The sequence below is a fragment of the Hemicordylus capensis genome, chromosome 13 (assembly GCF_027244095.1).
Source record: "Hemicordylus capensis ecotype Gifberg chromosome 13, rHemCap1.1.pri, whole genome shotgun sequence".
In the NCBI taxonomy this organism is placed as follows: Eukaryota; Metazoa; Chordata; class Lepidosauria; order Squamata; family Cordylidae; genus Hemicordylus; species Hemicordylus capensis.
In genome coordinates, this window is record NC_069669.1 from 5,049,421 (window position 1) to 5,323,321 (window position 273,901).

The 273,901-nt window shown below is 54.9% G+C and overlaps 12 protein-coding genes across 26 annotated transcripts in view; 7 read left to right on the forward strand and 5 right to left on the reverse strand.

Annotated features, from left to right (window-relative positions):
* Nucleotides 1–2,509: 2,509 nt before the first annotated feature.
* On the forward strand, nucleotides 2,510–7,182 carry UBALD1 (UBA like domain containing 1). The gene is made up of 3 exons (XM_053275751.1): nucleotides 2,510–2,689; nucleotides 5,611–5,673; nucleotides 6,354–7,182. Exons 1-3 carry the CDS (start codon nucleotides 2,561–2,563, stop codon nucleotides 6,669–6,671), a joined length of 510 nt encoding a protein of 169 aa, XP_053131726.1. The 5' UTR covers nucleotides 2,510–2,560; the 3' UTR covers nucleotides 6,672–7,182.
* Nucleotides 7,183–8,780: 1,598 nt separating this feature from the next.
* On the reverse strand, nucleotides 8,781–28,231 carry C13H16orf96 (chromosome 13 C16orf96 homolog). The gene is made up of 16 exons (XM_053275789.1): nucleotides 27,099–28,231; nucleotides 25,111–25,215; nucleotides 23,131–23,211; nucleotides 21,905–21,991; nucleotides 20,073–20,304; nucleotides 19,623–19,708; nucleotides 17,927–18,037; nucleotides 16,890–16,964; nucleotides 15,013–15,177; nucleotides 14,757–14,875; nucleotides 13,888–13,950; nucleotides 12,823–12,909; nucleotides 12,389–12,548; nucleotides 11,906–12,011; nucleotides 10,527–10,619; nucleotides 8,781–9,773 (listed from the first exon to the last, which is right to left on the reverse strand). Exons 1-16 carry the CDS (start codon nucleotides 28,059–28,061, stop codon nucleotides 9,604–9,606), a joined length of 2,703 nt encoding a protein of 900 aa, XP_053131764.1. The 5' UTR covers nucleotides 28,062–28,231; the 3' UTR covers nucleotides 8,781–9,603.
* A 6,259-nt stretch (nucleotides 28,232–34,490) lies between these two features.
* On the forward strand, nucleotides 34,491–41,456 carry CDIP1 (cell death inducing p53 target 1). Its single transcript, XM_053276864.1, has 5 exons — nucleotides 34,491–34,674; nucleotides 39,127–39,225; nucleotides 39,492–39,635; nucleotides 40,565–40,832; nucleotides 41,193–41,456. The coding sequence occupies exons 1-5, from the start codon at nucleotides 34,515–34,517 to the stop codon at nucleotides 41,302–41,304; spliced, it is 783 nt and encodes a 260-aa protein (XP_053132839.1). The 5' UTR covers nucleotides 34,491–34,514; the 3' UTR covers nucleotides 41,305–41,456.
* A 2,300-nt stretch (nucleotides 41,457–43,756) lies between these two features.
* On the reverse strand, nucleotides 43,757–48,947 carry HMOX2 (heme oxygenase 2). Its single transcript, XM_053277160.1, has 6 exons — nucleotides 48,711–48,947; nucleotides 46,644–46,762; nucleotides 46,347–46,464; nucleotides 45,352–45,843; nucleotides 44,529–44,649; nucleotides 43,757–44,443 (listed from the first exon to the last, which is right to left on the reverse strand). The coding sequence occupies exons 2-6, from the start codon at nucleotides 46,721–46,723 to the stop codon at nucleotides 44,316–44,318; spliced, it is 939 nt and encodes a 312-aa protein (XP_053133135.1). The 5' UTR covers nucleotides 46,724–46,762; nucleotides 48,711–48,947; the 3' UTR covers nucleotides 43,757–44,315.
* A 1,170-nt stretch (nucleotides 48,948–50,117) lies between these two features.
* DNAJA3 (DnaJ heat shock protein family (Hsp40) member A3) lies at nucleotides 50,118–60,567 on the reverse strand. Of its 3 annotated transcripts, none has more exons than XM_053276032.1 (12): nucleotides 60,267–60,567; nucleotides 58,906–59,042; nucleotides 58,713–58,796; nucleotides 58,382–58,582; nucleotides 57,090–57,242; nucleotides 56,041–56,188; nucleotides 55,309–55,373; nucleotides 55,098–55,226; nucleotides 54,273–54,388; nucleotides 53,719–53,816; nucleotides 52,042–52,160; nucleotides 50,118–51,269 (listed from the first exon to the last, which is right to left on the reverse strand). In XM_053276032.1, exons 1-11 carry the CDS (start codon nucleotides 60,454–60,456, stop codon nucleotides 52,057–52,059), a joined length of 1,425 nt encoding a protein of 474 aa, XP_053132007.1. In that variant the 5' UTR covers nucleotides 60,457–60,567; the 3' UTR covers nucleotides 50,118–51,269; nucleotides 52,042–52,056. The 3 variants fall into 3 exon arrangements, 2 of the variants coding, with proteins under 2 accessions (XP_053132007.1, XP_053132008.1); XR_008311967.1 differs by lacking the exon at nucleotides 50,118–51,269 and adding an exon at nucleotides 53,307–53,387 and having other exon boundaries at nucleotides 52,105–52,160; nucleotides 60,267–60,566; XM_053276033.1 differs by lacking the exon at nucleotides 52,042–52,160 and having other exon boundaries at nucleotides 60,267–60,562.
* A 1,131-nt stretch (nucleotides 60,568–61,698) lies between these two features.
* CORO7 (coronin 7) lies at nucleotides 61,699–149,001 on the forward strand. Of its 3 annotated transcripts, none has more exons than XM_053276026.1 (28): nucleotides 61,699–61,720; nucleotides 65,434–65,530; nucleotides 66,713–66,787; nucleotides 70,032–70,102; nucleotides 71,576–71,759; nucleotides 74,383–74,459; nucleotides 77,235–77,285; nucleotides 84,838–84,924; nucleotides 86,379–86,461; nucleotides 134,500–134,554; nucleotides 135,508–135,565; nucleotides 136,377–136,522; nucleotides 137,049–137,144; nucleotides 137,260–137,409; nucleotides 138,582–138,705; nucleotides 138,908–139,083; nucleotides 139,414–139,522; nucleotides 140,436–140,522; nucleotides 140,815–140,957; nucleotides 141,286–141,390; nucleotides 143,097–143,182; nucleotides 143,271–143,412; nucleotides 144,150–144,239; nucleotides 144,956–145,072; nucleotides 145,688–145,823; nucleotides 146,109–146,200; nucleotides 146,490–146,576; nucleotides 146,943–149,001. In XM_053276026.1, exons 5-28 carry the CDS (start codon nucleotides 71,717–71,719, stop codon nucleotides 146,946–146,948), a joined length of 2,346 nt encoding a protein of 781 aa, XP_053132001.1. In that variant the 5' UTR covers nucleotides 61,699–61,720; nucleotides 65,434–65,530; nucleotides 66,713–66,787; nucleotides 70,032–70,102; nucleotides 71,576–71,716; the 3' UTR covers nucleotides 146,949–149,001. The 3 variants fall into 3 exon arrangements, with proteins under 3 accessions (XP_053132001.1, XP_053132000.1, XP_053131999.1); XM_053276025.1 differs by lacking the exon at nucleotides 61,699–61,720 and adding an exon at nucleotides 62,037–62,275; XM_053276024.1 differs by lacking the exon at nucleotides 61,699–61,720 and adding an exon at nucleotides 63,576–63,814.
* On the reverse strand, nucleotides 105,674–129,460 carry VASN (vasorin). The gene is made up of 2 exons (XM_053276027.1): nucleotides 129,313–129,460; nucleotides 105,674–108,217 (listed from the first exon to the last, which is right to left on the reverse strand). The coding sequence occupies exon 2, from the start codon at nucleotides 108,205–108,207 to the stop codon at nucleotides 106,180–106,182; it is 2,028 nt and encodes a 675-aa protein (XP_053132002.1). The 5' UTR covers nucleotides 108,208–108,217; nucleotides 129,313–129,460; the 3' UTR covers nucleotides 105,674–106,179.
* A 1,599-nt stretch (nucleotides 149,002–150,600) lies between the features above and the next one.
* Nucleotides 150,601–154,010, forward strand: PAM16 (presequence translocase associated motor 16). 3 transcript variants are annotated; one of them, XM_053276036.1, is made up of 5 exons: nucleotides 150,601–150,882; nucleotides 151,450–151,534; nucleotides 151,891–152,027; nucleotides 152,643–152,708; nucleotides 153,799–154,010. In XM_053276036.1, exons 1-5 carry the CDS (start codon nucleotides 150,616–150,618, stop codon nucleotides 153,820–153,822), a joined length of 579 nt encoding a protein of 192 aa, XP_053132011.1. In that variant the 5' UTR covers nucleotides 150,601–150,615; the 3' UTR covers nucleotides 153,823–154,010. The 3 variants fall into 3 exon arrangements, with proteins under 3 accessions (XP_053132011.1, XP_053132009.1, XP_053132010.1); XM_053276034.1 differs by having other exon boundaries at nucleotides 153,846–154,010; XM_053276035.1 differs by lacking the exon at nucleotides 152,643–152,708 and having other exon boundaries at nucleotides 153,846–154,010.
* Nucleotides 154,011–154,834: 824 nt separating this feature from the next.
* GLIS2 (GLIS family zinc finger 2) lies at nucleotides 154,835–179,766 on the reverse strand. Of its 3 annotated transcripts, none has more exons than XM_053276031.1 (7): nucleotides 179,632–179,766; nucleotides 162,146–162,387; nucleotides 161,845–161,996; nucleotides 161,021–161,197; nucleotides 159,994–160,127; nucleotides 158,789–158,907; nucleotides 154,835–157,785 (listed from the first exon to the last, which is right to left on the reverse strand). In XM_053276031.1, the coding sequence occupies exons 2-7, from the start codon at nucleotides 162,318–162,320 to the stop codon at nucleotides 156,965–156,967; spliced, it is 1,578 nt and encodes a 525-aa protein (XP_053132006.1). In that variant the 5' UTR covers nucleotides 162,321–162,387; nucleotides 179,632–179,766; the 3' UTR covers nucleotides 154,835–156,964. The 3 variants fall into 3 exon arrangements, with proteins under 3 accessions (XP_053132006.1, XP_053132004.1, XP_053132005.1); XM_053276029.1 differs by having other exon boundaries at nucleotides 161,824–161,996; XM_053276030.1 differs by lacking the exon at nucleotides 179,632–179,766 and adding an exon at nucleotides 166,714–166,832 and having other exon boundaries at nucleotides 161,824–161,996.
* A 15,816-nt stretch (nucleotides 179,767–195,582) lies between these two features.
* Nucleotides 195,583–213,775, forward strand: TFAP4 (transcription factor AP-4). Of its 3 annotated transcripts, none has more exons than XM_053277072.1 (7): nucleotides 195,584–195,999; nucleotides 200,606–200,771; nucleotides 202,800–202,898; nucleotides 204,204–204,374; nucleotides 206,360–206,479; nucleotides 210,219–210,380; nucleotides 212,418–213,775. In XM_053277072.1, exons 1-7 carry the CDS (start codon nucleotides 195,626–195,628, stop codon nucleotides 212,598–212,600), a joined length of 1,275 nt encoding a protein of 424 aa, XP_053133047.1. In that variant the 5' UTR covers nucleotides 195,584–195,625; the 3' UTR covers nucleotides 212,601–213,775. The 3 variants fall into 3 exon arrangements, with proteins under 3 accessions (XP_053133049.1, XP_053133047.1, XP_053133048.1); XM_053277073.1 differs by having other exon boundaries at nucleotides 195,592–195,999; nucleotides 206,360–206,443; XM_053277074.1 differs by lacking the exon at nucleotides 206,360–206,479 and having other exon boundaries at nucleotides 195,583–195,999.
* A 3,559-nt stretch (nucleotides 213,776–217,334) lies between these two features.
* Nucleotides 217,335–251,729, forward strand: SRL (sarcalumenin). Of its 4 annotated transcripts, none has more exons than XM_053275907.1 (8): nucleotides 217,335–217,556; nucleotides 229,645–230,898; nucleotides 235,752–235,856; nucleotides 238,269–238,364; nucleotides 240,012–240,047; nucleotides 242,078–242,194; nucleotides 245,236–245,469; nucleotides 246,352–251,729. In XM_053275907.1, exons 1-8 carry the CDS (start codon nucleotides 217,490–217,492, stop codon nucleotides 247,161–247,163), a joined length of 2,721 nt encoding a protein of 906 aa, XP_053131882.1. In that variant the 5' UTR covers nucleotides 217,335–217,489; the 3' UTR covers nucleotides 247,164–251,729. The 4 variants fall into 4 exon arrangements, with proteins under 4 accessions (XP_053131882.1, XP_053131883.1, XP_053131884.1 ...); XM_053275908.1 differs by having other exon boundaries at nucleotides 217,336–217,556; nucleotides 235,752–235,853; XM_053275909.1 differs by lacking the exon at nucleotides 240,012–240,047 and having other exon boundaries at nucleotides 217,336–217,556.
* Nucleotides 251,730–259,681: 7,952 nt separating this feature from the next.
* Nucleotides 259,682–273,901, forward strand: part of ADCY9 (adenylate cyclase 9) — a 20,905-nt gene continuing 6,685 nt past the window's right edge. The window contains exons 1-8 of one of the 2 annotated variants that reach the window (XM_053275905.1): nucleotides 259,682–261,889; nucleotides 265,297–265,469; nucleotides 265,899–266,003; nucleotides 267,766–267,986; nucleotides 270,029–270,131; nucleotides 271,915–272,123; nucleotides 272,537–272,696; nucleotides 273,312–273,460. In XM_053275905.1, the coding sequence (XP_053131880.1) occupies nucleotides 260,032–261,889; nucleotides 265,297–265,469; nucleotides 265,899–266,003; nucleotides 267,766–267,986; nucleotides 270,029–270,131; nucleotides 271,915–272,123; nucleotides 272,537–272,696; nucleotides 273,312–273,460 (2,978 nt within the window). In that variant the 5' untranslated portion in view covers nucleotides 259,682–260,031. The remainder of the gene's footprint in view (nucleotides 261,890–265,296; nucleotides 265,470–265,898; nucleotides 266,004–267,765; nucleotides 267,987–270,028; nucleotides 270,132–271,914; nucleotides 272,124–272,536; nucleotides 272,697–273,311; nucleotides 273,461–273,901) is intronic. The other variant, XM_053275906.1, reaches the window with a different exon arrangement.

The window sequence follows — 273,901 nt, forward strand, 5'->3', positions numbered from 1 at the left end:
ACAAGCAAACAGACTAAGGCTGATGATTTGCCAGATTACTTTTTGTTTTTATAGGCGTCCTGCAAATGTTTGCATTAGAAAACTCAGCCCTGGGGCAGAAACAATTGTTCTGGTTGCTGGAAAATCTTTATATTTGGTATATAACCAAAGGCAATTTGCTGGAGAACTTTGCCAGTATCACAGTTTTAAAGTCAGAATAAAATATTCAGTTAATGAATCACCTTTACAGTTTACAGCAATATCCTCCAAAAATACAGCACTCTCTCCTGGACTTAACCCCCCTGATTACCTGATGTGCCTTGTAATCCCCCACCCCTGAGTTACAGTACTACCTGCATATACTTTATAACCTTGTGGGTTTCCAAATCCTTGTGTGTAAATCTTTGTAGATATATCATGTACAACCAACCACTTTATATATAATTGTGCTTTGGCAACGTACTGTATGCTTTGGTAGTTTGCTGATTCAATAAAAAATATCTTGCCCTATCTTGGAAATGTCAGGGAATCTTCTGCTTTTCCAAGAGCAGCCCCATCCCCTAAGGGGAATATCTTACAGTGCTCACACATGTAGTCTCCCATTCAAATGCAAACCAGGACAGAGCCTGCATAACAAGGGAGAATTCATGCTAGCTACCACAAGACCAGCTCTGTAAGGGGGTAAAAAATCCTTTGTGGTGGTAGCAGCTCTGCTTGCACCTTCTGTTTACACCGGGACTCAACCTCGCTCTAGGAGTCAGCCCAGGAATCTCACTACTCATTGAGAGGGACCGACCCAAGGCGCCGTCCCTCCCCGCCCTGTGGACTTTGGCGTGAGTCCCTGCTACTTGCATCCAAACCGGAAGCTGCGGGCAGCTGTTCGCCCAGAGCATGCCTGGGCTCCCCCCACCCCTTGCTCGGTGCCATGCTGGCAGGAGTCCCTGGCTGCACAAGCACACCCCACAGTGACTCTACGCCTCTCACTGTCCTGCCCCCTTGCCCGCTGGTTGGGCCTGCCAGATCTCTTTACCTTCTATGGCCAGTACCAAGACAGAGGCTTTGCCCATTGGCTGTCCGGACATGTCACTCCAGCTATATCTGCCCACCTCTGAAACAAGTTTGCAAACAAAGCACAGCCTTGTGGGAAATGTAGTCCTGGGGGTGAACTGCGCGTGGGTGGACAGTTCAGCGGGCCTGGAGCAACAACCCCTGTGCAGGCTGGTGGGGCAGCTGGGCAGCGTTCTGCTGCTGGGCTTGGGCACCCTCCCTTGCCCAGCTGTTGCTGAAGCAGGAACAAGCCCCTGCAGAGTCTGGGGGTCTCTGGGCCAGCAAATCTGCACTGGCTCCTTGGCCAGGCATCCTTTGCATTCCAACCCGGAGATGAGGCTTCTTTCGTCTATGCCCCCGACCCAAAGCCCGTCCTCCGCGCCAGAGCTCTTGAGACGAGCCCTCTGGAAACAGGCCCCATCGCTAGACTGCTGGCCTCTGGCATGACTTTTTTGAACTGAATTCCGCACCAAAACGTGCCTGTGAAAGGAACTAAACAGACCCCTTTGCTCTCAGCTGGCGGCCTGAGCTTTCTCCAGGAGCTTTTGGGGCAGGGGTTGTGCTGGGAGGGTACCCAAGGCTCCAGGGCTGAAAAGGCTTCAGGGCCTTTTGGTCCCTGTCTCTCTTTGGGTAGGTTTTGTGCGCCCAGCAGATACACTCTGCACACCGTAAGAGGAACACTGATTTTATGCTGCTTTGTATATTCCAAACAGACAAAGGGGATGCTCAAAAGGTCAGGGGGCTGAGCTCTGGCCCCCAATTAGCCCCTTAAGCAAAGAGCTGGCCACTTGGTCCAGCTGCCCAGCCATCAGTGGGCCTTAGACCCCATAAACGTGTTGTAGAGGGAAATGCACTCTGCACGTCCTCAGAGGGACACCGCTCCACCAGGACTTTTACTAAGCACTCACACCAAATAGGACTAGAGCCCTTGGGTGGGGGGTGGGGAGAGACACACAGGGGATAGGAAGTTGCCCAGGAAGTCAGCCCTAAGGGACTCCCTTCCTTGGGGGGGAGCCAGTCAGAGGGGCTGCTGGGTTGCCCTCTTCAGCTGCGTGCTGTCTACTTCTGAGTAGGCAGGCCTTGCCAGACGAAGCCGAGCCGGCTGCTCCGTGCCTGGCTGGAAGGGCAGCCTTTTGCTTCCTCCACGCAGTTCACTGGGGTTGCAGCCCCAGCCAGCGCGCGTCGGGAGTCGCATCCTTCTGCGGCAGCACCGAGGCGGGTCTCGCGGCGGCGGCGGCGGCGACCCGGCCCGGCCCTTGGCTGGGTCCCTCGCAGGGCAGCCCCCTCCCCAGCACCAGGAGGCGGCGGCGGCGGCGGAGGAGGAGGACTACAGCTCCCAGCGTCCCCGGGCCGCCGTCGGGTGCCCGCCTGCCTGCCTAGCCGGGCGGAGTAGTGCGAGTCAGGCAGCAGCGCCGTCCGTCCATCGGCGGGGCCGTCTGGGGCAGGCAGCAGCGGGGCTCCGCCGGCCGCGGGGGGGGGGGGGGGGCCCGGGGGCGATGGGGGTTCGCTGAGGGCTCGTAGGGCTGCCGGCGCCATGTCGTCGTCGGGGAACGTGGCGGACGAGCTGAAGCAGCAGGTGATGATCAACCAGTTCGTGGTGGCGGCCGGCTGCGCGGCGGACCAAGCGCAGCAGCTCCTGCAGGCGGCCCACTGGCAGTACGAGGTGGGCGCCCCGAGGCCACGGGGATGGGCGGGCGGCCGGGCGGGGCTGCCCTCCCCCAGCCCCCTGGGGGTCCTCCGGGGTCGGGTTGCGCGGGAATAGGCTCGCTGGTGTCTGTCTGCCGTGGCGACGTCTGGACGGGTTCGCGTGACTGCGCGAGTCGCGACCGGGAGGGGGCTGGGGGGGGTCGTTGCCCGGGAGTGCTGCTGCTGCTGCTGCTGCCGCCTGGAAGTTGGCTCTGCCCCCTCTTTTTAGGGGGTACGTCATAAGAGGGAGGGGCTAAGCTAGTCTAGAGGTGATTCTGATGGGCTCCCCCATTCCCCTTCCTGCCAGCGAGGCCCTGGGGCTGAATTCGAGCTTTGCGGGTTCTGGGCTCCTCGCAGTGCACCAGGGTCAGCCCCGCGGCACAAGTTTGAAGGCTAGAGGGGAGAGTTCCTCTGAGCATATGCAGAGCGCATTGCACTCCCCACCTAAGGATCACAGCTCAGCCCTCACACATTTGATTGGGCTTAAAGTTAAAGTGGGGAGGGTCGGTTGCTGACTCCCACCCATGCATCCAGGTATGACCCATGAGGTGTTGGAGATCATCACTATGCTGTCAGGTTACATGGTGTATAGTAGAGTAACCTGCCCCAAGGTGCTTGCCATTTAAATTAGGACTGAGTGAGGAGACAGAACAAGGGCCAGGCGATTAATCCGGTTTTATGCTGCCTGTCAGTGCTGGAGGGGAGCAACCCCTAGGCATGCTGACTCAGAAGTCAGCCTCATTATGTTCAGTGAGACTTACTCCCAAGCAAGTGTGCATAGACTTGTAGCTTCAGACTGCAACCCTATGCATGCTTACCTGGGAGTAAGCCTCAGTGAACTCAGTGGGATTTACTTCCAGGTCAGCATTTATAGGCTTGTACTGTTAGAGATTAAAATGGAGCCAGTCCTGGCAGGGTTTTACAGAGCTCCTTCTTCCTCAGGGTGGCCAGCAGAAGGAGAATTTATGTCTGCAGATTAACTGAACGGTTTAGTAAAATGGAAGGCATGTTTGCTTTGGTTGTGTATCTTTAGAAACACATTAAAGCATAAGTTAACCCCAGCTAACTTGGCAAAGAAGCACCTTTTAACGTGGTGATTCTCTTTATTGAGCAGGGGGAGAGCAACTGGCCCTATCCACCCCCAGCACAGTATCCCTCCAGTGACTGTTGCTGGTGTGTATCTCATGTTTCTTTTTAGATGGTGAGCCCTTTGGGGACAGGGATCCATCTTATTTATTTATTATTTCTCTGTGTAAACCGCCCTGAGCCATTTTTGGAAGGGCGGTATAGAAATTGAATAAATAATAATAATAATAATAAACAAACAACCATAGGGGCCACAGAAATCACCATCAGCTAATTACAAAAAGCAGCTTTACTGGGAACAGCCTATATTCAGCGACGATATCTATAACAACATTGACAATATAATTCAGCCATCCCAGGCCCTTGGGAAGGACTTGATGTCTGGATAAAACAAACCAGTCAATAACACCTGTCTGACTGTGTAAACAAGAAATAACAACAACAACCACCAAAGGTGACTCTGTGTCCCCAAAGGGCTCACAATCTAAGAAGAAGCATCAGGTAGACACCAGCAACAGCCACGGGAGGGATGCTGTGCTGGGGGCTGGATTGCTCTCCCTCTGCTAAATAGAAGAGGATCACCACTTTAAAAGGTGTCTCTTTGCTCTGTTATAGCAGGGTTAGTTAACATGGAAAGACGAGAGAGAGAGAGAGAGAGAGAGAGAGAGAGAGAGAGAGAGGGAGGGAGGGAAAATTCTATAGAATGGCCTCCGGGCCGGGCACATCACTAGGTGGCAGGCATATCGGGGAGGAGGACTCATGGCGTTGGGGGGTGGGTTTGCGGCCTTTGGAGGTTCCTCGGGCCTTGGAGGTCACAGGCCTGGGCCCCAAAGTCCGGTTGTTAGAGCACCTCTGGGGATCGGCGGCTGCAGCTTGGCCAATAGGTGCCAGCAACACTGCCGTCGTGACCAAGAGGGGTGAGGGGGATGGAAGCAATGGGATGGAGGAGGAGGAGGAGGAGGAGCAGGGGTGCAGCTCAGGTGAGGCTGGGGAGAGAGTGGTGAGCGGGCTGTGGCAGCGGGTGAGGAGAGCAATCAAGTGCTAGTGCACAGATGCTCTGCATGGGTTACGCTCGTTTTCCTGAATACATTTCATCTACTTAGAAGTACCTTCAGACTGGCTTTCGAAGGCTCCTTGCACACTCTTCCCTGCGTGCTTTGCATGGCCCTGGCACCACTGAATGCAATGGATTTAGCGTTAGCCTTGACCATGTACGCGACTCTGTGGTCGCCAGGAGTAAACACCGATTCCACGGCACAATCTTTCCTTTCCTTTTTGACAATATGCCATTTTCTAGAGCTGGGCGTCGTGGACGCTGGCAGTGTGTGTCAAACTGGGCAGTTCTAGGATTTGCAGGAGGCCAGTCTGAGTCTGGTTAGTGGCTCTAGATCGGCCTTCAGCTGGCGGCAGCCTACTTTGCAGGAGCAGTGGGCTGCTAAAATAGGGCCACCACAGTCTCTCAGAGCCAGAAAACCTAGATTTGCTGGCAGTCTCAGGGCCAATGAGACATTTGAACGCCCTGTGGAACTCTCCCCCCACCCGCTGGCCCAAAGAGCTATAGCCTGCTGCAATTGGGGTGAAATTCTCCCCCTTCTGTCCCTGCCACCAGCTTACAAGTTTTGGCCCAGAGAGTGAGTCGCCTCCTCGGTTCCATCGTGCTCCTCTCTGGGGGGGGCTTTTCACTCCTGGGCCGGGGGAGCTCTTGCCTCCTGATCCTGAGTGGTGGTAGGATGCCCTGGTGGGTCTAATGCACCAGCTGTGCCTGCCTACAGGTGAGACAAAGCATCTTCCCTTTCACTTTCTCTTCTGCAGACAGCCCTCAGTGCATTTTTCCAAGAATCCAGCATCCCGTACAGCCACCCCCATCATCAGATGGTAAGTGCCCCACCCCCTGCTCCTTTTCCTCTGAGATGCAATCAGGGTGGGGTGGAGCACCCAACCATTGCAAAGCCTCCGGGGACAAGAGGGGAGAATGTGCTTGCCTGATCCTTTTGTGGGGGGCGGGGGGCGGGGCGGAAGCAGGGGAGAAGCTTTAGCTCAGGGGTGGCCAGCCTGAGGCTCTCCTGCTACCAAAACTCCCATCACCCCCTGCTGCCATTTGAGGCAGGACATGATCCGAGTTTCCTTCAGCCATTGTCCCCAAGTTAGGAATCCCTGCCCTCAGGAATCCCTTTATTAGGACCTACTAACATATTGCGGAATAGTATGCATATTTGTGCTGTTTTAGCTGACCACGATAAGGCACCATCTTTCTTTGGCTGTTGGTCTCCATCCCCAATGAAAAAACATGGCTACCTCCAGTTTTAGCACATACTGGGCACCTTTTGATGAAATCAAAGGAAAGCCCGGCAGAGTCTTCAGGAAGGGAGGGGACAGTGTTCCCTGTAAGGAGGATTCCCAGATGTTGCGGACTACAACTCCCAGCATCCCCAGCTGCAGTGGCCTTTTGCTGGGGATTATGGGAGTTGCAGTCAACGGCATCTGGGAATCCCTCTTACAAGGAACTCTGGTGGGGGGGGCTTCTCTAATCCTCACTTTTGACTGTCTCCCTACAGATGTGCACACCTGCCAACACCCCAGCCACGCCACCCAACTTCCCCGACGCCCTGACCATGTTCTCCCGCCTCAAGGCCTCGGAGAGTTTTGGCAGCAGCCCTGCAGCATCCATGGCCACCTCCCCTCCTCCTCCACCTCCACCGCTCCCTCAGCCCGGAGGCTTCTTCGGCTCAGCCTGGCCGGCCGGCTCCCCTCCTGGCCTACCAAGCGCTTGGACTCCCACTCCTCCATCGCAGCCCACGGGCTGGCCCGGCAGCGTCTCCCAGCAAGCCAGCTCCAAGCCAAAGGCCAGTGCGACCCTGGAGGCCGAGAGATGAGGCCCCAGAAGACGGCCGTGGGTGCCCCTTTGGGTGGGGATGGTGGACCCCCTTCACTGCCTGAGACTCCAAACTGCAGCAGGACAGGCAAGGCAGTTGCCTGGTGTGGCTTTGCCTGGTCTTAGGAGCGGAAGATGCTCTTTCTGGGCACAGGAGAGAGGCTGGTGTAGGGCTGCCGTTGTATCTTTGCCCCCACACTCTGGGCAAAGACCTTCACGCACCTTTCTTTTGCAGGGGGGGTCTTTTACTTTCCAGCTCCAGGGGCCTTGTGCGGGAGGAGACCCTGGGGAGTAGAAGACGGGAGGGAGAGGCCCCCGCCTGACTCTGAAGGACAGCAAAGGCCTGGCGCCTTCCTTGGTAACAGCCATCCATGGACCAAGTTGCATGCTGATTTAAATGTCCCCCCCAGAAACAGTGTGGGGGTTTTAAAAGAAAACAGAACATCCTCTCCTTTTTTTTTTGGTTAATAATCTGTGCATTTCTTTCTGTGGATTAAATTTTTTTCCTGACACATGGTCTGTGCAACAGGTTGGGAGGGACGCAGCAGGCCCCGCTACTCAGAGCTAGTCGCTGAGCAAGGTGAGAGCGCAGCTCAGTGGCAAAGTCCCTGCTTTGCACACAGAAGGCCCCAGGTTCACTCCTGGCAGCATCTCCAGGTGGGATGCAGCGGGTGGAGGTGGGGGGGAGCCCAGACACACCTGAGACTTTGGAGATCATCTGCGCGGTCAGCCAGTGCTGCTCCCTGGACTCAGGGACTGAACTCCACACAAGGCGGCTCCGTAGATGTTCACAGATCTCCCAGGCCATCCTGTGGCGTGTGAAGCCGAGGGGCCCGGTGCTCACGGAGCCCATGGGATTCCACAGAGGGCCGCAGCCTGGCAGCAGAGCGCCTGTCTGGCCAAGGAAGAGGTCCCTGCTTCTCCATCTGGGATGGGGGGGAGCCTCCAAGAGCAAGCCTCTGGCCTCCTTGACCCTCTCCTGGCCTCCTGAACTTGTGGGCCGCTCTGTGCCCATGCATGCAGCATCCACTGGGGTCCGTGTGGCAGCAGGAGCAGCAAAGGGCAGAAGCCCCGCTGAGACGGTCCACACAGATTGGCCGCGGTTTCTTGAGGAACGGCATATGGAGCTGGCACATGCCGGGGGCAAAGCGGAGCTTCTTCCCTTGCCTGGCGGGGGGATGCCCCATTCCCTCACTTTCCCGCAGGTGCGAGGGGCCACTGGATCACTCCTGGCTTGGCTGCCCCAGAAATGACAAAGCAGCCAAGGCGGCGGCGGCAGTGGTCTCTGTCTAGGGGTTTGCCCTTGAAGTGAGTGATCTCCAGCTTCTTCGGAAGGGAAATTGGGCCCTCAGAAGGACCTGGAGATGCCTCTTCTGCAAAGCTTCAGGGAACAACAGGAAGCAGCCCTTCTGGAACCAGGGGTCCTTCCAAGCAAGGAGGGATTTCCCACCCTCCCTCCCTCCCTCCTCCTCCTCCTCCTCCTCCTCCCTGCTCCTAGGAAACAGGCCCTTTCAGGAGGCAAAGCCTGAGGCCAGAGACAGCACAGGTGGGCTGGGAGGGAGATGCCCTGCAGACCCCTCACTGACATAAGAACAGCCCTGCTGGATCAGGCCCAAGGAGGCCCATCTACTCCAGCATCCTGTTTCCCACAGTGGCCCACCAGTTGCCGCTGGAAGCCACAGGCAGGAGTTGAGGGCCTGCCCCCTCTCCTGCTGTTACTCCCCTGCAACTGGGATGCAGAGGCTGGGATGTCGCCAGAGGTGGCCAGAATGGGTAAGTTGCAGTTGCAGGGTTTGGCCTGGCAGGTGGCCCCAGGACGGGTGGGGCTGCCTAGTGTAGTGCAGGTAGCTGTTGGGTGGGTTGGCAGGAATGCACTGGGTCATGACTTTGCTCCCCAACCCTGGACCCCTAAGGAGGGGATTCGGGTCACACTTTCCTTGAGACTTCAGCCGGCCTTTCCCAGTTTGTGCTGGTCCGCAGCCACCTCCAGCAAACACCAAAGGGCTTGGTGTGGAATTGAGGGGAAGGGGAGGGCAGGCAGCCCCATCGCCTCCCCCACTCACTCGTTGCAAGGCGACCCATACACACAGCAAGACCCACTTGCAGCAGCTTAGAAAAAAGAGAAACAGAACCTTTATGAAACCTCTTTCTCATCTAACAGAATCGTCTCAAATTCACAGCCACTGCGGGAGGCAGGAGTAGCTTCAGGGGTCCCACACGGGGGGGGGGGGGGCTCTCTGTCCTAGAGGGATGGCTAAGTCAGACATAACGGGGCCATCCTTCCAGGCACACTTCTCTCCAAAAGCCGGGAGCAGGGGAGAGTCAGACTTCAAGAGGAGGAGTGCATGGGAGAAGGCTGCCGAGCCTGCAGGACCTGTTCTTCCTGCCTGGCCAGGTGTGAGCTGGAAAGGGGGGGATGTGGCTGCCCTGAGGGACTCATGTCATGGAGAGGGGAGGGCTCCTTGCCCCTCCCCTGGGCACGCCTTTGACTGTTCCAATAAGACCCTTCCCCAGCCCTCCCTCTCTACTCATCAATGGGGTGGACATCACGTGGGAAGGATGACATGCCCGCCGCCACTAGAGTTTGGGCCCAGGTGCCCCAAGGCAAGGGGTGCTCTGGGCTCTCCAGGGGATCCTGCAACGTGTGGAAGGCAGGCGCACCCCACAAGCCTCGGCGCCGGCACCTTCCTTTTGCCAAGGGGTGCTGATGGGGCCAAGTGCCCGCAGGGCCGCCCTTTGTGGGGACTCTGCTGGAAGCCAGAAGGGATCCCAGGAGGAGGCTGAGGGAGGTGCTGGGTTGCAGGCTGCTCGGAGGGAGGGAAAGGGGCCCTGTGGGATGACCGCCCTGGAGCTACTCCCTGGTACCGGCCTGCCTTTGGGGGCGCAAGAGGGGGAGGGAGCACATGAGGGACCTGGCGGGGGCCAGAGGCCGCTCACAGGCCCGCCACGCCGCCGCCGCCGCCGCCGAGCTCAGAATGGCTGGTGCTGGGGCTGAGGTTGGAGTTGACCACCCTGTCGATGGTCTCGACTGTGACGTTCTGCTGCCGGCCGACGATGCTGTTGCTGGCAGTCACGACGGGCCCAAGCCTGCGGGCAGAGGATGCTGCAGGAGGGAGAAGAGGAAAGCGCTCGGGGTTTGCTGCTGCAGTTTTGATCTCTCTGAAGGGAGGCTGCCTTTTGTCCCCCACTTGGCCGCTGGAGAGCAGAGGCTGCGTGAAGGTGACTTGCCAGGCGCCCCTGGCAGAGGAGCGCCCGGCAGGCAGGCCCCCAAGACCCGGTTTTAGCAGCCTCCCCACCACCATGGCACCATGCTGGCTTGGGGGGGCTGAGCTGGGCAGGCCCAGGAGCCCGTTGCCTTCCTCATGGAGTAATGTGCAGGCAGCAGGCTGAGGAGAGACCAGTAGCCAGCTGCAGCTAGCCAGGGCTTCACAGCACCTGGGAACGGGACTGCATCCTGGGGCAAGCCCCTCTCCCTCATGCTGAGACCAGCCACTTCTCGGAGGCTGCCGGGACCACCACTATCCTCCGCTCGAAAGCAGCTTTTCCTGCTGCAGCCGGTGGGCTGGTTCCTGCTCTGCCCTCCCCTCAGCACCACCAGCTCCCAGGCCTCAGCCCGAGACCCAAGCCTGCCCTCTGGATGGACAACGCAGAGGAAAAGCTCCCGGGCCAGACTGCCCCACCGAGAGCGCCTCCCTCTGGAGACCTCCAGGAGAGGCCGAGAAGCAGCAGCAGCTCAACTTAATGCCCTGGAGCGCTGCGAAACAGAACCTGAGAACGTGGCAGCAACAGTTCCGGCAAGCGCTGCACCCACATGCCAGCCCCAGTCGGCCAGGGACCCTGCGGGGAGCCCACTCACGTGCGTAAGGCGACACATAGTGGGTGACATCGGAAAAGGCGGAGCGGGCCCTCTCCATCCGGAGCGCAGAAGGTGGCCGAGGAGGCTTCACAGCTGCAAGCGAGAGAGAGAGAGAGACAGGCCCGAAGGCGCATGGGGCAAGGGGCGCAAACTCTGGGGGCAAGGTTAGGGCTCAGGTGGGGAGCAGGCTGGCTACTTCACCAGCTGGCCATTTGGGCTAAACTGTCATTAATGCCCACCAAGGACCCACCAGAGGAGAGGACTTGGAGGGCCTTCAGATACCCCCCCGAAGGAGAGCACAGCCATCCCATCTGCTCCAAAGGACCTAGTACTGCGTTGTTGCTGGGCACCTGGAGTCCATATTTTACTGCACTGAAGGTACACCTTTCTAGAAGCCCTCAAATAGGGACATCAGAAGTTGCCGTATACTGAGTCAGACTATCGGTCCATCTGGCTCAGTATTGTCTGCAAAGTCTGGCAGTGGCTTCTCCAAGGCTGCAGGCAGGAGTCTCTCTCAGCCCTATCTTGCACATGCTGCCAGGGAGGGAACTTGGAACCTCGATGCTCTTCCCAGAGTGGCTCCATCCCCTGAGGGGAATCTCTTACGGTGCTCACCCATGTGCTCTCCCATTCATATGCAACCAGGGTGGGCCCTGTTTAGCAAAGGGGACAATTCATGCTTGCTAGCACAAGACCAGCTCTCCTGGTCAGCACACAACTGTGGGTACATTTGTGCATGTTCAGTGTGTGTGAGTGCACGCATGTACGTTAGAGAGAGTGAGAGTGAAAGAGAGTAAGGATTGTGCTACATACGACACTGATTGGGAGGAGGGCTGGTCTTGCAGTAGTCAGCATGAATTGCACCCTTTGCTAAGCAGGGTCTACTCTGGTTTGCATTTGGATGGGTGACTACACGTGAGCTCTGGAGGATACTCCCCTTAGAGGATGGGGCCAGAGCTCAGTGGCAGAACATCTGCTTTGCATGCAGACGGTCCCAGGATCACTCCCTGGTAGCATCTCCAGGTAGGGCTGGGAAAGACCCTGGAGCCTGAAACCATGAAGAAGCCGCTGCCAGTCAGTGTAGACAATACTGAGCGAGATGGATCTGACTCAGTATAAGGCAGCTTCCTAGGTTCCTATGGTGCCTCCAACCCGTTTTGCTGTATGATGTGCCGTGAGGAACCACCCTTTAATTAATTAATTATTAATTCGAAACATTTGATATACCGCCGACTCTTAATTCTGCCTCCAGCTTATGTGATGAAAGGAATGCCTCAGCAGCGCTCAGGGGTCTTTGAGGCAGGGACCCTGAACTGCAAGAGCTCCTTCCCAGACGTAGAGGCAGGCCCTAGCGGCAACCCCTTGGCCGTAGCCCTGACCTGCAAGTGTAAATGCCTTCTGCAAAGCAAGAGCCCTCTCGGCGGTCTGCGAGTCCACCCGGCCTTTGTAGAGAATGCCATTCACGCCTAGAAGGTCCACCTCCGTCTGAAAGGACAACAGAAATCTTGACTCTCGCCAACCCAGACCCGACCCAACGGCTAGCTTAGCTCTCTTGAAGGAAGGACTGGATGTGCTCATGGAGGAAGACAGGGCTGGCAGCAATGATGAGCCGAGGGAGCCAGATGGAACCTCCAAATCCAGACGCAATCTACCTCGGAATACCAGTCGTCGGGTGCAAATGACAGTGGAAGGTCATGGCCTTTGTGGCCTTCACGACCTACTTGTCAGCTTCTCGGGAGGATCTGCTTGGCCCCTGGGCTGGGCAATTCCGGCAAGGCAATTCTCATGTCCCACGTATCTCTGCCCCCTCCCTACTGCTTCCCAGCGCCCCGCCCCTCCCGAGGAGCCAACCGGCAGCTCACGTTGTCGTAGGTGAGGACTGTAGGGTCTCCGTAAGGGTAAATTGTGCTCAGCTCCTGGGATCTGGACAGCCGCTTAATGCTGCAGGTCTGCTGTTGCGCTTGGCACTGCCAGCAGGTCTGGGGGGGCTCTTTGCCAATCATCTCGGGTGTCTCCTGATCCCTGGGGAAGGAAGCCGCCCGCAGGCTTGTCAGCACCCAAGCAGCGGCTGCCTTGCTGGCCACCCAAACCCCTGCGTGCTGCCCTGGGTCCCTTGGAGGACAGGCGGGAGACACAGGGGATAAAGAACCAGGAAGGAGCCTCAAGAGCCGAGGAACCATGGGAGAGAGTGCAGGGGGCGAAGGGGACAGCCGAGACCACGGCTGTCAAGGGGGACCCCACAGATCAGAGGGGGAGGTCCGGCAGGTTCCCCCCCCTCCCCACCCTGGCTCCTCACTTCATCTGCTGCCGTGCCAGGTACTCGTAGCCAGCAGCACTGGCAGGACGAGGCCTCAGCGTGGCCTTCCGGATGGTGATCATGTGCCTGCAAAGGAGGAAAGGGGCTGAAACGCAGAAGACCAAGGCCGCCTCCGGAGACCCTGCTGCAGGTGCCCCTGCCTGTGCCAGGCGGGGTGTGTGTGTGTGTGCCTCTGGGGAGAGGCAGTTCCCGCAGTTGGGTCCCGACAGCGGGACTCTCTCCCCAGAGAGAGCCACCTTGTGCCAGGCAAAGAGGTGGGGATGGAGACTTGGGTCTGCCCCCTCTAATTTTTTCCATCTGTGCACAGAATGCATTTTGTTCTGCGTGGCTGGCGGTATCAAAACTGTGTGTGTGCACCTGCGTTCGGAATGGGGCTTTTCTGCTTCAATACGAGCGGGATCTAAAATGAAATGACATCATAAAACTTGTGTGTGTGCGCGCATGTGCACGCCTTAGAGGGGACGCTGATGGAGACCCGCTTGGCACCAGGCGGAGGCTGCCCTGTGTCCTAGCTTGGTGGCAGGGAGTCCCGCCGCTTCTGAACCTTCTCCCTGTGGAGGTTCGTCAGACCTCCGCCCACTTTTAAATGGGCAACCAAGACCTTTTTATTCCTCAAAACCTTTAATTCGTGGCCTCGAGGGTGAGCTTTGGGTTGCTCCTTCATTGCGTTCTAACTATCGCTGTTAGCTGCTTTGGGATGTTTTTCGCTTGGAAGGCAGGTTTTGGTCTTTGAAACAAATAAATACAATCCATACTTTGAACAAAGGTGGCCAGAACTGCCCCCTAGCAGCAGAGGTGCACCTAAGTAATTCTGGAGCCTGGGCCTAAAGGCTTTTGGACACCCCCACCTGAAAATGAAGGCACATCATGCTCGGCTGGGCAGCCACACCACCTGGGGCAGACTAAAGAGGATTTTGGGGGCCCCCAGGGGCTGCTGAGGCCCTGGACTTTGGCCTGGAAGTCCAGGGGTAAGCATGCCTCTGCCTAGAGGAGCCCCCTCCCTCCCCCAGCCACCCCCAAGGCGTCTCTCCCTCTTGTACTCACGGCCCGGTCATCATGGTCACTGGCCGGTCACAGGAGATGCACTTCACCCTCTCAAAGAGCTGCCTGCAATGTACAAACCGGCCCATGTTGCCTCACGCCAGTTGAGCCCAGCCTACCCTCCAGGAGCTTGCTGTGCCCCATGCCTGCCCCACACACGCTCTTCCCTCAAGAGCGCAAGGGTGCGTGGGCAGAGGGGAGAGCTCAGATTCTCTTCCTCCATGGCTTTCTTTCTCAGTCTCGACACAGCCACTTAAGCTGCCGGCCAGTCAGTCATATGCACCAAGCCCCAAGGGCAGCTGAACGTATATAGCTGCCTTTTGAGTCAAAGATCGGTCCACCTAGTTCAGGATGGTCTGCTCTGACTGGCAGCAACTCCCCAGACTCAGGCAGAGAGAGGCCCTTCCCGTCACTGCCACCTGAGATCCTTTAGCCGGAAATGCTTCAGACTAAACCTGGGACTGTCTGAATGCAAAGCGAGTGCTCCGTCACTGAGCTGCGGCCGCTCCTGAAACGATTCTGCCGAAGGAATCAGACCACTCCTCTATCTAGCCTAGAGCTGCCTGCTTCAACTGGAGTCTCAGGGAGAGGTCTTTCTACCACCAGCACCGACTCAATAGAAAGGGGCGCTTGGCCATCATAGCAAGTGTCCTGGAAGTGCAAGCCGCTCCTCTGGCTTCTCTAGGAGCGCTCAGTAACAGATGTGGGACCTTCTGCTACTGAGCAATGGGAGACCCTGTCCCTGGTTCCACCCCAACCTGCTGGTGGCTGCCGCCCTCCCCTGGCCAGGCCAGGCAAAACAGCCTCCCGCTGGGCAGAGGTGATTTTCTGCTGCCATCACCACCACCACCACCATCACCACCACCACTCACTTCTTAAAGCCAGCAGCGCTGTCTGCGTCAAAGCGGGGCCCCTCCGTCAGGTACTTCTTGACTAACTTCCAGACCTCCTCCAGCTGCTTGCTTACGGGGTCCAGGGCCATCCGGTCCAGCTGTGTGGAGGAACAGGAGGGCCGGGTGGTTCTACTCCTGGGAGAGCCAAGAGAGTCTCCACCCAAGGGTGTGGGTGCCCGGCAGGGAGCTCTGCTGGGAGGTGGGGGGGGAGGGAATGGGGGTGGGAAGTGGTCACCTTGCAGTCCATGTCAGTGAAGAGCTTCTCCAGGGCTTTCTGCCAGTCCTTGTCCTGGAGGGACATCTTCTGCAGCAGTTCCTGCATCATCTCGCTCAGCTGGTTGGTGGCCGTCACCAGCTCCCCGTGGTTCACCTTGGCCTCCAGGGCACTCTTGTCAGCTTTCTGGGGGAGAGGCAGTGAATCTCTACCACCTGCCAGGAGGAGGGGGCCTGGGGCTGCTGACTGGTCCTCAGGAAAAAAAACTCTTCTCCCCAGGATGGGCGGGGGCTGGAGGCCTTGCCTCCCTGGGGCTTTTAACAACTGAGTGACCGGAAGGAATTCAGCATATTGACCTCGGCATGGCGGGTGCGGATGGGGAAAAGCTTCCTCTTCACATTGCTTTAAATTGTAAGCCGCTCTGAGATTTTATATAGGGTGGAATATTTATTATTATTATTATTATTATTATTATTATTATTAATTTCTATACCGCCCTTCCAAAAATGGCTCAGGGTGGTTTGCACAGAGAAATAACAAATAAATAAATAAGATGGCTCCCTGTCCCCAAAGGGCTCACAATCTAAAAGAAACATAAGATACACACCAGCAACAGTCACTGGAGGTACTGTGCTGGGGGTGGAGAGGGCCAGTTACTCTCCCTCTGCTAAATAAAGAGAATCACCACATTAAAAAGGTGCCTCTTTGCCAAGTTAGCAGGGGTCAAAAATATAAATGCGCCCTATACATAGGAACATAAATGTTCCTATATAAATGTGCCCTATACACAGGAACATAGGAAGCTGCCATATACTAAGTCAGACCATCGGTCCATCTCGCTCAGTATTGTCTACACAGACTGGCAGCGGCTTCTCCAAGATTGCAGGCAGAAATCTCTCTCAGCACTATCTTGGAGATGCTGTCAGGGAAGGAACTTGGAACCTAGATGCTCTTCCCAGAGCAGCTCCATTCTCTAAGGGGAATATCTTACAGCACTCACACTTCTAGTCTCCCTTTCGTATGCAACCAGGGTGGATCCTGCTTAGCTTAAGGGGACAAGTCATGCTTGCTACCACAAGACCAGCTCTCTTCCCTACATAAATACAGGGCAGTAGATAAAGTTGTCAAATAAATCAATCTGTTGTATTTATTTAGATATGTTAGATATGAAAGCCATAAAACTTGCACCCCTGCCCTTCGGAAACAGGTAGCAACCCTTAGGAACATAGGAAGCTGCCTTCTATCAAGTCAGACCATTGGTCCATCTAGCTCAGTATTGTCTACACAGATGGGCAGCGGCTTCTCCAAGGCTGCAGGCAGGAATCTCTCTCAGCCCTGTCTTGGAGATGCTGCCAGGGAGGGAACTTGGAACCTTCTGCAGGCAAATATGCAGGTGCTCTTCGCAGAGTGGCCCCATCCCCCAAGGGGAATATCTCTACAAGAGCTCACATGTACTCTCCCATTCAAATGCAAACCAGGGTTTGCCTTGCTTAGCACAGGGGACAATTCATGCATGCTACCACAAGACCAGCTCTCTTCCCAACTCTAACGAACTTCAAATCAGAAAGTGGTGATGTATAGATGTATGAAGCTATGGAGGGAGACCGGTGGTCCAACTAGCCCATTATTGGTGACTGGCAGTGGCTTTCCAGTGTGTTAAGCAGACAAAGGTCTTTTCTAGCCCAGTTATATATAAGCCTTTTCAAGCTGGAGATTTCAGGGATTTGGGAGCCTTCTTCATGCAAAGCAAAGCTGTTATAACTCAGTAGGACAGTCCTATGGCCCCTTCCAACCAGACACCTTATTGGTTACCAATTACCCTCTGTTTGCTTCCTTCAGACCTCTCACTGACATCAGAAAGCACTTGTGCTGACCCCCACTGTTGCTCACTAACTCACCACGTTCATTTCCTCCCGTATTCGCGCCTTGTCTGCTTTGGTGACGTCCAGCATTTCTAACATGTTGCGCATGTTCTGTGGAGAGACACAAAACCCATGATTGAAGCAAGCATTTACACACACACACACACACACGCATGCATGTGCACACACATCCAGGCAGGAACCAAGGGGAGCATCCAAGCCCCACTGAAAGGAGCTTGGCCAGTGGAGTTTTGAGGGCCTGGATTCAGGCCCACAACTGCAGTTGGGTTGAGATACTCCCAGTTCCAATGAACGCCCTGGAACTTGAGGACATTCAACTACTAGATAGACACACCCACCCTGTGGATATGGGTGTGTCTGCTTATACCACCTGTGATGGGCAGGCTCTCATCTCAGCAGCAGTCACTGGGCCTAATGAGCCAGGGGGTGCCGCTCTTTTCTGCCCCGCCCGAGAGCCACACTGCCTATAGGCTGGCCATCGGTCAGGCAGAGATGTGCGGTTAACCTCTACCTGGTGAGTGGCCAGCTTGCACACAGCGTGGCTCTTGGGCGGGGTGGGAGAGAAAGGAGCCACCTGAACTGCTGCCTCCGATTGCAAAGAAATATATATTCCATGGGAACATAGGAACCTGCCAGATACTGAGTCAGACCATTGGTCTATCTAGCTCAGTATTGTCTTCACAGACTGGCAGCGGCTTCTCCAAGGTTGCAGGCAGGAGTCTCTCTCAGCCCTCTCTTGGAGATGCTGCCGGGGAGGAAACTTGGAACCTTCTGCATGCAAGCAGGTAGGTGCTCTTCCACTGAGCTATGGCCCCATCCCCTGAGGGGAATATCTTACAGTGCTCATGCATGTAGTCTCCCATTCACCAGGGCAGACCCTGCTTAGCTAAGGGGACAAGCCATGCTGGCTACCACAAGACCAGCTCTCCTGCCACCAGAACTGCCACTCCAGAGGGGTCTTCTCGGCTCCAGTCCAGGCTGCTCCTTCACATCCATCTCTCTTCCTCACATGTTGGAACTGCCCTGGAATGACCATGGCAGGAGATGCTCACCTGGATATCTGATGTATGGGCTATCAATCTATCCAGTGACTGCTGCAGCTTCTCGCACTGCTCCTTCACGTTGTCCATCTGGTCTGAGATGGTTCGCAGAGATTCCTTTCCCTGAGGAAAGCAAGCACAGCAGCCCAGATCCACTGATTTAGACTACAGCTGCTCTCCGGCCTCCTATCCTCCATACGCCATACTCCAACCGGGCTCGCTGGCCTGTTGCCTTCCCAGTCCCACACCAGGCTTTCCCAAGCTTGGTACACAACCTCTGCCAGAGCACAGGAGGGCTGCCTTCCTTGAATTAGGTCTGGATTCGATTTGGCTCATAACAGAACAAAACTGCTTTGTGGGTCCATATTGCGGTGCCTAAGTGCTGTGCATGGCCCTGTGCAATGCAGTATTTGGCCGTCTTCCTTTCTCCATCAGCTGCCTGAGTCCAAGAACCCTTTTGAACTATGCAGACTGGGTAAAACCTGCACCTTGTGCCCACAAGATACAACTCAGGATGGTTTTTTTATGCTCTCTCTCTCTCTCTGTCACACACACACACACACACACACACACACACTTTCTCTCTCTCTCAATCTCTCTCTCTCAATCTCTCTATCTCTCTCCCTGTTTCTTCTAAACTGATTGTTGAGAGAGAGAGAGTTAGTTGAGAGAGAGAGAGAGAGAGAGAGAGAGAGAGAGTTAGTTAGTTCCCTCTAAGGCATGTACATTTGTGTGTGCTCACAAGTTTATTGATGTCTGCTCAGTTAATTTTAAATCCCACTCAGGTTGAATCAGAAAGGCCCCACTCTGAATGCATGTGAGCACAAACACTACCTTGATACTGCTGCCCAGAACAAAACTCTTTCTGCACACAGGTGAAAAAACTTAGAGAGAACACTGACATTCTCTCTCTCTCTCTCTCTCATAGGAACATAGGAAGCTGCCATATACTGAGTCAGACCATTGGTCTATCTAGCTCAGTATTGGCTCAGACTGGCAGAGGCTTTTCCAAGGTTGCAGGCAGGACTCTTTCTCAGCCCTATCTTGGAGATGCTGCCAGGGAGGGAACTTGGAACCTAGATGCTCTTCTCAGAGTGGCAGGTCCATCCCCTGAGGGGAATATCTTACAGTGCTCACAGTCTCCCCTAAGCTGAACAGATGTCACCTTCTTCTTTGAGCACTCAATATAAGCAAGATCACCAGTGATCAGGAAGCCCTCTCCTAACCCAATGGTGAACCATCACCCAATCATTCTGGGCTATTCACCAGTAATCTGCCTAACATTACCCTGTATTAGTAAGAAAGATCCTTCTGACTTCTGATACATTCACGAAGGCGAGATGGATCTTTAAAACAGAATATACAAGATGCTTGATCTTTTCAGTATAAGTTTGACTGTCCTGTAGATGGTAAGAAGATGTATTTTCCCCAACAGAAAAGGAACCTGTTGACATTTAATGGATGGAGAGATTGCAACAGGAGCCTGCTATTAGTTAACCAAACGATCCCTGAAACAACAGAGAAACAGTCTGCTCCACATGGAACAGTTCTAGATGGAGCAAAAGGGGGTTTCTTGACTCCTGCTGGTATCAAGACCAGCCTTGCCTTCTTGAAAGGAGCCACTTGGCGGGTCAAGGGAAAGGCTGCTGTGTGGAAGGAGGCACAGGTGACCTCCTGGGCCCTGCTTCCCCTGTGCTCCAAAGGTCACCTGCTCATTCTGGCTCTGCAGGTTGTCCATGCGCTCCAGCAGAGATTTCACTTCGGCTGCCATCTCGGGAGAGAATTCAGCAAAGCCTGGAAGCACAGAAGAGACTCAGAGAGGGCTGCCTGGGCCCCAAACAGGGAAATCCAAGGTGAGATTAAGGAAGAGTGCCTCTGAGCATACACAGAGAGCATCTCTTACTTGGCGCTGAAGCCTCAGGCTCTTCTGCAGGCTGGCCCAGCTGCCAACAACTACTGTCCCGAGAGCTTCAAGACAGGGAGAGGTCCCACCTTCTCCACCTCTCCCCATTGGCTTTCCTGGGCAAGAAGGTAGCAACCCCAGCTGGGCGTCCTATCGGTACCCCCAGTTTGCCCAGTGAGTGGCCCAGCAGGGCTCCTCCTTGCCTTTCCTCTCCCCGGGGTCTCCTGAGAGCAGAGCTCAGCCGAGCAGGCTCACCTCCTGCTTGCTTCTGCTTCTGTTGCTGCATCTGCTGCTGTTGCTGCTGCTGCTGCTCTTGCTGCTGCATCTGCTGCTGCTGCATCTGTTGCTGCTGCTGTTGCTGCTGCTGCTGCTGCAACTCCGAGAGCTGGTTTGCGAGGGACTCGTATTTCTTAGGCAGCACGCCCAGGGCCCCCAGCAGTGCCTTGGAGGCTTCGTCCCTGGAGTCCCGCTCGGTGTCGGAGAAGCTCTGCAACACACACACACACACACACACACACACACACACACACACCCCTGCTGGATGTACCTGGGAGGTTGGCTCTCCCCACAGAGCACTGATGCAAAGGCTGAGTGATGGGAAGGGCGCCCTGGCTCCACCTTCACAGAGAAGCTTCAGCTGCCCTCTCCACTCCTGCCAGGGAAGCAGCAGGCTCCGAGTTGTGGTCACTCAGCCTCAGCAAGGAGAAACCCTCCCGACAAATTCACCCCCCTTCATTGCTCTTCCCACCCACTCCCAGACTGTCCACATAGTTCTCGGCCTTCTCAGCACGATGACCCAGGAGCTAAGGAGTTGTCCTTGGGCAGGGACTGGCATGACATCCTGGTATCACCGGCTCGGTTTCAGTAAAGTGGGGAGATGTGGCCACCCTGCGCGCAATTCTGCAAAGGCACTGGGGAGTAGAGATGTGCACGAAACAAATGCTTTGATTCGTTTCAAATCCCAAAAATCCATTTCGAATTCGAATAAAATCCAAATCCGGTCCGAAAATCTGATTAGAATTCAAATCGTATTGACCCTGTTTGGGCGCCTTTTTTTAACCAATTAGGGGGGCTGAATGGTTTTTTAAAGGTGCCAAATGGCTCTCAAATTGAATTCAAATTGCCCTTTTAAGGGGTGATTTGATTCAAATTCAAATCACCCGGATTTGAGTTGAACCGATTCGCAGGTGAATCGATTTGCACATCCCTACACAGAAGCTGGTGCTGGAGGCACAATCCTGTGGCTGCAGCTCTCGTGGCTGTGAATATAATCTTAGGAATATGTGGGGAAAGCTCCAAAGCAAGAGGTGGATGGGCTGGATGGCCAGAGATCGGGTTCAGGCGAAGCTCGCTCACGGACCTGGCCTGCCACCTGCTCTGTATGCCTGCTGCCACCAGCATCCCTATCCTGACTTATATGGTTCCCTGTGATATTGTGATCTTTTGCATAACTGCAATAGGATAAGGAAAGATGCTAACCACCAGGAGCAGCGGGGCAGGATATGGAGGTGATGGAAGGCAAGAGAGAGTGGTGTGTCAGGCCTTCCACAGCCTGTTTGGTGAAAGGGATGCCAGGAAATATTGTCACCCACCCACTTGATCATGCTAAATGATCCATCTCAGGTCCAAGGCCATTTTTCTCATGGGTTTCAGCCTTCCACCAACCAACCTCAATCTCAGGAGGGAGCCACCTTTCCATGGGGTGGGCATTTATTTATTTTTATTAATAGCATTCCTATCCCACCTTTTGTCAGATGGCCTCAAGGTGGATTACAATGTCAGACATGTAAAACAGAATAAAATATACAACCAGAAGAAATAGAAAATGAGACCGGCAGCCGGTCTTGAAAGAGGCAGCAAAAGGATGCCCAACCCAGACAGCACAAGAAGGCAAGGAAAAGATCTCCAATTCCACGAGAGGCACCACAAGAGGACAGGAAAGACTCTGCCGGGAGCCTCAAAGGTGGCAAAAATGATGCCAGATAAGCAGGTCTGGAGTTCCCCTAATCCGGGCACCATCCCAGAGAAGGGCCCCTGTCCACCCCCACCCACCCCGAATCGCTTTCCCTGCCCCAAGCGCAACCTACCTTGCCTGTGAGCATCTCACAGAGGGCATTCCACTGCACCAAGTCCGAGAAGTCGGTGCGTGAGCCGGTCCTTGACAGCCCTTGGGCCTGCACCCAGAGAAGGGGAGAGAAGGGGAGCATGCATGAAGGAGCACTGCCTTCACTGCCCAGCTGCAGAAAGGCCACCGGGCTCCACAGGAGCAAGAATCAGGACACACATCCATGGCCTTGGCCAGCCTGACTTCCTGCTCCTTAGGACTTCAGGCTGCCTGGTCCCTGTTACAGCCACAGCCCTCCACCCCTCAGTTCTCTTTTGGCAAGCGTTTCTCCTATCCGCCTCCTTCTCCCTTGCAAGGAACAGCCTCCAGATCTCCCCCAACCCAACTGATGCGAGTGTTAAGACCTGGAGCTACCAGAACAGCAGGTCTTCCTCTAGGACCATTAAATGATTTGCATCGTCCACAATTTACAAAACCTTTTAAAAAATAATTTAGGATGATGTTCTATTGTGGCACATAGGCTATCTCTCTATCTCTCTATCTCTCTATCTATCTATCTATCTACACACACATATACATATATATATACATACATTTTACTATGCTTTTTGTTACCACTATTCAGCGTCATTTAAGATTTCTTTACTTCATGAGCTGAGCTTCAGGCGGGGGGGGGGCTTTTAAAATCTTGTCTCTGGGCCCACTCCAACCTTGCTGCGCCCCTGCATTAACTCCTCACTGGCCAGTGATGAGGGGCCAGTCTATGAGGAGGGCTCAGCACAGAAGGTGCCCCGGGGACTCTGGCTGAGCTTTGGGGGTAGCAACACTAGGGTGAATGGAACAAGCCTGCCTGTAAATCTCAAAAGTTCCTCCGGCGGAAAACTCTGAGGCCAGCACAACCTCCTTTGGCAGCAGAAGGCAGATGGCTATACTGAAAGCCTGACCTGGAGTGTTCCAAATCAATCTCAGCTCTCCTCCCCAGTGTATGAGGGGCTACGTTAGAGGGATCCCATGTGGGGTTCCCACACCACAGACACATCCGCGTTTCTTCAGGGGCTCTGGGAAAGAGAGGGGCTTCTGCAGAGGCAGCTCTGAGATGAGCAACCCAGTCACAGGACAGCCAGAGCTAGAGTGAGGGGGGGAAGCGTCTCTGGGATCAGCCCTTGACTGGCCCACATGCAAAAGCAGTAGCCCTGGCACTTGTCTTCTGGCCTTGTGGAGACACTTGCTTACATGAGGGTTACTCACCGTCTGCTCCTTGATCTCCTCCACCACTTTGCCGTTCTCTTCCAGCTTCTGGAGCTGTGCCTTCACCTCGTCGACATTGAACTATTAAGGAATGAATATGAGATAAGGCTGGTACAACAAAATCTGGAATCTGTTTAAACTGTGGACAAATTCTCTACCTGGCTAAAAGCCACTTGTAACCCCAAATACAAAGCAGGCTTCCCAGAAAAGTGGTTTCCTTTCCTAACGAAAGCAAGGCCAAAATATAAGCTGATTCTCTGCAATTGCCACCCACTGACTGCACTACATGATTTAAGAAGTTTAACTTCCCCTGCTAAGTGAGCAAGAAGGCACCTTTTTAAAGTGGTGGGGTTTTGTTTTTTTTAATTATGCAGTGGGAGAGCAACTGGCCCTATCCAACCCCAGCACAGCATCCCTCCAGTGGCTGTTGCTGGTATCTGGTTCATTTTTATTATTTTTTTAAGACTGTGAGCCCTTTAGGTGTCAGGGATCCAGCTTTATCTATTTTTATTTCTCTATGTAAACTTTGGGAACTTTTGTTGAAAAGCGATATATAAATATTTATAGTAGTAGTAGTGGATATCCAAACTGTGTATCTTATTAACCCCTATATTTTGCTTCTGCATTTCTTGAGTTCATTTTTGTCTCTATATGTTCCAATAAGGCTATGTTCACACAATCATGGTGATCCTGGTTAAAGACTTAACTAGGATTGCTAAGCCCTGTGGAACATTAGGACAGATAACCAGAATCAGATCAGATATGGTTATGTATTCTGGTTAAATTAAGTTTAACCACAGTAATGATCAACCACCCCTCCCTCTAAAGAGTTAACCGGAAGTGAACCCTGTCTTGACTGACAGACTGGTGAACTCCAGGGCTCAGCCAATCAGCACACCAGGTAGGTGGGACCTAGAGAGCTGTTGCCAGAAAGAACGGGATTCTTTGTTAGGAGAGGCTAGGCTAGAGGTGCTCAGAAAGACATATGGCCATGGAGGATGGCTGCAGGAGAATGACTCTGCAGATCCTTGAAAGATAGGAGGGTAGGAATCTTGAACTCTCACCTGGAGTTTGGTGAGTTCAAGGAAAGGAAGCCTGGGCTTTGGCTTTGGGAAGATTAATTTAGGGGAAAGTCTGTTTAGTCAGACTTTGCATTAGAAGTTATATTTCTTTGGTGTGTGAGTTTTGCATATTCCTGATACTGTTCTATTATTGTTTACCTGTAACGTAATTAAAATAAGAAACACTAGCCTACGCCCATCCCACTAGGGCATTGCAAAAGACTCTATATAGACATTTAAACATGCCCAAGACAACCTATTTTTGTAATCTACTAAGTATTCTGAACTGTATCTAAGAAAGCTAGAAAGCCTCAGACTGAAGCAGTCTGCAGTAATGGAATAAAACTGTTTTTAAAAGTCTTTTCTTTTTATAAGCCTCTCCGAGTTGGTTTTTAACTCAGGAAAAGAGGGGGCTGGTGGGATTTTCTCTGATGCAAACACATCCTCAGACATTCAGCAGCTATCTGTTTTCTCATCCTGTGTAAGCTTACACGTGGAAGGTTTTTGAACTTATCCAATAGCAAAATAAAGAGACTTTCCCCTAGGATTCCACCCCAAGCCCAGGGAGGTTCAAGCTCTGTCGATCAGGGTGGTGGCGGCGGCAGCTTTTTGAACCTACCATAATACAGAATAGTTTTAGGAGAAGCCTGGACAGGAAGCTCAGCAGGGATGATTCAGCATTTCTTCCCTTCACATGAGCTTTCTCTGAGACAGAGACTTTAATCAGCTACACTTGGTCTAACACTCCAGCCATTCTGCCACCCTGGGTCTCAGATGTGTAACTGGCAGAGAGGGTATATAATGGGCATCAGTCCCAGCAGTCCCTTCCTAGAAAGTAATCCTGGGCCATACGTTCTCTCTGCCAATCTCTGCCATTGTGCATGAGAAGCGGGCCTTTGTCCAGCCCAGGGCTACTCACTTTAGCGAAGTCCTCTTTCAGATATCCCAGCTCCTGCTGGAAGCCTTCAGCGGCCATTTTCAGGGAGCTGATGTTGTCCAGCAGATCCTGCAGCATCATCATGGCCTAAATGGGGCATGGCAAGCATTAATCATGTCATCAACCAAGAGGGGAAAACTGGAGATCTAAGCAAGGGGCTCCAGCAGGGGTCATAAGAACATAAGAACAGTCCTGCTGGATCAGGCCCAAGGTTCATCCAGTCAAGCACCCTGTTTCCCACAGTGGCCCACCAGACCAGGCAAGAGCTGAGGGCATGCCCTCTCTTATGCTGTTGCTCCCCTGCAACTGGTATTCAGAGGCATTTTGCCTCAAAGGCTGGAAGTGGCCTCTAGCCATCAAGACTGATCGACCTGTCTCCCATGGGTTTGTCTAAGCCCCTTTAGAGCCATCCAAACTGGTGGCCAGCATCATCACATCCCGTATCAGAGAACTCCATAGATTAATGATGTGCTGTGTGAAAAAGTATTTCCCTGTGCGTGCTGTACCTAAATTTCCTGGCTATTGGTTTCATGGGATGATCCCTGTTGCGAGAGAGAGAGAGAGAGAGAGAGAGAGAGAGAGAGAGAGAGAGAGAGAGAGAGAGAGAAATTTCTCTCTGTCAAAGTGGAAAGAGGCTGCTGAAGACATCTGGGGGTCTAGGGCAAAAAAAACCTGTGGAACTGGGGCTGCAGGATCCGGTGGTTGGGGACACACTCGCTTTTTTTCCTGCATAGGCAGCATGTCCCTACATCCTCGGGAACAGGAGGAAAGAGCAGGAGGAAAGTGGCATAGGGTACTTAAGAGTTTTTATCCTTGGTCATCCACACACAGGCCAAGTGAATTTGGAAACAAATCATGTAGAGAACTGGTCCAGGAGGAGCTCCATTCTCATTCCTTGGCTCTGTTTAGCGCTTGCTTGCTCCCCCTTCCCACCAGAATAGTGGATGAACTTGTTGGGAGGGAGGGTTTGGAATGTCACGCTGCAATCCAGATGTTTTGCAAACAGAAAATCCAGATTGAACACCCACAACTAATTGGGCAAACTTGCAGAAGCCTGTTCATGATTTGTGTCATCTGCTCTGCGGGACAAAAGAGAGGTTGGCGGGGAATAAGACTGCAAGCTGGAGATAGCTGTGACCAGCACTGGGGATTGAGGAGGTGGAAAGCCAGAGGGGAAGGACAAAATCTGTGTCATACTGGTTGCTGCTGTGGAGGACAAGAGCAGAGAGTGGGCGTCTTGAGCAGGGAGAGTGCCAGGTAGTGCAGCACACCTCCCCTGATCGCAGAAAGCCCATCTCTCCTTCATACCAACTGCCTAGCAAGTAATACCCACAGGTGTTAAAGATTCTGTCATCTTGAGGACTGGACACTTCTTTCTTTCTTTTTAGAATTTGAGGCTGGACTCCAATTACTGGTTGCAACTGGTAGCCAAGGAATGTGCTTTAGCTGTAACCTGTGGACTCCCAGGTCCGATACTTTTCATTCAAGCCGACCCCCTAAGGAATTGTCCACACCGCTAAGAGGGACAGAGGGAGCATTTAGGGGCTGTTTGCTCACTGATGCAGAGGTCTTGCAATTACCATCATTATGAGAATGCGGCATACATGTTGTGCCACGATGCACAAGCACTGTATCGAATGGGATACTTAGGGGATGGGGATGTAGCTCAGTAGAAGAGCATCTGCTTTGCAGGCAGGTCCTAGGTTCAGTCCCTGGCAACATCTCCAACTAAAGCTGGGAAAGACCCTGAAACCTTGGAGAGCTGCTGCCAATCAGAGAAGACAGTGTTGAGCGAGATGGACCACGGGTCTGTCGGACTCAGTGTAAGGCAAGTTCCTATGAAGGTAGAGAGGGTCAGGCAGCCGTGGAAGTACCAGCAAGGTGCAGCCATTGTAACTGACACAAGCTGTCCAGGAAAGGCGGTGGGGTGGGGGGAAGGGGCTCCTTCCTGCAGAATGAGGACAGCTTACCTTGGCCATCCCTTCCTCATTCACTTCCATTTTCTTCTTCAGCTGCATCATCTGCCACATGTCCTGGGTGGCCTGGCCGGATCCTGGGCTGCGGAGCTGGCCGGATCCTGGGCTGCGGGGCTGGCTGGATCCTTGGCCGCGGGACTGGTCAGATCCTTGGCCGCGGGGCTGGCCAGATCCTTGGCCACGGGGCTGGCCGGATCCTTGGCCGCGGGCCTGGTCGGATCCTTGGCCGCGGGCCTGGTCGGCTCCTTGGCCGCGGACCTGGTCGAATCCTTGGCCGCGGGCCTGGTCGAATCCTTGGCCGCGGGCCTGGTCAAATCCTTGGCCGCGGGCCTGGTCGAATCCTTGGCCGCGGGCCTGGTCAGCTCCTTGGCCGCGGGCCTGGTCGAATCCTTGGCCGCGGGCCTGGTCAGCTCCTTGGCCGCGGGCCTGGTCCAATCCTTGGCCGCGGGCCTGGTCCAATCCTTGGCCGCGGGCCTGGTCGGCACCTTGGCCGCGGAGCTGGCCGGATCCTTGGCCACGGAGCTGGCCGGATCCTTGGCTGCGGGCTTGGTCGGCTCCTTGGCTGCGGGCTTGGTCGGCTCCTTGGCTGCGGGCCTGGCTGGATCCTTGGCTGCGGGCCAGCAGCTCCTCAGTGGAAGGGGTGTCATTGAGGAATTCGAGCTGCCTCTCTAGGGCTGTAATTCTGTCGTGCATCTGATGGAAGATGGAGCTGGATTTCTTCACCTCCTGGGCTGAGCCAGAAGGTGTTACAGGAAGTGTTACAGGAGACGTGGCGCTGCTACGGGGCTTCAGAAAACCCCACTCGTCCTCGGGAATCTCTTTTGTCACATCCCCCAGGTGAAGATAATCCAGAAGGCTGTGTAGGAAGAAATGAAGGGCATTGAAGTTAACATGGCCCAGTTCCGGCGTCCCGATGGCCAGGTTGACCAACTCCCCTAAGGTGATGATCTGGCTCATGCTTCCTCTAGCTGCTTGCCCTGAGGAGCCTGTCTATGGGCCCTCCGAGGGCTGGCCTTGGGTTAGGTGTCTTAGGGATACAGTAGTAACACACTCCAATAGGCTCAAAGTTAATAAGTCACCGCCCTGGGCATGTGATTGCTCAGAGGCCAACCCTGGACTGCTTGGAGTTCTGCTTGGCGTGGAAAGTTTCTGCTGGTTGCTAGGAGACCCTGGAACATAGGGAGATCTGGAAGATGGACAACAGGAGGAATACGCCAGGCTTGCCATGAATGGCATGACTCACTGTGTTGCTTGGGCATGAGCCAAATCAGCCGTACACTCCAGGGCCATCCGGGGCCAAGGGAGTTCCTACCGTGGGAAGGCACGGGGTGGTGGTCCTGAAGAGCCACCTGCTAGGCACAGGAGGGCCCATGGCTGGCTCCCTGGAGAGCAGCATGGCAGCTTGCCAGTCACAGCCACTCCACAATTGCAGATCCATCTGGAACTGCAGATAACTACAAATGCTGCTGTGATTGATGGAGACTGAAAACGTCTTCTAGTGTAGATAAGCTGGCAAAGACACTAGCAGGCATCACCCATCTGAGTTATGCTGCATTTGAAAACCTGCTGCCAGAAGCCCAGGAAGCACTTAGGGAACCTAGGAAGCTGCCTTATACTGAGTCAGACTCTTGGTCCACAGAGCTCAGTATTGCTTAACTAGATGCAGCCACTCTCCAGGGCTTTAGGCAGGAGTCTCTCCCAGCCCTACCCTGAGATGCTGCTGGGGAGTGAACCTGGGACCTTCTGCAAGCAAAGCAGCTGTTCTACCACTGAGCTCTGACCTTACAGCACTCACATATAGTCACCTCCTCCAAACGCAAACCAAGGCAGACCCTGCTTAGCAAAGGAGACAGTTCATGTTTGTTGCCACAAGACCAGCTCTCCTCCCCTTCTTTGGTGCAGGTCTACAGGGTGAGCAGCACTGTTCCCTCTAACAGGGATTCCCAGATGTGGTTGCCTACAACTCCCAGCATCCCCAGCTGCAGTGGCCTTTGGCTGGGAGTGATGGGAGTTGTAGCCAACAACATCTGGGAAAGGAATCCCTGTTAGAGGGAACCGTGGTGAGCAGGTAGAAATGCAAAGGGGCAGCGCATGCTCACAGGCAGCAGGGGTGTGACTTCCACAGCAGATTTAGTTCAGCAGCCCCCAACTCCAAACTTGGGTGCATCTTGGCTGTCTGCGTCTTTCAGGTTTCTAACTACATGGCTAAACTGGGATCTGGTCCCACCCAAGATACCTGCTAAGAAGCCAAGTGAGGCTGGGGTGACCCCCCTCCACCTCCTGGGCTGCCAATGCTCCCGAGCGAGACATCTGTGCCTGTGACTGCAGGCAGCAAAGGGGAGATCCTAGCTTGATTCAGAGGGCCTCAGCTGTGCAGCCTGTCACGAGAAACCTTGGGCCAGTGCTCTCCACAAGCCTATGAGGCAATACAGAGAGGGATTCTCAATGGCTGCCTTCCCACCCCATTTCTAGAGCCCCTTCCCTCTGGTGGTCTGTCAAAATCACAGCCTGTGTATTCTCCGCGTTTTGAGGTCCTGCTTTCTGTCTCGTCTTTATTGGATACCAGAGACAAGACCTTTCTCAGTGAGTGATGGCACCAGTGTTCCCTCGAATAGGGATTCCCAGATGTTGTTGACTACAACTCCAATAACCCCCAGCCAAAGGCTATTGCAACTGTGGATGCTGGGAGTTGCAGTGAACAACATCAGGAATCCCTGTTAGAGGGAGCAGTTGGAACCCCCATTTGGCTGGGGGTTCCAACAGGGATGCTGGAACTTCCTCCCTGGGCAGATTGGATGGACAGGCTTCTCCTTCCATTTCCAGACAGACTCTGAACATGTTTTTAGTCTGCCAGAATGATTTCTGCTGTCTCTCACTTCCTAGTGCCTGTTGTCATTTCATAACTGTATTGCTAACTGGTTTTATCCTTGAGTTTGGGACTGATATTGTTTTATAATAGATCAAATGTAATTTGATATTGTTTGCAGTTTTACAGATGCATGCAAAAAGCATATGAAATACAGTGAAATAAATAGACTGTTCAAAAAGCATATGAAAGCACAGAAATACAGTGAAATAAATAGTCTGTTTAAACCGAGATGGCATTTCTGTGGCTGGAGGCAGAATAGAGGCTTTGTACCTTAGACATTTTAAAAGTGTTTTTGGCTGTCAGTCTAAAGTTTAAGGAAGTGATTAATCCCACCATTTGTTTAAAAAAAGCCCAGCCTGCTGTCTCAGGGCCAGCCTCCAAAGAGGATCTGAACACTAGCCTGGAGTGTCGGGACCAAGAGGCCCCAGTGCTTGTATGCCAGGGGAGGCTTGGTTCAACATCCCTCTGGCAAGATGAAGGAGTCTGATGCCATTCTGGCAAGACACACTGAAAATCAGGATGGAGGTTGTGGGTTGTACTGGTGGAGTTGCCAGCAGTATTCCTCATTCAATCTATTGTTTTCCTGCCCTACTTTCCTCTTGATCTCAATGGGTCTATCAGCCATAGGTCAGAATTCTGGGTTGGTTCTTTGAGAACTTGGAGCAGCAATGACAGCAAGTGGGGAGGAATAAACATAGGAAGCTGCCTGAAACCGAATCAGACCATTGATCCATCTAGCTCAGTACTGTCTACTCTGCCTGGCAACGGCTTCTCCAAGGCTTCAGAGGGGAATCTTTGCCAGCCCTACCTGCAGATGCTGCCAGGGATTGAACCTGGGACCTTCTGCATCCAAACAGGGCTCTAGCATTGAGCTACAATACTTCCCTAAAAGTTACAAAGGAAACTGCCTTATACTGAGTCACACCACTGGTCCATCTAGCTCAGAACTGCAGTGGCTCTCCAAGCTTTCAGGCAGGGATCTTTCCCAGCCTTACCTAGAGATGCTGCCAGGGATTGAATCTGGGACTTTCTGCATGCCAAATAGGGACTTCACCTCTGAGCTATGGCCCCATGGAGTCACTTGGGAATGATCCTAGGCTTCTCAATGCATAATGACTTCGGATTAAAAAAATATTCAAGTTGAAACAAGATTGGAGAGAAATGATTCAGGTTTAGCATCACAATTCACCAGGAAATCCAGATCTGAGCTGCCACCTTTTTGTGCCATGTGGACAGGGTGGTGTTGGGACTTGACCTGGGAACCAGCATAAAGCCAGAATGCTGGACTGGCTCTGGACTCTGATGCAGGAGAGCTTACTTAATTTATTTACATTTCTATCCCACTCTTCCTCCAACAAGCCCACAACAGTATAATTGGTTATGTTTATCCTTACAACAATCCTATGAAGTAGGTTAAGATGAGAGAGAAGTGATTGGCCCAGGGTCACCTAGTGAGGTTGCAGGGGGGATTTGCACTCAGTCAGGTCTCCCCAGTCCTAGTCCAGCACTCTTAACCAGTTTGGTCGCTATTAACACCTCTGGCTCAACATCTTTCCTTTCTTTGTTAACACAGGCTTGTTTTCGTTTTGGTTTCATGCCAACACAGATTAAAACTGCCGCTGGCTCATCAGTATTATAGATTGTTCGTATTTTGGGGATGTCCATACTTTGCAGAAAACTTGTAATGTACTAAGTAAATTATCTCAGTTTTGTTGAAGGCAGAGTTGTGTGCGTGAACAAAAGGCCCGCCATCCATTTAACAAAATAACTTTTGATCAATCAACTTAATCAATTAAATGTGAATACGAATAAAAACAATCATTCTGAAGCAAAATACATTGTGACTGAGCTCAGCTTTTACGGTAGATGTGCTGTTAACAGGTGTTATCCTGGAAAAGGCATTTCCTCATGCTTTGGTGAAAAAAGGGAAGATCTCTTCCCAGGTGGTCTTCACTAACTAACCCCAGTTTTTATAACTGTATTTTAATTAGGGGCACCATTTTAGGCTATTAAAGGCTTTGCAATTCAACGTTGCTGCTTTGCTTATATGGTTATTTTTAGATTGTTTATTTTAAAATGGTTTTTAAACAGTTGCTGCCAGCATGCCTTTGATAAGGGTGTATTGATTGATTGATTAAGTGCTGTCAAGTCGGTGTTGACTCTTAGCAACCACATAGATAGATTCTCTCCAGTGCATCCACCTTGCTGCTGGTCGTCCTCTTCTTCTCTTTCCTTCAACTTTCCCCAGCATTATAGACTTCTCAAGGGAGCTGGATCTTCGCATAATGTGTCCGAAGTATGATAGTTTGAGCCTGGTCATTTGTGCCTCGAGTGAAAATCCTGGATTGATTTGTTCTATGATCCATTTGTTTGTTTTCCTGGCTGTCCATGGTATCCCCAAAAGTCTTCTCCAGCACCAAAGTTCAAAAGCGTCAATGCTTTTTCTATCTTGCTTCTTCAAAGTCCAGCTTTTGCATCCATAGAGTGTCACAGGGTAAACCATTGACCAAACAATTCTAAACTTTGTAGGTATAGACACGTCATGGCATTTAAATATCCTTTCCAAGGCTGTATACCAAGTGCAAAATCTGCACAATTGGGTCATGCCTGGCTTTATGGCCTTTCGGCTATGGGCAAAAGGCCACACACAGAATGTTGTAGTGTTTTGTGCAGATTGCATAAACAGCAGTACTGAGGCTCTCAATCCTAGGACTAGCTCAAAGTCTCCAGGAATCAGCATTCCTGGTAAGTCCAGGTAACTTTTGAAAGTGTTCCTGGATATTTCACTGACTTGACATTGTCGAAAACATTGAGGGGGGAAATCTTGATGGATACTTCAAGCAGCTGGCAATGACAATGATGAATGTGTATATACCGATAAGCAAGGCAGTATTTATATACCGCTTTTCAACAAAAAAGTTCCCAAAGCGGTTTACAGAGATATAAATAAATAAAATGGCTACAAAAACCTACACTTGTACTGTAGGCTGGGCAAGTGTGTACACAGAAATATAATAATCAACTAATCCTTAAATGTAATAATCACTAAATAAAATATCTTGTCTCTAGCTCAGGGTTACCAGCCCTCCAGGACTGGCTTGGAGTCTCTGGGAATCAGCATTCCACTCTGGAAAGCAATGGACAGGCTTCCTTTTCAGTGGCACCCAATTTTGCAAATCACTAAAAGTGGGAGCCCTCGCTAGCAGCTGCCACAGAAGGCTGGGGCGGGTGGAGGGAGGAAATATTGGTGATAGCACCCTGGAGATTCTATCACCTTGATCTTGAATCTCTGATCTTGTTAAAAAATATTGGAGTGGGGTGGGTGTGCAGTGGATATCCAGAAATTGCTTCGGTCAGAGTTGCTCCAAGATTTTCACATGCAGAAAACGCACCTGGAATCCCCCAGGGCCAATCAACAGCGACCTCCGACCTGAGGCAGCCTCTCTTGCTGTTGTTGGGACTACAAATCGGCTTTATAGCTGCTTCTCTCACAAATACCAAGTAACCTTATATGATTATTTATTTGATTTCTAGGCTGCCCTTCCAAAAATGGCTCAGGGCGGTTTACACAGAGAAATAATAAATAAATAAGATGGATCCCTGTCCCCAAAGGGCTCACAATCGAAAAAGAAACATAAGACAGACAGAGGGATGGAGCCACCATTGGGCGAATGGGTTCAAAGAACCTGGGCCGTGCCCAATAAGGGGCCGCGCCCTGCGACCTCGACCCCCCCAGACGTGGGGGTGCTGGTTCAGCTCCTGAGCGGGGACCGCGTGGCCCCCATTCGGGAGTTAAATGGCTGCTGAGTTCGTGGCGTGGCCAGGAGTGGCTCTTGCCTGCTTTTAAGGCAGGGAAGAGCTACTCCTGGCTGCGCTGCGAATGGGGAGCTGCTCCTGGCTGCGCCACGCGGCCCCTTCGGGAGTTAAATGACCGGGCTCCGTTCGGGAGCCAGACCCCACCCCCCCCACGTCATCAAGAGCGCCCCATTTGTTTCCCGATCCTGCTTCACAGTGGCTAGCGGCGCCACTCAAGTTCCGGGACCACTGTCAAGGAAGCGGTGACACGACAGATGGATCCGGATTAACTCGACGGCGCCGCTCCGGCTACTACTCCGCTTTTGGGCGCCAGGCAGCAGCAGCAGCAGCCGCATGATTGGCTGCCCGCCGGTTGGCCCCGCCCCTCTCAGGCCCCGCTGGTTTCTGAGGCGAGCCGAAGCCCAGAGTGACGGCGACTGCGGCAGCAGCGGCTCGAGGGTTGGCCGTCCGTCCGTCCCTCGTCTGCCTGCCGGTGCTGCCTCTGCGGCTGGCCCGGGATCGTGAGGTGAGGCGGCCGCCGCGGTGGGGAAGGGGAAGGTCTGCCTCGGGTCGTTGCCTGCCCCCCGCGGCACCCCGGCTTTTGCCTGGCGCCTACGGCGACCCCTCAAGAGCGCGGCCGGCCGGCCTGGCCTCCCCGCGAGAGGTATGCTGGGGGATGTGGTCCGAGGCGGACTCCCACTCCCAGGAGCCCCTGCGCCGCCCGCTTCGGGAGGCTGGCCGTAGTGATGTTGTTGGGAGTGGGGAGTCCGGCGCCTGAGAGCTGTGTTCGAATCCCCAGTGGGTTGCAAGCAGTTGAGCCGAAGACGAGCCGTGTTGGGCCAGAACAAGATGGGTCTAGTGTCCTGCCTCCAAGAGTGGCCAGCCAAAGGGGAGCCCGCAAGCAGGGTGCGTTTGTCCCAAGCATCTGCTACCCGGAGGTACACTGCCTCTGAATATTGAGGCTCCACTAGCTAGCCGAGCTGATAGCTCTGGAAAGAGCTCTCCTCCTTCCTGCAATGGTTAGATCTTTTAAGGGGACGAAGGAACTGCCCTGTTGATCTAGACCCCAAGGAAGGGCTCTTCAGCCGAGTCTTCGGATTCTCTCTGTCTTCAGAAAAACTACAAGCAGGCAAATGAAAGCAATTGCTCTTCCCACCATATGGTATTTGGAGGTATAATACCTTTGAACATGGAGGTTCCATGAGTCCCTGGTGTGATGATTAATAGCGCTTATCCAGAGGACCTCAGAACAACCAGGGCAACAGGAAGAGGCTTCCTGGATGCCTGGGTCACCGTCCTTGCGGGAGGAGCTGCAGGGTCAAGCAAAGAGAACCACAGACGCTTGGTCCCATTCTCTAGAAAAGGGGCTCCAGTGAGGAGCAAGAACTGGATGAGGCCAAAGGGGTCCAGCAAGTCCTGCCTCTTCCCACAGTAGCCAGCCAGGTGCCCCAGTGGGAAGCTGCCGGGGAGGCCAGGGTCCTCCTCTGCTGCTGTTTCATCTCCCACCCACCGCCCCCCAGCAAGTGGGATTCAGAGGCAGAGCCCTCGGCACCTGAAGGCTGCATTTCACTATTAGAGCTAAGAGTTATTTCTCTGCTTCTACATTATCTGCTTCTTTTTTTAAGCCATGGAAGGTAGTGGCCATAATCACACCTTGTGGAAGGGAATTCCATAAGTTGATTCTGCTAGTTATATTTAAAACACTTATATACTGCTTTTCAACTCCCCCCCCACCCCCCACCCCCCAAAAAAAGTTCTCAAAGCAGTTTATGTATCAAAGGCATGAGATAATTTTTGGGACAAAAAAAGAAAGAAGACACACACAATGAGGGAAGGGTGTGTGTACAAAATGCAAAACGTAAAATCAGGGCAACCCATACATCTTTATGGATCCTTCTTTTTCCGTGTGCTAAAAACCCATGCAGAGTTCCGGAATGCATAGAACTCTGGTCGGACTTGCACCAAGGTGCGTTTCTGCTTCTGGGGAGAAAGAGAGAGACATTGCCTGCTGCTGTTCTGGGACACTTCTGTTGCTCACCACCCTCTTTCTGTCCCATTTTGCAGATGAGGGTCAGAGGCTGAGGTGATGCCATGTTCAAGGCTGTGGAGTGAATCCACATTTCAGCACAGCTCTTCTGCTCACAGGCCCCATTGCTTTGCCTCCAAGCACAGTATGTGCAACAGACATTGTTCTGCATGCTGGTTTCTGTGTTCTGCATGATTCTGTGAACTTTTCACCAAGTTCACATAGTCTGGTCATATGATGGAGCTCTAAGTTGCTCTTTGGGGTGAACAGGCTTCTCTCTCTCTGTGTGTGTGTGTGTCTATGGTTTTGAGGCTAGCCTGTAAGACTTCTTTTCCGGACCTGGTCAGCAGAATGATGTGGAGGGTGCCGGGACCATGGGCATGGGCTTGGCTGCTTGGGGAGTTCCCCTGACGTGTGAGGAGGTGCCCGGGAGGCTTCCCTTCCAGTGGCACCAAATCCTACCCATGTCTAGAAGTGGGAGCCCCACCTGTTGCTGCCACGTAGAAGGCTAGGGTGAGTGGGTGAGCTAGCCTGTCCCACAGGGTAGAAGTGTCTCTGATCTTGGGTCTCTCCAGCATAGGCACCTGAGAATCTCTTTCGTGATCTTGTTTCTCTTCTTGGGTGTTCTGGAGGCTTCAGAAACCTGGTCGGGGGTGAGTGATGGGGCTTGGCAGGCAAAGAAGCTGCCTCTCCATCTCTTTGCACACCCAGCCCCAGAGAGTTGCCTGTTTGTTTACTCCAGCAGCTCAGTGCCTCTTCCTGGGACTTCCATGGCTGCTGTGAGATCTGGGCAAGGCCAGCCATGAGGAGGGGCGGGGGTGGATTTCTCACTCTACAGAGCTCCAAAGCACGGGCCAGGGAACCTGCTGCAGGGCAGAATGTGCCTCTCCAAAGAGGTGGGGATTAGATGGTGTGACCCAAGGCTGAAGGGGGATGGCTGCTTTTGCTCTCTGTATTGCAAGACCTCATGCCTTTGCGAGAAGGATTTTTTCTGAACGCACAATGTCTCTGGAGCAACTTGCTTTGAAGGAAGCGCGCATTCTGCAGAAGGGCTTTTCACGCTTCGCTTTCTCTGTCTGGGGGAGTCGGCTGTGGCTTAGCCGAGGGGAGATTTCCCTACTAAAGCCATCAAGACCTTCTTTTACTTGGTTTGATGAGCTGAAGACTGAATGCAGCCCTCTCAGAATTGCCCCACTCTGCACCAGCAATGTGGGAATGCTCCTTCTCGGTGACCCGCTGGTGCCAAGGGGGCTGCAGGCTGGCCCAGCTCCCTCTCCGTTCCTCCCTGGGTTGAGAAGGCGATGCCCAGAAGCCATGGGGAGGGCAAGTGGATTGTTTTGGCCAGCACCTGGAGTGGATCGCTGGTTTCCGCTCCTCCCTGCCCCGCCTCCTCCGGGTTTGGCAAGTGCTGTGCAATGCAGGAGAGTCAGACTTTGAAAGGCTGCTGCTGCTGGAGGAGCTCACAGCCTCCTGGCATTGTGTGGGGTTGGGCTTCCCAGAGTGCTTTTTGTGCACAGAGAAAAGGCATCTGTACAAGGAGTCTTTGTTCCAAGGGACTGAGCTGAGTGCTGCAGTCCAATTGGCTGCAGGCCGTGTGTTTGTGTGTGTGTGTGTGTGTGTGTGTGTAAGTTAAGAAGCTTCAAAATGCAGGGATGGTCAGACCAGTTCATTGGGAGTCTGAGAGCGCACTTGGAGGGCAGCGGCGGTGGGGTGGGGGGAGGCTCCCGTTCTCGCCTTGAGGATTCTTTTGCAGTAAGGAGAACTGATAGGCAGCATTTGCAACTAATGTGGCAGAGGCCGAAAACGGAGCAGCTGGCCTGCGGTGGTCCTTCTGTCTCTGCTTCTCCGTGACGCTGGCCTGGTTTTCTGGGTGCATCACGTGGCCTGGCCCTGATCACGTGGTGCAGAAGCAGCTTTGTGGCGAATGAACCTCAGATCGTCCTTCTGCGACAGGCAGGCAGTGTTACCGAACGGCGGGGTGGGGGGAGCAGGTGGGGGGGAGAGAGAGCGGGAGGAGGGTCCCTTCTGCCTCAGCAGGTCAGGCAGAGAGCGCGGCTGCTTTCTTTCTGCAGGCCACCATGTCTTGAGACACCCGTCCTGCCCCGCTCTGCCAGCGCAGCCCTTTAGCTGTGCGTAGCCGCACATTGGCTGTAGGTGCACGCTGGGCTTGGTTGCTTGGTGGGGGGGGGGTAGGTGGGCCCTGGAGCAGAGCAGGAGGGGCCTTGCTGCAGCCGGCGTGGTAGTAGTGGTGGGCAGCACAGAGCGGAACTCCCCACCACCACCACCCGGCTTCCCTCTAACTGCGTGGGGACTGTCAGCAGGAGCGTTCTCTCTGTGTCCGGTTCACCTTCCCAAGAGGAGGGTTTTCGTGGCAAGCTGCAGCTTAGGTGAGGAGCAGTGGGGAGGGCAGGGGATCTGGGTGCAGCAGAGGTGGGGGGAATAGGACTCTGTTTCCATGAAGCATCCCCTGACGGTGCCTGTGCTGGGGTTCATTGCCGATTGGCGCAGTCAGCAGGCGGCTGGCAGGTGGGTGTCAGCTGTGTGCATGGCGCTCCCGATAGCTGGCCCGGCTTTCTTCGTCGTGGGGAACAGCTGGCTTTGGAGAGCAAGGGGTGGCCATGATGCAGCTTCAGGCAGGACCGTTGGCTGGATCTGCTGGGGCTGTCCGAGTCCACTGCGCAAGGCCGTTGTCTGCAGCAGCCTGAAGGAATGGGTTTCTGTCCTGCATGTGTGGCCGGGGGCGGCGGAGAGATTGCAAGCACTCGCTCTCTAGTGTGCCATCCTCTGTCCTGGGCACTGGGACAGCAGAGGTGGCTGTAATGGGATCCCTGCTGGTATCTGCCAGCCTATCCAAGGAGGGCAGGCTCGCGCCCAAGGTCAGTGGGGGGCAGCTACAGTGACCAAGGAGAGCTTCTCCCAACAACTGCAGAAACACCCACACACACACACATTTGTTAAAAACTTCTCCAGCAAGGCACACCAACTAACTTAAAAACAAAAGAACCCTCTGCAGAAATGTACAAACTGGTATTCTGGTGCAAATTTCTAAGTGCAACTTTTAGAAAACTTTTGATTTGGGCGCAGAGGAGAGGGTGGGGTGGAGGCAGGCAGGTGTGGGGCTATGGGAAGGAGCAGATACCCTGGACAGGGGCAGGGTGCAGGAGTTGCCTCGGGCCCACCTTGGCAGCTGTCCAGCTTTGCTCCGCATCTCAGCTGCCTCAGTCCCCAGGGCGAGAAACGGCCTTTTAATTCCCAGAGAGAGAGAGGACAGGGCGTCTTTTGCCCCCAGCCCTCTCCCAGCAATGGTGCCCCTGTCTCGCTTTTTCTTGCAGGCCAGCCATCCACCATGTCCAGTGATCCTCCACCGCCATACCCGGGCGGGCCATCTGCGCCACTCATCGAAGAGAAGGACGGCCCCCCTTTCCAAGGAGGTGAGGCGCTGGATCGGGGCAGGCCCTGCAGGTCCGCTGGTGGTTCCTGGAGAGGAAAGGAAGCCACCTGCCGGTTGGCCTTGGGCCATCCACTGAGGCTTCTCACGTGCCTGAAGCGGGCCGAGCTCCTGCTGTCTTGGCAATGAGCCTGGCTCAACGGCCTGGTTGTTCCCCTCCCTGGGGCAGTGGCACATTCTCGAGTGGCCGTTCCTTGCTGTGTGCCTTGCAAATGGAGCCAACCTCTTTCCCTTGGTGTCTTCCTCCAGGCAGAGCATCGCCCGCGGTGGCCCAGCCTCAAGGGGCCCCACAGCCCCCTCTGGATTTTGGACCCCCTCCGTATGAGCCGCCGCAGCCCGGCTTCATTCCTCCCCCGATTCCCGCGGATGGCTCCATGCCCTACATGCCACCTGGTGAGTGGTGAGGGAGGGCGCGTCGAGGGTGAGACCCTGATGCCTTGTCCCTCTTTGGGGCTGGGCGGCTCTTTGGTACATGCCTCCGAAAGACAACGGGGTCTCACTGGCAGGCCATGAATCCGTCACCTGCAGGGAAGAGAAACTAGTGGTTGCTCATCTGTGCAAGTCGCTCTTGCAGGAAGAGGCCTCTTGCGGGAGGGCGGCCTTGTGGCAGATGGGACTGTCTTTCTTGGAAAGGGGTGTCCAGTCCTGCCTTTCCTCTGTCAAAGCCTCTGTGGTGGGGATCCAAATTAAAGCCAGCAACACGTTTCAAGCCAGGGGAGCAGTGCCAGGGGAGAGCAGCAGAGAGGGGAGGACGTGGGCCACCTCCCAGCTCTGGGAAGTTTGTCTGCCAAATCTTGTCTTGTGTTCAGCCAGGCAAGGGGCAGCCCCTGGCAACTTCGAACTGGTGGGTGCAGCGGGGCAGATGCCCTGCTTGCCGTAGGCATCGCCTTTCCGGGAGCACCGTGTGAAGTGCCTGGGAGGAGGAGACTGCAAGTCTCCAGGGTTCGTGGGTGTCTTTTTGTGGTGTTTGGCTGGTTTTGTGGTAGCAAGCATGACTGGTCCCCTTTGCTAAGCAGGGTCCACCCTGGTTAGCATATGAATGGGAGACTACATGTGTAAGCACTGGAAGATACTCCCCTTAGGGAATGGGGTCCTAGCTTAGTGGAAGAGCATCTGCCTGCTTGCATGCATAAGGTTCCAAGTTCCTTCCCTGGCAGCATCTGCAAGATAGGGCTGAGAGAGCTTCCTGCCTGCAACCTTGGAGAAGCCGCTGCCAGTCTGGGTAGACAATATTGAGCTAGCTGGACCGAGGGTCTGACTCAGCAGAAGGCAGCTTCCATGTTCCAGGCACTGATCAGGTCCCATCTGTGTTTTCTCTCCAGGGAGCTACTACATGCCTCCCGGACCACATGCTCCCCACATGGGCTACTATCCTCCAACGGGCCCGTATGCCCCCACAGCTGGTCAAACAGCCACCGTCCTCGTGCCATCGGGGGCTGCAACCACAGTGACAGTGCTGCAGGGTGAGATTTTCCAGGCAGCCCCCGTGCAGACCGTGTGCCCACACTGCCAGCAGGCCATCAGCACCAAGATCACCCACGAAATCGGCCTCATGAACTTCTTGCTGGGCTTCTTCTGCTGCTTTGTGGGGTATGTGATGCGCTCAGCTGGGAACCCCGACGTGTTTGGCAGGAGGAGGAGAGACTAGGCTGGACCAGGCAGCTTCTCTGGGGGTGCCCCCCGGGGACTTTGTCTACCGAAAAAGGCTCTCTGGGCTGGCTGAAATGGGGCCCTCTGGAAAGCGGCAGTAAGCCCTCTCTGCTTTTGCTCAGCCCAGCTGGCCATCTAGTGCAGCACCTAGTGGGAGAGCCAGGACTTTGGGGGGTGAAGATGCAGGCCACTGGCTCCTGCTCTGTTTTCCCCGTTGGGATTTTCCTGGCCTACCTTGCAGGGGGTTATCATTGCACGGGAGGGCAACGTGCTCCGTCACCAGCTCTTCTTCCCTCCTAGGTGTGACCTGGGCTGCTGCCTGATCCCCTGCCTTATCGACGAGTTCAAGGACGTGACGCACACCTGCCCCAACTGCAAGGCCTACATCTACACGTATAAGCGCATGTGCTAGCAGTGCCCACTGGCCCAGGAGATCACCAGCTCCCCTCTCCTCATGTGGCTGGTCTGACTTTCCCATGTCGAATGCTTCCTTGCTTGTGTCTTTCCTTCTCCCTCCATTCCAGAGTGCTTTGGAGACCTCAGGACTGGGGTGCGTCTCGGAGGTTGCCCAGTGACCAGCTGGGCAGTGCCATGAACAGGGAGGCCTCTGGAAGGCAGCTGTGAGGCAGGGAAGAGAGCTGGGCTTGTGGTCGCAAGCATGACTTGTCCCCTTAGCTAAGCAAGGTCCGCCCTGGTTGCATTTGAATGGGAGACTAGAAGTGTGAGCACTGTCAGAGATTCCCCTTAGGAGATGCAGCTGTTCTGGGAAGAGCATCTAGGTTCCCAGTTCCCTCCCTGGCAGCATCTCCAAGACAGGGTAGGGAAGGCTCCTGCCTGCAAGCTTGGAGAAACTGCTGCCAGTCTGGGTAGACAATACTGAGCTAGATGGACCAAGGGTCTGACTCAGTAGGAGGCAGCTTCCGATGTTCCTGAGCTGCTGCAGGTCTCTGGGAGGCCTCTGGGGCAGCTCTTCTGCCCCACAAGAAGCAGGTGGGGTGCTCTTTGTCCCAGCACCCTGGTCTTCAATCATCCCCCTTTGGCGGCCCAGGTAAAACTGGGCCAGATCTGAGCAAGGCCTCATCCTGGTGGGTGCAGGGGTGGTCCCAAGAGGCAGCTTGGCCCTTTGCCTCCCCTCCCTGCCTCACTCCGAGGGAGACGAGGCCCTGGCTGCTCCATTTCTTTCTGGCTGCTGGCTTTCCTGAGCGGCCTGCCCCTTGTGCCACATTAGAGGGAATGCTGGAAGGAGGCTTCTGTTTGTGTGTGTGCCGCTTTCCGTTAGGGCTTTGTACTGTACCGAGAGGCGGCCTTTTTGGTGAGGGGAGAAGTGGGCATCGTGGCTCTTGGGTGGGTGGAAGAGACCCTCTTTTGCCAGTTGCTTTCAGCCATGTGACCCCACAGGAGGAACACAGAGCCCTGGGCTAATGGAGAGGGTTTGAGTGTCTACCTTTCCGGTCTCATAGGTGGGGCTGCTGACGTTTTGCTGCCTTGCCTTGCCATGCCTGGTCCTTGCCTTCCCCAGCTCTCTCCTTTGGTGGTGGAGGGCGAGGTGACCCCCAGGCCTTGTTTCTGCCCAAGAGCTTCCTTGGTCTCTGCCACCTACCTTCTGTCCCTGCATGTATCTTGGCAACCCTGAGCAGGAGCATGCTTCTCTCAAGATTTGAGGTTTTTGTTGGCATTAAAACGGACCCTTAGCAGAAATGTGAACCCCATGGGCATTCGCCCCACTTGGTTTTGCACTAATCCCTCTAGAAGAGTCACCGTCCTGCACTGATGAGCACTAGGGCCACAGGCCAGCCAGTTGGGCTGGGCTTTCTGGTGGAAAGGGCTGTGTGCATTGCCAGGGAGACCCTCCACCACTGGGATGGCCCACGGGGCTGACCTTTAGTCCGGCATGCACCCTCCTTCCTGACTTGTGCCTCTAGAGCACGTGGCCTCCCCTCCCCTCCCTTCCGTCCAAAGGGCTGCTCTTCAGGCACACAAAGGCCCTCCTTTCTGAGCACTACTGATGTTTCTGTGAAGTGTTTTGAGCCAGCGGGATGTTTTCATGCCATGACTGCTCAGAGAAGTAACCTGTTGATGCTTTTCCATGTTTGTAAATAAATCAGACTCACAGGGCTGTGTGCAACTCTGATTCCATGCAGGGCCCCAGGAGAAAAGGTGGCTGGGCTGTCACTGGGGCGTGTATGTGTCACTCCCGGTCTCTTCAGACAGACAGGGAGTGCTCGTTGCCTTTGCACAAAAGTAGAGCAGGTGGGGGTGGACCAGATACTGGAATCCACTCTCCGAGAGGATGTTAAGGAGGGTGTGTCATGCAGTGGGGAGAAGCTCCGAAATGTGGGGAAACTGCCCACCTCTGAATGCAGCAGAGCCTGGGCAGTTCTTGAGGAAGCCGGTGCTAAGGATCTCAGCCCTGTGAAGGAAGAGGCCTGCCACCCACTGTTCACTTTTTATGACTGCTCAGCTAATTGGAGATCCTGCTCAGCTTGAATCAGGAAGGCCCCACTCTGAGTGCACACACACACTGCCACCTAGAACAAAACACATTCTGCACACAGATGAAAAAAATTAGACGGAACACAACTGCTGCCACCTCCTCAAGCCTTTTTACTTGTGGAGCTATCCAGAAAAGCCCCAAGACAGGAATCTACCCAACTGTTCAAGAAGAATGAGTGTGAGGGAATAACTTTCAGCATATTACTCTTGGTGGCTGTGGTTTGGCTAATCTTCAACCACCACCCCCATCTTCTCACCGTACAGTTTCAGCCTACAGGCCTGACTCTGTTAATTCCCAGCCCACTTGCCATTCAACCCCACCTTGGCAGCAAGCACCCTCCTCTGCCCTTGGCCAGAAAACAGATTTCGAAGACACCAAAGTATAAGTTTTATTATGTCAGCGGCATTACCACAATCCAAAAGTTACATGAGAACTAAACCGTTAGCTTCTTTGGGACGGACAAGGCAGCAAGCCTTCAGTTAGAGGGGAGGGGGTGTTAGTGTACCTGGAATACCTCAGCAGGGCAGGAGAGCATTGTGGATAGAAGCAGAGGCAGCAGTCGGGCGGGGGTGCTGCTGCTTCCACTGGCCTTCCACCCCCATGACCGCAGGACCGACCAGGCTTCCCCCAAAGTGCAGCTACAAGTGGCCCAGATCAAGTGCTCCACCCACAGCTTTGGTATCCAAACACAGGGGGCAAGGGGACTCCTGCTCCCTGCAACCAGCTAACAGGTTGGAATATTCCTCCTATGCAAAGTCACGCGTGTTTCCATTCAGTTGATGTGCATTTGGGTTTAATGGTTCCTTAGTTAAATCTGGCATTAGAACTCCACCTCCCTTGGTGGAACACAAAAACAAAGAGTCCTCGTCCTGATGAGCGGGGGCCGCCAGCCCCTTCTGCCGCCAGGCAGCAGCGGGCCACCCCGCCCCTCACATCACGTACCAGGCAGCAAGGACGGCAGCCATAGCGGCACAGGCCGCCAGGACCAGCTGGACGGTGGGCTCCTGCAGCATGGCCATGGCGAGGTGGCAGGGGCAGCCAGAGCCCTCCGCGTCAGCTGCAGGGAAGAAAGAAGCAGCGCTGTCAGAGACAGGAGGGAGAACGTGGCCAAGCCACGGGAAAGGGGCAAGAGGAGGGCCCACCTAGCTTAGAAGCGTAGTAGGGACACTTGCGCAGGTCTCCTTTCCCATCATGTGCTGGGAGGCCGCCGTCTTGGGCTTCTTCGGTTAACAAAGCCCCGATCTTGTCCAGTTCGTCAAAAACCTGCAGAGGAGGACAGAGGTCCCGCCTGCATGAGCCGGAATTCACGAAGTACCGGCTGCAGCCCTGGGTCTTGGGTTGCAGCCCAAACAAGTTCCTGTTGCCAGCAGCAGGCAGGTCTGGGAGCCCCACCACACAGGCCAGGCTGCTCCTCTGGATCTCTGCTGCAGACCACACACGCCCCGCCCCGCCCCGATCCCAAGGGCAAAACAGAACTGCCCTTGGGGAAGAAGCTGCACACCTGCCTGCCCGAGAGCCCAGATGCCGTTTCAGCCTCTCTCCACAGCTGTGGGGGCCAGAAGCTCATTTTGACAACGCGACAGAAAGAGGCTGGCAGAACACAAGTCACTGCCCTGGCAAGAGAAGGCCCCGGCCAAGTGGCAGCCTTTGCAACCAGGGGTGGGGCCTGTGAGGCAGGGCTCAGCGGCAGCCCATTCCGCCGGAGACTGGGGGAGGCTCCACTCGGAATACGGACGTGCCAAGCTGAGAGAAGCCTGCGGAGGACGGTTGGCCCAGGCCTGGCAGTGGCCCTGACCCTCCCCCAAACACCCCCCTTGGAGTCCACCTTGCCCTTCCCTCAGCCAGTCTCAACAGAGGCAGCCCCAGGATTAACCCTGTCAAGGAGACGGCCGTCCCTGGGGGATGAGGTCCCCCCCCCACCACACCCAGGGCCAAATGCTGCTGCCAGTGGGCACCTCTGCATACCTGCATATTGAATTCAAAGGCCTTGTTGGCCTCCTGGACCACCCGCTCCTTGGTCCCCTTGTCCAAGTCCAGGGCGTTGAGCCGGGCCCTGTAGAACTGCTTGAACTGCTGCGGGTTGGAGATGTGCTCGAACGTGTAGAACTGGACCCCCTCGCCGGTGCTGGGCAGCTTGAGTGCCCGCTGCGCCACCTTCTTCAGCACCTGCCCTCCGGAGAGGTCCCCCATGTAGCGGGTGTAGGCGTGGGCCACCAGCAGCTCGGGCTCCTGCTGCCCAACGTGGTGGATCCGGTCCACGTAGCACTGCGTGGCCTCCGAGCACTGGATCTTCTCCCGCCAGTCTGCCCCGTAGAAATACTCCAGGTCTTTGGCCAGGGCCTCCTTGCGGTGCAGCTCCAGGGGGAAATAGAGCGGGGCAAAAGTCGGCTGCTCCTGGTTGCGCTCCATCTCTTCCTCCAGGGCGGAGTACGTGAAGTAGAGGGCGGCTGTGCCCAGCTGCAAGGAGGCACAGGAGCCGTGAGGGTCCCCGATGGGCACTCGCCACCTCCCTCTCCCAAAGCAAAGGCCCCCTCCTGGTGAAGGACCGCCAGGGGGGACGTGCACGGCTCCCCGGTCTGGGTTCGGCTCAGGGAGAAGGCCAACCCTTCATTCCTGCACTTTGCTCCGCTGCTCCCCCATCTCCGCACTTGGGGGATCTTGTGGGTGAAAGTGAGAGGTTCTTCCCAGGAGGAGGAGGAGGAAGAGGAGGCCCCACCCCACCCCCACGAGATGACCCCGTTGCCATCTCACTGGTCTGCCCAAACAGTTTGATATGCCTCAACATGGCAGTCGGGGAAATCATGACAGGGGATCTGGTTTGAGGCAACAGCTGAGCCGAGTCTCCAGTCAGAGAGGAGACGGGGGGCCTGGGGTCACTCACAGAAGGCCCCCTGCACAAGTGGATCCCCGCCCCACCCCTCAACAAAGGACCAAAGGAAAGGAGACCCAGCGGCGCGCACCTTGAAGAGCTCCCTCTTGATGCGGCCTTTCAGGAAGTCTTTCACAAACTGAGTGTTCTCGGCCTGGTCGTGTGACTCCTTGGTCCCTTCCTTGAGCAGCTCAGACAAGTCCGTGGGGCTGGGGAGAGAGGCAGAGGCACGCCAGGGGGTGAGGCTTTGCATGCAGGAAACCTCCCGTGTGGGGCCACAGATCGGAGGCAGGCTGGAATATCGCACCTACCCACGGGAACAGCACTCCCCACTAAGCCAGCCTCAACCCAGAGGCCAGCAAACGCCCTTTCCTTCAGAGGAACTCACCTGACATCGTTGTCGTCCTCTGTCTCCTCATAAGAGAGGTTCTCAGGCTCATCCGGCCCCTCTGTCACTTCAGACGACATTGTGCCGCTCACCTGATCCACCCGACACCTTGCTCAGTCCTGTCCAGAAAGAGCCAGAGTCGCCATGTAGCTCAGGCAGAGTTCTACATCCGCAAGACTCAGTCTGCCCCTCAAGCGAGCAACGCATGCAAAAGGCTAGACCTGGGCAACTGGCATGCAGTCTCAGTATTTCCTCTTAGTAGCTCAGATAACTGACGAAGATCAGTGTCTAGGTGGCTCGGCAATGCAAAGCCTGGTCACCAGCGGCTCTGATGAACCAGAAGCCTTGAAATAGGAGCAACTACAAACTAGGGTCTGTGGTCACGATGGGGCTTGCCAGCACAGCCGAGCCAGGGGCACAGCTGCTGATTTCAGCTCCCTTAGCCTGCAAGTGCGGAAGAAGACAGTTTTCAAGCAGCCATTCTCAAGAAAGCTGGAAAGGAAGGGCTCAGGACCCGCAGGAGGGCAGTCACCAGGGAGCAGCAGCCTCGGTTTCAGCGGCTGGGAATCAAACTATGAGCAGCTGCCATCTTAAGAACAGCCCTGTTGGATCAGGCCGAAGGCCTACCTAGCCCAGCATCCTGCTTTACACAGTGGCTCACCGATGCCGTTGGGAAGCCCACAGGCAGGAGCTGAGGACATGCCCTCTCTCCTGCTGTTGCTCCCCTGCAATTGGTATTTAGAGGCCTCTTAGACTGGAGGTGGCCTATAGCCTCCAGACTAGTAGCCACTGATTGACCTGTCCTGAATTAATTTATCTAAATCCTTGGAGATTTAGATGGATTTGATAGGAGGGGCTCCCTTTCACAGAGGCGAAATGGGGAAGCAAGAGGAGAGGGAAGGCAATGCTGAACAGGGGCCAGACAACTGGCTTGCTGTCAGCTCCGCCAGGCCTTGTGGTGACAGACACTCTGGGTACAAGACACACAACCAAGAACAATGGGAGCTTCACAGACGCATCGTAGGGCTTCCCAAGAGATTTTGGATCACAGGAAGGAGGCCGAGACACGAGAATCAACTCTGCTCAAGTTAGCGGGAGAGACAATAAACGGGGGTTGAAAGCGAGCTTCTCACAGATGCCCCAAGGTGCCCACTGGCACCCAGCATGCAGACTCCGTTACAAGCCAGCAGCAGCCGGCATGCAAACCTTGTGCTGCCTCCCCCGATCCACTAGGGAAGCCTCGTGCCCACTCTGGGCACCTCTTCTAGGGACCAGGTTGGAATTCCACCAGCAAGTGGCCCAGCCAGAGGCTACAGAGTCACACACACCCCTTTCTGGCCATGCCCAGTTCCCGGCTCTTCTGTTAATCTCTAACTGTCCGGTCAGCTCTTGACCCCACCTCAAGGCCACCTGCACCTGGAGTCCTACCAGGACCATTCCCCATCTCCCAGCCTCTGCTTAGTACTCCTGAAGTCACTGCCTACACCCCGCTTTCCCAAGGCAGGGCATGGTCCCCCTCCAGTTCAGCATCCTGAGGGCCAACACAGGACCCCAGTTCCTTGCCAAGCTCAGAGTCTAAGCTCCAACCAGATGATACAGACCTAGGGATGCAAGGAGGGCAGGCTGCTGGACTGCCAGGTCTGGCCCCGAGCCATAGCCTCAAGGGCAACTAAGGCACATGAGTCGGGGAGTTCCTCTGCTCCGGGAGTTTCCCCCCCTAACTCCCATTAGAGATGGAACTACCGTTTGAACCCTTAGATGTCTCGCCCGGCCAACTGGCGCAGGCCTCTAGCGGAGAAACAGGCCGAGCCAAGGGCTCTCTACTACGTACGACTCAGCAAAGCTTGCCTCCCACAGCAGAGCAGAGGCTAAGCGTGGGGCGCTCAGCCTCCCGCCACCCCCCAGCACACGAAGAGGGGCAGCAGCGGGGCTAAGAAACCATGCGAGGCCCCGTCTAAGAGGAAGAGGCACCGCAGCCCCACGCGAAGCGGCCCACGAGGCCCGGCAGCCACGGCCCAGTGTGGGGCTCGGGGCCGCCACCCGCTCCCGTAACACCAGGCGCCTTACCCGGTCTGGCCAGCTCCGTCCCTCCGAGGGTCCCTGGGGCGCGCGCACAGAACCCTCCAGGCCCCGAGAGAGAGAGAAAACAGAAGGGCTGCTTGAGAAGGCGGCACTCTGCGCACGCTCGGGAGCACTCTCGGCAGCACTCTCGGCCACTCTCCTCCTCCTCTTTCCCGGTGCGCTTCGCCTCAATTCCGGCTGGCGGCTCCTCCCACGCCGGTCAAGCCCCACCCCCTACCGGTCACGCCGGCGCTTTCTTTGTGACGTCACACGCCCCCCCCCCCCAAGTTGGCTTGTGGCTCTGCCTCTTACGCACAGACTCAAGACAGAGAAAGTGCAACCCCGAAGTCCTGGCGTAGATTCGTCGGAGAGCCCTGAGTAGAAAGAGGAGGAACTCCTGCGAACAGAGCGCGCGGCTCTCCTCTCTCGCTAAAGGCAAAACTCCCGGTAGCAAGCATGGCTGGTCCCCTTTGCTGAGCAGAGTCTGCCCTGGTTGCATTTGGACTACATGTGAGCTCTGGAAGATTGTCCCAACACTGAGCTAGATAGACCTATGGTCTGACTCAGTATAAGGCAACTTCCTATGGTCCTCCTGGAGATTCCAGGTCCTGCTTAGAACATGCAAGTAGCAGACCTGGAGAAGTGGCTAGCTTGGGCATTCTCTGTCGAATCACTGCCATGAGAGCCAGTGTGGTGTAGTGATTAGAGTGCTAGACTAGGACTGAGGACTGGGCCAGTCACTTCTCTCTCAGCCTAACCTACTTCACAGGGTTGTTGGAAAAGAGAAACTTGCATCAGAGAATTCCAAGGTAGAGGCAGACAGACCCAGGCATATGGTTCAGAATGCTGCCGCAAGGATGCTCATGGGTGCATGTTGCTTCATGAGTATTACACCCTTCATTGGCTACTGGTCTGCTTCAAGGTGCTGGTATTGACCTTTAAAGCCTTACACGGCTTGGGGCCAGGGTACCTGTCGGACTGCATTCGCCAATATGAATCTGCCAGGACCCTCCACTCATCATCTCAGGCCCTGCTCATGACCCTGCCACTAACATAGATCTGGTGGGTGGGGACTAGAGGCAGGGCCTTTTCAGTTGTGGCCCCTCAGCTTTGGAACACCATCCCTCAGTGTTTTTAAAGAGCATCTTAAATCACCTTTTTAAAGGAAGTGTTATATCTGGTAGGCTCTTTATAGCTTTTTGTAATTTTCAGTTTTAATTTGAACCTAATAATTGTGGTTTTAAATCTTTTTTTAAAATTTAGTGAATTTTACTATTTATTGTATCTGTGTCTGTCTTATTGTTGTGAGCCACCCCGAGCAGCAGTGCATTGCCTGGGTGGAGTACGTACGTATGTATAAATAAATAAATATGCTCCCACCCTTCCCTCCAAAGTACAATAAAGGCAAAAGCACAGATTCTAAACCTCTTTATAGAACACACTTCATTATTTACATTTGTATAGAATCACCTTATCAACCAAAGGTGAAGAGGTTACACAGGAGCTATACGTTAGCAAGTGAGAGGAGAATGCTGTATTCCTAGCAGATGAAATGGGGTGCTGGCTGTAAGTCTCAACTAAAGGCAGTTGGGTGCAGTGGCCACCTTTGCACTGCCACAGAGTTTGGCAGTTCTAAGTGCCTCTTCGCAGCCAGGTAACAATGCTTTCAGAGGCTGCTGTCTTGCAGTCCTCTCGGCAACTTTGGGTGCTTCACATCTCAAGTTATTCCCTGCAGCCTTGTCACTTCCATGAGAGCTGAGCGTGAGGAACACACGTGTGTTTTACTACATGTGCACACACGGCAAGTTGCCGATTGGCCATGGCTTCCTAACATGAGCGCACAGGGCAAGAGACACACGTGTCCTCATCATGCCCACCGCTCTCATGGAAGAGAGCTGTGACCATGCAAGTCTCTTTCCTTCATGGGAGCAGAATCCACGCAGGACAAGAGGCCGTGTGAAGCCCCACCTCCTCTGGTCAGCTTTAAAGAGGGCAGTTCACAGAAGGCTTCTAATGCTGCTATGTATTCAAGAGAAGACTACATTGCAGCTGCCTCTTGCGCACAAGTAAACTTGCCACTTTTCAAGATAAAGGCCTTCGCCAACTTCTCTAGAGCAACTAATTGCAAGGAGCCGGTGCATTCCCTAACTTCTTTAATCAGAACATGAGGCTGGCAATTGCAAGAGTTTTCTGAGGGGCTTTTCAAGATCTTGGGATAGCAAGACCCAGCACTGAGCTGGAAGCACACTTCATTTCACTGTTCAGGTCCCCACCAGTTGGTGGTTTATCTTTATCTAGAAGAGCAGGAGCAGCTAGGTTTTCTTCAAGCCCAGGGAACCTTGGGAGCCCTTCGCAGTTCTGGCCGCTGATGCTGCAGAGGGACCTGTACACATCTCGCGTCCTGAAGCAGGCGTCCTCCTCCAGCAATGCAGCCATGATGCCAAACAGGTTTACAGGTTGCGACAATGATTCTTGTGCCAGGCTCCTGGGGTCCCTTCTCCAAGATGGACACCACGGCCACTGGACTGTTGCCACCCATCGTCTAGTTACCAGCAGACCGCTTCCCTAGAGCCAAAGTTAAAGAGAAGTCGGTTAGCCTGCTCCACCTGCACCTGCCCTGCAGTTAACCCAGCTGGTCAGGACTGCCCCTCAGCAGCCCTGCACCGGTGAAAGAGACAGATCCAGTGCCCCAAGGTGTGTGGAACCCAGGAGGCCTCCTCTCCTCTCCCGGCAAACTATCACGGAGCTATTAGAACAGGAGAGCTCTGTTGCCTCCTGAGGACAGAAGGAACATTCTAGATACTCCGGTGAAGGGGCCTGTGTGGGCCTCCCTGCCGGAGCTCCAGCATCAAGCCCAAGCCAGTCCTGGGACCTCAGAGATGCTTCCTGGAGACTTGCACAGCAGCATCACTTTCATTCACTGTGTTCTGCTTCTTCAGGTTCAAGAGCCCTGCCATCGCCTGTCCTCTGCACATGAGGCTTGCAGTGGCCGCTAGCACCCACTGCCACATGGCTCCTCATGTTTCTGTGTGTGGCCCGCAGGACAGAGAGCTGGCAACCACTGTGAGAAGCTGGCAAGCCAAGGGATGGGGGGGGGAAAGCCAAGGGGTGGGGAGACACTCCGTAAGGAAGAGGTGGTGCTACATGCAGGGTCTGCATCTGCCCAGCTGCTGGTCACGGAATTCCTGCCAGGTCTGAGGGGCTCCTGTGCTTGGTGGGGCTTCTCTGCAACCTCACGCTCAGCTAGAGAGGATAGGGGCCTGCCTCATCCACCTGGCTGTGAATGAACAGAAGATGCAGGGAGCTGTGCATGGAAAGTCAACAAGAGGCTTCCTACCTCTGGTGGGGTTTATCAGGAGCTGAACATTCTCTTAAGTTTAGCTAGGAATCCCTCCTTGCTGTCCCCCGCCTCAGGCCTGTCCTCGCCTGCCCCCGCTCTAGTCGCACCCCAGCCACCTAGACACAAAGGGCAGAGAGCTGCGTCAGGATATGCATTATGGCAAGACACTGCTTGTCACCCTGCCCCACCGCAGAGCACTTCCCAGCCACTTCTCGGGGTGGGGGGGAGATGAGGCAATGGCCTGCACTGTGGACTGCCCATATCCACTTCTCTCTCCTCTTCAGACTGCCCTTCATTTGGTCATCAGGAGGCCAAAGTGTGACATTCTGTACTTTCAGCAAATCCCTTTTACTCAAGTCTTTTCATGGTTAAAATGTAACACAGCTAATCAGTAGTGTCTTTACAACCAACTTGGCCTCATGTACATTCCTGGCTTTTCCATTGTACCACTTATTAACATTGTCCCTCCTTAGATTTTTTTTTTTTTTTTGGTCTCCCGATTCTCACTCCCCCAGCTACTCTGCAATTTGTTCTTCATGTTTTCTGCATGATCCTTAGCTTATTGTGTAGTGCTCCTATTTTAACTTCACTGTAATTATTATTTTTACATTTATATCCCGCTCTTCCTCCAAAGAGCCCTTAAGTACTACATACTTAAGTTTCTCTTCACAACAACCCTGTGAAGTAGGTTAGGGTTAGAGAGAAGTGACTGGCCCAGAGTCACCCAGCAAGTCTCATGGCTGAAGGGGGATTTGAACTCTGGTCTCCCCGTCCTAGCCCAGCACTCTAACCACTACACCACACTGGCTCTCAATTGTATCTCTCTCACTTATGCTTTAGTCTCTCTCTGTCCCGTTGCTAGATAGTCAATACTGTTTTCTCAGTTCATCCTGGAGTCTTCTCAGTCAGCTCAACTTTACATGTTTAACAGCATCTCAAAGCACTGAAACTACATGAATTGCCAGTCAAGCCAAGCTTTCTGGAAATGTTGGTAAGCTGGGTGTGCATAAGAGACTCCCACCCAGATAAAGCAGAAAACAGAGTGCACCCTTCAAACACGCTGCATCTCAGTGAGCAGACCCCAGCCTTGGCATCATGGGAGAGCACAAGATGCCCCTGTCCAGGACAGAGCATCAGACAATACCGATTCACCCACAGGAGCATCAGACAAGTGGCCAGACCTCTAGACTGGAAGCCTACTGTGGGCCTCTGAGCTGCAGGGAAACTGTCACAAGGAGGCCAGGGCTCTGCTAACTACTTACATAGGAACAGTCCATGCTGTCTCTCATGCCTGCTACTACTTCCTATGTCCTTTGGTTTCCAAGGCACAAATCAGTCTTCTCCTGTTTTAAGGGAAGATTGGGACGCTGCCTCAGCTTATGAAGGGGGTGATGTTAAGAGATGTCTCCTTGATCCCTCTCTGCCAGGTCCCTAATTCTGGGTAGTATTTGCCACAGCAGGAGGACATCAATCCCAGGTGCAGGGCGGCCAGGCAGTGGGTGGCTGCTGGTCACTGCCAGTTAGGAAACTCCCTGCTGCCCACCTCAAGACCAGCAGTACCACCAACAGACTTTAGAGCAGGTTTGTTCACTAGAGGCTCCAAAGTAGCTTGCCCAACTACATCCAGGCATTCTGCCCCACACCCTACTCGGCAACCCTGTCCCACCCGCTTACCACTTGTGGTGTTTGCGACACCGTTCACTGTTCCTTCCACCTCAGTTTCATCCTCGGCATAGCTCTGCATCAAGGCTCGCTGGCGGTCTGTCAGCCTCCTGTGCAGCAGAGAAAAGAAGAAATACTAGGCAGTAGGCTGACAGGAAGGTCTGCAATCCTAGGGAAAACCTACAAGGCCCAATTAGTGATCCTGCAAGCTAAAGGAAAGCTTTCGTGCACAAAGAACATGTGGGTCTTTCCTCCAGCTTGTTTGCCTCCCTCCCGCGCAAAAGAAGTCCTATGCTCCGAGTTCCAGAGCAAAACCAAGGTGTCTCTTCCTGATGGGGATGCATGTGGAAGATCCTGGAAGCAAACCTAGTATAAGGATCCTGGTTCTCTGGGTCTCAGCCTGGCAACTTACAAGCCCACAGCAGAGCTGGGCTCCATTACTCACAACAGAAGAACAGTACCTTAAAAAGCACTCCTCCTACAAAGTCAACTTTGCATGCTGCACAATTCCACCTTCTAATACATTCTCACAAACCCCTCCAAGTCCTGACAAACACTCTACTCACTTTGGAACTTTGACCTTTATATGAATGTAGTGGTCTCCATAACCATAACTGTTAACCCTGGGAATGCCCTTCCCACTCATCCGAATATTCTGGTCAACTTGAATGCCTGGGGGTATCTGTGCAGCAGAAAGAAGAACAGGACTTATTCAAGCTCTGGGATGCAATCCTCAGGAAAGGCAGAGAGGTGATCCAGTCAGTTATACTCTGGCAAATGCAAGTAGGGGGTCTTATCACTTGCACTGCTTAGATTGGATGTTAAATGTGTATGCCACTTCCCCACAGAAGACTACTCAAAGCAGCTGACAATATGCACAAAAAAAGCAGCAGCAGCAGCTCATTCAAAGGGAACAAGATAGTGGATCAACATGTACTCCAATTCTACAAGCACAAGAGTATTCAATAAATCCCCGTATGCCACAACAATTTATTCAAATCAATACAGATCCCAATTATACATATTAATAAGCCAAGATAATTGGTATTCAATAATCCCTGGTTCGCCAGCTTCTTTATAAATAATGATTCTGCCGACTCTGGCATGTTGGCCCAAGAGTTCTAGGTGAGTGCACAAAGTAGCCCCATGGGCTTGCAGTGAGAAGCCAGGGCAGGAAGCACAGCTGTTCCGAGGGCGAGATGCCTCTCTGTCCCCAAAAGCACAGGCTCTGCATAAAGAAACAGCACACACAGGCCCTCATCCACCCCAGCGCTCGAGGTCTGAGCATGGCATTCCTCAGGCCACTCACAGCAGAGCACCTCTCTCCCTGCTTACTCCATTTCACAAACCATGCTGTCAGTTGTCATCCAAAGCAACCTGCCACGACGTACCGTGATGTTGATGGTCTCATACAGACCTGGAGCCCTGGCTGTACCTCCAAGGACTGCTTGAGCGATTGAGATGAAGAGGTCCGAGTGGATATCTGCTCCGTCTCTCCTGAACACGGGACTCTTATGAACCTGAAACCAGAGGACCAATATGGTTCAGACTCACCACTTCCAAACGGGATGCAGCATGACAGAAGTCCACATACATACATACCCGGAAGGTAATGAAAATTTCTCTCTTTCCTACAGGCATCCGGACAGTCTGCCCATCCTCCACACCTGCAGCCAGAACAAGGGCACAAATATGAACGCTCTGCCTGCCCTACAATCCCTCCTGCTTCACCCTCTCAAAACCCTAGCAGTCTGGAATCCGCCTAATAGAATTCCCTTCAACACCACACCTGACTGGTGCATGCCTCTCTAAGCTAGGGCAGGAATGGAGCACTGCTCAAAGAAGCAGGATGCTGGCCGCCTTCCACATGCCTATGAGTCTGAAAGTGGCACTCTTCACTCCCTTACACTAGTATACAGAAGAGATGACCCAGATGCTCTCTCTGCCTGGGCAACTCTCCCCCCCTAGCAAAATTGGCACTGGGGCGGGGGCAGTCTTGCTCATGTCTCCAAACTGATGGAGGCAGAGCACCACCTGCCTTTTGGGATAGCAGGGCTTGCAATGCAGATGCCTGTTTGGCTCAAAACTGCTTTGTGATGCAGAAAGCCTTCTCCTCAACAGCAAGCAGTCACAGGAGCTGCAGATAGTGTTCCGGCTCCTTTTTTGAAGCTACCAGCCTGCTAGCTCTAAACAATTGTAGCAGCAGGATTTCACAGTGAACACCCGAATGCATTTTTTAAGAAGCAGCTGTTCTTACTGTGCATTGACTCAACCAAGCTGCATGCAAGCACAGTCGCGGTTATGCTTCTGTGTGACAAGGCAACATGCACAGACCTGCTGGAACAGGGACCATCACTGTCTTCTTCTGCTTGGTCTGGCCAGAGCCTCGACATAACACACAGGGAGTTGTCATGACTGACCCACGCCCGCCACACCGCCGACACGTTGAGCGCATCACAAAGGGACCTGTATTGATCGTCTCCTAGCCAAGGAAGGAAGAGCGGAAGGTGAAGCCCTTGCAGGGCACTTTTGCAACTGTTCTCTGAACTTCGGAGTCTTAGCCAAGTGTCAGTTTTCAAAATGCCTTCACAAAGCAGCGGCAAGTGAAAAGGCCCTGCTCTCTATAAAAACAAAGAGCCAGGGTGCACAACTCAAATGCCCCAGTGGGCTGGAACGGACTCCAACTTGGAGTGCGTGGGCTGAGGTCATTTTCAGCACATTAATTACTACATTAAAATTATTTAAAACATGAATGAAAGCGAGGTGGCAGAAGGCTGGGGTCGGGGCAGGAGCAGCTGGTCCTAATGAGCCAAGGGTGGCTGCCAAAGGGGGCACAGCAGCCTCTCCTTCCCAGAGCTCTGTTTGCTCCTCTCGCCCCAACCCTGTCCCAGTGTTAATGAGAGCTGTGCTGCTGCAACTCCTCCTGACAAATGGCCAGCCTGCAGGCAACACGGGGCAGGAGAGGGAGGGGAGCAAACAGAGCTCGGGAAGGAGAGGCAACTGTGCCTCTTTCAACACCCCGCCACTATGAGCTGCTCCTGGTTGGGGGGAAAGGCAAGGGGAAGAATGGCGTAGTGGGCTTCAGCCCAGGGGTGGGGCCAGCAAGGCAGGCAGGGGCACCTGGTCTCAAGCAGCCAGGTGCACTGAGCTGCTGATGCTCATCGTTGGGACAGACGTGGCTCCGGATGTTGCTGCAGGATATTCCTGCCAAAGGGCCAGCAGAGCTGTCCCCATGGGTTGGATCTGGGCTCCAGGCCTTCTGTGGTGCAGGCCTGGCATAGAGGTACCCAGCTTACACTCAGGCAGGACACTGCCACACAACAGCACACCTCCTCTGAACCGGACCTGGCAGAGTTTGCTCACTGGAGCCTGTCAGCACTTACCATGCCGGTGCCATTGCAGTAGTGACAGTGCTGCACTTTGGTGCCCGGCTCATGCCCTTTGCCATCACAGCGCTGGCAGGAGTCGTTGATGTTCACCACAATCTCCTTGTTAACGCCCTTTGCAGCCTGAGTGAACGTCAGCTCCATGATGTACTAGAGGGAAGAAGGGAACACCCAGTGCTCAGACAAGGATCAGGGCCTTCTACTCCAACCTAGCCTTTTACACTGGAGGGAAAAAAGGAAGCTAACCTGTAGTTGTGCTCTCTAACAGAGGTACAAGAGATGCAAACCAGGGATCTCAGTCCACAAGCTGGGAGAGCAATACTCAGCAACAGTGCCCAAAGAAATATTACATCCATCCTTTAGGTGCTGCTTCTCTCTGGCACTCACATACTGCTGAACCTCTTGACAAGCAGCAAAAACATAGAGCACTTTTCTAATCTGAGCAGAATTTTATTTGGCTGCAACTATGTATTCTCACAATACACAATTCTCTGCATTTCACAAGATAACAGATTTAGAACACCTTCAGGGTAGAATTATTAGGCGAACAGGACTCAATCCTCCCCTTCAAAACTTCCTCCCAAGCCATTTCCCACTCAACCAGGTTTACTTCTGGTTTCAGAACAGCATTTGGGGCAGTGGGATGTGCATGAACCGGTCTGAAGGCCATGCAAGAGGCCTCTGAACCGGTTTGTGCTGGTGCCAGTTCGAAGTTCGACCCCAGTGGGGTGTGTGTGCGTGTGTCTCCCTTTAAGGGAGGCGGGTTGGTTGCACCTACCCCTCCTGCCGCTTTCCCCCCACCAGTGCTCTGGTTTTTAAAAAAGTTTCTGGGGCGGCAGCATTCCTCCCTGCCGCCCCTACCCGCATTGTTGCCTGGAAATACTGGAAGTACGGGCTGTGTGTGCACTGCACACCCGCACAGCCCATACTTCTGGTATTTCCAGGCAACAACTGGGGCAGGGGCGGCAGGGAGGAATGCTGCCACCCTGGAAACCTTTTTTAAAAAACGGAGTGCCAGTTGGGGGAAAAGCGGTGGGAGGGGTAAGTGCAATCCCCCTGCCTTTAAAGGGAGACCCCCACCGGCATCGAACCGCGCCTCTGTGGTTCCGTGCACATCACTACAGGGAGGGGGGATGAGGGAGGAGTATTTGTAGGGTAGGTTTTAAGTACTCCCTCCTATCCACCAATTTTCCCTTTAAAAGTCCCCTCTGACACAATTTTTCTCATGAGGGGCACACAGGCTTCCTTGAAACATGTAGTTGCAGACTAAATGGAAACTCCATGTTTACCTCTTGGGGCTGGTCAAAGACAGTGTGAAAGTCTCCAAAAGAGGAACCCGAGAACTCTCCGAAGATCTTCCTAAACAGCTCCTCTGGATCAACAGTTGGGCCTCCCCTCCAGTACTGCTGCCCAGAGCCTGCTGAGCCTGGGTCAAAACCAGCTGTACCATAAGTATCATATTGTTTCCGCTTTACTTCATCACCTAAGACCTACAGACACATAAAATAATGTCACCACGTTGCAGAACAATCTTTGTTTTGTGAGGAAGTCACCCAGAACAACAGAACTGCTCTGGAACAAGCCCACCCAACTACACAATGTAAAGGGCAGGCTGGTTACCTCATAGGCTTCAGCTAGCTGGGAAAACTTCTCCTTTGCCTTAGGATCATCTTTATTTGTGTCAGGGTGGTACTTCTTGGCAAGCTAAGCAAAAAAGAAAAACAACCAACCCTAATGTTAAGACAATGAACAACAGACTCAACTATTCACATTAGTTTATTGTACTGCAACACAATATTTCCAGGAAACATGCCTGATAATAGGCCTTTTTGATCTCCTTCTGGCTGGCATTTCGAGGCACCCCCAAAATCTGGTAAAAATCCTCTTTGGCGCAGGCTATGGAGCCAGTATGAAACGGGGCAGCACAGATCAGGAGACGCTGCTGTATTCCTACAGAAAGCAAAACAGTTTTATGACAGTCAAGGACCCTTTTGTCGTGATCCACCAGCACAACTGACCCCACTTGCAGTAGGGAGGCCTACAACATGCAGGGCAACAGCAGCTGCTAAACATCCACATTATCTTCCCTACCCCCACCACAATTTGAGCACTTTACTAACATGTCATAATTGATACACATCAATTGACACATGTAGAACACTCCCCTGTGAAGACATGACAACCAAAAAATAGCTGCATTGTCTATCCATAGGTTGACACTGGATCACAATAATGGAAGACCTGTAAATACCTATATGTAAGTTGATAGAAAGACTGTTTCCCAGTTTCTTAAAGCAACATTATCACCTGCCCACTTAATAGAAAGAGGTTCTGCACCCTTAGCAGAATTTAGCTTGCAGACATAACCTTAACAGATACCCAGACAATATTTTTAATACACACTGACACCCCATTTTTAATTCATGAAGAAAGCAGCTTAAGCAAGTATTAATACAAATTGTTTGCATTGCACATAAATAGAAGCATGCAGTTTTGTGCACTATGCAATTACGTTCAGAAGTTAAGGTCCCATTGCATTCAGTGGAGCATACTCCCAAGTATAGGTGGACAGAAGTACAGATTTAGCTTCTTGAGTACCACAAGTCTGCCAGGCAATCAAGCTGCTGGGCCCATTAAAAGGTGCATTACCTGAAGCTCTGCTGAGACCCTGGCTAACTTTGAGGGCAAGAGTCTCTCTCTTGCCCTCAAAAGTTAGCCAAGGTCCCAGCAGATCTTCAGGTACCAAAGGCCACACCAGCAACCCTTCTAGCAACATCATCCCAGTCCTGTCTAGGGGCACACCGCTTGACTCCACCCAGAGAAAGGGGGCAGGGCCTATCCTACAAACACGACTGCTCCTCACTTTGCCCTTCAGAGCCTAGAGCAGCCTTGAGAGGCAGGCATTCACTAGGTAAATGACCCCTATCACGGTCAGGAAACGCTTCACCTATTGGACCACCACCACGTGCCAAGCAGTTGTTGAGGGCAGAGAAAAGCAGAGACCAGCCTACCCCGAGAAGAAAAAAGGCTGCACTCTTCATGCGCACAGATACTCTCTCGCACGAGCACCCCACGGCGCCAAAGGCCTCCCCGCCTGCCAGCCCGGGCCAAGCGGAGGCGGCTGCCTGCCTAAGCCCAGACCCCCTGGCCAGCCTCCATCCCTTCCTCTCTCACCAGAGCTGCTCCGGGCCAGGCGGGGCAGGAGTGCGGCTGAGGCGGCCGGCCCCGCGCTCAGCCAGCGGGCCAGACGGAGCGACAGCAGCAGCCGCGGCGCTTCCCTGCCCCCGCAGGCGCGCCTCCCTCCGGCACCCACCGTCGCCACCGCTGCTGCCCTCAGCCAGCGTGAGGCGCACACCGCCGCCATCTTGGCCGCGTCGACACACTGCGCCTGCGCTTCCGCTTTCCTCCGGCGGCAAGCACCGGCCGGAGAGCACCGTCTGCGCAAGCGCACGGAGGAGGCGGAGTCAGGCCTCTGACGCTAGAAGCAGAGCATGGTCCTATTACGCGTGCGCCTGACTGGTGGGCGGACCCCGAGTTTTCCCCCGCGGTCGTCCGCTGCTTTGAGACGGACAACGGTGCTCCTGGGTCTTAGGGTCCTCCTTTTATCATTCCCATTCCAGGGCACAATCCGGACAAATTCCAAGTCCCATTGCATTGAGTGGGAGGCTTTCAGCACATTGAGCTTCCATTAAAACAATCGCTGCCTGTGAAGGGATGGCGAGAGAACCTACAAGTTGTATCTCTTGTTGCTGCAGCTGCTGAAAGCTTGACTGTGCCACAGACGTTCCATGGAACGCCTTTCATGGCCTTCCCCAATTCTCTTGACCACTGTGTGAGTGTAGAAACCTTCGTGCTCGTGCACAGCGAACAAGGTGGGCTCCAGTCCACGCACTGCTTCTCTATCCCCAAGTCTGCTTTGCAAGGAGAGAGAGGGAAGCTGGGGTCCACGCCCGCTGCGCCCCAAGCCTTTCCCTTCCGACAGGCGCTGTTTAGCAGCCCCCAGAGCTCAGCAGCCTTAAGTCCATAATACCCGGGAGTATCCCCGCTTCGCAGCTGACCGATTCAGATTGTGTGGACAGCACGTCTGAATCCAGCCCTGTCCTTGGATTTCCCTGCTGTCCCAAAGAGAAGACTTCCCGGCGGGACGTGGGGTGGAGCTGAAGGTGTGGGGCTCATGTCCCCCTCACAAAACAGGGGTCTCGCCGCTCTCGCGGGTTTTCTGCCGCTCCAGCGAGGGCGAGGGGTTGACCACTGAGCCCCTTCATTCAGATGGGACTCGCAGCAGTATTTTGGGATTCAACGGGTTGCAAAAAGGGCTTAATCTAGCTCTGGTCTGGGGAGGGGGCAGCTCCCAGGAACAGGGCTGTAGGGGTGGGGAAGGGAGGGGGCTGGTAGGTTGCTCCCTGCCAGCCACGTTGCCCCCACGACCCGTGGAACCAGCGCCCAACTCCTCCCCTTTGCAAATTACTGGGTGGCAGAAAGCGGGCGAGAGGACTGCCGCAGGACTCTGGCGGCCCCTAGTGATGGCCAACAAGATTGCAGTTCAGAGCATCCCCGACCCCCACCAGGGCAGGAAAGGGCTCGTCCGGGGTCTGCAATGGGCGAATGGCCAGTGGTGGGGCAATCCAGTGAGTGGAGCAGTCAGGCTTAGGCCTGGCAAAGAGGGGCTGTGGTTCCTTTATCTGCTGTTGCCTGTGGGAGGGAGCCGCCTTGGTATGGGGGTGGTGCCTGGTCTGTGGAGCTCCCTGCCTCAGGAGCCGACTGGCTTCCTCCATCGGGTTGTTAGGCCCCCGGGGAAAACCAAGGTGGCTCACATCCCATGCACATATCCGTCGGGTGACTCGGGAGAGTCCGCCGTCCTTTTAGGATGGAGGCTTGATTGCTCGTTAGGGATCTGCTCCATCCTTCTTTGGGCTTCAAAGAAGGGTGGTTTTGCTGGCTCCTCGGGGCGGAGGGCGTTTCTGGGGAAGGGAAGGAGAGGCGCTGAGGAGCCCTGCCTCTCCCCACAGCCGCCGGTCCCGGGGACGGGGGCGTGGCCAGGACGGGGGGGCGGCGCCTTGCCGGCAGCGGCAGCCGAGGCGGAGCGGAGCCCGGACGGCAGCAGGAGCAGCGCGAGATTGAGCATGAACCGGTTCAAGGCGTCTAAGTTCCGGCACACCGAGGCCAAAGCGGCCCGCAAGGAGGTGGGTCGGTCGGTCCGGGGAGGGTTCCGTAGCCGGCTGCTCCCGGGCGGCACCATCGCCACCCCCGCCCGGCTGCAGCGTCGCTCCCCCCTCCCCCGGCTCCCCTCGCCGGCAGTGTCCGCCTCCCGTGCTTGCATTCGGCGGTGCCGCACCTGCTCCGGGGGCTGCTCGGTCCCGCAGGCGCCTCCGCGCCCCGCGAGGGCAGCTGCTCCGCTCCGCCTCGCAGGCAGGAAGCAGAGCTCGGGTGTCTCCGCTGCAGCGGCCCCTCCTCGCGCGCGCGCTGCCGGCGATGGCTGGCTTCCTACCGCGCCCTGCTCGCTCGTCTTCGTCCACCCGTCGGGGGCTGCTGCTCTGGCGCGACGACGCCCCCTCCCCACCCCCGTGTGCCGCTCTCCACGCCTCGCATTCGCGCCACCCCCAGGGCTGCCAACTCGGGCTGGAGCTCTCTGGGGCTCCCGTTGCCTTCGCGAGTCCTTCGGAGCTCCACGCTTGCTTTTCAGCCTTCCCTGGAGAGGCTTGGCAGCAGCCCGGCCTGCTGCGCCCAGCTGTCTTGGGCGTGGCTATTGAGGCTGCCGCTGCCGCTGGGGCCCAGCAGCCCAAGGGGTGCCCTCTGAGCAGCTGCTGCCAGAGTTGGTTGTCTCCCCCACCCTCCTCACAATGCCTTCCTCGTGGTTGAGCTTGAGCCTCTGGAAGTGGGGGCTGGAGGGAGGGGGCCAGGTCTCTGGTAAGGTCTGGCTTTCTGGAAGCCTCCCGGGGCTGTGGTCTGTCACGAGAGGTGGCGGCGCTTCCGTTCTCTCTTCCTCCCCAGGAGGAGGGAAATCACACCCCCCTCCTGTCTCTTGCTTTGGCAGCCTGACTTGCTGGCGCTGAGGCCTTCTCCCTATTGCATTAAGAGAGGGCTGGACTTCTGGAGCCCTGTGGGGCTGTTGTAGCACATGCTTGGAGCACCCTGAACTGAGCAGAAGCCGCGGACCTTGCACAATGAAGCTTCCTTCGACTGAGCCCGGCTCTTAGTCCATCTAGCTCAAGATTGTCGACACTGACTGGCAGCAGCTCTCCAGCTTTCAGGCAGGGGCCTTCCCCAGCCCTACCTGCAGATACTGTCAGGGATTGAACCTGGGACCTTCTGTGTGCCTAGGAGGGGCTCTACCTCTGAGACGCCCTGTTCCTCCTCCTGTGCTTCCTGTTGGGTGTTTGGGCAGGGTGGGAACCCTCCCACCCTCCCACCCACTCCCACCCAACTCCCACTCCCACCCCCCACTCCGTCTGATCCCTCCTGCTGCGGAGCTGTATGTGAGTTGCCTGAGGTTGGGCGGCCGCTGCCAAGGCACCCGACAGGAGGGGAAGGGGAAGGACTATCAACGGCTCAGTGGAATTCCAGCGTGGGTGACTCTTCATGCCTCCATGCAGCTATCAAATCAATGCACTAAAACACAAAACAGTTGCCGGAATATCGTTATCACGGTGATTTGGGTTGAAAAGCGAAGGAAATGCCACATTTACCGTTGCCTGGGCAACCTGCTCCTGGGTCTTGAAAGTGTGAGGGCTGCGTTTTTATTTTTTCCACGTTGCCACTGAAAATGGTCTCTCACTGGTGTGTATAAAGATGAAGTAGTCGGAGAAAGCCATAATGTGCCAAGGCCGCCTCAGGCTTCGCTGGTGAGCACAGGCGGCAGGATGGGCCTTCTGTGTTGTGAAGTGCAGGCTCTGGAGCTCTTCTGGCCTTCCAGCAGCTGCCTCGGACCTGGTTTTCTCGGCCTCCTTTTGGGGTCGTCATGGGATGTGAGGAAATCTCTGCGACTGTGGTCTCAAACAGCCCTCTCTTAATGCACAAGGGAGAAGGCCTCAGCGCCAACAGGTCAGGCTGCCAAAGCAAGAGACAGGAGGGGGGTGCGATTTCCCTCCTCCTGGGGAGGAAGAGAGGACGGAAGCTCCACCTCTCCAGCCCCGGGAGGCTTCCAGAAAGCCAGACCTTACCAGAGACCTGGCCCCCTCCCTCCAGCCCCCACTTCCAGAGGCTCAACCATGAGGAAGGCATTGTGGTCTCAAAGTGGTTCTCCACTGATGTGCATGCATCTTATTCACTTGACGTTTATTGCATTTTCTTTTTGTTAGCCTGCTTTCCAGTAGGCTTATGAGACACCCGGCATTGTGTGTGTCCTTGAGTGTCCCCCCCCCCCCGCCCCGCATCAACCTCACAATGCCTGGACCAATATGAACCAAATTTGGTACCATTGTAGGGACACCTCAAGGGCATAGTTTGTGATGATGTCATCTACCCCAATTCAAGATGGCAGATGCATAAACATTTGAGGTGCAAGTGGGCTAATTTGTGAACCACCTAACCTATATGAACCAAATTTGGTACAGCTGTAGACATAGTGAAAGGAAAGTAGGCAAATTAGTTCCTACTAGAACGTGTTTATATTGTGAGCAACTTTTATCTCTGAAAAGGGCCATAAAACCCTAACCCATGCTAACTGACTAAAGAGACACCTTTCAAAGCGGTGGTTCTCTTATATTGAGCAAGGGGAGAGCAACTGGGCCTTATCCAGCCCCAGCACAGCATTCTTCCAGTGGCTGTTGTGGTATCTGCCTTGTGTTTCTTTTTAGATTGTGAGCCCTTTGGGGACAGGGGACCATTTTATTTATGTATTTTCTTTTGTAAACCGCTTTGTGAACTTTGGTTGAAGAGCAGTTGTTTATTATTATCTCTTGTTTACACAGTCAGGCAGGTGTTATTGACTGGTTTGTTTTATCCAGACTTCGAGTCCTTCCCAAGGACCTGGGATGGCTGAATTTTATTGTCAATATCGTAGTTATTATTACAGAGATCGTCGTAGAATATAGGCTGTTCCCAGTAAAGCTGCTTTTTGTAATTGGCTGATGGTGATTTCTGTGGCCCCGATGGTGCTGAGGTGCTCTTCAAGGTCTTTTGGAACTGCTCCCAGGGCGCCAATGACCACTGGGATTATTTGGGTCTTTTTCTGCCACAGCCTTTCAATTTCAATTGGTAGATCTTTGTATTTGGTGATTTAGATCTTTGTATTTTGGTTGAGGAGCAGTTGTTTATTAATATTAGTAGTAGTAGTAGTAGTGGTGGTAATAAAAACTAATCAACAGAAATCAACAAGGTCAACTTCCTTTCTGGGTTGCAGGCCTGGATTGGAGACATCCGCGGCAGCAGCTCAACAGCGCCAGGGGACCACATCAAGGCCAGCCGGCAGAGGATTGTGTTCAACACAGACTCGGCAGGTAAGGAGTTGTCTGGGCCTTGCCCTGCCCTGTGGTGGCAGCTCTGATCACCGCAGCGGGCCGTGCTTGCGTGCTGCATGCACTTTGACCTGCTGGCGAACCACGTTCTCCTGTGCAGACTTGACATGCAGAATGTCCTGAAGGTGCCCTGCTGCTCTGATCGGATTCCGGGGTGCAGCGCCTGGGCGTGTGGCCAAGCTCTGCCTCGGGGAAAGCGGCAGGGATTCTGATCATGCTGTCCTTGTTGCCAGCAGCAGCCTTCAGCTGTTTATCTGTGGGTGGTGGCAGAGCCCCTGGGAGGCAAAATTGCAAGTTAATAGTGCAGAAAGCATCCCTGCAAGGCTCCCTCGGTTCTGTGGGGAGGGATGCGTCCGTGTTGCTCAGGCTTCCTGAGGCTGCTGACAGAGTTCAGGTTTTGCAGGGTGCCCTTCCCTCTCCCAGAGGTTCCTTCCTAGATTGTTTTGCACAAAGTGTCTCTCGGGTAGTTCACACAACCCCGGAGCCAGAAACCTGGTGGAGGGTTGCAGGACTCCTAAGTCCAGTGGGGATGTCGAGGCTGATTCCTTTGTGCAGGATCAGGGAGAGAAGGGGACATACCGCGGGCTGCTTGGTCTCTAGCTCCAGTTCCCATTTCTGGAGAGCTGGTCTTGTGGTAGCAAGCATGACTTGTCTCCTTTGCAAAGCAGGCTCCACCCTGGTTTGCATTTGAATGGGAGACCACATGTGCAAGCACTGTGAGATATTTCCCTCAGGGGATGGGGCTGCTCTGGGAAGAGCACATGCAGGCTTGCATGCAGAAGGTTCCAAGTTCCCTCCCTGGCATCTCCAGGATAGGGACAAGAGAGACTCCTGCTTGCAACCTGGGAGAAGCCGCTGCCAGTCTGTGTAGACAATACTGAGCTTGATGGAACCATGGTCTGACTCGGTGAATGGCAGGTTCCTATGCAGGCCTCAGCTATAGCATCTAGGGCTGACTTGATCCGGGGAGTCAATGCTGACCTAGTCGCCCAGAGCCTAAGTTGGGCCCATCTGGTCTCCTGGAGTTGGTGGGGGGCGGGCAGTTCTGTGGCTTCCACTGGTGCACGCTGGTGCCTCCTACCTGGGTAGGTTTGAACAATCTGACTCCTTGGGGAGGCTGCCAAGGCTTGGGGCATGTGACCGTCTGCTTGTTCCTCCTTCCAGGTATACTGGGCATTGTGCCTCTGGAGAGAGAGAACGGCGGCAAGAGGACTGTGTCTCAGCTGTGTTGCCACTCGGGTAAGACTGGAGGCTAGCAGGCCTTTTGGAAGCCTCTTCTGCCAGATGGACAAGGAAAGGGAAACAAAAGATTGTATTAGTACCTTTTCACTCAATGCCTAATTAACCTATGGAATTCTCTGCCACAAGATGTGGTGACAGCCAACAGCCTGGATGGCTTTAAGAATGATGACCCCCAGCCTGATGACCTTTGCTCCTCCAGTTCCATCACCTTTGGCCATCCCAAGGTCTCCTGCTCCCTCGGCCCACTTCACCCCCTCCCTCCTTCCCTGCCCCTGCCGGACCACAATGGGACGCTTCCTTCCTTGCTTCTCCGTTCTTAAAGCCCGCCTTCTCTGCAAACCTTTGGGCCCAACTCCTTGATCTCCATTCTCTCCTGAAAGGAAACTGAGGCACATGCAACTCTCCTGGCTCGTTTCAGTGGCGTCTTCAAATCGCCCTCCACTTTACTCTCCCTCCCTCCATTCCACACCTTCCTCTTTCTCCCATGTGTTTAGATTGTAAGGCCCTTGGGGCAGGGGCCTGCCTGCTTGTTCTTGGCACAGTGCTTACTCCTTGGCTTCCCAGTCCTCACAGGAAGCCCGGGTAAGAGCCTGTCTTCTGCAGCCTGCAGCAGTTAGCGAAGGGCTTCCCGACGGCAGAGGGTGCAGAGGAGGACCTGGCTGAGCTCTGTCCGTCCTGCCCTGCCTCCGGGGGGCCAGCGATTCCTCCCCCTCCTCTTTCCACAGAGCTCTGTGGCGCTGCTCTGCATTCAAGGGAGCCGGACAAAGGGCCTTTCAGCTCAAGCCCGGCAAGGCCCACGAGCCCTTCAGAGATTGGGCTGCTTGTGGGGTCAGAGCAGAGGGGAGGGCCAGGGGCAACCCCATTTTCCTCATGGCCTCTGTGGCTGAAGGAGGGAGCGAAGGCAGCAAGAGAAGAGCCGTTGCTGGGAATGCCGCAGGGTGGCACTTTTCGCAGGAAACGCATCCTGTCTGAACGGAGGCCAAGCGTCCCCTGGAATGCATCCCCTGCGGCCTCGTGGGCTCTCTCTCTCTCTCTCTCTTGCCCCCTCTCTCTGTAGTCCTGTGGAAACGGACAATTGCATTGCGACCTACTTTCCCCGGGCAGGCCAGATGCCTCGAGGAGGCTGCTCATTGCGGTGCCAGACGCCCTCTCCGGGTTGCCCTCGTGACGGAGATCCAGGCAGCTCCGTGTTGGCTGGTGTGCCAAGCCGGGGCTCCGCCAAGGGGGCCGTCCTTGTGCCAGATCTGCTGGTTGCAGGATCCGGGAGGCCTGTGCAGCTGGCGGGGCTTTGAAAGGCGCTGCCAGCTTCTTGCAGATGTCGGCTCTGGTGCCAGACAAATATTCTTCCCTTCGCAGAAACGGATGTTGCGGGTGGGGCGCTGTCCTCCAGACTGGCAAAGAGGCTTGGTTTGCAGATATGGAAGTCTTGTTTTTCCCTGTTCTCTGTTGGGGTCTGCAAAGGGGTATCTAGAGACCCATCGCCTATTTGATCTGCTGGGCATGGAACCAGGGGTGTAGCAAGGTGGTAGTGGGCCCAGAGCCAAACCTATGTGCCCCAATAGAACATCATCCTAAATGATTTCTTAAAAGGTTTTGTAAATTGTGGACGATGCAAGTCATGTCATGGTCCTCGAGAAAGACCTGCTGTTCTGGTAGCTCCAGGGCTTAACACTCCCATCAGTTTCGGAGGATTTTATTTATTTATTTATTTATTTATTTTTGCATTTATATACCGCCTTTCGTTAAAAAGATAACCCCAAGGATGAATACAACTGAAGGAAGCCGGAGGGGGGGGACGCGGCTGGGGGAATCAGTCATGTGACTTGCCTTTGGGGGCCCTCCCAAGGCAGTGGGCCCCCAGACAACTGTCTCCCCTTGCCCTATTATACTTACGCCCCTGCATGGAGCCTCTATCATTGTGTGACTATATCTGAATACTGCATGGCAGTCTGGTTTCACGGAGCTAGAAGAGGCCAACCAGAATGATCAGGGGGCTAGCCCAGTGGTTCTTAACCTTGGGTCCCCAGGTGTGTTTGCACTACAACTCCAGTTGTCCCCTGCCACCACGGCCATCCCATTGTGGCAGGGGATGATGGGAGTTGTAGTAAACAACAACAACCTTCTGGGAATCCAAGGTTAACAACCCTGGGCTAGATCATGTTTCGTATGAGGAAAGGCTACAATCATTGGGTCTTTTTAATTTAGAAAAACAAGAATGGGGCGGGGAGAATGTCAGTTTACAAAACTGAGCTGGATAAAGAACAGTTTTTCTCCCCCTCCTCACAATACTAGAATTCAGAGTCACTCAATGGAACAGATTTAGCAGGAGGTTCAAGATGGCGAAAAAGTCTTCACCCAGTACCTGCTTCTAGAAACCCGTCCCAGTATTTGGTGGTGGCCTTTGGCTTAAGATGGGTTTTTAAAAGGGTCCGGGAATGGAAGTCTATGAGTGTCTTGTTTGTGGGACTGTTGGCAGCATCCCACTGAGCACTGTTAGAAACGGGTTTGTGGTTTAGATCAGGGCTGCACAACTCAAACGCCCTAGTGGGCTGGAACCAACCACGGCATGGTATTCAAGAGTCGAGGTCAATTTCCAGCACGCTAATACATTGAAATTAATTATTACATATGCTGTCATTACATTACATTATTACTGGTGGATCTTTTCCCTTTGCTAAGGGAGCTACAATTTTAGCTAGAGATTGTGGCCTGAAAATAGGCCCTCTTCCTATTCAGTCACTGTAACCTGACCCCAAGGGTGACCGTCGGCCTTTCTGGGGTGCTGTTGCTGCAGGATATTCCAGCCTGCGGGCCCGCAAAAAAAGTCCCCTGCAGGCCAGGTCTGGCCCTGGGCCTTATGTTGTGCAGGCCTAGTTTAGATGGACCTGGACTGACCCAGCAGAGCACTTCTTTGCTCTGATGATTATCTATCTATTTTCTCTATCTATTTTTACATTTATATCCCACTCTTCCTCCAAGGAGCCCAGAGCGGTGCACTACATACTTGAGTTTCTCTTTCACAACAACCCTGTGAAGTAGGTTAGGCTGAGAGAGAAGCGACTGGCCCAGAGTCACTCAGCTAGTTTCATGGCTGAATGGGGATTTGAACTCGGGTCTCCCTGGTCCTAGTCCAGCACTCTAACCACTACACCATGCTGGCTTTCATCTCTCTCATGCTGGTGATTGGAACCTGCAGCTTAGACTCAATGTGCATAGCGCTCTCTCTCTCTCTCTCGTCCAGATGCAGTGACAGACTTTGACTTCTCCCCCTTTGATGAGCAGCTTCTGGCCACAGGCTCCACTGATGAACTTGTGAGTACAAATTTAAGGGCCCCTTCTGAAGCCGAGGGTCCTGCAAGCTCTCTCACCCCATGATCGCTGCCTGGCTGCATTTGTGGCTGGGGAGCAGACAGCAACACCTCAGAGTGCCTCTCTGCTATCTATTCCCCACTCACCATGCACCAGAAAGATCTGGTGCTACTGGGAAGGATTGGGGGTGGGGGGTGGGAATAGGATTGCTGCTATCAAGCTGGTCCAAGCTACTCCTGGCTACTTTTTAACTTTGCAAGCTAATTTCAGCAAGTCCCTGCCAAGGACAGCAGTGGGGGAAGCGAGGTGGGAGGATGTTGATCATGGCACATTCCAAAACCGGAAAACGTAGTTGGTGACCCCATTGCAGCCGTGGTCCGTGTCGCAGTGCCTAGCTGGACTCCCTTATTAAAGGGAGTGGAATTGCATTTGGGCACAAAATAGCTCACTTCTGAGACCAGGAAAAATGCAGTGTCCACTGACTGCAAGTGCTGGGGGGCGGAGGGGCGGGGGAGATGCAGACCTGGGCAGTATCTTGCTAAGAAAGGTTTCCCGCTTGTGAAGGCCTGCTGCATAGAAGAGGGAGGAGAGCTGGCCTTGTGGTAGCCAGCATGACTTGTCCCCTTAGCTAAGCAGGGTCCGCCCTGATGGCATATGAAAGGGAGACTAGAAGTGTGAGCACTGGAAGATATTCCTCCCTCAGGGGATGGGGCTGCTCTGGCAAGAGCATCCAGGTCCCAGGTTCCCTCCCTGGCAGCATCTCCAAGATAGGACTGAGAGAGATTCCTGCCTGCAACCTTGGAGAAGCTGCTGCCAGTCTGTGTAGACAAGACAGATGGACCAGTGGTCTGATGCAGTATATGGTGATGTCCTATGTTCCAATGACTTATTCTCTGCTGCTCCTGAGGGCAGGACCAGAACTCATAGGCTGAAGGGAGCAGATTCAGGCTAGCCATTTGGAAGAATTTCTTAACTGTAAAGTCTGTTAGACATTGTAACCGTCTGCCTCATGCATTGATGGGCTTTTCTTCACTGGAGGTCTTCCTTCGGAAGCTGGCTGGCCACATGTCAGGGATGTTGTCGCAGTTTCCTGCACTGAGCAAGGGGCTGGACTAGAAGGCATCCAAGGTCCCTTCCAACCAGGGATTCTCAGATGTTGACTACAACTCCCAGTATCCCCAGCTGAAGGCCACTGCAGCTGGGGATACTGGGAGTTGTAGTCAACATTTAGGAGTCCCTGTTCCAGTGAACACTGCTTCCAACTCTAATGTTGTAGCAGTCTATCCCTAGATTGGAGAGAGCCGGACCCATAAAGAAAGTGGCACAGCTCTGCCCTGGAGTGCTGTGTTGTGCTGCATCCTTGTGGCTCCTGGTAGGTTCTGCTGAGCCTATCATTCAGTCTCTTGAGTGGGAAGGCCCTTCTCTGCTAGGCTGTCCTGGTGGTGTCTTGCTGAGTGCATGTGTGTTGCCCTGCAGGTGAAGGTGTGGCGTCTCCTCGATTCCAGCCAAGATGTGTCATCTTCCCCACACGTGACCCTGGGGCAAGAGGGGAGCCAGGTCACCGTCGTCCTTTTCCACCCCACGGCAGATGGCATCCTAGCCAGCGGGGCTCGGAGAATGGTCAAAATTTGGGATGTGGAGCAGCGACAGCCCCGGGCAGGTATGTCCAGTGGTGAGGCAGGCCCTCATTTCTCAAGGGGCTGGAAGAGCCGCCTATAGTGAGGCTGGGTGTTCCAGGATCTTGCAGCCCTACGAAAGAGATGGCTTTTCTGCGACTAAAATATTCTTACCCTTTTGAAGGCAGAAGGGATGTGCACAAAATTCGCTCGAATTGATTCCCAGTCACCCAAAGTCGAATCGAATTTGACCAAATTTGATTTGACTTCGTGCGAATTTGAATAGATTTTAATGAATTTCCACTCTTTTCAGTGGTTTTGAATTTGAATCTATTCAAGCAAATTTTGTGTATACACCTAGGAGGCAGGATACATTCTGTGCAGGTGTCAACTGAAGCATGTTTGCTTAGTGTACCAGTGAAGAGTCTTGTAGCATCTGAAAGACAGATTTTTTTGAGGGAGAAGCTTTCTTTGGGCAGAGGCAAGGCATGCTAAAAGGTAGGGCTGCACAACTTCAGTTTACCTGCAGATGTTGGACTACAACTGCCATAGTCCCTGACTATAGGCTACTATGGCTGGGGTGGGTGGGAATTGTAGTCCAGCAGCAGCTGGAGGGCCAAAGTTGTGCAGTCCTGCTCTAAGGAATGGCCATTCAGAAATTCAGTGCATCCTTATGGCCCTTTGGAAGGAACCCGCACATTTCAAGAGCCATTCTCTGGCATTCCTTAGAGCAGCACAACGTTCTGGCCACTTGGAAGGAACCCATGTCCTTCCATGGCTGCTCCTTGTCCTTTTGTGTTAGTTTGCCTTGTTTTCAGTACACAGGAGTTCTTGCCTGAATGCCTTCAGCTTTTTAAGTTGCCACAAAACTCACTGTACTTGCAGCAACACACTAAGTCGCCTGCCTGTTGCTCCCCTCCTAGAACCTGCTTTTAATCAAATGCCAAGCTTGGCTCCAGCGGGGCTTTGCACTGACCCTCTTTGCCTTCCTTCCTTGGCCACTACAAGAAGAATTTAAGTGTGGGAAAGCAAAGATCCACCCTATACGGTGTGTTTGTAAAGTGCTCTGGTGTTCTGCTGCAGCTGAGGATAGAAGTCATAAGAACAGCCCTGCTGGATCAGGCTCATGGCCCTTCTAGACCAGCATCCTGTTTCCCACAGTAGCCCACCAGATGCCTCCGGGAAGCCCAAAGGCAGGGGTGAGGGTTTGCCCCCTCTCCTGCTGTTGCTGCTCCCCTGCAACTGGTATTCAGAGGCATCTTCCCTCTGAGGCTGGGCTATATTAGTCACAAACTAGTAGCCACTGATAGATCTCTCTACCATGACTTTGTCTAAGTCCCTTTTAAAGCCATCCGAGCTAGTGGCCATCACCACATCCTGTGGCAGAGAATTCCATACGTTAATTATGGGCTGTGTGGAAAAGTCCTTCCGCTTGTCGGTCCTAAATTTCCTGGCCTTCCGTTTCATGGGATGGCCCCTGGTCCTAGTGTTGTGAGAGAGGGAGAAACATTTCTCTCTTTCCACTCTCTCCACTCCATACGGAAGTCCCCCGTGCTTCCTACTGGTTCAGTGTTCTTCATTGTAAGGCCCGGGGGCCCCCATCAACCCTACGTGTGGCTCACTAATTGATTGGGATGAATACTCTGCACAGCCCCTCTGGCATAATGCAGAAGAGGTAACTCTTCTCACCACTTTGGCCAGTGCCAAAAGACACTTTCTCCTTTAAGGGAAAGGGAGCCCTTTTGAGCCCCTGCACCATTTTGGATGGCGTGCACGACATGCTGGGACATGTTGCCTGTCCTGGTGCTCTCTCTTCCTCGACCTCTCTTAAAGGGCCCTCCTAGCACGGAGAGAAGCCCAGTACTGTGCTTCAACACAGTGGGGGACAGCCTCCACATTGAAGGTTTCTTGCCTGGTTGAAAAACTTGGAAGGTGACTGCACTGGTTCCCAAGAACCCCTGAATACTGAAATGTCCTTTGAGGCGAGGCTGGGAAGAGGGGAAAGGTAGACAGATTGCCAGTTGATCCCAAGGTCAGGTGGGAATGGAAAGACTGTTGTTAATAATGGCAAAAGGGGAAGTGGGGGAGGCAGACTCCAGGCTGGGCGTCTTGCGCAAGCAGGAAATGAAGGGACCGCAAGAAGACCCAGTCGCATGGCAACCGTCACGTGGCTTGTGAGCTCTCGGCAATGGCTCCTCAGCCCCGGCTTGAGAAACCTGGCAGCATAATTAATTAATTAATTAATTAATTAAATCTTTAAAATGGCCTACCTCACTTTAGCACATGCAGTGCCCAGGCAGTTTACAGATCTGGAGAAATGAAAATACACTTATGGATGCAGCAAGACTACAAAAACAATATATGTGAGAAAGTGATGGGGAAAACTGGTGCTTAGGCAATATCCTTGTAACCAATGAAGAGTCTGTTGACTTAGCTGGCCTGTTCCACCTTTTGGTTACCTGAAGAAGTTTGGACCAAGCTTAAAGGTTTGGGTGGCACCCTAAGTTGCCCAATAAGAATGTCCACAGGTAAAGGTTTTGTCCAATCAGACTTAAGCAGAAGGAGCTCCACAGGTGGAGGCTTCAGCCAATCAGTTTCAAAGGTGATGGCTAGGCTCACCTGGTGATCCCTGTTGGGGAAACTGATCTGCCCTCTTGTTTCCTCCAGAGCTAGAGTGTCATGATGACCAGATCCAAAGTGTGGCTTGGAAACCAGATGGTTCCCTTCTGGGCACTTCCTGCAAGGTGGGTGGTGAAGCTGATTTGTACTGTGAGTGTTGTGGGAAGGGGGCGGCAACTGTGGGGAAGCAGCTTCTTCCGGGCTTGCTTCTCAGGTGAGCAGGTGAGGCCCAGGTGTTCCTTGAATGTCGTCCCCACAGAGCTCTGGCTGCTGTGCCAGGGGAACTGCTTGTTCCTTTTAGAATGTTGTGGGGAGGGAGATTTGATCTTTTAAAAAAATAAATAAATATTTTTTAACCTTTGTTTTTAAAAAAGAATTTTAAATGAATTTTGCACACACTTTGAGTATCAGAACTGATAGAAACACGAGACCTGAAGTTTCAATAAATAAAATATAAGGTCTCTGCTGCAGAAATGAACGGTTGGGCCAAGATGTGTTGAGCTAGCCCAGGTGCCAAGGGGCTGCTGTCCTAGGTCCAGCCTGGAAAGGCCTCTGAGGTCAGCTTTAAGGCCAGGTGCCAGGGGAGGCCTCCTGCTTGCCCTCCCTGGGTTCCCTGGAGCAAGTGAGTGTCTGTTCCCTCCCTGCTTATTCCTGACAGTCTGATCACAGAGAGAGTATACTGCAAGTGAACACTGGGTGGCGCCACACCCATACACATACAATCTGCTGCCTTGTAGAAAACCTCTCACAAGTACAAAATGAATGAAGTAGCAATAAAACTGGGAAGTTTCCTGATCTATCAATGCTTCATTCTCTTATCCCCAACTTAGGACTTGCGATAGGTAGCAATGGTGGAACTTTCTACGACAGCCAGAGAACTCATTTTCCTATGGACCATTTCGCCCCTACTCAAATGGTGCACAGAGGGAGTCCATCTCTGCACTGCAGGCCACCTCTGGCGCAGCAGGGAGCGTGGCCGCGTTTGGCCACCTGCCGCTGTAGTTGCTGGGTTTTCGTGCCAGCTTGTCTAAGGATGCTCGGCTGCAATCTGCCTTCTGATTTCTCCTGGGAACAAAACGGAGAACCCTCAGCCTTAACAAAAGCTGTGCTTTCCAAGTGTCTCAATCATGCTGCTTGAAAAGCTCCCCTCCCCTGCCCTACTCTACCCCATGGAAGCCGTCAGGACTCTCCCTGGAATTGGGACAGCCCTACCCAGAACCTTTCTATGGCACCAACCACAGGCAGTGGAGGAAGGTCGCAGCATAAACCAGTCACCTCGTTACAGCGCCAAGACAGTAACATTTGATGGGGGAGAGTTCCCGGGGTCACGTTTAAAAGGTAGCCCCAACCAGGGATTCTCGGACATCCAATTTCTATTATTTTCAGAAGGAGAAAGTCCAGTTAGGAACATAGTAAGCTTCTTTATACCAAGTTAGACCATTGGTCCATCTAGCTCAGGTTTGTCTACACAGACTGGCAGCGTAGCAGCTTCTCCAAGGCTGCAGGTAGGATTCTCTCTCAGCCCTATCTTGGAGATGCTGCCAGGGAGGGAACATGGAACCTTCTGCATGCAGGCTCACATACAATGCTCACATATAGTCTCTGGAGAGACCATATTATGCCTGTTTTGAAACAGCTGCACTGGCTGCCGATATGTTTCCGAGCAAAATACAAAGTGCTGGTTATTACCTTTAAAGCCCTGAACGGCTTAGCTCCAGGTTACCTTAGAGAGCGCCTTCTTCGGTCTGATCCCCACCGCACGCTAAGATCATTTGAGGAGGTCCGGCTCCAGTTGCCACCAGCTTGTCTGCTGGCAACCCAGAGGCTGGCCTTCTCTGTAGCTGCTCCTGGACTGTGGAATGCGCTCCCTGCAGACATCCGTAATTTGAATTCTTTATTGGAATTTAGGAGAGCCCTAAAGACCTACCTGTTCAGCCTGGCCTTCCAGTGCTCTTAAATTGTTTTAAAGGGTCTTTGATGTTTGTGAACCACCCTGAGCTATTTTGTAAGGGCGGTCTAAAAATCGAACACATAAGTAAAATAAAATAATCAGTCTCCCACTCAAATTCAAACCATGGCAGACCCTGCTTAGCAAAGGGGATAATTCATGCTTGCTACCACAAGACCAGATCTCTAGCTATTATGTGTTTAATGTACAGCGAGTTAAATTGGCCTGGTGAGCATTGTCCGGAGCCCCTCCCTGCCCTCTGCTTCCTGTTTTATTATAGCAGTGGTTCCCAACCTGGATTCCTCCAGATGTTGATGAACTAGCAATAGCAATAGCACTTACATTTATATACCGCTCTATAGCCGGAGCTCTCTAAGCGGTTTACAATGATTTTAGCATATTGCCCCCAACATTCTGGGTACTCATTTTACCGACCTCGGAAGGATGGAAGGCTGAGTCAACCTTGAGCCCCTGGTCAGGATTGAACTTGCAACCTTCTGGTTACAGGGCGGCAGTTTTACCACTGCGCCACCAGGGGCCAGCTTGTGGTTGGGGATGCTGGGAGTTGTAGTTCAGCAACATCTGGAGGAGCCCTGGTTGGAAACCATTGACTTATAGCAGGCATCCCCAAACTGCGGCCCTCCAGATGTTGTTGAACTACAACTTCCAGCATACCCAGCCACAAAAAATTGTGTCTCGACATGCTGGGAGTTGTAGTTCAGCAACATCTGGAGGGCCGCAGTTTGAGGATGCCTGACTTATAGCTATGTAAACCGCTTTGGGAAGTTTGGTTGAAAAGCGGTATATAAATATTTGTTGTATTCCTATTCGGAAGGGTGTGGCTAGGGGTGCACGCCCAGGCCAGTGGGGCATGGCTCATCTTGTGGGGACGGCTTGTTCAGTTTGGTTTTTGGGGGTGCTTCTAACTCCTGGAATTTCCCTCTCTCCTCAGGATAAGAAGCTTAGGATCTTTGATCCTCGTGCCAAGGCCTCTGCCTGCCAGGTATTTGCTTGGGATGGCAGAAGTTTGGGGTGGAGAGGGCATCTCTGGTGGGCAGTGCCAAAGGCATCTGCTCTGCTTCCAGTGAAGCAATCCTTGCAACTCCAGTGGCAAATGAAGTGGTCTCCTCTTGTGCATTGTCAGTGTTGGCCCCAGAAAATACGAAGTGCCTGCCCAAGCAGGTGATGCCTTGCCTTGCCTTAATGAGGGCTAGTGTAATGGTTAGTGTTGGACTTGGAGCAGAAAACAAAACCCTGTTCGAATTCGCCAATAGCAAGACATCAAAAAAGAATCAAAATGCTATACACTAGTATTTTAATATCATAGTAATAAAACTGGATGGCTAAAAATCGTACTCACCAGACTAGATTATATGTAATAAATCCAAATCAATACATCTATATATTCTGATGAAACAGATGAAAAATGATCCATAAAATTTCATAAAGATAGTCTCTATGTATCCTTCTGAAAAGGTAGAATCCAGTAGTTCATGTCCAAAATATGATGTCCTCAATGAATGGGAGAAATGTTGACAGAAGTTCCAAAGTAGTCACAATGTTGTGTTGTGATTGAGAGGCCTGTTTACCATCGCCTTCTCCCGCGCAGTATGAGAGGATGCCTTTCAGCACCTTCCTATATTGCTGCTGCCCGATATAGGGGTTTCCCATAATCTGGGCAACATCCCAGCGGGTGAAACCCGGAATTCTGGGGGGGCCTGGCAACTCTACTGGCCGGTCCATCCGCCCAGCAGTGCTGTCCGGTTCTTTCCATCTCCAGCCTCAGCCTGCATCTTAACTTCCTGAGCGTGTGTGTCCCGCCTCCCTCGCTGGGGCAACAAGTAGCCTGCGGTGACTACCGCCCCCCCACGCTCTGGCTGTTCTCCTTACAGAAGGGCCTTGTTGCTGCCCCTGGGAACCGGCTGCCTCCCTCCCCTAGATCGGGCTGTGGGATTGTTTAGGGGAGTGAGGCTCTTGGCTGTGTGTGTGTTGGGGGGGCTCGAATGCTCCCTCTGCCCCGCCACCTCTCTCACACTGAGGTCACCCGGGGGCTACCTGGCTCCCACCCTCCGCAGCCAGGCGGCCTCCACGCTCTCGCTCGGAGGGAAGTCCTTGCCGTCCGGAGTTGTTCCCAAGGAGGCCGTGGGAAGCGGGAAGGGAAGTTGGCCCAGCTTTGGGAAGCCTATTTATAGCCTGCCACGCTCTGCGCTCTCAGGCTTCTGCTCCCCAGTGGGGTGGGATGAGCGGCACTAGGCTTCCGCTCCCCCCACCCCAAGCCCCACAACGATCGGGGAATGCTGCACAGAGGAAGAAGCCGCAGAGAAGTGGCGGGAAAGGAAGTGGTGGTGAGGAGGGGAGGATCTGTGGTTGGTGAGGGGTAGGCAGAGCCTTCTGGATCCTCCATGTCTAAGGGCAGTATATCTGGACACTCTTTGCTCGGAGACAAATGGCTGGAGAGGGTAATTGGTTGGCCACTGTGGGAAGCAGGAGGCTGGATTTGATGGGCCGGCTTCGGTCGGATCCCACAGGGCTCGTTTTATGGACTTGGGAACCCAGGGTGGTAGCAAAAACCAGACGGAGAGAATTGCATCCGGAAGCGCTCTGTTCCTGAACCTGGCGCATGGACGGGCTCTGTCCATGCTGTCTCTAGTAAGAGGTTGATCTCACAAATGAGAATCTGGCTCCCTGAGGCAGCTGCACTGGAACCTAGGGATCTGCCTTCTACCGAGTCGGACCCTTGGTCCATCTGGCTCAGTATTGTCTACCCAGGCTGGCAGCGGTTGCAGGCAGGGATCTCTCTCAGCCCTATCTTGGAGATGCTGCCAGGGAGGGAACCTGGAACCTTCTGCATGCAAGTATGTAGGTGATCTTCTCAGAGCAGCCCCATCCCCTAAGGGGAAGAGCTGACAGTGCTCACCCACATGGTCTCCCATTCAAGTGCAAACCAGGACAGGCCTTGCTTAGCAAAGGGGACAATTCATGCTTGCTGCCCAAGTTCAAATCCCCATTTAGCCATGAAACTAGCTGGGTGACTCTGGGCCAGTCACTTCTCTCTCAGCCTAACCTACTTCACAGGGTTGTTGTGAGGATAAACTTAAGTATGTAGTACACCGCTCTGGGCTCCTTGGAGGAAGAGCGGGATATAAATGTAAAATAATAATAATAATAATAATATTCTGCGACGATATCTATAACCATTGACAATAAAATCCTGGCATCCCAGGTCCTTGGGAAGGACTCGATGTCTGGATAAAACAAACCAGTCAATAACACCTGTCTGACTGTGTAAACAAGAAATAATAATTAATAAAAATAATGCAACCACGTCTGGGGAACCCTGACCTGGTGGAAACACCCATTTCCTAGAAGAGTCTGCGCTTCTAGAACTCGGAACCTCAGCAGCGCAACTCTCTTCTGCCCCCAGTGCCTTTGGGAAGACCAGGCTGTTGGGGAGGTGGGAGGCAGAGGGAGGAGAACCGCAGGATTTTCCTTCGGGGGGGCTCAGAGCTTCTTCTGCTCTCCCACATCCGGAATCCAGGGCTGTGTCTGGGGTGGAGGAGTAAGTGACGCACATGTGGGTTGGTGCAGCCAGCTCTGGCAGGAGGTGCGAGGAGGAGGAGGTTGACTCTGGAAGCAGGAGGAGGAAATGAGCAAGAGGCTGGGAAGGAGGTCCTGGCAAAGGGTTTCTGGCTTGCAGCTTCTGGCCTTCCCCAAGCTATGGTGTGACCTGGATGGTTTGGAGGGGGGTGTCATTGTCCCCCTTTTCTGCGGGGTTGTGTGTGTGTGTGTGAGTGTGTGTGTGTGTGTGTGTGTGGCAGGTCCCCCTCCAGAAGCTGCCCTCTTATTTTCTTCTCTCTTCCTTCAATTTCCTGGCCCATTTGTGAAAAGGGAGTTTAAAAAAAGGTCTATTTCAGTAATTGAAATGACGCGTTGACGTGGTCCAGGATTGCTGGTGGCAGAGAAGGGGAGGCTTGGCATTGACGAGAGCTGTGCTGCCAGCAGGCCGTTTGGTAGAGCTGCGCGGTTGACCACCTGGCTCTACCTGACGACTGGCCAGCCAGCCTGCAGGCCCTGCAGCATCCATAGGAACCTCGGAAGCTGCCCTCTACTGAGTCAGACCCTTGGTCCATCCCGCTCCGGATTGCCTACACACAGACCGGCGGCAGCGGCTTCTCCAAGGTGGTTGCAGGCGGGAGTCTCTCTCAGCCCTATCTGGGAGATGCTGCCAGGGAGGGGACTGGGCACCTTCTGCATGCGAGCAGGAAGCAGGTGCTCTTTTCCCAGAGCGGCCCCCTCCCCTGAGGGGAAGAGCTTGCCTATGACTGTGTTGGCTCCCATTCAGATGCAGCCAGGGCAGACCCTGCTTAGCCCAAGGGACAAGTCATGCTTGCTGCCCCCAGACCAGCTCTGCTTTCCGGAGAAGCCTGCTAGGCTGGGGCAGGGGCGGGGGGGTGTCCTCCCCTCCTCAGGTGCTGCTGGCTCTGGCTGGCTCCCATCTCCCCCAGTGGGGGCTGCTCTGCCTTTGTTTTTTCCTCCAGGCAGGGGCGGGGGGGGCGCTGGGGGCACCTCGAACTGGGAGCCACTGGCAGCTGGGACCTCATTCCAGGCATTCCCTGGCAACAGCTGCAGCGCGTGTCCTCTCTTCCCCCCCCCCCCCGCTGCTCACCCTCAGGGGTTGGTCTGTGGGGCCACTGTGAGGTCAGGTAGCCCAGAGGTGCTCCTCCCCCTCCTGCTCCCCACAGCTGGGGGGCCTGCCACCCTTCTGGGGGGGGGAGCCTCATTTCTGTCCCTGCTATCGGTGGAGGAAGACGAGGCACTCCTCCTCCTCCTGCCGTCTGCCCTGGGGCCTGCTGGGATATAGGAGCGGGTTGGCTGTTGGGTGGGGGGGGGAGAGGGAGACCCCAACCCCAAGGAGAGCGCCAGTGTTGCAGCAGTAGCGGGTGCCCCCCCCCCCAGAGTTGAAGGAGGGGTCATGGCTTGTGTGGGGTCTGTGAGTAGCACTCCCAGCTCTGGTAGATGGGTTGTGCAAATGTTGCAGCAAGACAACACTCTGTGTTTGTGTTTGTGTTTGTTTGTTTGTTTTTACATGCACCCTGGGAAGCCGACACACACACCCAGGGCTCTGAGCTCTCTCCAACACTGGAGGTTCTCCCTGTGTCACCACCTCAGCGCCTGCCGGCATCTCCCTCCTCTGCAGGAGCACACCCCCCCGGGTTGGCTTGGAGCACAGCCAGACATCTGTTTTGAGGCCAGGGGAGGGGGGACGAGCGGGGGGGGATGCACCTTGCATCTTCTGTGGGGGCAGCAACCCTGCCGTGAGCTGCTGCTCCTTGATGCAACCCCTCCCCCCCTCAGAGGGAGGGTTTCCCACTTGTGGTTGGCTGCACCCTAGATGCGCCCCCCCCTGCTCCTGTCCCTTGCATCTTCTGCGCTCCTTCAGCCGGGGACAGCCAGAGCTTTCCTGGCACTCCTTTGGCTGAGATGCGGAGACGCATCTGCACCAGATGCGGAAGACCAGCCACTGCTGCGTCCTCCTCCTCCAGTGTGGAACTGCTGGCAGCCAGTGACCTTTCTGGGGGTGGGGGAACTCAGCCAGGGGTCCTGGCTTTGGGGTGGCAGCGAGGGGAGGCTGGGGGGTGAAGCAGGAGGGGGGGCAGGAGACGTTGGAAGGCTGCCTCTGTTTCCCCTACACACACTTTCTCTCTCTCTCTCTGTCGGAACTCTCTGCCCCAGGATGCAGTGACTGCCAGCAGCCTGGATGGCTTTAAGAGGGTTTTAGATCAGTCCGTGGAGGACAGGTCTATCCATGGCTGCTAGTCCCCTCCAGCCTCAGAGGCGGGATGCCTCTCAACCCCAGCTGCAGGGGAGCAACAGCAGGAGAGCGGGCAGGCCCTCATCTTCTCTTGCCTGTGGGCTTCCCAGAGGCATCTGGTGGTGGGCCACTGTGGGGAACAGGATGCTGGACTAGATAGGCTTCCTTGGGCCTGATCCAGCAGGATTTTTCTCATGTTCTTAAGTCTTTTTAAGAAGATGCCACTTGTGGGTTGTGTCCCGTTGCTGGCTGGAGGCTGGCAAAGGCCCTTCCGGAGTCTGAAAGGGGGGCCGCTGCTTGCTGCTGCTGTGGGTCTCCTCGCCCCACGGTTCCCTCTGGTCCAAAATGTGGGGCAGGTCTTTGAGTTTCAAAAAGCTGTCTGACCAGTGAGGTGAGAGTGGGGCAGAATTGATGCGTGCACAAGGCCTTGGGAAGTGACCCCCCCCACTCTCAAACACTCCCCCCCTTTTAAACAGTGGGGAGGGACCCTAGCGAGTGGGAGAGCCTCAGGCCCCTGACAAACACCTCCAGGCAGGGCTGAGAGCCTCTTCTCTCTGCCGGAGACAGAGATTTTGTAGAGCTGCTGCCGGTCAGTGTCCTTGATCATGCCTTAGGTGGACCGGTGGTCTGACTCAGTAAAAGGCAGCTTCCTGTGTTCATCATTAGTGGTAGATAGATGTGTGAAGCCTTGGGGGGAAATAGAAAAAAACAAAGATTCCCCACCCCAGGGAAGAAAAAAAGAGTTTTTCCAGCGCCCCTCGCCCCGCAGACCTTCACATCTCTGTTGGTAGATCAGTCCTTGGCAGGAACTCCAGTCTAAATGCTCTCAAGAGTAAGGCTGGGGGAAGTCTGGAGAGCTGCTGCCAGCTGGAGCTGAGCATTCTGGGCTAGCTTGGCCAAGGGCCTGACTCTGCAGGCGGCAGCTTCCTCACTGGGTCTGCCTCCAGCTGTCTGGCTGGGCCTCTTTCTCCCTCCCCTGCTAGATGGCTGACCAGCCCCTCCCACTGCATGCTTTGCACTTTGGAGGGCAGGGGCAGCTCCCCCCCCCCTTTGCCTTCGGAGGCTCAGGTGTGCAGGTGTCTGGGGCCGCCCCTGTTGCTATGCAGCCTGTCTCCCTTTTCTTCAAGCGGAGTGGGGGGTGGGCGGGCTGTGGAATCCGACTTGTTGACTTTGGCCATCATCGCTCTACTTGTGGGGGTGAGCGGGAGTGTGTGGAATTGGCCGGCTACCTTTCCTATCCCGGCAGCAGCTGCAATTTGCATTTGAGGCATTCTTTCCTCCTGGTAACGTGGACCCAAAGAGGCTCTGCTGGAACCTCGGTTGGTGCAGCACGCCTTAAAACTTGGCGGGGAGTGAGGAGGAACAGCGGCCGTCCTCAGAAGAACGGACCCAGATGGAGGCAGAGCTGGCCGTGTGAAGCCGGGGTGCCTGCCCTCTGTCTCCTTGCAAAAATCTAGGGAAGGGCCTTGTGTTGAGAGGCCTGGGCCCACTCTAGCCTCTTTGCCCCCCTGCCCCACTGGCAAAGCCCCACTGGCAGCCTGAACTAGAGCCAGAATGGTGTAGTGGTCAGGGCTGCCCCTGTTGTTGGACTACAGCGCCTATCATCCCCAGCTGCAGTGGCCAATAGGGATGATAGGAGTTGTAGTCCTGTTATCTGCAGGAGGCTCAGACTTGCACAGCCCTGGGTTTTAGAGTTGGACTAGGGTGGGGCAGATGCAGGTTCAAATTCCCACTGGGACATGAAGCCATGAAGTGGGTGATCCTGGGACCAGTCTGTATTTCAGTTGGACCATGGTCTGACTAAGAAAGGGATGCAGCTGGCGCACTAGCCGAAGCCGTGCAAAGGCACCCCTGGCCACTGTCTCCACCTGAGCTTCCAAAAGCAGAGCTGGGTCCAGTAGTACCCCCAAGCTGCGTAATTGCTCCTTCAAGGGGAGTGCAACCCCATCCAGAACCGGTAAAATCTCCTCATCCCGATTGGCTTTCCTGCTGACCAACAGTACCTCCGTCTTGTCCCGATTCAATTTCAGTTTATTAGCCCACATCCAACCCATCACAGCCTCCAGCCCCCGATTCAGGACATCCACCGCCTCCCTAGGATCAGGTGACAAGGAGAGATAGAGCTGAGTGTCATCCGCATATTGCTGACAACTCAGTCCAAGTCCCCAGATGGCCTCTCCCAGCGGTTTCATGTAGATGTTAAACAGCATGGGGGACAAGACCGAACCCTGCGGGACCCCACAAGCCAACGAGCAGCAGTCCCCCAGCACCACCTTCTGGACCCTCCCCTCAAGAAAGGACTGGAACCACTGCAACACAGTGCCTCCGATCCCCATACTCAAGAGGCGGCCCAGAAGGATACCATGGCCGATGGTATCGAACGCCGCCAAGAGGTCCAGCAGAACCAACAGGGACGCACTCCCCCTGTCTAGTTCCCGGCGTAGGTCATCCACTAGAGCGACCAAGGCAGTCTCAGTCCCATACTCGGGGCGGAAGCCAGATTGAAAAGGGTCCAGATAATCCATATCATCCAAGACCCTCTGCAGCTGGGATCCCCCAAATGTGGGGCAGGAGGTCCAGATCCATAGTTCCTGGAAAGAGACAGGCAGTGGGTGGGAGGCTGCTGCTTGCTTCCCAAGCACTAGCTATAGGAGCAGATCTCCTCCCCTGCCCCCAGCAAACCGTTTCTCTCCCCAACACCCCCCTCCGCAGCTCTTGATGCTATTCCCCATCTCTCTTTCAGAGCGTTGTAGCACATGAGAATGGCAAGGACTCCCGGATTCTCTGGGTGAATGCCGAAGGCTACCTTCTCTCCGTGGGATTCAACCAGGTACGACACCATGCCTCTGTTATGAAGGAGGCAAAGACTATTGGCCACTGGGCTGTGGGGCGGGTGGGGGGAGTGAAGGACCCTGCTGTGGGGGCTTGGAAAACCCAGAAGTCCTGTCCTGAGGATGTTGGGCAGTTTTGCTGCCATCTCAGGACCCAGAGCTGACTCCATTAAGGATGAGGACTAGCTCCTTAGTCATTGCCCTGAACTGAAAAGAAACTGAAGCACAGCGAAGAGCTTGTCTCTGAGTGCATTCATCTCTGGTTCCCTTTGACTGAGACTCTCCCCTGCCCCTCAAATCTGTGTTTAAATTATAAGCTCCTTGGTCAGGAACCTGCCTCCTCGAGTGATGCTCTTAGGAACATAGGAAGCTGCCTTCTACTGAGTCAGACTCTTGGTCCATCTAGCTCAGTATTGTCTTCACAGACCGGCAGCGGCTTCTCCCAGGTTGCAGGCAGGAATCTCGCTCAGCCCTATCTTGGAGATGCTGCCAGGGAGGGAACTTGGAACCTTCTGCATGCAGGCAGGCAGGTGCTTTTCCGAGAGCGGACCCATCTTACAGTGCTGACACATGCAGTCTCCCATTCAAATGCAACCAGGGCAGACCCTGCTTAGCAAAGGGGACAATTCATGCTGGCTACCACAAAACCATCTCTCCTCTTATTCAAGAGGGGTGAAAGCATGTCTTTGCCTAGCACATAATGGACTTGTGGAACTCCCACAAGGTGTGGTGACGATCCCTGACTCAGATGGCTTTCAATGGGGATGGAAGGGAAGAGGACTCCATGGCTACTAGGTGTCATAGCTATGTAGAACCTCCATGTTCAGGAGCAGTATGCCAAAGGAATGCTATCTGCTGAGGAGCAACAGGAGATGAAAGCAGCTGCCTTGCTTATGGACTTCCAGGAGGCCTCTGGCTGGCCACTGCTGGTCTGCGGGGTGGGGTGGGGGACACTCTTCTGGTCGAGAGCAGCATGGCCATTGTGCATGCCACGTACCTAACAATCCTCACCGTAAAACAAGGGTTCTGAAACTTGGGTCCCAGATGTTGGACTTCCATCCCCATAATCCCCATCCACAGTGGCTGAAGGATTTCAGAGAGGAGAGCTGGTCTTGTGGTAGCAAGCATGACTGGTCCCCTTAGCTAAGCAGGGTCTACCCTGGTTGCATATGAATGGGAGACTAGAAGTGTGAGCACTGTGAGATATTTCCCTCCGGGGATGGAGCCGCTGCTCTGGGAAGAGCAGAAGGTTCCCAGTTCCCTCCCTGGCAGCATCTCCAAAAAGATAGGGCTGAAAGAGATTCCCGCCTGCAACCTTGGAGAAGCCGCTGCCAGTCTGTGAAGACAATACTGAGCGAGATAGACCAATGGTCTTACTCAGTCTATGGCAGCTTCCTATGTTCCTATGGCAGAACCCCTGGCCTAAGCGATGGGTGCTCTGCCTCTCTTCCAGGTGAGAGAGCGCGAAGTCCGCCTTTGGGACACACGGTCTTTCGGCAGCTCGTTGGCCTCCATCACCCTGGATTCATCCCCCAGGTAAGATCCCTGAGGGCAGAAATTTCAGGGACTGGGGTGTGGTTGGGGGGAACCCGTTTCAATGCTGGAATTGCTCTGTGTGTGTGTGTGCACGTGCGTGTTGGAGGAGGAGGAAGGAAAGAGAGGATCTGCTCTCTTGGCTTTGCACGTGTGGGATCTGCTCAGCTGATCTCCGCTTTGGCCTGCTTCCTGCTCAGTTCGGTAGCAAAGATAAGTGAGGAAGCCGCAGCGGAAAGGCTGGGGCCAGCCCCACTGGACCTCTCTCCCTGGACCTCTCTCCCTGGCCCCGCTGTGCTCTCTGCTGTTCGTTTGTGTGGGCTACCGCTGCCCCAGAGAGCGGGTCTATTTTCTTAGAATCTGACGGGATCTGAGCTGTCGGTGACTGACCAGGAGTGGGATCTTGGGGTCGTGGTGGACAGCTCGTTGAAAGTATCGACTCAATGCGTGGCAGCTGTGAAAAAGGCCAATTCCATGCTAGGGATCATTAGGAAGGGGATTGAAAATAAAACGGCTAATATTATAATGCCCATATACAAAATGATGGTGCGACCACACCTGGAGTACTGCGTACAATTCTGGTCACCACATCTAAAAAAGGACATTGTAGAACTGGAAAAGGTGCAGAAGAGGGCAACCAAGATGATCAGGGGCCTAGAGCACCTTTCTTATGAGGCAAGGCTACAACACCTGGGGCTATTTGGTTTAGAAAAAAGACGGCTGTGGGGAGACATGATAGAGGTCTATAAAATCATGCATGGTGTGGAGAAAGTGGAGAGAGAGAAATTCTTTTCCCTCTCACACAACACTAGTACCAGGGGTCATCCCATGAAATTGATTGCCGGGAAATCTAGGACCAACAAATGGATGTACTTTTTCACACAACGCATAATCAACTTGTGGAATTCTCTGCCACTAGATGTGGTGACAGCCAACAACCTGGATGACTTTAAGAGGGGCTTGGATAACTTCATGGAGGAGAGGTCTATCAACAGCTACTAGTCGGAGGGCTATAGGCCACCTCCAGCCTCAAAGCCAGGATGCCTCTGCGTACCAGTTGCAGGGGAGTAAAAGCAGGAGAGAGGGCATGCCCTCATCTCCTGCCTGTGGCTTCCAGCGGCATCTGGTGGGCCACCGTGTGAAACAGGATGCTGGACTAGATGGGCCTTCTTGGGCCTGATCCAGCAGGGCTATTCTTCTGTTCTTATGATCCTGGGCCAGTAGGAGTCAAGCATGCACAGCGTCCTAAGGAAACGTGGTGGTGGTCAAGATTCCGGTCCTGGGGCAGAGGTTAGGAGGTGGGCCTGCCTGTCCCAGTTGGGATCATGAAGACCCTGGAGGCCTGGTGGGATCATCTGTGAACTTTTGAGACAGGCGTGTTGTCGATAGCTCTGGTGGTGGCTTGTGGCAAGTCAGAGTCGCTTCGGGGCGGCCAGGCTGAGAAGAGAGTTGGCTCTCTCTTTTCCTTCCAGTTTTTCCACAGGCCCTTTCCAGAGTCCCAAATGGGCAGGTGGGCTGTTGGCCATTTCTGCAGACTAGCACCTTCTTAGGGTAGTGGTGGGCAAACTTGGCCCTCCAGCAATAGTTTAACTATAACTTGCATCGTGCCCAGCCACAGTTGTGACTGGGGATGGTGGGAGTTGTAGTTCAACCATAGCTGAAGGGCCACGTTTGCCTGCTCCTGTTTTAGGGGATATATTTTCACCCAGGACACCTTTTGCAAGTGCAGCAGCAGGAGGGAGGCCAGGTCCCAGCGCCCCTTCCCAGTCACAGCCGGCTTACGTGAACCGGCAGGAGGAGAGGCAGCTGCTTTTCTTTGCTTTGCTTTCTGTTCCTTCCAGAATACGGCAAGGGAGAAAATTGATTCCAGACTGCCTGGCTTATTTTGGCTGGGGGCCTTTATCTCTGCTGGAGGAATGTGGCCTGTGTGTGCCTCCCTTATCTGCGTGGTGTCGCTGGGGCTTTGGAGGGTGCTGTTTTGTATCTGAGTCTGACCTGATAAAAAGCGAGGGCAGTGGGGTGGGGGGAGGCAGAGTTGGAGGGCAGCAGGCAGGCAAGGGGAGCTGTCTTGGGGAGGGGTAGGGAGCATCGTTCTGCCTACGCAGCCACGCCTCCCACCCCCGCAAGCAGGAGAGACTCTTTTAGCCAGCAACACGATCCGGCAGGAGGATTGTTCTGAATCCAGATTCCTTTACTTAAAGCTCTTGGAAACGGCAGACTGTGCTCAGAGTAGAGTTGCCGTGCCCCCCTGGAATTTCAGGTTTCACCCGGATTTTAAGCATCTCACCCAGATTGCTTTGCCCACCCAAACTTGCCCGGATTTCAACTTTAATTAAAAAAAATTAAAAAGCTAAGTGCAAGCCATTGGAGAAGCAGAGTTATGGAGCGAAACGTACAAACACTATTCTGCTCAAAAAGTATTTTCAAGCCAATTTACATAATTTGCAAATCAGGAACCTGGATTTGGAAAGCCAGGATATGGCCACCCTAGGACTTGGGATGCTTTCTTGGAGCTGAAAGTGTGAAATGTGGGTCTCTCTCCCCCCCGCCCCACCCGCCACCTTCTGCCAAATCCCAACTGCAGCCTAAGGGAGCCCCCAGAGGGGGAACCAAAATGCCCTGTTCCTTGGCAACCCCAGGCTCTGCCTTGGCCGGCCTCTACCTAGGCGTGCCAGCTCCCCAGGTGCATCATCCAAGGCCCCCCTTCCCCCCACCCATTGGTTTAAAACATTCTCCCTGCTTTTCAGACCAAATGCAATGGGAGAATTAGAACAATACCAAAGCACCAAGGCCGAAACTGTCAAAAGCAGCTGCTAGGGCAGAATCTGAGAGAGGGCTGAATACTTGAAAGCAGCAAGATGGACGGAATGGTCTTTGGCCAGGGTGGGAAGGCATTCAACGTGGCTCCTGGTGCTCATCCCTGGGAGGGTATATTCCACACATGGGGGGAGGACTGCAAGGGCCCTTTCCCTGCTAGTCACCCCCCTGCTCTCTGGTGCTGGGGCCCCCAGAGAAATGGGGCACAGGAGGTGATCCTAGGCATAGGGGAGGGTACCTGAAGCTTCGCTTTCCTCCTTGGCCGGCTGGCTGCCAGCCTGCCTCTTCTTGCTGCTGGGGAGGAAAGATGGGCAAAACCCTTGCCTTCTCTTGTTCCTTCCGTGGTGGAAGGTTTGCTCCTGGGGGCGGCTTTCTCAGGGGTAGGGGTGGTGGCAGCTTGCCATGAAACACAAGGTGATGTGGCCGGTGGCAAGCTGCTGTGGACGCCACGCTCGGTGGCCAGCGGGCGATGCAATGATTCTTTATATACCACTTTTCAACAAAAGTTCCCAAAGCGGTTTACATAGCTATAAATAAATAAATAAGATGGCTCTCTGTCCCCAAAGAGCTCACATTCTTTTAAAAGAAAAAAAACAACCCAACAAAGCACAGGAGAGACACCAGCAACAGCCACCGGAGGGATGCTGTGCTGGGGATGGATAGGGCCAGTGGCTCTCCCCCTGCTCCATAAAGCGAATCACCACTTTAAAAAGGCGCCGCTCTGCTCAATGAGCAGGGCTTGCTGACTGGTTCCCAAGGCAGCCCTGGGAACGGAGGAGCCTTTAATGAAGTGCATACTGGAGCTGGGGGCTGTGTGTCAGCTGGTGGGTGGCAGAGGGAAGGCCTTGTTGCTTGGGAGACTCTGGGGTGGGGGGGTGCTTGCTTGGAGACGCTGTCCAGTGCCAGGCTGGCCTCAGCAGATAAGTTGGATCTGTCGTACTCCCCAGCCTTGAGGCTGGGGAGGAGCAAGGCGAGCTCCCGACTCCCCCTGCAAAGCTCCCTCCTGCTGGTGCAAATTGAGGAGGAGGTCCCCAGAGGTTCTGCATGTCTGCTTTCCCCAACCCCCTTGTAACGGGGAGGGAGCAACCTCCGCCGATCAGCCACGCTCGTGGTGTGACCAGTTGCAGGGGAGCAACAGCAAGAGAGAGGGCATGCCCTCAACTCCTGCCTGTAGGCTTCCAGCGTCATCTGGTGGGCCCCTGTGCGAAACAGGATGCTGGACTAGATGGGCCTCCATGGGCCTGATCCAGCAGGGCTGTGAGTTCCCCGTCCTTAGCTGACGCTTTCTGAGTTTAGCAGTTGCATGTGGGGATCTGCCTTAATGCAGTCTGGCAATTGGTCCAGTCTTCTCTCCTTGGAGGGGCAGCAGCTCCCCAAGCAGGGGTGGGGAGGGAGAGGGGAAGGGAGAGAGACACGCTGATATTCCCTCTGTGGTGCTGGAGATCCTCGAACCTGGGAGCTTCTGCATGCAGAGTATGTGCCCTGCTACTGAGCTCTGGCCCAATGAGGACTAGAGCCATGGGGGGTTTCTTAATGGCAGCTCCAGTTCAGGTTTTGTGTTGCCTGCTGGTGCTCTTGCGTACAGCAAGCGTTTGGCGCGTGTGTGTGCGCGCCACTGTGTGCCTGGAGCAGGGCTGTTCAACTTCGACCCTCCTGCAGAACTTGGCCTACCGCTCCCATCATCCCCAACTATTGGCCACTGTGACTGGGGATGGTGGGAGTTGTAGTCCAGAAACAGCTGGAGGAGGGCTGGTGGAGCAGCCCTGGCCTGACCCTTCTGCAGGAGGTCTCTGCTGGCTTGGACCGTGCTGATGGCAGAGCTGTGCCGTTGCCTTGGAGATGGGAGAGGGCGGCGACCCCTTCCTCGGCTGGGGGCTGCAAGCGCTGGGGGCTTCTCTTTCTCTCTCTCTCTCTGCCCTGGGAGTTGCCAAGCCAGCCGCCGGCCTCCCCTGCGACCCTGGGGGTGGTGGTGGGGGCACCTCCACAGCCCTTTCCCCAGAACACAATGGGGCACATCCTCCAGGGCATTTGTGTGCCTCTCTGGAGGCTGCGGCAGAACAAACAGGGAAGACAGCGGCGCACATAGAGACGGGGTGTGTGTGTGTGTGGGGGGCCTTTCAGCGCACACCCGAGCCCTGCCAGGCCTGGGCAAAACTGCTGAAGCGGCTGGTCTTACCGCTGGGACGCTGCACTCGGGTCCCTTTGTGAGGCTCTGCTTGGCTCCCTCCTTCCCGGCAGCCTGCGCAGCCCAGCCGGGTCCAGAGCGACCTCCTTTGGGGCTCAGACACACAGGAGCCTCTCGCATGAGCAGAGATGCAGAGCAGGGGTGTGCGCGCGGGGGGGGGGTGCTGAGTCTGCTTGCATCCTGCTCTGGGCTTGTGGGGGGCAGGGGAAGCAGCAGCTAGCTTTGCATCCCTGCAGGGTTTTGTGTAAGTGTGTGTGTGTGTGTGTGTGTGTGCGCATGTGCACACACACACACCAGGATCGCCCCAGAAAACAGAAGCAAACTTGAACCATTTCCCCTTCTTTCTAGTTAATCAGTAGCAGGCGCTGGGGGTCTGAGATGGGCAAAGCCAAGTGGTTTGGGAAGGAAGCAGGGGCTGCTGATCAAGATGTGGCGAGTGTGTGTGTGTGTGCGCCTGCGCCTGCAACAGGCCATGGGTGGGAGCAGAGGTGCACTTAGGCAAATTTGGGGCTCGGACCTAAAGGCCGATGGAGGCCCCACTCCCCCTGCAAGTTAAGTATATTTAACATGTGGCGTATATTCATGCAAATATGCAGGAACAGAAACATTTCAACACACCGTTCAACCATTCCCGTCGTCCCACCGTTTCCTTTCTCCGCTCCGCCCTCTGTCTCTGGAGCGCCCTGCTCAGGTCACAGTCACACTCGGCTGCCCACCCAGTGCAGTGCAGGGGGGCCAGCAGTGACCACGCCACCCGGGACGGTCTACAGAGGAGATGGGGGCCCCCAGAGGGTGTGGCGGCCCTGGACGCCAGGGGCAAGAGCCCCACTGGGTGGGAGGGAGGCTCCGCTCATGGCAGAGGGCCTGCTGCTGTGTCTCCTCCTTGGGGTCCTTGGGCAGGAGCCTCTGCTGCAAGACCTGCTGGGCAGCCCGTGGGTGGCTCTGCGGAGAGGGGCCCCAAGACCCCAAGCCGGGCGGGGCCGCCTCCCTTGGGCACCTCTCTGCGGGCTCAGGAGGAGGGAGGGATGGAGGCTGCCCCAGGCCCACATTTTCCGCCTTCTCCCCCTTCAGGCTGCTCCGCTCCCCACTCTTGAGGCACAGCTGCTGCCAGGGAGGGATTTGGGACTGTGTGGAACCAGCTGCTCCCCTGAGGACTCCGGGGTGGAGGGGTGGACGGACACCTGTTTGCTGTCCCTCAGGGGGCTTTGGGTCCTGCTTCCTGGTGGCCCCAGAGAAGGGCCACCAGATGCAGAGCCATGCTGTGTCCCCCGCAAGATTGGCTCTTGCAATCTTCCCCTTCCTAGCCTAGCAGGGTGGCTGGGGCTGTAACCAGCCACTCGGCCTGCCGTGGGACTTGCTCCACTGACACTCTGTTGTGCAGAGGCGGTGATGGGGCCGCCTTGGGGCTTGGCATCCTCCTGCTGAAGCTGAACGCTGGGCCCAGAGTGAGCCGCCTCAGGGAACCAGAGGAGGAAGGTGGAGATCATGTATCGTGTGCTTTTCAACTAAAGGTTCCCCAGCTGTTTCCATAGCAAAAGGAATGAGAAGCTAATAGATCCCCGGCCCAAGAATGCAAGCCTGAATGGTCCCCTTTGCTAAGCAGGGTCCACCCTGGTTGCATATGAATGGGAGACTAGAAGGGTGAGCACTGCCTGATACTCCCCTCAGGGGATGGAGCCGCTCTGGGAAGAGCATCTGCAGGCTTGGATGCAAGAGGTCCCAAAGTTCCCTCCCTGGCAGCATCTCCAGGATAGGGCTGGGGGACTCCTGCAACCTTGGAGAAGCCGCTGCCAGTCTGTGTAGACAATACTGAGCAAGATGGACCAAGGGTCTGACTGGGTAGAAGGCAGCTGCCTATGTTCAAAGGGGCTTTACCATCCCAAAAGAGAAAGACCAGCAAGAGCCTCTGCAGGGATGCATACACACACACATGCATAGGCAGTATATAGTTCAGGCAGCTATCTAGTTTATAGTATAGTTTAGGCAGATTATATATAAATTATATAAGTTGCCTAAATATAAGAGCATCGGCACTCTCAAAGGTGCCCCCCCACCGGTTAGCAGGAGCTGCCTCTTCTCTTGCTTGCAGCCACCCAGAGAACTGTTGTTATGGGGTGGCCGATAAACAAAGTTGTTGTTTGTTCTGGATATGGCAGTGGGGTGAGAAGCAGTGGGGAAGGGTGCAGGGGACAGGCAAAGGGGTTCCGAAGGGGTAAAGGCGACCAGATGCAGTTGGGGGGATGTGGTTGGGAGTTGAGATTTGGGGAGGGGGGGCAGGCCTGACCCTTTCCAGGTGCCAGATCAAAGGGCCACACTGGAGGAGTCCCAGTCCTTTTGGCCAACGCCCTTTCCGAAAGGGGGACAAGAAAGAGCCATTGCCTGAAACTCCCCCCTGCAAGGGAGTGGGTGCAAATGGGGACGGTGAATCCGCCAGTCTGTGAATGCTGAAGAGAAGCCCCCTGCTAGTCTCTGTTTGCTTTGGGGAGTGTGTAATGAAGTGCCCCCCCCCAGCCACACCACTGCTTTTCCGGATCAGCTTGGGGCGGTGGGAATCCCAGCAGACAGAGCCCTGGGGCTGGAGGTAGGCTGGCAGGCTTCATTCACTACCCTGCTAGTTGAGGCTTGCCCTGCCGGGAGGGCGAGGGGAAAGAGGACCCAGCCCCCTTGCTGGCCCCTCTGCTGCTGCCACTCCAGGCTCCAAGCCCCCCTTGTTCCTCCTCCAGCCCCTCCCCTCCTCTCCTTTAATCCTGTTAAATGAGGTCCAGGTGATCTCTGGGCTGGAGGGGCGGGGGGAGGCTGCCCCAGAGGGTGAGGCCTTGGGTGCGGGGTTTGGTGGGTGGGGCTCTCTCTTGCAAGGTCGGCGCCTGCTTTGCGTCCCTACTCAGCTTGCAGAGTTTGCCCTTCATTGCCCCGCTTCCTTGTGAAACGCTACAGCTGACTTCATGGTGCAAGGAGGCAGATGTTTCGTTATGCTCTTGAATGCAACACGTTTTGGATGCAACATCCATCCAGAGTTGTTGCACTTTGGCCTCTGTGACTGGGGATGATGGGAGTTGAAGTCAAACATCTAGAGACCCAGGGTTGGGAACCGCTGCTCTCAAACTGGACCCTGGGGGAAGGGGTGGGGAATGGGCACAGGGCACATAGGAAGCTGCCATAGACTGAGTCAGACCATGGGTCCATCTAGCTCAGTATTGTCGGCACAGACTGGCAGCAGCTTCTCCAAGGTTGCGGGCAGGAGTCTCTCTCTACCCTATCTTGGCAACGTACTGTATGCTTTGGTAGTTTGTTGGTTCAATTAAAGAAATGTCCTATTAAAAAAAAAATCTTGTCCTATCTTGGAGATGTTCCAGGGAGGGAACTTGGAACCTTCTGCATGCAAGCAGGCCGGTGCTCTCCCATCCCCTAAGGGGAATATCTTACAGTGCTCACACATGTAGTCTCCAATTCAAATGCAACCAGGGCAGACCCTGCTTAGCAAAGAGGACAATTCATGCTTGCTACCACCAGTCACCTTAAGTGGCTCAGCGAGGAAATGCTTGACTAGCAAGCAGAAGGTTGCCGGTTCGAATCCCCACTGCTACGATATTGGGCAGCAGTGATATAGGAAGATGCTGAAAGGCATCCTCTCATACTGCGTGGGAGGAGGCGATGGTCAACTCCTCCTGTATTCTATCAAAGACAATCACGGGGCTCTGTGGGCGGCAGGAGTCGATATTGACTGGATGGCACACTTTACCTTTACTTTACCGCAAGACCAGCTCTCCTCCCCGCCTTCCAGGAGGGCTTGTGCCGAAACAGGGGCCGGAAGCAGCCCTAGCCGTGGCTGCTGTTGCTGTGGGGAGCCTTGAAAAGAGCCAGACGGGAGCAGCTGGTGCTGGACAGATTTATAAACTGTCAGTGAAGGGTCAGAGACATGAAAGGTGGCTCTGTGTGCACCTCTAGAGATCTACCATTTCGGGGAAGTGTGGTTCTCCCCCCCCCTCCGCCGCTCCCAAGAAGTGAGTGTTTTGGGGAAAATATTGGAAATTTGGTGGGGAAGTTGAAATAAATGCCGCATTTTGCTACGTGTCATGGTTTGTGTACTCCAGCGTTGTGGCCATGCCAGCATTATGGGGGTGCAACCCTTTTCCTGTCAATCTCCAATGCTGGAGAATGGCCTTGCTGCCTCAGGTGGCCCAGGGTAGGTCCATTGAGCTCAGCCTTCCTTCCCCCAGACAACTGATGGGCTGCCTCTGGGCACGATCTTCCCCTTTGGCCTGTCCCTAATGCCAAATCACAGAGACATAGAGAGGAAGCTGCCTTATACTGAGTTGGCCCATGATCTAGCTCAGCCTTGTCCGCCCTGACGGGCAGCAGCTCTTCAAGGTTTAAGGCAAGAGTCTTTCCCAGTCCCGCTGGAGAGGCTGCCAGGGATTGAACCTGGAACCTTCTTCTGCATGCACAGCCTGGAGCGCCAGTGTGGTATAGTGGTGAGAGTGCTGGACTAGGACCAGGGAGACCCGAGTTCAAATCCCCCTTCAGCCATGAGACTTGCTGGGTGACTCTGGGCCGGTCACTTCTCTCTCAGCCTAACCTACTTCACAGGGTTATTGTGAAAGAGAAACTCAAGTATGTAGTACACCGCTCTGGGCTCCTTGGAGGAAGAGGGGATATAAAATGTAAATAATAATAATAAAAAATAGATAGATGCTCCATCATTGAGCTATGGCCCCCATCCCCACCATCATTTCTGAGCAAGCTAAAAAACACTGATTCTGATACATATTCTTCGTGGGTGGGGGGCACTTCTTACTTTCCTCTGTTGTGAAAATTGCAATAAACAAACAAAAATAGAGAGAGAGAGAGGGAGGGCAGGCCAAGCCCAGCAGGGACAGCTTAGATGGGGAGGGGCCCTTCTTTGGGGCACCGGGAGCTGGAGAGCTGGGCAGAATCCTGGCCTCTCGCTCTCCAAACAAGTTTGTCCAGCTTGCTGCTGTGGTTGCTGTTAATCATCTGCAGCAATTAGAGCAACCTGCTGGGAGTCAGGCTTGAAAATCCAGTTCAGGCTTTCTCTGATGCTGCAAGGGTGGAGGACAATTTGGGCTGAGGAGGCTGCAGTGACAACCCCCCCCAACACACACACACACACACACACACACACACACACACACACACACACACACACACACACTTTTGCTCCAAAGCAAGGCAGGCTCCTGTGCCCCTCTGGAGGGAAAATGGCACCCTGCCCAAGGCTCTTGTATCTGCTGAGCTCCTGCTTTGATGCAGATCAAGAGACTCAAGGCAGAGGCAAGAGGCCAGCCTGCCACGAACCAGAGGCTGGGCGTACCCAAAGGAAACTGAACCAAGAAAAAAAGAAAAGAAAAGGGAGGACTGTTTGAAGAGCAGAAATTCCAGCAACCTTTACTTGGATTTGTTTCTAAACTAACAGCACCAGAGGGAGGGATGCTCTCCAGCACCAGGGCAACAGATGGGGGTGGGTGGGGGTGCAGGGCAGTGTGCCGATACCAAGGAAGCGGAGAACGACGCGGGTTTTTAAATTTAAAACTTATTCAAAAATAAAAGTTCACCAAATGGTGAAAGCTGGGGTGGGGTGGGGGGAGGATGTCGCCATCCCTGATGACTTCCTGAGGACCCAGGGAGATGCCCCTGCTTGCTTGCAGAACTACACTTCACGTGGCAACGGCAGCATCAGTGAGGAGCCGTGGAGGCTTGGCCGAAGAAGAGCATGTGCCCTGCTAGGAGCAGCCCTGCTAGATCTGCCCCCCACAAGGCCCATCTAGTCCAGCATCCTGTGCCCCACAGAGGCCTCTGGAGAGCCCACAGGGAGGAGATGAGGGCCTGCCCGCTCTCCTCTGTTGCTGCCCTGCGACTGGTATTGAGAGGCATCGTGCCCCTGAGGCTGGAGGTGGCCTGTAGCCACATTGGACTAGTAGCCATTGATAGACTGAAGGTCCCGTAGGGAGACTCACCTGGTGCCCACCTTGGGGCCTTTCGGGCTTGCTCAGGCCCTCTTGCACGCCGACTGGGCTTGGCTTTTGAGTCTACTGGCTGGATGCTCTTTGCCCTGTTGGATTCACCATACTGGTTTGCAGGGGGTCGCCCCGTGAAACGGAGGGCCAAGAAATTTAGGACTGACACAAGAACATCAGAACAGCCTTGCTGGATTGGGTTCAAGGCCTACTGAGGGCATGCCCTGCTGTTGCTCCCCTGATCTTGCCTTGGAGGCTGGAGATGGCTTATAGCCACCAGACGAGTAGCCATTGATAGACCTGCCCTCCATGAACGTATCTCTAAACCCTTAAAAGGAAGTAGCTTTTAAGGTAGCACGTCATTAATCTGTGGCAGCATTCCCCAGCGTCGGGCCCTTAGATGTAGTTGGTCTCCTGCTAACTGTGCAAAGAGGCCCCTTTTAATGGTGATCCTCTTTATTTAACAGGGGGAGAGCAACTGGTCCTATCCATCCCCAGCACAGTGGCTGTTGCTGGTGTCTATCTGATGTTTCTTTTTTAGATTGTGAGCTCTTTGGTGACATGGAGCCTATCTATCTATCTATCTATCTATCTATCTATCTATCTATCTATCTATCTATCTATCTATCACTCTGTAAACTGCTTTGGGAACTTTTGTTGAAAAGCGGTATATAAATAACCGTCAAGTTTGTATTTGTCGTATGTTCGACTATAACTCCCATCATCCCCAGCCACAATGGTCAAATGTAGGGGACAGTGGGGGTTGTAGTCCAACAACATCTGGGGACCCAAGGTTTTCACTTATCTATGGAATTCTCTGAAAAGGATGTGGTGATGGCCACCAGCTTGGATGGCTTTAAAAGGGGCTTGGACGAATTCATGGAGGACAGGCCTATCAATGGCTACTGGTCTGATGGCTAATATAGGCCACCTTCAGGATCAGAGGCAAGATTAAATACCTCTAAATACCAGTTGCAGGGGAGCAACGGCAGGAAAGAGGGCATGCCTTCGTCTCTTGCTTGCATGTAGAAGGTGCCAAGTTCCCTCTCTGGAAGCATCTCCAAGATAGTGTTGAGAGAGACTCCTGCCTGCAGCCTTGGAGATGCTGCTGCCAGTCTGTGCAGACAGTGTTGAGCTAGATGGACCAGTGGTCACCCTCGGGGACACACACACACACCCCTATGTTGGCAGGCCACAGAATGGACTTCTCCAGGCAAGCACCCACCTCCTGGCCTCTCTCTCTGCTCTGGGGTGCCTGCAGTGGCTTCTGCCTGGAGCCCTGCTGCTGCTTTTCCAGCCCTGCTGACTGGCTGGCTTTGAGAACAAGTGGGATTGTGGTTCCATTTCGGGGGTTTTTGAGATCCTTCCCCGGCGCTGAGTCAGCCTCAAAGATTTGGCAGCCTTTGCATGTGTGGTTGCCTGCATGCTCCTTCCTGTGGGTGCATCTGGCCTTCTCTCTCTCTCTCTCATGTATATGTGTGTGTTTGGCGGGGAGCTTTGTCCTCCCTGTGCCTGCTTTGGGGTCTTGGCCAGTCTGCGCTCTGAGACCGCGGCGGGGGGGTGTCTTTGGGGGTGCAATGGATCGAAGCTAACAAGCAGTGAACATTCAGAGATCTCTGGTACGTAACTTCCCCTGAAGGAAGCCTTGGGGCTGAAACACGGACCTACAATATCTACAGATATTAAAAGGGCCACATACATTCTGAAGCATCTTGAGATGTGGTCTCCTTTTTGCTGACATTTTAGTGGGTGCTTCCTGTTTTTTTGTGGTTGTTGGGGGGGGCTTTGCCGTCCTGTGTGATTCTCTGGAGGGCTCTGACCCTGGACTGGCTGCCGCCCCCATCAGGAGTCTCCTTGACTACATTGTACTAGGAATCCAGCTGGACATGCCCCCTGTTGGGGAGGAGAACTGGCCCTTTGGTAACAAAGCACGAATTTTCTCCTCTGCTCAGCAGGGTCTGCCTTGGTTTACATTTGAATGGGTTCATATGAGCGCTGTCTGCTTAAGATATTCCCCGTAAGGGATGGGTCCATAGCTCAGTGGAAGAGCATCTGCTCGCATGCAGAGGACCCCAGGTTCACTCCCCAGCAACATCTTCAGGTACAGCTGGTAGAGCAGGCCTGTTCAACCTAGGCCCCTCCCCCCCAGCTGTTTTTGAACTACACTTCCCATAATCCCCAGCCACAGTGGCCAATAGCCAGGGATTATGGGAATTGTAGGCCAACATCTGCAAGACGGCCGAAGTTGAGCAGCCCCGGTGTGGACAATATTGAGCAAGATGGACCAAGCATGCGACTTGGTATAAGATAGCTTCCTGTGTTCCTGTCATGGGAATTGCAGTCCAAACGTATCTGGCTGGACAGTACCTTTCACGGTTGGGAACCCCTGCGCTAAGCCAGAGTTTCTTAACCTTGGGCCCCCAGATGTTTTTGGACTACAACTCCCATCATCCTCAGCCACAAAGGCCATGTCTGGGGATGGTGGGAGTTGTAGTCCAACAACTTCCGGGGGCCCAAGGTTAAGAAACCCTGCTCTAAGCTACCCTTTGTTTGCGGAGATCAACAGGAGGCATCTGACCTATATGAGTGCTCCTTGCTGCTCCATGTGCCCAGGGAATCATGCGCTCCAGTGGCCTCTGTTGTGCAGCTGGCTCAGATGCTCGTGCAGAAGGTCCCAGGTTCAATCACGGGTAGCATCTCCACCAGGCAGGGCTGGGAGAGACTCCTGCCTGAAACCTTGGAGACCAGACCTGCTCAACTCCCCACCCCCCGGCTGTTTTTGGACTACAACTCCCATCATCCCTAGCCAGAGCGGCCAGTAGCCAGGGACTGTGGGAGTTGTAGGCCATCATCTGCAGGAGGGCCGAAGTTGAGCAGCCCCGGTGGAGACAGTTCTGGGCAAGATGGACCGAGGGTCTGGCTTGGTGTGCGGCAGCTTCCTATGCTGCTGTGTCCCCAGGTTGCTGGGATGCAGGTTCCTTTCGCAGAGGCCTGGCCCAAGAGAACGGCTGCCGGCTCTTCCTTTCCTCCTCCCTCCCTGCCCCCCACCCCCTGGTAATGGCAGCACTTTCATCTCCCGCCCTGGTGCGGTTGGAAAATCCACGTGGCTCATAAGGAAAATATTTGCTCGGCAGCAGTTTTCGCAGGAATTTGGGACGTTAATTCAAAAAGTCTGCTGGGAGGATGACAATGGGCCCTTTCAGTGGGTCAGGGCATCCCTGTGGGGAGTAGCGCCAGTCCATGGAGCCCAGCCCTGCTCTGGCTTTTCCTCTGGGCTGCCCACAGAGCCATCCACCTTGCTCCAGACCCACAGAGGATGGGCAGAACGTCAGCTGCCTGCCCGCAGCGGAGACTGGAACAGGGGAGTCCACCCGTTGGCCTTGGTTGTGCAAGCTGGGGATTAGAGGAGAGCTGGCCTCATGGTAGCAAGCACGACTGGTCCCCTTAGCTAAGCAGGGTCCGCCCTGGTTGCATATGAATGGGAGACCAGAAGTGTGAGCACTGGAAGATATTCCCCTGAGGGGAGGGGGCCGCTCTGGAAAGAGCATCTAGGTTCCCAGTCCCCTCCCTGGCAGCATCTCCAAGATAGGGCTGAGAGAGACTCCTGACTGCAACCTTGGGGAAGCTGCTGCCCGTCTGGGCAGACAATACTGAGCGAGATGGACCCATGGTCTGACTGGTCAGTCACTGGCCAGTCTCGTCTAGTCCTGCCTGCTCTCCGGCTCTTGGGCAGAGGGGCGTCCTCTGAGCTGAAGACTGAAGCTGGGACCTTGTGCATGCAAAGCAGAAGAGGGTCGGCCATGGGTGCGCCACTGAGCCAGGCTCCCCTGCCGCTCTTGTGAGGTCAGATTAGTTTGCCCGCCCCCACCCCACCCCCCAAAACAAGCCAGTTTGAGTCTTCGGGAGGGAGTCAGGGCCGCAAGATGAGCAACTGGCACGCTACTGGTTGGGGCTGCTGCCATGAGGAGGTGTTCATGTGCTGCTTTGGGCGGCATCCCAGAAAAGCCATAGCTGAGCCTTTCCTGACAAGGTGCTGAGCCGCAAGGGCAGGGAAGACGCCTGCCTGCCTGCCTCCCTGGGGCAGCCTCCCCCTGAATCCTGGCAGAGGCAAGGAGTCGTGTTTCTGCTAGGTGGGGTCACGGCTCTGTAATCCAAGCTCCAAAAGGCCCCCTTAATCAAAGCCATGTGGGGCTTGCCTGAGCCGTGTGCAGCCAGCGGGCTGGGAAGCGGGGAGAGGTAGATCTGGACCCTCGACCAGTGGGGTGGAGGTAGAAATGGGAGGCAGCTGTGTAAACAGTGCTTGGATTGGACTCCGGCAACGTGAATGCAAGAAGGCGGCAGACTCTGATGCGCCTTTCTGCCAAAAAGCCCTCTGTGGGTGCCCTGCGAGGGGCGCTTCTATTTCTCGGGTCACAGTTTCAAGGAAGCCGGGGGGGCGGGGGGGGGCCATCGCTCAGTAGCAGATCATCTGCTTTGCATGGAAAGTCCCAGGTTCGATCCCTGGCAGTACCTCCAGGTTGGGGCTGGGAGAGACGCCTGCCGGAAACTCTGGAAACTCTGCCAGCCAGCGCAGACAGTACTGAGCTAGATGGGCCGAGGGCCTGACTCAGTATACGGCAGCTTCCTATGTCAGAGGAGACTGGCTGGGTGACATCTTGCCCTACCCCCAGACATGGCCCAGCCTGAATAGAAGGTGCTGGCTTTCAGAGGTGGGCGATCAGTTTCAATTACACCAGTCTCAGCGCCCGTCTGGGTGGAGCTGGGTCTTGCTTCTGAAGATGTCCGTCAGCCTTTGGAATCAGGAACAGCAAACCCCTTTCCGCTAATGCCATTCTCTGTAACTCTTTGGACAGGCACAGCTTCCTCATCGTCTAGGCTTTCCAGTGTGGTGGTGGTGTTAATAATAATCTCCAAAAGTGTTGGGGGCAATATGCTAAAAATCATTGTAAACCGCTTAGAGAGCTCCGGCTATAGAGCGGTATATAAATGTAAGTGCTATTGCTATTGCTATTTCTAGACTGTCAGGCAGAAAAAGAATAGTGAAACTCCCTAAGACATCTCCACTGTCAGCAGTGGCTCAGCAGGGCTTCCACTAGTCACTGGACCTCAGCTTACAGAAGTGCAAAGTGGAGGCAAACTGGCTGGATTTTTAGCAAGGCATTGAGTTGTAGCATCTGGATTTTCTTCATGTAGAGTTTGTATGGAACTCAGACTTTTTCCAAGCGTCTGGACTTGCTCCAGGAGTGGGAATGCAAAGGCTCAGACCAGGCACGAATCCCGGTCCAGGCTCTGCACCAGGGATGTGCAAATCGATCGAATTCAAATTGATTCAGCTTCAATCTGGGTGATTCGAATGATTTAAATTTGAATCGAATTACCCCTGAAAGGGCAATTTGATTCAAATTAAAACCAAATTTTCAAAATTTGGTTTTAATTTGCTCCGAGAGCCGTTGGGTACCTTTTAAAAACAATTCAGGCCCCAATTAGTTTTAAAAGGCGGCAAAACAGGGTCAAATTGATTCAAATTCGATTTGAATCGAATTTTCACACCAGAGTTCAAAACAGATTTTGGAATGTGAATTGAAATAAATTGAAAAATTCATTTCATGCACAATTCTACTCTGCACCTTCTTCCTGGGACTTTGGGTTGCTGCTATTGTGCGTGGCTCTTTCAGATGCCAAGATCTTAACTGTCCTCCCATTGACTCTAGGGAGACCGAGCTGTGCTCTGTGGCTTTGCTGGTCTGGTTCAGTGTCGTCCTGTTGTCAAGTGACTGGTTGTGTTGCTGGGAGCCTGGTCTCCTTTCATCATTATAAATACTCTCAAGAAGTCTCTTCCAAAAAGTGTGGGCAGCAGTTTTGCATGCAGAAGGTCCCGGGTCCAATCCCTGGCAGCATCTCCAGGTAGGGCTGGGAAAGGCTCCTGACTGAAACCTTGGAGAAGCTGCTGCCAGTCTGTGTCGACAAGATAGATCAAGGGTCTGGCTTCATTTGGGGTTCTTGCAGTGTGTCTCAGTTAAGGCTGTCCCTAGCTGTTGCTGGACTACAACTTCCAACTTTGGCCATTGTGGCTGGGGATGATAGGAGTTGTAGTACAACAACAGCTGGGGACTTGAGCTTTAGGAACCCCTGCAGTAGATGCAGAGACGCTTTAACTCCTGGACCTTGGGGGCTCTGGTCTGTGGCCTCCAAGGTCTGGAGGGTGCTCCAAATGGCCGGGGGGGGGGGCTCCTCCAGCCACCCTGTGCCCGCCCTGCTGAACCTCTGGGTTAAAAAAAAAAATCCAGCCACCACAAAAAATTCAGCCCTGAACGAACAGGGCCCAGCACTTGCTCCGCCTACCACCGCCGGAGGGGGGAGGTCTGCTTGGCTCACACTCCCCCCCCCCCGCCGGCAGCTGAAATGTAAAAAAATAACCCTGAAGGTTTGGCATGGAAGGAGGCCCCCCCAAAGTAGGTTTTTGGGGGGCCATGGTGGGGGGCTTGTGGCGGGGGCAGCAGGGGCTCCATTATTACCTAGGTGTGCCGCTGAGTAGATGTGCAAGTATTTCTGAGTCCCCAGGAGAGCAACCCCAAAGGGGGTATTTTCCTAGATTAGGCTGCTGTACTGAAGGCAGCCTGTGGAGGGAAAGCAGGAGTGGAAGGCCAGAGAATGCCTTTCTGGCTAAGGCAAGTGCTTGGAGGCTGCCCTTTCTCCATTTCGAGGGTGTGTCCACCCCCTCTGCCTCCCACCCAGCCTTTGGCATTTGGCTCTGGCTAGTGGACCTGGGGGGCCTAGTGAGAAACGATGTGGATTCCACAAAGCTGAAGTCAGCCCATCCTGCTTAAACCAATAAGCTCCTTTCTGAAAGAAGAGAGTGCTTCTGTGCATGTGCAAAACGCCTTCCCTCCAAGCCACCACAGGCAGCCTCTGCCCAACTGGGAGCAGCTGGCAGTCTGGGCTTGGCACCGTAATCCCTCCACCCAGCCCAGCACGCTTCTCGTTTTAAATGTTTGCCACGGGGCAAAACCAGCCCTGCTCCCCAGCCCCAGTCTAGGCTATGCCTCCCCCCCCCGCAAGTCCAGGGGTTGAATCTCTGCAGAATTAAACCCAGTTGCTCTTCATCCCCCCTCTGCAGGGGAGGGGGCTGTGCTTTCTGGGCAGCCCTTCTTACAGAGGGGTCTGCCTCGTGCTGTGTGCCCTGGGCTCCACTGCAGCTGAAGAGTACAGCAGGAGAGCGTGGGTGTCTTCCCCCGACTGGCAGCAGACTAGGGTTTCTCCTTGTCCCAGCGGCGGCGGCAGCTCCCTTCTCCCACCTTCCGGCGCTGAGTGCAGCGGGGCTGAGCCCAGGGGAGTCTTGCAGGCGGTCTGCGGCTGTCCCTGGCAAGATTCCCTGCATAATTGGAGAAAGGAATGCCCCTTATCAGGAGCAGGCGGAAATTGCCTTTTTGCTGCCACTGACAGCTCCCCCAATTATCCTGCGTCCCCTGCAGGGGGTTTCATCCTGTCCTTTATCATCTAGGGTTTTCTTACCGATCTCCACACAAATCCAGCCTCCCCACTTCCGTTCTGCTGCCCGGGCCTGGAGCCAGGGCGCCTGACCATGGCCGTGTCTGGCTGTGGGGTTCTCCCCTCCTGAGTCCTGACCCAGCTTGCGCCTGAACGCAGATGTGAAGCGGCGAGAGAGCCATCTGGGTTTCCTCCTCAGAAATGGCTACCAAGAGGTTTAGACCAGGGCTCCCAACCTGCGGCCCTCCAGATGTTGCTGAGCTACAACTCCCAGCATCCCCAGCCACAACAGATTGTGGCTGTGGATGATGGGTGTTGCAGTTCAGCAACATCTGGAGGGACCCTGTTTGGGAGTCTCTGGTTTAGACAGAAGAGTCTGGTTTAGACAAGCCTCTGGCTTAGACAGAATGCCCCTGCTAACTTGGCAAAAAGACACCTTTTAAAAGTGGCGATTCTCTTTATTTAGCAGGGGGAGAGTAACTGGCCCCATCCACCCCCAGCACAGCATCCCTCCAGCGGCTGTGGCTGGTGTCTCTCTTGTGTTTCTTTTTCGATTGTGAGCCCTCTGGGGACAGGTGGCCATCTTTATTTATTTATATTTATCTATGTATCTGAATTCATTTATTTATGGTCAATGACCAAATAATATTTATCTATGTAAACCACTTTGGGAAGTTTTGTTGAAAAGTGGTACATAAATATTTGTAGTAGTAGTAGTAATGCGCACACGCGCACACACACACACACACACACTGTACAAATACTGTTTATTTTGTACAAAAGCATTGATAGTCTGTCTTACAAAAAGTACCTCAATCTGTGTTAGAAAAAGCTATTTCCCAGAAGAAATGGGAAACCATCTGGTATTATAAATATTCTCTAGCTGTCCATAAAGCTTCTTTTCCTAGAGCTCAGCCAGGGAGCTGCTCTGGTGCTCCTTTCTCTCCCCTCCCCTCCCGCCGCCCAGGGGAGAGGTTCCCGGTCCTTTCCTTCATAATGTCCCCCTGGCCTTCCTCACAGGGCTGTGGTTGGCCCAGGCCATTCTCGGCAAAAGGATTCTTTGTTGCCAGCACACGGTTTCCTCTTGCCTCTGTGGCAGGGGGCGTCTCTTCCAGCGGCGGTGGCAGCAAACGGAGCCCTCTGCGGCGCTGGGTTCCTGCCGCCAAGGGAGCACACCCACTGCTGACGGGCGCACCTCTCCTGGGAGGTGGTGCATGGCCCACAGGAGGCTTTTTCTAGGCCCTGCTTTCCTGGGCCTAGAAGTAGGAAGGCCTCTGGGCCCTGGGCGTGGCCGCCGCTCCGTACTGCGGCTGCATGAGGGGCACCTCGTAGTCCAAGCCGTTGGGTGCCGCCATCTTCTCTGGCAGCCCCTGACTGTGTCCGGCCAGGCCTCCGTGGTCCAGACAGGCCTTCACCCCCTCCAGCTCCAGCGGGCTAGAGCTGGCTCCGGGGGCAGCCTGGCCCTTCCCTTGCCGCCGCCGCCTCCGCCGCACGTAGCAGGAGACGGCCGCCACGGCCGCCACCAGGAGCAGCACCGAAGCCATGGCGGGCACCACCAAGAGGGCGAGGTTGGCGTCTTTCCCCTGGGTGACAGGGGCGTGCTGCTGGTGGGTGGCCTGCAGGGTGTAGGCCTCCACGCACAGGTCTTCCTCGTGGCCTCTGTCCCCCAGGGGCCCAATGCAGATGTGGTAGGAGGAGTTGGGGCTCAGCGCCCGCACGGTGTACTCGGGCAGGGAGGCTGGCAGGCTGAGGGTGACGGGCCGCCTGTCGGGCCCCAGGAGGTTCCGGTAGGTCAAGCGGATCCCTTTCAGCTGGGCCTTGGACTGGATGTAGTTCCGCAGGTCCACTTTCAGAGAAGTGCCCCCGATGTGCTTGATGGCGATCTTCGGGGGCCGGGTTGGGGCTGGGGTGGTTGGGGGCAGAGTCGTCGCCCAGACCCTCGTCTCGCAGAACAGACCGGCGAAGCCCACGGGGCAGAGGCATTCCAGGTGGTTGCCGGCATCCAGCTGGCACAGGCCCCCATTCAGGCAGGTCCGTGGGGGGCAGAGGCGCGTCTCGGGGCCCGGCTGGCTCTCCAGGGCAGTGAACGGCCCAAGGGTGGAGCCGCCCTCCCCGAGCGTGGGGCCGGCTGTGCTGGGCTCCAGTGGGAGCCCCCCGTGGCTGGGAGTGGGCGTGACCAGCTCTGGGCTGGTGGCTTTCAAGGTGGTGGTGGTGGTGGTGGTGGTGGTGGTGGTGGTGGGGCATCCGAAATCGGCGTATTCCAGGTGCTGGAGCAGCCTGCCGGCGTTCTTGGGGGGGAAATGGCAGCGGGTCTCCTCGGACCTCCGTAGCGAGGCCTTGCTGGCGCTTGCCCAGCTGACGAACCAGCTCATCTGGCAGACGCAGTTGAAGGGGTTCTCGGCCACCGTGACGGCCCTGAGCCGGGGGAAGGAGCCGAAGAAGGCCCTGGGCAGGCTGTTGAGGTGGAGCCTGCTGAGGTCCAGGTCCTGGAGGTTGTCCAGCTCTCGGAAGTCTTCTGGGTGCAGCTGGGAGATCTGGGCGTTCCCCGCCAGGCTGAGCTTGGTCAGGCCCCGCAGGTGCTTCAGGGCCCCGGGCACCCTGGCCAGCAGGTTGTCCGAGGCGTCCAGCTCATGCAGGCTGCGGAGGCTGTGCAAGAGCTCCTCGTCCAGAGCGCCCAGGCCCAGCCCGGCCACCTTCAGCGACTCGAGGTTGGGGGTGCGGAGGGCGCCGGGCTCCAGGGTGCCGATCCGGTTGTGGCTGAGGTCGAGGAGCAGGAGGGTGGGCAGGAGGAGCGGCGGCAAGGCCTGCAGCTGGTTGTCTTGGAGCTTCAGCTCCAGCAGGTTCTCCAGGGAGCCAAAGGCCGCCGCGTGGATGTGCCGGATCCTGTTGCGGTCCAGGTAGAGGCGCTCCAGCAGCCGCAGGCCATGGAAACTCTCGTTGGTGATCTCGTGCAGCTGGTTGGAGGAGAGGTCGAGGTTGTAGAGGCCCTGCAGGGGCTGGAAGACGTTCCTGGGCAGGCTGGAGATCTTGTTCTGGGAGAGGTCCAGCAGCTGCAGGCCGGGCAGCTCCGCAAAGCTGTCCTCGCTCAGGGAGCGGATGCCGTTCTCAAACAGGTAGAGGCTGGCGGTGTCCGGCGGCAGCCCCCGGGGGACGGCGTGGCTTCTCCTGGCAATGCAGAAGACCGTCTGCGGCTGGTTGCACTGGCAGTCGGCTGGGCACCCGTGAGCCAGGATTGCTGCCGGGAAGAGCAGCAGCAGCGCCCAAAGGGCAGCAGCGTGCCTCATGGCGCGGGTCCTGCGGGAGGAGAGAGCAGACAGTTGGGGCACAGCACTTCTAGCCTTGCGGCAGCTTCAGGAAAGAGGCCGGGAGCCCCCCACAGCGCTCCGCCCCTGGGTCTGGCCCTAGCAGCCAAAGGGTGGGAGGACAAGCTCATAAAACTGGCCGTGAATCCCACTGGAGGGAGCCTGGCAGTGGGGTCCTTGGCAGCGAGAGGGGCAGAGGATGTGGGCACCGCAGGGGTGTGGGGCTGGCACAGGAGTGAAGGCGGGAACCTGACTCCAGCATCCCAGGCAGGGAGGGAGGGTGGGCGGGCAACGTGACCTCCCAGCTGCCTGGGCTGTTTTTCCACAGCTCTACCCCAAAATATTCATGCAAGCGAAGGTTGGGCTTGGAGAGGGGCCAGCGTGGACCAAGGGCCCTAGGCTGAGCCCACTGACACTGGGAACTGGCTGAGTGGCCATCTTGCTCAGTACTGTCTACACAGACTGGCAGCGGCTTCTCCGAGGTCGCAGGCAGGAGTCTCTCTCAGCCTTATCTTGGAGATGCTGCCAGGGAGGGAACGCGGAACCTTCTGCATGCAAGCGTGCAGGCTCAAGTGGGAAGGGGTTAAGGAAGGGGTTAAGGAACCCCTTAAGGAAGGGGTTCCCAACCTCTGGTACTTCCAATGTTGCTGAACTACAACTCCAATCATCCCTGCTACAATTTATTTATATTAATTATTCACGTTACCCTCTGCCTTAAGGGGAATATCTTACAGTACTCACATGTCATCCCCCTTCAAATGCAAGCCAGGATGGACTCTGCTTAGCAGAGAAGACAATTCATACTTGCTACCACACGGCCAAGTCCACCTAATGGCGCAGCAGGGAAATGAGAGGAGAGCTAGTCTTGTGGTAGCAAGCATGACTTGTCCCTTTAGCTAAGCAGGGTCTGCCCTGGTTGCATCTGAATGGGAGACGATGTGTGAGCACTGCAAGATATTCCCCTGAGGGGATGAAGCCACTCTGGGAAGAGCATCAGCATGCTTGTGGGCAGAAGGACCCAAGTTCCCTCCCTGGCAGCATCTCCAAGATGGGGCTGAGAGAGACTCCTGCCTGCAACCTTGGAGAAGCTGCTGCCAGTCTGTGAAGACAATACTGAACTAGAGAGACCAAAGGGTGTGACTCAGTATATGGCAGTTTCCTATCTTCCTAGCAAGCCAGAGGTTGCCGGTTCTAATCCCCACTGGTACACCTCTATCGGGCAGCAGCGATCTAGGAAGATGCTGAAAGGCATCTTCTCAGACTGTGCGGGAGGAGGCAATGGCGAACCCCTCCTGTATTCTACCAAAGACAACCACAGGGCACTGACACTGACTCAACAGCACACTTTACTTACCACACAGCCAGCTCTCTTCCCCTAGGCTAGTATGGCTTCTCTCTGTTTGGGTGGGGGGAAGGCAGGATGCCCCCCCCCGGCCCTCTCCTTTCCCCCTATGGAACACCCTCCTTCTTCCCGATTTGAAGAGATATCCCGTGCACACATGCAGAGCTCTCCCAAGCTGTCGGATGCTAGAATAGCTGCCCAGGATTGCAGCAACTCCGTCAAACCTTGGCTGCCCCCACCTCCACCCCAAATAGCGATCGCTTGAGACAAACAAGCACAGCGGAGCCATCTGGCCCGAGCCAGGCCAGCCCCACCTAGCAACCTTCTGTTGTGTGCTGCCAGCCCAGGACTGCTGCTGGCCAGCTGCAGCACATGGGACAGCACCCCCCCCCCAAGCCCAAGGCCGCCACCCCACGCTCTGGTCAGCATTGGCTCCTGCTTCTTGCCTGTGCCCGAGTTCTGCCATGTGTGGTCAGGGATGACGCAGAAGAGCTTCCTTCTGTCTGCAGTGAATGCCAAGCGGAGGGGAGGCTCCACTGATGCCTCCCCGGTCTATTGCAGAAGGAAACGCCAGGTGCCCAGAAGCCTTGCCACCAAGGACTCAGTCTCTTGGAGAGCTGGCCTTGTGGCAGCAAGCATGACTTGTCCCCTTTGCTAAGCAGGGCCTGCCCTGATTGCATAAGAATGGGAGACTCCAGGGATGAGCCTCTTCCCCTTAGGGGATGGGAAGAGAAGGTTCCCATTCGCTTCACTCTGAGAAGAGCATCTGGGTTCCAAGTTCTCTCCTTGGCAGCATCTGCAAGACAGGGCTGTGAGAGACTCCTGCCTGCAGCCTTGGAGAAGCTGCTGCCAGTCTGTGTAGACAATCCTGAGCTAGATGGACCAAGGGTCTGACTCGGTATATGGCAGCTTTGCAAACACTCTGGGGGGCAGAAACAGGCCTCCCCTCTCCGGTGCCCAAAGGAAAGTGTCTCCCAAGTTGCATCTGGGTGAGTCTCCTCGCAGCTGCGTCACACAGCTGGCTCAGGCTCCTCTTGTGGGAAAACCCCCCCGCCCCCATTTCCAGCTGACCACTGAATTGGTCCCAAGGGAGTGGCCGCCTTTCGTTCCACGGCCGTGACTCCAGTCGATGAGTTCATCACCCGATTCCTTCCGCACAAGTTTCCTCTCCTCCCGAGCCTATCTGCAGGATCCCCCGGAGTGTGAAACGAACGACGACGCATCAACAGAGGTCTCTAGAGCGCATGGAGCAAGAGCTTGCTCTAGCCAGGTCAGGCAAGTCAGTTCCGCACCTCGCCTTTTTCGTCCTGCTACCCAGGGAGGCCCTGCGCAGCAACAGCAGCTTCTCCCGCCACAGGGAAGGGGCTGTAGCTCAGTGGTAGAGTCCTTGCTTTGCCTGCGGCAGGCCCTCGCTTCAGCGCCCAGCTCCCTTGTGGGAGGCCGTTTTTTGCCTGCCAGAGTAGACGGTCCTGAGCTAGATGGGCCCACGGCTCTGGCCCACTTGGCTGCACTGATTTAATCCTCGCCTGTCTTGCAGGCTCGGCGTGGATGCACACGCTACTCCCTGAGCCGGGCTCCTGGAGCCTTATTCTCTCGCCTCCTAAGAAGCCAGCTCTCCTGCCTCTCCCTGCTTGCCGTCCCCGCACCTTGGCTCGTGCTCAGACAAGAGAACTAGGAAGTCCGCTCTGCCCACCTATCCTGCCCTTGTGCCCAAATCCGGGGGAAGCAAAACTTGGCCCTCCCGCTGGGCCACAGTAAGTGGTGGCTGGGAATGATGGAGCCTGTAGTTCAGCAACAGCGGGAGGGCCAAGTTTGCCCAGCCCTGCCCTAATTCCCTGCACAGGGCTGATCCCTCCGGAAGGCTTTCTTCTAGGACAGGGGTTCCCAACCTGTGGCACTCCAGATGGTGCTGAACTACAACGCCCAACACCCTAAGCTACAATTTATTATGGCAGGGGATGATGGGAGTTGTGGCTCGGCAACATCGGGAGTACGCACAGGCTGGGAAGCCCCGTTCTAGGAAACCCGTGTAACTATTTTGCAGGAAAGCAACCAAGGAGTGCCCTCGGCCATTTGGAAACCAACAGCCGTTCCTGGTCATTCCTTTTAGTGTGCCCTGCTTCTGTTGTGCAAGCGTTTCTCTACCCGCATGGCAGTATTGCATGGGTGCCCTTCCCAGAGGGGAATGTCTCACAGGGCTCACACATGTAGCCTCCCATTCAAATGTGACCCAGGGCAGACCCTGCTTAGCAAAGGGGGCAATTCATGCTTGCGGCCACAAGACCAGCTCTCCTCTAGCTGGGGCCCAGACTGCTTTGGGGTGGTCTCAAAGTCGTGGTGAGTCCAGACCTACCCTTGTTGCCTGGAAGAAGAACTTACTAGATTTCTCAGCAAAAGGGAACCTCTTGGTTAGCAATGGGGTGGCCGCCGGGCGTCTGGAAGTGAGTCCTGGCCCTCTCGCACAGGTATGGCCCCTACATCCACCTCCTCCAAGCGTGATGGGAGGAGAGGGGTGGCTTGCTCCTCAGCTTGTCTGTCAGCCCTTTTAATAAGCCAGGTAATTAACAGCAGCCAGGGAGAGGGCGTGCAGAGGGGGCTCCGTAGAGATCTCCAAAGCTGGCATCCGACAGACAGGTAATAAAATCTGGAATGTACAGCTGGGCGAAGGATGGCGGGCTGGGGGGACCAGCAAAGAATAAGCCCCCTTCCTGGCAGGGGGGCGGATTGTCTCACGGGGAAGGAAGAAAGGCCGGCCGGAGGAGGAGAGCATTCCGAGGAAGCCTTTTTCTCCCTCGGAATGTAGCCTTGGGGCTGCTCGGTGGAGCTGATTGGCAGCAAGCTCCGGACAGGCCCAGCGCCCTCCTGGTCCACCCCATGTGTAATCAGCGTGCAGAATTCCTGCCACAGGACGTGGCCGGCACATCAGAAGTGCCGTGCTGCACCAGAGCAAAGGTCTCTTCGGTCTAGCCTCCTGCTCCCCACAGTCGCCAGCCAGTGCCTCCAGGAAGCCTGCAGGCGGGGCACGAAGACACGAGCCCTCCTCTCAGTCTTTGGAGAATGACTCTCCGGTGACTAGAAGCCAGTGTTAGATCTGTTCCTTCACCCATTTGAAGCCGTCTAAGTGCGGGGCCATCACCACACCTTGTGGCAGTGAGTTCCACAGATCTGTGTGACATGGAAAGGGCCTTTCCTCTGAATCCCCTGCCCCATGCATTTAATTGGTTGGCCCAGCGTTTTGGCATCATGAGAGTGAGACGAAGACTGCTCTTTATGCACTTTCTCGACTCTATGCATTACTTTACAGACCCCTACCTTGTTGTTCCCCCTTAGCTGCTGCTTTTCCTCAACTAAAGAAAGGCCCACATGTCCTCGTCGGGAAGGGGCTCTGGCCACTTGCTTAGATTGCCTGTGGGGGAAATTAGTCAAAAGTGACAGCATGCAGATAGTTATTGTAGCTGTTAGCTACAATAACTAAATGGAACATGCATGTTCAGACGCAGTCTATCTCCGAACACTAGGTGCTGGAGACAACAGTGGGGCAGGGACGCCTCTTTTAAGCCCAGTTTGTGAGCTTCTCAGAGGCCTCTTGCTGGCTATGGAAGGAAACGAAGAAGACTGGACTAGCTGCACCTTTGGGGTGCCCCCCCACCCGCTTTCGGTTCAAAAACAAGGCGTTGCTGGCCATGTTGGCCACTGAGAGAGCTAGATGATAGGAAGCAGGCAACCGAAAGCGGGCCCTCCGCCTGCGTGGGGAGCCAGATGCTGTCATGCTATGCTGCTCCAGCTACAGCCAAGCAGAATTTGCTTCCGCTCTCCCCTTGCCCCAGTTATCTAGGGCCGGAAGCCGCTGTGGGGCCCCTCTCCTTGCTGCATTCCCCTCTTGGGTCCTTGCTCTCATGGCATGCCTCGTGCCCCTCCCTCCCTCCCTCCCTCCCTCCTGCTGCCTCCTGCAGTCTCTTAACCTGTCAGGTGAAGGCGGTTCAGGGGGCCTCTCTGCCCCAGTGATGGATCACCAGGGGGCATTGTGGGTAATGGGAGCCAGCTGTGGCGAGGGGCGTGCTGACAGGCTGGCTCCACCGCTGACGGGCCTGTTGGGCTTTATTGGCAAGGAGATAAGTGGGGCTGACCTCCTGCCTGATTGCAAGGTCAAAGCTCGGCTTTCTGCCTGGCCTCCTGTGAGCAGCAGGGACAGGAAGAGGAGCTACCGTGGGGGCCCCTTTCCCAGGGGCTGCTTACACAGCCCCCTCATCTCTGCTCTGGGGCCCCTGCCCTGAACCCTGCATGTTGGGGCCAAGCTGGAGGCAACATGGGGGTTTGGGCATCAGATTAGGAATATAAGATGCTGCCTTCTACTGAGTCAGACCATTGGTCTAGCTAGCTCAGTATTATCTTCACAGACTGGCAGCGGCTTCTCCCAGGTTGCAGGCAGGAGTCTCTCTCCGCCCTATCTTGGAGATGCTGCCAGGGAGGGAACTTGGAACCTTCTGCATGCAAGCATATAGATGCTCTTACCACGGGGGAGGGGGGGATATATCTCTGGGAATATCTTACAGTGCGCACATGTTGTCTCTCACTCAAATGCAAACTAGGGCAGACCCTGCTTAGCAAAGGGGGCAGTTCGTTCGTTCATTCATTCATTTGATTTCTATACCGCCCTTCCAAAAAATGGCTCAGGGTGGTGTTTACAAAGAGAAATAATAAATAAATAAATAAATAAATAAATAAATAGACAAATAAATAAATAAATAAGATGGCTCACTGTCCCCAAAGGGCTCACAATCAGAAAAGAAACATAAGATACACACCAGCAACAGTCACTGGAGGTCCTGTGCTGGGGCTGGATCGGGCCAGTTACTCTCCCCCTGCTCAATAAAGAGAATCACCACGTTAAAAGGTGCCTCTTTGCCAAGTTAGCAGGGGTACTTAGCATGTTAGCATACTTGCTGCCCAAGACTAGCTCTCCTCCCCAACTATGCCTCCCAGCTCCCATAGATTATTTGCTGAAAAGCAGCTGCAGTGTTTCCAGTTTGGATTGGAGCTGCAGCACAGGGTGTGTGTGTGTGTGTTATAATAAGCCTTTCCTCCCACCATGCCAGTTCCCTGACGGAAATCATGCCATCGTTGCAAGCCCTGGGCCGTATAGGGCCAAGTCCTGAAGGACCTCCTGCTCCCCCTTGAATCTGTCCACCGTACAAGGTGTTTGGGGGAGGAGCCCTATTCAGACATTACGTTGTGTGAGTGTACAGATGTCTGTACACTCGTACGTGTTTGTACATCAATGACTGTACCTGTGTTCATGTTAAAAGTGGACCCGGGTAAAGACCCCTGAGCCACTTAATGGTGCATTGGGGAAATAACTTGATTAGCAAGTCAGAAGTTGCTGGTTCGAATTCCCGCTGGCCTGGTATGTTTCCCAGACTATAGGAAACTCCTATATTGGGCAGCAGCGATATAGGAAGGTGCTGAAAGGCATCACCTCATACTGCGCGGGAGGAGGCAATGGCCAACCCCTCCTGTATTCTACCAAAGACAACCACAGGGCGATGTGGTTGCCAGGAGTTGACACCAGCCCAATGGCACACTTTACTTTACAGACCCTTGAAATGCATGATATAGATAGGAAGTCTACGGCCATACCTATGTTGAGCATAATGTGTGAATAACTGTACCTGTGTACAGATTTGTACTTAGGTAAACTACACACTTCTTGTTTTTGTGCTGAACATAATGTCTGAAAAGGACTAGGGTCTCTTGCTTCTCCTGTCTTCTTCTGAAGCTTGACTGGTGGGGAAACGCAAGCAAGTCTTCTCAGAGTTAGCCCCCTCCCTCTGGAACTCCCTGCTACCTGATCCTCGGGCAGCCCTTTCCCTGGCCATTTTAAAATTGAATCTTGTCTTCTGGCAGGACTTCCCCAATCTCTGGTGAGCTACTCTGCCACTTGTTGACTTTATTGGTTCTCCCTCTTCTCTGTTTTTATGATAGTTTATTGCCGCCGGTGCTATGCCTTTTATTGTACTTTTATTATTATTGCATCTCTGTTTTTTGCTAGTGGCCTTGAGTCTGTTGAAAAATAGGTAGCATATACATCTGGCACATGTTTGAACCTTCGGAGTCCTAAATAGCTTGGGACCAGGATCTTGTTAATGTAGGGGGTCTCAGCCTGGGGTCCCCACAATGTTCCCTGTAAAAGGGATTCTCATTGACTACAACTCCCATCATCTCTAGCCAGATGCCATTGCATCTGCGGATGCTGGGAGTTGTAGTCAATAAGACATTGTAGTCCCCAGGTGGTGTTGGACGCCATCCTTCCCAGCCTGGGAATGGATGATGGGATTTGTAGCACACCACCCTCTGGGAACCCAAGTTTCAGCACCCTGGCCCTCAAGGACCACTCCCTCCTGCAGAAACCAGCCAGGCTACTCAGTTCAGCCCCCAGGGCTGTCTCCCCGTGCCCTACCTTTGGAGGCAGCAATCCACAGTGGGACAGCCCCAGCCCATCTCCCCCACAGGAATCCAGGGAAGCTTGCTTAGACCCACCCCTCGGCTGCATTCCCAGCACCAGGTGTAAAAAACCCTTTTTCTGCACACAGCCCTTTTAGGTTCCCTGAGATCCCAGTGTCATTTTATTTGGCTATAAATTCTGCTGCTTTTATAGGGGGTTGATGGTTGCATGTTGTTTAAGCTTCATTAGCTGCTTGAAGAGCAGGGTCAACCTCTCTTTGCCCACCAGCCAAAGCCGTCGTCATCTCCAAAGAGCAGGCGCCCTCATCCTAGAGAAGCCTCAGCCAGGCTGCAAGGGTGTCAGGGTGTGGGTGGAGCGTGGCCCTCTGGTGCCTTTCCTTTTTGAAAGCAAGCGCCGAAATGGGGGTGGGTGGTGGGAGAAAAACCCTGCCGCTTCTTGCTCCTCTTTCACGCCGCCCTCCCCAGCCAAGCCCCCCCTTTATACAATGTGCGTGCAGATCAGAGCCTGGTGCCCGCACTTCCCACCCTCTTTTGTTGGGGGCTTATCCAGGCCTGGCCCAAGACATTTGTTTAGTTTGGCTTCGGAGGCAGCAACTCCACTCTGCCTGCCGGCCCCAGTAAAAATAGAACCACAGAGCCAGCCCCTTGAAGCCGGCTGCCCTTTGGCGCTGACCCCAGGCTGGTGCTCAAGGCAGCTGTTGGCTTCTGCCTCCCAGCAGGGCCAGCCTTGGACTTATCCAAACAGACAGGTCGAAGTGAGTCCCTGCGGCCTCGGAGCCTGCATGGCTCGGCTCAAAAGTGGAAATGCTGGCACTTCCTCTGGTTATATAGCTGGCATCTCTTCGGTTAGCCTAGGGTCTCCATATGTTATTGGACTACAACTCCCATCATTGTAGGAGCTGTAGTCCAACAACAAAGAGCCCCTGGTGGCGCAGTGGTAAAACTGCCGCCCTGTAACCAGAAGGTTGCAAGTTCGATCCTGACCAGGGGCTCAAGGTTGACTCAGCCTTCCATCCTTCCGAGGTCGGTAAAATGAGTACCCAGAATGTTGGGGGGCAATGTGCTAAATCATTGTAAACCGCTTAGAGAGCTCCGGCTATAGAGCGGTATATAAATGTAAGTGCTATTGCTATCTGGGGACGCCAGTCTAAGAACTCCTGGGCTGTTGGCATTTCATGCACCCCCAGCAGAGCAAGCTGTGAAGTCCCCAATGCAACCAACGCAAAATAGGCCCTGTGAGCTCAGAGGGGAGGCCTGTCCAGCCTCCTGCTTCTCACAGCAGCCAACCAGCTGCTCCTGGGACGCCCACAACAGGGCATGAAGACAGGAGCCGCCTCCCGCTGCTGCTCCCCGGGTTTCCAGAGGGAGACTACTTCTAAACAGGGAAGTTCCACTCTTAGCCATCGCAGAAAGGAGCCATTAATCGGGAGGTGCACGAAAATTTGCCCAAATTCGATTCGAATCCAAATCACTTCCATTTGGAACTACTGAACAGAGTGGAAATTCATTTGAATTGATTCGAATTCACGTGAATTTGATTTGAATTCGGGTGAATTCGCTCAAATTCTATTCAACTCGTTTCGAATCGGGGCAGATTTGGATAGAATCGAACAAATCTCCACTCTGTTCAGTGGTTCCAAATCGAATCGATTCGGATTTGAATTGCATTTGGGAGAATTTCATGCACAGCCCTTGCCATTAATACAGGGGGAGGCAACTTTGGCTCTCCAGCGATTGCTGAACTACAGCTCCCGTCACCCCCAGCCACGATTGATTGTGGCCAAGGATGATGGTAGTTGTAGTTCAGCAGCTGGAGAACCACAGTGGCCCACCCCTGCCTTAGCAGTGTGGTCTGCCTCCTCCATGAATTTGTCTACTGCCCTTGTGAAGCTAAGTCAGTGGCTAGCACCAGATTTCATGGCAGTGGAGCCCACACATCCATTCTGCACTGTTTTCCTGCACCTGTCCTGAATCTCCTGCCCATCCTAGCAGGATAAGAGAGGGAGAAACGCTTCTCCCTGCTTTCCAGGCATCCTTTTCTAAATCTGTGTCGCAGAAGTAGACAAACATGGAACTCCAACTGTTGTTAAACTACAACTCCCATCATTCCCAGCCACAGTTTATTGATGGGAGTTGTAGTTCAACAACCGCTAGAGTGCAAAGAATTGTGTCCTGTGTCATTCCTCCCAGCCACATTCAGAGGCATTAAGTCCCCTTTCAACTGCATCGCAGCTCCAGCTTGGCCCTCCCGACAAAGCTGGGGCCTCAGCAATCCCGCCTTGCCTCAGTGAGGGAGGGGCCGCTCCTTCCTTGGCTCCCCCACCTGCAGAGTTGGGACCAGGCCAGTGGAAAGCGGCCAGAGCCTCCGGGGTCACGGAGCTGGCTAATTAAAGGGGTTTGTTGGCCGGGAGATGCTGAAGAAGCCCCACTAATTGGACAGGGCCTGTCCTCTGGAGCTTGACAGAGCCTGGAGGGGTCAGTGTGCTGCCGGCCGGAGCCAGCCGAGCAAAGGTGCACACCACTGGCTTGGAGGCTCGTTCCTTTCTGATGAGCTCAGAGATTGCTGCTGGATCTTTGCTGGCTCCTTAGAGCTCTACGAGGCAGCTTGGCCTCCGCCCTCCCTCCCTCGGCTCTGACCTCCCTTTCCGTAGCCCTTCTGTCTCTGCAGGGAGGAGGGATCTGGCTGGAGAAGAGGGAGGTGTCTCCTGGCCTCCAGGGTTCTTGCAACAAGGGCCACAACTGCCTTGCAGAGCAGAACCATTTCTTCACCAAGTTCTAATTAAATTCTCAATAAGGTGCGTCTTTCATGCGTTCTTTAATCTGCCGAGCAGCTGAGCTCCTGCAAAGCTTATTTCTCCTAATTACCAACAATAACCTTGATTAGGCAAGAATAAGCCCTTTGATACTTCACATGAACCTGAACCATCCAAAGACCGAGTTAATCAACTGACTACATTTGCACACAAGTAGAAATAATCAGTCAGAAGCAAGAAGCAGACTCTCTTTGCTTTTAGATGTTGTGTGTGTGTGTCTGTCTGTAAGACGGCATCCTCTCAAAAGGGGCATTCCCTCCTCTGCAAGAGAGAAACGGGAAGGCCTCTTCCAAGATGGAGTCAGCTATGCACTGGGGCATGAACATGACACAGCCATCTCAGAAGAGGCATCTCCCTATGCCAGATAAGGGGAAAGGCCTCTTCTGTTATGGTGTTTACCATCTGAAGTTGTTATAAGTATACTTGCATTTAGTAGTTTAAAAACCGGCTGCCCAATTAATTGGAAGCACCTTAGTTGTTCATTAGAAGTTTTAAAACTGATTACTCTAGCCCAGGGTTTCTCAAACTTGGGTCTCCAGATGCTGTTGGGACTACATCTCCCATCATCCCCAGTCACAGTGGCCAAAGTACATGAGAAGAAGCTTTCTGGGCCCCTGGACGGATCTGTAGTCCTTCTTTCTTTGCCGTGCTCTTTACTAGGGTTGCAGTGTCCAATTGATTAATGGGTTCCATTCTGGCAGGGGATGATGGGAGCTGTAGTCCAACAACATTTGGAGGCCCAAGTTTCAGAACCCATGCTCTGACCAACAACACTAGTTGAATGGAGAATGGTAGGGAGAGAAAAACTACAGATCCCTCCAGGGGCTGGGAAAGCCTCTTCTCCTATATAAACTTATTGTTGATGAACAGACAGAAATATAACGTGCAAGACATTTCGGCTTCTGCCTTCTTCAGTTGCTCTACATAGCAACTCAAGATGGCAGAAGTCGAAACATCTTGCACATTATATTTTGTCTGTTCATCAACAATAAATGTCTACTGGGTTTCCCCCCAGCATTCTCCTGCTATCCAGAAGATACTTGTAGGGAGTTCTGTTTGCAGCTTTACAAGTCTCATCGATCGATCGTTATCGATCCACTCTGCTGGGCTGTGGTTTCTGCCCGGAAGGGTTGAGAAGGAAGGTTCTGTTACGCTCCCTCAGCGGGAACTGTATTATCAGCTCGAGTGGCTATGAACTCTGCAAGGCTTGTGGCCCTGGGGACAAGCCGGCTCGGCACAGCCCACCTCCCTGCCTTGCTGCGGGACCCTGGCCCGTGCTGGAATGCAGCGCTCCTCTGTAGTGGCTGGGGAGGCATCTGCTCCCAAGATGCAGCGACTCAAGCAGAGACGTCCCCTAACGCTTCCCTCCTGCTCCTTCTAAAAACACACTCAGGCGGGGCCCGGCTGCCTTCCTGGCTGGCAGCACTTCAGAGGAGCCCTTCCTCCCCGCCTCCACAGCATTCTTTCCCGGGAACCAGCCCCCTCCTAAACTGCCAGACGGGGAAAGCGCCGTCACCACTCGCGCTCGGGGTCGCGGGTAGAGCAAGCGGCATTGGAAACACCTGGGCTCTGCAGAGCTGCCAGGCGGGGGTCTGGGCCGCACGTGCTTTGTTGCGGGCTGGGGCGGGGGGAGAATGGTGTCATTCTGGGATGTGCGTCTCTCTCCAATTTCACTCTCCCTTTCAGTGAAGAATGCTCTAGATCCCACATTACACTCAATACTGTCAAGTGTGTGCTCTGTTGGTGGAAGACAAGAGCCTAGAAAGGTGCCCCCTTAGGTTGCCTGCTTCTGGACTACACAGAACTCTCCGCTGGGGAAAGAGATTTGCACCCCATTCATAAGAACATGGCCTGGAAGTCTCTGGATTCCAGCGGAATCACTTTGCCCGATAAAGAGTTCTGCGCAAGACAGAAACTTGCAACAGTAGAACAGTGGCTCATCCAATAAAAGGTTATCGGGGCTGCATTTCCTATTCCTTAACCTGCATAGCATGGACCCGTTGGTAAATGTAAAGGGTGCCCTTGAGTCTGTGTTGACTCCTGGCAAGAGCTGGTCTTGTGGTAGCAGGCATGACTTGTCGCCATTGCTAAGCAGGGTCTGCCCTGGTTGCATATGAATGGGAGACTAGAAGTGTGAGCACTGTCAGAGATTCCCCTCAGGGGATGGAGCCGCTCTGGGAAGAGCATTTAGGTTTCAAGTTCCCTCTCTGGCTTCTTCAAGATAGGGCAGAGAGAGATTCCTGCCTGCAACCTTGGAGAAGCCGCTGCCAGTCTGTGAAGACAATACTGAGCTAGATAGACCAGTGGTCTGACGCAGTCTATGGCAGCTTCCTATGTTCCTATGACCACAGAGCCCTGTGGTTGTCTTCAGTAGAATACAGGAGGGATTGACCATTGCCTCCTCCCGTACAGTATGAGATGATGCCTTTCAGCATCTTCCTATATCGCTGCTGCCCGATAGAGGTGTTTCATACCTCCTCACCAGCGGGGATTCGAACTGGCAACCACTGGCTTGCTAATTATGTCATTTCCCTGCTGCGCCATTAGGTGGCTGGGACCCGTTTGCAGGCACTGCATTTTCCTTCTCTGGTGTAAGAGGGTTGCCTCAGTGGAAGACGGGGGACGGGAACATGGTGGTGGGACAGCACGAAGCCAGGCGAAGAAGGCTGGCCTTGAGGCGGGAGGGCCAATTTCACCAGGCAGCTCAAGGCCAGACGGGGCTCAAGACCAGTCTGGGGCTCGCTGGTCTTGGCAACCAGGAGTTCGGCTCTGGGGTCTCGTACCTCGGAGAGCCTTTCTGCTTGGCAGGCAGAAGGTCCCAGGTTCAATCCCTAGCAGCATCTCCAGCCCACGGGCCTGGGAAAGCCACCTTCTTGCCCGAAACCCCGGAGCACTGCTGCCAGTCAGAGCCCAGATGGTCCCTGGCTCACCCTGCTGCCATGGGGTGCAGAGCTATCCATCTGTCCCTGGAGCCCCAAGAGCTCAGGAGGTGCTGGGAGGATTGCCCAGCACCACCAGGCCTCGCCCCGTTGGCACAGGGCTGCTCGGAAATGACAGAGGCTCGGGTTTCGCTGACGTGTCTGCCTCTGCCTCCGCACCCAGCCTGCTGAGTAACGTCTCCTACCCCTTTAATTACGGTTCCTTCTTCGGCTGGCCGGGTCAGGAGTGGGCCGTGCCAGGATTTCGCCCGCTACACACTTAATTGCAGACAGGACTGCGCATCGAAGCCTCCCCCTCAGGGCAAGGCAGGGACCAGCTGGGCACTTTCGCCAGACTGCTGCCGCTGCTTCCTTCCCCCTCTCTCTTCCACCAAGGGCTGCCAGCCAAGGACCCCCGAGCATCCCCCTGGGGGTCAGCCATTGGGGTCTCCAGCCCACAGAGTCCTCTCTGCTCCCAAGAACGTAAGAACAGCCTTGCTGCATCAGGTCCATCTAGTCCAGTACCCCTTTTCCCACAGTGGCCCAGCAATGGCTCTGGGAAGCTCACGGCGAAGAGATGAAGGTGTGCCCCCTTTCTTGGCATTGCTCCCCTGCAGCTGGTACTGAGAGGCATCCTGGAGGCGGACTATAGCCATAAAACCAGGGGCCATTGTCCTCCATGAGTTTGTCTAAGCCCTTTTAAAGCCATCCAAGCTGGTGGCAGGGAGTTCCACAGTTTATCTATCTATCTATCTAGCGCTGTGTGGGGAAAGGACTTCCTTTTGTCAGTCCTCGATTTCCGGGCCATCAGTTTCATGGGATGAGCCCAGGTTCTAGTGTTTTGAGAGAAGGAGAAATGCTTATCTCTCTCTCCACACCATGCATCATGTTATAGACCAGGGATTCTCAACACTGGGTCCCCAGATGTTATTGGACTTCAACTCCCATAAGCCCCAAACAAAGTCCACTGGGGCTGGGGATTATGGGAGTTGAAGTCCAATAACATCTGGAGACCCAACATTGAGAATCCCTGTTATGTCATCCCCTCTTGTCATGTCGCCCCTTCGTCGCTTTCTCTCTCAACTAAGGCGGTTCTCCAAGCGTGGCCGCCATCTTCTTTTGGGCTGCCACTGGGCTCCCAAGGCGGGCAGAGGCCACCCCCTCCGTGGCCCGATGGCCCCTGGCACCCCCTCCCTGCCCGCTGCCGCGACACACCAGTGACCTGTGTCGCCTCCTGCCTGCCCCTCCTGCCTTTGGGGTGGGGCCCCTCAGCCGCCCGAGCAAGAGGCTATCATTAGTGCACACACAGGCGCAACCCCTAATTAGGCAGGGGAGGTGCTGCCTGGCCTGCATTCCTGTGGGCCGGCTGTCCCAAGCGCGGGTTGGGGCGGCAGCCAGCCAGCCAGCCAGCGGCCGACCGGGGCAGATGGCACCTCTCTGCTGGCCTGCCCTGGAGCACATCCATCCCAGGCTGCTGGGGAGGAGCTGGCCCTCTGCACGGCCCCAGTGGCCCTGCGGAACGGCTGGCTGCTGGCTAGCAGGCCGGGCAGGCCAAACCCAGGAGCTTGGGCCAGGGCGGGCGAGCGAGGAGCCGGCTTCTTCTCCGCCGGCAGACCTCCTCTCCCCGGCGGCCTCAGCTCCGTCCGCGGCACCGCAGGCGGGAGCGCGGCTTGGCGTGTGAACACGCTTCCTGCCAGGTTACCTTCCCGGCCAGCTCCTCCTGCCAGCCAGCCAGCCGCCGGGAGGAGGAACAAGGCCAGCATTGTCCGGGGGCCCAGGGCTGGCCCGGCGCCTCCGCTCTGCCTCTCCCCAAGGTGGGAGGGGGCTGTGTGCAGCATCCAGAGCGATGCTGGCCAGGAACCGGGGGGGGGGGCTCTCTGAGCCTCGGCATGGACCCACCCCAGAGAGGAAGTGGGGGGAGGAGGAGGAGGAGGAGGGCAGGCATCAGTGCTCCCCCCCCCCGCGCCAGGCAAGCAGCGCTTTTAGGGATTTTAAGCTGGTTTTATGTTTTAACTGTTAAACTCTTGGTTGGTTTTGTGCAGTAAACCGCCAAGGCACTTCGGCAGTGGGCGCCATGCAAATTTATTTATTTACTTACTAACAAAATAAATACATGTCAGGTTGTGAGCAGCAGGACCGTCCACGCCCCAGCCCAGCCCAGCCTCCACTCTCACTCCGCTTTGGAATCGGTTGCCCAGACCGCCCTGCCAGACAGCACGGAGGTATTCGGGACTCTCTCACACATCACACACGCACACACGATGCGTTTCCGATTGGCGGTGGGGGGTGGGAAGCACACCTGTGGCAGGAAGTCCTCTGCTTGGCCGGAAGACCCAGGCCACCCTCCCTCCAGTGGTGGGAGCCAGACCGTGGTCTCCTGGCCCGTGGAAGGGCCGAGTGGCGTTTGCCTCTTCCGGGCCACTCTCAGCAGCGGCCGGGAGCGGAGCCCAGGGGTTCTCAAGGTGTTGGAGTGAAACGCCCATCATCTCCAGGCACAGTGGCAGGAGGGGGGTGATGGGAGCTGTAGTCCAGCCCCACCTGGGGAGAGATCCTGAGCTAGCCTGCAGCCTTTGCAAAGCAACGCATGAGCCGCCTCCACAGAGGGGCCCCTTCCACACTCCCGCCCCTCGGCCTCCCCTCCTCCTGTGGGCCTGGCGCTGCTGCTGCGGCTGAGGCTGCCCTCTCCTCCTGGATCCTGGCTGGGCCCTCCTCCGCCTAAGCATTCTTGCCTCCCTCCCAGGCGCGGGCGTCCCTCCGCCCCCGCTTTCCAGGCTCCCCCTCAGGTGCTTGGGAGGAGGCCGAGCAGAAGGGCTGCTTCCCAAAAAGAAACTCATTCCAGCTGCCCCAACCCGGCTGGGGCCAGCTGTGGGGGAGGAGGCCTGGCGCTGCTCACACCTCAGCACCCTCCTGCCCTGCGCACCGGCAGGAATGCCTCTTGCATGGAGCCAGGAATGCCTCTTGCTCTCGGCCGAGGGATAAGCAGCAGCAGCTGCTTTTCTGGTTTGGGGTGCTTCCCTGGGCGTAAGGGCAGGCCCCCCCCCACCGCCAGGTGAACCACCTGAGCAGGGAGCTCAGCACCCACCCACCCCTGCCAGGGATGACCAGCCCTTTGGTTGGGGCAATGCTGATACTGGCTAGACCCGCTTGCTGGCAGAGGGGGCTGCAAGACCCTCGTTGGGCTGCAGGAGTTCTCAGACGTGGGTCCCCAGAGGTCGTGGCACTACAACTCCCATCATCCCCAGCCATAATGGTTCCCTTTGGCCACTGACGATGGGAGTTGTAGTCCCACAACTTCTGCAGAACCAAGATTGTGAAGCCCTGCTAATCCATTTAAAATAATAAAACCTTTAAATTGCCTTTTAAAAGATGCCAATTTAAAAAAAAAAGAAAGAGGAAGTACACACTCATATAAAACCTGCAGGTGACAAGCACCACTTTGAATGGTATTCCTTCCCACCCAGGAGGAAACACCTCTTCTGTCTCCAGGTACAACATGCCTGTTTCCTCATCCAGAAGCCCAAGTGCTTCTGCTTCAGAACTGGTCTTACCTGTGTGCAAATTTGAACCAATTAATCAGCTAAAACTCATACAGCTGGTTGCGATTTCGAGATTTGGGCAACAGCACAGCCTCCTTAAGCTCTGTGCAAATTAATGCAGATGAGTAACCACCCGAGCATTAGCTCCAATTGCTAAATAGAGCCTCCATGTTTAGAGGCAGTGTGGCTTGAAAGGACTACTTTCAAAGACAGTATTCTCCTGAAAACCAGTAATGAGGTGGGGAAGTAGGGGTGGGGGACATGTGGCTTTCATGTCCTGCTTGTGGGCTTCCCAGAGCCATCTGGCCGGCCACTGCTGGAAAGAAGATGCTGTCCTAAATTGACCTGCAGTCCAATCCAGCAGGGCTCTTCTTGCCTTCTTCTCTTTGCAATCACAAAGAGAAGGCAGATGTTGATGTTTAAGATGTATGTCAAGGGCCCACAGGACTACAACCCCCATAATTCCTTTGGCCATTGTGGCTCAGGATGATGGGAATTGTAGTCAAACATCTGGGGCCCAATATCGGGAACCCCCGATACATGCAATTGGCCTGTTAATATGTTAGAGATTCTCAAAATTAGGTCCTCAGATGCTGGACTACAACTCCCATCACTCCCAGCCAAGTGGCCTTTGGGAGTTGTAGTCCCAACCTCTGGGGAACCACTGCCCTGGGTTAGAAGCAGTGTTCCCTGTAACAGGGATTGCCAGATGTTGTTGACTACAACTCCCATCATCCCCAGCTGCAGTGGCCTTTGGTTGGGGATGATGGGAGTTGTAGTCAACACCTGGAAATTCCTGTTACAAGGAACACTGGTTAGGAGGCTCTCTCCTACATTTGCCCATGCTAGGGTACTGAGCCCTGCTCTTTGCACATGCTCCATGCATCCTAGCTGCTTACTCAAGAAGCAGAAATGCTCATAAAGCAACTGGTTCACCTGCATCCAGCGCTCTTTAGAGCAGCCACACAGTGGCGGCCCATTTTACCAAAAAGCAGGAGGCACAGCCTCTGAGCACGTGCAGGGGGAAGAGGGGCACTAGGGAACAAAAATGGAGCAGCCATTTGGGCTCCAAAAGGATGTCCACGCCACCACTTCTGACTCAGACGCAACTTTTGGGTACGTGTCTACACCACCTTAAGTGGTGGAAATGCTTGCCTAAGGAGCAGAAGGTTGCTGGTTCTAATCCCCACTGGTACACCTCTATCGGGCAGCAGCGATATAGGAAGATGCTGAAAGGCATCATCTCGTATTGTGCGGGAGGAGGCAACGGTCAACCCCTCCTGTATTCTCCCAAAGACAACCACAGGCAGGCTCTGTGGTCACCAGGAGTCGACAGCGACTCGATGGCACACTTTACCTTTACCTGCATCACAACATTGACATAGTTTAATGTCTGTTTCACTGCTGTGGCTCCCCCACCAAGGAATGCTGGGAATTGTGGTCCGGCCAGGAGGCTGAGAATTCTCCCTTAGGGATCCGTTGCTCTGCCCTAGGACGACAGTACCCAGGATGCCCTACACACAGAGAGAATACCTATTAAGGCCGTCTGGCCCTGTCCTATTGCTTTGCCACCCAGTCCATTGCTTCTCCTGCCCTTTCCTGCTCACCCAACACAGAGGGACCATGTGATGCTCCAGCACCAGCCTGCCTCTGTACGCTTTGCATAATGCAGGGAGGAAAGACCCTCGGCAGCTTCTCTGCATTATGCAAATTTCGTGTGACAGGTGGTCACCTCAGTGCCACTGAGCTGTCCCTTGCCAGGCCCCGATTCTTGAACAGAAAGGGATCCTGCCACTGAAAGGACCGGGGAGTCCCGAGTTCAAATCCTCCTTCAGCCATGAGACTTGCTGGGTGACTCTGGGCCAGTCACTTCTCTCTCAGCCTAACCTACTTCACAGGGTTGTTGTCAGGAGAAACCTAAGTATGTAGTACACCGCTCTGGGCTCCTTGGAGGAAGAGCAGGATATAAAATGTAAAAATAAAAAATAAATAAAAAGAGACGCAGGTCTGAGCTCTCACTGCAACCTTTTCTACTGTTCACTCTCAGCCACAGGCATCTGGCAAGGCAGGACCCAGACTTTGCACCCCTCTCCTCCTGGCTGAGGTGTGGGAGCAACTGACCGGCAGGCCGGAAGTGACAGAGAAGCCCGGCTGGAGTGGGAGGAAAGCAGGGGGGCACCCTGGGTTGCTTCCAGGCCTGTCATTCGTTCACACAGCCCCTTCCTGCCTCTGACACTCCGTTTACAGAACTGCCCCACATCCCACTAACAAAGTTGGGGAGAAAATAAACACAAAGGTGGAGAAGCTGGGAAAGGAGAGAAGCTGTCCATGGAGACCAGGCAGAGACCCCCCAAGTCCTAGAGCCCTAAGCCTGTTCAATTTAGGGGCCCCCAGCTGTTTTTGGACTACAACTCCCATAATCCCCAGCCACACTGGCCAATAGTCAGTAATTATGGGCACAGCCAGCTCCTACACCCCACCAAACGTTCTTGAAGGCAGCTCAGGTCTTTGTGCATCCCAGCAAAAGAAACTAGACAGGACCACCACCCTGGCAGAGCAGGGGAGGGTCTACCAGGCCTCGACTCCCCCAGCTTCTTCAAGCCCTTTGCTTCTGGGCATGCCAGTGTCACTCTCTGCTTGGCCCCATTTCAGTGGCAAGGCAGCCCCATGGAAGAAGGGGCAAGAGGCCTGCCTTTTGTGGGGCCAGGTGACGCTCCAGAGGCATCTGGTGGGCCACTGTGTCTGTGTGAAACAGGAAGCTGGACTAGATCGGCCTTGGGCCTGATCCAGCAGGGCTGGCCTTATGCTGGGTCCTGGGTGGCCCTAGGCTTTGGCCGATGGAGATGCTGCCCACTGGGAAGTCCAGCGTTGCACAAGCCCCACTGGAATAGGCAGAGGCTGAACCACCAGCACATGCTTCTCAATGGGCCGTGCCCCTCCTTGTATGTTTCAGATGGCAGGGAGCTTCTGAGTTTTCTGCTTCAGGCCTGCCTCTCCTGCTACTGACTTAAAATTTCTGCTTCCTTTTCCCAAGAGTTGGCAGTCCTTAACATTTGGGGGTGGGGGTGGGGGGAGGAAAGCAGGCTGCACATGCTCAGAGTCTACTACACATATACAGAAACTGGGTCTCTGCTCTGCTGTAGCCAGGCCTTGGTGGGATGCAAGTGTGTGACACTTTGGGCAAGAAAGAAATGGGGGGGGGGGCTGCACCCTTACACTGGCTGGCAGGGCGGGGGCAGACGAGGTCCTACCGGCATTGCCACCAGCCAAGCTGAGAAGCTCTGCTGTGGGGGCTACTGACTGGGGGGGGTTTCATTCCCAGGCGGGTTCATCATTCGCAGGGGGTTTGACTCTGGTTCCGGCGATAGGAGGAGGGCTGCGATGCTGTGTGGGGTGAAGAGGGCGACTGTGGTGCGGGGTGGGGGGGGCTGCCTTCATGCCCATATGTGGGCATCTGCTTGCCCCCCCCCCCGCCGGATGAGCCCACTGTGGGAGGACCCACGGGGGCTGTTCTTGTGCGGTGCATTTCGGCCGAAGCAGACCCCCGGGGCGGGCATCCTCTCGTGGATCAGTGCGGAGAGCTGCTCTCCCCCCATCGCCATCCCTATAGATGCGCCTTGCTCTGGGCGCTTTCTAGTGCTCGGCGCCGCCGCTGGATTTTGGAAGGAAAGCGGGGGAAGAGTGCGGACCGCCCCAAGTGAGCCGTCCCGTCTCTCCGTCCCCCGCCCCAGCAGCGGAGTGTCCTTTCCGCCGCCCTTTCGCATTTCCCTCCCGGGCCCCCCTTGCCGCAGGGAAGAAGCGCCTGGCTGGGCTCTTCCAGCCTGGCCGGGAAAGCGAAGCGAGCGTCGCCGTCTCTCTTTCTGTCTCCCGGACAGCCAGAGACGCTCCGGAGCGCAGGAGCCGCGTTTACACACACACGGCGGGCTGCTGGCGTCCTGGGGATGGCGAGCCCGCCTGGGGCGGGCGAGGAGAGCGGCAGGGTGCGCGCAGCGGCGGCGGCGGCCAGGGACACTCACCGAGGCGGCGTCCGGAGGGCGCGGGGGCTGCTGCTGCTGCTGCGGGGTTCCTCTAGGGCGCCAGCCGGGGCTCCATGGCTCGCAGGGCTGCTGCCTCCTGCTGCTCCTGGCTGGGCTCGGCGGCGTCTCTGCTCGGCTCAGCTGCCCGGCCCACTGGAAGCTCCACGGCGTGGGGCGGGGCGGGGCCGGGCGGGCGGGCGGGGGGGGGCTCGGCATTGGCTGGAGGGCGCCGCGGCCAGCCCCCGGGCTGCGGCCGGCGGTGGGGCGGAGAGCCCGCAGCCGCTGGCGGGGAGACCTGAGTACCCCCGGAGGCGCGCGGGGGCCCCGAGGCTGGAGGCGTTGGGAGCCCAGCAAGGGGACGGAGCAACACCGAGCCTGGCCGCCGCCCGAAAGCGGAGAAAGAGCGACAGGTTCGAGCCCGGTGCAAGTTCAGAACAGACCCCCCCCCAAAAAAAAAGACTCCACACAAAGCAGGCTTACCCTATGGAACTCGCTGCCACAAGATGTGGCTTAGACGGGGGGCTCACAGTTTGTGGAGATAAAATCCTGTTGGAGCTGGTCTTGCTCCAGACCTGTCCGGCCTGCACTGTGCGAGGTCATGTCTCTCCCCACCCTGCACCACGGCCTGGTCTCAGCTCCAGCCGGCTCTGCTTCTGTCTCCCTCTTGCTTCCAGGACAGGTGCTTCTTGGGCATGGTAGCCATCACGGAGCACTGCGCTTTTTGCCAATTGCCACTCCCGGGGTGCAAAAGCAGGGCAGCAGGAGTGGACATCAACATCAGGTCGGCTGGGCTGGGCTGGGCTGGCAGACTCCCTGTGCTTGCCTGTCCACCCAGCCCGCCCATTCAGTGGTTGGCATGGCAAGAAAGCCACCTGAGGAGCCTTTTTCAGTGGTGATTCTCTTTATTTATCAGGGGGTGAGCAACTGGCCCTATCCACCCCCAGCACAGTACCCCTGCAGCGACTGTTGCTGGTGTGTCTTCTGTTTCTTTTTAGACTTGAGTCCGTTGGGGACAGAGAGCCATCTCTATTTATTTATTTTTTCTATGTAAACCGCTTTGGAAAGTTTTGTTGAAAAGTGGTATATAAATATTTGTAGTTGTAGCTGTCCCTACCAGGACAAGCTTGCAAAATGCTCACTGCTTCCCCCACAGGGGCACCTGGAGGGGGAAGACAGCTGGTCTTGTAGTAGCAAGCATGACTGGCCCCCTTAGCTAAGCAGGGTCTGCCCTGGTTGCATTTGAATGGGAGACTAGAAGTGTGAGCACTGTAAGATATTCCCCTACGGGGATGGAGCTGCTCTGGGAAGAGCAGAAGGTTCCAAGTTCCCTCCCTGGCAGCATCTCCAAGATAGGGCTGAGAGAGGCTCCTGTCTGCAACCTTGGAGAAGCCACTGCCAGTCTGTGTAGACAATACTGAGCTAGATAGACCAAGGGTCTGACTCAGTTTTTGGCAGCTTCCTATGGAGCTGTGCTTGGCCTCACCCCTCTGCAGTAGGATCAGCTCTGTGGGATTGGGAAGCACCAGGCGGGGCTCCTGGGAATGAATATCGGATTGGGGACAAAGTGCTCGCCTCCGATACTGGAGGGGGGGGGAGGGAGAAGGGGAATCTGAGCTCTGGCTGTGACCTTTCAAAGAAGCGGCAGCGGGTTTGCCCCAGCGCTGCCCTTGGTGGACTGTGCTTGGGACCCAGCACGGTCTGATTGGATCCCAGCTGCCTGGAGGTCCAAGTCCACCTTAAGGCTCTTTGCAACCGCTGCCTTGGCATTGGGGCTTCCGCGACATGCCCTCTTCACTCCCTCCCCTGCCAGTGTTTTGCTGGACACTCCAAGAAGAGCCCTGGGGGGGGGTGCCGGCTACTGGGTGGCCTTTCACTGGGCCTGGTGCCCGCCTGGGTCTTGCTGATAGGGCTGACGTGGCCGCCTGGGCCTCTCTCCCCCTTGCTCTCTGCATCGGGGCCTGGAGCTCTCCGGAGAAGCCGGAGCCACCACAGGTGTGGAGGCTTGGCTCAGCGCAGAGGGGCTGTGGGCCGCTCCTGGGGTGCTGGGACGTCCCCGTCTTGGGGCAGAGCCTGCTGGTTTCTAGAGCAGTCCCTGCCCACTGTGTGCATCGGGCATTGCCCGAGAGTCCCTCTGTGGGTAGCCCGCCAGCCAGTTGAGTGACCTCTGAGTGTGTGCCTCCTCGGCAGCTCTCTCCCCCCTCCTCTTTCTCTCTCGGCAAACAGAGCCAGCGGTCACTCCCCCTCCCACCTGGGCAGCCACAAAAATGTCAGCGGGAACATAATATACCGCTTTTGTTCTCTCCCAGCTTCCTCTCCTGCCCTTATCTTGGGTCAACAGAGGGGCTGGTTGCTGCTGGGACTCTCCTTTCTGCAGGGGTGATTTCACTCTGGCCCCAGAGGACAGCTTTTGCTCCAGTCTGGAAGTGGGGGCATCAACAGGTCTTGGGGGGGGGAGCTCGGCTACCCCTCCCACTGCCTAGGACGGTGTGCTGCCTCCCTTGAGCTTTTCACCTGGCCGGATTTTCTCGGATCCTGTGGATGACCAGCCAGCCCGTTTGCAATCAGCCAGGGGAGCCTTCCATCCCAGCGTGCCTGGGTGTGGCCTTTTTGTGCCCCAGTTGGCCGGGTGCTGCCCTCCCATCCAGAGGGAGGTGGGTGGAGAGCTGGCTTTGTGGCAGCAAGCACAGATTGTCCCAGTTCCTAAGCAGGGTCAGCCACGGTTGGCACTTGGATGGGAGACTACATGCAGGCACTGTAAGAGATAGGGGATGGGGCTGTCGCTCAGTGGTGGAGCATCTGCTTTGCAGGCAGAAGTTCAATCCCTGGCAGCGTCTCCAGGGAGGTCTGGGATCGACTCCTGCCTGAAACCTTGCGGAGCCGCTGCCAGTCAGTGTTCTGCAGACAATACAGATGGATCAAGGGTCCGACTAGGTAGAAGGCAGCTTCCAGCGTTCATGCAGAAGTTCCCTTTGAGAACTCAACTGCCAGCTCACACAGACTTGGCGGGCTGCCCGCTGGCGCTCTCTGGCACGGCACCTGAGATTTCAGAGCCAAGCCATCCCCGGACGAGTGACAACTGGCCCTTCCTCCCTGGCGGGAGCCACGAGTGGCTGTCTGCCGAAAGGCACAGAGGGCTGCGACAGCTGCTTCTGCCTGGGAGATCCTGCTGCAGGGAAGCAGAGGTGGGACCCCACCTAGCCGCTTTATTCTCTGGGGGGGGGTGTGAGAGAGAGAGAGAGAGAGAGAGAGGATTGTGTCAGTCGCATCCACAAAAGGGATGCTTTCGTCAAACACGGAACAAGGAACTTTGTCTAACCTAGTCAGAGAAAACTGCACACTTTGGTTGGATCTGCCCTTTTCTGGCCAAGCTGGTTGTGCCGTTCTGGGCTGGCTCCCCTCTGGGGGGACAGTGGCTAGGATGGGGGTGGGTGGGGGCGGCACACAGACACCCCCTGCCTCTTGCAGTGGGATGAGCCTTGCTGGTTCTAGTGTTGTGAGAAAGGGAGAAAAATGAGTCACTTTCTCCACCCCAAGTAGCGTTTTGTGAACCTCATTCACCCCCCCACCCACTATCCTACCTATTTGCTTTTTTCCTGAGTGAAAAAGTCCCAGTTAGAGCCCACAAGTTAGCCCACTTGCGCCTCAAACGTTCACGCATCCACCATTTTGGATTGGGGTAGATGACATCATCATTATGGATGTCAATAATGAACGATGCCATTGAGGTGTCCCTATGCGTCCCTACAGCTGCAGCAAATTTGGTTCAAATCGGTTAAAAGCGCTGCAGTTCACAAGTTAGCCCACTTGTGCCTCAAGAGTTTACGTGGCCGCCATCTTGAATCGATGTGGATGACATCATCACAAATAAACGCCACTGAGGTGTCCCTGTGTGTCACTCACTGCAACTGTACCCAATTTGGTTCAGATGGGTTAGGCAGGCCACAAATTAGCCAGCTTGCTCATTGTCGCCTTTCCTGGTGGAGAGAGGCCCCAGCCCCAGTCCTTTAGGTTGCCCTCTTCTGCACCTTTACCCAACTCCGCAACATTATTTTGGGGATGGGGCACCCAGAACTGGGCTCAGTACTCCAAATGTAGCCGCCCCATAGATGTGCATCAGGGCATTAACAATATTGCCAGTGTTCCCTCTTGGACTACAGTTTATTTTATTTTGTTTTGTTTATCTTGCATTTTATATCCCCTTCTTCCTCCAAGGAGCCCAGAGCAGTGTACTACATACTTGAGTTTTCTCTTTCACAACAACCCTGTGAAGTAGGTTAGGCTGAGAGAGAAGTGACTGGCCCAGAGTCACCCAGCAAGTCTCATGGCTGAATGGGGATTTGAACTCGGGTCTCCCCTGCCCTAGTCCAGCACTCTGACCACTACACCATGCTGGCCCCAGTTCCCATCACCCCCAGCCACAATGGCCTCCTGTCAGGATTGTGGCTTCCCTCCCCACTTCCCTGGGGCGCCCTGGCCCAGCTTTGATATCCAGGCTCCTGGGAGCACCTTTCCATGCCTGGTGCCAAGGCTGCTCCCAGGCCGCGTGCCGGGGTGATCTGGCAGCCATCCAGGCATGCTGCCTCCATGAGGTGCTTCTGCTTCTGCCACCCTCCAGCAGCATCAGCAGCGTGGAAGGACTAGCTCGGCCTGTCTGGGGAGGCGGCAGAGCCCAGACTGGTTTCCCCACCTCATGTCCTCCCTCTCCGGGGAGGGATCAGCCTTTTTGCATGCAGAAGGTTCCCAGTCCCCTCCCTGGCAGCATCTCCAAGATAGGCCTGGGAGAGACTTCTGCCTGCAGCCTTGGAGAAGCCGCTGCCAGTCTGTGAAGACAATCCTGAGCTAGATGGACCAAGGGTCTGACTCAGTCTATGGCAGCTTCCTATGTTCCAAAGCACACAGTGCTTTGCAAAGAACAGGAGGACAAGTCCCTGCCATGAGGGACTTGCAGTCTAAAGCTGACCGCAGTGGAGACGACAGAGGGATGGGGAAGAGACAAAACCAGTGGCAAAAGGGGGGGAGAGCGTGTGATTATTTCAGTCACCGGGACTTCTGCTCAGTTCCAGTGGGGGGTGCAAAGACTAGAGGATCTTGAGCAAGGCTCGACAGAAGAGTGGCGGGTGGGCCTGGTTCCTCCACCCAGCTGCTGTTCTTTGTTCACATCCCAGATGTGACCCTTTTGTCTTCCAGGGCCCTGATCCCACTCTTTGACCCCAGCACTGGCCTCTTGGTCCTGGCAGGGAAGGTAAGTGTCCCTCTCCGACCCCAGCACAGCATGCTTCCCGTGGTGGTGGTGGTTGGTGTCATCCTTAGATTTCCTTGTAGATGGTGAACCTTTCTGGGGCAGGGAGTCATATTTATTTACTTGTTTACTGTTTTTTTCCTGCAAACTGCTTTGAAAACTCTTGTTGAAAAGCAGTATATAAATCTTTGTCGTGTCGTCATAGTAAGTGCCGTTTATAATTTGGGATTCTTTGGGATTTCTTAGCTGTGCCCCAATGAGGTGGTCTCTGGCCACCTTCTGGCTCTCCATTTCTCTCTCCCCCATTTCACACACCCACAGTGGGGCAGCCAGCTGCAGTCCAAGGAGGGGAGGAGAGCTGATCCTGTCGTTCTTGACCTCTTAAGGTTGTGCCGTGGAGTCGGTGTTGACTCCTGGCGACCACAGAGCCATGTGGTTTTCTTGGTAGGCTACGGGAGGGGTTGACCATTGGTAGCAAGCGTGAATTGTCCCCTTTGCTAAGCAGGGTCAGCCCTGGTTGCATTTGAATGGGTGAGTACATGTGTCAGCACTGTCAGATATTCCCCTTAAGGGATGGGGCCGCTCTGGGAAGAGCGTCTGTAGGTCCCAAGTTCCCTCCCTGGCAGCATCTCCCAGATAGGGTTGGGAGAGATGCCTGCCTGCAACCTTGGAGAAGCTGCTGCCAGTCTGTGTAGACCAGGGATTCTCAACGCTGGGTCCCCAGGTGTTATTGGACTTCAACTCCCATAATCCCCAGCCAAAGGCCACTGGGCCTGGGGATTATGGGAGCTGAAGTCCAGTAACATCTGGGGGCCCACCATTGAGAATCCCTGGTGTAGACAGTCCTGAGCTAGAGGGACCAAGGGTGTGACTCAGTAGAAGGCAGCTCCCTGTTTTCCTATGAGGGGGGGTCCTGCAGAGGCCAGCTATGGCTAAGGCAACCCATTGTCTTTCAGGGGGAGAATGTCCTCTTCTGCTATGAGGTGCTGCCTGGACAGCCTGCGCTGACGGAAGGTGAGTCCATGCCCCTGGCTCGGCTGGCCCTCTGGTCTGGCTCCTGGCAGAAAAGCCCCCTCCCTGGTGAGCGCGATCCTCTCAGGCCATCCCTCTGTGCTCTCTTCCCCGGGTCTGTCCAGCTCGGCATGCTTCTGGAAAGAGAGAGAAGCCCCCATCACAGTCTGTGCCCCTGCCCCCCGCCACCTGCTCACCCGGTGCTCACGGGCATCCCAGACAGTGTTCCCTCGGGCAGGGATTCCCAGATGTTGTTGACTACAACTCCCAGCATCCCCAGCTGGACATTATGGGAACCGAAGTCAACAACATCTGGGAATCCCTGTTCATTTAATGTAGTTTAATTTATTTTACATTTTCTATCCCGCTCTTCCTCCAAGGAACCCAGAGCGGTGTACTACATACTTAAGTTTCTCTTTCACAACAACCCAGTGAAGTAGGTTAGGCTGAGAGAGGAAGTGACTGGCCCAGAGTCACCCAGCTCGTATCATGGCTGAATGGGGATTTGAACTCGGGTCTCCCTGGTCTTAGTCCAGCACTCTCACCACTACACCATGCTGTTAGAGGGAACACTGATCCCAGACCCTACTGATAACATGCCTCCCCCCGCAGTAGAGTGGAGGGGTCAGGCTGGGTGGGGGCATGCCACCACTCTGAGCACCCCCCAAACCCTGAGTCCTGCCAGCAGATCTGTGTGCCACTTTGAGACGTGAAGCTGTGTGTGTTGGGGGGGGGGGGCTCATCCATCTACGGACAGCCTCTGAGCCCCCGTCTCCGCTGCCTGTGCCCGATCCTCATGGCCCGCTTCCTTCAGTCAACCAGTGCCTGACGGAGAGCAAGTCCCACGGGGCTGCCCAGGTGCCCAAGCTGGCCTTGGACGTCATGGCCTGCGAAGTGCTGCGGGTCCTGCAGCTGACCGACGGCCACATCGTGCCCATCAGCTACACGGTGCCCCGGAAGGTAAAGATCCGGCGGTGGGAAGGGAGGGGGGGGTTGTGGCAGCCCGCCTGGTGAGCTGCCTAACGCTGTCTTGGCCCACACCCCCTGGTGGGGGGGGCAGCCCCCTTTCAGAACCCACCCTTGACCGCTTTGTTTGCTTTAATTGGTCCCCCCCGCCCCCCGATACTGTGTTTCAGTTGTTGTTTTACATTTCCTATTACTTTTCCTGTTCTGAGCGGCCCCGAGTGGGATTGTGCTGGAGGGATGGGGAATCAATAGTTCAAACAGTCGAGTCTACCATCAGAATAATTGCGAGCTTTGAAAGTGGTGCAAGAACGCGGAGGAAGGAAGGTGCCAGCCCCGCTTCCTCTCCCCCCGAGCCCCTTGCAAGGAGTGTGGGGAGGGAGGCACTCTTTGCAACGCTGATGGGTGCAGAAGGGCTGCTCTGATGGCCGGGGGTGTGTGGGGTGTGTGTGTGTCTCGCGACTCTGCTGGTGCCCCCGTAGTCTGCCTCCTGAGACGTGCTGACCAAAGACCTCTCCTGCAGTCCACACAGGAGTTCCACGAAGACTTGTTCCCCAGCTGTGCCGGGAATGTCCCTGCCGCCTCTGCTCAGGCCTGGTGGGCCGGAGACAACAGCCAGGTGAGCGAGCCTCAGCGCCAGGAAGGCCTCCGGCCTCCCTCCCTCCTTCCCTCCAGGTGAGCTGAGAAGGGCTTTGCTCTCGCCGGTGGCAACCCTTTCCTGTTTCTCCCCCCAGGTCAAGCAGATCAGCCTCCACCCTGCTGCCCACAGGCCCAGCCAGGTCTTCACCTCTAGCTGCCTCCCAGGCTTCCGGAAAGAGGAGAGCCACCCCCCAGGCTGCCCCCAGGCAGGGGCAGGAGAGCAAGCGGAGGACCAGGAGATGAGTGTGAGTGGCCATCTGGAGGCCCCGGGAGGGGAGGAGGGTGGCACGATCGCTCTGCACAATTCCTAGGCATGGTCAGAAGCAGCCCACCTCCCTGTGACTCTGGACAGGATCTGGGGCTTTTTCGTTTGGAAAAGAGGCAACTACGGGGAGACCCGATAGAGGTGTATGAAATCATGCATGGAGCAGAGAGAGGGGACAGAGAGAAAGTTATCTCTTGCTCTCTCCATACTAGGCCATCTCATGAAACTGATAGCCAGGAAATTTAGGACCATCAGAAGGAAGTACTTCTTCACACAGCACATAATTAATTTACGGAATTCTCTGCCAGGGGCTGTGGTGGTGGCCACCGGCTTGGAGGGCTTTAAAAGGGGCTTAGACAAATTCATGGAGGGCAGGGTCTATCAGTGGCTACTAGTCTAGTCTAGTGGCTACTAGTCTGGTGGCTCTAGGCCATCTCCAGCCTAAAAGGCAAGATGCCTCTTGCAATACCAGTTGCAGGGGAGCAACAGTAAGAGAGCAAGCATGCCTTCATCTCTTGCCTGGGGGCTTTCCATAGGCATCGTGTGGGCCACTGTGGGAAACAGGATGCTGGACTAGATGGACCTTGGGCCTGATCCAGCAGGGCTGGTCTTACGTTGTTATGACACAAGTCCACAGACCAGCTGAGTAAGAACATAAGGACAGCCCTGCTGGATCAGGCCCAAGAAGGCCCATCTAGTCCAGCATCCTGTTTCACACAGTGGCCCACCAGATGCCTCTGGCGGCAGGGTTCATGAAGAAGAAGAAGAAGGTGCTCTCTTAAATAACCTAGACCAAAGCTCAACTTTGGCCCTCCTGCAGATGTTGGCCTACAACTCCCATAATCCCTAGCTATTGGCCGCTGTGGTTGGGGATTCTGGGAGTTGTAGTCCAAAAACAGCTGGGGGGGGCTAAGTTGAGCAGGCTTGCATTAGGGGTTTTATAGGTAATAACTAGCACTTTGCATTTTGCCTGGAAACATGTTGGCAGCCGGTTTAGTTCTTTCAAAGCAGGGCTGGGTCTTCCGCTCCAGCCCTGAACCCAGCAGGGAGAGGCGAGCTTGGGACCCTGCCCCCACAGCGGGGACTGAACTGTGCAGTTGGGGGTCACGACCGTCCGGCATGCTTGCCCTGAGAGTTCTGTCCCTCCCCCAGGGGGGCAGCGGCCTCTCCTCTCCCACCAGCTCCCTCACGTCCCCCTCCAGCGCTGCGCCATCCCTCTCCATCACCAGCGGCTTCGCTTCCAGCCCGAGCCAGAAGTCACTGCAAAGCATTCTGGGTAAGTCCCCCCCACCCCGTTTTCTGGCTGGGTTTCCCCACAGGGGATGTGGTGCTCTCCCCCATGTTCCCTACCCTGTGGCTGCACAGTCTGTGCAATGCCAGCTGCTCCGTGGGGGGGGGCTGCTCCTCCCTCCCTCCCTCCCTCCCTCCTCCCCCCCTCCCTCCCCCTGCCCCACTCACCGGCTGCTCTTCTGCCCCAGGCGCCAGCTCTGGCTTCCGGCACGTCCAGGGCACCGTCTTGCACCGGAACACCCACATCACCAACCTCCGGGGACTCAACCTCACCACGCCGGGGGAGTGCGACGGCTTCTGCGCCAACCGGCAGCGCCTCGCCGTCCCACTGCTGTCTGCAGGAGGGCAGGTGGCCGTCTTGGAGGTAACTGCAGTGGGAGGAAGGGGGCAGGGAGACTGCGGGAGGGCCTCCCCGAGGGCCGGGTTCCCTTGGGGTGGCCAGTCCCTCCGGCCTGAGGGACAGACCCCCCGCCTCAGGCCTTCTCTAGGTGGCTGCGGGTTTGGTCCAGGGTTTCCTGGATGCCCCTTCGCCCTGCGGGGACTTGGAGGTGGTGTGGCTGAGCATTGAGGTCTGCTCTGTAAGGCTGGCCGGGGGTGGGGTGTCCCTCATGCAGAGCCGCCTGGGAACAGGGAGCAGTGGCCACACGCCTGCCTGCCTCCCTCCCTCCACTGCCTCTGGGTGCTTCTTCCTCAGTTGTCCAAGCCAGGCCGCCTGCCAGACACTGCCATGCCCACCATCCAGAACGGAGCCCCCATCTCGGATCTGTGCTGGGACCCCTTTGACCTGCAGCGCCTGGCCGTGGGTATGTGACCTCTCCTGCCCTCCCCTTGAACCCGGAGCCAGAACCAGCTGCCCCTCGATTTCAGATGGGGCTGTAAATCAGTGGTAGAACAACACTACTCTGCATGCAGAAGGTCCCAGGTTCAGCCTGGCAGCTCAGGAACTTCGGAAGCTGCCATAGACTGAGTCAGACCCTTGGTCCATCTAGCTCAATATTGTCTACCCAGACTGGCAGCAACGACTTCTCCAAGGTCTCTCAGCTCTATCTGGAGAGGCTGCCAGGGAGGGGACTTGGGACCTTCTGCATGCAAGAATGAAGGTGCTCTTCCCAAAGCGTCCCCGTTTCCTAAGGGGAATATCTCACAGTGCTCACATGTAGTCTCCCATTCAAATGCAAACCAGGGTGGGCCCTGCTTAGCAAAGGGGACAAGTCATGCTCGTTACTACAAGACCATCTCCAGGTAGGGTTGGGAAAGTCTCCTGCCTGAGACGTTACCTGCTGCCAGTCAGTGTAGACAATACTGAGCTAGATGGACCAAGGGTCTGACTCAGTATAAGGCAGCTTCCTATGTAATTTACGGAGGAGAGATGGGGTGGGGCGGGGGTGCCTCTCCCCAGATGGTCAGGGCCACCAATTCTGTCCCTCCCTCCCCCAGCACCATCATAGCTCAGGGCACAACCAGTCACCGGTCATCTGTCTAGTTGCCACTTTCCTATATGCATTGTTGTTCTCAAAGCAACGTAAAGCAAGTGATAATATGAACGGTATCAATGGAGCAAATAATTCAGCGAACCATTTCGTCGCCATTTCAACACACTGGATGGCCAATGACATGCCGAATCCACAGACACGCTTAGTTTATAGCATGGCGCTTGGGAGCCCCTCAGCCAGCCCCTGGCCTCTTGCTCGCCTCACTTCTGCTCTCTCGGTGCAGCTGGAGAAGATGCCAAGATCCGTCTGTGGCGGGTCGACTCGGGAGGGTTACAGAAGACGCTGCTCGAACCGGAGGTCGTGCTGCGAGGTAAAGGAAGGATTGCCTGGGCGCTTTGTGGTGCTGGGAGGGGGCGGGATGGAAGTGGGCGTCAGACCCTCCCAAAAAGTGGAGGATTTTTTTACCCCGGATATAAATTGCACTATACTCTAATGTGAGATAAAAACCCCGAATCATGTATGAGGTGCTCTCTGATAACTCTCAGGGACTTTTGGTATATGAACGCACACCTCCATTTCGGAGCTATGTGAAAGCCGGGTGTGAAAAAATGAAACGCCAGGTGTGGAAAACGTAATGGCAGCCCCTCTCTCTGCTTCCCAAGGGCACACAGAGAAGATCTACTCTGTCAAGTTCCACCCGCTGGCCGCAGACATCCTGGCCTCCTCCTCCTACGACATGAGCATCCGGATCTGGGATGTGCGTGCCGGGAGGCAGGAGCTGAGTCTGGCTGGACACAGGGACCAGGTAAGGGCGGGGAGGAGGCCGCCGCTTTGCCTCTGGGGAGCCCTGCTGGGAAACAGAAAGGCCGCTGTGGGGCTCTCCACATTTCCCCAAGGCAGGCTCCAGCAGAGCGGGCTGTGTTGGATGGGGTGGAGCCGGGCAGCTGGTCCTTGGCCCAAACCCTGAGGGGAACGTGGCTGGCACCATTCAGCCTGCAGCCCTGCTAGGCCTGGGAGCGGGGCTGAGAGAGCCCCTCAGGACCCACGGCTATTCCAGCACACCTGAGGCACACCTGAGGCCTCCCTCCACCAGGCTCAGGGCCTGACCTCCTTTGGGACTGGACGCCTTTCAGATCTTCAGCCTGGCCTGGAGCCCAGATGGACGTCGCCTGGCTACCGTCAGCAAGGACGGCAAAGTGCGGGTTTACGAGCCCCGGCAGACATCCCAGCTGCTGCAGGTGAGGTGTCGTCCCCCCCCATTTGGCTTGTTTGGCGAAGCAAGGATTCACTGAGGAGTGGAACATGGGAATCGGCCTTCTACCGAGTCAGACCCTTGGTCTGTCTAACTCAGTGTTGTCTGCACAGACTGGCAGCGGCTTCTCCAAGGTGGCAGGCAGGAGCCTCTCTCAGCCCGATCTTGGAGATGCTACCAGGGAGGGAACTTGGAACCTTCTGCATCCAAGCAGGCAGATGCTCTTCCCAGAGCGGCCCCGTCCACTAAGGGGTGCTCACACATGTCGTCTCCCATTCAGATGCAAGCCAGGGTGGACCCTGCTTAGCAAAGGGGACCATTCATGCGTGCTCCCACAAGACCAGCCCTCCTCCCGCTCTCCCTGGCTTGGCAGGTGGAAGCTCCCAGGGTCTGCCATCTCCTCTAGCAGATGCTGGGAACAGTCCCTCTCTGCCCGAGACTTTGGGGAGCCATTGTCCCACATGGCAGACGGGACTGGCTAGGAATTCAGGGCTGCTCAACTTCAGCCCCTCCTGCAGATGTTGGCCGACAACTCCCATAATCCCCGGCTACTGGCCACTGTGGCTGAGGATTGTAGTCCTGCCTACAACTCCCATAATCCCTGGCTATTGGTCACTGTGGCTGAGGATTGTAGTCCTGCCTACAACTCCCATAATCCCTGGCTACTGGCCACTGTGGCTGAGGATTGTAGACCTGCCTACAACTCCCATAATCCTTGGCTATTGGCCACTGTGGCTGAGGATTGTAGTCCTGCTTACAACTCCCATAATCCCCGGCTATTGGCCACTGTGGCTGAGGATTGTAGTCCTGCCTACAACTCCCATAATCTCTGGCTACTGGCCACTGTGGTAGGGGATTCTGGGAGTTGTAGTCCAAAAACAGCTGGGGGTGGGGCTAAGCTGAGCAGACCTGGATCCAGGGGAAGCAGCCCTGGGTGCTCCAGCTGCTGCTGAACGACAACTACACAAGACGTTGCAGCTGGGGATGATGGGAGTTGTAGTTCAGCAGCAGATGGAGAGTCAGGCTGCCTCCCCCATGCTAGATGGACTCATCGCCTGGCCTGGGCTCCACCAGCACCGTGTCATGAATGAATGAATGAATGACTCTTTAATGTTATGGCCACAAGCCAAAACAAAAGAAAAAGATTACAATTATACAGCAGTAAATAGAGTATATATGATTAAAACAATATCGGAAACATAGTCATAATAAAAACTAAGACAGTAACATTTCCTTATTAACCATCCGGTGATGTATATTTATGGCGGCAGCACAGAATTTAGCAACATTAGATGTAATTACAAACTCTGAGTCCGAAAGCAACAAGAAACAATAACATTGCTCCTGTCGACCAGGGAATTTACATAACAAAGGTGTGATGAAAGATTCACGAATATCCTTATAGAACAGGCAGAATAATAAAACATGTTGGATAGTTTCGACCTTCTGTTTCTGGACAAGAGCAGCAACAGGGGGAGCAACCTTGATGCAGGGCGGCCCATTCTCCTCCCGTGCATGTGGGGCGCAGGAGCTGGCTGCAGGCCGGCCTCGACGGGGGGCACCAAGGTGTGTGGGGTGGGGGAGAATTCCGCGAGCTGCATTGCCCGAGGCTGGGGGCAGGGAGGGGCAGGCTGGCGGGTAACTCTGGGAGGCCCTCTCAGAGACAGTGCTCTCCGCCTCCCCTCCTGGCAGGAAGGTCCTGGGCCTGAAGGCGGACGGGGTGCCCGCATCGTCTGGGTGTGTGGAGGCAAGTTCCTGCTGGTGTCAGGCTTCGACAGGTAAGGCCTTGCTGTTCTCCCTCCTCCCCGTGCTGCTGGTAAGTCTCTCGGGCCCGGCTGACTTCTCCTCTTCCTCCTCTGTCCTCAGCCGCAGCGAGCGCCAGCTCTCTTTGTACCAGGCGGAGACACTGGCCACTGGCCCCGTGGCGGTGGTGAGCCTGGACGTCTCCCCGTCTACCCTCATCCCCTTCTACGATGCGGACACGGGCGTGGCCTTCCTCACGGGCAAGGTGAGTGGGTGGCCAGGCGCCTCTAGTGCCCCAGTCTCAGCATCCTCTGGGCCACATCCTGGGCGGAGGGGTTTTGGAGCACCTTGGCGGTCTCCATCTGGGGGAGCAGTCCTCGTGACCTACTGCAGCCCAGCGGCTTTTCCCCGAAGAGGTTGTGGGGCCGCAGCTGCTGTTCTGAGCTGGGTTGGCAACCCGCCCACCCCCTGTGGCCGAGAAGCAGGGCCCACCTCCTGCAGCTGGACTGAAGCCACAGCATCACCAGGGATCACAGGATAGGGACTGAGGACGTCGTGGGCGGCGGGGCGTTGGGGACAGCAGTTCCTCCAGAGATGGGGACGGGCCAGACTGCACAGCCCTTCTGACCTGGATCCTGCAGAGGTGTTCCTTCCCCCAAGAGCCTCTGCTTCTTGTGTCCCATGTGTTGCCCTTGCTGTGTCGTTGTTTGCAGGCAAAGGTTCAGAGCTGTCCTTAGAGGGCCCTGGTGGAGTGCAGGGCCTGGGGCAAATTGGCCAGTGTGGGGCCCCCTCCCAGTTAATTTTAACGAGGATTAAAAGAGCGGGGCGGTCGCCCTGCTTGCCCTGCCCTCAGGACAGCCCTGCAGGGGTAGGCATGGATGCTGCACTCCCTTTCCCGCAGCAGAGCCAGGCAGCTGCAAGACCTGGCCAGGGCTCCCCACCCTGTCCCGCTCCTCACGGCACCCCACCCAGCCCAGCCTCTTCTCTCTGCCGCATGTTCAGGGCGACACCCGAGTGTACATTTACGAGATCATCTCAGAGGCCCCCTTTTTCCTGGAGTGCAACAGCTTCATGTCCAGCGACCCCCACAAGGTGAGGAGGCCGGCAAGGCTGGGGTGGAGGGGACTTCACCTGGGAAGTCACGGCCCAGGAGCAGGGGACCGTGACCAAAGGGGACGGGGCTCTTCTCAGCACTGGCCAGCCTCTGGGCTTTCTTCTATAGCCATTGTGGCTTGGGTGGGGGTTTTCAGCCTTGGGTCTCCAGCAGTGTTCCCTGCAACAGGGATTCCCAGCTGTTGCTGACGACATCTTCCGTCACCCCCAGCTGCCACAGCATTTGGCTGGGGGTGATGGGAGTTGTAGTCAACAACATTTGGGACTAGCCCGCATTACAGGGGGCACGGGTCCCCAGAGGCCGTTGGACTACAACTCCCATCACCCCCAGCCAAGGCAGCCCAAGCCCGTTGTGGCTGGGGATGATGGGAGTTGTAGTCCAACTACATCTGGGGACCCCTGCGGTCAAGGGCTCCCTTTTCTGCCCTTGTTCCCTAGCGGCCCATAAACCGTATTTCCAGCTCGCCCTCTTGTGGTGTCCGCAGGCATTGCAGCTGTGCTGGGAGCGGAATGGGGAAGCTCACCTCACCCCAGTGCAGAGCACAGCCTCTGCAGTGCTGGGGGAATCAGACACGGCTGCTGCTGCTGCTGCACTTGCAGGAGGCTGGTGGTGGGGCTGGCGACAAGCGCTGTGAGTGCTGTGGTGCTTGCTCCGGAGGAGGCACCCACGGGGCTCTGCCCTCTTCTTCCCCCAGGGCTTCCAGTTCCTGCCCAAGACGGAGTGTGACGTGCGGGATGTCGAGATCGCCCGGGCCCTGCGCCTCCGGCAGAGCTCCATCGAGCCAGTCGCCTTCCGGGTGCCCCGGGTGAAGGTAGTGCACAGGCAGCGGGAACAGGGGGGAGGGTGGCACCAGAGCTCTGCATGATTCCTAGGCATGATTCCCACCCACCTCCATGACTCTAGACAGCATCTGGAGTTTCCTAGATTAGGAAAAAGGCGACTACAGGGGAGACATGATGGAGGTTTGTAAAAGTAGGCATGGCGCAGAGGATGTGGACAGGGAGACGTTCTTCTCCCTCTCCCGCAACCACTAGAACCAACCAGGGGTTGCCCCATGAAACTGATGGCCAGGAAATTTGGAATCGAGAGAAGGAAGGCGCCCCAGGCCCCTGGTCGTCTCGGTTGCCTTCTCCTGCTCTTCTTTCCCCGGTCCCATAATGTCCTTTTTGAAATACGGTGACCAGATCTGTACCCCGGATTCCCAGCTCAGACTGCACCACTGGGGACTTCCAAGAGGGCAGGAAGTGGGGGTGCTGTCGAGGCGCTCTGTGTCCCTCTTGCATGAGGACCCCAGCGCCAAAGAACGGCACGTCCGTCACAGCCCTTGTGGATCCGTCGCAGACTGGGCTGCTGCCGGCCCGTGTCAGGAGCCCCAGAAACCGGCATTTCTAGGAGAAGCACCACAGCCTGCGTCTTCTCCCCACAGAAAGAGTTCTTCCAGGACGACCTTTTCCCTGCCACGGAGGTGTGGTGGGAGCCTGCACTGTCGGCCGCTGCCTGGCTGAAGGGCACCAACGGGCAGCACCCCAAGATCAGCCTCCGGCCCAAAGATATGACTCCAGGTGCGAGGTGGCGATGGGGGCATCGGCGGGCGCGGGGAACTTGGCACCTTCTGCTCTTCCCAGAGTGGCTCCATCCCTTACTAAGGGGAATCTCTTGCAGTGCTCACACTTCTAGTCTCCCATTTATATGCAGCCAGGGCAGACCCTGCTTAGCTAAGGGGACCAGTCATGCTGGCGACCACAAGGCCAGCTCTCTTCTCCCCATTCATTCCATTTCATTTCTCTGCCACCCATCCAAAAATGGCTCAGGGAGGCAGATCCCAATAATCTGTGTGCCTTTTGCAGTGAGTGAAGCCCCCAAGGAGGTTCCCAGCAGGAAATACGTCCCGTCCTCCGTCTACCTGGAGGAGAAGTCTGATGAGCAGAAGAAAGAGGAGGTCAGCACTTCTTCTCCTGGCAGCAGCCCTGCTCAGAAAGTGGGGTGGGGTGGGGAGGACAGACGAAAGCCAGCAAACTCCTCTTCCTGGTGTGTGTGTGTGGGGGGGCTTCTCCCCTCCCTGTGGGGCAAGTGCTCCCTGCAGGGGGACCCCTTGGGAAGCGGATTGTCTCCAGTCCTTGAGACCAAGGAGCAAGCACCGTGAGCTTGCCACCCCCCCCCCCCCGCTGCAGCAGCCTTGCTCAGCCTTGTCAGCTCCCCCCCCCAGTAAGCCCCTGTTTCTCTTGCAGCTGCTGAGTGCCATGGTGGCCAAGCTGGGCAACCGGGACGACCCCCTTCCGCAGGACTCCTTCGAAGGCGTGGATGAAGAGGAGTGGGTAAGAGCGGCCTCTGTGTGTGTGTGTCTGTGGCTGGGCCCCGCCCCAATGGGTGTGGGGCGGCCAGAGGCAGGCTAAGGGCCACGCCTGCCCTGGGGAGTCAGCTGCTCTGCCCCCGCCCCTGCAGGGGAGGCTCAGAATGGCTCCTCATCCTTGCCCAGGATTTTACCCCACGTCAGAGGGGAGCTGGGTGGGGCCAGAGGAGATGCAGAGCGAATGGACCGGTTCGCACAGTCGCTCCGATCGAGGCTGAATGTAGGTCATCAAGATTAACATGGTTCTGTGAACCCACGCCAAGCGGGGTCCTGGCCTGAGATGAAGCTTGGCTGTGCTCGGCTTCCAGCCTGTTTGTTTCTTCCTCTGCAGGACTAACCCTGGAAGCCCGGCCCGAGAGCGTGGGGGGCCCCAGCGGCCTTTCTTCCCACGTCACGCCCACCTTCCTGGACTGGTGCCCAAACTGGATTTCCTCCTGAACTGGAGCCCAGCCTCTCCTGGGGCGCCTTCATAGCCAGAAGCAACTGGAACCCTCCCCCCACCCGCCCCGGACTGCCCCCCCTTTCCACGACCCCTCTGTGCTGGGCACTGCCTTCCTTCCTGCTTATGAGCAGAGGTGCTGGGGATCTTGCCCGGGGCTTCCCCCTGACCCGCCCGACCCTCCTGCCTCCTGCCTCTTCTCTGCTGCCGTGCTGGGCAGGGATCAGGTCTGCCCAGCAGCCGGGACGGGGCCTGGCCACCATGCCTCTGCCTTGCGTCACATGTTTACAGTGGACTCGGGGACCCAGCCCAGCCTCTGCCGTCCCCTGAGCAGCCTGCCTTCTGCTTGCAACACTGCGCGGGGACGACCGCACGTTAACTGGACAAAGCCTCCCCCGCTCACGGGGCCGAGGGCCTCTTCTCTCTCCCACCGAGCAGGGGGTGGGCTACTGGCCTGGTTGCCGCCTTGTGTTTCTTCTGAGACTGTGAGCCCTTTGGGGACAGGGAACCATCTTCTTCGTTGTATTTTTTGAAAATGGAAACCACTTGGGACGGCTTCTGGTGAAAAGCAGCACCATAAGGCATCCTGTTCGTAGTTACTCGTAGCCATAAGTAATACTAGTCGTAGCCAAGGGTCGGGTGCTTCTCAGGTGGCCACATGAGGCTTGTGCCATTTGGCATTATGCAAGTGGGGGTGCAGGAGGCCAGAGCCAGCCAGTGTCCAGCCCCTGCACGGACATGGGTTGCTAGCAGACCTGGCCGTCCTCGGCTCCTTCGTCCCCTCCCGTCCTCCCCCAACTCCAGATTTCTGGGCTCTTCTGTGCCTGCCCACACTTTGCTCAGGCTCTACTCCGAGACTTTTAAGCAAAGTGTCTCGGTCGGAGCCTGGATCCTGGAGTCGCGTCCCCGACACCCACTCACTGAGCAGCCGGGCTTGGGCAAGGGACTCTTTGCATCCATGGTTTCACCTGCAGCCTCGTGAACTTAAGAACAGCCTTGCTGGATCAGGCCCAGGGCGAGACTGAGTCTAGCACCCTGTTACCCACAGTGGCCCACCAGATGCTGCTGGGAAGCCCACAGGCTGTTGTTTCCCTGCAACTGGTATAGAGAGACATCTTCCCTTTGAGGCTGGAGGTGGCTTTTAGCCATCAGGACTAGTAGCCATGGATAGACCTGTCCTCCGTGAATTTGTCCAAGCCCCTTTTAAAGCCATCCAAACTAGTGGCCATCAGCATAAGAACATAAGGGCCTGCAGAAGCCCTGGCTTCTCCGAGAGCCCTTTTGCACCTTTGGATTCCCGGAGTGTTGCCACCCATGCTCTGCAGACCTCCCTGCCCTTTGGACCGACACAAATCAGTTGCTGGAGTGTTCCCTTTTGCAAGGATTCTCAGAAGTTGTTCACTACAGCTCCCAGCATCCCCAGCTGCAGTGGGATTCTGGGAGTTGTAGTCAACAACATCTGGGAATCCCTGTTAGAGGGAACCCTGGTGTTGGGACTGCAAACCTCTGATCATAAATCGGTCCCATCAGCATCTGTTTCTTGGCCAGTTTTGTCGTTTCACATTCCATTTCATGCCCCGGGGCTGTTTCTCTCTCTCTCTCTCCACATGGTGGACACAGGTGCTGGGGCTCATCTGGTTTCTCAAACAGGGTCCTCTGCCTCTCCCCGATGCAGAGCTCTATGCACAGGCCTGCAGCAGGGACAGGGCAGCATTCCTTCACTGTTCCTGAATACCGTGGTCCATGCAGCCGTGGGGGCAGAGGGCCACGCTTGTGGAGCTCCTTCTGGCCAGCGTGGCTCTCGGGTATGGTTTCCAGGTGTGGGGGATTGGAAGGCTGCTTCAAATGGCCCGCTGTCTTGCTGGCTGCCCCTCTGCAGAGTAAAATGAATCCCTTGCAGCCGTTTTTGCCTGTTTTTGTATGTTGTTATAACACGAAAGAGATGACTCAACCCTGTGGGTCTTGTTGTGTGTCTGTTAACTCTTTGTCTATTGCCTTCCCCTGCCCAGTGTGGGGCTGGTGTCACTTTCCCCACCCTCCAGCGGGTCCCAACTGCCTTGCAGACTCTCCATGTGGAAGGACAGCCCCACCACCGCTGTGCCTCTCCCCAAAATACAGCAGCAGCAACATCTCCAGGACTCTCTCCCCAGGAGAGCTTAAGGAGCATAGGCAGACAGCTGGGTGGCATTCTAAAGTAAAGTAAAGTTGTGCTGTCGAGTTGGTGTCGACTCCTGGCGCCCACAGAGCCCTGTGGTTTCCTTTGCTAGAATTCAGGAGGGGTTTACTATTGCCATCTCCCACGCAGTATGAGATGATGCCTTTCAGCATCTAGGGCTGCCATAATCTCTCTCCAGGAATCAATCGACAGGGGACTCTTGAAAGAAACTCTGGAGGTTCAAAGGATGAGAAAATATTGGGGTGGGTGGGAATTATTATTATTATTTATTAAAAATGTTTATTATATCCTGCCCCTCCAGTACAATACTGCTTGGGGTGGCTCCAGGTTATTCCAGGATCTTCCAGGAATATCTTCCGTTGGAGTTGGCTAACCTATGCCTCACCCCTTCTCTGTGGTTAGATTGCTCTGAAAAGGGCTTCCTTTTCCCCTTGGGGCCCCCTTCAGTTTCTGCTCCAGAGTGAATCAGCTAGGGATTGGGACCCAACAGGAACTGGAAATAACAAAGCTTTTAATCTTCTAAATGAAGCTTGGTGTTGTGTTTTTTTGGAGCTCTCCTTTTGTGGCTCAGCATATAATAGGCAACCGGGATGGCGTGTGGGGACCAGGGGGAGTACATTTGAATGCCCAGCCCTGGATGCCGTGGGCTGCCATATGTACAATACAATACAATACCAACAAATATTTATATACCGCTTTTCAACTCTAAGTTTCCAAAGGGCTTTACACATAAATAAATAAATAGGCTCCCTGTCCCCAAAGGGCTCACAATCTAAAAAAAGACACATAAGCGAGACACCAGCAACAGCCACTGGAGGGATCCTGTGCCAGGGATGGATAAAGCCAGTGGCTCTCTCCCTGCGCAATAAAGAGAATCGCCACTTTTTAAAGGTGCCTCTTTGCTCAGTTAGCAATAACAGATGGGGGGCACCTGTAAAAGAGGACAGATCTCCTATACTTTTAATATATGCCCAGAAGAGGGAATTTCCCAAAGTGCAGCTTTTCCTTCCCCTGCATGATAAGCGGCACCTGCTGTAATTCCTCCTCCTAGGCATCTCTCAGCTACAAGAGTCGGAGTGGACCACTCTGAGTGGCTCTGCAGGCGTGTCTCCCAAGTCCCAGCTCTGTGGCTAAGGCCACTTTGACCGCCTTTCAGGGCAGGCGCCTGGGAAGCAGAAATCCTGGAGCTGTATCTCTACCAGTGAGATCTCTGGCTGTTGGGGTGGGCAGACGCCAATTCAGAAGTGCAGAAGGCGGCGCTCGCCATGACAGCCCTCGTGGCCATGCCCACCGCCAGCAGCCGGAGACCTCTGACCCTGCACGTCCCCCCTGAGCTCTACACTGGGAAGACTTCACTCAGAGGGGCAGGGTTCACTCTAACAGGGATGGATGCCCAGATGTTGTAGCCAACAACATCTGCGAGTCCCTGTTAAAGGGAACTTCCGGGTTGGCTTCCCTCTCTTTCCACGCACCCACCCACCCCCGCCAGCAGGGGTCGCGCTTCACCCGCCTGCGCGCCCTTCCAGTCCGCACTCCTCTGTGGCGGCTACTTCCGGCGGTGCGGGTGCCGCTCCATCCGGCCTGCGCCTTCTCTATGTTATTTTCCTTGCTCTGCTGCCTCGCGGCGCCCTCTGCCCTTCGGCCGCCGAAGCGATGGTGAGAACGCGGGAGTTGGCACCCAGGCGCCCGCAGCTGCCCCCCACCCCCGGGAAAAGGGACCCAGGAGTCCGGGAGCCCCTCGCCCCGCCCTTGCTCCTCACTGTCGCCGCGTCCCCAGAGAGCGGGACCCACCAGGCGTCCGGGGTTCTCTTGGGTTGTCCCAGCAGCTCCTCTCCCCGCCCCCAGGGAAAGGGAACCCAGGCGTCCCGGAGGCCCCTCCCTGGCGCCCTGGGGGGGGAAAGAGGACCCAGGCGTCCGGGACCCCCCCCGCCCCTTGTTCCTCGGGGTGGTACTTGTAAGAGAAGGGACCCAGGCGTCCGGGAGCGCTGCCGCGCGCCCCCCCCCCCCGGTTCTCCCTTTCCCAGAGCGGGACCCCGCTGCGGCCGGAGATTCTCTGGGCGCTCCTTCTCCTCTCCTCTTCCTCCTCCTTCTCCAGGGCGGGGGACCCAGGCGTCCGGGCACCAGGAGTGGCTGGGGGCTTGGTGGTCGTTGAGGAGCGGGGACCCGGGCAGGGTGCAGGAGAGGGGCTGGGCTGGGCTGATGGGTGCGTGTTTGCCTTTGCAGGCCAAGTACTTGGCGCAGATTCTCATGGTGGGGGTGCAGGTGGTGGGCAGGGCCTTTGCCCGGGCCCTGCGGCAGGAGTTTGCAGGTAAGTGCTGGGTGGCTGCCGACTCAGGGGACTGGGGGGGGGGCTAACTCTTCCGTGCCCTTGGGGGCTGGGCACAGCCTGACCCCTTCCTGCAGTCCCCCTTTGCCGCCACCCCTGCCCAAGGGCTCTTTCAGGGGGCAGTCTCTGGCTCCTGTTTGGGGGCTCTGAGGGCCTGCATTTGCCAGGTTTGGGTGGGGGGCAGCCTCTCGGCTACCCAGCACATTGTCAGCCTTGTGACTGGGCTGGGTCACTCCAAGGACACTACAGACCCCAAGGCCGAGCTTGGCTGGCTGAAGCCCTCCCTGCAGCCGGGGTGGAGAGACTGGACAGGGTAACCAGAGCCTCTTTCTAAGCAGCCAGCCAAGCAGCAGCAGATGCGCGAGGGCGCTCAGGGCCTCAGTCGGCAGCAGCCTCTAGCATCTCAGGGATCAGCCTGCAGGAGGCACAGCAGATCCTCAACGTCGCCACGCTCAGCCCGGATGAAATTCAGAAGGTAAAGCCCATTCCTTGGCCTGAAAGGGTGGGGTGGGCTTTCTCTGGCAAGTAGGGGGCTCACTGATAGACCTGCATTTCAGGTTTCCTGTGCTTGTGGTCTTGTGCCCTTTCCAGCTACTGGTACACAGAATATTAACCCTTTCCCTAATACTAGAATACATGGTCATTCTGTGGGACAGAAGGGCTGTAGATTCAGGACAGACAAAATGAGGCATGCAGTGCAGAATTAATGTATGGAACTCCCTGCCACGTGATGTGATAGCCATTAGTTTAGAGAGCTTTAAAAGAGGACTGGACATCTTCCTGGAAGAGGAGAAGGAGAAGGAGAAGGAGAGATCTTATCAGTACTGTTGGATAGGATGGCTTTATGGATGGCCATGTTCAGAGGCAGTGTATCCCCATCTTCTTACCCTTCTTGTGGGCTTCCCAGACACACCTGCTTGGCCAGTGGCCTGGATGGGACCCACCTTTAGTCTGAGCCAGCAGCCAGGCTCCTCTGCTGATGGGCTCCGGGTTCACTCCCTCCCTGGCAGAAGAGACTTCTCTTGCAGTGTGATTAATGCAGATCTGGGGGCATTTGCTCACACCAGCCTCGTTGCCTTTTATTTGGCAGAACTATGAGCATTTATTCAAGGTGAATGACAAATCTGTGGGCGGCTCCTTCTACCTGCAGTCCAAGGTGAGTAGGGGTGGGGTGGGGAGGGATGCTGTCCTTGTGCCAGAAGGGAAGACTCACAGACCAACCATACCTGTGGCATTCTTGTGCCTGCTGCTGCCTTTTGGTGCCAGTGTCTTCCAGCTCAGAGGTGGGCAGCAAATGGAAGCTTCTTTCTCAAGGGAAATGGGGAGCGTGAGAGTTCACAGTATGGACTAGGGCCATGGCGAGGGCAATGTATTCAGATAGTAGGAAGCTGCCTGTTGAGTTGGGCCCTTGGTCCATCTAGCTCAGCACCGTCTACTCCAGGGGTTGCTAGCAGGGCAGTCCTCTAGTGCTCCTTGGAAGGCTCCCAGTGGGTCCTCTGAGCCCTCCTGTCTCCCTGCACTGCGCACAAGCAGACGTATTGAGAGGTGTTTCAAAAAGTATATTTCAGTGGGGAGCACTCATGAGTAACTTAGTCTGGATGTAAGCCAGTGCCTGGAGTAGCTTCTCATAACACCATGGGGGACCTGAGTGAAAGATTTGTGACAGAAGGGGTACACTTGTTTTTTGGTTTTTTTAAGAAGTTGGAAACCCCAGGTCTGCTCTGACTAGCAGCAGCTCTCCAAGGTTTCAGGCTGGGGTCTTGCTCCCTTCTCTTGAGTCAGACCATTGGTCCAGCTGGCTCCGTGTCGGGCATCGGCAGCTTGCCTGCGGCCATGGCGCGCACACATCCACCCCCGCAAGCCAAGCTCCAGGTGCTGCAGGGGCCATGGCCAGTGCTGGTGGTGTGTGGCGGGGGCAGTCAAACCCCTGCGGTTCCCCTAGTCTGTTTCGTTGAATTGCTGACTGGGAGCTCCACATGTTGAGTGTGAATTGCTTTCCTTCAGAGGCAACTATAAAAAACAGTGTGTGAAATATCACAAACTTTTCACTTGTATATCTATAGATATAAAAGTGTGTCCTGAGTAAATTGAAATGTAACCAATCGGTGTTCTAATTCTTTTCAACCTTTTGGGAGCTCCCTTTTGCCTTGGCCAAGCAGAGAAGCCATTCCTAGAGCCCTGGCTGATGCTGCCCCCTGCTGGCTGCCCACACTGCAGCAGGCACCCCTCTCCATTTTCTCTGCCAGCTGCACCACCAAAATCACTGCTGAGTTGCCAACTGTCTGCCCTGCAGGTGGTGAGAGCCAAGGAGCGGCTGGACGAGGAGCTACAGACCCAGTCCCAGCACCAGAGGGAAGAAGACCCAGAGCGCAAGCCAGACACGTAGCAACTGCAGCACCTGGATCCCCACCAGCCTCCCTTTTAAGTTATAGCTAGCCAATAAATTAGCCTTTATGTAGATCATGACTGCGGCCATTGCTACGGGGTGGGGGGCGGCAGCCATCTTTGCCCGATGGCTGCCCAGCATTGTGGGCACACAGGAGTGAAGACTGGAGTGGCCCTTTCCCCTGGGCTGGGGTACAGTGGGCCTTCTCCTTTCCCAAGCAGCCCAAGAGATCGCAGAATACTGTGTGGGGATCTGCTCCCAAGGTTTGGCAGGGAGTCTCTAGTCCCCACAACCTGCTGCTGCCTCCACCACCACTGCCAGATCTGTGTAGTGCAGGTCAGGGTCTATCTGTGGCTGCTAAAATTTGCCTTTCGAACTTAAGCACCCAGACCTTCAACCAGCTTTGCAGCTCTTTTGGCAGCAGGCAAAATCCACCTGGTAACATTTTGGAACCTGGGGGACCGAGTCCCAGAATCCGCTTCTCTTGGCTGCAGGATTCAGCTTGTCTCAAGACACAATTTTGGCCTGTTTGTGTTAAGATGTGGAGAGCCCAGTTATGTGTGCTGTTCCCCATCTGATTAAAGGTAAAGTTGTGCCGTTGGGTTGGTGTCAACTCCTGGAGTCCACAGAGCCCTGTGGTTGTCTTTGGTAGAATACAGGAGGGGCTTGCCATTGTCATCTCCCACATAGTATGAGAGGATGCTTTTCAGCACCTTCCTAGATTGCTGCTGCCCAATATAGGTGTTTCCCAAAGTCTGGGAAACATCCCAGCGGGATTCAAACTGGCAACCTCTTGCTCCCTAGGTGTCCCTATTATTTTTCCACTCTAACCCTCACTCAGGGCAGGAGCCAGTTCTGCCTAGCAACCCTTTTGGATTCAGGAAAAGAGTCTCGGAAACCTTCTGGAGTTCCTTTATTGGTTTCATAACAGCCGCCCTCCTCTCTCCCAGAGGGTCGGGTCGTAGCTTATCTCTTTCTGTCTTCAACTATGCTAACAGTGACGGAGGCGAGAGGAGGAACAAAACATGAACTACAATTGAAAGGCACTTAGAAACTGTTAAAATACTGACAGCCCGGGAAGGGCAACGAGGGACAAAAACCCGAAACAAACGGAAAGGTCCACCGGCCCACAGGCCTGGTCAGTCAGCAAACATGCTGGGTAGTCAACCCCTGGAGCGCTGCTGCCGATCCGGAGGGCGCGTGCAGCCCATTGCCACCTGTGGTTGGGAGGCCAGCTCCCTTGGCTGAGTGCTGCACACTCCCCAAGTACCTGACAGCATGGTGGGGGGGCTGTCTGGGGGGCCCTCCCGCCAGCAGCTGCCTTGGGGAGTCTGAGGAAGGGGCGGTAGCTGGTCGAGGAAACCCATTTGGATGGAAGCCCGTCGCAGGGGTCCCACTGACGAGCACGCAGGGAGAGGTACGTGGGGACCCCTTTGTACAGGGAGAGGGAATGAAGAGGCTGCGTGACCCCGCCCGAAAGGGGGGCGGGCGGTCGAGAGGTAACGTGGGCTCCTCCAGCAAGCAATCGGTAAAGTAGAGCCGTCGGCCCTGCTGCTGGCGGGCGGCAGGAGGAAGCCAGCGGGTCCCAGAGCAAAGGCCACGGGCAGAAGAACCACTGGTGCTGCTGCCTGGGCAGGGGGAGGGCAACTGGGTGGCCACGGTCTGGCCCTGCTTCTAGACCTGCCCGGCTGCAGTGGATGAGCGGGGGGGGAGGGATGCCCCTCCCATCATGCATTGCTGCACAGGGCCCAAGGAGAGCAGCGGGCGCTGCTGGCACTGCTGTGGCCCTTGCGGAGCAATGGCAGGGCTGCCCAGTCTCCTGCCACCTGCTTGCTCGGGCCACGTTATCTCAGTAACAGCAGCCCTCCAGGGTGGGCCAGGAGTCCCTGCCCAGCTGGCATCCTGCTGGGGCTGATGCCGGCCCAGTGGGCAGCACTCCAGAGGTCTCTGCCCTGGTGGTTGTACGGAGATGCAGGTCCCGCAACCCTGGAGGCCCCTGCCCTGGGCCTGGCCTGGGGGGAGAAGTCCCTGCCTGCTTGGCGGGGGGGGGGGGTGCGCAACGCGCTGAAAGGAAGAAACTGCTGATAGGGGGAAGTGAATGTTTCAGATCCTCCACGTCAAAAAGCGGTGAGCAGCACGCCCGTCGGGCGCGCCTTGTCGGGGATGGTGGAGCCAGGAAAGGGCCCCGGCGCCTTGCGGTCGCAGCACGAGCGAGGGGGGTTGTGGCCACTCCATCCCGCGCCTGCTTGTCTCCGCCCCGGCTCTGGCCTCCCCCCCGCCCCAGAAAAGAAGCCATGCCAAAAACGGCACCAAGGGCTTTGCTAAGCGGGGCGCGCGTGGGGGGTGTGTGTGTCTCCTTCCCTGAGCAGCAGCCGGGCACTGAGCCCCCCAAGGGAGGCAGGCCCTGCCACGGGATGGAAGCAGCCGGCTTAGGGAATGGATCTTGTCTGGCCGGTTCTGGCGCCCGCCTCCAGATGTGCAGAGGGTGGCGCCGGACACACCAATGCTGAGGGAAGCCCCAAGCCCTGCCTTGGCAGCCTCGCAGGACGGGAAGCGCGTTGGCCGCCCAAGCAGGAGAGCCGGAGGGGGAAGGGGAAGAGCCCCACGAGGGCGTTGTCGGGGGAAGCCGAAATAAATAGTCGCCCGCTGCTCTCTGGCCGAGGCGGCCACTGACGGCTGGCCGCGGAAGGGGAGATGGCGGCCCGGGCGGGGCGGCTGCTCAGGGAAGCTGCGGTTATTGCTTATCTCAGAAGAGCCGGGCTCCTCCGTCGTGTCGGAAGCCGGAGGGCAGCCATGTGCGGAGCAGGGGGGGGGGCCGCGGCCAAGAAGCGGCGGAAGCGCTGCCGGCGGGCCCAAGACGGCGCTCCTTTCCGGGAAGCTTCAAGGCGCGGAGATGCTCGGGGAGCATTTCCTCGCCCTGGAGCGGTCCCGGAAAGACGGGAGGGGGCCGAGCCAGCACCCCGGGACGAGCCCAAGCCGCTCCCGACAGCCTCCTTGCTGTCGTGGTCGTGGTCGCCTTTCCCCTCTCAGTTCACCACAGCTTGCTTCAGCAAAACGGAGCCTGTGGGGATGACCACCCAGCCGGGAGGCAGGGCCTCGGCGGCGGCGGCGGCACTCCCCGCGGAGTTCATGCTGGTGGAGAGGTCCAAGACGCCCCCGGGGAGCAGGGAGAGGCCCTCCGAGGCGGCCCGCAGCCTGCTCAGCTCAGTCCTCTCCTTGGCCTCCTTGCAGCTCTCCGGCCTCTGAGCCCGGCTGCCCTTGGAGGGCCGGGCGCTGCCCCCCGCGTGACCCCGCTCGGCGCCGGCCTTGGCGGAGGCGCCGGCCAGCAGGGAGACCACGGGCAGGCCCAGGCCGGCGGCGGCGGCCCCGAAGGGCGAGGAGAGGAGGGGGCTCTTGGCCAAGTTCAGAGGGGCCAGCACGGGGCTCGGCAGGCCGGCCAGCGCAGCGGCCCCCATCCTGCTGCAGGCCAAGGTGCTGAGATCCAGGGGGGCCGGCGTGAGGGGCAGAGGGAGGCCCGAGAGGCCGTGGCTGCCGAAGAGGGTGGCGGCGGCGTTGGGGATGAGGATGGGTGCCCCGTTCAGGTAAGGCACTTCCGCCGAGGCCGCCAGCGGGGGCTTGGGGGACGGCTGCAACTTCAGCAGCTCCTGCTGCTCCTGGGAGATGAAGTGCCCGTGGGCCTTGATGTGTTTGCGGAGGGAGCTGGGGTCCGTGTAGCGCTTGTGGCAGCCGGGCATCTTGCAGTAGTAGGGCTTGTCCACGTAGTGGGTGCGCGTGTGCTTGAAGCGGTCGCTGGAGTTGGAGTAGCGCTTGCTGCAGCCCTCGTAGGGGCAGATGTAGGGCTTCTCGCCTGGAGGGGACACAAGGGGAAGCCGGATGCTTTGCCTGCCAGGTCAGAGGCCCCACCACCCCTTGGAGAGCAGTGGGCTCAGCGGCATTCTGCCTTTGCTGCCTGGTCCCCACTCTGGCCCGCTCTGACTGGCAGCAGCTGGCTAGGTAGCTGTGGCCGCTCTGACTGGCAGCAGCTGGAAAGGTCTCTTTAGTGCCGTCAGTGAGTGCTTTTTTTTTTTTTAAGTGGGGAGACTAGGACTGATCCTGGGCACTTCTGCATGCAAGCAGATGCTCCTCCCGTAGGACAAGGGTTCCCAAACTTGGATCCCCAGGTGTGTTTGGACTACCCACTTCCTATCGGCCCTAGCCACAATGGACAAAGGTTGCTGGGGCTGATGGGAGTTGATCGTTCAAAAACATCTGCGGGGAGGGGAGCCAAGGAGGGAAACCTCAGCCTTGGGGGAATATCTTACAGCACTCACATGTGGTCGCTGTTGTTGTTTATTTACGATCTTAGATCAAACATCAATATACACAGTAAAAAGAGAAAACAATAATGGAAACAAAGTCTAAAATGTCATCAAATATATAAAATCAGGACTCTTTGACAGTAACCGATTGCTGTGCTCTAGCTTCTCTTAGTTTGGTCAATGTATAACAAAATTTGTGGTCGCCGATCCAAATGCAAACCAGGGCAAGGCCTGCTTAGCAAAGGGGGCCATTCATGTTCGCTGCCACAATGTCCTCTCAGCATGCCAAGCTGCATTCTCCCCCTGGGTCCCACCGTGGCCTAATCTCACGGCGGAGAGAAGTCTTTGGGGTCACCAGAGAGCATTACTATTTTTTAAGTGGGGGGGGGTTACCAGGACTGAACCCGGGCCCTTCTGTAAGCAGCACAGGGTGCCAGCCCCACCCGGAATCCCAGGGAGCCTCTCCTGCTGCGCCTCCAGTTCTCAGAAAGGGGGCAGGGACCTGGGCTGGGGCAGCCTCCGCCCAAGGCGGCTGCTCCCTCCTCCCCTCACCTGTGTGGGAGCGGTTGTGGATCTTGAGGTTTTCCAGCCGGGAGAAGCTTTTGTTGCAGGTCGGGCAGCGGTGGGGCTTCTCGTTGGTGTGTGTCCGAATGTGGATCAGCATCTTGTACCTGGGGAGAGCAGGAGGAGGGAGTCCATCAGTGGGAGGGCTGCAGGTGTGTTAACCAGGGGGCTGCTGCCCCCTTCCCCAACCCGCACACTTTCCCAGACTTCAGAAGCTGGGAGGGGCTGCTTGCACCTTCTTCATTCATTCACTCACTTGATTTCTATGCCGCCCTTCCAAAACTGGCTCCGGGTGGCTTACACAGAGAAATAATAAATGAAGACGGCTCCCTGTCCCCAAAGGGCTCACAATCTAAAAAGAAACCTCAGGCAGACACCAGCCACAGCCACTGGAGGGATGCTGTGCTGGGGGGGGGGGTGGACAGGGCCAGTTACTCTCCCCCTGCTAAATAAAGAGAATCGCCACATTAAAAGGTGCCTCTTGGCCCAGTTAGCAGGGGTCCCCTCACCCAGAGGGAAAGCCACGGCTGCTGCTGCTGCTGCTTCTTTTTTTTCTTTTTTTTAAGCACCTCTTCCAAGCACAGGGGAGGAAAACCGGACCACTCCCTTCCTTGGGAGGTGTTCCCAGGCTGCTCTGGATGGAAGCAGAACCACAGGCATCATGCACCCACTTCCTCTGCCGGAGGGCTGACCTCCCCTGGCTCATTCTGGGAGATGTGGGGAAGACGAGAGCCATGGGGCTGCTGGCTCATTGATTAGAACCCGAGGTGGCAAATCTGGTGTGCAAGCTTTCAGGTTAGGCAGAACGCTTCCTCACTCAGAACATGTCCACGGGGCTGGCTCGCGAATGCATTTATTAGCGCTGACCCCAGGTCACAAATCTAATGTGTGAGCTTTTAGGCTATGCAGCACTCTTCCTCATGCTGAACACTTCTGAGAGAGAGCCTGGCACCAGATTCTGTGAGAACTGAATGCTGGCATACTGCAAACTCAGATAGTTGCTCCCAACACCAGCAAGGTTGGTTGTTGTTGGGGTTTGGCTGTGCTGTACTTCTGGATGCTCCTTGGAAGGAGGCAACAGAGAGGCTGCACTCTCCATCTGGTAGCATGGGGTATGGTCTGCCACTAGAAAGCAGCCCTGCTTGGGGGGTGTTTGCTCCCCTCCCCTCGTGTCTGTGGGCCGGGTAGGTTACCTGGCATTGAACCCCCGGCCGTGGCGAGCGCAGCCTTCCCAGTGGCAGCAGTAGCCAGCGTCCTTCTCCGGCTTCACGTGGAAGTCGTTGACGTGGTCCACGAGATCTTGCAAGAGGTCAAAGAGCTGGTTGCACTGTGAGGAGCGAGATGCTTGTTAGGTGGGGGCCACAGAGGGGCCTTTTAGCCCCAGGGAACTGAAGCGCCTCAAGATGGCTGCTGTGGATCCAGCAAACGGCAAGACCTCTGGGGCCAGGCTGCAGCATCTGGGGCTTTTGGATTTGGAAAAGAGGCGACTTAGGGGAGACCCAATGGATACAATTATGCATGGTCTGCAGAACGTGGAGAGGCACTCCTCTCTCACGGCACTAGAACCAGGATTAAATTGATGGCCAGGAAAGTTAGCACTGACCATTGGAAGTACTTTTACACACAGGGCACAATTAAACTGTGGAAGTCTCCGCCACAGGATGTGGTGATGACCACTAGCCTGGATGGCTTTAAAAAGGGGCTTGGACAAATTCACGGAGGACAGATCTATCAAATAACTACAAGTCCGGATGGTTACAGACTAGCTCCAGGCTCAGATGCAAGATGCCTCTCAATACCAGTTGCAAGGGATGCCCTCACCTCTTGCCTGCAAGCTTCCCAGAGGCATCTGGTAGGCTGCTGTGGGGAATGGGATGCTGGGCCTGATATAGCAGGGCTGTTATGTTCCTATGAGGGCATTTTGGAAGCTGCCGTATACTGAGTCAGACCATTGGTCTATCTAGCTCAGTATTGTCTGCACAGACTGGCAGCGGCTTCTCCAAGGTTGCAGGCAGGAGTCTCTCTCAGCCCTGTCTTGGAGATGCTGCCAGGGAGGGAAGTTGGAACCTTCTGCTCTTCCCAGAGCGGCTCCATCCCCTGAGGAGAATCTCTTGCAGTGCTCACCAGGAACAGAAGCACCGAGAGAGAGCTGTCTTTGCTCCAGCAAGAGGCGAGATGTCCATCCCAGGTGTCCCCCCACCACCACCCCACACTGCTCACCTTGGACCACCGGCACACCAGCTGCTTCTGGAGAGGCAGTTCCGGTGAGAGCCTCTTGTCCTTGGGAGGGGTCAGGAAGGCCGAGGCGGGCAGGTGCAGGGCACCCCCTGAGTTCAAGGGGAGGAAGAACTGGAAGGAGCTACGCAGGCCATCGATGTAGCGCAGGGACTGCAGATCCTGCAAGGGGGGGCAGAGGGGGGGGTTGGGATGGAGGGCCTTGCCTTCTCGCTGCCTGTGCAGAGAGCCATGGAAGGCAAACAAGGCCCCTTCCTAAAGGCTTGCGGGGTGGGGGGTGGGTATAGCCCTCCAAGTGAGCCTCAGACAAGATCCTCTCCGCCCACACCCCAAAACGGCATGCTGTGGGGTCCTTTGCCTTGCAGAGTCTGGTGCAAGACGACTTGGGGCAGAAGCCCAGGCAAGGCAGAGTGCCCTTCTTGCCTGCTGCTCATGGGGCACGCCCCCCGACAACTATAGGACAAACCCCACTTTTGCAAACACCTGTCCTGCTCTCTGCAGGAGGAGGGATTTGGGCAGGAGCGCCCACTCTTACAAGGACTGGACATCCCTCACAATGAGGGGTGGAGGTGGAGTCCCTCCCTGCTGGCAGGCCGGCAGGTCCCAAGAAGGATTCCCTTCAACGGCAGATGCTGTTGACTACAACTCCCATCATCAGGGAAGTCCTGCTCCAGGAAGCCCTCGTCACAAGCCCAGTCCCCAGGGAAGGGGGGGGGCAGGAGACCCACAGAAGCTAGCAAGCCACCCACCCTCCAAAGCAGGGCTCCCCACCCACCCTGGCCACTCACATGCAGGGTGGAGGGGCTCACCAACTCCCCGCCGCTCTGCCTGTCCGGGGAGAGGGAGGTGCTGCCGCTGGGAGAGTCCAAGCCTGGAGACGGGGAGAGGCTCAGGTCAATGGTGGGGGCCGAGGAAAAACGGATCTCCCTCCGGTCGTGGCATTTGGAGTGTGGCTGGAGACCTGCGGGGGGGGGGGAGAGAAAAAGGTCAGCATGAGTGGCAAGGGAGCCCCCAGCCGCTTCCTGCCGCTCTCCCAAGGAGTCCCACCTTGCAGCTCCCAACAGGCTGCATCCAGACATCTGTGCCAGCCCCCACTTCCCACCGGCTTACTGTCAGGCGGGGAGGCAGGGCTCCCCACGGCGGCGGTGCTGTCCTCCGGGGCCCGGAACTCCTGGTGTGGGGCCTGCCGCTTGCTGCCCTCCAGGGCCTGGCTGACCTTCTCTCGGGCCGCCCGGAGCTTGGAGATGCTGAGCTTGAGGTCGAGGGGTTCGTCCAGGGAATGCATGGCAAGTGGCAAGCGGGCGGGCCACTCTTGTCAAGGGAGGGGAGGTCGGGCTGTGGGGCTGCTCAACCTGTGGGGGGTCGGAAAGGAAAGGCTGAGACAACTGCACCTCCACGGACCCCCCCAGGTATGGTTATTGTGGAATTTATATACCGCCTTTCATTAAAACAATCCCAAGGTGGTTTACAGCAGAATTTAAAAACAAGATTGTAAAAATGACACAAAATGAGCACCTCTAACCATTACCGTGAAGGAAAACCCAACCCAGTGTATATCGGGGGGGCGGGGGCTGGCAGCCCCCTAGACACCCACACCTAGGGGGACAGCAGCAGCACCTTTATCACCTTTGGGGCTGACCACGGGGGTGCTGGGCAGGTGCACACAATAAGCAAGCAGGGTCCCTGCTTAAGCAGACCTGTGCAGGGAGGGGGTGTCTGCATTTTATGTCCAATATGAATACAATGAATATTTATATACCGCTTTTCAACAAAAGTTCCCAAAGTGGTTTACACAGATACAAATAAATAGAATGGTTCCCTGCCCCCAAAAGGGCTCACAATCTTTTTTTTTTTTTTTAAAAAAAGACACCAGCAACAGCCACTGGAGGGATGCTGTGCTGGGGATGGAGAGGGCCAGTTGCTCCCCCACTGCTCAGGAAAGACAATCACCACTCTGAAAAGGTGCCTCTTTGCTCAGTTAGCAGGGGACTGCTAACTATTGCTATTTGTCATATCGATCCCATTTTATAGCATCCTCTTTTATGATGATGTGGATGAAAATGGAATGCCATACTATTTCATTGAAAGCCACCTCTTTAACACTCTACGCCAGGACAGACCAAAGAAAGCACTGCTTTATCCAATGTGTAGTTAACTATGGAACTAGCTGCAGCTGGATGTGGTGATGGTCACTGGTGTGGACAGTTTTAAAAGGGGATTGGGCAAATTCATGGGAGGATAGGGCTATCAGGGGCAACTAGCTTGGATAGCTGTATATTTCTGTCCAGATCAGAGGGGGGGATGCCCAGGGTCACCAATGGGAGGTGCTGGTTGCCTTCCTCCCCCCCTCCCCCTGCCTGGCAGCAGTCTGGGAACTGTGGCACTCAATCCTGCTGGTCCCTCGGACAGAGAGATGCCCACGTTGGGTGCCAGGACTGCAGGGGGTCCAGAAGGGATGGCTGCCAGGCCCAGCCAGACACAGATCCGCCTCCCCCCCATACTGCAGGCTACATCTCACCCGGGATGTTTGTGCGAGGCAGCAGCAGAGCGAGCGGCCACAGGTAGAGCTGGAAACGGAGGGGAGCAAACCACCCCCCCAGTCCCAAGGGGAAAAGGGCAGCTGCAAATCCTGCACAACACTGCTGGAGGGAGGCAGAGAAAGTTAGGAGCTCTCTCGTGGGTGGGAGCCTCTGTCAGAAGTGCGAGGAAGGAGACGCTCTGGAAGGAGCAGACCCCACACTAAGGAAAGACGCTGGGAAGGAAGCCAGACCCCCCAAATGGGGGAGCCTCCCACCCACCCAGGCAGGCAGCAAACAAGCCACGAGGGAGATGGGCTCAAGGACTGAGCCAACCACTTGTCCCCTCCAGGGCACACCCGCACGCGTGACTCTCATGCTCTTCAGAGGGCAGCAGTGTGCCTGTTTCTGCTCCCTTTGGGGAAGCAGAGCAGGCACACAGCAGGGCCCCAACACACCCTCCACCAGAAGCCTCAGCATCTCTGCCAAAGCCACGCGTGCCCAGCTTGCCCTCTGAGCCACCAGGGAGTAGCCACCCCGCCCACTGACCACAGCCCGGCTGGGGAGGCAAGCAAGGGGTGCCCTGCCAGCACCTCCCAAAGCAAGCGGGCTTGGCCCCTCCAGGCAGTGCTGCAGGGCCTCTCAGGAGGCCACAGGGAAAGGGAGGGAGCGCTGCCCCCTTGCTCTGGCAAACTTCGGGGGGCCTAAGCCTGACTTTGCTGCCCCACCTTCATCTTCCTTCCGTGTCCATAAAAGGGCCCAGCCGCCGGGGCCCTCTCCTGGCAAAGCTGACCTGAGGGCGCTGCTCAGGGAGCAGAGCTGCTCTTATGGGAAAGGCCAAGTGTGCTGTCATGTCGATTTCGACTCCTGGCGCCCACAGAGCCCAGGAGGGTTTTCTTTGGTAGAGTACAGGAGGGGCTGGCCATTGCCTTCTCCTGCGCAGTATGCGATGCTGCCTTTCAGCACCTTCCTATATCACTGCTGCCCAATATTGTAGCATTGGGGATTCGAACCGGCAACCTTCTGCTTGCTAGTCAAGCATTTCCTCGCTGCGCCACTTAAGGTAGCTGGTCTTATGGTAGCAAGCATGAATGGTTCCCTTTGCTAGGCAGGGTCTGCCCTGGTTTGCATTTGGATGAATGACAACATGTGTGTACTGTAAGGGGGATGGGGCCACTCTGAGAAGAGCACCTGCCTGCTTGCATGCAGAAGGTCCCAAGTTCCCTCCCTGGCAGCATCTCCAAGAGAGGGCTGAGAGAGATTCCTGCCTGCAGCCTTGGAGAAGCCGCTGCCAGTCTGGGTAAACAATCCTGAGCTAGATGGACCAAGGGTCTGACTCAGCAGAAGGTAGTTTCCTATGTCCAAAGGGACCCTTTCCCACTGCATGTCCCCCAAAGGATGGAGGCAGAGTCTTTCTGGGTCAGGCTACAGAAGGTCCTTCTCAGCCAGTGGTCCTGAGCTCCCTGGAGGGGCTGGCCAGGCTCCCACCCCCACTGAATGCAGGAGGAAAGATGTATTTGGACCAGCTGTCCAAAGCAGAGCCAGATGAGACCCCCCTTTGGCAGCGTGGCTGCTAGTCGGAGTGCTGTTTTGTGACCTTTCTTTTGTTTCTGGTGCTTAGACGTCTCCATTCTCCCAGGTCTGTGTTTTTGGGGGCACTGCATGCCGCGGGGCAAAAGGCACCAAATCCTGTGGGGCCCCTTCTCTGAAGCAACCCCACCACCAGCCTCTGCCATGAGCCCCCGGCACTGTGGGGCCTTTGTAAGAGAGCGGCGGCAGGGAGCCCTCCCCCGCGCCCAGCCTAGCCCCACATTTGCAGCGCTGGCAATTACGCGGTGCGGGCTGCTCCGCTGAAGAAAGGGTCTGGGGGGCTTAGCCCGGGTTCCGCGCGGAAAGGAGCGGGGGGCGCTTCTCCGCCTCTCCCTCCGAGTCCGGCAGGCAGCTTGCCCCAATTCCGCCCCCCTCCCATCACTTCGTTCCAGCCGTCCAAGAAAAGAAGCGGCGGCTGCCTCTGGCGCAAGCCGGGGAGAGGCCGAAGAAGCTGGAAAGGGCGCCCCGCGGCGGTGCGTGGGCCAGACCAGCTTGGCTCCGCCTCGCCCAGTCTCCCCCCTCGGGGTGCCCGAGCGCCGCGGCTCCGCTGGGATCCCGCGGCGCTGCAGCCTCCCTTCCCCGGCAAGGTAGGACACGTCCACATCGTTCGGCCTCCCCCATCTCGGGGTCCCTCCCTCTCTCCCCAGCAAGGCTCGGCTGACAAGCGGCCCGCCCGTCTCGGCGGCAAGGAAGCCCCCGCCCCGCGCGAGCTGTAGCCGCCCCCTCCGCCGATGTGTGTGGGGCGGGGGGGGGGTGTCAGCCAGGAGCTCGCCCCGACTGAGGAAACCCTGCCCTGCCGCCGCCGCCGCCGCCGCCTTCTGGGGCGGGGTCCGTCTGGAAGGGCACTCTGCGTACGCTCAGGGGCTCGCTCGGCCCTGCCGCAGCGGGAGTACTGCCGACCCGTGCCCGCACTCCGTGGCACGAAGCGACGGGGCACCCCGCCAGGCCAAGGGCCCTGGGGAGGCCGGGGCGGTGTGGCTGCGGTGCCGCCCGGCTGGGGCTGTGTTTGTTTTCCTTCGGCTCTGACCCCTCCTGAGTTCCTCAGCCAGCCAGCCAGCCAGCGGCCCGCCCCGTCTGCAGCGGGAGCCAAGAGCCGGCCTGGCTCTTCCGAGCTTGTCTCAGGCCCCCTCCAGCAGGAAGTGGGGGGGGGCGCGGGGAGGGGGGGCTCCCTCCACAGGGCCGGGCTCCTCCCCTCCTCCCTCTCGCCCCAGGCAGGACCCCCCGCCCCCCAGCGAGCCCAGGCTCCAGGCGGCACCTGCTGACTCGCCCGGCCCGGATGGAGCAGGCCAGCTCCTGCTCTCCCCGGCTTGGCTTCGGGCCACCGCAGGCCGCTCAGACGCGCTGGAATGCAGGAACGCCGCCGCGTGAGGGTGGGGGGAGCCAGGCCCAGGCAGGCAGGCGCTGCAGAGCAAGCGGGGGCGCAGCGCGGAAGGGGTGAGGGCAGCCTCGAGCGGGGTGGGGAGGAGACGCTTGAAATGCACCCTCTCAGCCTTCGCCTGCCTTGCCCCAGCCAGCCCCCACCGCCACCGCCAAGCCCCAAGCAGCGGGGTTTTCAGCGCTGCCCAGCCAGACCTGGCATCTGCGCTTGGTCTTTCGGAGCTAAATGTGGCGCGGGGGGGGGAGCCCGAAAGCGCACTCCTTGCCCCCCACCAACACAGGAAGCTGCTAGACCTCCAGTCCATCTTGTCAGCATCCTCTGCACTGACTGGCAGCGGCTCAAGGTTCCAAACAAAACAGGATCCTCCCCTATCCGGTGATGCAGCAGGTGGGGATACGGCACTCTGCAGGCCAAGCAGGGGCTTTGCCCGAGAGCTGCAGCTTCTGCCGGTGAGCTAAGAGAGCTGCTATCCTGAGTCCCACCCTTGGTCCAGCCAGCTCCGTGCTGACTGTACTGACTGACAGCAGCTCTCCAGCCCACTCCGGATGGAGCCGCTCCGAAAAGAGCAGAAGGTTCCAAGTCCCCTCCCTGGCAGCATCTCCAAGATCGGGCTGAAAGGGACTCCTGCCTGCAAGCTTGGAGAAGCCACTGCCAGTCTGGGTAGACAACACTGGGCTAGATGGACCAAGGGTCTGACTCAGTATATGGCCGCTTCCTATGTTCCCATGTTTTATTTATTTATTTTATTTTTTACATTTTATATCCCACTCTTCCTCCAAGGAGCCCAGAGTGGTGTACTACATACTTGAGTTTCTCTTTCACAACAACCCTGTGAAGTAGGCTAGGCTGAGAGAGAAGTGACTGGCCCAGAGACACCCTGCTAGTTGCATGGCTGAATGGGGATTTGAACTCGGGTCTCCCCGGTCCTAGTCCAGCACTCTCACCACTACACCACGCTGGCTCTTCCCCAGTTAATCTCCTCTGAGCCCTTTGGGCGCTGATCTTTTGCCCCTGCCCCTGCTCCTCCTCTCCTCCCTCCCCAGCAGGCAAGGTCAGGGTGTACTGCTGGGAAGAGCAGGCCACGGAAGAGCAGGCCACGTGTGGAGATCTCGGAGGCCGCTCACACGGAGTGCCCGGGGCCCCTCCCGAGGCCCTTCAAGTGTGTCAGCTCAGAGGCATGCAAGGTGGTCGGATCCCCCACAGACGGGGTGCAGCTGTGACAGGAACTGATTAGGAAGGAGCCGGCAGCGGAAGCCCGTGTGGGCTGTGGCAGCAGCAGCAGCGGGGGGAGGGAGGGAGGCCCCAATTCCAGCCTCTAATTCCAGCCTCCTTTCCAAAGGCTGCTTGGCTTCCTCCCTGCCCCCCCCCCCCGCTTCATGGCAAGCATGTTTGGAACTGGCCAAGGGCCAGCTGTGTGGGGAGGGCTCTGCCCCCACCAACTGATTCTCCCCAGAAGAGACGGAACCCTGCCCCTGCCTCAGCAAGAGATCTGGAACAAACACACACACACACACACACACACACACACACACACACACACACACACCAGCAACTTCCTCCATGGGTGGGGCTCTTGGGAAGGGGCCGTTCTTAGGCTCTGTCAAGCCCCAGTGGCAGAGTGGGGGGGGCTCTCTCTCTCTCTATAGGCTGCCATCTCTGCTTAGCCCTCCTGCCTCGCATACTCTTCCTGGGGAGTGGGGGGCTGCGCTTTAGCTAATGGTGTGGGAGGGGGCTCCATCACTCCTCTAGACAGGCAAAAGCATGGCCTTCCATTTCCTCTTCCCAGGATGTTTATTCTGCGCTCCAACTTCTGCTCCGCTTTTCTACTGAAAACTCTGCACACAAGACTGTCAGCGACCAAGGCTGGGTGAAAACCGCTTTCCCGCAAAGCAAAAGACTGCTTTCACCCCACACTTTGAAAAGCAGAGGGAGAGAGATGCAACCCTCCCCACCCACCAGCAGCAGCGGCGGCAGCCTGCCAAGGGACCCCACTCCCCCCTTGCCAAGGCTTTGCCAGCCACACCTCTTGCCACCCATCCTGAACAGGAGACTTGCAGCTGCCCCCAGAGGCCTCCTGGAGGGCCCCATACATGCCCTCTGGCTACTCCCAGCCCTTCCTTTGGGACAGGGGGCTGCCCTGCCGACCCCTGCAGCCAAGTTCCAGGGGAGCTCGAGTCCTTCCGGGCCTCTTTCCTTCCCATCAGAAGCTGGGCTGGCTGCCCCCACAAGCCTGCCCCAGCTCAGGGCCCCGGGTGGGGGTGGCCTCGCCCCTTTGCAGATGTCCAGTTTGAGAACCAGACACCAAGGCCAAGCCCGAAGGGCGGAGGTCAAGCCGGCCTCACCGAGGCCGGCCAAGTGGCCCTGGAGAGTCCCACTGGCCACCAGGCCAAGTCCGACCTGCCCCGGCATGCTGGCAAACTGTACAGGAACTGGGGCGCCCCCAGGGGGCTGCCGGGCCCCTCGCCCCTGGAGGCTCAGGAAGAAGGCCGGGTGTCGCCACCCCTGAGGCATGGCCTGTGCGGGGAGGGGGGGCTGCTGCCTCCTTGAAGCCACTGCCTTCCCCTCAAGCCAGCGGCCTCACACTGGATTCCTGAGCTCCTCCTGGGAGCCAGCCTGGGTGGGGCTCTCTGGATGGGAAGCCGCTCCGACTGCCTCTCTCTCTCTCTCTCTCTCAGCTGCGGCGGCTGCCAAACCAAACTGGCCCCAGAGCACAAAATTCCTGGGAACAAGCCTTCCTAGAATCCAGAGGATCCGGGAGAGCAGCAGCCACCCCTCCCGGCTCCCGGGGGCGTGGGGGGAAGAGGCGCTTCAGGCCCACAGCCACAGGGCCCAGCAGGCTGGCCTCTGCTGCTGCTGCTGCGCTCAGGCGCCCGACACCCCTCCAGTGTCGGCCTCGCTTGTGCACAGCGGGGCTGTGAGGTTCAGCCTCAGCCTGGACGGGGAGCCCCGCAGAAGCCCAGCTGCCAGCCTAGTCCCGGGGAACAGGACTATCTCCTGCACCGGACCAGAGCCTGAGGCAAGGGTGATGGGCTCGTCTCTTCAGAACGGAAATCAAAGCAAACCCACTGTGGCTGGCTGAGCTTGGCAGGAAGGCTGATACTGGGTCAGGGACAGTCTGGGAGGCAGCTGGAAACGCTGAGCTGTGCAGGGCTCTGGTGGTCAGCGCTGCCCCCCCCCCACAGATTTTGCTAGGACTGTCAACCCTGCAGGGGGGCTCAGCCCCAGCTCTTTGGCCTGTCCAGTGGCTTTTGCTCAGGCCCCTTGAGTGACCCACACCCTCTCTCCACTGCCCCCACCCCCAGGCAGGTCCATCCCATCCTGACTCATACCAGTCCCAGCTAGGCATGCACTGGATGCGGTCAGAAAGCAGCCAAGCAGTTTGATTCAGGCTGTGCTCATCCTCTCCAAGAGCACATATCCCTTGGCTTAAAGCTAGGGCCTCTGCTCGCCTGTGGCGACTCAGGGTGTCCTCCAAGCAAGCAGCCAAGGAAGCCTTTTTGAAACAGGAGAGAACTAACTTCCCACACACACACACACACACACACACACACATTCCCTCTAATGGATTCCCAGATGTTGACTACAGCTCCCAGAATCCCAAGCAAAAGCCATTGCAACTGGGGATTCTGGGAGCTGTAGTCAACTACATCTGGGAATCCCTGTCAGAGAGAACACTGACCCCCACCCTTTCAGGATGTAGAGGGTGGAGTGAGGAACATAGGAAGCTGCCATATACTGAGTCAGACCATGGGTCCATCTAGCTCAGTATTATCTTCACAGACTGGCAGCAGCTTCTCCAAGGTTGCAGGCATGAGTCTCTCTCAGCCCTATCTTGGAGATGCTGCCAGGGAGGGAACCTGGAACCCTCTGCACTTCCCAGAGCGGCTCCATCCCCTACAGGGAATCTCTTACAGTGCTCACACTTCTAGTCTCCCATTCAAATGCAACCAGGATGGACCCTGCTTAGCTAAGGGGACCAGTCATGCTTGCTACCACAAGACCAGCTCTCCTCCCTGTACGCAATTCTATAAGGAAATTCTTGCGGGGAGGGCTACAGATCTCGGGGACGCCTACTGGGAGCTCTCTGGGCCTCAGTCAGGATAGGAAACCTCCAGAGCCAGGAAGGAGGGAGGGGAAGCCTCCCACAGTTCCTCACCCCTACGCTGAGCGTGCATGCAGCCCCACAGCTCCCACTTGAGAGTGGCACCCTTCAGCCACACCTCCTCTTCCGCCCCCAGGGTAGCATCAGTCTGGGGCCTCGTCATCCGAGAGGTGTGCAAAGGCAGGAGGCCAGGCTGAAACTCGGCCAGGCTTATCGGCTTCCTTCCTTCGTGACAGATGGACAGGCAGGCCTGCCCCCCAGAGGAGGGAGGAAGGGCTCCCCATTCCCCATGAAGGCGGCTCAGGGCTGGCAGGGGACACTAAGCTCTGCACAGGCCCAGCTGCGCCCAACCAGGACCCCACCCCGGGGGGAGAGGGGGCTTGCTCCCTGGCAGAGCGGACCCCTCACAGCTGGCAGGTGGGGGAGCCCCTTCTGTTAAGATCTCTAGGGCCAGGAAGCATCCCACGCCTGGGGGGGGGGCACTTTGCATAGAGTACGCCAGCCTCCCAATATGCATCCCCAGCCCTCCGCCTCCTCTGTTAGCAAATTCAGAAGGGCCACCAAGGCCAGACTCTGAATGCTCAACCTTTTATGGACCAAAATGCTCCTAAGGGGCAGAGAAAAACCCACTTTTTCGGGCTCTGGGGGCTGAACTGGGCAGCTAAAGGAGGGATGGGGCTGTGCTAAGCCCCCTGGGAGCGGGGGGTGGGGGGGATGCCCAGGATTATCCTCATGCACATCACCCGCAATCCAGGTCCCCTCTTCTTTCTGTTCACAGCCAGTGCCAGGAGGAACCTCTTCCCTGCCATGCAAAGGGCTGCTGCTGCTGAACTCCCTGCTCCCCCTCCCAGGCTCCCCTCCCTGATCTACGTAGGGCTCCTTTCCTTCTTCTGGCTCCATGACCACAGGAACATGGGAAGCTGCCTTATACCGAGTCAGACCCTTGGTCCATCTAGCTCAGTGTTGTCTTCAGACAGGCAGCGGCTTCTCCAAGGTTGCAAGCAGGAGCCTCTCTCAGCCCTCTCTTGGAGATGCTACCAGGGAGGGAACTTGGAACCTTCTGCTCTTCCCAGAGAGGCTCCATCCCCAAAGGGGAATATCTTACAGTGCTTACACATCATGTCTCCCATTCATATGCAACCAGGACAGAACCTGCTTAGCCAAGGGGGCAAGTCATGCTGGCTGCCACAAGACCAGCTCTACCAGCGGGGATTTGCACCAGCAGCTTCATGCTTGCTAGGCAAGTCATTTCCCGCTGCGTCGTTAGGTGGCTTATGTGGGGAAGAAGACCCTTGGAAATCCTGCGTTGTGGAGAAAAGCTCAGCAGGCGGAGGGGTGAACCGGGGGTGCCATGGCCAGGGGAAGAGGAGGAACAGGACCCAGGTGTACCCCACGATCCCTGAAGAATCTGATCCAGAGAATGCTCTCTGCCAGCCTGAACCAGGCGTGCCCTCCATCCATCCCCGCAGGGAAAGTTCCCCTCCCTTGGTCAGGCGAGCGCTGCTTGGCTTAAAACCGAATCTCGCCATCTCCGCAGCTGGGGGGCTTGGGAAACTGCCCGAGAGATGGCAGCTCCTAGGGCACCCAGCTGTTCCTGCGGAGACTTGGCCATCGGTGGCCGGCCTACAGCTTCTGTGGGGCCCAGCCGGCCAAGGAAGGGGAGCGCAGCAGGGCTGTGGGTGTCTCCACCTGGGGCTCTGGAGTCGCCCCCCCCGCCGCAAGAGCAGCCAAGGAGAATGCCCGGGAGGGGTGGGGCTGTGCTTCCTGGCAGGGATGGCCTGGCCCCCGCCTGGGCCCCCCGGAGCACCTGCCTCTGTCCTCCTCGCCCTGCTCGCCCAAGCACAGCCGCCACCTCAGCACAGCACGAAGCTCGGCCTCTTTGGACGCAAGACGTGCCGGGAAGGAGCCGGCGGTATCCCGAGCACTCCACCTGGGCAGCTGCCAAGGGGAGCCTGCCAGGCCCCAAGCTGTCTGCAGAGCCGCAGCTGCGAGGCAGAGCCAGCCAGAAATAGTGGGGCGGGCGGGGGGCAGGGAAGAGGAAGGAAAGGGCCTGCAGGCATCGGGACAAGTCTGCGGGGTGGAGGGCAGCGCTGGGGAAGGAGGACCAGCAAAGGAGAGAGACGGTGCTTGGCAGAAAGGAAGACCCCGCAGGCGAGAGCCCTGCAGAAGCCCATGCCTTCTGTTCAGGCTAGAGGCGAGGGCCAGAGCGGGGAGGGGGGGGGCTGTGTCCAAATCCGTGCCCCAAAGCTGCCCCCTCTCATCCTAACCGACCTCACAAGAGTTGCTGTGCAGCATGGATCGGAACCCAGGTCTACAGATCCACCAGCCCCCATGAGTGCCCCCAGCCCCCTGGTAAGCAGGATGCTGGGCAACCCACAGATCTCCTCACCCGAGGTCTCATTTTCACTGCCATTTTTGAGGAGGTAAGAAACAGCTGCAGTCCTTTCCCAGCAGGAGATGAGCTCCCCCCCACCCCGGTTTCTTATCTCCCAGTGCAAAGGGCAGAAGACACCCCACACACACACACCCCCGCGCCCCTTCTCTCCCAAGGCCTCTGCCTGTGTGCTAGAAAAGGATCCGAGGGAGGGGGGGACTGGTGGTGACCACAAGTAATGGCTGGCTAGCGAGCGAAACCCAACACGGTAGATCCGTGACCTTGTACACCGGCTCGGGCTCTTGGGAGGAAGGAAAGGGGAAGAGACTGTGTAGGAAGCGGCTTCCTACTGAGTCAGACCCTTGGTCCGTCTAGCTCAGCATTCTTTGCACTGACTGGCAGTGGCGCTCTGGGGTTTCAAACAGGGAAGGGCATTTCCCAGCCCACCGGGAGCTGCGACCAGGGACTGCATCTTCTGCAAGCAAGGCAAGGGGCTCTGTCACTGAGCCATGGTTCTCCCTCGAAGCCATTCTAGATATCATTTTAAAAGTTCCATGAAGGGCCACCCTCAGGTGTCCTTTGGAGAGCTGGCCTTGTGGTAGCCAGCATGAATGGTCCCCTTTGCTAAGCAGGGTCTGCCCTGGTTTGCATTTGAATGGGAGGCTACATGTGTGAGCACTGTCAGATATTCCCCTTAAGGGATGGGGCCGCTCTGGGAAAAAGAGCACCTGCCTGCTTCCACACAGAAGGTCCCAAGTCCCCTCCCTGGCAGCATCTCCAAGATGGGGCTGAGAGAGACTCCCGCCTGCAAGCTTGGAGAAGCCGCTGCCAGTCTGGGCAGACCATCCTGAGCTAGATGGACCCAGGGTCTGACTCAGCAGGAGGCAGCTTCCTAGGTTCCTGAGCAGCCACAGAATGTCTGGGGTCAGTAAACGGGTCAGCTCCACCGAGAGGGCTGACGCCAAGGCAGGCGCTGCGCAGACGGAGCAGCGAAGCGTAGCATGTTGGCCTTGGGCCGGGGAGAGGGTCACGGCCGTGCTCCAGGCCTGGCTTACCTCACAGGGCTGCTTTTACTTGAAACGTATCACTCGTCCAAGTGGCTCAAAATGGTTCCCGGCACAAAGGGATAAAGTCATACACACCAGAGCTATCTCGGGCTAATCTATCTCTATAGAGCTATAGCCATATAATCTATCTCTACAGCTATCTCTATAGAGCTATCACCTGGCTAAAAAACAAATGGAAACTACCGCAGAAAGGACCTAGCCTGTGGGGCAAGAAAGGTTTGCCATCTCCCCCCCCGCCCCCAAATCCAATAAAGAGCTAGCTCCTTAAACCCCTTCAGGAAGAAGGTTTCCTGAGTTTGAAGGCATGTCGTAGTGACAAAGTGGCGGTGTGGGGGGGAAGAGAAGAATAAAACAGGGACCAAGACATCAGCACCAAATGCACACACTGCTCCAGCAGCACCTGCCCCAGAGATGCTGCCCCCCGCCCCCACCCAGAGGAAGCTTCCTGTCGGCTTCTCAGCCTCTTTCCTCTGGGACTGCCCTGGCAATTATTAATTATTATTATTATTATTATTATTACTACTACTACTACTACTACATTTATATCCCGCTTTTCCTCCAAGGAGCCCAGAGCGGTGCACTACATACTTGAGTTTCTCTTTCACAACAACCCTGTGAAGTAGGTCAGGCTGAGAGAGAAGTGACTGGCCCAGAGCCACCCAGCTAGTTTCACGGCTGAATGGGGATTTGAACTCGGGTCTCCCCGGTCCTAGTCCAGCATGCTAACCACTACACCACGCTGGCTCATGCCTTCTATGCCTGTGGGGTTGGGGCAACCCTCCCCTCTCCAGCCCGGGAGGGGCTCTCCTTGCTGCTACGGGAGCCCAAGTAAGCCTCTTCCATCTGACCCGGGGTGGGGAAACCTGGCCCTAAAAGCTGCTTTTGGACATCCAGAGAGGCTGGGAGTTGTAGCCACCAAACAGCTGGAGGGCCAGGTTTGCCCACCCCTGCGAGTCTGACCTGCCCATGTGAACCTCAGAGAGGAAACGGGAGACCAAACACTGAAGGGATGGTGGTGCCGAGCACTGGGGGGGGGCACAGGTCAGCAGTGGGGAGGCTCACCCAAGAGTCTCACACTTTTTGCTATGTAAACTGCTTTTTTGTTGTTGTTGAAAAGTGGCATGTAACAGCAGCAGCAGCAACAACAACAACATCCTCTCTCCCTCAGGTGGCCGTAAGCCAGCTCGCCATGACTCAAGACCAGCCGAGAGCCATGACCAGACTGCAGAGTCAGGAGGGCACTCTCCAGTGGGAGAAGGTTCTGCCTCCCGGGAGCACCAGGTAGCCCACTCCTCATTTCCAAACCTGCCAAAGACTCATCCGACTTTGGCAGGTCTTTCTCCAGACCATGAGGACGACAAACATGCTGCTTGACATAAAGAACCCCCAAAGCGGAAAGTTCCAAAGGAGCTCAAAAAGCTCCTAGATGCTGCACCAGAAGACCAGTGTTCCCTAGAGCAGGGATTCCCAGATGTCGTTGACTACACCTCCCATAATCCCCAGCTGCAGCTTATGGGAGGTGTAGTCAATGACATCTGGGAATCCCTGCTTCAGGGAACACTGCAAAAGACCCAATGTTACCATCTGAATGGTCATGCTAGGTCAAGGGTGGGCAAAGCTGGCCGTCCAGCTGTTGAACTACAACTGTGGCTGGGGATGATGGGAGTTGTAGTTCAGCCACAGTTGGAGGGCCTTCCTGGTGGCGGCACCTCGGCTTTGGAACGTGCGAAGAGGGCCCAAGAGTTGGCTGCCTTCCCCCACCCCCACAATTTGGCCCACAGATTTTCTTTTATCGGCTAAATTATCATCATCTGCTGCTGCTTTATTATCCATTCTTGTACTGTATTTCAATCTGTTTTTGCGGCTTACTGCGGACCGTCTTGGAGTTCTCGGCCTCTCCTCCTCTTCCTCCCTAAATGTCTCCAACTGTCTCTTAGCACTTCTTGTGACAGTGAATGCCAAAGACCATCTTGAAATGCCTTGAATTAGGGGTTGTACGGAGACCATCTTCATCTTCTCCATCTTCAACCAGCCACAGATTCATTTCTCAAGGCAATCCTAGCTCCTCTCTCTCCGCTATCATGCCTCCCCTCCTTGGGTGCCCTTTCCCCCTCCCCCAGATTTGAGCCCAGGGCTGCTCAACTCCGGCTCCCCTGCAGATGTTGGCCTACAATTCCCATAATCCCTGGCTATTGACTGCTGTGGCTGGGGATTACAGGAGTTGCAGTCCAAAAACAGCTGGAAGCCAAATTGAGCAGCCTTGCTTTAGCCATTCCATGGGGCAGGGAGTCCCAAGGGTGGATCCCCAGTTACTGTTGGGACTACAAGGCCATTGCAGCTGGGGAGGATGGGAGTTGTAGTCCGATAACATTTGGTGACCAGTGTCCCCTCTAACAGGGATTCCCAGATGTTGACTACAGCTCCCAGAACCCCCAGCTGCAATAGCTTATTCTTGTGGGAGCTGAAGCCAACATAATCCGGGAATCCCTGTTAGAGGGAACGCTGCTGGTCGTGACCCACACTTGGGACTCTCTAGGGGAGGATGAGAGGCACAGAGAGAAGGGATACCCAGATGTTGTTGACTACAACTCCCAGCATCTTCAGCTGCAATGGCCTTTGGCTGGGGATTATGGGAGTTGTAGTCAACAACATCGGGGAATCCCTACTAGAGGGAACACTGGCTCCAGCTCCCGGTCCTTCTGACAGCCCTTTGCCAGCCCCCTCTCTTACATGGGGCAACCGCCAGGGATATTATTGGGTCCCTGTCTAAATTTTGTTATACATTGACCAAACTAAGAGAAGCTAGAGCACAGCAATCGGTTACTGTCAAAGATTCCTGATTTTATATATTTGATGACATTTTAGACTTTGTTTCCATTATTGTTTTCTCTTTTTACTGTGTATATTCTGTGTATATTGATGTTTGATCTAAGATCGTAAATAAACAACTCAACTCAACTCAACTACATGGGGCAACCAGCACAGGGCACCCGGTTCCAAATGCAGCCTCATTAAAGAGTTTGTGTTGGGCCTGAGATCTGCTGAGATGGGTTCTTCCCAGTGCTAGGGCGCCCTTTGACTGCATGGAAGCTGGGGCTGAGCTGCTAGGGGACCTGGGGGTGGGTGGCCAGGGGCTGGATGGCCAGGGCGCTAGGATCAGCCGGGAGCTTTCTGGCTCACCCAGCAGGCAATGCAATGCAAAGGCACTTCTTTACCTACCTGCATGCCAGGACTGACTCTGCCTTTCCCAACTCCTGCCACGGAGCCTCCAGCTTCAGAGGCAGCATACCTGGGAGTCCTGGGACCAACCTTAGGGGCCCTCTGGCCGCCAGGGGACAAGCACAGGCTAGCTCCCCTGTGGTCCGCTCCCACAGGCCTGCGCCTAGGGGCGCCTCCGGAAGGGGCGCCTGGAACCCTCCTTTCCTGCTCCGCCCCGCCACCCCGAAACAGCCCCCTTTCCCTGACATTTCCATCCGGCCAAGCCAGCCTGCACTCCAGGGGCTCCCTGGCCTAGTTCTGCACGGCCCCACCCCTTCCTGTGCTCCTCTGCACAGCTGCTGCTGCTGCGGAGCTGGGTCCTCCCGGCCACGTGGGCAGGAGGTAGCAGCTGGGGGGCAGCACTGGCGCGGGCGGCTGGCTGAGGGGTGAGCGTGGGCAGAGGCTCCGGCTGATCCAAAGCCCTGGGAGTTCCAAAGTTCAAAACAAGAGGATGAGGTTTCAGCAGGAAATAATGTCTCACCCAAACACTCCGCCACATGCCAGCAGCCAGGCTCCAGCTTGGGAGAGAAGAGGGGACACACACACACACACACACACACACACACACACACACACACCCCACACTGGTGCATGGAACTCTTGGTTTGGTCTTGAAGGAGGCCTCTCCCCCCAACCACCAAGGGCAGCTCAGACCTCCCAGATTCCTGGGCTTCTCCTCCGCACAACCCCTGCAGGGGAGCATCGCACAACACGAACTGGGTGGGAGGAAAGGAAACCTCACTTTAGCAGAAAGCCCTCTGCGCCCCCCCCACCGCATGACCAAGGTCAAGCAGGAAGCAGCAGCGCCCACCCCCCCCACCCCCACCAGCAAAGAGGCAGCTCTGCAGCGCCCCCTTGCAGTGAACTGGAGACCAGCTGGAGCACAGGCTGGATTTTTAAGTCCGGTTCCTTCTCTCCTGCCAGGTGGTACTCAAGGCATTGCTGAAGGGGGGGGCGGGGGCAGTGGGAGCCAGCTCTGGGCTGCCCTTCACACATTACTCCCCCGTCCCATCAAACGCACACTTTCTAAAAAGGGAGAAGTGTAGCTGAGACAAGCAGATGCACCAAACGCTCGAGAGTCAAGACTGGATGTGCCACCCCCGGCCAGCCACACAGTTCTGGACCCTCCAGGTTTGCTGCCATGTAACATGTGAACAGCCTGGCAGGGGGAACAGTCCTGAACCCACCAGATTCCTTATCACCATCATTCCCAGTCGGGCAGCTCCAGAGTGCAGTGTGACCTGGTGATCCGCACAGATCCTGCTTCCCCTCCAGTTACCAGCTGGATGGTCCAGAGCCAAGATGGTTCTTGTGGAAGCTTCAATGGGGACTTTGCCACTCTTAAATCGGAGGGGACTCCGAGGAGAAAGAGGAGGGGAGGGCTGTGGAAAGGCCAGAGCCTCTCCTTGACAGGCGCAGTGACTGTGGGAAGGTCCCATAGCGGGGGGGGGGGCCCTCCTCATTGCAACCCCAGATGGCCTTAAGCCTGCAGCGCTGGTGGTAGCATTGGGCGTGTGGGGGGAGGTTTTCCTATTTTGTGGCCTCACACTCTGCCCCCCCCCCCCGTGCTAGCAGTCAGAATGGCCATTGGGCGGTGGTGGGTTAACAATGCCCAGATCCCCGCCTGTGATTATGCTTTGCGGGGGGGGGGGGCGCTACCAGGTGAGCATCTAAGGAGGATGGGCAGGCAGCCTGCTAGTCTTTCCAAGTGCCTGCAGGAAGAACACAGCGCCTGCCCCAGCCCTGCGAGTTCAGCAGAGGGTGGGGGATGCACTCTGCATGCCCTCAGAAGCCCTGCCGCGGCTTCTTTGATCTCTTTCCACAGATAGGTGTAGAGTCCTCCTCCTCCCCTCCGCCTCCAGCATCTGCCTGGGGTAGAGGGGAGGAGGAGGGGAGCAAGTTCACGCGAGGCAGCCAGTCAGCGCCCCCCCCCACCCCACCCCCGGCAGGCTGAGGCTGGGTGCGTGTTTGCTCCCTAGCGGAAGGCGGGATTCCCCCCCCGCCGCGCGCGACGAGCTTCTTTGACATTCCGCGAATATCTTTCCGCAACCACCCCCCCCCCGCCTGGATGGTGCAGCTGGGACCCCAGCCCTGGAGCGGGGAAGGCGGAGGAAGGGCGCACTGCCACCCTGAAGTTCTCCATCTTACAGATCAAAAGAAGAGGCGGCGGCGGGGGGGGGGAGAAAAGGACAATAGCACCGAGCCGGCTCACCAATCACCAGCCCCCCCCCAAATGGCAACGGGCAGCCCTGCTAGATACACCACCGCAGAGACGTGACCCCCACCCACCACCACACACACGCCCTCTTACCTTGGCTCTGGCCGGGCGCGGACCCGTGGCGTCTAGGCGCGGCTTTGTGGTGGGAGTGCGTGGGGCGGGGGGGCAGCGGCGGGTCTCTTTTCCCCTCCGGGCCCCCCGGTCTGGGCGGGATCTCACAGCCGGCGGCGACCTCCGGGGGGTGACGCGCCCGTCCGCCTCTTCAGCCACCCCCACCGGCACCGACGGGGCGCACCGCCGCAGCGCCACATCTGCGCCTCGGGAGGCTGGGAGGGCCGGGAAGCGAGGCGAGGCTGGGGAGGGAGGGAGGGAGGGAGGAGGAGGAGGGGTCCCCCCCGGCGAAGGCGGTGCAAAGGCGAGAGGCGGGCGGGCGGAAGAAGGTCTCGCTCTCTCGCTCTCAGCCCCTCTTCCCGGCTCTCGGGGCTTGTCGCTGGCGAGCAGGAGGTGGTGGCTGCGCCTCAGGGGCGATCGCCTCTTTGCAGGGGGGGAAGGACAGGCACGGATGCGGGGATGTGTGCGCGGCGGCGGTGTGGGGGGGAGGGAGTTTGGTGGCGGCGCGTGTGATTTATGGCCGCCCGGCCGCGGATCTGCTGCAGGAGACTGACCAGCCCGGCTCAGGCTCAGCCCAAGACTCCATTGCCAGGACTGGAGAAACCGCCCCCCACTGGGGGGGGGGCAGAGAGGGATTGAGCGCATGCCCGCCCCCTGGCTCCTCCCCCAGGCAGGAAGGCAGCACCCAGACAGGCTGGGGGAGGCGGGCAGGGAAGGATGATGGGCGCCCCCTCCCCCGGATCCTGGCTAGGGCGGCTTTCCCATCCGACCGACCAGCCTCGCCCCCGCCCCCCCCAAACACCACCCCGAGAGCCAGGGAGGGGGGCTGCGTCCGCTGTGTGGGAAAAGGCTGGGCGGGGCTTGCGCAGGACTCCTGGGTCCTTCGGGCCGGGAGGAGGAGCAGGAGGCGGACAGCCGGGCGAGCTGCCGCGGGGCTTTGTCCTTGAGAGCGCCTGGCGGGGCTCCAGCTGCCCGTCTTGCTGCGCCCCAGCGGCGGTAGTAGCGGGATGCGAAAAGCAGAGGCCGACTCTCGCCACCTCCAGCAAGCGGGACGGCGGCTTGGCAGCCGCCAAGAGAAAAGCAAAGCCGGCTCCCAACCCACGGGGGTGGTGGGGGTCCGGCGTGCGGGCAAGGGGCGAGCTTGGGGCCACCTCCTCCAGCCGGGGCAAGGAGAACCTCGCGGGGAGGGGGAGTTGTGGAGAAACTGGATACGTGTGTGTAGCTGCGTACGCGAACAGGAGCAGACTGCGGGCTGGCCTGGGCATGACCCTGGCGACGGGCGGGTGCTCTGCTTGAGGCTGCTGCGCAGGGAAGGGAGGCCCTCCTTCAGGCCCCCTGGGGTGGCCTCTTTCTGGTCCGGCCTTGACCGCCTCCCTTCACCGCTTCACTGGCTCACTGGCCCGTAAGGAAGTCCCTCGCCTTACAGACGGGCGCAGAGCTTTGGACTGGTTTCATTCAGGCTCTGCAGGATCGGGGCCGTGATGCTGGGCGGGGGGCACAGATCCGCGCCTCGTGCTCTGACGTTGGCGCCCCCCCCATTCCCCCCCCCCGGGGAGAGCAGCCGACCACCCACTCCCTCCCTGAGGCGAGGGCACTGCGGCTGGCACATGTGGCCGGCTGCCCCCGCGTGGGTAGCAGGAGGCAGCTCCTTCCGGAGGCAGGATGCTGAGGGCCGGGGAGGGGGGAATGGATCGCACACCCCGCCCAAAGATAGGAAGTGCACGGGCGAGGGGGGAGCAGCGGGGGGGGGGAGGAGGAGGAGGAGGAGACACATTCTTGAAACATGACCAAGTGGAAACTCCCTCTTGGAGGCGCGACTCGCGCGATGGGAGGGAAGAGGCAGCTTCCTCTCCTGGGCCCCTTGAAGGCTGCGAGGGGGTGTGGAGGGAGCGGGGGGGGCCTCCTGCAATTCCTGGCCTGGCCGCAGAGTTTCCCCGCCCCTGGCACTCCCGGGGGCACCCAGAAGCTGTGGAGCAGGGCTGGGAAAGAAGCCAGCCGCCGCCTGCAGCCAGGCAGGTGACTCTTGGGAGCCGACCGTGGGGCCTGCCCAGCAGGCTGCCTCTCTCTTTGGCTGCGCGGGGAAGTTGCCTCCTGCCGAGTCGAACCCTCGGCTTAGAATTGCCTCTGCTCTGGCTGGCAGCAGCTCTCGGGGGTTTCAGACAGAGCCCTACCTGGAGGTGCTGCTTTCACCAAGGACTGACCCTGGGACCTTGTGCATGCAGAGCAGGGGCTCTGTCACTGAGCTACAAGCCTTCTCTGTCCTCTGCCATGACACTGAGGGAGATCCTCGTTGGACCCCATCAATGTCTGAAATGTATTTATGGTCGTATTCTCACCTTTCTTCCATGAGGTCTGTAGGACTCCCAGGTTGTCTCCCATCCAGGTAATGTCCAAACCAGGACCGGCTTAGCTTCTGCAGGGCAGTTGGAGCACGTGCTCTTGGCCCATGCCCAGGCAACCCAGATGTGCCCCACATGGTCCCAGACAAGCAGGCTGGCATCTCCCAGAAAGGCCTGGATCGAGCATGCCCAGGGGCCACACCACACTGCCCCCTTGGAGGGTCTCTCTAGACTGGAGATTGCATCGCTCTCCTCTAAGGAACTCTGGCTGAATTGGGGGGGGGAGACCGCTCTGACCCCTTGTTCCAGGAAGGATTCCACACAGGCTGCCCATTCTGCATCTCCAGGATGGAGACCAGGTGAGCTGGCCTTGCGGTAGCAAGCATGAGTTGTCCCCTTTCCTAAGCAGGGTCCACCCTGGTTGCATATGAATGGGAGACTCCATGTGTGAACACTGTAAGATCTCCCTCTTAGGGGATGGGGCTGTTTCAGGCCTTGCAGGGAAGAGCACTTGCAGGCTTACATGCAGAAGTTTCCAAGTTCCATACCTGGCATCTCCAAGATAGGTCCTACCTGTAACCTTGGAGAAGCTGCTGCCAGTCTGTGTAGACAATACTGAGCTTGGCACACCCAGCAGCAGCATCAAAGCAAAGGACCAACAGAAACCCTTTCTCTTTGGCTTCCAGCTGCACACACACACAGACGCCATGTGTGCCCTGAGAAAGACAGCTTGGGGCCTCCTGGGGCTGGCTGGATACCTTGCCCAGTGCCAGGGCTGACTGGCACCACCTAGAGAGGAGGACAACTCTCTGGGAAGCTTCCCAGCTCTGGCTGCCTCTGTGGTCAGGCCCACCAGGGCTTCCTCCAAGGTATGCGCATGCACACACAAGTTTTGGGATGTCCGCTCAGTCAATTTTAGATCCCGCTTAGCCTGCATCAGGAAGGCTCCATTCTGAATGCACATAGGAACATAGGAAGCTGCCATCTACTGAGTCAGACCCTTGGTCCATCTAGCTCAGGATTGTCTTCACAGACTGGCAGCGGCTCCTCCCAGGTTGCAGGCAGGAATCTCTCTCAGCCCTGTCTTGGAGATGCTGCCAGGGAGGGAACTTTTATCTCTGCTCTTCCCAGACCAGTTCCATCCCCTGAGGGGAATATCTTGCAGTGCTCACACTCCCTTATACATGCAGCCAGGGAAGACCCTGCTTAGCTAAGGGGACAAGTCATGCTCGCTACCACAAGGCCAGCTCCAGAGTGGAAACAGCACACTGCCCTGATAAGGCTGCCCAGAACAGAATTTATTCTGAGCACAGATGAAAACAAATGAGAGGGAACCCTGGTGGGCAGGTTCTGTGGTCTTGAAGGAAGAAGCCCAGAGGGGCTCCTTGTGTGGTGTGGGCCCTACATGGCCATCCAGGTGTACCCAAGACACCGCCGTCTGGTCTGTTGCAGCAAGCCGGCCCCCAACTCCACTTCCTGGGGCCTTCCAGGCACTGCAGCCTCATGCAAGGTCCTCCTCTCTGGGCGCACTCTCCCTGGGCGGCAGCACCCCCCTCTGGCCTGGCACAGGGGTGCCACCTTGCCCAAGCTCCACAGGCTTCTGTGGGCACAGCACCATCTTAGGAAGGCGCCCGTTTCTGAGGGGGGCACCTGTAGGGGTCTCTTGCTGGCTTCCTCTGTGGGGCTTCAGGACAAGGGAGGCCAGGACTTCCCTGCACAGCATCCTCAGGGTCAGGATCCGAATGTCTCCTCCTGCCAGCGTCTGTCTCCCATAATAAGCCATGGTGATCTCTAAGGCTGACCAAGGGTGCCCCCTGGAGGTCGTCCCCTGTGTGCCAAGGCAGGAGAGTGGGCATGCGGCCATGGCCTGGGTCTCAGTGGCTGCTCCACCATGGAGGCTAGCCCTAGACACTTTCCCACCCCCACCCCACATGAAATCAGGCACCCCCTCGCAGAGGAGGATACTCGGGTGCGGCTCTCTGAGACCGTGCACTGCAGTGTGGGATTTGTGAATTGAATGGCAACGTTGCAAAGGATTCTGGGCCATGACGGCCAGATTGCACAGCACAGCTTCTCTGGCACTACCCCTGAACATTTTGCTTCACACTCTGGGTTGCTGACCCGGCCGGGGCTGACCCTCCATGTTAGAATAACCTCCTCTCCAGAAGACTCCGCGAAGGCTGAACTCAGGATCTCTACCTTGGTCGGCTGGCCAGTAGGGATGTACACAAATTGATTCAGCACGGCCCGCCAAATTGTTTCGGCAGGGCGAGAAGCAGTACCCAAGTCAAGCCGGACCTTACCTGCTCCTCGTCCACTCCACCGCGTTTCCTGCTGCGCTGCTCAGAAGTCTGTGAACAGCGGAGGCAGTGCACCCAGCTGCCTGCATGTGGTGGTGGGGCACACATGGACGCAGCCACGCACGGACTTGGGAGTGGCGCTCCCTGCCCCGCCAAAATGATCCCCACTGGCCAGCTCTTAGGTGGAAGGAGGAGCAGATGGGCGGCTTAACTGGGAACTTCACAACTACTTTTAAACCTGGAATCTAACCTAAAGTAAATTAAGATCTACTTGACATTGAACTGGCTATCTTACAAGGATGTTTTAATCGCTTCTGTCTGCTCAGAGCCCTTGGTATAGAAAACACTAACTTAAGCATGCATCTAATGGCTACATGTATTAACTTAGTATTTCCCTTTATGCAGTCATCTATTGCATAATTTGTCATGCTTATTATTGTAAAAGTTTCAGACAGAAACAGTTAACGTATTTGCAATATGGAAAAATATCTGTATATTTCTGTATATACCCCTACTAACTTGGCAAAGAGGCACCTTTTAATGTGGTGATTTTCTAGATTTAGCAGTGGGGAGAATAACTGGCCCTCTCCACCCCCAGCACAGGACCTCCAGTGACTGTTGCTGGTGTCTGTCTTGTGTTTCTTTTAGATTGTGAGCCCTTTGGGGACAGGGATCCATCTTATTTGTTTGTTATTTCTCTGTGTAAACCGCCCTGAGCCATTTTTGAAAGGCGGTATAGAAATCAAATTAATAATAATAATAAAAATATCTATGGTTCATCAGAGGGTGCCACCAGTTCAAAGACTCAAAGACCGGCCTTCTCTGTAGTTGCCCCGGGGCGGCTGCGGAACGCACTTTCTATTGAAATGGATTGATTGATTAAGTGCTGTCAAGTCGGTGTTGACGCTTAGGGACTACATAGATAGATTCTCTCCAGGATGAACTGTCTCCAACTTGGCCTTTTAGGTCTCTCAGTGGTGCATTCATTGCTGTTGTAATTGAGTCCATCCACCTTGCAGCTGGTCGTCCTCTTCTTCTCTGTCCTTCAACTTTTCCCAGCATGATGGACTTCTCCAGTGAGCTGGATCTTCTCATAATGTGTCCCAAGTATGGTAGTTTTAGCCTGGGCATTTGAGCCTCGAGTGAAAATCCTGGATTGATTTGTTCTATGATCCATTTGTTTGTTTTCCTGGCTATCCGTGGTATCCTCAAAAGTCTTCTCCAGCACCAAAATTCAAAAGCATCAATGCTTTTTCTATCTTGCTTCTTCAAAGCCCAGCTTTTGCATCCATATAGAGTCATGGTAAAAACCATTGTCCGAATGATTCTAATCTTTTTATTTTATTTTATTTTTAATTTCTTTTTGGAGCAGTTGGAGCTGCTCCCTCCCTGATGGTTTTTAGGAAAGAACTGAAGACGCATCTCTTCAGTCAGGCGTTTGGCTGGATCTTACTGATTTGTTGGTTTAATCTGAATTTTATGTTTTTTAATGTGTTTAAATTTTTGTGTGTGTAAACCACCTTGAGGCTTCTGCAATGGGCAGCATATAAAATGTATTACATAAATAAATATCTATATTATATGTTTGCTCCCCCAAACCAACAAAAGGGTGTTATTTTGCAATGAAGCTCTTTGTCCTGCTCCCCATCCTTTAGCTTTATGGTTTTGTCGGCCTGAGCCAGAGCCGCCAGCTGTGGCTGGGCTACAACTCTCAAGGGCCTCCACTCCAGCCATCTTGACTAGGGATGATGATCCAGCCACATCTACGGTTGGACAAACCCTTGTCTAAGCTTGGCAGAGCCAGGGCTGCACTGCCAATGCATTCTTGGCCCCTGGGGGGCACTTGTTCTGAATTTCCCCAGGTTTTCCTGCTAGTCTGAGTTCTGCAGCAGCAGATGAGACTAGGGCACTGAACTTTGGGTTTTGATGAGCAAGCTACAACAGCATTCCTTTAGAATCTAGTGGCATCTCATTATTAGTCATGCTGTGAATATCCTTCTGAACGTTGGTCCAGGATGTCTGGCCACAAATGTAAATCATTTCCTGTAGGCAGGTTGCAGTCCTCTCTAAGCTTGTGTTTATTTAACAACAACAACATTCATTTGTTTGTTTGTTTGTTTGTTTGTTTGTTTGTTTGTTTGTTTGTTTGTTACAATCATATCCCGCTCTGCAAGGTCACTTCGGCTGAGCAACTGGCCCAGGGTCACCCAGGGAGTTTCTGGGCAGGCCAGGAATTTGAACCTGGGTCTCGGTCTGAATCAAGCATTCTGATGATGCCAAGCTGGCAAAGATGTTGCCAAAGCAAGAAGAGCTGGACAGAGATGGGTAGTCCTTGGAGTACAAGTTCTCGCCCCAGAGGGTTGCCCTGGCAAGAGGCTGCCAAGTAGATTCTGAGCAGCGTGAAAGGTGAGGGGTCTGCCTGGGCGTGGCACCCTCTGCGGGGAGGCTCTCCTAGACAGGCCTCTGTGAATGAGCATGTGCTAGTGGGCATGAGTAGGTGTGGCTCCGAAAGGCCCCCTCCCCCCATATCAGGGGTTCCCAACCTGATGGGTTTCCAGATGTTCTTGGATCTGCACTATAGACTGAAGCTGCTGGGAGGCTGCAGGGCACTTCCTCGGCCACTAGGGGGAACCCAGAGCTTTGGCTTTGCTGTTGTCAAGGCTGGTCTGGATCGGGACCAGGGTGGATGGAAAGTGCCTGTTAAAGGGAGAGGCACCATCATTGCAAGAGTTCTTGCAGCAGAACTAGGCTCAGTGACTGGAAAATGGCTATGAGGCAGGTCACTGGGCGTTGCCCCTGCTAACTGGGGCAAAGAGGCCCCTTTCAAAGGGGTGATTCTCGTTATACATAGGAACATAGGAAACTGCCATATACTGAGTCAGACCATTGGTCTATCTAGCTCAGTATTGTCTTCACAGACTGGCAGCGGCTTCTCCAAGGCTGCAGGCAGGAATCTTTCTCAGCACAATACACCAGATATAACTGTAGTCAAGAAGAAAGAAAAACAAGTTAAAATAATCGACATAGCAATATCAGGGGATAGCAGAATAGAAGAAAAATAAATAGAAAAAATCACAAAATACAAAGATCTACAAATTGAAATTGAAAGGCTGTGGCAGAAAAAGACCAAAATAATCCCAGTGGTAATTGGCACCCTGGGTGCAGTTCCAAAAGACCTTGAAGAGCACCTCAACACCATCGGGGCCACAGAAATCACCATCAGCCAATTACAAAAAGCAGCTTTACTGGGAACAGCCTATATTCTGCCACGATATCTATAATAATAAGAGCAACAATATTGATAATAAAATCCTGGCATCCCAGGTCCTTGGGAAGGACTCAACGTCTGGATAAAACAAACCAGTCAATAACACCTGTCTGACTGTGTAAACAAGAAAATAATAATAATAAACCTTGGAGAGCTGCTGCCAGTCAGTGTAGTCAGTACTGAGCTAGAAGGACCAAGGGTCTGACTCGGACCAAGGCAGCTGCCTATGTCTCCTTCCAAAAGAGCTGCTGACGGGCCCACGGAGAGCCCTGAGCGCCTCTCCCGCCTGACAGCGCACTTTCAGCATCTGCCAGCCCGTCCCCTTTGACACCGGATGGCCGGGCTGTTTCTCAATTTGTGGGCAGCAGCAGAGCAGCCTTTGCCATCAGCGGAGCAGGCCTCCCAGGGACTCCCCCCACCCCACTGCGTTGGCTCCGTAACGTTTGGCTGTGCCTTGACTCTGCTGCTGCGGCACATCTGCTCTGCCCTCTGATTTCCGGTGCGCAGTGTTGCACCAGTGTGGACGGGAGGGAGTCCCAGCCCTAGGAGCCAGCAAGCCAGCCAGCTTGGCCGCTCCTCTGATCAGGCCCCTGCCCGCTCGCCTCTGTGCTTGCAGACAGAGGTGAAGTTCCTGGGTGCCTGGGTCGAACCGCCCAGAGATAAATGTTTGGGTGGTATAGAAGTTAAATAACATAACATAACATAACATAACATAACATACATCTCTGCCTTGCTAGTCAAGTCATTTCCCCACTGTGCCATTATGAGGCTACAGGCTTGTAGCAAGCATGAATTGTCCCCTTTGCTAAGCAGGGTCTGCCCAGGTTTGCATTTGCATGGGAGACGACGACGACTACTGCTACTATTTATATACCATTCTTCAACCAAAGTTCTCAAAGTGGTTTACAAAGAAAAATAGATAATACATGAATAAGATGGTCCCCTGTCCCCAAAGGGCACCCAATCTAAAAAGAAAAATAAGGCAGATACCACCAGCAGCCACTGGAGGGGTGCTGTGCTGGGGTTGGATAGGGCCAGTTGCTCTCCCCGTGCTAAATATAAGAGACTACCTGTGCGAGTGCTCCCAGACACCTAATGACACAGCAGAGAAAGACTTGACTCGCAAGCCAGAGGTTGCCGGTTCGAATCCCCACTGGTATGTTTCCCAGACTATGGGAAACGCCTCTATCGGGCAGCAGCGATATAGGAAGAGGCTGAAAGGCATCATCTCACACTGAGTGGGAGGAGGCAATGGGAAACCCCTCCTGTATCCTACCAAAGAAAAACCACAGGGCTCTGTGGTCGCCAGGAGTCGACACCGACTTGATGGCACACTTTACTTTACCTGTGTGAGCACTTTAAGATATTCCTCTCTCTGGCAGCATCTCCAAGATAGGGCTGAGAGAGATTCCTGCCTGCAACCTTGGAGAAGCCGCTGCCAGTCTGTGTAGCAGACAAGCCGTTGCTGGTATTGAGCTAGACTCCGTATATGGAAGCTTCCAAAGAGCAACCCAGAGGCCAGCCACTCTGCACCAGCCGTGGGGCGCTTCTGGGTGAGAGCCCATCCTGCTTGCAGAGGCCTTGCCAGCGGACAGATCCTGCAGGAAGCGGATTGCCTCAGGAAGCCCAGCCTTTTCTTCCCAGCTGGCGGCCGCTGCTGAGCACACAAACCCTTCCCTTGGGGTGGACCAAACAGGCTTCAAGGGAAGCAGAAGGATAGTCACCACCACTGGCTTCCATTGTCTGAATTTTGCACGGGAGCAGCTGGTCCTAAGGAGTCAGCGCACCGGGGGGGGGGGGGCACGCAAAGGAGGCACAGCCGCCTCTGCTTCCCAGGACTCACTGTGAATGAGAGCGGCATTGCCTGCAGGCTGGGCATATGTCATGTAGAGTGGCGCGGTTAACCTGATGCATGGTCAGCCTGCAGCGTGGAGGGGGGGGGGAGAAAAGATCAAATGGAACTTCAGGAAGCTGGGCCTCCTTTGGTGGTGCCCCGCCGCCCGGGCTCCTTAGGATGCATCTCTCCCATTTTTGCACACAGGTAATCCAGGTGAGACAAACCAGCACTTGGTGGCTGCTGTCAGCATTCAGAGGAGCTGAGGGGAAGGGGAAGCCCCAGCACTGAGCGAGAGTTTATAAGGCGATCCCGCTTGGACTGGCAGGTGGAGTCTTTCTGCAAAGCAGAGCGAGAAAGAGCAGTTACACGGCCATTGTTTCTCCACGCTCCCTTCAAACCAAACCAAACATTAAAAACACATCTCTTTACAGAGGACCCCTGATGTTTGAACTGCTGCTTTTAACTGGCGGGCTCTTTAGATGGTATCGTTCTCAGCTTTTAGCTTTTTATTAATAACTTTTAACCTGGAACTTTTTTATTTTTTAAAAGTAGTTTTCAGCGTGGTTTGAGTCTGGTCCTGTTTCATTTTATTCATCTTTGATTTGACATCGTGTCTATTTTACTAATGTCATGAGCCGCGCTCCCCCCCCCAGGGAATTGGTGTACTGGAGGGGAGGGGTATAAATGTTTTAAATAAATAAATAAAGATAAATAAATTGCTTGGAGGAGGGCACCAGTTCCAGAGCTGGCTGCCCGCACCCGCCCACAATGCCTCCCGCCTCTCTCTCTGTCTTTCTCTCTCTTTGCATAAAGCAGAACTGAATCGGAAAAGGAGCCGACCACAGCACGGTTAGACAATTCCCCTCAGCGTGCTTCCTTGCAGCTGGGGTCAGCCCAGCTCCTCCCAGTCAGCTGCAGAGGAGGAAGCTGAAACTAAGAGGAGCCCATCAGCAGAGGGTAGTGCCTCGGGCCTTGTTGACGGGGCGGGGGGGGCAGATTTGCTAGGCATACAGCCCTCCCCACCTGAAATTGTGTAATCTGTACTCCGATCTGCCCACGCTCCCTGCCTGTAGCAGGGAAAACAACGAGCAGTGGTGTGGCACCTTCAAAGCAACAAATGTAGGGATAGTGGGCGGGAGCTGCCATAGTGAGTCCGACCCTTGGTCCATCTAGCTCAGCATTGTCTGCACTGACTGGCAGCCGCTCTCCAAGGTTTCAGGCAGGAGTCTCTCCCAGCCCTATCTAGAGATGCTGCCGGGAACTGAACTTGGGACCGTCAACATGCAAGCATGCAGATGCCCTACACCAAGCTACGGCCCCCATCTCCTAAGGGAAAATTCACACAGAGCTCACAAGTATTAATTAATTAATTAATTGTTATTGTTATTATTAATTCAATTTCTATACCGCCCTTCCAAAAATGCCTCAGGGCGGTTTACACAGAGAAATAGTAAATAAATAAGATGGCTCCCTGTCCCCAAAGGGCTCACAATCTAAAAAGCAACATCAGACAGACACCAGCAACAGTCACTGGAGGTACTGTGCTGGGGGTGGAGAGGGCCAGTTACTCTCTCCCACCTAAATAAAGACAATCACCACGTTAAAAGGCGCCTCTTTGCCAAGTTAGTAGGGGTTGCCAAGTTAGTCGGGGTTATGTATGTAGTCACTCCTCCAAGTGCAAACCAAGGCAGACCCTGCTTAGCAAAGAAGACAATTCATGCTCACTGCCACAAGATCCAGTGGCATCAGGTAGGCCACTATGGGAAACAGGATATTGGACTAGATAGGCCTTGGCTTGCTCCAGAAGCGCTCTTCTTATGTTCTAAGACCAGCTCTCCTCCACAGTCTTGTTTAAGTGCCACAAGACTCTGTCGTTTAGTCTGCCCAGTGGCCGGGTCTCCGTCATCCTGGAATGGGATTTCTGGATTCCAGGAATTTTCCCTGCTAACTGGGCAAAGAGGCCGCCTTTTAACATGGTGATTCTCTTTATGGAGCAAGGGGGGAGCAACTGGCCCTATCCAGCCCCAGCACAGCATCCCTCCAGTGGCTGCTGCTGGGGTCTATCTTAGGTTTCTTTTTAGATTGTGATCCCTTTGGGGACAGGGGGCCATCTTATTTATTTATTTATTTCCCTATGTCAACCGCTTTGGAAACGTTTGTTGAAAAGCAGTATATACATCTTTGTATACCGCTTTTAGAAGTCGGAGACCTCCTTCTGCCATTGACACACCCCTTCAGCAAAGCGAGCAGTTAAAAAATCATGGCACCGTGAGAGGTCCAGGCGCACCTCCTGGAGGCTGGAGAGAGCAGGGGACCCTTCTTGGAACAGAGATGGTGTGCCTGGGACAAGGGCACCTGGACCCCATAGACCTATAGCCAGGGAGGGCTAAGGCAGACCCCCCCTCCAAGTTTTCTCCCCCACCCACACTAGGTTTTATGAACAAAGACTTAAAAGACTTAAACTCTCTATTGTAATGTAGTGGAAAGCAACCAAGGTGGTAAAACCTCCATACTTTTTTTTTTTTTTTGGCACCCACCCACCCACCCACATTTCACCACCTAATGGCACAGCAGGGAAATGACTTGACTAGCAAGCCAGAGGTTGCCGGTTCGAATCCCGGCTGGTATGCTTCCTGGACTATGGGAAACACCTATATCAGGTAGCAGCGATATAGGAAGGTGCTGAGAGCACATCATCTCATATGGTGTGGGAGGAGGCAATGGTAAGGCCCTCCTGTATTCCACCAAAGGCAACCACAGGCAGGCTCTGTGGTCACCAGGAGTCGAAATCGACTCGACGGCACACTTTACCTTTACCCCACATTTAAGCTGGTTATGGGCCGGCCTGTGAAGCCCCGGAGACCCTTTCTAGAGATGCATGCTGCAGTTTGCATCCTCTCCTTGGAAAATGCCGAGCCAGAGAGTGGAAGAGAGAGTGCACCTTAAGGCCGGGGTTCTCAGCTCTGGGTCCCAACTCCCCAGATGTTATGAAGTCCCATCATCTCCAGCAACAATGGCGGAAGGTATGGAGGGGTTTTACTTCTGCCCCAGGGGCCTTTGGCTTATGCATCTTAGAGCTTTGCTTTATGCCGTGAACTGTCATCATCTGAACAGACCTATTGGTTGAAGTGTGGGCTGTGATGCCACAAGCATGGAGATGACACCCAGCTGTACCTCTCCCTCCCATCGCTTCATCCCAGGGAGGCAGTGGAAACCCAGAACTGGAGCTCGGAGGCAGTTCTGGTGTGGAGGGCACGAAATCCAGATAAGACGGAGACGGTGCTGGTGGGAAACGATCTTAATCTGGAGGGAGGCTCCCAATCAGGGCTGGATGGGTTTGCAGGTCCCTAACCCAGGAGGGCCTTTTATCAACTCCAGTTAGTTTGCCAGCTGAAGCCCTGGCTGGAGGAACTGGATTTAGCTCCAGTTATCTGCGTGCTGGTTATGTTCAGACTAGACCAGTGGAATGTAAACATAAAGATAAATACAATGCAGTTGATGTAAGCCTGCCGTTGAAAACTGTTCAGCAATTTCCAGTGTGGTAAGAGGCACATGCCAGGCTGCTGAAAGGTGTGCGATGCTCAGACATATCACACCTGCCTTGTATCAACTACACTGGTTGCCAGTTTGTTTCTGGGCCCAGTTCAAGGCGCTGGCTATGACCTCAAACGCCCTCTATGGGCTGTCTGTGCCCCTATGAACCTACCGCAGCCCTAAAGACAGAATTGTAGGCCCTGCTCTTGGTGTGGACCCTTTGCAGCTCCAATACTTTTTGGGCCAGAAGAGAGCTACCTTGTCACCTCAAGCTGAAAAAGGCCCAATTGTCACCCTCCTGCTCTGGATAAAGGAAAAAAACACAATCAACCAAGGAACGAAAAAGATCCTCCCACAAATCTGCTGCCCAAAGGAGGGGCTTCATACAGCATAGTAAGGTCGACCATTGCTGCCGCCCCCACGAGGAGGAATGAGGCTCTAGCTGATGCTGGTATGGTCTGTGGCCTTTCTTTAGCTCACCACAGTAACACATCTGTTTATGGTGTGTGAGAGGGAGAATTGTCCCCTTTGCTAAGCAGGGTCCACCCTGGTTTGCATTTGAATGGGAGACATGTGAGCACTGTAAGATATTCCCCTTGATGGGGCCGCTCTGGGAAGAGCATCTGCAGGCTTGCAAGCAGAAGGTTCCAAGTTCCCTCCCTGGCAGCATCTCCAAGATAGGGCTGAGAGAGCTTCCTACTTGCAACCTTGGAGAAGCTGCTGCCAGCCTGTGTAGACAATACTGAGTTAGATGGACCAATGGTCTGACTCGGCATATGGTCGCTTCCTAAGTCAACTTTGTCCTGGCAATGCCCAGATAAATAGAACTGAACTGCAACCAGGCGGCCTTCTGGACAACAAAGGGAAGCGGGTGAGGGTGTCCAGGATGCAACTAACCCACGGCAACCAAAACCTGCAGCAGGGCTTGGCCTGAGCCAGCCAAGGGGTGCCCATGGCCAGTCTGCACAGCCAAGTCACAGAGAATGCTGCCACAGATTGAGCCAGCTCTTTGGCCTCCCATGGTCTCCTTTGAGGTCCTGGGAGAGAAAGATCCCTTTCCAGCTGCTTGGGATGCTTCCCCTGGAAATGCTGAGACCTGGAGCCCAGACACCTTCATGAATGGCAGCAGGCACCCCTCCCTTGAGCCACACAGCCCTCCTGCTAATGTAGCCTGGGATAAAATGCAAGGCCTTGCTCAGAAACCAGACCAAACAGCATCCTGTCCCCAAAACGGCATATGGAAGGGCTTCGGGTGCAAAGTAGTGGGGAAAGGTAACCTGTAACGGAGACGCGTCTGGTCAAGGGAACTCCCTTGCACCAGCTTGGTGAGCTTAGCTGTGGAAAGAGCTCAAAGTAGCCTTCCCCACAGTCGTCCTTCTCCTCTAGGCTCATAAGGACGCACTTCCATGAAGGATGCACAGTGCAAATGCTATGCTCTCCCACCGGGGTAACACACTCTGTCAAAATTGGAAATGGGGTACATGTGGGGATCAGAGCAGGGGCTCTACTGCTAAGGACCACATCCTGCCCTGCCCTGCCCCAGAACCCTTGAAGTCCGATTCTAGACAATCCAGGAATGTTTACTGAGGACTAGCAGCATGATTGGCTCCAAATGCCAACCTCATGGCAACAGGAGTAACTATTTTCTGAGTTGGTTTTTCACTACTCAGGTCAATACATTTCTCCCAACTGAGAGGTGACCCTGTCAGGCTTCAATGAAGCCTGTCAGCTTGCCTCAGGGAAATCCAAGGCATTGAAAAGAAAACCAGGATTCGGCTGGAGACCTGGGGGCGAGTGAGCATATAGTCCCATCCCCCAGACATCTTCTTTCCAGCCTCCTGTGCGGGCCTGCGAGGTGGCCCCCTTCAGTGCACCTCCAGCGCTGGGCGAGTCTGCCTGCATTTCTAACAATGGGGCCTACAAGTGGGCATATGTTGGATTGCAGCCTAGCAGGTCTACTTGGGAGTCAGTCTCGCTCAAGCCTATCTGCTTCTCTTCCCTGCCTAGTGCAGGACAGCAGGTCTCAATGAACTCCAGAATTTGCCTGCCCGGCCTCCCCACCCTGCTCAGCCACCTGAGACTGCGCGCTCCTCGGGGCAGGGAGCTGTCCGCAGGCAAGAAAGGATGCATGCACCCAGGCCAAGGAGCTCAGCTCCTGAAAAGACCAACAGCCGGAGACAACGTTTTACTAATCTGTTATCTGCTTCTTTTAATACTGTAAACCGCTTCGGGTGCCTTTGTCAAGGCAGAAAGGCGGCATAAAAATGTAAGTTAATAAATAATGAAGAAAAATCCCCCCCGCGTCTAGGGCTCCCTCCAACTCCAAGCGCCAAGGGAGGGCTGCGGCACGAGCGCAGGGTGCCCAGGCGCCGCAAGAAGCAGGCGCCTGCTTTGGGGCGCCCCCGGGTCACCCAGCAGCCCTGCAGCCAACCCGGCAGCGCCTCGGCTCGGCCGCCTTGCCCTGCCTCTGGCCCGGGCGCTCTGCTCCGCTCCGCCGTGCCAAGCCGTCAGCTGATGGGCCGCATCACCCCATAGTGGCGCAGGGAGCCGTCGGGCGCGGCGGGGCGCAGGGCGGCACGGGGCGCGGAGAGGCGCGGCGTGGGGCTCGCGGGGGCGGGCGGGGCGGCGCGCGGGGTCCGGCCCGGCCCGGGGGGCGTCCGGCAAGGCGCGGGGCGCCGGCAAATAGTCCTTTGTTTACATGGGCCGGTGGCTGGCGGAGGCGGCGCCGGCGGGGAGGGAGCGCTGCGCTCACTCGCTCGCCTGCTCGCACCAGCTGTTTCCCGCCTTGAGACACACACAGAGGGAGCCACACACGCACACGCCGCACTCACACACACGCGCGCACGCCCGACCGCCGCCGTTGCTGCTCCTGCTGCTGCACACGCCGTCGCCTCCCGCGCCGCTGCAGCTGCACGCACAACGCACCACACACACCACACACACGGCCCCGATCCCCGGCCCCCCGCCCGGGCCGGGCATGGAGTACTTCATGGTGCCCGCGCAAAAGGTGCCGCCGTCCTCGCTGCAGCACTTCAGGAAATCCGAGAAGGAGGTCATCGGCGGGCTCTGCAGGTGGGTGTGCGCCCGACGGGGCCCCGGCCCCGGGACGGGGAGACGAGGGGGCTGCTGGAACTGCGGCGGCGGCGGGTCTTTCGCGCTGGGCCCCGCGTGCGCTCCGCTGGTGGAGGGCAAAGACGAGGTGCTGCTTGCGGTGCTAGGGCGGCGGAGGGGAGGGGGCGCGCTCGGGGGCTCAGGCCGTGGGGGGCTGCGCGCTCCCCTCTCCCCCCAGGCGGCTGGAGGGCTGGCGGCGGCGGCGGCGGCAACAGCGGGAGCACGTGGGTCTGTTTGCAGGCAGGGTAGAATGTGCGCCCCAGCCATGCTGCTCCCCGAGCGCCCGCCCCGATCTTGCGCCCGCTGCTGCTGCTGTGTGGGACGGGGAGGGAGAGAGGGCGGAGGGGGGCTGCTGCCGCCGCCCGCGAGGAGACCCGCGCCGCCGAGCGGAGCGCAGCCAGGCGGCGGCGGCGGCGGCAGGGGCGAAGGCGTGCAGCTGGGCGGGCGGAGGGAGGGCACAATGCAGCCATGCCGCCCCGGCCCTGCGCGGCTCTGCTGCTCCTCCTTGCCCCCACCTCCCGTCGGGGCGCCCTGGTCTGCGCTCTCTCCTGCCCGGCCCGGGCTCTCCGCCTGCCGCCCTCCTTCCTGCCTCGCACGCGGCGTGTTGACTGCCCTGGCGGCGGCCGGGCCGGGCCTGGCCTGGCGGTGACTGTGCAGCCTCCGAAGGGGCGGGCCTTTCCGCCGCGGGCTGCCGGGACATGTAGTGCTTGCCTCGGCCGAGCCACGCTGCTGCTCCGCACAAAGGCCGCCGCCTGCGCCGGGCCCCGGCAGCCTCCCGCGCGCCCACGTGGCTCGCTGGTCCCGCTCGCTCGGCAGGCAGGGCCCGGGGGCCCCGCGCGACTCCGCCGTAGAGCTCTGTCCGTCCCGGCAGGGAAACCCGGAGGCGCGCTGCAGGCCTGAGCCATAACAAAGGAGCATGTGCAGAGTGCCGCTCTTTCGCCACACGGAAGGTTGCATCGCCTTCCCTCCTGCCTGGCTGACCGCGGCCTTTTAGCTCGGGAACAGAGCGCCTCTGCCCGTCGGCGTTCGGAGGGGCAGCCGCGCCTGGCGACAGGGCGGGGGTTACTTGGTTGGTTCTCTGTGTGTGCTGCTCTTCGTGCAAAGAGTTCAGGTAGCACACCTGGTCTCCCTCTCCCGGTAGGCTCACGACAACCCTGCGAGGTCGGCTGTAGTGAGCGAGTGGCCGGCTCCACGGCCCCCCACCCCCATCCCGGGTCTCCCGAGTGGGACGCTCTGAGCGCTGCTGCAAATCTCTGGGCACCTTGGCCGTGGGACTTGCCCCCATCCTTAAGGGTTAGGCGAGTCTTCCTGGCAGTGCCATTAGGGTGCAGATGCCCTGCTGGATGTAGGCAGAGCTTTGAACCCACAGCTGAGGAGGCCGGGAGAGAGAGGTTTGTCATCACCTTGTTTCCTGATGTGTCAGGCTCTGGGAGTTGGAAAGCCCTTGGTGTGGTCGTCCGGCCCCCAAGCGCTTGGGCTGTTTGGAAGCCTTCCTTATGGGGTTCCTCACGAGAAGCTGCTGAGATTCCCTTTGTGTGCGTGGCTGGGAAAAGCAAACTTTTCTAGAAAGATGAAAAGCAGCCCTAAGACATGGCTTGCCCAAAGCCTGGTGAGAACCAGTGAAGGCCCATCCCACGGGGCAATCTGTCTCCCTAGCCCCAGGGGCCTTCTTTTTGCCTTCAGATGCCGTGACTCCAGGTCTCTCTCAGATTCTCTTGTTGCACACTGGCCATTAACTTTTCCTGCTCAACCCTGGGCGTATTCGAAGGTGGCTTGAAAGTGGGTTATTGTGCATAGAAACATAGGAAGCTTGCTGTGTCTGACTCTTGGTCCATCTAGCTCAGTATTGTGTCTACACTGACTGGCAGCAGCTCTCCAAGGTGTCGGGCAGGAGTTTCTCCAAGCCCTACCTGGAGATGTGGCCAGTGAGTGAACCTGGGACCTTCTGCATACAAAGCAGATGCTCTACCACTGAATTATGGCCCCTTCTCCTCTCACAGTGTGTCTGCCCCATCTGTCTTTTGTCAAAGTGGCTTTGCAGGTTTTTGTTTTGCTTCGGAACCTGTTTGACCAGAGGCAGCCATGGGACTGAAGCCGAGCAATGGGGTTGCCTGAACACAGACCATAGGAGGCAAAGTTTCTCATGCTGTGGTCCGTCTCGATTGCGATCACCTTTGCTTGAGTAGCAGTGTGTTCCCGCTCGGGAGTGTCCGCCCAACTTTGGGAGGACCCTGCTGGGTGTCCTGTCTCCACCCCTGCAGTGGCCTGGCTTTTGCTGACCACAGGTCCCAGCATAATTTGCGGCCTGGCACACCCTCCGGTTTGTGGCCGTGGGCTTTCGGGCTTGAGCTCTGGAGGTCCGACATGTCCCCACAGCTGGATTCCCATCCAGGAATAGCTGGTTGTCAGAATGTGAGAAAAGCGCTCTTGATGTCTTAGACCAAGGCAGGGTCCTCTAGGCTAACTGTTGCCAGTTGGCAACCGGTTCTGTGGCCAGCTGGCCAGGCTGATGTGCCTGAGGACAATCACCTCAAGCGGAAGAGGAGAACGGTCCCCTGCCTGGGCCCAGGTGTTGGCTGCTCAGAGGAATACTGCCTCTGGACCTGGGCGAGAAGCTTCTGTTCCTCCTGCCCCATGTCTGTGCAAGGTGGTCTCCTCTCCTTCAGAGGCTCAGCCAAGGCGGGTGGGCTTTGTGGTGGCTCTGAGGCCTTGGCCTCAGACCCTGCCAGATGAGGTAAAGTGAGTGGCTGCTAGGGAAAGGGCCTTTCTACCTTTACCACCCGATGAGGTAATAGCCTCTGCAGTGAGGCTCATCTGGCACCATCCCTTTGTTCTTTTAGATGCCAGGTAAATACTTTTTTGTTTACCGCGTCCTTTTTTAAAAAAAGTTTTAAAATGTTGTATTTTATCATAGCTGTCTTTTGCTTTAATGTGCTCTTAATTGCACGTTTTTATTCAATCATCATTGTGGTTTTTTTTTTGGTGAGCTGCCCAGAAAACAATTGTTATGGGGCAGCTCACAAATAAAATTGTCCTCAGGGAGGAAGCTTGTTGGACTCCGCTCTCCCAACCCCCGTACTAGAGATGTGCACAGCATGAATTTTTTTATTTTTTTATTTGACCCAGTTTTGGCGCCTTTTCAACTAATCGGGGCTTGAATGGTTTAAAAAAGGGGCCAAACAGCTCTCAGATTGGATTCAAAGCGAATTTCAAAAATTGGATTCAAATCTAATGTCTCAAGAGGTAATTCGATTCGAATTCAAATCACCCAGATTTTGAGTCATATCAACTAAAAATCAAATTGATTTGCACATCGCTACCCTGTACTGCCCCCCAGGGTGTGTGGCAGGGCCCCCGAAAGCAAGAAACTGGGCTTCTACCATCAAGGGCCTGAGCAGCCGAAGTCTGCATGCAGAAGGGTGCCTGGGCTTCTGTGCGAGTGCTGACATTGGCAGTGTGGGGCATCCTCTGCTGTGAGCTGCTTCAGGGCTACTCTTGTCTGGATGCAGAGGTGGAGTCTTTGGCGCCAGTCAGGTTTAAAGATGGCCAACTTGCGAGCACCTGCTCGGATGCTTGGCCTCGTCTGTCAGCTGCAGAACAGCCATGGGCTGCATGCTTTTAGGAATGGCAAATGGGCCCCTATCCTGCCTACACGGCACACCCTCCTCCCCAGAGTTGCATTGCTAGCAGTCTTCCCTGTAGCAGATTCCCATGAGAAATACGGCCCTGGGCCACTTTAGGAAGGGTGGTATATACATTGAATATATAAATAAAATGGCCTTTGGCTGGGAATTCTGGGAGTTGTAGTCAACACCATCTGAGAACCCCTGTTACAGGGAACACTGCTGGGGACGCAACTCTGGCAAGGAGGGGATGCCACGCAGGCGGGATAGGGGCCCCTTTGCCACCCCCAAACAAGCTGCAGAGTAGCCACGAGCTGTGTCTCGTTGGCACGTGTCGGGTTGGAGGTCTGGCAGGTGCCTGCCTCGGAGGCTTGGCCCTGTCTGTCGGGGGCAGAGTGCCCAAAGGGTGCGTGTGTGTGTGTGTGTTTGGGGGTGGCAAGTGGGGGGCTCCCTCCCGCTTGCATGGCACCCCCTCCTTGCCAGAGTTGCATACCCAGCAGTCTTCCCTGTAACAGGGATTCTCAGGCATTGTTGACTACAATTTTTAAATCCCCCCCCCCATTTTACATTTTATATCGCGCTCTTCCTCCAAGGAGCCCAGAGCGGTGTACTACATACTTGAGTTTCTCCTCACAGCAACCCTGTGAAGTAGGCTAGGCTGAGAGAGAAGTGACTGGCCCAGAGTCACCCAGCAAGTCTCATGGCTGAAGGGGGATTTGAACTCGGGTCTCCCCGGTCCTAGTCCAGCACTCTCACCACTACACCACTGCTGGCCACAACTCCCATAACTCCCAGCCAAAGGCCGTTGCAGCGAAGGATGCTGGGAGCTGTAGTCTGGGAATCCCGGTTACGGGGGGGGGCACTGGACAGTAACGTGAGGGGGAGCTTTGGAGGGCCTAAGGGTTGGAGGGCCCGTGCTAACCCGCTTCCCCCCCCCCCTGCAGCCTGGCCAACATCCCGCTGACCCCGGAGACTCAACGGGACCAGGAGCGGCGGATACGCAGGGAGATCGCCAACAGCAATGAGCGGCGACGCATGCAGAGCATCAATGCCGGCTTCCAGTCCCTGAAGACCCTCATCCCCCACACAGATGGGGAGAAGCTTAGCAAGGTAAGAGACGGGCAGGCAGGCAACAGGGGGGCCCTGGGGTCTAGCTCAGGGGTGGGCAGACTTGGCCCTCCAGCTAAACTACAACTCTCATCGTTCCTAGCCACAGTTTGTTGTGGCTGAGGATGCTGGGAGTTGTAGTTCAACGGCATTTAGAGGGCCATGTTTGCCCGCCACTGGTCTGGCTAAACACCCCCTGCAGCTTCTCACTAGTCCTCATGGTTTCTGGGGTGCGTTCAGCTCCAGGGAAGGCGCTTTGGGGTTTTTACTATTAATAGTGTTACTAGAAATACTGCTTGTGGTGGACTGGGGGTTGCTCTATACATTCCTAGGGATCTACCCTCAGTAGAGAGATTACTGTGACCACAATTTAGGAGCACGCCGCTCCTTCGAGGTAGGCTGCCTCCAGTTGAAGACTGATCTAAAGCCACTGACCAGGCTTAGACGGAGGGTAGATTGCAGGGAAGCAGAGAGTAACCTCGGTCACTCACACTGGTTTTCAACAAGAGTTCTCCAAGCGGTTTACATTAAAACAACAACAGCCTGAAGGTGGCTTCCAGCAACTGTGGGGCTCACGGCGGGGGTGGGTGGGTGGTCGGAGCTTGACACCGGCCTTCTGGGGCAAGGGAAGGAGTTGGGCAATCTAGCCATCTGCTGACAAAAATGGCTGTCTACGGGCACACCGGCACAGGGGGCTGTTGTGGAAACAGCCTTATAGGACAAATCAAGGTAAAGTGTGCCGTCAGGTCGGTGTGGACTCCTGGCAACCACAGAGCCCTTTGGTAGAATACAGGCGGGGTTGACCATTGCCATCTCCCGCACAGTATGAGATGATGCCTTTTCAGCATCTCCCGATATTGCTGCTGCCCGATATCGGTATTTCCCATAGTCGGGGAAACATACCAGCAGGGATTCGTACTGGCAACCTCTGGCTTGCTAATCAAGTCATTCCCCTGCTGCTCCATGAATTGTCCCCGTTGCTAAGCAGAGTCTGCCCTGGTTTGCCTTTGGATGGGAAACTCCATGCAAGTACGGTAAGGTATTCCCTTTATGGGATGGAGGCCCTCGGAGGAGGAGCATTTGCATGTTGCCTGCAGAAGGTGCCAGGTTCCATCCTTGGCAGCGTCTCCACTTAGGGCTGGGGGAGACTCCTGCTTAAAAAATATATATATATTTTTTTATTTTTCATTTTATATCGCGCTCTTCCTCCAAGGAGCCCAGAGCGGTGTACTACATACTTAAGTTTCTCCTCACAACAGCCCTGTGAAGTAGGTTAAGCTGAGAGAGGAAGTGACTGGCCCAGAGTCACCCAGCAAGTCTCATGGCTGAATGGGGATTCCCGGTCCTAGTCCAGCACTCTAACCACTACACCACACAGGCTCTGGGCAAAGAAGCTCCCTTTTAAAGTGGTGATTCTCTTTCTTTAGCAGGGCCAGCACAGGACCTCCAGTGACTGTTGCTGGTGTCTGTCTTATGTTTCTTTTTAGATTGTGAGCCCTTCGGGGACAGGGATCCCTTTTATTTATTTATCTGTTTGTTTGTTTGTTATTTCTCTATGTAAACTGCTTTGGAAACTTTTTTTGGTTGAAAAGTGGTGAATAGATAGTTGTTATTGCTGACCATTAAAGAGGTCAAATGTCAAGTCAGCTGGTATCGGGATGGGTTTATTATTATTATTATTACTACTACATTTCTATCCCGCTCTTCCTCCAAGGAGCCCAGAGCAGTGTACTCCATACTTGAGTTTCTCTTTCACAACAACCCTGTGAAGTAGGTTAGGCTGAGAGAGAAGGGACTGGCCCAGAGTCACCCAGCAAGTCTCATGGCTGAAGGGGGATTTGAACTCGGGTCTCCCCGGTCCTAGTCCAGCACTCTAACCACTACACTACGCTGGCTCTCAGTGCTTGACGCGGAGAAGCTTGGAGTAGCTGCTGCCAGTCTGTGTAGGCAATCCTGAGCTAGATGGACTCAGTAGAAGGCAGCTTCCTCTGTTTTTGTGTTCCCATCCACACCCTGGTTCTCCCCCTGCAGGCAGCGATCCTCCAGCAGACGGCAGAGTACATCTTCTCGTTAGAACAGGAGAAGACGCGCCTCCTCCAGCAGAATGCTCAGCTCAAGAGGTTCATCCAGGTACCGGCTCTGGGGCTTCTGCTTTCTCTTGGGCCCAGGCAGCCCCTCTGCCCACTGAGAGTGCCCCTATTTCTTGCCCCAGGGTCTGCCCTGGTTTGCACGTGAATGGGAGACTACAAGTGAGCATTGCAAGATATTCTCCTTAAGGGGTGGGGCCGCTCTGGGAAGATCATCTGGGTTCCAAGTTCCCTCCCTGGCAGCATCTCCAAGGTAGGGCTGAGAGAGATTCCTGCCTGCAACCTGGGAGAAGCCGCTGCCAGTCTGGGTAGACCAGGGCTGCACAGCTTTGGCCCTCCAACTGTTTTGGGACTTCAGCTTCCATCATCCCCAGTCACAGTGGCCAGTAATCAGGAACGTAGGCCAATGTCTGCAACAGGGCTGAAGTTGTCAGGGTTGGAGACACAACCCAGCTACATGGATCAGTGGTCTGGCTGGCTATAAGACAACTTCCTGTGTACTGAAGTTCCTCAGACTGCAGGTCATATTGCAGCTGTTTCTGTTTCATTGCACCCTGCTTTGCTAGTTTTCTGCTTGTATGCAGGTTTTCACCCCACAGCGAAGCATTCAAAAGTGGCAGTTCTTCCTCTGCCTGGCACAGTCCACGGCACGCTCTTTCTGCTGTCTGGGTAGCCCAGGCCTCCGGAGCGCCTTGGGTGATTCTGGCGTTCTGTTGTGTCCGTGCTGCTGAGCTGAGTGGGGGCCCAGCACCCCCGCTAGCTGTGTCTCCACCCTGCTGCTCACCACCCCTCCTCTCTTCGCCCCACAGTGGATATCTCCGATCCACTCTGCCCCGGGGAGGTCCATCTTGCCTTTTCCAAATTGCCGTGGCTTTCGAGAGAGTAGAAACTTCTCTGGCCCTGCGGCCACTCTCTGATACTGACACTAGGGATGTGCACAGAATCAATTCGGAGGCTCTTTACAGACCTCTGAACCGGTTCGAAAGTCCGGCAGTTCCGCCGGTTTGAAGGCGGGGGGGGTAGCGTTAAGGACTGGGGTGGGTGCTTTCCGCCCCGCCCTCCATGTTTCCCACGCCAGCGTGGTGTGCAAAATTGGTCCCGTGGGGCGGCAGCATACCTTCTTGCAACCTCAGCGCATCGCGTTCTGGTCCACGGCGCACCGGTGTGGCAAGGAGGTATGCTACCGTCCCGCGGGACCGATTTTGCACACGGCGGCGGCGGGGGAAATGCGGGGTGGGGGGGGGAGCATCCTTCCCAGTCCTTAAAGCTATCCCCCACCCTACCTTCGAACCGGCAGATGCTGGTTCCATGCACATCCCTAACATACGCATCTCCATCTCCTTGGCAGGAGTTCAGCGGCTCCTCCCCGAAGCGGCGGAGGGCCGAGGACAAGGATGAGGGCATCGGGTCGCCAGACATCTGGGAGGACGAGAAGGCCGAGGACCTCCGCCGAGAGATGATCGAGCTCCGGCAGCAGCTGGACAAAGAGCGCTCCGTCCGCATGATGCTGGAGGAGCAGGTGGGTCGGGGAGCCCCTGCCTGGGTGGGTGGGGGTCTTGGTGGGGAAGGGGGCTGGCGGTTTGGATCGCCGTCAGGGCCGACGGGGACAGTTTCCTGGGCCCCGAGAGCCGGGCTGTGTTCTTCAGTGGGTCTTGTAAGAGCACACGGTTTTAAAAAGAGGGGAGGAAAGTCTTTTGGGTCATGCCTTACTTTCAGAAAAGACCAGGAGGGCTGGTCTTGTGGTGGCAAGCATGAATTGTCCCCTTTGCTAAGCAGGATCTGCCCTGGGTCGCATTTGGATGGATGACAACATGTGCAGACTGTAAGGGGGATGGGGCCACTCTGGGAAGAGCATCTGCCTGCTTGCAGGCGGAAGGTCCCAAGTTCCCTCCCTGGCAGCATCTCCAAGAGAGGGCTGAGAGAGATTCCTGCTTGCAACCTTGGAGAAGCTGCTGCTGCCAGCCTGTGTAGGCAAGACTGAGCTAGATGGACCAAGGGTCTGACTCAGTAGAAGGCAGCTTCCTGTGTTCCGGAAACCGGGTTCTGAGCTGTGGGTACTGAAGGAGCAGAGAGGGCTGTGTGGTTCGTCTGCCCCCTACTGGCTCAGTGCTGGGCCCCCACACCACAGCCTGGCTGGGCTGGGCTGAGTCTGCCTCTCCTTGAGGAAGAGTGTGCCCTGCAGGTGGGAGTGGCAGTGGTTGTCGGACGGAGGAAAAACACAAAACCTTATTAGAGAGGAGAGCTGGCCTTGTGGGTAGCAAGCATGACTTGTTCCCCGAGTTAAGCAGGGTCCACCCTGGTTGCATCTGAATGGGAGACTAGAAAGTGGGAGCACTGGAAGAGATTCCCCTCAGGGGATGGAGCCGCTCTGGGAAGAGCAGAAGGTTCCAAGTTCATCAGAGGGACCACCGCACCCTACCATTGTGCTGAGCTTCGGAGCCTTGGAAGCACACTTAGATGAGGAGGGGTGTGTCCCCCTCCTCCCTCCCAACTTGGAGCCAGAGCCAATGATTGGGGCTTTTTTCAGGAGCTGATTCTCCCCCCCCGCCCCCCCCCAAATGACCAACCCAAGCTCTAGAGGCTGCTGGGCGGGTTGGGGGGGGGTTTGTTCCTCTCTAGGGTGATAGCAGCGTCTGAGAGGTTGGCATCGTCCTATGCAGTAAAAGGAGTCCATGTGGGGAGAGCTGGTCTTGAGGTAGCAAGCATGAATTGTCCCCTTTGCTAAGCAGGGTCTCCCCGGTTTGCATTTGAATAGGAGGCTACTGTATTTACCTGAATCCAAGACTTAAGTCCCCCCTGCCCCCGTTCTTCGATAGAAATTGAAAAGGGATTTTAAATTCAGAGCACTGAGCCTTTTGAATTAAATACAGGTATAACCCGTATTTAATTTTTTTAAAAAGTGGTTTGTCTTAAATTCAGGGCCGTCTTTTGTTTGGGTCGATACAACAACGACCACTATTTATATGCCGCTTTTCAACAAAAGTTTCCAAAGTGGTTTACGCAGAGAATTAATTAGTTAAATTAATTGATCTATAAAGATGGCTCCCTGTCCCCAAAGGACTCACAGTCTAAAAATACGGTATATGAGAGTGTTGTAAGATGGGGCTGCTCTTTGAAGAGCGCCTGCCTGCTTGCATGCAGAAAGTCCCAAGTTCCCTCCCTGGCAGCATCTCCAAGATCGGGCTGAGAGAGATTCCTGCCTGCAACCTGGGAGAAGCCGCTGCCAGTCTGTGAAGTCAGTACTGAGCTAGGTAGACCAGTGGTCTGACTCAGTATATGGCAGTTTCCTATGTTCCTGTGTAGTAAAGGAACGGAGGTCCCGTGCTCATGAATCCCTGGGTGGGGGCTTTGGGAGTGTGATCTGCACAGAGAACAAGGTGGTGTTCATTGGCACCCTCCACCCACCCATTCATGCCGAGCTCAAAGGCCCTTTTGGGGCTGGGCTGGGCTGCTCCCCCCGCCTCCCCCCCCGGCCTGACCTGCTTCCCTCTGGCTGCCCGGCAGGTGCGCTCATTGGAGGCCCACATGTACCCCGAGAAGCTGAAGGTGATCGCTCAGCAGGTCCAGCTGCAACAACAGCAGGAACAGGTGAGGCTCCTGCACCAAGGGAAGCGCGAGCACCAGGTGAGTGCGCGGCCCACGCCCGCCTCCCACGCCCAGCCCCCTTGTGGTGCTGCCTGCCGCTTCTGTGGGGCATGCAGGGACCCCACTCTGAGAGGGTTGGGAGGTGCTGCCCAACAAGGCAGGGGGGGGATGCTGTGTTGTGCCGCCCCAGGCAGAGAGACCCTGGGCAGGTGGGGCACCTTCTGCCCCATGGGAGAAGGGAAGGGCTTGGCGCACAGAGCCCCAGGGCGGTCCGGCAGGGCAGGGCAGGGCAGGGCAGGGCAGGGGTGGGCAGACATGGCCATCCATCTGTTCTTGGACTACCACTACAATTTTATTGTGGCTGGAGGTGATGGGGGTTGTAGTCCAGCAACAGCCGGAGGGCCAGGTTTGCCCATCCCTGGCGTAGGCAGGCACTAGCTTCCCTTTGCTGCCTGCTGTTATCACAAGTGTATTCTATGCTACTTTCCAACAAAAGTGCTCAAAGTGGTTTACGTGAAATGGAAAGATGGTTTCCTGTCCCTCAAAGGGCTCACCAACATCACCAAGAATGTCAAGGGAGACACCAGCAACAGCCACTGGAGGGCTGCTGTGCTGGGGATGGAGAGGGCCAGTTGCTCCCCCCCCTGCTAAATGGAACATAAGAACAGCCCTGCTGGATCAGGCCCAAGAAGGCCCATCTAGTCCAGCATCCTGTTTCCCACAGTGGCCCACCAGATGCCTCCGAGAAGCCCACAGGCAAGAGCTGAGGGCATGCCCTCTCTCCTGCTGTTGCTCCCCTGCAATTGGTAGTTTAGAGGCATCTTGCCTCTGGGTCTAGAGGTGGCCTCTAGCCACCAGACTAGTAGCCATTGATAGACCTGTGCACTATGAATTTATCGAAACCCCTCTTAACGCCATCCAGGCTTTAAGAGGATCACCACTTTAAAAGGTGCCTCTTTGCTCAGTTAGCAAGGGGGTTAGCACGGTCCCCTCAGGGCCGTGGGTCAGAGGAAGGTTTGCTACTGAGCTGCACTTCCTTCTGGGTTCTCAGGACAGCTCCTGCTCTTCCCCGACTCCTAATCCTTAATTTATTCTTAACCATTCTCAGTATGTTCTCTGAGATCAGCGCACACATTTTCAGTGTGCATACATGCAGGCACTCAGACCTTTCATGATGCATATTTTGCTAGTCTAGATTGAATCCGTTTTGGTTTATGACCTCTGAGAATGTGCTTACCACCTGTCCTGGTTCCTCGCCCATCATGACTGATTTCATCTTGCAAGGAGGTTGTTGCAGCTGGTCTCGTTTATTTATTTTATTTATTTAACGTATTTGTATACTGGCCAAAACGCAAATCTCTGGGCAGTTTACAAGTCTCTGGGAGGTTGATATCATTAATATTTCACTGATGGAGGGCAGGATGCTACCTTGTTTGAAGGAGGCAGTGGTTAGACACCTTCTTGAGAAGCCTACTCTGGTGATGGATAATTATAGGCCAGTCTCATTGAGAGGGTGGTGGCTGACCAGCTCCAGGCAGTCTTGGAGGAAACTGATTATCTAGACCCATTTATCTAAAATGATTATCTAAAGTGGCTTTAGGGTAGGCTGTGAGGTTGAGACGGCCCTGGTCGGCCTGATAGATGATCTTTGCCAGGGAATTGACATAGGGAGTGTGACTCTGCTGGTTCTTTTGGATCTCCAACTGCTTTTAATACCATTGACTGTGGTATCCTTCTGGATCGCTGGAGGGATTTGGGGATAGGTGGCACTGTTTTACAGTGGTTCTGCTCCTATGTCTGGGTAGATTTCAGGTCATGGCGCTTGGTGACAGTTGCTCTTCAAAACGGGAGCTGCTTTTTAAGATCTACATGAAACCGCTAGGTGAGGTCATCGGGATTTGGTGCTGGGTGTGCTCAATTTGCTGATGCCACCCAAATCTATTTCTCCTTGTCATCTATATCAGGAAATGGCATTAGCCCCTTAAATGCCTGCCTGCCTGCAGGCAGTGATGGGCTGGATGAGTGATTATAAACTGAAGCTGAATCCCAGCAAGATAGAGGTGCTTACTGTCGGGGGTCGTAATCTGTAAGAGGGGATAGAAGTTACTCCTCTGGAAGAGGTTACACACCCTCAGAAAGAACAAGTTCATAGTTTGAGAGTGTTCTTGGACCTGGGTCTCACCCTAGTGCCGGGAGTGCTTTTTACCAGCTGTGTTTGATTTGACTATTCTGCCCATTCTTTGAAGAGAACGACCTGAAAGCAGTGGTACACCAGCTGGTAATCTCCAGGGTGGACTACGGCAAGGCGTTCTGTGTAGGGCTGCCTTTGTACGTAGTTTGAAGCTAGTACAAAATGCGGCAGCCAGATTGGTCTATGGGGTATCCCAGAGAGACCACATTATGTCTGTTCTTAAAAACACAGTTGCACTGGCTACCGATATGTTTCTGGGCAAAATACAAAGTGCTGGTTGTTAACTTTAAAGCCCGGAGTGGCTTAGGTCCAGGTTACCTGAGAGAGTGCCTTTCTCTACCAGACCCCCACCAGTTATTAATTAAGATCATTGTGGCTAGGGAAGGGGGGTTCCATCTTTGGGTGCTGGTTGTGACCTGGGATCTGGTCCTCTCCGTTGTCATCCCTGGGTTGTGGAATGCCCTCTCTGTGGACATGAGAGGATTATCTTCCTTAGAGGCCTTCAGGAGAGCCTTAAAGGCCATCTTTTTAGCCTGGCTTTTAATAATATCTGATTTAAATTGTTTTTTTTAATTTATTTTAATTGTTTTATTCTGTGTATTTTATTTTTAATGTAAACCGCCTTGAGCCACTTTAGGAAGGACGGTATATAAATTGAGCGAATAAATAAAATAATAAATGTGTATACTGCTTTTCAGCCAAGTTGTTCCCAAAGTGGTTTGCACATATAAATAAAATAAATAAAACTGTTCCCTATCCCAAAAGAGCTCACAGTCTAAAAAAATAAACATAAGGTAGACACCAGCAGAAGCCAATGGAGGGATGCTGTGCTGGGGTTGGATAGGGCTTGTTGCTCTCCCTGCTAAATACAAGAGAATCCTCACTTTAAAAGGTGCCTCTTCGCTCTGTAGGGCCATCCATACATGGGGCGCTGCTCAGGTTATGGGGTATTGAGATATTGATGCCAGGAAGGAGGAGGCAGGTGGGCAGAGGAAGAAGAGGTTATTTCAGTTCCACGTCCAGAGTGAAGCATGTAGACCGTCTCCTCTGTGGGAGGAGAGCTGGCCTTGTGGTAGCAAGCATGAATTGTCCCTTTGCTAAGCAGGGCCCACCATGGTTTGCATTTGAACGGGAGACTACATGTGTGAGCACTATAAGAGAGTCCCCTCAGGGGATGGGGCTGCTCTGGGAAGAGCACCTGCATGCAGAGGGCTCCAAATTGCTTGCCGCCTTGGAGAAGCCGCTGCCAGTCTGGGTAGACAGTTCTGAGCGAGATGAACATAGCGTCTGACTCGGTGGGAGGCAGCTTCCTGTGTACCTAAGTACCAGTGTCCCAGAAAGCACCCTTCCAGCTCTTTTCCCCTCTCCCTCCCTGCCTGTTCCTGTGAGGTTTGGGAGACTTAATCCCACTGCTGACAGCACTTCTGCCTGACACACACTGCCTGGCTAGTGGGGCTGCTGGTATCCACCGCCCAGGGGCCTCTGCTTGCTGGCGGCCCCATATTTCCCAGGTCTGGAGAGTCCTGTTCCCGGTCCGAGCAGCCCCCGGGGGCCCTGACTTCCTCCTCTCTCCTCTCTCCCCACCAGCTCCTGCCTGCTCACGGCCCGCCAGCGCCCACACACCACCCCACTGTGATCGTGCCTGCGCCACCGCCGCCTTCTCACCATGTCACCGTGGTCACCATGGGCCCATCCTCCGTGATCAACACTCTCTCCACATCCAGGCAGAACCTGGATACAATCGTCCAGGTAAGGGCGTGCCTGGGCCCTCCCAGGGTTTGGGGCTGGGGCTGGGGCCGAGAGAGGCCGCTGGGGAAAGAGCAAGAGGAGACGCAGCCCTGGGCTTCACCCCAATGCAAGTTCATCCACCGTAAGATCTCACAGTGCCGAGCGTGAGAGAGGGAGGGAGCCAGGCCGACTCGGGGAAAGGGGATGGGAACTGGCTTGCATTTGGATGGGTGGCCATGTGTGCCTTGCAAGATATTCTGCTGAGGGGAAGGGGGCCCTTGCCTCGTGCTGGAAAGGTCTAGAGCAGTCTCAGCTGGGCAAATAGACACCAGCTTCACTTCAGCACGTGGGGGAGAGGGTTGCTCGTTTCGATACGAACCTGGGGTGGTTTTTTTTAGACCAGGATTTTCATTTCGTTAAGAGCAAAACACGAATAAGTCGAATGTTTATATTCCGCTTTCCCCAGGTTCCCAAAGCGCTTGACATAGATATAAATTTTTTTAAAAAGGCTCCTTGTCCCAAAAGGGTTCATAATCTAAAAAAGAAATATAAGATGGACCCCAGCAACAGCCACTGGAGGGGTGCTGTGCTGGGGCTGGAGAGGGCCAGCTGCTCTCCTCCTGGTCTTGTAATGGTCCTGTAATCGCCAATTTAAAAAGGTGCCTCTTTGCTCAGTTAGCAAAAGAACCCGGCTGGATCAGACTGCACATCTGGGCCAGCATCCTGCCTCACTCCGCGGACACCAGGTGCATCTCTGAAGCCCGCAGTCTGAACGAGGCCCTCCTCTTGCTGTTCCCTCTCACCTGCTGTCCAGGGAGCATACTCCCTCTGATCCTGGTGGAAATATACAGCTCTCCAGGCTAGTAGGCATTGATAGCCCACCCTCCATTAATTTGTCTAATCCCCTTTTAAACCCGTCTAGACTGGTGGCCATCACTACATCCGGCGGCCTCAAATCCCACAGTTTTTAACTACACGTCGTGTAAAGTAGTACTTCCTTTTGTCTGGTCTAAATCTCCCAGCATTTCGCTTCAATGGATGACCCCGATTTCTAATATGATAAGAGGTGGGGGTGGGGCGGAATCTTCTCTCTCTCTCCACTTTATCTGTGCCGTGCAAGAATAATTTTTATGCACCTCTATCATATCCCCATTATCCGCCCTCTTTCTAAACTGAAACACCTACCAAAGTTTACCTCCATCTTAAGTTGCTCATCAAGCCTACATAAGAACATCCCGGCTGAATCAGGCCCAAGGAAGCCTATCTAGTCCAGCATCCTGTTTCCCACAGTGGCCCACCGGATGCCTCTGAGAAGCCCACAGGCAAGAAGTGAGGGCCTGCCCTTGCTTCCCTGCCACTGGTATTCTGAGGCATCTTGCCCCTGTGGCTGGAGGTGGCCTACAGTCAACAGACTAGTGTCCAGATGGACCTGTGCTCCACGAATTTGTCTAAGCCCCTTTTATAGCTGTCCAAGCTAATGGCCATCCTCACACCCCGTGGCAGAGAATTCCACAGGTTAATTATGCACGGTGTGGAAAAGTACCTCCTTTTGTGGGTCCTGAAATTCCTGGCCATCAGTTTCATGGGATGACCCCTGGTTCTCGTGTTGTGCGAGAGGGAGAAGATGTTCTCTCTGTCCACTCTCTCTGCTCCGTGCATAATTTTATACACCTCTGTCATGTCTCCCCGAGGCTGCCTCTTCCAGACTAAAAAGCCCCAGATGCTGTAGCCCTGCCTCGTAAGGAAAGTCCTCCAAGTCTTGAAGAGATAAGAAATAATTCCCAGCAATAGTATCCCTTTAGCGTGGGCAAGGTGGGGACTCGGGTAGCAGATGATGGGAAAAGACCTTTCTCTGCCTGAGGCTCTGGAGAGCCACTGCCCGTCAGAGTTGGCGCCTTCTGGATAAAAAGGGCCAAAGGTCTTGACTCTGGAAGCTGCCAACTTCGAAAGTGTTCTCAACACTTCCTAACCGCAGAGCCGGGCAGACAGGAGGGTGGGTGCGTTGAGCAGGAGGGGGGAGCCATTCCAAGATTTCACTGTGCTCTCCCCACCCCACAGGCGATCCAGCACATTGAGGGGACGCAGGAAAAGCAGCTGCTGGAGGAGGAAGAGCAGCGGCGGCGGGCTGTCATCGTGACCCCCGCCCGGGCCAGCCTGGACCCGTCCAACTCGGACACCGCCTCGGACTCTGAGGCAGACGACAGCGACGCCACGGAGCACAGCCGGGCCGAGATGCCCTGACCCCCGCCTGGCAGCGGGGCAGAGGGTGGGCAGGGAGTGGGAGAGGGGACTGCCGAGGAATATGCTGAAATTTTTACAAAATACCATGAAATTTGGGTCTCTTTTATGACCTTTCGATACTGTAACTGGGAGCGTTAGAACCTGGACGGAGCCGAGAGAGAGAGAGAGCTCACCCTCCTTTCCGGTCCAAGCAAGTCGCGGGGCAGGGAGGGGCGTGTGGTGTGTCGGAAGGGCCTGCCCTATGCCTGGCAGGCGGGCCAGACCTGGGACTCCGCACCCTGAACCCCAATGAACTTTTTCAGTGGGTGGGTGGGGGCATATCGATTGTGGAGGGGCGTCTCTCCCTGGCACCTCCACACCCTTCCCGGCCCTGCAAGCTTTGGCCTCTCTTGGGGCTGGGCGTCCTGGGTATTGGGTTCTCCCCCCCACCCCCCGGCCACTGCATGTTCAAGGGGGAGAGTGTTTTAAAGCAGGGGCTAGAGAGTTCTTTCAGAGCTCCACCCCTGCGTGATGCCCCTCCCTGCAGGTGGCCGCAGCCCCCTGGGGGTGGGCGAGAGGCCCCGAAGGGTGTGCAGGGGCTGGCCAGCCGTGTTGGTGTCCTTGGGCCACCCCACAGCACCCAAAGGTGCCTCTGAGCGTCGCGCACCACCCTCTCCGCGTCATAGGAAGGTGGACTCCCCTCCGTTCTCAGGGGCAGCTTCAGGTTTCAGGCCTTTTCCACAGTCTGGGAGGGGGTGTCCCTTTGGAAAGAGCAGGCCGTTCGGGAGGGGCGGGCCAAGGCCAGCACCCCCGCCCTCCTCTGAGTTTGCCTCCATGGTCAGTTCCTCCTTTTTGAAGCACTTAATCCGTTCCGTGGGTCCGACGGGTCAGGAGAGCCTTCCTGTTCTGTGAACGTTGCTTTCTGTTGCGTCCCTCCTCCTCCCCCTCCCGCTTCCCCCCCACTTTGGCTGTAGGTCTAGGCCAGTGTTGTTTAGAGCCTGTTGGTATTTGGTAGGTTCCTCCCCAGCCACAGCTGTCTCAGTTCTTTCTCTTTTTTTGTATTTTTTTTTTTTTTTTTTACAATTTCGGGTCTTCGTGTTCATTGAGATGCTATTATATTTTGTTATGAAAGTGGGAAAAATTAGGCGTGTGCCTTTGTAAAGAAACAAAATAAAGTTTGTACTTTGTTTTTTAGACGCCCTGTCTGGGAAGTCAGTCTTTTGGGGTAATGGGACCAGGCCCAATGCAGAATGCCTTAAGGTTCTCAAATGTGTGTCCCTGGATGCTTCTGGACTACAACACATAGGAAGCTGCCTTCTGCTGAGTCCGATCCTTGGTCCATCCAGCTCAGTATGGTCTACACTGACTGGCAGCAGCTTCTAGGGATGTGCATGAACCTGTTCGGTGGTCTATACACAGACTGCCGAACAGGTTCCGAATCCCTTTACTCGAACTGGTTCGAACGCCGGGGTGGGGGTCTCTTTAATGCGCAGGGAGTGTGTTCTTACCTCCCCTGTCGTGGTTCCCCCCACACCAGCGTAATACCTGAAGTGTCATGCGTATACCACGCACGTGTGCAGCTGTGCACATGCCACTTCTGGTATTACACTGAGCAGGGCAGCTAGAGGGAATACAGCCACCTCACACCAGACATTTATAATACGGCACCGGTGGGAGAGGTAAGAATGCCCGCCCTGCACCTTAAAGAGACCACCTCCCAGGTGTGCATGGAACCGGCTCCATGCACACCCCTTGCAGCTTCTCCAAGGTTTCTGGCAGGAGTCTCTTCCAGCCGTACCTGAAGATGCAGCCAGGAATTGAGCCGGAGCTCTTCAGTATGCAAATGAGATGCTCTTCCACTTAGCAGTGGCCTCATTCCCTAAGGGGAATATCTCGCAACGCTGCCATGTCCTCTGCCATCCAAATACATACCAAGGGTGACTCTGCTTAGCAAAGGTGACAACTTATGCTGGCTACCAGAAGACCAGCTCTCCTCCCCATCATGGACAACTTCCATTATTCTGATGGCCAAATGGGAGCTCTAGTTCAGCAACACCCTGGGGGGGACCCATGTTTGAGAATGACTGCCTCAATCTCCTTTGGGATACCCGAAGTTGCCAGCAGCTCTTCCTGGCACGGTTGAGGTGGATGCTGGGGGTGTCTCTGCAATTTTCTCGGGTCAGGAAAAGCTGCTCCCTGCCCCCACTCCATCTGACACAAAAAGGGGTGCATTCATTCAGAGCATAACCGGATTCAAGACGTTTCAGTAGGAGTTTTTAGGCGATGCTAGCATCTCTGAAGAGGCATAGTGACATGGGAAGCTGCCACATACTGAATCAAACCCTTGCTCCAAGGTTGCAGGCAGGAGTCTCCCAGCCCTACATGGAGATGCTTCCAGGGAGAGGAAGTGGGACCTTCTGCATGCAAAATGGGTGATCCAAGGAATGTACTACAATGAATGACAGGAAATGCCCACTGAAAAGCCCTGGTTGCTTCCAGAGAGCCATAGGAACACATGGAATTTTCAATTCATCGCCACAGGAGGACCACAGGAAGCCGCCTTCAACCGAGTCAGACCCTTGGTCCATCTAGCGCCGTATTGTCTGCGCAGACTGGCAGCGGCTTCTCCAAGGTTACAGGCAGGAGTCTCTTCCCAGGCCTACCTGGAGATGCTGTGGGGATTGAACCTGGGAGCTTTTGCGTGCAGAGCGGGTCTCTTACAGTCTATGCCCAATCCCTACACTGCAGGAGAGAAGGAGGTATGTCTTCTCTCTCTCTCAGGTGGTGCTTGCCACCTTCAGTTTTTTAAAATAAGGACTTAACCTTAAAATAATAATACTTTTTAAAACATCTGCAGCCCCATTAATCGGGGCACCCCTTTGGTCAGCTTGAAGGTGCTTTTCTTAACTGATCTGGCTGATTAAATGTTGCGACTTTATTATGGGAAGCTTTCTAAAAGCCAGGGAAAAGCAAACTGCAGGCATCCATCTCTGTTGCAGAAATTAAGCGCTGCTTTTCATGTTCCGAAATGCGCAACGAAACCTTAACTGGCCCTTCATGTGTAAATAATTCTGAAGTTGGTCTGAAGTCACTCTCCCTTGCCTGCCGTTTCTACGATGCCCACCGGAGGGAGCCTTTCGAAAATGGATCTGGGCAGATGTTGCTCGATCTTTTACCTTCCAAACCTGGCGGTCATATCTTAAATCCTCTCTGAATGTTGTTGGAGGTTGGGCGGGGATGTGTGTGGAAAGCAAGCGATTCTTAGGGGCTGAGGGCTGCATCGTTTCATCAGAGGAGCTGGGCTGGGCCACAACCCACCCCAAGCAGCTGTGCTCTCAATGAACAATGCGGTATAAGCATGGGGCAGCTGACTCTACCAGGTAATGCTGCTACTCTTTTGCAAATTGTGGGGAGGAAAGGGGGGGTCAGCAGCACCCCCTGCTCTTCTGCATACTGGCAAAGAATTCCATCCACAGAACCTGAGTCTCTCTCCTGTGCGCTCTGCACAAGAGTAAAGCCTGCTCACCACACTTTTGTTTTGTTTTTACATTTCTATCCCATTCTTCATCCAAAGAGCCCCGAGGACTGTACGTGGTCCTCTTTATCCCCACAACCACCCTGTGAACTAGCTGGGCCAAGAGAGGAGTGTCTGGCTCAGAGCCACCCAGTGAATGTCGTGGCCGAACGGGCCAGTTTGAACTCTGTCCTCCCTGGTCCTAGCCTCAACGCTCGAATCCAGCAGTTCTCAAGCCTGGGTTCCCCAGATAGTGTCGGACTACAACTCCCATCCGCCCCAGCCACAATGGCTGCAGTCCAACAATATCTGGGGAACCCAAAGTGTGAGAACCCCTGCTCTAACCACTACACCACGCTGGCTGTTGTGTCCACAAGCGGAGGAGGTGGGGTGGACTGGTACAGAGCCGAACCCTCATTTCTCCTCGGCAAGAGGTGAGGATGACTCCTGCTTCTCTCCTTCTTTTCTTTTGTACATGAGGAACATTGCCAAATAAAAATAAATAAATAAATGCACACACACACACACACACACACACACACACACACACACACACACCATCTCCAGCCTAATGCCCCCCCCCACACACACTTTGTTCAGTTGGGGGAGGGAATTGACCCTTCTCCTCACCAGTGTTCTCTGTAACAGGGATTCCCAGACCTTGTTGACTACGATTCCCATAGTCCCCAGCCAAAGGCCATTGCAGCTGTGGATGCTGGGAGTTGTATTCATCGAGGAATCCCTGTACACTGCCACTCACAGCCATATATATAATGTAGGGTATGTATATATAAAATGTGAGCCACGTGAAGACTGCCAACGTGTGTCTTTCAATATACAGGCACGTTTGGCGGCGCGGGTTTGTGTGACGGCAGCTTCCTCTCCGATACCAAACGGAGTGTGAGAAGCGACCCGGGTTGTGGGGGCACAATTGCCACCAGAACCCCGCACATTTGAGCCTGTGTCTCCCTGGACCTTTTTTTGGGTTTGTTTTGCTCAACAAGCAAGAACAAGCAAGCGCCACTTTCTCTCCTACGTGGATCTGCGACAGGGCTGTGAATCGCCTCCAGAGCCTCGAGGACTAGAAACTTGAATTGCACCCGGGCGGCACTGCTCTGGCAGACGGTAAGACTCTCCCTCCCTCCCTCCCTCCTGCCCATTCCGGGACTCTCACGGCTGTCGTCTCTCTCACGCCACTCGCCTCCCCCCTCTCCCTGCTCAGGGAGTGACGCTGGGGCTGAAGTGGCCAGGCAGGGAGGGGCCTCGGCCGGGCAGTCCAGCTGCACTTCTGCAGGGCCCTGCAAACCAGCCGGCCAGCTGCCTGCCCGAGAGTCTCCACAGCCCCGCCGTGGTATAAAGAGAGGTGCGGAAGGGAAGCGAGTCCCCGGCAGCCACCATGAAAGGACTGAGGCTCTTGTGTTGCTGTGTGGCCGTGGCCCCGATCCTCCTCCTCGGGACTGCAGGTACGAGGCTGCGCCGGTTCCCCTGTGGCCCTCCCTGCCCCGGGCTCCCTCTTGGCAGCCGCCGTCTGCATGCTGGCCCGTGCCAGAGGAGACCCAGCCTTGCTGCCCCACATCCACGTGACCGTGGGGCCCTTGGTGGCAACGCTGGCTGAAGTAGCCAGAGCCGTGGGGAGGTGTGGTGGCCCCCCTGGACGCTGAACCTCTAGGCTTGGGAGTGGGCAGGTTTCTCTCTCTGGGGAGAAGTCTGGAAAGGCAGTGCTACCTCCCACACCCCCTTGGGGCCAGGCCAGAGCAGGGTCAGATCTGTGGGTCGCCAGGGAAGCTGGCCGAGGCCAGTGGGTTGTGGTGGCCGGGCTTGGCGGCTTCTCCCTGCAGCAAAGCCCTTTCGCCAGGTGCCCTCCCAGCCCTGCTCCGTGCCGGGTCTCCTGGGCCAGGAGCCTGGCTTGGCCGGCCCTCCCCTTGGTTGCCCTTGAGTTAATTTGGTCTCTCAGGCTGCCCTGCTTGGGCTCTGCCCGGCCGGCTGCCGTGGAGCGGCTAAGTATGGAAACAGGCGTGTAACTGGACCCCCAGAGCCCCTCGGAGTGCCTCCCCTCCCCACGGCCAGCTCAGCTGCTGCCTTCTGCCCCTGTCACGCAGGAGTCCACTCCTCGGGCTTTCCTCCTTTTAAGGGCATCCTTTATCATGCCCCAGAACAAAAGGGGGCAGGCGCGGGGGATCTCCTCCGCTCTCGCCAGCAGGCTGGCATGTGGCGTGGAGTGCCCTTGGCTGTGGCCGGCTGGGCTGGGGAGGGGGGCTCTCGGGAGCCTGCTGTGCCACCTCGGCCTCCTTGGGAGCTGTGCAAGGGTCCTGGGCAGGCCGCCTGAGCCCCAGATGCTCCTCCTGCCACACCAGTCGCGCTCACGGGGTCCCCACCAGGGCCTCCCAGGGTGGGGTGGGATGGCTTTCTAGAATGGGCTCAGCCATGTGTGGGCCTCCCGAGGTTGCTGAGCGACAGCTTCCCACCCAACTCCCTGGAGAGGATGGTTGTCGTTGTCTAGCAACAGCAGGAGTTCCACAGCCGGGGAGCCCCTGCTCTAGAACGTAGGCCTGTGCGGCGTTTCTCGAGGGAGAGGTGTGGGGTCTTCAGCCTGTGTGCTGGTTCTGTGGGAGAGCTGGACCATTCCTCCCGCAAAGCACGGCTGGGCCTGGCTGGTTGCCACATGGGGCCACCACACCCAGGCTGGGCCCCCCAACCCAGGCTGGCCCCCCGGCCCTTATACTGGGCCTTGGCCTGTGGGGAAACTTGCTCCACTTCAGCTCTCCAGGGCAGGGGCGTAACTAACATAGGGCAAGGTGAGACAGTTGTCTGGAGGGCCCCTAGAGGCAAGTCACATGACTGATTCCTCCAGCCGCGCACCCACCCGGGCTTCCTTCAGTTGTATTCATTCTCCGAGTGTTAAGACCTGGAGCTACCAGAACAGCAGGTCTTTCTCTAGTACCATTAAATGCCTTGCATCGTCCACAATTTACAAAACCCTTTTAAAAAATAATTTAGGATGATCTATTGTGGCACATAGGAGATCTCTCTCTCTCTCTCTCTCTCTCTCTCTGTGTGTGTGTATATATATATATATATATATATATGTGTATATATATATATATATATATATATATATATATACACACACACACACACACACACACACACACACACACACACACACACACACACATTTTGCTATGCTTGTTGTTACCTCTATTCGGCCTCACTTAAGATTTCTTTACTTCATGAGCTGAGCTTCAGTGAGGGGGGGGCCATTTTGAAATCTTGTCTCTGGGCCCACTCCAACCTTGCTACACCCCTGCTCCAGGGCCCTCTAGCTGAGTGCCCAGCAGGGAAGGTGCTGTGCCAGTTGTGCACCCACAGGCTGCAAAGGCAGGAGGTTCCGTGGGCCTGGTGCTTCTGTGGGCTTTGACCCCATGGGGAGTAAGGGAGGCCTTTCTTTCAAGGCCTGCTTGCCTGTCCCTCGCGGCCTCTCTTGCCTGCCGCCTGTCCAGACGCTGCTCGCTGGCTTCTGCTTTGCTCCACGCTTCCCTTTTGCCAAGGGAACTGGCGGCAGGGGTCCTTTTTAGGGTCAACCCCCCCCCCCGGGCTGGAGAGTGTCTTTGGGTCTTGGCAGAGTTGATTCTTGGACGGGCATCGTTTCCCCCTTTTTCTCCCAGGGTGTCCCTGGTTTGCTCTCTCTCTCGAGGGCGGGGAGTGATAAACTGAGGATCTGAATGGCACGGAGTTGAAGCAGGGCTGCAAAACCTCTGAGCTCCTCCTCGGGGGAAGGATGGGGAAGATGTCGATCTCTTTCCTGGGCTCTTGCAAGGTGGGCCTGTGTGTGCCCTTTGCATCAGGGCTGGAAAGGGGTGGGCCTACAGAGTCAGGCCGTTCCAAGGGTGTGTCTATACTGCATGTTTTAAACCAGTTCCAGACCACTTCCATCCTAGTGTCTCTCAACCAAGGAACTTAGTTGGGAAGCGCAGTTCTCTGAAGGGCAAAAGCTCTCTTGCAAAAAAGAAAAGAAAAAAAGCTTGGGATTGCCGAATATCTTAGAAAACGAAAACATTTGTTCTGCTGGGCAGGAGGCTTTGGCCATCAAACGGGTTCCAGATGAGTTTAAAGGTGTAGTCGAGGTGTCCGTCCTCTTCTCCTTGCTGTGTATCTGTGGAGGCTGATTGCATCACTTGTTCAAACTCGCGATCTCAAGATGAAGTCCCCCTGCCACCGCAGCCACCGCAACCCTCCGGTATCCGTCCTTTCCGTGCACACATCCATGCTGGGCTGGGAGGGCTGTCCCTCCTGCCACTCCACAGCCCAAGGAAGCATCTTGCTCAGCCCCAGTTTAGCCTTGCCCAGTTCTCCACAAAAGGCACCAGGGCTGGGGGCTGGGGGGTGGGCAGGCGTGGCCGAGAAGAAGCCAGGCTGGGTTGTGCTCCTCGGATGGAGTAGAGAGCAGAGGAGCTGGCCTTGGCTACCAGACAGGAGGGCAGGGGCCTCGTTAGCACCTTCTCCCCCCCCCCCGGGCTTAATTGCTGCAGAGCTGAAGCCTTCAGAGTCCAGCAGGGGAATCTGAGTGGGGGAGGGAAGGGAGCTAAATTTATACCCAGCAGGGCAGCCGACAACAGTTGCTGTGTGGCGGAGGCGGCGGTGGCCGGGGGGGGTAGATCCCCCAGCGGAGCCTCAGCCCACCACTGCCCAGTCTGCCCACCCAGTTTGGGGGAAGGGGTTCCAGGCTGGCTCTGGGCGAGAGGGAGCAGGCAGTGAGGGCCGTGGGGAGGCCGGCGGGGCCCCTCTGCCCCCCCCCGACGCCAGACGTGGGGGACGGCCAAACTCACGCTGCCCTCAGCCTCCTTCCCCCACTGCCCAGTGACCCCACCCCCCACTTGATATTGATATAGGCAATTCCGAGGGCTCTGTTACAACATGTCAAGGATCATGGAGCAGACTAGAGAATGAACTGGAATGAATGGCAGGGAATGCCCACTGAAATGCACTGGCCAAGGCCCTGAAATGCACCTTCCAAATGACCCTAGGGATGTGTGGAGTTTCCGAGTGGCCGTTCGCCATCCTTTCGGGCTCCTGCCTCCCACACAAAGCGAGCTGGACTTGTGGTAGCAAGCATGAATTGTCTCCTTAGCTAAGCAGTGTTTGCCCTGGTTTGCATTTGGATGGGAGACCACATGAGGGCACTGCAAGAGATTCCCCTTAGGGGATGAGGCCACTGTGGGTAGAGCGCCTGCCTGCTTGCATGTCGAAGGTTCCATGTTCCCTCCCCGGCACCTCCAGATCGGGCTGAGAAGCTGCTGCCAGCCGGTGCAAACAATACTGAGCTAGACGGACCGGGACCAACTTAGGGTCTCATTATAAGGCAGTAGCTTCCTATGTGTCTTCCGTTCCTATGCTATCCGGGTTCCTGTGGCTGCCTTCAAGCAGTTCCGAAACTTATCAGCAGAGGGGGCATTCCCAGCCGTTCCCACAAGGAGCTGGCCGCTTTCCCAAGGGAGCATCTGGGGCCATGTGTGAATGCCGGACAGGCCAGCCTGAAAGGCCCTGGATGCAGGCGCCACGCTGGGCTTCCTGATGGGTTGGAGCTCAGGCTGGACTCCCTGCAGTCTCTGGGTTTGGCGGTCCCATTTTGAACACTCCGGGAGGGAGGCCCCTCCTAAAGGGACTGTGGAAACACCTCTGAGATGTGGCCGGGGGTGGGGGGGGAGAAGGGCCAAGGGGGGGGGCAGCGAGACCGGGCCCTTCTCCCTGCAGAGGAGTCAGTCTGGGGTGGCTCAGAAAGTGAGCTGCTGGTTCCAGTGGGTCGTCGTGGCTGTTGCTTGTCGCTGGAAGAGAAGCATTGTTGGGAAACTGGGGGTGTGTCGGGGATTGGGGGTGGGGTGGGGGTGATAACTCAGTGGCAGAGAGTGTGATTGCATGGAGACCCTGGGAAGCCGCTGCCCAGGTAGCCCTGGTTGGAAGAGCTGCCCAGGTAGCCCTGGTTGGGCTGGAAGAGCTCAAAGGTCTGGCCCCGCTTCATTTACAAACATGCAGAGAAGTCCAAAAGTAGAGATGTGAAAGCCAGGGGGAAACCCGGGGGGGGGGAGTCTCCACACCCCCCCCCCCGCAAATAACTCTGGTTTTTTCCTGGAGTTTAAAAAAGGGGTGTGTGTGTGTGTGTGTGTGTGTTCGTTCCCCTCCCCCACCCCTGGCCTTTACATCTCTAGGCAGAGCGGGCAGTGTGGCTTAAAGGCGGAGCCCTGGACCAAGCCTCCTTCCTCCAGGAGAGAGGCCCCTCTGGTGACCCCAGGGCTGGCTGGGATGAGCATCCCAGGTCAGAGCAATGCACAGACCGCTTGCCAGGGGTGTCAGTGGACATGGGCGGGCGGGACGGACCAGGGGCGAAGGTTTGCCTTGGAGCTCATCAGGGGCCGGAAGTGCTCCGATGCCAAGGAATGTCCACAGCTTGGCCAGCGGCTCAGAGGAGCCCCTTTGGCCCGGGCGGAGCCGTGGCAGTGTCGCCCTGGGGACGGGCTCCTGGGGCTGCCCCCAGACGCTTCCTCCAGCCGGGTGCCAGGCGGGAGCGTGGTGGCCTGCTAAAGACGGCTTGCCTCCCCCCTGTGACTCTCCTCCTCCGTGCCTGTCTCTCTGGGCATGGCAGGCGGCCAGTACTGTATGGCGGGTCCCTGGGGTGTCGGCTTTCAAGAGGCTTCTTCGGGGACGTGCTTGAGATGCTCCTGTCCCCAACTGTCGCCCACCCACCCACCCCCAGGCCTCGAGAGCAGCAGAGCTAGACTCCTCCTGGCTGCCGAGGCTGTGGGCCGCCTCCCAGCAGAGATGGCTGCGAGGGTCGGTGTGGCGGAGGAGGAGGAGGAGGAGGGCGCTCCTTCGGCTCTGGGTTTCTCCCAGCATGTCACCTAATGGCACAGCAGGGAAGCAGCCTGCCAAGAGAGCAGGAGGCCGTTGGTCCGAATCCCCACTGGTGTGTTTCCCAGAATATGGGAAACTCCTATATCGGGGAGCAGCGATCTAGGAAGGTGCTGAAAGGCATCATCTCATACTGTGAGGGACGAGGCAATGGCCAACCCCTCCTGTATTCGACCAAAGACAATCACAGGGCTCTGTGAGCGCCAGGAGTCGACACCGACTCGACGGCACAGCCTTTCCTTTCCCTTTCCCAGCAGCAGCGGCGGCGGCTTCCCCACCCAGTTGCTGGCGGTATTTTTAGCCGGGCGAGGAGGGCCGCTGGGTGTTAAGCCCGTAACCTTCAGCCCGTTTCTGCTGCAAGAGATCATCATCCCGTTGCCATCTGCAGGTCAGCACAATTCAGAGCTCGATATAGTTGGGCCTTCAGTTTGGGGGCGGCCGGGGCCAGGGGAGGTCTCCTCAGAGAACACCTTGAAGGTCACCGGAAATGAGGGTCCAGAAGCCCTTCCCACTGGGGGAGCTTAGATCAAGAGGGGGCACCCCCATGTCCCCAGCTGTCCTTGCTGAGCCCCAAAGGAGAAGGAGAAGCAGCAGCAAGCCAGCCCCGGGTTCCTCCTCGGCTGAGAGCCGTTCTAGAGCCCGCTTGGAGGAAGAGGAGAGATTGGACCCAGTGGCCCTCTCTGGGGGGCTCCCTTGCGGCTGGGGTCCAGGCTACGGCCCGGAAATCCCTCCTCCGGCATCCCCAGATGCTCGGGAGCAGCCGCAGCCTTTCACAGAGCCAGGTTTCGTTTTCAGGTTGTTATATTAAAAACGAACATGCTACGAGTACAGTTCCAATTACAGTCACTTACAATGAAGAGAACAGCCAAATCAGAAGCAAAAAAAAAGGTTACCGCAGGGCGGCGGAGGGAGGGATTTGCAAGTTACAGAAACAAATTACAGTTAACATAAGACCAGCCCTGCTGTTCAGGCCCAAGGAAGCCCATCTGGTCCAGCATCCTGTTTCACACAGTGGCCCACCAGATGCCGCTGGAAGCCTACAGGCAGGAGGAACATAGGAAGCTGCCATATACTGAGTCAGACCCTTGGTCCATCTAGCTCAGTATTGTCTACACAGACTGGCAGCAGCTTCTCCAAGGTTGCAGGCAGGAATCTCTCTGTAGCCAAAAGAGTGTGGCAGGGAGTAAGCAAGTTGTTAGAGTGCCCTGATTTGGAAAAACAGACTTGGGAAGAACTAACCTCGGGTTTGAGCGATAGAACCTCTTTTCGAGGTCCCAGAAAGAAACCTTCAAGGAAACGCGGGTGCCCTCATACTAGGGATTTGGAACGTTCCCCTTCTCGTAATCAGGTCAGTAAACCTGTATGTCATTTATGCAATGCTCCTGCATAGGAATAGGGAGGGAAGATGTGACCGAGAGGTTCACGCAGATGAGACAGTAAATTTCTTCTGGAAAAGTTAGTATGGTTATGTGCAAAAAGACAAGTGTATCTCTTCTGAACAGCAATGGGACAAATTATGGAAATGGATGTTGGATGTAAAAAAAAAAACCCATTACCCCCCACCATTTACAGTAATGCCTGCATATACTTTATAATGCTGTGGGTTACCAAATCCTTGTTTGTAAATCTTTGTAGATTTATGATGTACAAACAACCACTTTGTATATAATTGTGCTTTGGTAGTTTGTTGGTTCTATAAACAAATCTTGTCCCCCCAAAAATCTTGTCCTATTTTGGAGATGCTGCCAGGGAGGGAACTTGGAACCTAGATGCTCGTCCCAGAGCGGCTCCATCCCCTAGGGGGAATAGCTTACAGTGCTCACACTTCTAGTCTCCTTTTCATATGCAATCAGGGTGGATCCTGCTTAGCTAGGGGAACAAGTCATGCTTGCTACCACAAGACCAGCTCTCCTCTCTCCTGCGGTTACTCCACTGCAACTGGAACTCAGAGGCATCCTGCCTTTGAGGCTGGAGGTGACCTATAGCCCTCCGACTAGTAGCTGTTGATAGACCTCTCCTCCATGAAGTTATCCAAACCCCTCTTAAAGCCATCCAGATTGTTGGCTGTCACCACATCTTGTGGCAGAGAATTCCACAAATTGATTGTGTGAAGTCAAAGTGTGAAAAGGTAATTCTATTTGTTGGTCCTAAATTTCTCGGCAATCAATTTCATGGGATGACCCCTGGTTTTAGTGTTATGTGAGAGGGAGAATAATTTCTCTCTATCCACTTTCTCCACACCATGCATTATTTTATAGACTTCTATCATGTCTCCCCACAGCCGTCTTTTTTCTAAACTAATAGCCCCAGGTGATGTAGCCTTACCTCATAAAGAAGGTGCTCTAGGCCCCTAATCATCTTGGTTGCCCTCTTCTGCACCTTTTCCAGTTCTACAATGTCCTTTTTTAGATGTGGTGACCAGAATTGTACACAGTACTCCAGGTGTGGCTGCACCATAGTTTTGTATAAGGGCATTATAATATTAGCAGTTTTATTTTCAATCCCCTTCCTAATGATCCCTAGCATGGAATTGGCTTTTTTCACAGCTGTTGCACATTGAGTCGACACTTTCAATGAGCTGTCCACCATGACCCCAAGATCCCTCTCCTGGTCAGTCACCGACAGCTCAGATCCCATCAGCGTATTCTTTAAGTTGGGGTTTTTCGTCCCAATGTGCATCACTTTACACTTGCCAATGTTGAACCGTATTTGCCATTTTGTCGCCCACTCCCCCAGTTTGGAGAGATCCTTTTGGAGCTCTTCACAATCAGTTTTGGATTTCACTACCCGAAAGAGTTTGGTATCATTTGCAAATTTGGCCACCTCACTGTTGACCCCTGCTTCTAGATCATTTATGAATAAATTTAAAAGCACCGGTCCCGGTACAGATCCCTGGGGGACCCCACTTCTTACTTCCCTCCATTGTGAAAACTCTCCATTTATACCTACCCTCTGTTTCCTGTTGCAGGAAAAACATCATCCCCATATACGTCAATACAGTAGATGCTTCATAACTTCCCCCATTATAAAATAGTGTACACATGCACATGCCCATAGGCCAAGAAAGAAGGAATAAATGCTTCAATTAACCAGATAGCAAGCCCCCTGCCCCCCCCCCGCTTATTACAGCATAACACTCAAGTGATGGGAGGTGGGAACAACCCCTCCCACCACCAATTCAGCCAACAGTGGCAGGGAATCTGCTCCTTCTCACAAAGTGCCGCTCTCTCCACTTTCTTGTAGATGTACCATACGCCCTCTGTCACCATAGCTTGTGTCCTGGTTCCTCAAATACATGAGCGCTTTTAATACAGACAGATTGCTAAAGTGCACTGTAGTCCAAGGCACTGTGCATCTGGCCTCACGTCCTCCCCTCCTACCTGGTTCCTGCATAATGCCACCATGACCCAAGTGGAGCCAGGCTTCACTTTCATGGAGCCAAGTGGAGCCAGGCTTCACTTTCATGGAGCCAAGTGGAGCCAGGCTTCACTTTTGTGGAGCCAAGTGGAGCCAGGCTTCACTTTCATGGAGCCAGGCTTCCGAGCGGGAGGTGGGCAGCCCTTTGGAGACCTGGCCAGGTGTGGGCAGCAGAAGCCCCTGGTGATAACGGCCTGAATGTCCCAAATGCACCAGTCTGCGGCCCCCTTACTGTGGGGAACTCCAGAAGCATGTGGGCCAAGGTTCTCTGGCACCATCGGGGCACCATGGAAGGTCCCTGCTTGCAGGCTTCCCAGATGCATCTGGCCGGCCACTGCATGAAGCCGGATGCTGGACCGGATGGGCCTCGGCCTGTCCCAGAGGGGCTTTTCTTGTGTTCTAAGGGGTCAGTTTTGAATCCACCCAGCTTCTAATGGCTCAGACCCCACATGCCAAGGAGCTGGCCCCCTCCCTGCCATTCCTGTCTGGTGTGGAGAGCTGGTCTTGTGATAGCAAGCAGGAACTGTCCCCTTTGCTAAGCAGGGTCTGCCTTGGCTTGCATTTGAATGGGAGACTACATGTGAGTGCTGTAAGACAGGGTTTCTTAACCTCGGGCACCCAGATGTTGTTAGACTACAACTCCCATCATCCTCAGCCACAAAGGCCATGTCTGGGGATGATGGGAGTTGTAGTCCAACAACATCTGGGAGCCCAGGGTTAAGAAACCCTGGTGTAAGACATCCCCTTAGGGGATGGGGCTGCAGCTCAGTGGAAGAGCATCTGTTTAGTATGCAGAAGGTCCCAGGTTCACTCCCTGGCAGCAGGGCCCAGCGGAGTGAGAGAGATAATGAAGAAAACTGGGAGGGGTGGACCTGGGAGGCCCTCAGGAGCTGGGAGGCCCAGGTTCTTTGAACCCATCCACTCAATTATAGCTACATCCCTGCCTGGCATCTTCAGGTAGGGCTGGGAAAGACTCCTGCCAGAAACGCCCAAGAGCTGCTGCCAGTCAGAGTTGGCAGTGCTGAGCTAGATGGACCAAGGGTCAGATTTAGTAAAAGGCAGCTTTCTACTAGGTTCCTATCTCTGAGGCCGGAGAGCATAGCCATACCAGTGTTTTGGGGGTCGGAGAAATAAAGTTGGAGAGGAGCTGGTCTTGTGGTAGCAAGCAAGATTTGTCCCCTTAGCTAAGCAGGGTCTGCCTCGGTTGCATATGAATGGGAGACTTGATGTGTGAGCACTGCAAGATATTCCCCTCAGGGGATGGAGCCGCTCTGGGAAGAGCATCTAGGTTCCAAGTTCCCTCCCTGGTAGCATCTCCAAAATAGGGCTGAGAGAGATTCCTGCCTGCAACCTTGGAGAAGCCGCTGCCAGTCTGGGTAGATAATACTGAGCTAGATCGACCAATGGTCTGACTCAGTATGTGGCAGCTTCCTATGTCCCTAAGCATCCCGCCTCAGCTGAACCCAATGCCCCCAACGCCAAAGTGCCTCCTTTAGCCTCAATCGGGGGCGGGCCCAAAGGGAGGGGCTGGGAGCTTTAGCTGCTCCCTTCCGCCCCCGCCCACCTGTTCTCCTCCCCCATCTGGCTGGAGAGTGGGTGGGCCACCAGCCTGGATACCCGAACACAAAGGGAGGGCTGCCGCTGTGTCATGCCGGCACGTGGGACCCAGCCTTTGGAGGGGATTATTCATCTGAGCAGCAGCTGCTTCTGCTGGGGGCGGCTTCATTTCTCAGGCTTCATTTCAGGCATCCATTGTGGAATGAGAAACGAGGGTGGGCGAGTGGGTGGGCAGCCTGGGGAGGGTGCAGGTGACCCGCCCCGCCCCCCTGGGATGCTGGCCAAATCCACGCAGCAGCAATCGCAATCTAGCAGTAGCAGCTACGTGGCGGCGGCGGCGGCGGCAGCATCCCTGGTGCAGGATCACCCGTAATCAAGCATGCATGGAGGGGCTTGGACTTGCGGGGGGTGGGGGGGGGTGGACCGCTGTTAGGGGCGACACTCCCCGTGCCTTTGAAGTGAGGGGGGGTGGGCAGAAAAGGGAAGGCTGCAGGGAACCGTCCCGGGGCTGGTGTGAGCAGACTCCCCTCTCTGGCAATGCACGCTCGGTGCACGAGGTGCGTGCGAGGTGCGTTTGCAGGGAACCTCCCTTGATGAGGCAGGCACAGGGACATAGGGAGCTGCCTGAGTCCGACCCTTGGCCCATCTAGCTCCATACTGTCTGCACTGACCGGCAGCAGCTTCTCCCCAGTTTCAGGCAGGAGTCTCTCCCATACTTGCTGTCAGGGATTGAACGTGGGACCTGCTTGCTAAGCAGATGCTAAGCACATCGGAGAGCTCGGTCGGGATGTGTTTGCAAAGATCACGGCAGGAGCCGGCGGGAAGAGTGACTATGTGTGGTGTAGTGGTTCAAGTGCTGGACTAGGACCGGGGAGTCCTGAGTTCAAATCCCCATTCAGCCATGAGACTTGCTGGGTGACTCTGGGCCAGTCACTTCTCTCTCAGCCTAACCGACTTCACAGGGTTGTTGCGAGGAGAAACTTAAGTATGGAGTACACCGCTCTGGGCTCCTTGGAGGAAGAGCAGGATAAAACAATGTAAATAAAATAAAATAAAATAAAAATAAAAGTGTTGCCTGGCCAGTCTCTTCAGATAACAGGGCTGGGTCTGCGTTTGCACAAAGAGGCAAACACCTCTGGGCCCCTGAACTGTGCCCTGAATCTTTAGTAAGGCTCCGTGGTGTGCAAGAGTCAGAGAGCTTCCCTCTCCCTTAGCCTTTCCTGGCCTTCAGTGGCACCGGACTCTAGAAGCCTGGAAGACGCTAGCCCCTTTGGAAGGACTTGCAGCCTCTCCGCCCTGCTCTCCTCCTCCCTCCCCTGCCCTGGGCTGCTTCGGTCCGGCTGGCCTGGAAAGGCAAGAAAGCCGGGAGGCTTCCTCAGGACGGCCTGTGTCATTCGAGCGACCAGCACCTGTTTGCACCCAGTTTATTGATAGGAGCAGTAACAGCCAGCCTGGTGCTGGGGAGAGGCCGGAGAATGTATTTATGAGAGCCTCCGAATGCACGGCGGCGGCAGCAGCAGCATCGACGTCCCTTTATTAGGCAAGGGGGCCTTGCACCTCCTTCCGAGGCAGGCGTGCATGCACCCAGCACTGGGTAAATGCGCACCGGCTGTTTTGAGGCGAAGGGCAGGCCAGGCGCAGATCCCACTGACTGATCATGTTCTAACCATTTAGAGCTGCAAGTCTCTGCCCCGGATGGCCCCGAAGACCCTGCCAGCTTTGCCGAGGGCGGCTTGCTGCCTGGAGACCCAAGTCTGGTGGAGAAGGAGGAGCTGCTCTATGGAGGCACAGCCAGACCTCCCGGGGAGGGCATCCCCCTCCAGCGCCTCCAGAGGCAGGAGGGCCACTCCAGCAGCGGAGGCCCTCCCACCGGCGGGTCCAGCCGGGCAGGTGCTCATCTGGATGCGGAGGCTGTTGGGCTAGAAGAGCAGGATGCAGCCCTTGGCGTGGAACCAGAGGGAAGCCCTGGAGGAGGGCAAGGAGAGGGCCCAGAAGAGCCAGCAAAAATCTCGGTGGTCGACACAGAGGCGCTGTCGCCTGGAGAGGAGACGCCAGAAGAGGCCGAGAAGAACAAGCAGGGCCTTTCCGGGGGAGAAGGCAGAGACGCGGCCTCCGGAGGCAGAACAGGGCCCTCTAGGAGCCTTCTCCACTCCCCAGAGGCCAGAGAGGAATTGTCTCTTCCAGTGGCCAATATCACGCCAGTTGCTGACTCAGGCGAAGAAGCCGGAGGCCTCCATGACAGCGCCCCTGTGGGGGCACCAGATCTGCATGAGTCTGAAGAGGAAGGGGAGCCTCAGGGAGCAGGAGGAGAAGATCCTGGAGAGGAAGACAGTGCCAGCCCAGAAGAAGAAGAAGAAGAAGAAGAAGAAGAAGAAGAAGAAGAAGAAGAAGAAGAAGAAGAAGAAGAGATGGAGCGAGGGGAGGCCGATGGTCTCGGGTCACTCGAGAAGGAAGAGGTGGAGGATTCCGAGGAGGAAGAAGATTCCGAGGAGGAAGAAGATTCTGAAGAAGAGGAGGAGGAGGCCACAGAGGCAAGGGAGGCGGGCGGAGAAGACTCGGGTGGCCAGCCAGCAGAAGCAGAAGCAGAGGATGCCACCTTGGCAGGAGAAGAGATTTCTCGCAAAGTGGGAGAAGATACTGTCCATGAAGACAGAGACGGTGCTGGAGAGGATTCCAGAGAGGAAGAATCTGAAGACGGGAAAGAGGAGGCTGGCTTGGGGAAAGGCGTGACGGAGGCGGCGGCGGCAAGGGGAGACACCCCCGGAGATGTCACACACGAAGATGCCCTGGGCCAAGGCGAGGACCCGCCCTCGGAGTCGGACCGTGCCAGCCCTGCTCCGGCTGCAGACATGACAACGGAGCCCTCCAGCCCAGCAGGCCACAGCAACCCCCCGGCAGCCGAGGCCGCTGTGCAGCTGACCCAGAGAGGTCCTGGCTTTCCTCCTCCTCCCATATTGTGGTGCTGAGTTAAAAACAAAAAACAAAACCTCCCCCAGTGGCCCCAGGAAACCCACCTGCCCCCTCCCTGCCTGATGCTTTCACCCAGCAGGCCGTGGCAAAGGGTTGGGGTGGGGAATGGTCAGTGGGGGTAGCGACAGAGGGGGTTGAAAAAGCAGCCCACACTTTTTAGTGGGGATGGAGAATAAGCTGGGGGGGCGGGGGCGCTGGGCCTTGTGCCCCCTTCTGCATGCTCTTGCCTTCTGCTGGAGAGGAATGTGGGCATTGCACCAATGGACCACACTTTTGCCTGGGGAAAATGACAAAACTCTGCCCAGAAGCCGACAGCCTAAGAGGAATCTCACTTCCCAGGCAGGCTGGCCGCAGGCCGTGCCGGCCCAAGGGTTGGCGGCGCCCCAGGCACAGCCTGACCTTTGGCGCTGCCCGCCTCTTCGCCCACAGGGCCAGGTGCATCCCATCAGGCGGGCGGTCCCCGTCGCCCACCCGGCTGCCCACTCGCTCTCTCGGCTGCCTCCGCCCACCACTGGGCAGCCAGCCTGCTGCATGATGTTGCCATGCGACACGTGGCAACGCTAATTAGAATGCACACAGCAGGCCAGCTGCCCAGAAGCAGCCAAGAGCAGCAGGAGTGGAGGGCGGAGGCAGCAAAGAAAGCAAGTGGGTGGCCGGGTGGGCAACAGGGACGGGGAGAGCCTGCTTGGCTGCCTGCCCGCTCACTTGCTCTGACAGCTGGAGGCGCGCCTACCTGCAGGAGCAGGGCCTCCCATGTGAGTGGCCCGTGAGCCCAGCCGTTGGTGGTGCCCCTCCCTGCACGGTGTCCTAGGCAGCCACCTAGTTTGCCTGGAGGACAGACCAGCCCTGGCTGCAGGGGTTGCCCAGGGGGGGGGCTTGTGCCCTCGTGGGTCTTGTGCCTAAAGGAAGTGTCTCCAGCAGCTTAGCAGATGTGCCATTTGAGGAATTCACCAGGTTATCGTGCCAAGGCCCTGCTAGAAGGTCCCCCACCCCACCCCGACCTTTTGGCTGGCTTCTGTAGAAATACGGAATCTCCATACTAGGCCACCTGGGCTGTTAGGTCGTAGCAGAAAGGTACTGAAAACCCGAGTTATTGTAACCCGGACCTCTAAAGGCAGTGTGAGTGGCTGGCAGGAAGCTCAGAAGGGGGTTCTTTAAAAAGAAGGTCCTGGCATAGCATGGAGGATTCCATGCAAGTGATCACATGGCCCCTTGCCATGCATGGTGGCGGGTGGGGGCAGGAAGCAGGACGGAGCAGCCCTTTGTCAATGCTGGGCTTGGCTACATGTCACCAGAGATGAGTCAAAGGGCTATTTTGGGGGACCAGGAGAGGCCTTTCTCCAGCCGTCAGCAGCCCAGCTGGCATCGCAGCTCTGCTGAGCATCTTCTGCCCGGCCCAGCACTTCCAGTGATGCGAACTGGAGTTGCCCCCACGGCAGGTCAAGGGGACCCGCCCCACGTGCGCAGGCCCAGCCAGGCACGGTGGCCGGGACCAAAGGGTGGGGAGAGGGCGAGCTTCCCTTCTGCATTCAGCCACACAACAGGGGAAGCAGGATTGCCAGTGCGGGTCATGGATGGAGCTCATTCTTGCAATGAAGAGGCAGGCGAAGAAGCACCGAGCCAGGGCAGGGGAGAGCCGTGCGCGCTCCCGATTGGCGGTTGTGGACTTGCAAAGATCACGGGAGGCGGAGGGGGACATAGGAAGCTGCCATAGACTGAGTCAGACCATTGGTCTATCTAGCTCAGTATTGTCTTCACAGCCTGGCAGCGTCTTCTTCAAGGTTGCAGGCAGGAGTCTCTCTCAACCCTATCTGTAGATGCCAGGGAAGTAATTTGGAACCCTCTGCCTGCAAGCATGCAGATGCTCTTCCCAGAGCAGTCCCATCCCTTAAGGGGAATATCTTCCAGTGCTCATCCAGTCTGTTTAGACTGTGAGCCTTTGGGGGACAGGCAGCCGTTGAATTAATTAATTAATTAACTTCTGTATGTAGACCGCTTTGGGAACTTTGGCTGAAAAGCGCCATATAAACATTTGTTGCATTCGTATTCGTCTCCATGTAGTCTCCCAGTCAAATGCAAACCAGGGCAGGCCCTGCTTAGCAAAGGGGGCAATTCATGCTTGCTGCCACAAGGCCAGGCCAGCTCTCCTCGTGTGGGAGGTGGGAGCCGGGTAGGACGGCCACGGCTAACCCACGTTCTGCCCCCAGCATTTTACCCAGGGTGGACAAAAAGCCACCCTCCCCAGCTCTCTCCTACCTTGATCTTTGCAAAGACAGGCTTAGGAGAGCACAAGGCTCCCTCCTGTTCTGGCTGGGCACTCCCCCCACCCCAGCTTTTCATTGTGAGAAGCAGCCTCTTAATTTGTGAATGAGGACACATACTTGATCTACTTCCCATTGTCTGTTGCCCCAGGCTGTATGTAGCTCAGGGGTCAGGGATGCCTGGCCAGCCGAAAGACCACCAGGTGGGAAGGGCCCTCTTAGGACATCCCCCTGTCCAAGGAGGCAGCTGAGCTGGATCCTGCTGCCTAGGAACAGAGGAAGCTGCCATATACTGAGTCCGACCCTTGGTCCATCTAGCTCAGCACGGACTGGCAGCAGCTTCTCCAAGGTTGCAGGCAGGAGTCTCTCTCAGCCCTGTCTTGGAGATGCTGCCAGGGAGGGAACTGGGAACCTTCTGCTCCTCTCAGAGCGGCCCCACCCGCTCTGAGGATAGCTCTGAGGGGGATATCTTGCAGTGCTTACACATGTAGTCTCCCATTCATGCAAACCAGGGTGGACCCTGCTTAGCCAAGGGGACAATTCGTGCTTGGGAGCTCTCCTCCCGCTGCAGAGGTGGGGCGTGAGATGGTAGTCAAGAAGTCCTGCTTGCCAGATGAATTTCATGTCCAGGACAGGAAAACCAGCACAGGGGCCTGGCCATCTCCCTCGGACATGCCTGGCCCACCTTCTCCCTCCAATAAGCCAAGGAAGAAATTTCTGGCAACTGTTCATCAGCAGGATCCTGACAGATTGCCCCATGAGGTGGTGGTGGAGGGATTATTGTGTGATGACTCTCCATATGTGATGTATGCATTCGCAGTGGCAGCAAGGAGGCTGTGAGCTTGTTTTATTCCTGGAAAAGTTGATTTGATGGGCCTTTTTAAAAATGCATCTGTTTTAGTTGTATCTATCTTGATTCTATTGTATTTTGCGTATATGCAATGGCCTATCTATCTACCTATCAACCTATCTATCATATTTATATACTGCCTGACATGTGAATCCCTAGGTGGTGTACACAAGTTAAAATACAGGTACCGAACACCATAAAATGATTAAAACAATTTAATGATCTAAACGGACCATTTAAAATCAATTAATTAAAAGCCTGAGAAAACAGGTGCGTCTGAAGGGTCTTTTTTAAAACAGCTCTGCTTTTGACAGGGAGTGCATTCCCTGGGGCTGAGCATAATAAATATTGAGTGATTGATCCCTTCGATAATGTTCAAGACCACTTACGACAATAAAAGTTAAAGCAGCATTACATGAAAACCTAAGACCAGCCTTAATGCAGTAAGAGAATGCTAGAAATGCAGCAACAGTTAAAGCAATGCCTGAATCCGCAGATTAAACACAAAGCACTGCACAGCCCTACCAGCACTGAATGAATCGTGACTGTGCACTATCTATGCGCATGTGCGCATGTGTGTGCGATGACGCCTTTGCAGCCTTCTTGGTGCTTGGGAGAACTAAAGTGCAAGCAGGGGGGCAGGAGGGTGGGTGTTGCGAGGGGTGCTCTTTCATTAAAGGAGGGCTTTCTGCGGGGGCGTAGCTATAATTTAGCAAATGGGTTCAAAGAACTCAGGCTCCTAAGCTCTTGAGAGCCCCCCAGCTGCACCCCTCCCTATTTTCTTCATTATCTCCCGCCGGGGAAAGGGGTGAACACAGGCCCCCTCTCCCCTAGCTACGCCCCTGCCTTTTGGACTATCTTGAAAGTGTTCTCTGCACATGACCCGTCCCAAAGTTCTTCAGCCACAGGAAAACGGTGAGCAAAGCTGAGCTTTGAAATCCCTGCATTCTGCCCCGTCAGGTTTACATTGTTTGGTGTTTAATTGTTTGGCACGTACCACATCCGTAATCCAAACAAGAAACTGCAAGTGGCCAGCATGCTAACTAGATTCAAAAGTATCCCGTATTTGTCTGGCTTTAAGAACTTCTTTTGGTCTGGTCTGGACTCTGGAGAGGCCCCGAAAGGTGTGTGTTGTGAAAATGCCCCTTGGCCTCTCTTCCGTTCTTTTGTGTGTGAGTCAGAGAGGTCTCCTTGCCACTCGCTGTGCAGTCAGAATGCAGCAGCGTCTAAATTTAGCCCAGTATTCCTCCTCCTCTGGCAGCTGTTGGTCCCTTGCCAGGCGGCCCCAAACTCCGGCCACACTTGGCACCAGCGGAAATCCTTGTTCGCCGGGAGGGAGGGGGGAGTGTCTGTGTAAGGGAACAGGCACTGTGTGTTAAAGACCTGAAGGAGCCTGCTGGGGGAAAGAAGGGATGGCGTTCTGGGCAGTCTTGCCTGAGTTTTTATTTATTTATCTATCTATCTATCTTACATTTTGAACCCCACTCTTCCTCCAAGGAGGCCAGAGCAGTGTACTACATACTTGAGTTTCTCCTCACAACAACCCTGTGAAGTAGGTTAGGCTGAGAGAGAAGTGGCTGAATGGGGATTTGAACTCGGGTCTCCCGGGTCCTAGTCCAGCACTCTAACCACTACACCACTCTGGCTCTCTCACAGAGTTCCTGCTGTGGGCTGAGATGCTCTCTCTGCTCTTTCTGCAGAAGAAGTCAACGATGCTGGGGAGGCTGCCACGGCCAGGGACCGCTCCCACATCGAGAGCACCTTGAAGCTGAAGGAGGAGAAGCCTGCGGACGACTACTCAGGTAGCAGTAGGAGGGGGGGCTCTGGGCGGAGAAGGCGGCCCCCTCCCTGCTCAGGGTCATCTGGAGAGAGACACAGGCATACCTCCCCTGCTCTTGCCGGGTCTCTTCTCCAAGGGGTCTCTGCTGCACCTAGAGATGTGGTGACTTGGGGGGTGGGACGGGGGGGCGTTTCTGAGTTCTTTTCCTGGGGGAAATTTGGGTTTTTTTCCCCAGGGCTTCTCAACTCTAGCCAGAAGTGCACTTAAGTAATTATGGAGCCTGGACCAAAAGGCCTTTGGAGCCCCCTCCCTGCCGCCTTCAGGTTAAGCATCATCCCCCTACACACACACACACACACACACACACACACACACACACACACACACACAATTTTTAATACGTGGGTCCTTGAGGGCACAAACAGCAACTGAACTCACAAGGATGTAAGAATATAGAACGGGTCTATTTATGCAAATATGCATGAGCAGAAACATTCCAACACGCAACTTCACAGATCCCCACCCCACATCTTTCTTTCCTCACTCCCCCCTCTGACTCTAAAACAGAGGTCACGCTCGGCTACCTGGCCCAGGTCACAGTCATGCTTGGCCGGCATGGGCAGGTGGCGTAGCGGCCACACCACCCAGGACAGACTAAAGAGGATTGGGGGGGGGGGGGGCCAGAGCGTGTGGAGGCCAGGGTAAGAGTAGCCCTGTCTCTAGCTGATTTCTGAGTCCCAGTTCAGCTCATTTGGACGGGGCCACGCAGCTGAGCACCCTAGTTTGGCTCCCAGCAGGAAGACAGCATCTCTTGTGCCTGACGCCATCACTGAGAGAGATCTGCCCAACACCAGCTCAGAGGAACTACCCTCCCTGCCCTGCACCACCCTAGCCAGCCCTGGCACCCGGGCAACCATTTGGCCTGGCCCCACCAGACACTCAGCCCACTGCCCTCCTTGGAGCTCAGCTGCTCCCCAAAGGACTAGGAACTTCACTGCGCATTCACTGTGTACTGCTGCTGCTGCTGCCGCCCCCTAAGCAGAAGCCAGCCTCGCCACTCCCTCTTATCCAGGGAGACCCTGCTGCTGCCGGCCTGGGTGCAGAGCCCAGCCAGGTAACGGATATGAATGCGACGGATATTTATAGACCGCTTTTCAACAAAAGTTCCCAAAGCGGTTTGCATAAATATAAATAATTAAAGGAAATGGCTCTCTGTCCGCAAAAGGGCTCTAAAAAAGAAACAGAAGAGAGACCTCAGCAACAGCCACTGGAGGGATGCTGTGCTGGGGATGGAGAGGGCCAGTTGCTCTCCCCCCTGCTCAATAAAGAGAATTGCTACTTCTAAAAGGTGCCTCTTTGCTCAGCAGGAGGAAACTGCATAGAACCCTCTCCGATAAGCCAGCGAGGTTACTAACACCTGTGTGGAGCCTGAATTCAGAAGTCAGGGTTGACAACTGACAACACGGGGCTCTTCCAGCACACATACACACACACACCTGCCCCTGCCCCTGCCCCTGCCCCTGCCCCTGCCCCTGCCCCTGCCCCAGGAAGCAAGAGCCCGCAGGGGTGGACACATGCACCCCTGCTGGTTACCCCTGCTGGTGTGGCAGTGCTGGTCCAAGATGAACCCCCATCCAGTTTCCTTGAGAGACCTGCTCTTGCCACCGTTCACCACTGGGTGGCCCCCTCCACAAGGGAAGCCAGCACAGGTGTGGCGGCTGCATTCCGGAGTCCCAGCCCTGCCTTGTGGGGTGACCGAACTCTGGGTGGATGGGTCATTTTTTCATTCTGTGCCTGAAGTAGGGCAGTGTTTCTAACTGAGCCAGGTTGCCAGAACTGTAGGAATCTAAAGTTGTGGAAGAGAGAAAGACCCCAGCTCCCACAACTGCAGCCACCCAAACACTGTATTTATTTACTGGGTGAGGTGGGGTGGGGCGGGGTAATGTGGCAGTCCCCCTCCCATCATGGAACCTAGGAAGCTGCCTTCTACCGGGTCAAACCATTGGTCCATCTAGCTTCCTCTGGTTCCCTATCAATGAGGTTCAGAACGTCAAAGCGGTTCCTGATGTTCTAGCTGGAAATGGTGGGAACATTCTCTAGTCTAGATCATATTGTGTCTTCTATCTCAAGATCCTATTGTGTCAAAAGAATGTCAAATAGGTTCCCATGTCTCAGAAAGGCATCTTCTTTAAGTGTATTTGACAAAAATCCACCTGCAAGGGAAAATACAAATTGGGGTGTGTGTGTGTGTGTGTGTGTGTGTGTGTGTGTGTGTGTGTGAGAGAGAGAGAGAGAGAGAGAGAGAGAGAGAGAGAGCGCTTCTGACTCACACAGGCCCCTTCATCAGGGTGGCGGCAAGTGCAAGAGAGAGAGGCTGACAGAGAGAGGCGGGCCTGGCATTTTTATTTCTTCCTGTTGGTTTCCTCCTTCATGGCAGGTATACTGCAGCGGTTGAGGAAGATCTACCACACATCCATCAAGCCTTTGGAGCAGTCCTACAAGTACAATGAACTGCGTCAGCACGAAATCACCGGTAAGACAGATGCAGGGACGGGTGGCAGCCGAGTGATGATCTTGCAGTGCCAGGCATGATGCTCAACAGGGTGGTGGGGTGGATGGAGCAAATCCAGCCTAAAGGTCCCATTCCACACAGCCAGAGGCCTGTACAGATGCTGTGTGTGTGTGCATGCATGTGTATGCAGGGGGGTTATAATTTAGAAGCTTGTGATGCTGCTGGAACCAGGCTCTCGTTTCTCTGCAACGTGCCTGAGTCCTCCTCTGAGCCGTGATTTGACTCTTTAATCATCTGGCAGGCACAGCACATCAAGCAGCAGAGAGGCAGACCCAGCGCAGAGGCCTTGGTGTGGCTTTCCAGTTGTTGCTGGACCTCAAGTCCCAGGAGGCCTCCAGATTGCCTGGGGGTGGGGTGGGGGGGGAGAGAGATGGGAAGAGGGAAGGCCAGTAAACAACGTTTCAGAGGGTGGGCGGCCCCTTGAGATAGAAGTGGTGTCCCTCTCTTTTTTTGCCTCACCCACCCCCTTGATCTTCTCCCCACCTGCTACCACCGCCACTCACATGCCCCATCTGCCCCTCTAATGATCAAGCAGGGGCGTAGCAAGGTTGGAATGGGCCCAGAGACAAGATTTTAAAATGGGCCCCCCCTCACTGAAGCTCAGCTCACGAAGTAAAGAAATCTTAAATTAGGCTGAATAGTGGTAACAAAAAGCATAGTAAAATTTATATAAACACCTATGTGCCCCAATAGAACATCATCCTAAATGATTTTTTTAAAAGGTTTTGTAAATTGTGGATGATGCAAGTCATTGAATGGTCCTAGAGAAAGACCTGCTGTTCTGGTAGCTCCAGGTCTTAACACTCACATCAGTTTCGGAGGATGAATACAACTGAAGGAAGCCCGGGCGGGGGCGCGGCTGGGGGAGTCAGTCATGTGACCTGCCTCTGGGGGCCCCCCAAGGCAGTGAGCCCCCAGACAACTGTCTCCCCTTGCCCTATTATAGTTAACCCCCTGTGATCAAGGGACTCTTGAGGAAGACCAAGGGGGCCCTTCCAAAGTGCATCAGGCTGCAGAGGTGCTACATGGCAACGTGTGATGCTCCCAACCTGGAGGTTTCTCCACGCAGTTGGGAGAATGGGATTTGCATGTTAATCCCTGTGGAAGAGACAGCGGTTGGTGCATGAGCTCCTGCACTCCGGGATTAACCGGCTTCCTCCGCTGGGGCCAGGAGGAGCCAAGCGGAAGGACCCCTCTCTGGTCTCTCTGCCTTGGAGAAGGCTGGCTGAAGGGCCGGCTCCCTTCCGATCAGTGGCGGATTAACGGAGAGGCAGAGAAGGCATTTGCCTACGGCGGCAAAATCTGAGGAGCAGCAAATCTTGCCCCTCTTGAAATTTTGCCACCCCTCTCTGTGGCTGCAGGAAGGGTGGAGTGGGTGAGGAGAAAGTCCCCCCCCCTCAACCTTTTTTTTTTAAAGCAACCCTTTTTTGTTTAAGCTACAAGGGTGGCAAAAGCCTTTTTGCCTATGGGCAGCAAAAAGCTTACCCCGCCCCTGCTTCCAATCTCTCTCTCCTTGACTGGAGCCTGGCCAAGCTTCCTGCCCCCCCAGCCCCTTTCCTACTCATGTTGCTTTTTCTCTCCCTCCCCCACCCCTCTACTGCCTAATAGCTTACCCAGGACGCACCTTGGGCTCCTCAGCCACAGGTGGGTATGTGGCTACCTGCCACGTGCATGCAAACGCAGGGGCATCCTCCCGGGTAGCCACCCTCCAAAGGAGTGGGAAGAAACCCTCCTCCACCTGCCCACCTCGCCTCCTGCCCCGTAGCGAAGACGCAAGCCTTAAGCCTGCTGGGTTGCCCAGGGTGGCTTTCCCCTGCAGTGGCAGGCGGCTAGTTGAGCTGGGCTACTGCTTCGGATGAGCATGCTGCCGTGCTGCTTGTGCAGAGGCCGGGCAACCCTGTGAGTCGGGGGCAGCAGAAGCAGCCGAGAGTGGGGTCTCCTTTGAAAGGCGATTGCTCATCAGAGGAGGAACTTAGGATTCAAGGATTTGCCTGGTGTAAAGAGCCTTTGGGCTGAGCCAAGGCCTGTTTCCTCACAGGAACCCTGCTGGATCTGACCACAGGCCTACCTACATTTGTGCCTGTGCATAGAAGTGCCAACATGGAGATGCTTTTGAGTAAAGACATGCACGCGCCAGTACTTAGGAACATAGGCAGCTGCCATATACTGAGTCAGACCGTTGGTCCGTCTAGCTCAGTATTGTCTACCCAGACTGGCAGCGGCTTCTCCAAGGCTGCAGGCAGGAGTTTTTCTCAGCCCTGTCTTGGAGATGCTGCCAGGAAAGGAACGTGGAACCTTCCGCATGCAAGTATAGCAATAGCAATAGCAATAGCACTTACATTTATATACCGCTTTATAGCCGGAGCTCTCTAAGCGGTTTACAATGATTTAGCATATTGCCCCCAACATTCTGGGTACTCATTTTACCGACCTCGGAAGGATGGAAGGCTGAGTCAACCTTGAGCCCCTGGTCAGGATCGAACTTGTAACCTTCTGGTTACAGGGCGGCAGTTTTACCACTGCGCCACCAGACGTTCTTCCCAGAGCAGCTCCATCCCCTAAGGGGCAGATCTTGCAGTACTCACCCATGTGGTTTCCCATTCAAATGCAAACCAGGGTGGGCCCTGCTTAGCAACGGGGACAATGCCTGCCTGCTACCACATGACCCGCTCTCCTCCCTGAGAACTGGCCTGAGCTGAGGAGAAGGGCTCCTCTTTCCAGGCACCCCCTGGCCACAGTTCCACCCAGGAGAAAGGCATCCTCAAGTTGCTCTCCGATGCCCTACACGAAGCCCCAAGCAAAAGGAGGGAAGAGGTTGCACCGCCCCCCTCCCCAAAGCTCTTCTCTGCAACACGACATGTCTGGGAACCTTCCAGGAGGGGGCTGCCTGCATGCCCTGCTTTGAGGAGGCCTGTTTGCTTACTGGCTAAGAGAGCAGCCTCTGCTATGCTGACATGCAGCCCCACCAGCTAACAGCCAGGGGGTACATTGGCGAGCAGAAGTGCACACAGGACTGCCTACCTCCTGTCTTCCCCCTCCTCTCCACTTCCAGGCATACCCGATCCTGCCTGAGGATCCTGCCTGCTTCACGGTCCAGGAAGCCCCAGCTGGTGGGTGCTGAGGGGTCCCTGCAGGGCAGCCGCACAGCCCAGTGAAAACATGCCCCTTCTCCCAGGCCACGGCATTCACGCAGAGCCGTGTAGGCAACTCATTGTGCTTGATGGAGCCCTAAGACCTTCTGAGGCTGGGACCTGTGATGCTAGAGAGGGCGGGTTCAGCTACCAGAGGTCCCTTGCAGTCCCTGGCTGGCTGGCTGGCTGGCTGGCTGGCTGGCTACTGCGATGGTTTGCTGCTGCAGGAAGGGCTTGTGTGTGCATTTCGCTGCCAATGTTCCCTGTGACAAACCTTCCCAGGATGCTACGACTCCCAGCATTCCTGGCATACGGCTGAGGGTTAGGGGAGCTTGCAACTTCTGAGTGTGCCTGTTACAGGGAGCAATCTTGGCTACCCCCATGACATGGGGACCACGGTGCCTCCTTCCCTGGCTTGTGTTGCCCCTACGAATGGCTGCTGGGGGACTTTCTTGCAGGATGGAAGTGGGTCCGGTTGAGGGGTGTCCCGCTCTTGGGGAAGATGAAGCCCCTGACCCTGCTGCTGTTCTATTCCTCTTGCAGATGGAGAGATCACTTCCAAGCCGATGGTACTATTCCTGGGACCGTGGAGTGTTGGCAAATCCACCATGATCAACTACCTCTTGGGGTTGGACAACACCCCCTACCAGCTCTACACAGGTAGTGGGCTTCCCTGCCTTACTGGGAAGCAGGCCTTGCTGCTAGCCCTGGCCCCCAGGGCTTGGCCCCAGCTCCCACAGCCGAGGGGGCTGTGCTGCCATGGATTCTGCAGCTAGGGCCAAGAACCTCCTGACCTGAGCCTCATGACCTGGGGCTGAGGGTGTCCTGGCTTCAAGGCCCTCTTTGAGAGCGGAAGGGAATGGGTGTGTGTCACACTGGCCACTGTGACTGACGGGCATGATGGCTTTACTGGGTCATAAGAACACAAGAACAGCCCTGATGGATCAGGCCCAAGAATGCCCATCTAGTCCAGCATCCTGTTTCGCACAGTGGCCCGCCTGATGCCTCCGGGAAGCCCACAGCCAAGAGCAGAGGGCCTGCCCTCTCTCTTGCTGTTGCTCCCCTGCAACGGGTATTTAGAGGCATCTTGCCTCTGAGGCTGGAGGTAGCCTATAGCCCTCAGACTAGTAGTAGCCACTGATAAACCGTGAATTCATCTAAACCCCAATTAAAGCCATCCAGGCTGTTGGCTGTCACCACATCTTGTAGCAAAGAATTCCACAAGCTGACTATGCATTGTGTGAAAAAGTCCTTCCTTTTGTCAGTCCTAAATTTCTTGGCAATCGGTTTCATGAGATGACCCCTGGTTCTAGTGTTACGCGAGAGGGAGAAACATTTATCTTTCTCCACACCATGCATGATTTTATAGGCCTCTATCATGTCTCCTCAGTTGTCTTTCTTATCAACTAAAAAGCCCCAGGTGTTGTAGCCTGGGGACAGATGCTGGGAGCCTGGCCTTTGCCTGGACAGGGCACTTTCCGGACTAGCTGCTCATCAGCAGCAAAATGCCTCCATTCCGGCAAGTTGCATTTGAAATGTAAACAGCAGGGGGAGCAGTCTCGCAGCAACTAACAACCTGAAAAAACAGCAACCTTTTAACGCCGGATATACGACGTCCTAGCTCTATATTGCAGCAATTAAATTCGAAATAAGGCATTGGAAATGTGGATAGCACCCTGCTGTCCACGTAGGGACTGCGGTGTCACGACGCAGGAAGTGTGGAAGCACACTTCCGAGATATGTCCTGACCCCCTTGTAGGGTCTAGGCTGGAAAGCGCCCAGTACAGGGATCTTTCCCCTGCCACACTGCAGGCTGCAGTTTCCAGCTTTTGTAGCTTGCCCCCTTGCTGTGGTTTCAGCAGTGGCGGCCCCTGGGCTGGAGAGCACAGCCTCCTGGGCTAGCTTTGGGGGCTGCCACCACCCACAGTATCCCATCCTGGCCCAGAAAGGGTTTCCCAGCTGCTGGTCCTCATTCCTGGAGGCTGTATGCTCTGCCTCATTTGCACAGCGACAATACCATACAGTCTGCCTTTGGAGGTCAGGCTGGGAGACGCTTCCTAGGCTGACTTTCCTCCTGCTCGGATGACAGAGGGACCACAATCAGCCAGCCAAAGGACCTGGCATGTTCTGGCTTCTCTGCATGCAGCCAATTAATCTGAGTGGGGGTGACCTTTCCCTCTCCCCTCCCCGCTTCCTCTCCCTTTGATCCCCAATCTCAATCCAGCAGAGAGATTCTGAGTTAAAGTCTGCCTTGAAATAGCATTTATGAGCGGAGACAATAGAGCACAGAGATGCCAGGCTCCAAGATGTGCTGGGCATCTCAGTCCCCAGAGCAAAATGCCCCCAAGTGCAGTACAGCCCTGGAAGCCACGGCAGCAAAGCCAGACACCAGGGCAGAGCAGCTTCTGGTCTGCAGCTAGGAAAATATGAAGCTGCCTTCTCTTGAGTCAGACCATGGCCGCAGGGATGGGCAGGGATGCCATCCGGGTGCTTTCCCCCCTCCACAGTGTCAGCAGGGATGCAAAGCAGCTGACCGAGAGGGAAGCAATTTTGTAGTAGCAAGCATGCCATGTCCCCTTTAAGCAGGGTCCACCCTGGTTGCATATGAATGAGAGCCTACATGTATGAGCACTGTAAGGTATTCTCCTTATGGGACAGGACTGCTCTAGGAAGAGCAGAAGGTTCCAGTTCCCTCCCTGGCAGCATCTCCAAGATGGGCCTGAGAGAGACTCCTGCCTGCAACCTTGGAGAAGCCGCTGCCAGTCTGTGAAGACAATACTGAGCTAGATAGCCTCAGAATATGGCAGATTCCTATATTCCTATGCCTTTCTTGCTGCTTGTCCTGCTTTTCTTTACAGCTGATCCCACCTCTTTGATCCTTTCTCCCTCTGTCTATTGCTTGACTATTAATTTTATTCCCCTCTCTGTAATGGTTAGCCCTTTGCTTTCTAAATGGAAATCATATGCTGCTCTTGCTATTCCAACAGTTTGTTACATAACTGAATATTATTATTATTTATTATTATTTGATTTGATTTCTATGCTGCCCTTCCAAAAATGGCTCAGGGCAGTTTACACAGATAAACAAACAAACAAATAAGATGTTTATCCAAAGGGCTCACAATCTAAAAATAAACTTAAGATAGATACCAGCAACGGTCACTGGAGGTGGATAGGGTCAGTTACTCTCCCCCTGCTAAATAAAGAGAATCACCATGTTAAAAAGGTGCCTTGCCAAGTTAGCAGGGGTTAGCAGAATATGAGATTCATTTTATTGCCCTTATTTTTGTCTTGTGCTACAAGGAGCATCTCCCAGCCTTTGTGCTTGACAGTCTGGACTGCTCTTCTGGGTGAAAAACTGCATGAGGTTCAAGCAATTTAGGATTAATAAACTCTACTTGACTTCTTGCAACAGAACCCCCAGAATGATTGCATCTGTCTAAATGGAAGGGATGGGTGTGTCTGTTGGGGTGGGTGTGGCTATGGGGGCTGTCACGGAAAGCACCCACACTTCTGAATTTGCAAAAAAGCTGCTGCAAAGGACCACTGGATTTTCCTGTGGATTTTCCATGGCAGGAGATGGAGGTTTCCATTTTCCATGGCAGGAGAGGCTAGGTTTCCTCCCTGGCCACCATTCCCAGCATCCAGTACCGTGTGGGATCTCTGCCTACCTAACCCTTGTTTGCCTCCTTCTTGAACAGGGGCCGAACCCACCACCTCTGAGTTCACAGTCATCATGCACGGCCCCAAACTGAAGACCATTGAAGGGATAGTGATGGCTGCAGATAGCACCCGCTCCTTCTCGCCCTTGGAGAAGTTTGGTCAGAACTTCCTGGAGAAGCTGATTGGGTTTGAGGTCCCACACAAACTCTTGGAGAGGGTCACCTTCGTGGATACCCCTGGGATCATTGAGAACCGGAAACAGCAAGAACGAGGTAACCCTTCTGTCTTGGTCTTTTCTGAGGAAGCAGGAGAGGAGAGCTGGTCTTGTGGCAGCAAGCATGATTTGTCCCCTTAGCTAAGCAGGGTCCACCCTGGTTGCATATGAATGAGAGAGTTGATGTGTGATCACTTTAAGATATTCCTCTCAGGGGACGGAGCTGCTCTGGGAAGAGCAGAAGGTTTCAAGTTCCCTCCCTGGCTTCTCCAAGATAGGGCTGAGAGAGATTCCTGCCTGCAACCTTGGAGAAGACGCTGCCAGTCTGGGTAGACAATACTGAGCGAGATGGACCTAGTATATGGCAGCTTCCTATGTTCCTTTTTGAAGGGTCTCGAGGGGAAGGTAAAGAGTGAAGCATCATGGGAAATAAGCAGGAAGCCTCTTCCCACTTGATACACTCCAGGGCTGGCCCCAGGTTCCTAACGCTGCACAACCCTGGCAGTGATAGACATTAGGATTTCACTGTCATGTATCTTGCATATGTTTTGCTCCATCCATTGTGTTTGCTGCTACAACCATCCTATCATAAACAAAACAAAACATGTGAATGGGCAACAGTCACATGAGATTGTCCATGTAAATTCTGACACTGGTTGAAATATATACATCTGTGGGACATCAAGATCTGCCAGCCCAGTCATTTAATGGCATGCTTATCATTTGCAGTTGGCCCGTTGTTGTCTACCTGTGCAGCCAAGGGACGATTGCTAATAGGATAGTGGCTTTTCTGAGCATGGCCTTGTGGGTGGAGGAGCAGGAGTTTCCAGTGATGTGGATCTGGGGCTGAAGGAACTCAGATCATGCACCGGATCTGCCCTTTGCGTGCCCCATGTCCAGACTCCAACCAGACACTGTTCCCCCATCTCCTCTCTTGCAGGCTACCCGTTCAATGACGTCTGCCAGTGGTTCATCGACAGAGCGGACCTGATCTTTGTCGTGTTTGACCCCACAAAGCTGGATGTGGGCCTGGAGCTGGAGATGCTCTTCCGGCAGCTGAAGGGCCGTGAGTCTCAGATCCGGATCATTCTGAACAAAGCGGACAGCCTGGCTACCCAGGAGCTCATGCGAGTGTACGGGGCCTTATTCTGGAGCCTGGCTCCGCTCATCAATGTCACGGAGCCCCCTCGGGTCTACGTCAGCTCCTTCTGGCCCCTGGATTACCAGCCTGACACCCACCGGGAGCTCTTCCTGAAAGAAGAGATCTCCCTCCTGGAAGACCTGAACCAGGTGATCGAGAACCGGCTGGAGAACAAGATCGCCTTCATCCGGCAGCACGCCATCCGGGTCCGCATCCACGCGCTGCTGGTGGACCGTTACCTGCAAACCTACAAGGATAAGATGACCTTCTTCAGCGACGGGGAGCTGGTGTTCAAGGACATTGTGGAGGACCCGGACAAGTTCTACATCTTCAAGACCATCCTGGCCAAGACCAACGTCAGCAAGTTCGACCTGCCCAACCGCGAGGCTTACAAGGACTTCTTTGGGATCAACCCCATCAGCACCTTCAAGCTGCTTGCTCAGCAGTGCTCCTACATGGGGGGGTGTTTCCTGGAGAAGATCGAGCGGGCCATCACCCACGAGCTGCCGGATCTCCTGGGGAGCATCGGCCTGGGGAAGAAGCCCAGCGTCCTCTCCTGCGATACGACCGGCTGCGGCGAGACCCCAAAGAACCGTTACAAGAAACATTAACCGGCTGTCCAGCTTCGCCGCGCTCCCGTGTTCCTGTTGGTGAATGAGCTTAGGTCTTATCTGTCCAAGAAGCCCAGGTTTGTTAACCCTTCGAGTGCCACGCTGGCAAGAGCTTACACACAAGGGGACTTGGCGTCACTGGCAGCAACGGCAGGGAGGTTGGTTGGGCCGAGGGAAGCGAATAAAACACTGTGAATTCCTGACTTTTATTATCTAATCATTGTTGTTTGAACGAAGAGGCCATGTCTAAAGCTGTAAGTCAAAGGGAGGGCTGTGTCCGGAGAGGAGCCTGCTGGGGGCCTTGTGCAGGTTGAGCACACAGGATGGAGGGGGAGCAGGACGGGAAGCAGGCGAGAGTGTGGAGAGAGGCGGGAAGAGGCTGGCCAGCCCACATAGTGAGTGGCACAGGCATCGCCCCTCCAGTGGCGGGCTGTTCCTGCAGTGTCCTGGCCGCGGTCCATGGGGTTGAGGACCATAGCATCCTTCACAGGCACCCATGCTTTCTTCCTGGGATTTGGAGGCCACCACCGGCACCCACTTCTCAGAGGCAAGCCCTTGCCTCAGCTGCCCCTCCGCATTGCCCTGGGCACCCACTGTCCCTGCCCCAGAAAGGAAGAGGCCAGCCCAGCCTGCCTTCCGTCTCAGCCCAGGCCAGTCAATCTGTCCACACAATGCTTCCCCCCCCCTTGGCAGCCTAACTCGGAAAGAGAAGTCCCCTGGCACAGGTAGGGGCCCAAGCAGCTCCAGGGGATGCCACTTGAACCCTGGCCTTGGGGGGTTCCTGTATGGGGTGGAGGGCGGCTTGTGTGCGGCTGTGGAGAGAGGAACCTGCCAGTTCAAGTCTGGCATAGGAACATAGGAAGCTGCCACATGCTGAGTCAGACCATTGGTCTATCTAGCTCAGTATTGTCTTCACAGACTGGCAGCGGCTTCTCCAAGGTTGCAGGCAGGAGTCTCTCTGAGCCCTATCTTGGCGATGCTGCCAGGGAGGGAACTTGGCACCTCAGATGCTCTTCCCAGAGTGGCTCCATCCCTTAAGGGGAATATCTTCCAGTGCTCACACATGGAGTCTCCCATTCAAATGCAATCCAGAATGGACCCTGCTTAGCTAAGGGGACAAGTCATGCTTGCTACCACAAGGCCAGCTCTCCTCATGGGGAGCAGCACCTCCTCCATCAGGACTTGGCCTGGAGTTGTGAGTAGAGTCGGCCGTCTCTGCCTCCACACACCCCGTTGGCCCTGCTCTTCCAGGCTTCTTGCTGCAGGCTGGGACCTGGGCTGTCTCTGCCTGACTCCCAGAGGCCACATTTAACCTATGTTTGCTGTTGTGTAGCTGACACCCTGCACCCACCACCTGGGCTTTGTGGCCAGCTTTAGAATGGCCGGAATGGAGGCCAGCTTCTGTGTGTGTGGCAAGAGAGGGGCAGCCCACTTGCCTAGGATAGTGCGGACTGCAGATGCAAAAGGTGGGGGGGGCCCTTTGGCAGTGGTGTGTGTGTCTGTGTGTGTGTGTGTGTGTGTGTGTGTGTGTGTGTGTGTGTGTGTGAGAGAGAGAGAGAGAGAGAGAGAGAGAGAGAGAGAGAGAGAGAGAGACGGGGGGGTGTCCAGACCTTAGACTGGATTGGGACACCTTCTGCCTGGGAAGGGGCCCAGTGGTCTCCACCATTTCCCAAGCAGGGGCCACTTTGGCAAAACACCTTCAGTGTGAGAGCCATTTCCCACTGTGCCGACCTCTGCACAGTCCTGCGCGGTTCTCAGTACTGGGACAGCCGCTACTCAAGATCTCTCTGGGGAAAGTGCTGGGAAGGGCTACCCTCCAAGCACTCCGGGCACGCCTTCCAAGATGGCGCGAGGGGCTCCAGAGGGCTGCGTTTCCCTTGAAGGAGCCCCCACTCCCCAAAGCACAGCTCTTCGTCGTGAGAATGCTCGCCTCCCAGCGGGTACCAGGAGGACTGCGCAGAGCATCCCACTGTGGCCAAAGCTTCACACAGGCCCAGTAAACCATTAGCCAGGGAGTCACACTTAGGGTTCAGGGGGGCCACCAGTGCCCCTCCCCCGCATGGGCCTTACAATGGAGAACCCTTTTCTAGCCTGTTTTTGAAGGGTGGGCTTGTGGGCCCAGAAGCAGGAACGTCCCAGCAAGATAGACTATGTGAGCATCCCAAGAGAGAGGGAAGTGAAGGTGACGTGCTGGTTTAGTGTGTGTGTTTTTTCTCTCTCTCGAGGGAGAGACTGAGAGGGACAAGAAGGGGTTTTTTTTGCAGAGAAGTTCAGGTGGTGCATGAAAGGCCGGTGAGCGCCAACGCAGAGAAAAGAGCAGCTAGTGAAACTGAGCCTTGAAGCATCAGTCTTGAATATTAATCCAGGCGATGGAGGGGAGCGTCGTTCTTTCCAAATCCGGGTGCCTAATTTGTATATGATATAAATTGGCTTGGAAATAATTTTTGAGCAGTATAGTTAGTGACTACACGTTTTGCTCCGTAATTCCGCTTCTACCAAGGCTAGAGCTTAGCTTCTTCTTCTTTTTTTAAATGAAAGCTGAAATCCTGGTGGATCTGGGTGGGCGAAGCAATCTGGGCGAGATGCTTAAAATCCAGGCGAAACCCGGAATTTCGGGGGGCATGGCAACTGTGTGTGTGTGTGTGTGTGTGTGTGTGTGTGTGTGTGTGTGTGCGCGCGCGCGCACCGTAGACTGGCCGCCAGGAGTGGGAAGCATATGGGGCCAAGCCTTCTGCTGGGCAAGGCACTGTTGTTGGGGCAGAGGGAGAGATTTGGGGTATGGCTCACACAGGAATGGGAACAGCTAAGCCAGCCAAGGAGAGGCATCGTGGAAGCATCATCCAGACCAGAATAATGCAGAGATGAGTCAGTGCACAGCAGCAAAGCTCCCAGCCTGTTCCAAAGTTGCAGCTGCAGCCGCCTCCTATCTCTCCGCCCTGCTTTTTTGTTTCCTCCTCGCCTCCATTCTTCTCTTGCATAGGAGCTTCCTCCCTTTCTCCCCCTTTCTCCGGCTGCTTCCCACCCTGCATTACGCCATCCCAGGCAGAGGTGCACCTTGGTAATTTTGGAGCCTGGACCTAGAGGCCTTTGGAGGCCTCCCCACTCTTGCAAATTAAGCATCATTATGCTCCATCAGGCGTCCACACCATCTGGGACAGCCTAAAGAGGATTTGGGCCCCCCCGGGGCTGTGGAGGCTCTGGACTTCGGCCCAGAATTCTAGGGGTAAGAGCGCCTCTGCTCCCAGGCAGTCTCTCTTTCTGTCAGTGATCCTGCATCTTGGTCTCCACAAAGATGGATCCAAGCAAAGAAGAGCCCTCACCCAGAGGTGCTCTTAGCCTCCACACCTGCTGCTCCCCCCCAAATCCCCTTTAGTCCGTCCTGGGTGGTGTGGTTTGTGTCCTCAAGAACCTACGTGTTAAACAATGATGCTTAACTTGCTGGCGGCGGGGAGGTGGAGCTCCAAAGGCCTTTAGGTCCCGGCGCCAAAATTACCGAGGTGCACCTCTGCCCTTGCCCCAAGTAGCCTCAACATTGTCCGTAGGAGAAGCAGAGTGATCCAGCAGCCGGGCCTCTTTCCTGACTACCTGTATTCCCCCTCCTCTCCTCCTGCTGCTCTTGGGCACTAATTTCCAGAGGTCTTTCTTGCTGCCTCTCCTTTGATGCAGCAATATCCTGCAGGCCATGTGCAGCCAGTGAGACTGGATTGCTCCCTGCACGATGTGCTCTGAAAAGGGGAACACAGCGGCCCCATCGTGCACACTCCATGGGCACAGAGGTCATGTCTACAGCCGTATCCTTGGGTGCTGAGATGCAACAGAAGTGCCACCCACGTTTCAGGAGAGCAGAGACTCTGGGGCAGCCCACAGCAGCCTAGAAAGACAGGGACCCAGGGCACATGGTTGGTTGGTTGGAGATGCCAGCAGGGGGGCGGGGAGACTGCTTGGTAGTCTTGCTGGCCTAGAGCCAAAGGGGAGAATTCTGCCCCTGTCCTCCTGGTTCCTGAGAACGGTGCCTTCCTAGGGTTGCCAGGCTCTGCTTTTGCCTTCCCTCCATCACCTGCGTTCAGGTTCTCTTCTGAGCAGTGCTTGCTCCACATTCACATGGCCTGATAATCAACTGGCCTTCCAGAAACAGTGGAGGCTCCAGCAAGGAAGGCAACGATGATGACCTCTGTTGGGTCTGGCATCGTCTACAGAGGGGAATCCTTTGCCCCTGAGCATGTGGCTGTTGTAGTCTGGAGTCCACCTGAACGGCCCTGTCTGAGAAGCTGCCAGGACAGCTGGTTCCTTGAACTCCCAGCCTGGCTTTTCTCAGACTGGGGGATATGCATCCTTGTGGGCCACTGACCAGGGTCAGGGGGGAGCCTGCATATCTCTTCATTTGGTGAAGCTACCAAACCCTCCGTCCACTCTTGTGTGCTTCTTTTGAACAATTTTGGACAGATACATTTAAAGGAATAACATGGTTGTAATATATGTCCAGCTAGCGGTTCACAGTAATAATCTGTATTTGGAGAGACCATGTGCATCAGCCATTCTAATAAATTCTGATCTTTTCCAATCCCATTCCATGGTGCCTTGCCTCTGTTGTTGAGGGGGAATCTTCAAACTGGCAGAAAAAGGGGGTCTGGCAAGCAGGCCAAGGGGTGCTCTCCAATGCACACAAATGACTGAGCCCCACCTATGGCAATTGAGTCAACCTTTTATTACTTATTGTCCCCTGCTAACTGAGCAAGCGCCAGCTTAAGTGGTGCAGAGGGGAAATGCTTGACTAACAAGCAGAAGGTTGACGGTTCGAATCCCCACTGCTACTATATCAGGCAGCAGCGATATAGAAAGATGCTGAAAGGCATCATCTCATACTGTGTGGGAGGAGGCAATGGTAAACCCCTCCTACCAAATAAAACCACAGGGCCCTGTGGGCACCAGGAGTCAAAATCGACTTGACAGTACAATTTATTATCACTTAGCAAAGAGGCACCTTTTCAAGCGGTGATTCTCTTGTAGCAGGGGGAGAACAACTGTCCCTATCCATCCCCAGCTCAGCATCCCTCCAGTGGCTGTTGCTGGTGTCTATCTTCTGTTTCTTTTTTAGATTGTGGGCCCGTTGGGGACAGGGAGCCCAAATAATCTATCTATCTATCTATCTATCTATCTATCTATCTATCTATCTATCTATCTATCTATCTAATCCATATATATAAATGAAGATATTTATTTATATCTATGTAAACTGCTTTGGGAACTTTTGTTGAAAAGCAGTATATAAATGTCCATTGTATTCATATTCCTGTTTCTAAAGGTTTTAGCCAGAAAGTACAACACAGTGATCAGACATTCCTGAACAGCAACAATTCACTGCCTCAAAAGTCACTGAGAACAAAAGGGCCTCTTTCCCTGTCAGCATCAGGAGATGGCAAGGCTGTGCCCAGGAATCCCGGGCCCATCCTGGCAGGCTTTATGCTGGTGTAGCTTACAGGAACAGGAGGTCATAACAGCCTATCCGAGGAAAGCCAGCCCTTCCAAGGGGCATCAGTAGCTGCCTTCTACTGAGTCACACCCTTGGTCCATCTAGCTTAGTACTATCTACTCTGACTGGCAGTGGCTTTCCAGAGTTTGGCAGAGTTCTCAGCCCTATCTGCAGATGCTGCCAGAGATTGGACCCAAGACATCATCATCATTTATTTATTTTTATTAATTATTGTTGTGATGATGATGATGATGTAATAATAGCCTCTGCTAACTTGGCAAAGAGGCACCTTTTAACATGACGATTCTCTTTATTTAGCAGAGGGAGAGTAACTGGCCCCATCCACCCCCAGCACTGTTCCTCCAGTGACTATTGCTGGTGTCTGTCTTATGTTTCTTTTTAGATTGTGAGCCCTTTGGGGACAGGGATCCATCTTATTTATTTATTATTCCTCTGTGTAAATCGCCCTGAGCCATTTTTGGAAAGGCGGCATAGAAATCAAATGAATGAATGAATGAATGAATGAATAATATTTATTCGATTTCTATGCCGCCCTTCCAAAAATGGCTCAGGGCTGTTTACAACAGATAAATAAATAAATAAATAAATAAATAAATAAGATGGATCCCTGTCCCCAAAGGGCTCACAATCTAAAAATGCAAAGCCGGGGCTCTGCCGCTGAGCTAGGGGCCTCATTACCCAACCTCTCTGGCTTTCCTCTCTGGCTCTCTGTTGTGTGTTCTTTTCACTCCAGCTCAGCTCTGCAATCGGCATTGGGTGAGTTTGCACCCCCTTCGGAATGTGGGGGAATTAAGCCACTGCCCCTAAACAAACAAAACACTTGCAGGACATATCAAAGGGTGGACCAGCTGATGTCTAAGGAAGAGGGGCTAACATTAGCATGCCATTTGGGGAAAGAGCAGCTTGTCTGAGGAGATGGAGGACTAGGACCATTGCAGTGGTAGTTCAAATTGCATTGCAGGAGGTATTTCAATTTTTTAAAAAAATAAATAAATTATTTTTTACATTTTATATCCCGCTCTTCCTCCAAGGAGCTCAGAGCAGTGTACTACATACTTGAGTTTCTCCTTACAACAACCCTGTGAAGTAGGTTAGGTTGAGAGAGATGTGACTGGCCCAGAGTCACCCAGCTAGTTTCATGGCTGAATGGGGATTTGAACTCGGGTCTCCCGGGTCCTAGTCCAGCCCTCTAATCATTACATAGTCAAATTATCCAGAGAAAGCCAGGAGGTGCCAAGACTTTACTTTGAAGGGACTCCTTCCTTAATGACAACACTGTAAATTCGCTGTGTGTCCTCGGACTTGCAGGCCTGGAGATGTTGTGTTGCTGCCCTGCCCTGCATAGAATCCAGAGGAAAGAGCTGTGGTATGCAAGGACAAGGCAGTGGAGTGGAATCAGGAATATTGAAAGTTGAGTGAAATAAATATGATGTGCAGAGAGGCAAGTGCAGACTGCCTTTCCGGGCTCTTGCTGCTGGCTGTTTGTTAGCCCCGCCTCTACTCCAGGACTGGAATACCAGTAACTAAAGCCCCATTCAAAAGCTGGCCTGGATCAAGGAACGGATTAACCCTCCCTTAAGTGCCTGGACCGTTATTTCATCTAATGATGCTGCCTCCCCCCCCCGCCCATAATAATTAATTATGTTTCCAGTGTGAGATATAAGACGGCTTCTAAGAGATCCGCGCCACATGCTGCATTCTTTCCCACACTGATAACATAATAAATAATGCAGCATGTGGCACAAGTCTCTTAGAAGCCATCTTCTGTCTCTCACTGGATGCCGATTGTGGTTTGAGTGTCAGTGAGATTAATGAAGGGGTTTCCCCTCTGCAGTGGAGAAGAAAGGAGGAAGTTATCTGGGGAGAGTGTTCAGCCTGCAGTTAGGAAGTGGCTAGACCACAACAGGCGGTTGCAGAGATTCTCCCCTTTGCCTCTGCTGCTGGGCTCACATCATGCTCAGCTTTGGGGGGGGGGGCTCTCTCTTGCTGTCAGGGAGGGGAATCCCACAGCTGAGGTGGGCTTATTGTGCTGCAGGGAACTGAGCAACCGTCCAGACTCACCTCCCGGTGCCCTCCCATCTTCACGAGAATTTGATTCAATTCCTCACTGCAGAATTCAATGACCTCGCTGTGGGAGGGCAGCAGGCAGGAACCCTCCCTTCTACCTTGTTTGAACCCTCCTGCTTGTTTGTAGGAGATGGTGGTTAGACCGATCCTGGAGAAGCCTACTCTGGATCCCCTGGTGATTGGTAATTATATAACCTCCCATGGTTGGGTAAGATGATTGAGTAAGATGGTGGCTGACCAGCTCCAAGCAGTCTTGGAGGAAGCTGATTATCTAGACCAATTCCAAACTGGCTTTAGGGTGGGCAGCATGAGGTTGAGACAGCCCTGGTTGGCCTGATAGATGACCTTTTTGCTAAGGAATTGACATGGGGAGTGAGACTTTTCTGGTTCTTTTGGATCTCTCAGTTGCTTTCAATACCATCAGTCATGGTATCCTTCTGGATTCCCCATTGGGATTTGGGGATAGGTGGCACTGTTTTACAGTGGTTGTGCTCTTATGTCTCAAGTAGATTTTAGATGGCGGCACTTGGTGACAGTTGCTCTTCAAAATGGGAGCTACTATATGGAGTCCCTCAGGGCTCCATTCTGCCACCAATGCTTTTCAACATCTACATGAAACTGCTAGGTGAGGATTTGGTGCTGGGTGTTATCAATATGCCGATGACACCCAAATCTATTTGTCATCAATATCAAGGAATGGCATTAGCCCCTTAAATGCCTTTAAGGGGCTAATGCCATTAAATGACAGTAATGGGCTGGATGAGGGATAATAAACTGAAGCTGAATCCAAACAAGATGGAGGTGCTCATTGTTGGAGGTCATATTCTGCAAGATGGGATAGAACTTCCTATTCTGGATGCGGTTACACTCCCCCAGAATGAACAGGTTCATAGCTTGGGAGTGCTCTTGGACCTGGGTCTCACCCTGGTGCCTCAGGTTGCGGCTGTGGCTAGAAGGGCTTTTTACCAGCTGCAATTGATTCAACAACTCCACCCATTCCTTGAGGATAATTACCTGAAAACAGTGGTACGTCAGCTGGTAACCTCCAAGTTGGACTACTGCAAGGCGTAGGGCTGCCTTTGTGCGTAGTTTGAAAACTACAGCTAGTTCAAAATGCAGCAGCCAGATTGGGGTATCCTGAAAAGACCACATTATGCCTGTTCTTAAATAAATGCAATGGCTGTCAGTATGTTTCTGGGAGAAGTACAAAGTGCTGGTTATTACCTTCAAAGTCCCGAATGGCTTAGGTCCGGGTTACCTGAGAGAACACCCTTCTCTACAAGATCCTCCCTGCTCATTAAGATCTTCAGGAGGGGTCCTTCTTAGAGTGCCACCGGTTACTCTAATGGTGACCTGGGATCAAGGCTTCTCAGTTGTCGCCTCTGGGTTGTAGAAAATGCTCCCCGTAGATATAAGAGGATTATCTTCCTTGGAGGCTTTCAGGAGAGCCTTAAAGATCTTTTTAGCTGTCTTTTAATAATACCTAGTTTTAATTTTAATCTGATTTTTAAAAATGTTCATTTTAATTCTTTTATTATGTGTTTTTGATTTTAATGTAAGGTGCCCCCCTGAGCCACTTTAGGAAGCGTGGTATATAAACTGAATGAATGAATGAATAAAACTGTGCTGCTGGAATCATGGTAAGGGCTGCTAATGCCCTATCGTGTAAGCCCTTCAGTGTCTTGTTTCTTGTAAGTCCTTCAGTATCTTGGTGTCTTGTGGATTGTATAAGAAAAGATTCCCCCAAAACTGTACATATCTGAAAAATTGGCACTTTTCTTGGAGCATGTGCCTTAGGTTTCCACCCTCCTTTAAAACAAATAATTTCTTTAGGTTTTAGGTGGTTGATGACATTACAGACTGTGGACATAGAACATAGGAAGCTGCCTTATACTGAGTCAGATCACTGGTCCATCTAGCTCAGGATTGTTTATACAGACTGGCAGCGGCTTCTCCAAGGTTGCAGGCAGGAGTCTTTCTAAGCCCTATCTAGAGATGCCAGGGAGACAACATGAAACCTTCTGCATGCAAGCATGTAGGTGCTCTTCTCAGAGCAGCCCCATCCCCCAAGGGGAATAGCTTACAGTGCTCACACATGTAGTCTCCCATTTGAATGCAAACCAAGTGGACCCTGCTTAGCAAAGGGGACAATTAATGCTTGCTAACCACAAGACCAGTTCTCTTTTCAATCAGGTCTCAAAAAGATGACTTTTTTTTAAAAAAAAGGAAGGGTTTGCAGGGAGCAGATAATTTGTTTGGCTTGATTGACATTTTAGAAATTCCTAATTTAATTATTCTTTCTTCTGTACATCCACATTTTGGAATAGAAATGCCATCCAACATCCCATTCCCAATCCGGGATTTGTGAAAATCAGTCTTAAGAGACTGTGAGTGCAATCATTGGTGAGCCTTATGGAAAAGCTCACCGCCCGCCCCCCTTTTTGAGCAGAGCTCATAATTTTAAAAAAGATTTTAAAAGTTGTTGACAGCATCAATTTTTGCTTTACATTTGTGCTGTGAAATCAGAACCTAAAGGTTTCTTTACCACCACCCAGACCCGAACTTGGAAAAAGTCCCACTGACCAAACATGCTTAGGAGATCAGCTTCTAACTATGATCCCCACACAGAGCCCATAGATTTAAACTCTGCATAGGATTGGGGTGGAAAAGTGACAGCTGGCATTTGAAAAACGAAGGAGAAAACCAGAAGAACACTTCGTGACAGCAGCAGAGAACTCTGTGTGGGAGCCAAAGATGGGAAGCAGGAGGCCGGAAGAGATAGCAGAATGCAGGGCAAAAACATGCAAAGGCGACCTTAGCAGCTGCAGATAGCAAGGTCACGCACAGCCTCCCCTCCCCTCGCCAGGCTGCACTGAGGTTTAATTGCTCCCTGACCTGTGCTAAGCCTAACTGCCTGCGTCTTCCCCCTTGAATAATTTACCACTTCTCCGGCAGCAAATTAATTAGCTCTAATGAGAGGGAAGCAGGTCCAGGGGAAGATATTACTAGCAATGAGGTGTTTTATACAATATGGCAGGGGATCAGCAGCAGACAACACAGGCTCTGCTGCTTTTGCTGTTCTGTAATAAAAGGAGGGTCATCTAACGCATTTGACTCCATGGGGTGGTCACAGGCTTTCAGCCCACCTGGGCACACACTTCAAACACAAAAGTTTTCAGCTTTCAAACTCTGCTAACGGAGCAAAGAGACACCTTTTAAAGTGGTGATTCTCTTATATTTAGCAGGGGCAGTGGCCAAGGGAGGCTGGCAGTGGCCTGTGTGTTCAGCTGCCGCCTGGCCCCCTGGATCCGCCCCCATCTCTGACATCAGATGCATGGGGCTGGCTAGCCACGCCCCCACATCTGATGTCAGACACGGCCCGGGGGCGTGATGATTGATCTCCCTTCCAAACAGGGCTCTGACAGATGTGTGTGTGGGGTGTCTGGGGCCGCGAGGCGTGGGCCCTTGGGGCGGCGGCCTGGATTCTTTGAACCCATTCGCCCAACAGTGGCTCTGCCCCTGAGAAAGGGGAGAGCAGGAGGAGAGCAACTGGCCCTCTCCATCCCCAGTACAGCATCCCTCCAGTGGCTGTTGCTTGTGTCTACCTTATGTTTCTTTTTCGATTGTGAGCCCTTTGGGGACAGGGGACCATCTTATTTCTGTATTATTTGTTTTTCTATGTTTGATAATTTTGTTGAAGAGCGGCATATAAATTTTAGTAGTGATGGTAGTATAGCGGGGTGGGGGTGGCTCCCAACCTTGGTCCCCAGATGTTGTTGGACTACAGCTCCCATAATCCCCTTTGGTTATTGTGCCTGGGATGATGGGATACTTCAAAAAGACACCAAAAAGGCATCTATATTGAGATGCCTAAAATATTCAGGTGTTGTATTTAAAAATACCAATGAATGGTTTGGAAGATGATTAATCAGCTACAAATTGACAGACAAGTCCTCATAGGGAAGGGTGAGCCGTTTGGTGCATGATTTTGTCAAAGCTATTAACTATATGGTGCAGCGGGGAAATGCTTGACTAACAAGTAGAAGGTTGCCAGTTCAAATCCTGGCTTGTGTTTCCCGGACTATGGGAAACACCTAGATGTGTTTCATATATAGCAGCAATATAGGAAGATGCTGAAAGGCATCATCTCATACTGTGAGATGGAGGCAATGGTAAACCCCTTCTATATTCTACCAAAGAAAACCACAGGGCACTGCGGGAGGGAGCCAGGAGTAGAAATCGACTTGACTGCACAAGTCAAGTCAACCTTTAACTCTAAAGCCAGAGATGCCCAAAAGGCCGTGTATCTTTTCAGAGAGGGCCTTTGCGGGCACCTGCTGTCTGGGATTCCCTCCTGCAGAGGCTAGCCTGGTGCCAGGCATCAGTTTTGTTTGTCAGTGCCAGGCTGAGACCTTTTTCATTTGCCTTCTAGCTGAATTCACTCTGAAGTTAAAAGCTGGGAATGTTACTCCTGCCCTGCTGCGTTGTTGTTGCTTTCATGGTTCTTACGTTCTCCTGCGCTTAACTTTGGGAGCCTTGCTGGCTTATTAGGGCGTGGGTGGGTGTATTATTAACTTCCATATATGTATGTTTACATATTTTTAATAAGCCCACGTGTGGACAGTGCCTGTGTGGAGCGCCCTCCCCCCTGGAGAGCACAGGCAGGTAATTCAGAATAAATAGACACGAGAGAGAGAGGAGCCTTCAAACGAGTTTGGTTTTTTTGCAAGCAAAGTCTGCCCCCACCCGAGACAGCGCTACGAAATAGATATTAGCGAGAGGAAAAGAACGAGCAGGCGGCGAAGAAAGCCCAGCCCTCCACTCCCAGCCCAGCGACCACTGAGGGGAGCGCCGCTCCAGAAGACCCGCCCATGCTGTGACTGACAGCTGGCGGACGAACCAGCGAAGGGGCGCCCCTGACCCCGCGGGCCAAAAACCCCGCGCCTCCCTCCCCCCGCCTTTAGCCTAAGGAGAGGACCGCAAGAGCGGGAGGGGTGCTGTAGTGGAAGAAGGCGGCGGCGGGAGAGCGCTTGCGCAGTGGAGGTAGCGGCGACTCCTGCTCCTCCCTCGGGAGCGCGGGCGGTGCGTTTCTCCCCCGCCCCCCGGGCGCGCCTGCGCAGAGCGGGCCTCGCGCGCCTCAGTGACAGCGGCCGCCCCCACCCTCCGCGAGGGCCTGGCCCCTGAGGCGACTCGGCCGGTTGGCGCCGCGGCGAGAGCGGAGATGCGGGCGAGGGGCGGCCCGGGCGCGGCGCCACGCGGGCTGGGGTGAGCCGGCGCCTGACCCTGAGGGTCCCAGAGAGGCCGGCCGCCATGGCTTCGGCGGCAGCAGCAGCGGCGGCGGCAGCCTCCCCTCCGCTTCCCGCGGCGGTGGCGGGGCGGCCGCGCAGCACGGAGGTGCGCTGCGACCCCAGCGGAGACAGCCGCAGCGTGACGGTGCGGATCCAGGCGCGGAGCCCCCAGCCGCCGCTGCCGCCTCCAGGGCCGGGCCAGGCCTGCAAGTCCAGCCTCTCCTCCAGCTGCAGCAGCTCCGGGGGCGACGCGGCGGCGGCGGCGGCGGCAGCGGCGGCGGCGGTGGCGGCGACGCGCCGGGCGCAGGCGGCGGCGGAGGCGGCGGGCGAGGGCGGCGGCCTGTTCGGGCTGGGCCTGGGCTTGGGCTCGCGGCGGCCCCGGCGCGGGCGGTCGGGGCGGCGGCGGTGGCTGCCGCAGCTCTTCGAGCGGGCCTCGCGGCGCTGGTGGAGCCCGCAGTTCGACTCGCGCAACCTGGAGGAGGCCTGCCTGGAGCGCTGCTTCCCGCAGACGCGGCGCCGCTTCCGCTGGGCGCTCTCCTACCTGGGAGCCGCCGGGCTGCTGTGGGGCACCTACCTGGGGCTGCGGCCGGGGCCCGGCGGCGGGCGGCGGCAGGTGGTGCTGGTGGCGCCGGCGCTGGGCTTCCTGGCCGCCTGCCTGGCCGCCTTCCTCTTCACCTTCACGCGGGCCTATGGGCGGCACACGGCGAGCGCCTCGTTGGCCCTGACGCTGGCCGCCTTCGCCCTCACCCTGGCCCCGCAGTTCCAGGTGCTGGGCGCCCCCGCCGCGGGGGCCGCTGCCAATCAGAGCCTGGCTGCTCTCCCCGCCTCTGGCCCCTGCCTGTCGCAGGTGGGCAGCTTCTCCATGTGCGTCGAGGTGCTGCTGCTGCTCTACACGGTGATGCACCTGCCCCTCTACCTGAGCCTCTTCCTGGGTCTCTCCTACTCGGTCCTCTTCGAAACGTTCGGCTACCACTTTCGCGACGAGGACTGCTTCACGCCTTTCGGGGAGCGCCTGGTGTACTGGGAGCTGCTCAGCAAAGCCCTGCTGCACATCTGCATCCACGCCACCGGCATCCACTTGTTCATCATGTCCCAAGTCAGGTCGAGGAGCACGTTCCTGAAAGTGGGGCAGTCCATCATGCACGGCAAGGACCTGGAGGTGGAGAAGGCCCTGAAAGAGAGGATGATCCATTCCGTCATGCCCAGGATCATTGCCGACGATCTCATGAAGCAGGGGGACGACGACAGCGAGAACTCCGTTAAGCGCCACTCCACCTCCAGCCCCAAAAACAAAAAGAAAAAGCCTTCCATCCAGAAAAACCCCATTGTATTCCGTCCTTTTAAAATGCAACAGATAGAACAAGTCAGTATTTTGTTTGCCGATATTGTAGGCTTCACCAAAATGAGTGCCAACAAATCCGCACATGCTCTCGTGGGGCTCTTGAATGATCTTTTTGGTCGCTTTGACCGCCTCTGCGAGGACACAAAATGTGAGAAGATAAGTACTTTAGGAGACTGTTACTACTGTGTAGCTGGGTGTCCTGAGCCCCGAGAGGATCACGCTTATTGCTGTATCGAGATGGGCTTGGGCATGATTAAAGCCATAGAACAATTTTGCCAGGAGAAGAAAGAGATGGTGAACATGCGAGTTGGAGTTCATACGGGGACCGTCCTATGTGGAATTTTGGGGATGAGGAGGTTTAAGTTTGACGTATGGTCCAATGATGTCAACTTGGCCAACCTAATGGAGCAGCTGGGTGTGGCCGGGAAGGTCCATATTTCGGAGGCTACTGCAAAATATTTGGATGACCGCTATGAAATGGAGGATGGAAAGGTGATTGAGCGTGTTGGCCAGAGTGTGGTAGCAGACCAGCTTAAAGGTACGTGTGTTCATTTCATTAAAATGGAATGAATTTGTTTGCTTCAGTACTTTTTCCTTAGTCTCTGACTTCTGTTAGGCTAACGTTAGGATGGTTTTATGTTCTTCTTCTATGATTTGGAACTTGTGGGTTGCATCTGGTGGCTGTCATGACTCTTCAAAGTGATGAAGGCTTAGATTTTATTAAATATGGAGAAGCTATTTAGAAAATGCAAAATATTTTCTAGTTCATGGCATTCGATTTTATTGTAAGGTTTACTCTTTCAAGAGTGCAGATCCCAAAGCTTTTGGAGCAGGCAAGAGGGAGATAAATTCAGAAGAGTTATATTTTTGTGTTGAGGAGCAAACTTTTTTTTTAAATGTACATCTAGCTCATCTATTAAATCAGTCTTGCTTTGGTACTCTTGCATGTAGACTGGAGATGGGCTATAGTTCAATGAGCACACACTCTTTGTGTAGAGGATCCCAGGTTAAATCCCTGGTGGTATCTCACCTGAAAGACTCACCTGAAATCCTAGAGAGCTGCTGCCAGACAGTGATACTGAGCTAGGTGAAGTCTGACTTGGTATAATGCAGCTTAATATCTTTAGATTTATAGAAAAATATATTTTAGGTAATGATTGTAGCAGTTAAATCTTGAGTTATGCAGAAAGTATTCAGTTATCTGTTGAAGCTTCACAGATCTCAGATACATAACAAATAACCTTATTCTTGCAAGTAGTTCTGACAGGTTTTTTATTTGCTTTAGTATCTTGGATTTTTAGAGTACAAATAATTGATTATACAGAAGTTGTAGCACAAAACAATAAATACTGAATACACTTCAAATAATTACTGTTTATTTTCTGTTCCTTTGTACTTATGAGCCCAGAGAGTAGATGAGCAAGAGAGCGCGTGCACTGACTGAACCTAAATGAAGCATTTGAGACTGCTTCATTCCATTTGCTTAATTAACAGTGTACTGTAACTTTTTAAAAAAATGGCTGATATTAAGGAGACGGCTAAATAAGAATGTGTGAGACTAATGGATGGGGCCTAGACTAGAAAATAGCATGAAATATACAGAAGCTAAATCTTTCTTGGGGAAATTTGACAAGCATAACCATCATTTGGGAGGTTGCCTGGTTGCATATGAAAGGGAGCCTAGAAGTGTGAGCACTGTAAGATATTCCCCTTAAGGGGATAAAGGATATTTCCCTTAAGTTCTCTCCCTGGCAGCAGCTCCAAGATAGCGCTGAGAGAGACTTCTGCCTGCAACCTTGGAGAAGCTGCTGCTGTCGGTGTAGACAGTACTGAGCAAGATGGACCTATGGTCTGACTCAGTATATGGCAGCTTCCTATGTTCCTATCATTCTTAGGCTGAATTTCTGTATTGTGGCAATATTGAACACTGGAAGATGTAATCATTGAAGCAGCCAGCCTTCCTTGGCACCAGGTGAATACTATCTATATTTAGTATATTGGTATGAATTCCTTTGGACTGCAGACTAGCTTGTTCGGATGCAGTTGACGCAATCTTCAGACTTCAGGCAATCTTGTGTTTGAGGAAAGCCTGTGGTGTTAGTTGATTCAGTAGCTGCCTGAAGCCTAGAAGAACACTGGTTGATCTCTCTGATAGATAATAACTATCCTGAAATGAGAGTACCCTGGCACTGGAAATGTGGTGTGTGACGTTAACTTGTAGCTTTCGGCCAGTCCCTACTAGCTACTTTAACAGTAAACATACATGCATTTGGAAAAAGAAGGAATAAGCATATTTGTGAATATTAATGTGTTAACTTGCATGATATACTCTATCATTCAGTTAAAATAATTAATTTTTATGGGTAATTCTAATTGTCGACATTCATATGAGATTATAGTAATGGAAGCATAACTGACACATGAGTAATTATACCTCACTTATGGTCTTTGTTTAGAACTGGTCCAGCATAAAGAAATGAGGGGTTAAAATGGATGATGTTCTGCTCGAATAACTGTTGGGATTGGGAGTATCTTTCACAGCCCAGATCTGTCCATGTCTTGTCTGAAGTCCCACTGGATTAAATAGAGCTTATTCCCATTTTATGTGTTTAGAGCTGCTGCCTTAGAAATATTGAAATATCTACTACTATGATGACGAATATTTATATACCTCTCTTCAAGCAAAATTCACAAAAAACGTTACATTAAAAAATAAATATAGTCCCCTCTCTCCAAAGGGCTCACAATCTAAAAAGAAACAAAAGGCAGTGCAGTACCAGCAACAGCCACTGGAGGGATGCTATGCTGAGGTTGGATAGGGTCAATTGGATAGGGCCAATTCCTTAAGAGGCTCAGTGGGGAAATGCTTGACTAACAAGCAGAAGGCTGCCGGTTCAAATCCCTGCTGGTACTATATTGGAAAATGCTGAAAGGCATCATCTCATACTGCGTGGGAGGAGGCAATCGTAAGCCCCTCCTGTATTCTACCAAAGAAAACCACAGGGTTCTGTGGGCACCAGGGGTCAAAATCGACTTGACGGCACACATTACTTACTTTAAATATAAGAGAATCACCACTTTTAAAAAGGTGTGTCTCTCTGCTCAATTAGCAGGGCTTATTTGAACAGTGGGGTCAGGGTCATCTTTGTAGCCTGGGGGGCTTCTGCTGCCTGTGTGCACATGTGCATAAGCTCTATTCCTTACTGCAAAGTACTGATGCAACCATGTTGCTGCACAAAGGAAGTCACTGTATCTGTTCTCTGATAGAAGATTGTGGAGGCTGCCTGAGAAAAACACTCACAATCATCCAATTGTTGCAGTGCTTCAATCCTTGCTTCCCAATCTTCATAAGATGTGGAGTATGTTTTAAAACATTTATGTTGGCATTGAAATCAGATGCTGACTAATGGACAAAAGTACCTACAATGGCTGAACATAACATACTCCTTCTGCCCCATGTGATTAGGTAGGCAGACAAAGGAAGGCAAAAGCTCACTAAGAGTTGGCTCAGTAATTTGTGCATCTTTGCCAAAGTGTGGGCATGTGGATGTTAGCGATGTGCACAAATCAAGATTTGTGCACAGATTCGAAGCCGAATTGATACGTGAGGCTTCTGAACTGATTCGACTGGTGGAGGGAGGGGGCGGCGAGCAGCACCTTTTAAAAGTGAGGACAGAAGGTCCTTACCTGCTCTGCTGCCACTCCACACAGCTTCCTGCTGTGGCGGCGCTCCCCCCAGCAGCTCACACTATGGGAAGAGGCCATGTGCATGGCATGGCTGCAGTGCATGGGCTGCTGGGAGGAGTGCCGCTGCAGCAGGTAGCTGTGGAGTGTTGGTGAAGCAGGTGAATCTGTGCACTGAGAAGGGTTCTGCAGTCAAGACAGGAGGAGGTTGGTGGTAGCAGCGGAACTGTTTAAACTGTGTTAACTGTCCTTTCCCCACAGGCTTGAAAACGTACCTGATCTCTGGCTTGAAAGTGAAGGAGTCCCACTGCAACTGCTCACAGACTCTGCTTCCGAGTCTAGAAGCAGGAGACAGAAACAAGCTTCAGGGAGCTGCCTCAATGGAGAATGTTGGGGATTCAGCCAAGGGTTTCAGACACTCGGAGAAAAGCAAGGTTTGTCAAGTACAGTTTTTATACATCTCTGGAGTTACTAATCTAGAAACTTGTTTTAGAAGGATAAACTGGGACACAAATCAGCCGCTTGGTGAGGACTCTTAGCGACCACTTAGATAGAGTCTCTCCAGGATGATCTGTCTTCAACTTGGCCTTTAAGGTCATCCATTGCTGTTGTAATCAAGTCCATCCACCTTGCTGCTCGCCGTCCTTTTCTTCTCTTTCCTTCAACCATTCCCAGCATTATGGACTTCTTAAGGGAGCTGGGTTTTCGCATAATGTGTCTGAAGTATGATAGTTTGAGCCTGGTCATTTTGTGCCTTGAGAATATACAACTTGGACATGCTAATATTTGCCATGACAGCAGGCCAACGATAAAAAGAGAAAAACTAACCTTAACGTGGTTTTTTTTTTTTTTTAAATCTCCAGACATGCCCTTCATGCAGTATTATCCTTGCTCCCACCTGTGCTGCAAGTATAGAGGAAGGAACCATTCAGAACGGGTGCCAGGATGAACACAAGAACAGCACAAAGGTAACACATTCTCTGCTTGAGCTCTGCTCTGGCTACGCTGCATCGCTTGTATAGCAGCTCCAAGCAGCAGAAATTGCTTTGTTGTGATTCTGCTGCTGATCAGTCCTGAGATGAAACTGACTTAAGTGACATGCGGTCTCCATCCTCAGGACTGAAATAGATGCTCCCAGAAGCTGTATTTGCATGATCTGAATTGCATCACTTTGAAGCGCAGCAACCATTCCTGATAAAACAGGCAGCAGAATTCTCTACCTCACCATCATGGTTGCTATTAGCTGAGCTGGGCCTGTTCTTGTAGCCATTCTAGTAATGTAAAAATGTGGGGTTGGTTTCATTTCTCAGTGTCAGTTCAGACATCTTAAAAGCTCTTCAGAGAACCTGAGCAAAGCTTCTGGAGTTCTCTTGAAGCATTTTAGCTCATGCATTCATGTTGTCTATGAACATTTTGATAGCTGAAAGACTGGCTTAATCATGATTAATTCCAACTGGAACTTGCCACAAAGGATTAAAACACACACCAAACAACCCTGTTCTCTGTAAAAGGGTATTTCATGCCAGTGTCCTGAGGCACACTCAGTGTGGCTTAATGGGTACCTGGTTTCAGATCTCCACCCGCAAAGCCTCACTGGCTGACCTTGGACAACTCTCTCAGCCTACTTTAAAGGGTCATCATGAGGGGAAACCCTTTGTGTGCTTCTATGTGCTCCATGGAGAGAGGATGGATACAGACACAATCTGTAGTTTATGAACATCCTTTGATTCAGATGGCTTATGTTTGGCTTTTGAAACAAATTGTTTAGTAAACATTGACTGAAATAGTTTGTAAACACATACTGACATTTTCTTTAAAGTATTGGCTTTGTGTTAAAAACAAGATGTTTAGTTTACCAGCTATCAGGTCCCTCCCTGCCAGGGGTCAGCTCCATGTCACAAGAGACAGAGTAGGCCACCACCACCCCCCATTTCAAAGCAGTTTCTTTACTTCTAATGGTCATGCTGTTGCTGTCCACCTGGGTTGGGCAACTGAAGACATGTGACAGCATGGCCTCTTCCTGTGTCATCTAACCATCCTAGTAGGAAGCCCTCGTGTCACCTCCCCCGGTTCGGCCCCATGGCCAGTCTTGGCTTCCCATGCCTACCTCCTCCTGCCCCAGCCTGCTGGAGTCTAGGCTGCTCTCCTCTCTGGATTGTTGTCTTTTGGCTCTAAATACCGTCTCTGTCTGCCCACCCTCTTGTAAGTCCCTCCCACTGGGGGGGGGGGTACTTGCCTTCTTGACTGTGGTGAGTCAGTAAGGTATGCCTGCCAGGAGTGGGCTGGTCCTAGTTCTACTTGGATCTGCCCCACCTTCCCTCTGGTCTCCCTGGTGGGTCTTGCTTCCGTGGTCCTCCTGGGGTGTGTGACTAGGCTCACACCAGTTCTACATTTATTTCTGTATTACAGTGAGTGTATATCCTTATTTATTTATTTATTTATTTGACATATTTCTGTACTGTCCAAAACTCACGTCTCTGGATGGTTTACAACAAGCAAATGAACAAGTTAAAACATTAGTTAAAATAAATGACAACAGAAAACTTAAAACAGTAGTTAAAACAAAATTAATGATATTTATTTTGTTCTCAGTTTAAAAAATGTACATGAGCACGTTTGAACTGAAGCACACTCTTTGTTGCTAAAATATGCCTTTAAGGAGAATGAACCCAAACTTTCTGTGGCTCCTGAACTTCTTCTCTTCGTCTTTGCCCTTCCTGTGACCTAAAGCAGGGCCCCGGAGGATGCAGTCCAAAGTCCCAGAATGGGCTTTTGAGTCTTCCGCAAGAGGAGAAGCTGAGCAACAGCCAAACATCCCTTTGTGAAATGTTGCAGGAGAAAGGGAGGTGGGCAGGAGTCAGCTTGGATCAGTCAGCCCTCCTGCCACTACGGTTCAAAAACATCAGAGAGAAAACAGATGCTCACTTTGTTGATGTGATTAAAGAAGACAGGTAAGAAGGAGTTCTTCACATTCTAAATGTGTTATGCAGGAGAAGGTGGTCAAGGTATTGGTTTTTGTAGGCCACTGCTTCTGGGAATTTAAGCCCCAGTAAGTCTCTGCAAATTTGTCCCATTTTTGGTTAGTGTTAACCAGGGTGTTGTCTGCAATAACTTACATCGGAAGCTGCCTTAGACAGTCAGACCCCTGGTCCATCTAGCTCAGTATTGCCTACACTGACTGGCAGTGACTCTCCAAGATTTCAGGCAAGAGTCTTTCCCAGCCCTATCTGGAAGTGCTGCCAGGGATCGACCCAGGGGTCTTCTGTATGCAGTTGGATGCAGTAGCCCCATCTTGGAGAACGGGTATCGCTTAGTGACTAAGAGGGCAAGCTGTGAGCGAAATCCAGTTCAGATCTATGGCTAGCCATCACTCTCTTGGCCCCAGACCCACCCTCGTAATTTTGGGCTAAGAACACTGGCCTCGCTTTTAGGATGGCAGTTGTAAAAGAGATAATGTATGTCAAGTTCTTTAAACACCATGTAATGCTGATGACAGTAGTAATAATTGTTCCTACTTTATTTGGGCCACTGTATTTTCTGCATCCTCTAAGCAGAGGACAGTATTGAGTGGTCTGTCTGCAGTGGAGTGAGCCATGCCAAAGACCGCACTGTGATCTCATAACAATTTTATGTAGCTGCTCCATAACTAGTGTTCTCTGGCCAGCTTGCAAAACAAACCAATAAAAAGTTTTTAAAGCCTGGGTGAATTTAAAAAAGAGTCTTCACCTGGTATCTAAAATACCATAACGATGGCACCACTGGGAGCCTATTCATAAACAGGGTGCTGTCCTCTCCCACAAAGGCCCTCTCCCTAGTAGCCATCCCCCTCTCTTCATTTGGCAGTGACACTTGAAGATCGGTCTCCTCAGAAGATCTTATGGGACATGGCACTCTTTCAGCTAACCGGGTCGCAAGCCATTTAAGGCTTTGAAGGTACAAGCCAGCATTTTGAATTGGGCCCAGAAACAAACTGTGAGCCAGTGCAGCTGACAAAGCATCAGCGCGATATGATTGAAACACCCAGTCCTAGTTAACAATCTTGGGGCCCTATTTTGGACCAACTGCAGACCCAAACGGTTTTCTAAGGCAGCCCCCATACAAGTCATAGTAATCTAAACGGGAGGTTACCAGAGCATAAGTAGCCTGGGAGAGTGCCTTTCTCTACAAGATCCCCACTGCTCATTAAGATCATCAGGAGGGGTCCGTCTTTGGCTGCTACCAGTTCATCTGGTGGTGACCTGGGATTGGGCCTTATCAGTTGTCGCCCTTAAATTGTAGAACACACTCCTCGTGGATTTAAGAGGATTATCTTCCTTGGAGGCCTTCAGGAGAGCCTTAAAGACCCATCTTTTTAGCCTGGCTTTTAATAATATCTAGTTTTAGTTTTAATGGGTTTTAATCTGGTGTAAATGTATTTAATTTTACTTTTATATTTTCTTAATTTTAATATAAACTGCACTGAGCCACTTTAGGAAGGGCGGTAAATAAATTGAATGAATGAATAAATAATAAAATAACTGTGGCCAGGCTATCTCCATCCAGGAAAGATTGTAACCAGCATATCAGCTAAAGCTGATAAAAGGCACTCTGGCAGTGTGATTATTTGAACTGGGAACTTCGTGCTCTTGACCACAGTGTACCATTATTTCACTTTTTTATTCTAGCTGTGAACTCTGTAGGAGATGTATTCTTAGGAAGATTCTGTAGCAGTTGTATATCGCTGTCGTTCCACTCTTGTGGGAACTTGGAGCCATCTTCATGTTGTCACTCTAGCTGACCAAATTGTTCCAAGTGCTTTCTCTTCTCAGCACATGAAGTTTGATACATGCAGCGCGGAGATCAAATAGCAGGCAAATGCTCACCAGGACTTCAAGGGGTCAGATACATTAAGAGCACCCATACCAAGTAGGAAGTAACCTGGAAAGAGAGGATGAGTTGCTTTTTCAAAAGCATGAACTCTTCTGAAACTGTTTGCTGTCCATTTTTCCTCTAGCTTGATGAAAGACTATTTTTTTAAGCCACCAATTAACAGGCTGAGCCTGAACTTCCTGGACCAGGATTTGGAGTTGGCCTATAGGAGCAGCTATCAAGAAGAGGTGTGTGCTGGCTCTGTCTGTGTCTGAAGTGTAAACCGCATGCTAACACCAGTTGTGTGTTGTTTCTTGAATGAATAGCTGCCTTAGGAATTGTGTGCTGAGAGGGGAAGGGTGCCCAGTCAGCCTGTAGAGTTCCATGTGTGTTCTTAGTCTTCTGAACACACCTGGAGCCCTGTGTGAGGGTGGGGAAGCAGCTGGGAAGAAAATTGAGGAAAACAAGGCTGGCCAGGCATACACCTTGAAACCTTCAGGTTTCCAGATGGGCGGTTTTTGAAGATGAGACCTTGTGCTAATTTCCCTCTTGGGAAGTTGTTGTTAGAAGATGTCAGGATAGGGAACCACATGCCACTGTGATGGGGCAGACCTCTGTTATCTTTCACATGCATAATATAGAAGCTCCAGTGAAACCTACATTGTTCCCTCACCAGCCGACATTCCATTCCATGTGTGTGAATGCAAAATCAAGGTCTAATTCATGTTAGGGCTCAGTGACACAACCTTTAAGGCTGCTTTCAGTTAAAACTAAAACAAATGGTCACAGTTCCATTACAGATGTTTGTGTTCATATGTCATTTGCCTCCGAGGCACAGCACCATTCTTTTGTGTTTGTGTCTCCCTGTTGCACTGAATGGTTCCTTCATGTGTCCCATTTACAGCACACAAGGAGCAGAACCATTCTCTGCTGCTGCAGTCTAAGGGCATCTCACGTGTGGGGTTATGCTGTCCATGTGACTCTAAAGGCAGGACTATGTAAATTAGTTAGGCTTTCTAAGGCTGGGATTAACATGATCCCCTCAGTTCAGGCAGCTCTCCCAGTTTTTGTTTTCTCGCTACCTCTTGAGTTTCTTACTAGATTCTCCCTCCCTCTTCTTCTTTTCCTTCAGTCTCTTAAAAACAAAACAAAACACCTCTTTGCCTTTGCTACTTTCGTTTTTTCTCTCTCCTCTTCTTCTGACTTTGCCTCCTCCCCTCGTTGCATGGAAAGAATCACTCGGGTACTCTACATCAGTGTACCATTTTGTCAGCATTTTTATGCCAAGGTGTGTTTGGATTTTTCTTAAATTTACACACTCGGATCTAAAGAAGGCCAGTTTGGGAACATTGTAGGGTTTTTTGGGGGGGGAGCTCTGAATTATGTATGCAAAAAGATAGTTCTTTCCACCTGCCATGGCATGTGGCTGTCTGCCCTTAAACAATCCTGATACAACCTTCCAAGAGGGAAGTTCCACAACATTCATGGGCTCTTTGGTCTGTTGTCAATTCTTAAAGATGTTTCTTAATGCCCAGTCTCAAGCTCCTTTGCTGAAATTCCTTGCTTTAATTATTCTTGTAAACAGCTATTCAGTCTGGAGACAGTTTAGAGATATGAAAACTACTATTGTACCTTTGATTTGTTATTGACCTGAGAAGGCAACCTTAATTACCACAGTAGCAGAGTTGCCTCTTCTTAGTCTTGTCTTGCTAGCTATAAAACACCACAGAAGTACCCTCTGGTAGCTGAGACACTATTAGTCCAGAAAACTTTGGAGACAGTGTTTCCTTCCCTGCCCACTGAACACTCTTTCCAGGCCATCACCATTATTTTTAACAGTAATGTTAAAATCTCCCTTGCTCCCCCCCCCCATAACTTAAAATATCTTCCACAGAGCTGTCTGAAAGGCCTCTCTGTGCAACCAGACTTTGTGGGGAGACTGAGATTTCTATTTAGTCCTTTTTCTTGCATGCCTTTTTAAAGTGGGCCCAGACACAAGCTGCCAACATCATGCTTTTCTCTGTCACGTAGGTCATAAGAAATGCACCTGTGAAGACCTTTGCCAGCGCGACCTTCAGTTCGCTCCTGGATGTGTTCTTGTCTACCACAGTCTTCCTCATCCTCTCTGTTGCCTGCTTCCTGAAACACGGGATGGCTGCATCCCCTCCTCCGCCTGCAGCGGTGGTTGTGGTCGTCATCGCCATCCTGCTAGAGGTGCTGTCCCTTTTCGTCTCCATTAGGTAAATGAGGTGAAGCCTGGCTCTCTCAGCCACCACTGTCTAGAAACTCATAGGATATGAACAGAGGAAAGAGAAGTCTCCTTCTTGAGAATTCTTCAAGACTCTTCTTGGGGTCTTTCAGTTGCAATGGAAGATTAAGGGCTTGACTCGTGTGCATATTAGCTATGGAAAAGGGAAAACAGATCACCTTAAGTGGGGAGCTGCAGTGGCCCATGTTGGACAAGCACAGGCCATCTCTGCCCAGGGAAGGCCTGCTCTGGGCTCTGTGGCTTGAGGGCTGCAGCCATGAACCCTTAGCAGCTTAGCCAGAAGTGAGCTTTCCAACCTTTTCTGTTACAGACATCTTTAGGGTTTAGTTCTATTGTGGATAAAATGAACCGCACTGAAAGAAACTGTTGATGTGTCCCCCCCAGAATGGTGTTTTTTCTGGAGAATGTGTTGGCTTGTACAAAGCGTCTGCTGGAGGTGATCTCTGGCTGGCTGCCGCGACACTTCGTTGGTGCCATTTTAATCTCCTTGCCTGCTCTTGCCGTCTTCTCACACTTCACCTCAGAGTTTGAAACCAACATCTATGTAAGTGATTCCATAGTGGAGCATGGCATCACAGTTAATTTTGGAATTTGCATCGTGCTCCACATTGGCATAAAGATCGGTGTGACAGAGGCTCAGAAAAGCCGCAACTTCCTAATGCCGTAATAACCATGAGTTAATTGGGAGGAAAAGATCTTGCGGAGATGGGATGAGCTCTGTGTCAGCTGCTGTCTTGCTTTGCCCCTTGGGAGCTTGGCACACCCACTGCTTGCTTTTCAGGGTGCTTGCTAAAACCCTTTGACTGCACCCTCTCCCCCTCCCCCAACTTCTGAAAATGTAAGATTTTTAGAGGTTGAACATTTCTGGAAGTGCCAATGTATAGGGGAAACCAGATGTGTGTCCCCCCCCCCCGGGGCTTCACATCTCTACAAGTTTTCCCTGTAAACTTTGGGATGTGAACTTCTGTCAGGGTTAGAAGTGGAGAACTAACTTTCTAGATGGCCTCTTGCTTTGTAGCGTATAATTCTTACTGTTTTGACCTAGGTGGTGGTCATTCTGTGCAAATAATTTGGTTATAGGGGAAGCTGTTTTTCCTCTGTGTGTAACATCATAAAAGATGCTGTTTAAGCCAAGGGCTTCTCTTTATTTCTGTTGCAGTATACGATGTTCATGTGTTCTGCACTACTAATTGCAATTGTCCAGTACTGTAACTTCTGCCAGCTCAGTTCCTGGATGAGATCATCTTTGGCCACCCTTGTTGGAGGAGTCTTGCTCATCTTGCTCTATGTGTCTCTCTGTCCTGACAGGTGAGCTTTAAAGAATATTGCGGGAGTTCTGTGTGGTACAGCCTGCCTGGGGATGGGGCTGTAGCTCAGTGGTGCAGCACCTGCTTTGCATGCAGAAGGTCCCAGGTTCAGATGCTGGCAGTATCTCCAGATGGGCCTGGGAAAGACCCCTGCCTGAAATGCTGGAGGGCTGCTGTCAGTCATTGTAGACAGTCATGAACTAGATGGGCCAGTGGTCTGACACAGTGTGATGCAGCTTCTTGTGTTGGCCAAGAGTTGGAAAAGAGTCGTCCTTCCAGCAGGGAGCCCTGGAGAGCACCATCCATCTGCTGGAACAGAAGGTCTGTGCTGCTGGCCCATCCCGCTCCTACCTCCAGGCAGCTGCACTGGCTCTTGTAGTTCAGTAGAAGATGTACCATTTTAGTGGATGCATTTGGTCCTGGAAACCTTGTCCAGGAATGT

Excerpts from the sequence above, each read along its gene's own strand:
- UBALD1 (XM_053275751.1), top strand. The coding sequence starts at position 2,561 with ATGTCGTCGTCGGGGAACGTGGCGGACGAGCTGAAGCAGCAGGTGATG. Across the intron at positions 2,690-5,610 it reads CGGCCCACTGGCAGTACGAG|ACAGCCCTCAGTGCATTTTT; the intron begins GTGGGCGCCCCG and ends TCTCTTCTGCAG. Across the intron at positions 5,674-6,353 it reads GCCACCCCCATCATCAGATG|ATGTGCACACCTGCCAACAC; the intron begins GTAAGTGCCCCA and ends GTCTCCCTACAG.
- C13H16orf96 (XM_053275789.1), bottom strand. The coding sequence starts at position 28,061 with ATGAGCCAGATCATCACCTTAGGGGAGTTGGTCAACCTGGCCATCGGG. Across the intron at positions 19,709-20,072 it reads GAAGCAGAAGCAAGCAGGAG|GCTTTGCTGAATTCTCTCCC; the intron begins GTGAGCCTGCTC and ends CTGTGCTTCCAG. Across the intron at positions 18,038-19,622 it reads TGCAGAGCCAGAATGAGCAG|GGAAAGGAATCTCTGCGAAC; the intron begins GTGACCTTTGGA and ends TGCTTTCCTCAG.
- CDIP1 (XM_053276864.1), top strand. The coding sequence starts at position 34,515 with ATGTTGTTGGGAGTGGGGAGTCCGGCGCCTGAGAGCTGTGTTCGAATC. Across the intron at positions 34,675-39,126 it reads AAGGGGAGCCCGCAAGCAGG|GCCAGCCATCCACCATGTCC; the intron begins GTGCGTTTGTCC and ends TTTTTCTTGCAG. Across the intron at positions 40,833-41,192 it reads TTCTTCTGCTGCTTTGTGGG|GTGTGACCTGGGCTGCTGCC; the intron begins GTATGTGATGCG and ends CTTCCCTCCTAG.
- HMOX2 (XM_053277160.1), bottom strand. The coding sequence starts at position 46,723 with ATGTCGTCTGAAGTGACAGAGGGGCCGGATGAGCCTGAGAACCTCTCT. Across the intron at positions 46,465-46,643 it reads GAGGACGACAACGATGTCAG|CCCCACGGACTTGTCTGAGC; the intron begins GTGAGTTCCTCT and ends CTCTCTCCCCAG. Across the intron at positions 44,444-44,528 it reads CTACTACGCTTCTAAGCTAG|CTGACGCGGAGGGCTCTGGC; the intron begins GTGGGCCCTCCT and ends TCTTCCCTGCAG.
- DNAJA3 (XM_053276032.1), bottom strand. The coding sequence starts at position 60,456 with ATGGCGGCGGTGTGCGCCTCACGCTGGCTGAGGGCAGCAGCGGTGGCG. Across the intron at positions 58,583-58,712 it reads AGCTAGCTGAAGCCTATGAG|GTCTTAGGTGATGAAGTAAA; the intron begins GTAACCAGCCTG and ends ATGTGTCTGTAG. Across the intron at positions 53,817-54,272 it reads ATAAAGGTCAAAGTTCCAAA|GAGGCTGACAGACCGCCAGC; the intron begins GTGAGTAGAGTG and ends TCTGCTGCACAG.
- CORO7 (XM_053276024.1), top strand. The coding sequence starts at position 63,680 with ATGCAGCTATCAAATCAATGCACTAAAACACAAAACAGTTGCCGGAAT. Across the intron at positions 70,103-71,575 it reads CAGGCTCCACTGATGAACTT|GTGAAGGTGTGGCGTCTCCT; the intron begins GTGAGTACAAAT and ends GTTGCCCTGCAG. Across the intron at positions 136,523-137,048 it reads GCTACACGGTGCCCCGGAAG|TCCACACAGGAGTTCCACGA; the intron begins GTAAAGATCCGG and ends CCTCTCCTGCAG.
- VASN (XM_053276027.1), bottom strand. The coding sequence starts at position 108,207 with ATGAGGCACGCTGCTGCCCTTTGGGCGCTGCTGCTGCTCTTCCCGGCA.
- PAM16 (XM_053276034.1), top strand. The coding sequence starts at position 150,616 with ATGCCCAGATGTTGTAGCCAACAACATCTGCGAGTCCCTGTTAAAGGG. Across the intron at positions 150,883-151,449 it reads CTTCGGCCGCCGAAGCGATG|GCCAAGTACTTGGCGCAGAT; the intron begins GTGAGAACGCGG and ends TTGCCTTTGCAG. Across the intron at positions 152,709-153,845 it reads CCTTCTACCTGCAGTCCAAG|GTGGTGAGAGCCAAGGAGCG; the intron begins GTGAGTAGGGGT and ends TCTGCCCTGCAG.
- GLIS2 (XM_053276029.1), bottom strand. The coding sequence starts at position 162,320 with ATGCATTCCCTGGACGAACCCCTCGACCTCAAGCTCAGCATCTCCAAG. Across the intron at positions 161,997-162,145 it reads CCCTGCCTCCCCGCCTGACA|GTCTCCAGCCACACTCCAAA; the intron begins GTAAGCCGGTGG and ends CCCCCCCCGCAG. Across the intron at positions 161,198-161,823 it reads TGAGCCCCTCCACCCTGCAT|GATCTGCAGTCCCTGCGCTA; the intron begins GTGAGTGGCCAG and ends CCCCCCTTGCAG.
- TFAP4 (XM_053277072.1), top strand. The coding sequence starts at position 195,626 with ATGGGCCGGTGGCTGGCGGAGGCGGCGCCGGCGGGGAGGGAGCGCTGC. Across the intron at positions 202,899-204,203 it reads AGCTCAAGAGGTTCATCCAG|GAGTTCAGCGGCTCCTCCCC; the intron begins GTACCGGCTCTG and ends TCTCCTTGGCAG. Across the intron at positions 206,480-210,218 it reads AAGGGAAGCGCGAGCACCAG|CTCCTGCCTGCTCACGGCCC; the intron begins GTGAGTGCGCGG and ends TCTCCCCACCAG.
- SRL (XM_053275907.1), top strand. The coding sequence starts at position 217,490 with ATGAAAGGACTGAGGCTCTTGTGTTGCTGTGTGGCCGTGGCCCCGATC. Across the intron at positions 217,557-229,644 it reads CCTCCTCCTCGGGACTGCAG|AGCTGCAAGTCTCTGCCCCG; the intron begins GTACGAGGCTGC and ends CTAACCATTTAG. Across the intron at positions 242,195-245,235 it reads CCCCTACCAGCTCTACACAG|GGGCCGAACCCACCACCTCT; the intron begins GTAGTGGGCTTC and ends CTTCTTGAACAG.